Source organism: Lissotriton helveticus, chromosome 5_1, assembly GCF_964261635.1.
Source record: "Lissotriton helveticus chromosome 5_1, aLisHel1.1, whole genome shotgun sequence".
Lineage (NCBI taxonomy): Eukaryota > Metazoa > Chordata > Amphibia > Caudata > Salamandridae > Lissotriton > Lissotriton helveticus.
In genome coordinates, this window is record NC_136065.1 from 394319180 (window position 1) to 394557364 (window position 238185).

At 45.0% G+C, this 238185-nt stretch overlaps 1 protein-coding gene across 1 annotated transcript; it reads right to left on the reverse strand.

Annotated features, from left to right (window-relative positions):
- Nucleotides 1-30874: 30874 nt before the first annotated feature.
- Nucleotides 30875-212169, reverse strand: LDLRAD2 (low density lipoprotein receptor class A domain containing 2). Its single transcript, XM_078640945.1, has 5 exons — nucleotides 212007-212169; nucleotides 73792-74298; nucleotides 45827-45976; nucleotides 40014-40166; nucleotides 30875-34010 (listed from the first exon to the last, which is right to left on the reverse strand). The coding sequence occupies exons 1-5, from the start codon at nucleotides 212098-212100 to the stop codon at nucleotides 33724-33726; spliced, it is 1191 nt and encodes a 396-aa protein (XP_078497071.1). The 5' UTR covers nucleotides 212101-212169; the 3' UTR covers nucleotides 30875-33723.
- Nucleotides 212170-238185: the final 26016 nt, after the last annotated feature.

Genomic DNA, 238185 nt, shown 5'->3' on the forward strand with positions numbered 1-238185 from the left:
GGGGCTACAATGGCAGACAATCCAGATCGGGTAATGCTCAGGCCAAGCTGAGAAAAAAAAGGGGTGAACTCTGCATTTGAAACTGGACAACAATTAGAGCACACTTATGAACCCTAATATTACCCCCCTGACCCCTTAAAACTCATACATTCCCTGATCCCTAAAATTAGCCCCCTGGAACCCTATAACCCATACCCTCCCTGACCCCTAAAATTGTCCCCCTGGCACCCCAAAACCCATACCTGCCCTGAACCCTAAAATGTCCCCCCTTGCAACCCAAAACCCATACCCACCCTGAACCCAAAAATTAAGTCTGGCACCCCAAAACCCATATCCGTCCTGAACCCTAACATTTTCCCTGACACCCCAAAACCCATACCCGCACTGAACCCTAAAATTACCCCTGGCAGCCCAAAACTTATACCCACCTTGAACCCTAAAATTATCACTACCACCCCAAAACCCATACCCACCCTGAACCCTAAAATTACCCCACTGGCATCCCAAAAGCTGAACTCTATGGGGCAGATTTACAAGCCAACTGGCATGGGCGCAAATTCAGGACAGTGAGTGTAAAAATTCAGGACAAAGGGTCAAAATTCGGGTCAAAAATTCAGGACAAACGGGTAAGGTTTACAGACATGTACTATTGCGCAACCTTCTCTGATATAAGTAACTAAATAGACAACCACTAAAGTACAAGTGAAAATAAGTTTATATTAGGTTGCGAGAATTGTGCACTTCATAGTTTGTCAGTATACGCGCAGCTTTAGGCAAATGTGCAGGTCTTTTTGTAGTAACAAAACTGCCCCCACCTTTCCAGCTCCCAGAGAAAACACCTGATGCCCGGTCCGGCCAGTCTGGCCTCGATACCACCCTCCAATGGCGCCCCTCATCTTCACATAGACCCTCTCTCATGTGTATTTAATTTCTTCTATATTGCTACTCATCCCAAGTATGTGGGGCAGAGTTTACAACACACACATATTATAAAGAGACAATCACTCATATAAATGGGAAAGTCAATGTATAGGAAATGTTGCTTAAGATAATGGGGCTTACAATGTGTAATCATACTTTCGTCCATCATTCAGTCTTTCACCATTCATTCTGTCCTTCCATGTGTGTGCCCAACAAGGTCCATATTCATCCATTTACAAACCTATCCATCACGTTTCCTTCCATCCCTCATTTCAGTTATCTATCCCTCAATCCACCCTTTTACTCATCCATCATCTATCCATCTACCCTTTCACTCTATCCATCCATACGCTCATTCATCCACTCTTCCACCAATCCATCCATTAACTCATCCATCCAGCCATTCACCCGTTCAGTCATCCATTTGCCCATCCCCCTTCCTCTTTCAATTCCCCTTTCACTTAGCCATCCATCCTTCCATCCACCCACTCATCCATCTACTCATCCACTCATGAATCCATACATTGAACCTATCATTCATCCATCCTTTCACTCATCCATCCACCGTTTCCCTCCTTCACTCATTGATCCATCCTTTTGTCCATCTACCCGCCCTTTCACTCACTCGTCCAGCCTTACATCCACCCTTTCACTCATCCGTCCATCAATCCACCCTTTCACTTATCAATTCATCAATCCACCCTTTCACTTATCAATTCATCAATCATTTCGCTCATCCATCCACCCATTCACTCGCCCGTCATCCACCCTTTCACTCGTCTATCCAGCCATCCATCCACCCATCCCTTCACTTACTCACTCACCTTTCACATTAATTATGAGACCTATCAAGAACTCCACCCTTGCTGTAGTTCCTAAAGCAAGGGGTGGGGTGGAGCAGGGTTCACTATGCCCCTGCACATAGGCAATCTGAAAAAGTGGATGGCATGGGTCCTGCATGATGCACAGTGCCTTGGCGCTGGGGCGACAAACATGGTGTTGTTTCCAGAGCGTTAAGTGGGATGAAAAAACTAAGGGGGTCTCTCCAAAAGGGTGTTTGATGTAATAAAAGGCGTGGCTTAAAACACATAAGCTAAAAATCTGTGCTTAATATAATGTGCTGCCAGACTGGTATTTTTGTTGCTTCTGTCATTGTATCCAGATATATAATACAACAAGTAACGTTACACTTGGAACAAGTAACATTACACCTACAACAAGCCAGAACTATTGGCTTTGTCTATGGTTGTTAGTTGCATAAAATAAAAAAGCAGCAACCATGGCTGCTATACTAGAACAATATTTCTTTCCTTTGAACTTATTTCACTTCATTATTTATTTATTTATTCATTTAATGCGATTTTATAGAGCGCGAACTTTACCCGAAGGTGTCAGAGCGCTTTACATAAGAACCAGTAGCAAAACATAAGGACTAAGGATTACATGCGTTACATAAAAGATACAAACAGAAAAAATTGCAAATGTACAAATAGTAAAGTCACTCAAGGAAGAGATACGAATGGATATACTCTAGTCACATAGGAATGGTAGAGTGTACAAAGGCCTTCCTTCTATTAAGTGGATTCCCACCTAGCAGCAGCATGGGCGTTTTTCCACTTCCATGTGACCAAATGCACATGCTGTGCCAGCCCAGACTGACCCATTGTCATTCTGTATGTGGGAATCAGCCCCACACAGAATGATAATGGGCGTGGTGGGGCTGTTCTTGTGCACAGGGGAGTGCGAGGCAGCCCCATCAGCAGGGCCGGACTGGGAACCAAAACCAGCCCTGCCAAAGTGCTCGGCCTGCCCCCCTCCCGGAGGGTTGGGGGTGCCGCCGAGCTCTTTGCCAGGGCCGGTTTTCGGCCGATTTTGTTACAGGGCCGATTTTGCACCTATGCTGCAAAAACGGCCCTGTAACAAAAACGTCCCCCAGGGGCCCCAAACCGCCTGCCCTACCCGCGCGGCGCACAGTGGGATTGCCCGGTGCCCGCTACGGCCAGTCCGGCCCTGCCCATCAGGGAGCTGAGGCCTTTTGCAGGGAACAGCTCTGTTCCCTGCAATGCCTAAAATTAAGGCGGACGGTTGGATGATGTCCTGCCTGAGGATGAGCCTCGGCGTCAGGCATCTCTCCGGGATGCATTTGTGCACATGGGCGTGCGCAGGGGGGCAAGGAGAGGTGCTCCAGGGGGGGGGCAAGCACCCCTCCTTGCCCCCCCCTGCGGACGCCCATGGCAGCTGCCCCAGTACTGCTGGCAGCAAAGAAGGAACAACGTTGCCAGGTCAGCAGAGGGTAGAGACCGGGGTAGGCCTCCACTGTAATATCACTGCCGCCTGCTGGGCTGCCGCGGCCATTTCTCAGGTGGGGGGGTGGTTTGAGTGAAGTCTCCCCGCCACCGGTGGGAAGGAGGTATTTTCCTCCTGGTTCAATCCATGGCCCTTTTTGTGTCCAGGAGGATAGGACGTCCTGGCACAGCAGTGGCAGGATTATGAGCGTCTGGGGTGGGTGTGCAGGACATTAACCACGGTGTGTATAACCAGGAGGGTTTGGTAACCTGTGCAAGCTAGGAATAATTACTTCATCATGAGTGCAGTAATCGTGGCATGCCTACGGTTGGCTTAAGGTTCCTAATGTGTGCACTCTGCAAGTGGGTACTGTAATGTACCATAATATGATGTTTTTTTCCAATATGTGCACTTTGGATGATGTGTTTACATAAGGTTTTATGCTGAAGACAATCCTACCAATAGTTACTGGTTTCCCTAACTGTAATGTTTCACAGTGGCCCGATTTGCTATGTGATTTATGTAAACCCCTGTGAAGTCATGGCAAGTGCCTAGTGGCACAGCAATATATGTGATTGTGTTCTAATGTGTTTTTATGGATAATACAAATGATATATTTAGGTCTCGCCTGAGCCAACGCATGCACTGCTCTGGCGGGACTTTTAGTAAGGGGACTTCAAAAAGCTGACCACACGCAGGCACCATCTGGCTTTCCTCTCTCTTCATGGCTCACTAAGCGCATCGCATGCACCTTCTCCCTACTGCTCTCTGCTCATCAGCTGTGTTTTATCAGCATGACGATTCTGTTCTTAGCGCGAGGATGCACTGCCTAACAGATTGGCTTCAGTGCGAGGACGCGCTGCCTGTGTTTCTGGAATCTCAGCGCGAGGACGCACTGACGGTATGCCTTGCTAGAAGCGCTAGGACGCGCTGTTTTCTCTTCCCCGCTCTCCCTGGAGCCCGGGACCCGCTTCGCCGGTGATCTGACCCCCCCTGACCCATTTTAGAGGAGACGTGCCGCGCTGGAAAGCCCTTCCCCTGTCCCTCCTGGGCAGGGCAGTACTCTTTAAAATGTTGGCCCTGCCCAGATTCCTGTATGCATTGCAGAACTCTTTGGACCCAGTCCCTGTTTCCTATTTCAGGAAAATAGAGTCTTTTCAGAGACAGTTGCTTTTGGATGGCAGGCCTCGTATCGCCCATTCAAAGCTCACCCTTCCCTGGTATGACGGGGGTATAGGACTGCCGGACCTCAAGAAATATTATTGGGCCTCACAACTGGTGGCTCTTAATCATGGGATATAGGGGGCCCCTAACGACCCAGGCTGTGCGATGGATCGCTGGTTAATCCCGGGGGGAGACTATACTAGGGTACTATATGCGGCACCCCGTAGACTTCATCTCACGGGACCCACCGCGCACGTAGTTCAGGTCTGGCACGCGGCTACCAGACACCTTAAATGGGAAGGGAAACTCACGCTCACCACCCCCCAATGGAGTGCGGAACAATTGGGAAGCCTCTGGAAGTCGAAGGGCTTCGACAAGTGGGACCTCATTGGCATTACTTTCATCAAGGATGTCTGGAGGGATGGTTCAATTCAGTCTTTTGACTCCTTACGGCAGCAATATCAACTGAATGAGGTAGAGTATTTTTGTTACCTCCAGGTAAGACATGCACTGCTCACACATATCCCCTGTGATGCGTCGCTCCCGGAGGCCTCCCCTCTAGAAGATAGCATACTGGATGGTCATCTCCCAAAGAAGACGATTTCCTTGATATACAGGAAACTGATAAACCACATGGAGAACCCATTGGGGCGCCTCAGAGAACAGTGGCAGGAAGACGGTCTAGAACTAGATTATGGGGACTGGCAGGAAGCGGTATCATCCCCACGAGTGGTGGCAATCTCCATGAGGCTCCGGCTAGTGCAGCTGAAGATCTTGCATAGGTCGTACATTACTGGGCCTAGACTGGTCCATATGGGCCATTCAGTGAGCGGGGAATGTAAGAGAGGATGTGGAGAGCTGGGGACATTCCTGCATATCCTATGGCACTGTGTCAGAGTCCAGTAGTTCTGGGTGAGGGTTCACAGCACATTGCGTACAGTCCTGAACTCGAAACTGAGCCTGGAGGCACGTAGGTGTATCTTGAATATCTGGGGGCCAACGGATCTCAATGCCTATCAAAAGCTGTGGGTAACTCTGGCACTCATGATCCCGAAATGTAATGTGGCCCAATTGTGGGGTGCCAGTCAGCCCCCCAGATGGAGAAATGGAGGGAGGACCTGGACTGGTGTATGTTTAGGGAACGATCAGTGTACTTGGTCAGGGGTTGTCCCAGGAAGTCGAATAGGGTCTGGGAGGCCTGGAATGCTTATAGGGGCGACATATGCACTCCTCCGGTGGGTCCAAGTGAAGCCGAGGTGCAGGTGTCCCCTTGATCCGACACATGAGTTCAATTGTCATTTACTGGGAGGTATGGAAATGTCATTTAATGATTGATAATAACTTGGATTGTGTCACCTGATGTTTATTGGTTCATTATTGTTTTTGTATAATAAAAATAAATAAAATAAAAAAGTTTCAGGATCCTGACTAATGCTTGAAATATTAAAAGGTGAAGAATCTATTAAAAAATCGGGAATCTGCAGGTAGACAATGTACCCACCAGAAAAAGTGTTACCAAAGGTTAGTAATGTGTTCTACTGGCTCACAAATAGAATAGTAAAAGCTGATGTAACCAAAGAAAGGGACCCCCAATAGACGAGAAATCACCCCTTGCCTGATGTGAAGTATTTTTGACCAGATTCTAACCCAGTCATTTAACCTTTTGCAACATAAACGTAAGTTGGGAAATGAACACCACATGTTAAATTCTGTAATAGCCACAGAACAGTCTGAAGATCACTTGAGTCCAGTGCCTTTCCTACTGCGCAATCAGAAAAGGAAAGTAGATGGTTGTAAATCTTGAGAACAGTTCTATTGTCTAAGGCACCACTCTCCTAGCAAACATACCTGTTAATCTTCTGATTTGGGCCAATATGTCTAATTGAATACATTTCCACCCAAATGGAAATGGGAAATACTTTGGATACTGGAGATACACTTGATAATGTGATTGCAATCAATCCTGTTCTGATGGAAACTTCTAACGTTAGGTTCTTCACCTTGTAGATTACCCCAGGTGCCAGACTAGAGCTGGAAAGCTCAAAAGCAATGTTCCTGTGCGCCAGTAGGTTGCGCCGTGTAACTCTGAGTGAGCACTGTTCAGCTCTAACAATGATGAACGAGCTGCATATAAACGCCATACATAAGCATTGATGTCAGTCCATTTCTTTCCACACATTCAGATACAAATACCAAGCTCTGCTCCTTCTTTCTTCACTCTGAAGAGATTTTCCTGAAAATTCTCCAGTGTGCAAGAGACATATCATCCCTTAAAGTGACAGATTTTAAACCTTGTTGGGACTGTAGCAAATAGATGTCTGTGACAGAGCCCCACAAGGTGTGCCTCTGGTGCTTGGGTTCTTCAGACAATGCCAGAGGAATCCTAAAGCCATCCAAGAGTGCAAGGGTGAGTTCTCCATGGTGAAGCACTGGAAGACTTCATGCCGGTACCACTCCAGTTCTAAGTAGAAAGTCAAGACTCTGTTGAGTCCAATTGTGATGACTCTGCAAGCTGAGGCCTTTCGTGGGGCCATGCTTTGCATCTTTGACACTCCCCTGTTTCCATCTAGTATGCCTTCGAGCTCCAAGGATCCACAGGGACTGCCAGTACAGGTATTGATGGTGGGTTTGTCGTCCTTGCTTTCCTCTGGGGCCCAATGCTTCAGGTTCTGTACTGGCATCTGGACCTGTGCTGAAATTCACGCCAGACTCTGCCTATACTGATGCCTCCAGTGTCAAATGAGGAACCGTAACCCTAATACAAATCAGCGGCATCTCTTCCAAGGCCACATTCAGATCTTTATGTGCTGCTGCCTATACTGAATCCATGTGATTCTCACACGATTCACTTGCACGCAGCCATGCACAGACATTACACTGACTCTTTGGTTCGGACTCTGACCATACCCAGCCATATGAAGATGACAATTGTGGGGATGGGGAAGAATTTGCCTCCTCCTGTGATGACACCTGCTACATGGATCAACAATATGACAGTGGGCTGGACACCTCACCTGATACTTGGACTGGCTCTTCCTGCGCCCCCAAGGCCAGAAACAGAAAATTGCACTTCTTTTGTTACTATGATATGGAGGACTGCTGAGGTTCATGACCTCCACTTCCCCACTGTGGAGGTAAAGACAAATGGGATAACAGAGGTCCAACATCCTGGCCAGACAGGGACTGAATCTCTTTTGCCCTTCTAAAAAGCCATACACTGTTAGGCACTTGGGCTAAGTCATGTTTTGGTTCCGCAGTCAACTGACAAGTAACCCCGAGCTGGTAACTCTGCTCCGCCAATGGAGTTTGCAGATTTTTGCCTACTCCCCGCTCAGTTCCAAACGCGGAGTTTAGGCAAAAACTCCCCTTCATGGCGGAGCGGAGTCAGCTAGCCACACTGAAGGAAGTGACCCGATAAGGGTCACCCGGGTCACTCACCACCACCTCTCTACCTTCCCAATTAATGAAGAGTCGAGAAGACAGTAGAGAATACAAACCAAGCAAATTTAGTAGAAGTGCCCTGTAGCGGAGTCTGGTTTGACCAGCCTTATAGGATTGCTGTCGAGAGACAGACCACGTCTACACGGTAACACAAAATATACATTTTCGGAGGAGCTACGCGCCTGATCAAGTTGGCCGCGTGAACTCTCGCTGCTCCGGGACCTTTCGCCGTCGTCATTATCTTGAATGACATCCTGCCAACTGAGATTGGCAATAGCTTGCTGAAGGTGCGCGGTACACTGGGCGCTAAGGTTGCCTCTCCGGTGATGCCGCAAACCCCAGATATGGGCTGTGCAGTTCTGGGCCTACTCCGGGCCTGATGCCGGGGGCAGATGTGCAAAGGCGGCCGCCGCGCAGTGCGACAGCAGGGGCCCGGACCAGAAGTCGCCGGTCGGGTCTACCCGCGAGAAGCAGCGTCGAAAAGAGGCTGAGGAGGCGAGCGGCGGGGGTGTGTGCAGAGGAGGCGAGTGGCGGGGGTGTGTGCAGTGGCGATGGCGTTGGGTAAGGGCCCCCCCTTCACGCTATTGTCTGAGGGCAACCGGGAGTGAGCCTGAGCCCATTAGAGGTACTACGGTGGAATAAGAGGCCGAGGAGAGCCTAGGGTGCCGGTGTGCTGTGTCCTGGGACGGGGGCGGGCGGGAGCAAGTTCTGCCCCCCCCCCCCCGCCCGTTGCCAACGCGAGGAGGGTTGAAGAAGCCAGGAGACAGACCTGGGGCAATATACCGGGGTTCCACAGGGGGGCCTCTGGACGACTCGAGAGGCCTGGGGCAACATGTGGACTAGAATAAAGAGACCCAGACCAGAAGGAATATATCACTGGGGAAGAGCCAGTATGCAAATACCTGGGCTGTGGTTGTTTGCCTTTTGCCACCCACTCCCCCGGTGAATATAGTAATACTGATCTTCAGTGACCCGGCGACCCCACGCATGTGCCCCGGGTAAGGCTGGGAAGGGATACCCCGCGATTGCTCTCTGGGCTGAAACTGGTGAAGTGGGGAAAGCGGATTGAGAAATGGCGACTAAACCAGATGGAGAGAAGCACCCGTCCAGAGTATTGAAGTGGCCGAAACAAGTGCAGACGAATAAACTTGACCCCGCTACACAATGCCAAAAAGCTCCCTGTCCGACTTGAGACTCAGCACAGTGGGCGGAGGTGACTCAGCGGGACCTATGACTGACTTGTCATTGTCGGATGTCATGGCGGCGATAGCAGGAATTAAATCCTCCCTTGGGCAACAGATGGCGGCGCTGGACACTAAACTTGTCACTGTCTCGATAGAGATTAACCTCATACGTGCAGACCTCACTAAGGTTAATGAAAAGGTTAAATCCCTGGACATCAAGACGGCTAGTTTGATGGATCATGTGGCGTAGCTACAGCAGGACGTGAGTGCACTCCAATCTTCCCGCGGCCTTGTGGAGCGTAAGCTGGATGAATATGAAGGGAGGGCCCGGCGCAACAATATCCGCATCTTGGGAGTGCCGGAAAAATTGGAAGGCCTGGCCCCTGACCTGTTCGTGGAAGAATTAATCCTCCAGCACCTCAAGCCCAAAGGGATTGGAAAATTCTTCACTATTGAACGTGCGCATAGAGTTCCGGGTGGAAGACCGAGGCCCTAAGCGCCCCCGCGCCCCATGTTTGCCAGGGTGCTGAACTTCAGAGACGCTATCCTGCAGGTGGCCCATCAGGGAGGACCTCTACGGTAGGAAAACGCCACGTTCTCTTTCTTCCCAGACTTTACTCAACTGGTGCAGCAGCAACGCAGGGATTTTCTGGCGGTTAAGAAAAAACAGTGAGAGAGGGGGTACAAGTATGCCATGATATTCCCGGCACGTCGGTGGGAGGAAGCAGGGGGAAAGGCTTGGTTTTTTGAAAACCCAGATGTTGTATCCGACTGGATTGATAGCTCTCTCCCCTATGGCCCTGAGTCTCGAGGTCAGGATGGTGAAGAAGAAGCCGTAGAACAGGCCTGAAACCGGGTATAACCACATAGGTGGTTGGCGCACTGTCAGGTATGGGAGTGAAGCCCGGCCGACGGCCTAGTAAGATCTTCCCGGAGAGCTTGGAACTGTACCTAGTCTTGCAAGCTCAGACGAACAATTGTGTTTATTGACTACGGGGTTGGGGGGGTGGGAAGGGGAAGCTGTTATCCTCCCCTTTTACTACATTTAGTAGCTTAGTAGTTTTGTGTGTAGGGCGACAGGCACTCTGCTAGTTGGGGATGGGCGAACGCCATGTGCAGGGGTGATGGGAGGGTGGAGGGGGGCAGGGGTTGTATTGAGATGTGGATCGAAGTTTGTAGAGAATTTTGCAATGTTTAATTTTTTGCTTTTTCTTTCTTTTTGCATCAGGTGACAATGCTATGATTGTATTGTATCCATACCGGTTCAATGTCAAATGTTATTCGGGGATCTGGGATAAAAGTGCTAAGCTGGAATGTGAACGGCCTGGGAGACAGAGTTAAGAGAGGGATGGTTACCCAGTTGATTAGAAGGCACTCCCCGGACATAGTGCTATTATAAGAGACCCATCTTATTGGCAATTATTGCATGGCCCTTCACAAGGGGGGGTTATAAGTTAGTAGCACATGCTGGGTTCACCACAGGGTCTAGGGGGGTTGGGATCTTGGGTAAGAACTCTTTTCCCCTAAACATTCAAGCTACATGGTCTGACCAGAGAGGCAGCTATATTGGTGTATCAGGGCAGTGGGAAGGGAAGACAGTCACTTTGGTGTCCATATATGTCCCGCCCGGCCTTCAATCTGATACTTTCCGGGACCTAGGCGCTATCTTCCTAGCTTTGCCTTTGGGCCTCCTAGTGATGGGGGGAGACTTTAATGCAGTGGTTGACGGGGAGATAGAGACAGCCGCGGTGCGTCCATTGGGGCATAGGGGTGTAGCCCCACTAAGCCTGGTGGACGCACCCGCGGCTGCAATGCAGAGAGAGCAAAATGAAGCGCAGCGCTTCAATCGGGGGTTCGTTCCGGGAAAGACCCGATGGCAGCGGGAGTGCGCAGGGGTTGGGTTACAACTTACGTCATCACCAGTGTCTGAGACTGTGCCGAGTCGACTCTGCTGGCCTGGTTGCACATGAGGAATTTCGGCGGAATCTTGCCCACGCATGCGCTTTAGCACAAGTCCTGATAAGAAGACCGAAGGGGCCAGGGGGGGGTGTGTCTTTAGCTGGGGCTGGTCGTTTCAAAAGGTGCCAGGGCGAGTAGTCTGTGTGCCCCCCTAGCCAATCCTGGCGCTTATGCAGCGCCAGGATTGGCTGGTTCACCGCGCCAAAAGGAGGCAATCCATTATTGGATGCCGCGCGTGGGTGGGTGGCACACTGGGCTCAGGCTAGCCAGCGCCGCTCAGCACTTTATCAGTCATGGCCAATCACTGTGACTTCAGCATGTGAAGCCATTCAGTGATTGGCCATGATTCGGGGAAGTGCGCGCCGTGGAGATTCCTGTACTTACGTTTCTGTAGGGGGGCGGGGGCTCCCTCTCTGTCTCGTCTCTCGTGCACGCAGGCCAGCCCAGACAGCAGAGCAGACCGTCACTTGACTTCAGAGACTGAGTTGTTCGTCCCCCGTTGTTGACTGACTTGTTGTCGACCGTCCGGACCGTCACTGACTCGAGTCGAGTAAGTAACACTCTACGCTGTGTGCCTCTGACGAGTGGCTAGTTATGAATTTCTTAAACGCATCTTCTTGACTGTAATGCAATGTCTTCTCTTTATGGTTTTCCAGTGGGCACCTATTTCCCGTTGAGCAGTGTCTCCTAATAGAGTTCCCTGTGTAACACGATGCAGTGCACAGTGAACCCTGTTGTGCTTGATGTAGTATCTGAGAGTTGCACGGGAGAAGTGGGCATGTGGTGTGCCGGCTATGGCCTCACAATGTACTTAGCTAATGGCTGCCTCAGCAAGTCTCCCCCCTTCTCGCACTCAGCACCCTGCAATATCGGATCGGATGTCCCCTCTTTGAGCATTAGGCTAATGCTGCTCAAATAGGGGACATCCGATCCGATATTGCAGGGTGCTGAGTGCGAGAAGGGGGTGAGACTTGCTGAGGCAGCCTTTTATACTTGATCTTGGTATATCTCGTCTCAGTAGGATGAAAGGCTGGTTCTGTCCTGCATGAATGTAAACCTGTAAAGAGCAGTTTTTGCACAGATTTTAAAAACTAGTTTATAACTTGCACCATACAATCTATAAGTGCAACAAGCATCGAGAGCGTTTGGTTTATGGTGCGAAATATGTAAATCATGTATTGTGTGACCACATCAGTGGTTATACAACATTACTGTACCGGTCTGTCCCCACTGTGGCTTCCAATGCAAATAAAGTGAAACCTCTCTAGAATATTGTCATAAGGTGGCATTTTTATGCATAATAATGCAAGGGGAAAATGGGAGACGCCAGTGACTTTCAAGTAAACATTAGCTCATAGCAAACTAAGCAAAGGTCTATTTTAACGAGAGAGACCGATTCAAAATATAATTTATCCCGTGTTCAGCTTACACAAGCATGGCTTGTTTAGCTTGTGCTAGTTCCTCATCAAAGGCTAGCCTGCACTCTTAAATGCATTTACCCATGTGTAATATATCCTGAGAAGGTAAAACTCTTACTCCATGGGCCGGGTATGGGCGTTCTGCGGCGGGATACTCTTGGAATGTTGTGAACTTCCACCAGCGCAATGCTGTGTGGGTACTCTCAAACCTTTTACCCATCACATCCTGCAAGCTGACTGCTTTGTACTTTGTGCTTTGTACCCCAGTTAAGGGCAACGGTAAATACATTTCCAAGGTGGGAATGGGAAGGGACCCCCTGCAAAACTGGTGGAGGGGAAATGGTTTCTGTATGGGGTGCAGATGGGGTAAATTTCCCTGTAGAAGAGCAGCCGCATGAATGTAGTAATTTCCCTCTTCACAACATTGTATACAATTAATATTGTCGTATTTGTGTACTCGAATTGCATTTATATTGCGCTTAGTACCCCAGACGATGCATTGGAACTCTTAACGGGTAGTAGCACTCTACTCTGGTACCCAAGACCAGTGGTTAATAAAGTGGTTATTTGTATATTGTTTTCCTATGCTTTTATACGGCCAAAGAGACCTCAGGGTGTTGTCTATGTGGTTAAGTTGCATCTCTGTTATGCATGGATAATGGTATACTGTAGATAGTGGGGTAGTGGGAAGTATTTTGATCTCTTATGTGAGGTTCGGATGCTTGCTCTAGTCATCTTGTGGTGAACTTGTAGATGTGCCTGTTCAGAGAAATGTAGGAGAGAGTCATATTTTCAGTTTAATTACATTAGAAGGTCACCCATCAATGCACACACCAATTAATATTGTACCTATCGCACTATGCTGCTCTTTACCTTTTAAAGATAATGCGTTAAAGTGCAGCATGCCACCATTGATAACATTACAATCCAACACGCATATCTCCAACACACACCACATGCTTCCACTCCAACATGCCTAAAACACATTGCCATTTACAATGCCATTATCTCTAACTCAAACAAACCCGAGCCCTAATGCATTCCTAATGCTTGTTTACCCTTGGTACAGCATAGCAAGGTGTGTGAAGGAGTTAAATACTCTGAGTGGGGATGTAGTACTTTTACTTTTTACAACCCTCCTGATTTGCTGCGCAGAGGCCCCTGTCCCATCCTGACCCCTTTGTAATTGTGACCTTAAAAGCTTTGCCGTTCAAGCTATTTAGTATAACGAGTAAGTGGCATGACATTTGGGAAGGTGATTTATCACAAGAGCTTCTTGTGTTGCACTGCTGCAATATATATGCAGAATGACACCCCGTCTGGTGCTGGCACATGGCGGCTGGAGGGCCACACTACACCCCGACTGCTACTGTCACATGTACTGCAGCGGCTGAAGGGCCACACTACACCCTGACACCCCCTCAGATGCTGGCACGTGTACTGCAGCGGCTGACGGGCCACACTACACTTCGTCAGCCCTTTAATGCAGCAAGCTGTACTGCAGCGGTTGTAAAGGTCATCCCACTATCCATGGCGGCCTCCTGCAGGAATGGCACGTGTACTGACGCCTGCATTAATATGGCTGCAATGACCAGACCCTTCTCTACCCCCCCCCCCTTAATCGGGGCAGCACTTGCCCTGCAGCAGCTGCACCACATTCCGGTGAACACATTGCTGCAGCGGCTGCACAGGTCACAGCATTCTCCCTCCGCCCTCCATCGCGGGCACCTCTAATGCTGCAGCTGCTAAGGCCAGACTGCCCATGCCACCCACTTCAGGGCTGACACATGCACTGCAATGTCGGCCGGAATCCGCCACCTGCCCTGGCTCCTGTACTGCAGAGGCACCATATCCTACAAAGAGCACGCTTCAGTTTGTCGCCCTCTGTGTGGCACTGATGCTGCCAGACGCTGCTTCGACCAGTCACACCTGCGTTGCCATGCACCATCATCTGCTCTAAAAACAACGTAAAAGGAAGCTTCACTGTGTGCTCCTCGACACCCGGGGCTGGCGGGTGTCGCAGCGGCGGCTGCTGACAGCTTGAATTTACATTGTCAAGTCCTCCTATGCCAGGCAATGCCCCCTGAGCATCCACGCCTTCCAGTGCTACGAGCTGGCATTGCTCCACCCTTTCACTTCTTCTGGGAGCCAGCCCTGCTGAGACCCTCGAAATCAAAACCTGAAACTGTGGGAATTTCTTTAGCGCCAGTAACCCACCACCTTCAATGACCTGACCTGACCTTCTTTCTAAAAACAGCTTCACATTGCCCCTCACTCCAATGCCAGTGCTTCGCCAGAGAGTGCCACTATAGTCCACACGTAGAGGAGAAAACTTTCCCCTCAATTCGGCCTATTAATTTCTCTCACTTTCTCTGACAAAGATCTCACAAGCAGTAAATGAAAATGTAACAGTCACATTAGAAAACATATAAGAAAACCTTGCTCCGTTTTCTATCGCTTTTATATATCTAACAAAAAAGCTCAACTATTAATAACTACCATAATCTTCTACACCCCATTTCTATATCGAAAAAGGTTACATAGTAAAACAGCAGGGTTGTAAATAAGTGTTATGTTCTCAGCATTAGAATTGGCCATTTCAGCCTCACAGATGTTTTGGTAGTACATGCTTGGCTTTCTTCACAGTTTGGGCTTTACACGGACAAAAGCCACAGTAGTCAATTGTGTTTTGATGGGTCTATGGACCTATAGATTTGTTCTGTGTTGTCCTTAGTGACTGTACATGTTGGATTAAAGGACCATTACAGTATTGCAGTTGAGTTTCCACCGACTCTTTGCAGTTTATATTTTGGGTGGTCGAGGGTGTGAGTGAGCTATAGAACTTTTACATTTATGTCATTCACTGAGGTTGAGCAATTGTCTACTGTTCAGTCAGTTGTGTGTGGGATGCTGAATTCAGCACCAGAGCATAATAGGACGGATTGTATGAAGCTCTGTGGTTATACTGAATAAGCAGCTACCTACGTTATGCCATCTATTAATGTAATAACTGCACTTTCACAATTGCTTTATTAACCTTCCTGCTTTCTCAAATTTGCTTGAAAATGCACGATTTTTCTTCTTTTATTTCAAAATTTTGTTGGGGGGTTACCCCCCCAAACTCCCCTTTTGGGGTTCGGGCACGCTCGCTGCGCTCGCTCGCTACGGTGCTGTATGCTAATCACTTTGCGCCTCACCACTTTCAAATGTCACCCACCGCCCCTGGATAGAGAGACACCCGGCCAGAGCCCTGAGACGGAACAGAAGTGGCATCCCAACTTCCTAGAAATGACGGGGCTTGTGGATGGTTGGAGGGTACGTAACCCAACAGGGCTACACTATACGCACGTTTCTGCCTCGCACCACAGCCTGTCTAGAATTGACTATATTCTGGTACCGGCGGCCCAGGCTGCCGCGGTTAGGAGCGCGACACCTGGGGAGGAGGATCTCCGAACACTCTCCCATATGGCTTCAGCTGGAGATTGGCCAATTTGCAGTAGGTAGGGTGGCTACTATTAACACATGATAAACAGAACAGGGTAGCTGATCAGGATAATTTACAAAACAATAAGATCCACACAGCCAAAACGTGCTGCGCAGCCCAAGGTAATATTCCAAACAAATTTATTGTATTTCAATATCCATTTGCATTAAATCAACAAACACATGGCATCAAAAAGGGACATACAATTTGGAAGACAGAAAAAAGTTGGTGCATGAATGAAGAGAAAGTGAAAAGAATCTTCATTCATGCACCAACTTTTTTCTGTCTTCCAAATTTGTGGGCATTAACAATGAGGTTACTGGATTGGTGGTGTGGCGTTTGGAACATTCCAAACGGGTGGAATGTCTGGCGCTCAATATCTCTCACTCTAGAACTAGGAAGATGTCTTTCAAAATGCGATGTTGGGACAATACACACTATGGCACATAACAGGAGTGTAGGGCCCAGACACATGGGGCGACTTTGGAAATGAACCAGATGCTTCAACGGGGACAGACTCAGAGGAAAATGGCCCTGGTGTGTTTTTAACGAGTAACAAGTTGCAGCCCGTTAAAAATGCCTGTCTTGTGCTTTAAATCCATTTTTCTAATAGTTTACTTGGCATGTTCCGCATTTGTGTCATCCAACCCTCCTCTTCACGATCCGCTTCCCTGGCACTCTGTAACATGGAACTACCAGTACCATGTTCCCCGGGATCCATTTGAAGTCCCTCTTCTGTGTCTATGCCCGCCAGTCAGCAGCCTGTCTTAATACACGAGCGCGAGCCACTCTGCTCCGCTTTCGCTTTCAGGCACAAGAAGGAAAGGACGTTCACGCTCAGGCGCTTTAAGTAAGTAATAGCCGAGCAGACCCCCTCTTCCGTTAGGCACTACATGACGAACGCTTTGTAATTGCCTGGTGTTTGTCCCGGCCTCTCCACAGCGGTACGCGGCAGCTTGATTCCCGCCCCGCTCCCCGGATTCCTTCACGGACCGGCCGTTTTTCCAAGAGAAGCAACCTAGGTGCAGGTAGGCTCAGTGTCTCAGTTCTATACGAATCCCTGCCTAGGAGGTCACATTTTTTGCCTCTTTCACGCTGAGTGCAGTGTTGGCAACCCACTCTCTGTTTGTTTGTTTTTTTCGCCACCCAGCTGGTTTAATAAGAACACCACCATGTGACTCACCCCTCTATCCACCGCGCACCGCGCCTTGGGCGTTCCACATCCGGACACCTCCGCGTGTGCACACAGGTAATGCCGATTATGTATGTATCACTGCCACAACTTGCCTGTCTGTGTGTGATCTGTCTCCTAGGCACCCAGCAGACCTGATTCCCCACACTCTTTTCATTTCAGAAAAACGTACCTGAAGCTCCATACACATTTCCTGGTGCAGCCCCAGCTCTGGCTGACAAGGTAATTCTTATTTTCTCAGTGCTGTAGAGTCTGAGAGGGCTATCTCAGTTTGACACAAACACGTCTGTTGACACCACCATTCAATTCCTCTTTCCAGATAAATTCCCAGTCCATGTCCTGAGGAGAACCCATATTCATCACGGTTCGAAACGCGTTGACCCCCAGCCTGTGTCAAGAAAGAAGGGTGCAGCTAGGGACTAACTAACGCCACTCCTGTGGGCCCTTGCTGTCAATCTGAAAAAGACTGTATCACAGGTGTTGTGAGACAGGCAGGCTAACCCTTTCCATCTTCAGATCCGCCTGTCCACTGGTTGTTTATTTATAGGACTGGTTTTTTCCACTTGTAAATGGTGCCTTTCGTGTAAAGGCTGTTCATGTTGCAATGATCGCCACTCCTGTGGGCCCTTGCTGTCAATCTGAAAAAGACTGTATCACAGGTGTTGTGAGACAGGCAGGCTAACCCTTTCCATCTTCAGATCCGCCTGTCCACTGGTTGTTTATTTATAGGACTGGTTTTTTCCACTTGTAAATGGTGCCTTTCGTGTAAAGGCTGTTCATGTTGCAATGATCGCTTCATGTTGCAATGATCGCTATGTAATTTGTTTTCAAGTTTCTTATCGGTGTCGTCATTTCTTGAGTGTTCACCTTATATGTATGTATATTTGTGTATATTGTATATATAACTGTATGTTTTTGAACTGACTGTATGGATAGGATGTCCCTTTTTGATGCCATGTGTTTGTTGATTTAATGCAAATGGATATTGAAATACAATAAATTTGTTTGGAATATTACCTTGGGCTGCGCAGCACGTTTTGGCTGTGTGGATCTTATTGTTTTGTAAATTATCCTGATCAGCTACCCTGTTCTGTTTATCACGTGTCGAGATCCAGGCTGGTCAGTGGTAGGATCCAATACCTTCATTTGTATACAGTCCTATTAACACATGGCATCTGAAAGACCCAGACACCAAGAAAGAGATCGTTAAGATAACGGAGAGATATTTCCAAGAAAATAGGGGCTCAGTAGACTTGTCGCAGACCCTGTGGGAAGCATATACATCCGTCATTCGGGGGGAGGTACTGTCATTGGTAGCAGGGAAGAAAAAGAAGCGTCAGGCGGAAATGGAAAGGGCGGAGGCGGAAGTGACAAAGTCGGAAGAGGAGGTAGCTAGGGCAGCAACTCCGGAGAGTATGCACCTCTTAAAATTGCGACCAGACGACTATAGAGGCCTCGCAAGAGACAAGACCATAGCTCAGAACGACGATACTCTGAGCAAAATATACGAGCATGGGGCAAGGCCGGTAAATTGAAAGCGTGGCTTGAGAAGGGAGAGTGGGCATCTAGGCTACTCCCAGAACTACAGGGAACGGATTCCACGATAGTCACTGACCCACAAGCAGTTGCGGATGAGTTCTCTGAATATTATGGCCGGGTGTATACCTCGGTCGGAGGGTACACAGAGAAAGACAATAGTGCAATGATTAGAGATATCCAGATGCCTACGCTTTCGGAGGAAAACCGGGAATATTTAGATTCCTCCCTCATGGATGATGAAGTGGCACAGGCCATCAGAGGGGTGCACTCCGGAAAGGCTACTGGTCCGAACGGAATTACCATAGAACTGTATAAACTAAGTGCTAATAAACTCTCCCCGTTTATCCAGTCCATGTTCCTGGAGAGTAGAGAGAGGAGCCAGCTCATGTATGACCAGCTCGTGGCCAACATTGTGGTCATCCAAAAGGCTGGTAAACCCAAGACGCACTGTTCCTCATATAGACCAATCTCGCTGCTAAACGCCATGCCCAAAATTCTCGCAAAGTAGTTTGCGACACGATTGGTCAAGGTAATCACCACCATGATACACGCGGATCAATCCCGCTTCATGCCCCGCCGTAACATGGCCCTCAATCTGCCCAGGCTACACGGGATACTGGGCAGGACCCCAACGATCCAGGAGCCAGCAGTATTGGTGTCCTTAGACGCCACCATAGCGTTTGATAGAGTTGAGTGTCCCTACCTATTTGCAGTACTGGGGAAGATAGGCTTCGCTCCGGAGTTTGTTAGCTGGGTACTTCTACTGTACGCAAATCCCCTAGCCAGAGTAGTTATAAATAATCGCAAGTCTGCCAACTTTCTCTTGGTAGACACACAAGGCAGGGATGTCTCTTGTCCCGGCTTCTGTTTGCTCTTGCCCTAGAGCCCTTGGCGTTTTGGGTTCGTTATATGCTTACGATATCCTGCTATACCTTATCAATCCTAGGGGATCCCTGATTTTTTTCTGGATGTGCTAGCTATATTCGGGAGGTATTCCGGTTTCGCAATAAACTGGGCGAAATCGGTGCTCTTCGTCCTTAGGGGCCATCCACCGGTAATACTGCAGGACTGCCCAATACAAATTGAGCCGTTGGGGTTTAGGTACCTCGCTATCTATGTCACCCTCGACGCGAAGTTAAGGTATGCTAATAATTTAGGCCCCCCCTTTGACCCGTTTTCAGAGAGATGTGGAGTGCTGGAAGGCTCTTTCGCTCTCCCTCCTGGGCAGAGCGGTGCTTTTCAAGATGATGGCCCTTCCTCGATTCTTATATGCACTCCAGAACAAAATGGACCCAGTACTGGCATCCTATTTCAGGGATTAAAGGCCCTCCAGAGACGGCTTCCCTGGGACGGTAGACCCCGAATAGCATTCACTAAACTCACTCTTCCCTGGTATGACGGGGGATAGGATTGCCGGACCTACGGAAATACTATTGGGCCTCTCAACTGGCAGCAGTGAATCATGCATTGTACGGCCCCCCCGGGGATCCAGGTTATGCTATGGACCGCTGGCAGGTGCCAGGGAGTGATTTTACCAGGGCTTTGTATGCAGACCTCGCCGGTTTCCCCTAGCAGGACCAACGGCGAAGGCTGGGCTCGTGTGGCACGCGGCCAACAGACATCTCGGGTGGGAGGGGAAGCTCACACTTGCTACCCCCTTATGGAGTTCAGAGAAGCTGGGTCGTTTGTGGAAGCCCAAGGGTTTTGACAAATGGGATCTTATAGGGATCACACCGATCAAAGACGTATGGGGGAAGGACACAGTGCACACATTTAATTCTCTCAAGCAGCAATACAGCCTTCATGATAGTGAGCACTACCGTTACCTCCAGATGAGACATGCTCTACTTATACATATCCCTAGAGACACAATGCTTCCCGACGCTTCCCCTCTTGAAGACCGGGTGTTGGACGGGCACCTCCCAGAGAAAACTATCTCTTTAATCTATAAAAAGCTCATAAATAATATGGAGGACCCGCTGGTACCTATCAGGACACACTGGAGTGAAGATGGGTTGGAGCTGGACGATGAGGATTGGACGGAGGCGGTCTCCTCTCCGAGGGTGGTAGCAATACAGATGAGGCTCAAATTAAGATTGTACATAGGTCATATGTTACGGGGCCACGTCTGGTTCGCATGGATCGAGTGGGGAGTGTCAGAGTGATTGCGGGGAGCTTGGCACCTTTATACATATCTTGTGGCACTCTACGGAGGTGCAGGACTACTGGGTGAAGATCCATGAGGCTCTGCGAGATGTCCTTGTGGTGGAGATACTGGAGGCCCGCAGGTGCATATTAAACGTTTGGGAACCCACAGATCTGAATGTGTACCCGAAACAATGGGTAACGTTGGCATGTATGATTGCGAAACGAAACATAGCTCTGCTGTGGGGAGCCAGTCAGCCACCCCGGGTTGCGAAGTCGGCGGGAGACTTAGATTGGTGCATGTTCAGGGAGAGGTCAGTCTACGTAGCCAGGCGTTGCCCTGAGAAGTGGGGGAAGGTATGGGAGGCCTGGAACCGACACCGTGGAGATATTTGCACGCCCCCGATACGTCTTGAAGAAATGGAGGTGCAAGAGTCCCCGTGATCCATTATCTTTATTTTGTATTTTGTATTTAATATTCTGTACGTATGGGAAAGTAACATTGACAAGTGTAAAAACTGCTGAAGTCACCTGATGTTTTTCTTTGTTATTGTGTTAATAAAAGATTTTTTTTTAAATATACATTTTCAACACCTCTAAAGTCCTGCCCAAAGTGGAATTTTCCAGCTCAGACCATGGTGAACAAAGAAAGCAAACAAGGATGAGCCATGGCACATGCTATCTCGACTCAAAGGCCATTCGTCCGGTGCCTACCATTCAAAGATGTGGAAAGTTGTCTATCTAACAACAAAGGTATGCAACAGTAGACCATACATTCATTAGTGCAACAAAGCTACAACCTTGAGAAGTACAAGCTGGAGGCACAGGGGCAGCTTTTCTGCTGGGGCGATCATTATGAGACAGCAGCTCGATCTTTGTTACAGAACAAGATGGCGCTAATAAAGAATGGCGCCATGAATGCTAACTAAACACGGAATAGAGTTTGAGCATGGCAAAGGGAGCATGTTGATTCTGTATATTACAGAAATAACATTTCAAATATAACTAAACCCTCCTTTTAGCATTCATGCTAAGGTTTATTGGTGCCATCAGGTAAGGGTCTTTACAATTCTAAAACGGGGAGAAAAGAAATATTCACATATAGACTACTATTACTAACATATGAACTGTCCATTAGAGCTAATGCTGTACCATGTTAACACATATACTCAATACTCGAATATTCCTTCATCAATATTTAGGAAATCCTGAATATCCTGCATCATCATAGCCTTTGCATTAGAATCATGACTCAGGGTCCTGGGACGTGTCTTGAACATTGATACACAGCAGGCACAACAGGCAGGAAGGCAGTGTATACACAGACAGCATGTCAGGAAGATACCTGCTATGGCAACCAGGAAAGTGAGAATCTTCCAACCCCAAGTAGTGAACAGGCCCCAAAACCATCCTGTGAATGACCATGAACCATTCTCCTGGAGGCTATTTTTTGCAATTTCTGTATGGCAGCGTACACAGTGGGGGCATGGTCAGGGATGTACACACACCAGCTACTGCCGTTCACCCGACGGGTCCCAACCCGGTCAGGTAGGATAATGTCTAAAACCATACAATTTTGGAGGGCAACAAGTCTCATAGCCTGGACCTTCACTGTGATATTTGTCAATATTCCTGCGGTCATATTAATAACTCCTTCCACCATACTAGTGAGCCATCTAATTGTAAGACTATTAGCCTTGGGGCCCCAGAATGGTATGCTGCCTTTCATTGAATCGGTGAACTGCTGCAAAGTGGTATCTGTCTGATCTATGCCATCAGTGCTAATCATTCTCTTAAACCGGGGTACATGAGCATCTCTAGGATGTAGACGATGGTCCTTATGGTAATTGGGAGGCGCTATATACACAGGTGGCAGGAGGTAAGAAACATAACACCTTCCCAGCCACCCTTCAGAAAGCCAAACATAACCGTGAGCTCCACAAACAAAATAAACATTAGGTGGCGGGGTCAGGGGTGGACTTTTTGTTACTCTCAGAATATAAGTAGCATTGCATCTGCTCTCCCCCACCTCTATTTCTCCAACTCCCTGGACGCAAAAAGGGGCCATGACATCCACCACTGACAAGGGTATCAGCTTATCTTCAGTAACAGGACTGGTAGTATTCTGATGAGTTGAACTGTGGGAAATTGTCCCTTTCCACTGAGGCCAATTCCCTTTTCTCACCCCTTTGGACGCATGCATGCAGGAGCTCAAGAACAACCTGCCAAATGGCTCTCGGCCTGTGGGAGCACCAGGGGGTACTCTATGCTGGAAATGTACGTTCTGTGTCAGGGTACGAGAACTAGTAATTTTTCGTTCCAATGTGTCAATCTGGTGGAAGTAGCTGACCATGCTAAGCAATGCAAACCACCCTTTACAACTACTAACATATGACAAGGGCATGGATAGCAATTTCTCTCTTCTATGAGTTACTGAGGGCAACAACCCACATACCCAACATTTTGTTGTATTATAAGCTGTGTGCCTTTGATGCAGGGTCTGAATAAGCATATTATCTTTATGTTATGTTACGTTACAGGAGCTTTTAAAGCGCACTTATACCCGACGGTTTCCTGGCGCTGAGCACTGACTCACAAAATCGAAAGATAAAATGTCTAAATCGAGAATAGCCACGTCTTCAGCCTCTTTCTAAAAGAAAGGAGCTCCGGAGCATTCCTAAGATGCAGCGGCACAATGTTTTAAATTTTGCTGGTTTTAATATTGGCAGCCAATGCAGTTGCCGAAGTCCATCTCAAGCTGAGACAAACCTTGGTATGCCTGTAAGCAGTCTAGCCGCCGCATTTTGCACTAGCTGGAGTCTGTACAGATGTGTTTTTTTTTCCAGATTCAGGTACAGACAATTACAATAATCCAGCCGTGACAAAATGAGAGCTGAGACTGCTGTCCTAAAACCCTCATCTGGAAAGAAAAAATTTAATTTTCCTACGTATTCTGAGGAGGTAAAATCATGTCGATACAACTCCGCTGACATGGTCCCCAAAGTCAAGTTTGTGATCCGTGATCACTCCAAGGTTCTTGGCTTTAACTGTGGGGGCTGGCGTCTTGCGGCTTGCCCATTACTTCGGGCCATAGATCAGGTGTCCAAAGATTGGGATTATTCCCAAACATAATGACCTCGGTGTTACCTACTTTCAATTTCAGACAGTTGGAGGCCATCCAGCCAGAGATATCTTTCAGGCAATCATGACATCTAGAGGCCATTGCCGCTTCAGTTCCTTGTTGTATGGACAACACAATTTGTGTGTCATCTGCGTAAGATGTAAGTTGCATTCCAAAGTATCTATTCAGTGCTGCCAGCGGACTGACATATATATTAAGAAGCGTGGGACTGAAGGAGGACCCCTGAGGCACCCCACAGGGGAGGGCGAAAGGTTGTTTGAATTCTGTCTGCCAGGAAAGATCTCAAGAGGCTCCAGGCCCTACCCTGCACCCACGACTTCGATAATTGGTCCATCAGAACATCATGATGGACCGTATCAAAGGCCGCTGACATCTCCAGTAAAATTAGGACCGCCACACCTCCCTGATCGACTGCCGCTCTGACCTCCTCCGTGGCCTTAATAAGAGCTAGCTCCATGCTATGAACTGCACGAAAGCCAAATTGGGTGGGATCAAGCTCGTTGGTACTCTGAAAAAATTTACTGAGTTGGCTGTTAATAGCCTTCTCTATCTTCTTTGCTGGCAACGGGAGTCGAGATAGAGATCTATAATTGTTAGGATCGTTTTTATCCAAATTCATTTAATCAGTGGAAGTATTGAGGCGGATTTCCAGATTTTGAGATACTGGCCTGAGTCGATGGTGTTGAACAAGGGTGTGAGGGTGGCCGCCACGACCTCAGGGATGTTTTTAAACACCGCCACTGGATAAGGGTCCCGAGGAGACCCTGACCGAGACGTCAGCAGGAGCTTTATGACCCCCGTGATCTCCAGAGGTTTAAAACCTTCTAGCCTGTCTGACGCTGAGGTAGCCACCGGTTTGGGGCTGGCTGCCGCATCACCCAGCTCTCCTAGAGGGTTGGAAAAAGAGGAAAAGATAACTTCCACCTTATTAAGAAAGAAGGACGCTAGTGATTCACACAATGCCGGGCTACTATGCAAGCTAGCTTGGTAGGATTCGTAAGGTTAGTAATGGTCCTGAACAGTTCTCTGGACGAGGATTTAGCCTCTTTTATCTGCTCAGCAAAGTAAGCTCTCTAGTAGTAGTTTTTTATTGGTGATGTGGCTTTCTTTATACTCTTCTTTGTTTTAATGTTGTACCCTTTCCTCCAAGCCCTCTCTAACCACTTGCAGTCTGTTTTTTGCTTTTGCAGGTTAGCAGAACACCAAGGTGCTGCGGGCTGGGCTCACTTGGGTGTATGTAACTTAGCTGTAGCAAATTTATCACAAGCGGTCTCTATCCACCTCGAGTACAACGCCACGGCCTCATCTACATGAGCTGGCAGATTTGGAGTAGTTAACGTCCAAAAATTCCCCATATCAGTGCTATCTATGTTTTTCCAGGTCCGTATAGCTATGCTCTCCCTTGGCTTGGATTTAGACTGGTTGTGAGACATTTGTAAAAGCGTAAAAATAATGGTCGCATGATCCGACCATGGGAGTGGCAATATTTCCGATATGGCAAGACCGATGTCGTTAGAAGTATGCCATCCAGGGTGTTCCCCGCAACATGTGTAGCGCCCACTACCCGTTGCTCTAGACCACCTCCGCTCATTAATTGCTCCAGTCTCATATTGTCCATTTTTGATGCCCAGAGAAGCTAGTACCCTATTGACAGCAACTGCAGACTCTTCATGGGTGTGTGTTGGGTCTAGTACAATACAATCAGTGTTTTTGACGAATTCGGATTTAAGGATGTTTGAAGCTCCAGTCAGGGTACGGATGGGAAGGATATCAGAGGTAGGAACAGATCAGGGAGCCTCTGGAGATCAGCACGTTTTACAGTCTACAGCATCAGAAAACAGACGAAGAAAGCAGAGTGGTGAAGAGGAAGGACCGAGTAGTGTGTCAAGTCAGGGAACTATTAAAGCTGCAGTGAAGGTGAAATTCTCCGACGTAGTGAGGTTGAAAGCAGAGGTGGATGAGAGAATCAATGGAAGCTTGCCTTTAGAAAGAATAGAACTTTATGAACAGGATGAATTATTGTTTGTAGCAAAGGATGTGACTAGTAAAGCAAGGCGAGAACATAATTGGCTCAGAAGTACTACGTAGATTTGTCTAAGACAAAAATGCTACAGGGAAAACATAGGTTGACTTATACTGATCAGTAACTAGAAGAGAAAAGCGTCACAGGATTGGAAACACATATTCAAGAGTTGGTCATAGGGATACGCGCATGGGGCATGTTCGATAAATGGAAGGAAAAGTGGTCAAAGAAGAAGAATGTTAGGAGGATGGTAGGAGATACACCTCCATCAGGAGGAGGTAGACCAAGAGTTGAAGTTTACCCATTGCGAGAGTTACCAAGCAGAGGGTATGTGCATGTGCCTTGGAGCAGGGGTGATTTGGCAGCATTCACAAATGACTCTCCACGGCTGAGGGAGAAACCTGTTGAATGGTATAAGCAAGTTGATTGCTTTGTGAAGATTTCATGTGTTTTGGATTTATTTGAATACGTTGTTTGACATTGTGGTTCCTCGTGAATTGTGGTTCTCTTGTAAAATCGCTATTGATTGGCCTTCTACAGAACCAGATAGAAATCCTATAACGCATGGTCCTTCACCTTTGGTCATGAAAAAGTTCGAACAGGTAATTACATGGTCACAGTTTAAGATTGCCCCACAAGATATTGATTGGGTTAAGATAGACCGAATTACCCAAGAGCCTAAGAAATCAGTACATGCTTATTATGAAAGCAGTACAGTGGGTTGGATATTTTGGACCCGAAAGATGTGGGACATTGTGTGTCCAAGTTTGTGCTGGGTTTGAAACCAAAGGTTAGCGTCATGATCCAGCAACATCTAATCTGCTGGCAAAACAAGTCAGTGGACAAGATCCTACGGTATGCCAGATACTGTAGCGATGAGGTGGATTCCAAGCACAGGAAAATAAAGGACAAACTAATGTTGGTCCAGATGAGGAATGCGTACAGAGTGGAACAGGCGCAGACAAATGGAGGGACTTTAGGTCTGAATCAGGGGATTAATCCAGGTGGGACTCCGAATGCATAGAACAATACAGGTCAAGGGAAAGGAACAGATTCCAAGTCAAGGGTAGACAGCGGTACGTTGAAAAGAACCAATGCCTGTTATTATTGTCACAAAGTAGGGCATTAAAGTTTGAGTGTAGGGCAAATCAGTTTCAGGACAAGGAAGGTGTACAGACGGGAGATGTTATCAATACAGTAACGAGACCTAGATCTGTAAATGGGAAGAGGGTGGTCCGAATCAGCTAGTGCAGGTACCCCAACCTCAGAGGATTTCTGTGGGTAAACAAGCATATCACCAAATGCCCTTCATGGAGACTCCAAACGGATTCGTTCTGGACCCGTTGCAATGACGGTGCCTGATGGGGAGGAAGACTATACCCTAGCAGCAGTCTTAGAGGTAGACCAGCATGGACCAAATGTGGAGGCAGATGTAGAAGGTTATCCCAATACATTCTTGATTGATACTGGTGCTACCCATTCTACTGTGAGATATGCAGTGGTCCCAAACCTACCCCTCTCAGGACAATCGATTCAAGTTGGAGGAGTTGCCAAGAGGAGAATGAAAAACCAGTTGACAGATGAGATACCTGTGAGAATAGGAACATTTCAGGATCAACACAAGTTTGTGTTGTGCGTCTCGAGTCCGCTCTGTTTTTTGGTAAGTGATCTCTGGCATAAGTTGAAAAAAGTGTTCTAATCATAAATTGGAGTGAGCATATGTATGTCCCACTCATCTGAGAATTTCACAGCCAGCAGTTTGTAGCAACATATGGCACTGCTCTGACCTTTTAAGGGATTCTTACAGCTCTCTTGGGGAATCCTTTGCTGTGACTTAGAATTGTACTACGAGCCACAGTGGCAGTTTTGTGCAGCTTGTTTAGATATTGTCCACATAAAGGTTATAACTTTTATTAAATTGTGAATAAACAAGAACCCATACAATTATTTCACTAATTTCCAATCTGCAAGGCCAACCTGCAAGATTTACACTGGAGTCCTTCCCAGTATGCACTCTCAGGCTGTATGCATAAGCAATGGAGCCCACGCACAACATGCTTGGTACCTCAACCACCACTCTGACTATGTATATACTGCCTGAGCAGCAGTCACCTTTTGTAGAGGATCAAATACTTATTGACTTCTATTATGTTCCCTGGAGTATAAATCTCAGGAACCTTTGCAGAGAAATGTTCCACAAAGTACCAAATTGTGAAAAACCTGTGATGTCCCATGGCAGTGCTATCATTTTAACCACCCCCTTTTGTACCGCATCATTTTAATGTAGCATACACTGCTAAATATTGCCGCCAGTTTAAAATCAGTTTAGGCAATATTCCTGTGAACAGTTTAATGCCCCACATTTTTTTTTAACTCCCCAGTTAAAGTGGAAGTCCACAGGTGTGTCCTAGAAAGAGGCAGCATAGTGTCTGTTTGTTTCCCCCGCAAACTGTTTGGAATCCAAATTCATTTGGTGGACAATTTATTCAAGGAACAAGTTATCAACAAAAAGATGGAAGTAGTCAATGGGCAACAGATTTGCAACTCCAATGAAGGGGGGCATTTGTGGCTAAAATATACTAGGGGGCTGCCAAGTGAACACTCTTCCTGAGCTCCGCCCAGCACCTGCCTACAATCTGGATTGACTACACTGCTGCTGTCTCTCAGCTGCAGAGATTGTACTTGAGAACTACCATGCTGTGCTGGAAGACCATGTTCTTCAGACCCACTGGAAGAGGAGTAGAACTCCACCGACTGAAAAATCCCTTCCATATTCCGATCCATGAGCCTGTCCCTTTGATGCAGTCTCATTTTAAGAACCCACGTCAGAGCTCTCCTCAGTTATTTGCGTCAAGGCCTAGGCAGAAGTCATCCACAGAGAAACTATTTCTGCTTCCTATTTAAAAACCTTTTTATCGAACTACTATGTGAGAATGCGGTGTGTGCGATAGGATAAGGAAGGAGAAAGCAATGCAATCCTACGAGTGTTGTACAAAAGTAATAGAGATAACCAGAAAATTGATTCATTAGGTAAATGAAACGTCTTCGCTATTGAGCACAGGAACTGCACCAATATTTAGCACCCAAAGGAACCTACAAGAGGAAATAGGGTAAATAGTACTTCAAATTTAAACACACACATTAAGGCAAGCTAAAATACAATTACAATAACTATATTCGATGTTCCCATTCAAGGGAAGGTCGCTAACAGGAGCCAGGGCCCCAGCAAATGATGAAAAATAATTATGCTCTACTGTGCCGGTGACACCAGCTCTAGGGATCCACCACCCAAAAATAATCTTTCCTGGTGCCCAATGATCTATCTCTGCTTGGCATCATGAAGTGGCAGAAATCCCTGAGCAAGAACCTGTCCTATAGGGGCCTTGTTGGAAGGGGGTGACTCTACCCTTTCCAATGGGGTCCCTCATGTGGGTTTATGTGCTTGGTGGTACAGAGCTCCAAGCTCCAATATACTTAAAGGGGAAACATTGGAAAGCCAGTTTGTTGTGTTGGCTGCCAGCCTTTTGCTTTGTCATGCTTGCTTTGCTTTGTTACGCTGTTTGCAAAACTTAGTCTCAAAAAGCACATATTGTCAAAAGGGTACTACTTTGCATAAGGATGTGCTCAATATGAGAAGACAGAATGGTGCCATTCCCAGTGAAGTTAGCCAACGGCTGAAGTGGGCTGACCCATTGACCTGTGTTGTACGTTGTAGTGGGTGGAAGAAAAATGTGAATGACATAACAGGCCAATGGATTAAAGGGCTTGCTGAAAGCCCCCTGTAAGTAAGTGTATTATACATGTAATTTGAGTGAAATCAGGAACTCTTGGCTAAAGACAGACATGAAAATGGCTGCTGCCATTTTCTCTCCAATGGGGGGTGGGGGCGGTTAGGTGATGATAGACAAAGGGAGCCCGATCACCCCCTCCCCCCCCCCCCACCAATGGAAGGGAAAATTCTGATAGCAAATTATGCCTTGTAGGGTGAGCCTCCCAAAAACACCCTGGTGCCTAGTAGGGCCAGCTCAGGAATCCTAGCCCAGCTGCGCCAGAATGCTAGTTAGAAGGGCACCATTTGAAAGGGAAGCCACTCCCCATCCAATGGTGCTACGGTTAATTACATTTTCATCTAGGGGTGGCACAAAATCCCCCAGAGCAAGAAGGGAAAAAAACTAAATGTCAGCCACCATTTTACCTTCCTTTGAGGACCAATTGAGGCCCAATCGGCTCCACCAGGGAAGGGAAAATAATGTTCATTGCTTATGCAACACCCTGGTGGTGGCGTCTCCCTTGTCAAAACAGATCCCTTAGTGGCAAGTGGGCATTCTTGCTTGAAGATTGTAGAGCAGAAAGCCATTTGAGAAAGGCACAGCTGGAAAGGACAGACTCTAACCATTCCATGCAGCAGCATCTCTTCCATATTTGTGGGTGCCCATGTAGAGAGGAGAAATCCCACAGAACATGAGCCACACTACTCAATTGCTCCAGTCGGCCCTGCCATTTGGTGGGTAAATGATGAGTGGAGCTACTGCCACAATGCGTAGATCTATATAGATTGAAAAGCTTTCTACACAAGTGTCTTACTTGCTCCAACAGCAATTTCATCCATCCTTTATTTTGGCTTCTTGCACGTAATCTAGCTAAAATAAGAGACAAATATTTCTAGGCATCTTATATCATTTGAAATCAGCAATGTTAAATCTTTTGGAGATTTCCCTCTTGTAGCAAGATAGAGATTGGAATTGAGGTCAGCAATTCGATCCAAATTTAACAGTCTTCCTCCATGCGGTTGACAATATCATGAACTGCAATAGATTAGCCTTTGACTCCTTACCACTAGCATCTCTCCATCAAATCCACGTTCTATGCCACAACACATTACACACCCATAAAATCTAGTTTAAGGAAAACAATCACACTCCTGGAACTGTTTTCTTTTCACAGAGTTGCTTTATTTCTTAAATAAATGTGTTGTTTACCAGTTGGTCTATTGTGATTAAATATTTTCTTCACGACAATGGACAACATCCATTTTAGACAGTATACAATACTACAGACCAACACTGCTGGGATTTGTAAAAGATGCAAATGATCAATACAGTGGCAGTGAATAGTAAACCATTTTTGATTGGTGCATAGAAAAATTAAATGAAAGGTTGGTTTAAATTTCCTGATTTGCATAGCAGCAACTATATGACCAAAGATATTTTCTACGTTTTCTACATGATAAGTACACTCATTTATCATATCGTGACACATGCTTTTTCACTTCATTACTTTAGGCGACAATTTCCCTGACGAAGGGCTCGATTAGCCCGAAATGCATTGGGACTGCTAATTTGTTTCGTTAAAGTTTTCTCGCTGTCAAGACTTGGAAAGAAACAAACCTTATCATTTACGAACAGCCATTTATGACGATTTAATAAATGTACCTTTGAGAACTGATCAATGGTTTTTAATTTTGATTAAAATTGGAACACTCCATTTACTGGACACCCAGCTGTGCAGCTGGCGGACGCCACCCCAGGGGTGGCACTTTCTACGTAAATTAGACATAGCCAAGATAAACTCCTATTATTATGTTAGTAGTAACGCCTGGAGAGTGTTCTACAATAGCAAATTTTAAATATCATCCTGCCAAAGTATTGTATCCAGAACATTGACTACCATGATTTCATGAAGATGAGTACAAAGATGAGTATAGATTTATTATAATACGATAAATAAATCTATACCTTCCCATATACAGTTACTTTTAAGATATTGAAGCAGTCACTAATAGAAACATGATTTTACGGCAGGACAATATTTTGTCACTTGATATTATGAAATGCATGCACTTTGGAGAACACCTAGTGGTACATGGCTTATTACAAGTTCATGTCAATATATTGAGGTTGCAGTCTAACCCTTTGTTTATGGATCGGATGAGCATAAAATGTTTATTGGGACAATAATAAAGGTAGAAGTAGCATACAATACTCACTTTAACACACAAAGTTCTGCAATAACCTACGTACATTCCTTAGTTGACTGATCAAAGTCCGAAAAATGAACGGCAGAAAATATATTATTAAAAACCCTGGATAATCCGTTGCTGAAACTTAGCGATCAATGTTATCTTGACTGTGATATGATCTATCTCTGGGGCTTTAACTAGTCAGTTGTGTCAAACCACAGTATTCCATTTTTTTAGAAGCAGGGTCCTTAAAGATTTGAATTGTGATTAAATAGAAAACCTTTTTTCAGATGGGTTAACTATTCCAAACTGAGTGGTACATCCTTCAATTCAGAAGAAAGCAGGCCTCTCCACAATATTCATGTCTTTCCATCAGCTGCCCTTATCAGCTCTGGGATTAGAGAAGATTACATTCTCTGGACGAATTGATAATCATGGACAGAAAGTGATTAATTATTGCTTTCTTTCTATTATGTATGGTTGCAGCCAAAAATGAATAATGGCCCTACGTATATGTACTGGCATAGGAAGAACAGAAGGTTCTGTATTTTAACGCAACATAGAGCACTAAGAAGCGAATAACAAGACAGATGGTTCTATATATGGTCAATTTGTGTAAACTGAGGTCAAAAAGGGATCATTTTAATCTATTCATTTCAGTTGGATCCGAATGATATGGAATAGGATTTTTAGATCTTTTACACCCCAGTCTATTGAAATTATGGTTTCAACTTTTGACGACAAAGATGCCTGTCTGGTAATGATGTTGAGATACACACGTTGCTTGGATAAAGATTGGTGCAATCTATCTCTGGCAAGTTTTCTTTTTTTTTCTATCCTTGACCCGAGGATAGGCTGAAAACATGCCACACCTAGGAAATTTTCAATGTTAACAAGTAATTCGCCTACAAAAGTAAAATAAAATGCCAGCGTTTAATAGTATTGTATTTTACCATGTGCTACTTGCTTATCAGCAGGTGTAAAAATCCAGCCAATGTCAGTGAAACTGTGGCATGTCAAAAAATAAATATTGGTGTGTATACCAGGAGGGGATTGTCGTGAGTGTGAGGTATTGATGGTGGTCTTTCTCTTGTTATGATTCTTGTTTTTTTTACTTCCATTGTCTTGAATCACAATTCAGAGGCAGTCGTCATCATCTGTTTTTTACTTCCAGCTGAGCAACACATTGTGATATGTTGAGCCACATAGTAGCTTCTGAGTGACATTGGGTATGTACATGTAAATGTATGCCAAAGTTGGCCTTGGGCAGATCTCATGGACATTAAATGCGCTCCATTGAGGCTTGTCTTATCCTCTATGATGCACTTCGACAAGCAGTTTTTTTATGACTTCCTACTGTTGTTGACTTCTGATTTCTTTACGATTGAAGACCATGTGCTAGATGTGTACTGGTCATTCATAACTTGTCCTTCAATAGCAGTGAATCCCAGACCAAGGTCCTCATCCGCAGCCATTTTTCAAGGTCTGAGATATCAGTTCAATAACTTCTGTCGTACATCATTACGTAGCAAGTTAAAAAGATTCACATAATGTTTGTTTCATTTTGAGCAATTTGAACAATATTACCCATTAATGGATGATTATTTGATAGGAAAAGGTGCAGAGACTCAAATAATAGTTTTGGACCACCATGTCCACCACAACCTATAGCGATTAAAAGAAGATGTAGTATCAGGTACCTTTCAAGGATCAAATATAGACATGTTTTTGGCTGCGGCTGGCAGGCAGAGCAGCAGTCACAATATCAGGGTTTAAGGCGGTTGTGGAAGGATTGGTTGGCATCATGCTGCTGGATGGCATCAGTGGTGGAAGATTCAATTCTTCTTCTTCCTCCCCTCATTATGTTTAGGAGGGAGATCTTATTTCTGAGTGTGGCGAAGTTGATGTCGCGGGAACGCTGGCCGTGTCCTGTGGGGTCACTTTTCCGGGCCGACTCTTGTCTTTCCATCCACAGCTGCGGGTGCAGAGGTGGCAAGAGGCACAGAAGGAGTTGCAACAGGGGATTGCTCTGCAAGCACTGACTCTCCAGATGAACCATCCTGGCGACCAGCAGCACCAAAAGAGTAGGGCCATACTCACGATCAAGCCCAGGATAATGTACAAAGCCAAGAGGGATGTGTATGTTGTCTTATCTGTGAGGACAAGAAAAAGGGGGAACAATTAATTAGAGAGTGAAAGAGCCTCCACCACCTTCAGAAAAAGTAATTACTGTAATACGTCTCCCATCAATCTGAACCTTTGTTTCAGTAAAGGCATTATATCTTAAGAGAACACAAGTTTTCAAAGCACACATAATGTTTAAGGTTTCCAGGTACTGCATGGAATTAGAAAGAAGCTTTGTGAACCAACAAATATACAACAACCACACTTGTGAATTAAAATCACTGCATTCAGCAGAAAGACAACCCAGAAGAGGCGGGAATTATATTGACATTGAAATATGTTTAGGAGAGGAAGTAATAAGGGTGTAGATATGGTAAAGGAGGTGCATCTTAAATATTGCAGTATGTAGTAAAAACACTGGTTTGGGATGGATGTCATGCATGTCTAAAATGGCTGCCTTAAGCAAAGGTAGGGTAAATCCAAGGGGCTTGGAGGAGGCCTAGCCAGTGAACTTCACTCTGTTTGCAGAGTTTGCGGAGTTTTCTGCACTCCGCGGAGCTCGTGGAGTGCAGAAAACTCCACTTCGTAATGTGCAGCTGGGCTTTTTCCCCGCTCGCGATGGCCAACGGTAAGTTTGCGAGCGCGAGCTGCCGCTCGGGTAGAATTTCTACCCGAGCGGCAGGAATACAAACACAAAACTGCAGTTCGCACTGCACTCCACCACTCGCGGAACTTTGCTGAGTTTTTTGTAACTTCGCGAAGTTCCGCGTAGCAAAACTCCGCAAACTGTGCTCAGGCCTGGCTTAGGGTAAATTACTATGGGGTAACCCAGTGTCCCTCAGAACCTGGGCAGTACTATATTATGTAAACAGTGGTTCTGTCGGGTAAAAACCTGATTGCTTCAAAATTCAAAACAATTCCTTCAATTATTCCTTTAGTTATAGGTTGAATTTCAGAGTAATTTAACCTATAACTAAAGGAGTAATTGAAGGAATTGTTTTGAATTTTGAAGCAATCAGGTTTATACCCGACAGAACGACTGTGTACATAATACAGGCCTGGCTTGGAGGTATCAGAAGATGGAACAGAGCTGTGGTGACAGAGGCCATTGAATAGAGGTATGGTTCTTAGAGGAATGAAATGAGTGGTAGAGTGAATGCGTTAAACGCTTTACACGGTTAAGATAAAAGGATGAGAAAGATTAAAAGACTAATGAGATCATTATTAGTCTGACAAGGTTGGTAATGGACAGACCAGAGTTGAGGATGAACACACCATATGACTGGTCCTATGGAACAAGCGGATAGAATAGTGTAGAGGCCTGGGTCTGAGAAGGGGTAAAGAGGATGTTGCTGCACAGCAGAGATGTACGGAAACAAAGCAGTAAAAGCAGAACTGGTCTAGCAGTGGCACCTTGGACCGGATGGAATAGCGGTATGTTCTAGTAGGGTAACCAGGAGCGTGTGACATAAAGGATGTAAATTTGGAACTAAGCTAAACTCTTGAAGAGTCGAACAAGATGAAAGTGGTATCTTTAGAAGAGTCTGAGCAAGACAAAGGGAGTAAAAGATAAATAAATGATAATATAATATTCTGATTTGTATAGCGCGGCTAATCACCCATGAGGGTCTCTAGGCGCGGTTCCTACCAGGCACAGGGAGATTTAATGATTTGCCAGAATCACAGAATGTTGAGCCGATGCTGAGACTCGAGCCTGGGTCTCCAGCTCCAAGATTGGCCGCTCTGGCCGTTCCGCCACACCCTTTCCCCGAATGGGAAGTCGTGGTTATGACGTGGCACGGAAACATGAGATTTGAAGTAGGTGAAAAAGTTAAAATTGGAATGAAAAGATGGATTCGTAGCTGAGCTGTTTCTAGGAGTTTACTGAAAGAAATAGACAGGGGGAGAGCTTCATACAAGGAGGTGCAGTGTAGGAACTAGCGTCTGTGTTCTTCTTTGGTGTCAAGTAGTGCCGCCCTATTAGTATAGCTATTGCTACGAACATACCTTTAGTAGTAATTCTAAAATATGAATATCTTTCCATATACTCTGATTGTATATCCCTACTGAATAAGCAATGTACACTACATCTTTTGGTCGCTCTACAACAGTGTCAAAGTTTAAATATTGAGCTGCACTTGTACAGAACTCTTAGTACTGACAACTAACGTATCATCATGGAAGGTAGAGTTAAAAATAACAATCCCATGCTCCCATATGTAGAGCATCGATGCGCCCATGTGTAGAGCATTGATGCGCCCATGTGTAGAGCATTGATGCTCCCCTGTGTAGAGCATCGATGCTCCCCTTCGTAGAGCATCGATGCTCCCCTGTGTAGACCATCGATGCTCCCCTGTGTATACCATTGATGCTGTCCCATGTATACCATTGATGCTCCCCTGTGTAGACCATCGATGCTCCCTTGTGTAGACCATCGATTCTCCCCTGTGTAGACCATCAGTGCTACACTGTGTAGAACATTGATGCTCCCCTGTGTATATGATCGATCCTCCCCAGTGTTTACCATTGATTCTCCCCTGTATAGACCATTGATGCTCCCCTGTGTAGACCATCGATGCTCCCCTGTGTAGACCATGGATTCTCCCTTGTGTAGACCATCGATTCTCCCCTGTGTAGAACATCAATTCTCCACTGTGTAGAACATCGATGCTCCCCTGTGTATATGATCGATGCTCCCCAGTGTATACCATTGTTGCTCCCCTGTGTAGACCACCGATGCTCCCCTGTGTAGACCATCGATGCTCCCCTGTGTAGACCATCGATTCTCCCCTTTCTAGACCATCAATTCGCTCGTGTACACCATCGATGCTCCCCTGTGTATACCATTGATGCTCCCCAGTGTATACCATCGATGCTCCCCAGTGTAGACCATCAATGCTCCCCTGTGTAGACCATCGATGCTCCCCTGTGTAGACTATTAATACTCCCCTGCGTAGAGCATCAATGCTCCCCTGTGTAGACCATCGATGCTCCCCTGTGTAGACCATTGATACTCCCCTGTTTAGACCATTGATACTCCCCTGTGTATATCATCGATGCTCCCCTGTGTAGACCGTCGATGCTCCCCTCTATATACCATCGATGCTCCCCAGTGTAGAACATCAATGCTTCCCTGTGTAGACTATTGATACTCCCCTGTGTAGAGCATCAATGCTCACCTGTGTAGACCAGCGATTCTCCCTTGTAGGCCATCGATGATCCCCTGTGTAGACCATTGATGCTCCCCTGTGTAGGCCATCGATGCTCCCCTGTGTAGACCATCGGTGCTCCCCTGTGTAGACCATCGATTCTCTCCTGTGTAGACCATCAATTCTCCCCTGTGTAGACCATTGATGCTCCCCTGTGTAGACCATCAATGATCCCCTGTGTAGACTATTGATACTCCCCTGTGTAGAGCATCAATGCTCCCCTGTGCAGAGCATCGATGCTCCCCTGTGCAGAGCATCGATGCTCCCCTGTGTAGACCATCGATACTCCCCTGTGTAGACCATCGATACTTCCCTGTGTAGCGCATCAATGCTCCCTTGTGTAGACCATCAATGCTCCCTTGCGTAGACCATCGATTCTCCCCAGTGAAGACCATCAATGCTTCACTGTGTATACCATTGATGCTCCCCTGTGTATACCATTGATGCTCCCCTGTGTATACCATTGATGCCCCCCTGTGTAGGCCATCGATGTTCCCTTGAGTAGACCATTAATACTCCCCTGTGTAGATCATCGGTGCTCCCCTGTGTAGACCATTGATTCTCCCCTGTGTGGACCATCGATTCTCCCCTGTGTAGACCATCAATGCTTCACTGTGTCGACCTTCGATGCTCACCTGTGTAGAGCATCAATGCTCCCCTGTGTAGAGCAATGATGCTCCCCTGTGTAGAGCATCGATGCTCCCCTGTGTAGAGCATCGATGCTCCACTGTGTAGATCGATACTCCCCTGTGTAGACCATCGATATCCCCTGTGTAGACCATCAATGCTCCCTTGTGTAGACCATCGATCCTCCCCTGTGTAGACCATCAATGCTCCACTGTGTATACCATTGATGCTCCCCTGTGAATATCATCGATGCTCCCCAGTGTATACCCTCGATGCTCCCCAGTGTATACCATCGATGCTCCCCTCTGTAGACCATTAATACTCCCCTGTGTATTTCATCGATGCTCCCCTGTGTAGACCATTGATTCTCCCATGTGTAGACCATTGATTCTCCCCTGTGTAGACCATCGATGATCCCCTGTGTAGACCATTGATGCTCCCGTGTAGATCATCGATGCTCGCCTGTGTAGACCATCGATGCTTCACTGTGTAGACCATCGATGCTTCACTGTGTAGACCTTCAATGCTCTCCTGTGTAGACCATCGGTGCTCCCCTGTGTAGACCATCGATTCTCCCCTGTGTAGACCATCGATGATCCCCTGTGTAGACCATTGATGCCCCCCTGTGTAGATCATTGATGCCCCCCTGTGTAGACCATCGATTATCCCCTGTGTAGACCATCAATTCTCTCCTGTGTAGACCATCGATTCTCCTCTGTGTAGAGCATCGATGCTCCCCTGTGTAGACCATCGATACTCCCCTGTGTAGACCATCGATACTTCCCTGTGTAGCCCATTAATGCTCCCCTGTGTAGACCATCGATGCTCCCTTGCGTAGACCATCAATTCTCCCCAGTGTAGACCATCAATGCTTCACTGTGTATACCATTGATGCTCCCCTGTGTATACCATTCATGCTCCCCTGTGTATACCATTGATGCCCCCCTGTGTAGACCATCGATGTTCCCCTGTGTAGACCATCGATTCTCCCCTGTGTAGACCTTCGATGCTCACCTGTGTAGAGCATCAATGCTCACCTCTGTAGAGCATCAATGCTCCCCTGTGTAGAGCAATGATGCTCCCCTGTGTAGAGCATTGATGCTCCCCTGTGTAGATCGATACTCCCCTGTGTAGACCATTGATATTCCCCTGTGTAGACCATCTATGGTCCCTTGTGTAGACCATCGATCCTCCCCTGTGCAGACCATCAATGCTCCACTGTGTATACCATTGATGCTCCCCTGTGTATACCATCGATGATCCACTGTGTATGCCATTGATGCTCCCCTGTGTATACCCTCGATGCTCCCCCGTGTATACCCTCGATGCTCCCCAGTGTAGACCATCAATGCTCCCCTGTGTAGACCATCAATGCTCCACTGTGTATACCATTGATGCTCCCCTGTGTATACCCTCGATGTTCCCCAGTGTATACCCTCGATGCTCCCCAGTGTATACCATCGATGCTTCCCTCTGTAGACCATTAATACTCCCCTGTGTAGATCATCGATGCTCCCCTGTGTAGACCATTGATCCTCCCCTGTGTAGACCATTGATTCTCCCCTGTGTAGACCATTGATTCTCCCCTGTGTAGACCATCGATGCTCCCCTGTGTAGATCATCGATGCTCCCCTGTGTAGACCATCGATGCTTCACTGTGTAGACCTTCGATGCTCTCCTGTGTAGACCATCGGTGCTCCCCTGTGTAGACCATCGATTCTCCCCTGTGTAGACCATCGATGATCCCCTGTGTAGACCATTGATTCTCCCCTGTGTAGACCATCGGTGCTCCCCTGTGTAGACCATCGATTCTCCCCTGTGTAGACCATCGATGATCCCCTGTGTAGACCATTGATTCTCCCCTGTGTAGACCATCGATGCTTCACTGTGTAGACCATTGATTCTCCCTTGTGTAGACCATCGATGCTCCCCAGTGTAGACCACCATCGATGCTCCCCTTTGTAGACCATCCTTGAAAATATGTAGGTTGTCGATATTGTGGAACTGATAGGTGTGTAGTTTTGTATTCTTGACTTCAGTAATGCATTACTCTCTTTTGGCCACCCAGCTTCGGGTGTGCGTTTAGTGTGATAATACAATATGCCGGGTCATACATAAAAGGCATATATAAAATAAGTATGTGTGCCATATGGGCTCTGGGGTCAACCGACAAAATGGCGTAGATAGTTAACATACCAGCCCCTGATCCTTGCTGGATGATGGTATCTGGCGAAAAAGGCTGTAGATTTCCAGTTGTTTCCAGATGCAGGCTGCTGGAAGGCACCACTCGAGCAACAGTACGTGTAGTTGTACTAGCAGGTTGCCCAGGAGGTGATTGTGATGAGAGACCTGGAAGCAGGAAGTGGAGAAAATGTCACATTTTTAGCTCGTTTCACTAGAAACGTCCATCTCATCCCATTTTTCCACAACGTTTTCATGATTCTCTCTTCCATTAATACGTTGTTCTCTAAAAAAGATATCCTTTTCTTTAATCACAATGTTTTCTGCACTCTGACCACATGTATGGCTGATGCGCCATATATTTTATTAACATTTGCAACCCATTTCATCCATATTGTTATACAGGAGTCAATCGTATTTTAATGATGATTTCCATGTGTTAAGTAATACAAGAAATGGGCTTTCACAAAAGTGATCATGAGACAAGATTATTGTAAAGACTACTATCTCGGTCATTTTTGTTTGTGAACTGCATTTTGTACCCTTCTTTCATATTATTTATGTACATACATTTGTATAGAAAAAGTATACACCCATTGTTGTTCTTCCAGATTTACTCTGTTGTGATTTTTTGCAATTGATTTTAATAATTCATATATTTGAGGCCACTGATTCCGGCCTTTATAATTTGTTTGTTCAAAATCATGCTGGGTTCTATTTAAAAGAAATCCCTTATAGGCACTGTTACCTGATACCTAGTTCTTATCCAAGCCTCAAAGGGTATATTGGGTTGTCCAGTTTCTTGAGTACCATGTATTTTAATTGCACCATACGCATGTGTGCAATGTAAACTCTTCCTTATCGCCCTTGATATGTTATGTTATGTTACCTCTTTTTATATAGCGCACAGCTGGCTCAGCAAGGAGGCGTCCCGGGGCTGGTAGCAGTATCAGTAAGGAAGCCAGGGACTAAGCCAGAGGAAAGAGATTTGGCAGCCTTTCGAAATGCCAGCAGGCTATCCAGACAACGAATCTGATAAGGCAGATAATTTCACAATTTAGCTGCTAAACAGCGAAAGGACCGTCCCTCAGCTCGGAGACGCTTCACTTGAGGAACCGTAACCAGATATTGTCCCATAGAGCGTAACTGGCGTGTAGGGTTATAAGGTAACAACAAATTAGACAGAATCTTAGGGAATTTAAAAAGTCAGACAAAGGGTTTTAAATTCGATCCTTTTGGTCATAGGCAGCCAATGTAGATGTCGGATAGCCCCCGTCACAGAAGAACTTCTGGGAAGCCTAAACAGGACCCGAGCTGCCGCATTCTGGACTCGCTGAGGACAAATCACCTCTGCCTTGTTTGCTCTTAAAAGGAGCGAATTTTGCATAGTCCAGTTTGGACAGAATAGCCGCCTATCATCTGGCGGGTAGATGGATCAAAAAACCCCAGCAAGGGCCTTAGTCCCCGGAGCAGGCCAAAGCAAGTGCCTGCTACTTTCTTAGTGTGCTCCTGAAACCTAAGCGTGCAATCCATCCATATCCCGAGATTTTTTACAACCAACTTGGGGGTGGGAGCACTTCCCCGAGTCTTAGGCCACCACTGCTCACTCCATAGTCCCTGATCTCTCCCCACCAATAACACTTCGGACTGATTGTCAGACTTTCATCATTCCCCTGCTCACTTTTAGGAAACTTTTTTCCTTTTAGGTTAAGCACTCCACAATAATGCATTTTCCTTCCAGCTCAATCCCTTGTGTGCTGCGCCCAAAACACCCGCTCGGGCTCTGTGTTTATTTCACATTGTGCTTTTCTCTCTCTTGTTCTTCCACTCTTGTCCCTCTGCATTCCGTGTTGCTCTCTCCTTCCTGTCCTTCTTCACCTGTCTTGCTAATACTCATTCTTTTTGTGGGAAAAGTACACCGGAATGAACACAGGCCAGGAAAAGATTGAGAAGACTCCGTTTATTCAGGTAGGTGTGGAGGTATCGGAAGTCAGTTACAGAGTCACCAAACATCATTATTCCACAAGCCAACAGTGCCTGGGGTTTCTAATAATAACTTTCCTTCCCCATTCTCTCACACGAGGCAATTCATCTTTGAATGACAACATGAGCGTGATAGCTATCAAGCTGATACTCTCGAGACCAATACGAACATGAAAAGCCCGCGAACACACAACACTTTTCTCCTCCAATCCCATATGCTCTCACTCGCATGTTCTTCTACCCTACCCATGCGTTCTTCTCTTCATCATGTACATCTCCGCTTGCCCAGGTGTGGCTGCTTTTCCCCTCCTTCGCCAAAGACTCCCCCACATGCTCCTTCATTATCCCCCCACCCCTCAGTTATTTTGTTTACTTTGTGCTTGCTTCCCCAAAATTTTCAATGTTTTATTTACTGATCCAAGTGGCATCAGCCATCTTTCATAGGTCGACAAAAAAACCCTAAGCAAATGGTGTTCATGTTATTCCATTGCTGCACATGCCTGCATACGTGACCACCAGCAGTGATCGCGGTATTGCATCTATTTTCTTTTTATATATTTTGCCATTGCCTCACAGCACTTGAAAAAAACAATTTGCTTTATTTGCAGCTTCGTACAGCATTGCAAAAAGGCATTGGTAAAGCCAGTGGGTACCAAAGGTGAGACCCAGTGGCTTTGCCATTGCTTGTTTTGCTTTGCTTAGGCTCAGTCCTGGCAAGTCCTGACCTGCTTGGAGCACTGCCACTTAATTTTCTTTTATATCTTTGAGGTTAACCCTCTCTTTCCAGCCCTGTGGCTTGGAAAAAGAATGGGTAACTGGATATTCCCCAAGGAACGCTCAAAAGGCTAATCACCCCTCTCACTAGTTTCTTCTGTGCTGTTGACTACCTGGCCCAGGCCCAAGCAATAAACTCACAAAAGGTGATTCGAGGAATGCTTGCAAATAGTCTAAATCGTTGCCAATTGCTATGGGTAGCATTGCAACCCATCGCTTCCACCCGCTGGTTTGGATATTGCCTTCTAAGATGGACTTGGCCCTCTGATATGGGTCCTAGAGCTATCTGGTGTTGCTATCCTCATCTCTTGAGGCTTCATCCCACGATCCTAGAAGAGACGGACAGTGAGGGAGCTGGTCTCCCATTACCTACAGATAGCGACGGGGATCCCATTTTGATGGCCCTTGATAAAGCCAGGCTTCCTGGTCAGCGTCATCCACTGAGGGTCATTTAGAAGACACGACCTGGTTATGCACGCCAGGCAGAAGGGTTGCATGGCTTTCGTAGATCTTTATGTTCACTCCCAAGTGGGTCTTGTTAATGTTACTCTTTCTCCTTCCTCTGACCTCTTGTATCATTCCCTCTCCATGGAATCTTGCTCTTAGTCTAGGTACTATGCACAACACCCCTTCTTTCTGTGATTAACTCATTTTATGGCTGCATACTTCTCCTGCAGTGGTAGTCGAGGGCGCTCTCTTTGCATTCAAGCGATTAACAATCTTGAACATTGTGTGAGAAATCTACATTATATAGCAAAATCCTGCTTCGATCTCTTCGGAAATCAGCTCCTCTTGGGACTTGTGCGAGCTATATTTTTCCATTTTAGTTCTGGTCCTTAACTTTCACTTAATCCGTTTTTTCTACATTTAACGATAGTCACCCTGTCCACAACTCCAGCCCCTTGGAAACGGGAGATGAAACACTGGGGTCATATTTACTAACATACAGGGTAACAAGCAAAGCTGCTGCGCTGCATTGCATGAAACAGTGAGCAAAAACGAGCCATGTATACTAAGATATGGTGCACCTCTGCTCCCTCCTTACTCTGACGCACTTGAGGCGGCCTAGCGCCAATGTAGGCACCACTGCACTTTGCTGCATGGATGCCTGCGTTACAAGCAGGATTGTTTCTGAGCAGGAAGGGGTACCTTCCTGCACAAAAATAATCCAAGGTATTTTACTTTTTCTATGTGTGATGCAGGATGCAGCACACATAGAGAAATGCAATAACAAGGACTAATAAAGATATATACCCCTTGTTACGCCTGTGTCTGTGAAGTGCACCATTTTGGTGTAAAATCGTCAAAATCCATTGGTGGATGCATGGGAATGCGCATGCTCCACCCAATGAAACCTCCCTGGCGCAAAGTAATGCAAGGCCTTGCGTTACTTTGTATTTTACTCAATCATGCAAAGCCTAGCAAAGTGGCAAAGGACTTGCGTTGTCTTGCCACGACTTGTCATGCAAGGACAATACAAGTCCTTAGTAAATCTCGGCCTGAGTCTTTAAAGCCGGTGCAGGTTCCTGACAGTAAAGGAATAATGGGGCATATTATCAAGAACGGCGTTAAAAGTTATCGCTGGTTTAGCGGCAGAAAACTGCTGCTAAAGCGGCGATATTGGGATAGATGATATGCCCTGGAGAATTCCTATAGAAGTCCATGTTCTGGTGTGAACATGGGCTTCTATTGGAATTCTCCAGGGCATATTACCAAGCCCATTATCGCTGCTTTAGCGGATAATTTTAATGTCGTTCTTGATAATAGGCCCCAGTATACTTCAGAGGCCAAAGTTTAGGGAAAGTACACTTTTTTGAGGTCAAGGTGCTCTGATAGTATTTGCTACAGTGAAAGTCCACACCTCATTTGCTGAGCTTTTCCTGGATCACTCCTCTAACACTCTACTGAAAATGTCTAGAAGCAACATTATGTGTGCAAAAAGCAGATTTTGTGTGCACTATGCACACTTCAACAACATCTCCATGTACCCAAAGTCCCTTTGTGTATCTTAAGTACTGCATGCACATAGTCAATTCTTTTTAGGCATACCTCACACTTAGGGCTGGATACGGCTTTGTGATCAACTCCCTACATGATTTTTTCACGTCTCGCCCCACTCTATCTCGTTTTGTTATGTACATGTCATGCCACACTTTGTCATCGTTGCCATTTGTTGTGACATCCTCTTTTCTTTTCACACAGGTTTCCTCCCATATGCCTTTATACTATTTTCCTACAAGTGAAGTCGGCCCTCACCGCCTTCTAGGGTTCCTTTACAACCTTCTAGGGTTATCATTCAGTCCACTTCCTGTTCTCCATGTTGTAGCACTGCTCTTTCCCTATATTGAACACTTTTATTTCCAAGTTTCTTTGGACATTTTCTCTTTTTATCACATCAATACATTACCATTCTCTTCTCTCATTCCTTTATGTTTTATATGTCTCTTAAAACATTCCTTCCGGTCATCCCATAGGATTTCCACACTTCTTGGTTTTATTGCATAGGCATGTTCCCACATTTGCTTATGTTATTTCACATACGACTTCTCATACTTCTAAATATTATCACTTAGGTCTCTCCCCACACACAGTCCTGTTATCACATATGTCTCATATTGCAGTCCATTATGGAACCCCAAAGGTCTATTCCAGCAGTTCTTAATTATAGTTCATTGGTGCTTATTCATGGTATTACTGCATAGGTTTGTTCCTACATGAGCTCATGTTATAATCTACGTCACTTAAGTTATCAAACAGGTCTTTGCCTACACTCCTTCATAATACTGCATTGGAGGTCTCTATCCTGATACGCACTCTTGTTGTGGCTGTGGCCTCTTCCCATACGTCATCTCATTACTACTGTATCACATTCATCTCATCTTATATTCCATCAAGGTAGGAGGAGATATATTCTCTTACTCTGGCATGTTGATGCACAGGGCTCTGCATACACTCCTTCATGCCATCACAGAAGATCATTTACAAGACTCCATCTTGTTACTTTGGCACATGTCACATGGATTGATCCAAAGGTTCTCTTCCCATAGTCTGCACCCCAAACTTGATCTCACCTGGACACTTTGCTGGCGGCCTCGGGGACTGGTCTGATCCATCGCCGCAGTTGTCAACATTTCTTTTATCACACACCAGGCTTGTGGGGATGCATTTACCATTCCAGCAATGGAAATATGGCTCGTCATTGCATGCTGAGGAGTTGAAACCTAGAACCAAGAGCAAAGACGTGATGTAAATACTAGTAAATACATATGCTTTCTCTCCACATTGTCTCCCCTATTGAATCATGTTCTATAGGTTGCTTCCTGCATCACATCCTCTTAGTTTGAATTTGCTTTATACTGCACCAAAGTATAGTGAATACAAAGAGTGAATTGATATTTATGTCAGCCGCTGTGGCCCAATATCATCTTATGTCATCGTAAGTCTACAAAAGGAGCAGTATGTGCCAGAAATATATTTTTGGACTAGAAGTCAACAATCACAAAGCACTGGTTTAGGAAACCGATTGCAAGAGAAACATGCAACTGCTTACTTTGTATATTTTATCAAACATGTATGGATGTGTTATTGCAGCTCTAGAATGATCATCTGCTCACACTGTGGAGCTACTTATCCTTCAGAAAAGTCCTCTAAATAGTTCTGTTTTCTGCCTTGTCTTGTTCCCCTGGCTCCCTAGGTTGGTTTAGGTATTTTCTATTAGTAGCTGTTTTCCAGGGCCAAGATGCTTCTAGGAGTTGGCGTATTTTATAATAAATCAAAATAGTCGATCAAGGCTGAGTACTAGGGGGCAGATTTATGAAGGCCTTGCGCCGCCGGTGCGTCATTTTTAACATGGGAAAAAGTGACGCACCGGCGGCGCAAGGCCTTCATAAATCTGCCCCTATGAGCCTTTCTATTCAGTGCTGTTAGCACCACTAACACAGAGGGTGGGCTAGAAGGTATTACACCTCTTTGTCGGCAATGTTAAGAAATGAAACATGGCTGAAACTTCATAGAGGGGTGACCACCTCATTCAGGGTCGTTATTGGTACTTTCTCCAGCCCTGAACCTTTCACCTACAAATCATGGATTTCAGGTGAGTTAGTTTAATGTGTTCAATGGAAGCCAAAAAACACCACAGCATCCAAACTGCATTCGCTTATTGCACAAAAATCCACGACTGGATCAGTGTTCATCATGACCTGGAGGGTGGTGGTCACCCTACGTCAGAGTCAGAGAGATTATGAAAACAATGGATGGTTTAAGTAGCTTTTAAAATTCAAAGCAACCAACTGCAAAATGATTAATTTAAAAGTGAGGCAGGGGAGGGGAAAATGACTACAGGTAGATGAACAGGAGAGGGATCTCAGGATTATTAGATCCCATGAATGTGGAGTTTCCTAATACAGTGACAATGAAACGTGGGAATCAGGGGATTCATTGGCTACACAGGGAGAGGTGAAACCCACAGATCAAAAACTGAATACATTTATCTGCTCAAAAAGTTGTGAGGGTTCTCCTGGAATTCACTATGGACTTCTGCTGCTCATGTCTCCAGGCGGATGAAGACAATTTAGAGACAGTCTAGAGGAAAGCTACAAAGTGTCTTCACTACAACTCTTAAGAAGAGAGATGCACGAATGCAATACGCATAGTGTAGACAAGGTGGAAATATGTAGATATGACAGGGACATTAAGATGCCACAGGGGTATCACTACAACAGCAGCAGATCTATGTAGAGTCTAGACCAAGGAGCCATGCGGTACCTTGCATGGGGTGCAGCTTCCATTGGTGCAGCAGGTGCAGTGGCACCGGTGCTTAGAGGCCTGATGGACTCCCAGAACTCTGATTATTGGCAGGGGTCCCATTTCCTTCTTTGCACTAGGGCCCATGAACCAGTGGCTACACCACGGGTATTAGTAATTAGTATTGGCTGAAGAAAAGCAGTAGGGAGGTAAGAGTAATAGACTTTATGCTAATGGTAAGGGAGAAAATTAATTTAAAAAGGTAAGAGATACACAGGAATGAGGTAGTGAAATGAAAGCAGTTAATGTTGTAAATTAAATAAGGTGAATATATCAGTGAAATTGCTCATCAGTCAAAAGGACTCCTGTGCGTTCAACAAGACATGAGCTCCATGCTAAAACTTCAGACCTGTCAACTAAATTACTTTGTTGAAAAGGAATGAGATGTCTTAATTGCTAATTTATTTGTGTAAGTGAAGTAATATTTAGGTACATAGGAACAAGGACTATTGCACTATATTAGGGCAAGTGGTACAGCATTGCCTCCAAAGGTCAGTCTGAATGGGCCTCCACTGGAACCATGGCTGGTTTGTTAGACATTCAGAGCTGATATGACAGAGTTTCACCGATTCTGTGTCTATGGGGAAATGTGCTGACACTTCAGGGCCCTCATCTCACTGAAACAAAGAACAATTACCTAAATGTTAGAATTATCTTACATCACCCTCAAATACAGAAATGCTGGACATCATAGCAGATGTGCTCTGCATACATGGGTTGTCTACCATCAACTTTACTGATATGTACTATTCATTTTCTGTTTCTGGCAGTTTATTCTTTCAGGTCTACTTTCACTGATGTAATGTAGAATTCCAGGTATAGATGGAGGCAATACTTGGAAAGGAGAGAGGAATAAGACACGTAAGAAGGAAACGTGATAGAAAAGAGAAAAAAACTGGAAAAAAACAGAGGTAGGAGAGTGATGAAACTCATACAATGGAGAATGAGAAAAGCGGCAGAAACAGTAGTTCTGTGGATTGTAGTCGGGACAGAGGTAAGCACGTAACATAGCATATGTAATTGTAAAGTGCATATTCACCCACAAGGGTATCTTGGGGCTGAATAAGAAATGTTTATAGTTACCCACCTCAATGACATTCATTTTATCAACCTCAGAAGGATGAAAGGCGGAGTGGCCCTACTGGGATTCGTACCTGTCACCATGAGGTCAAACACAGGCCCCTACCGTGGATGCATTAGTCCCCTAAGCCGCCCGCGCCGGCTGGAGAGGTAGATTTGAGGTGAGACAGTAGTTGGGAGCTATAAGGATTAAGGTGGCCCTGACATAAGGTGGCGCTTGCTGGCTACTGGTAGCATACTAAGCATCATGGTGGCCTCCCCTGATGTCGTGGCATAGCATTTTCAAAGCAAAGTAACTGCAGATCGTCTGTGCAGCTGCACACTATATTACAACCTCACTGTTTTTGGTACTGCCTCCTGCCATTAAGGGCTACACAGTCTAGACCTCTCTTGGTTGAATCTGTGAAAGTTCATAATGAGGTAATGAACCAAACCATCAGGAAATCCCTCATTTGCATTGAGCTGGGCCCCATAGAAATAAGTATATGCTCAGCTGGCACCAGTGACTGCTGGACTCCTACATATTCCATACTAAGTTTAATAGAACTCACTAGATGTTAGTGCCACATATGTTTCTACTGTACTGCACTAAAACCGGAGCCCAAATGGATACCATTTGTGAACGTGGCATGTAAAAGAGCAATTAACATGCTGTACGCAAGATAAAGATAACATAAACTGGCCAGAGGATTTATTTTCACCCTCAAACAAGTGTACTCCTTTTCAAGAACTCTGTGGATGAAATCCCAGGAGACCCACCAAGACCTAAGCAGGTGACCTATAGTTTGTACAAATAACATGGTGCGTGACATGTATTCTGCACTATAGCCTTATATCCAGCTGCTGAGGGCTATATCGGTTGTTAAAGGCCCTGAACCAGAGTTATAGTTATAGTTATAACCACGGAGAGGGCCATTAACAGCCGGTATACCATAAGGCTATCAGAACATCTCACCCACTGAGACTAGAATGTTCTAAAATAACAAGCATTGGCAAAGCCAATCGGTCTCTGCAGTGCGAGAGCTATTGGATTTGTCATTGTCAATGTGTTTCAGCATTACATGGCTAGATGGTAAGTGTTCCCTAGGGAGATGCAGCACCTAGGCGCCCACAGCTGATGCGCTGTTACTCCTTTGTGTAACCACGGGAATACATGAACAAGGCATTTCCAAATTAAATGTACCATTTGATAGAGGGCAAAACACAATATGAAATGTGTCAATTCCCTTTAACAAGTGCTGCCAACATTAACTAGTAAAATCATGATACTTATTTTGTCCAACTCTCAAGAACAGAAGGTACTGTTTGCCTTAGTGCAATTCATACTTGTGACTTGCATGTTACACACACATGCTTGCTGCAGGCCCTCCACCCACTGAGCTACCCAATTGACTAGAAGTAATGCGGCCAACAATCATCAAAATGCAGAGACCACTGCATGCGTAGATTCGAATTCAGGAATCCTTTACTAAACATATTCCCTCTTCCTACTGCACGGTGTTTTGTGGGTCACTGTTGTGTCTATCTGGTTTGACATAAACATGGTATAGTCTGACCATACCTCCCTCCCAGTCAGTAAACTGGACTTACAATGACCATCTGGATGTCAAGGCCATGGCAAGAAAGTGGTAAGCCAGCTCATTAGCCCACTGTACTTTTATCACTGGGTCACATGGCCGTATCCTGACAGGGCTAACTAACTCAGCCTTTGGATATTCATGGGTTGATAAAATTAATCCTGTTAATTTGTGTAACAGTAACAAATTCTTGCAGTACTTATGTATGACAGCCTTAAAGTGGTATGTAATAGTATTGTATTCTTTTTTACCACTGTTGTTATTATGGTTTGCACAGGGCTTGGAGGTCGTGCACGTGCACAGTGCCTCTTTGGTGCCCCTGGTAGGTTCCAGTTTTCAAAATGTGAGTAATGTGAATTTACTTGAATGCTGGCATCAACATTTACCAAATCTACATCTCCAAGGCGGGATGCCATCTGTTGAAAATACCTTTGTTTTTTTATCTTCAAATAAGCCTTTTAGTGAACATTTGCTTTTAACCTGTAATTCTTCATCATAACAAACCATGTGCTTGCTTATGTACTTTGCGCTGTATTCTAAACCACATAACTCTTACTACAAAGATATACTCCAGCACCTAGGAGTGCAGTTGGTGGCATGTGGCGCTTTACAATGACCATCCAGTGAATTGAAACAAGCCTTTCCGCAGCCTGTGTTATTAGTAACCAGCGAGCCCGTTAGGACATGTTCCTTTTTATAATAACTATCTCAGGGGTGGGAAGGGGTGAGAATGAGTGAGTGAATGGTGGCTAAAAAAAAGAGGTTACATGACCTTGCAAGGCAATGGAGACCTGATTGTTGATGTACTGTGTGTTGTATTCTAAACCCCAAAACTCTTATTATACAGATGCACTTCAGAGCTGAAGACAGCAGTTGGTAGCATGTGGTGCTTTACAAGGATCATCCATTGAATTGAAACAATTCCGCATCCTGTTTTATTAGTAACCAGCGAGACCGTTATGACGTTCTTTTTTTTTTTTTTAACAATCTCATGGGTTGGAGGGGTGAGAATGAGTGTGAAGGACAGCTGATACTAAGCAGTTACATAACCTTGCAAGTCAATGGAGACCATGGATACTGTTGCTTGAAAAACAAGATAAGCATATGATTTACAGGTTTGTTTCATTATGGTAGCAGAAACACAGGGCAAGTAGCCACGGGGCGCAGAATGGAGCAAGCATCAGCAGGAGGAGGGTGATTGGGGGGCAAGATAAGAACAAGCATTTACAATGCAACGGTTTCGCCTTTGTAAAAGTTAGAGCTATTGGCATTGTAAATGACAAATTTTTTATTTATGTGTTGGTTTTGAAAACCGATAAATAAATGGCATTGTCATTTACAATGCCAATAGCTTAATCTCTCGCAACTGCGAGACCTATTGCATTTGCACCCACACGCACACACACACACACACAGAGCCACACACACACACAGAGCCACCCACACACACACAGAGCCACCCACACACACACACAGAGCCACCCACACACAGAGCCACCCACACACAGAGCCACCCACACATAGAGATAAATGTAACTCTACAAAGCAGAACCACGCTTTTTTGTAGCGCAAAGTTCAGGAAACGACTGTTCAAATTTACATTAACCCAATAATAAGGACCTGCAATTTTTGTGTAGTTCCATTCGGCCTTTTTTTGCTATAGTGGTGAACACAAATTTGTATGAGACTTCCGGTGTGAAATGTCCTTCCCAGTCTCCCCAAATAACGTTGCCACACTTTAACTAATCTGCAAATATGTTTAAATAATGATGAAACTTTAAATTAATTAACCTTAACTGAAGAGTGTAGGTTCAGGCAAACACCATAGCATCAGTCTGGGTTTTCCCAAAGAACCTTAGCTGCAGTCACTGTCACCCACTCTGGGAAAGATAGAGAAGTGTAGATATACAGATCTTGCTGTAAAATAAACATTTCCAGGGTGTTCTAGTACGTCTAACTCCCTGCCTAAATAAATAGTATCCGTCCCCGTGGTCCTGGGTCTGCTTTTGCCCTTACACTAAGATCTCCTCAGACTTTCTCGGAATTGTCTCACAATCTGCCTTTAATGCGCTAGCGGCGCTTTTGTTGTTCTCGAGGTGGTTGTTCATTGTTGTTACGTCTTTGCTTTCACCCCGGGCTCGGAATACTGAACCAAGCGTTCCCTTTAACCGCTGCCTCTCACAGCCTACGTCTTTGCTTTCACCCCGGGCTCGGAATACTGAACCAAGCGTTCCCTTTAACTGCTGCCTCTCGCAGCCCGTGTGGGCTGGTGGTGGCTTTAACTTGCAAATCAGTCAGCCGGTCTCCAGGGAGGAAACAGTGAAACAGGCGGCAGAGGATCACAAGGAGCGAGAGGGGAGGGCTCAGAGTATGAGGCAGAGGCATAGAGAAGTGATGCCCAAACTCTCAGAGGCTTAACTGGGACAGAGAGTCTAAAGAGCGGACAGGTGAGTGCAGGGACCGGTGCAAACAGAGTAGAGAAACTGATAGAGAAAGAGAGGCGTAAAGAGGCAGAGAGAGCGAAAAGAGACAGGGAAAGAAACAGGCAACTGTTTGAGAAAGAGCGACGGAAACTTCGAGGCTGAGAAAGAGGAAACATAAGATATAGGGAGAGTAAAGATACTTCCACAAATTTATAGTACAGAACGAGAGACAAGGAACACCTAAGAAAGGTGGATGAGACTACGGAAACCATGAGAGGAGACAAACCTAAAAACGAGACTGAAATGCCTCACACCGCGAGTTAGTTAGCACAAGGAAAGACCATCACTATAAAAGAATTAATGTCATCAGTACAGTTCAACAATGTACATTTACACGCTTGTTTTTAAAAGATCCTTAACGAATTCTTAACAGGGTTTTCCCTATATGTACGAGATAAAATGAAAAGATATCAGATGCCTATGAGGAGGAGGAAACCTTTTCATGATTTGGTAATTCAGCATAAAGAGTTACGGCCAGCCTCCGATGTTGACTCGCTCCCTGCCCTGTTTGCGAGTTTTTAACCATCAGGCTTGGTAATTCAGCTGCTGAGTATGGGAAGGCAGGCGGGGTCCAGCCTCCAGTAGCCGAAAACACAGGACCTATTGCACACCAGTTCAATGAAGTATAGAAAAAATGTCTCAATGGACATGTAAATTTCCAGTTTCACAGTTGAAGAAAGAAGAACGATGGGTAATACGATTCCTCTTTTATTAGAAGGATGTCCAGCCGACACGTGTTTCGTCGCCAAGCTGTAACAGCGCTTGCACGACTCCTCAGGGCTGGGGAGGATGCAAAATACATGATGGAATTTCATGGGTACATGGCAATGTACATAACGTTGCTATTGTGATGATTTCCAGTGCTGGTGCAAGTTGTGAGTGGAAATCGTGGAAGTGACAAATAACAATCACGTGGAAGCACACAACACCATACCGCCGTCCAGTATATATGTCTATATGTGGTTTATAACACGGTCGTGATGCGTCAGGGTGTTTGTCTGTGCCGCCAGAAAATAATCGGATCATGTGTGAAGGGAAATTTTTATCTAGTTGGCGGATAAATCTCGGTGAGAGTGAAAAGTGCCCAATCTATAAATATAGAGTGCAAAACATTGTGTTTAGATAAATAAAAGTGTGAGAAGGAGGTGCGTTCCTACCTGTTGCGAGGGGATACCGAATAACAGATCTGTAGCGTAACCAAAAAAGAGGGAACAGAAGGGGCAAAAGTAGTTAAGAATAGGGTCTAGGAAGGTGTAAAGGACAAGGCAAATTTACACCAGTTATCAGAACTGCGAGTGAGTCAAAGGTGGAGTAATAATATGAGAATGGAAAGGCTCACCGCTTAGCCGGTGATACTTCCGACCCGGACTACCAAGATGAAATCTTAGGTCAACTACAGGACATTACATGTTATGAGTGCCTTGAATACAATCCCATAGCATCACTCACCACCAACATTAATAGATTTCTCTCAACCTGGAAAGAGAATGGTCTCATCAATGAAGATGAATACCTTTACATGAAAATATTCAAACCCTCCTATCCTTGGATTTACACACTGCCTAAGGTACACAAACACCTTCCTTTCCCTCCTGGACGACCCATTATCTCTGGTATAGGGGGTCCTACAGAAAGACTAGCAGAATACGTGGACTTATTCTTGGGGCCCCTGGTACGCAACCTACCGTCTTTTATTCAAGATACAAAACACATTTTGAGCATACTTTCTGATCTACAATGGCAGCCAGGCAATTTTCTAGTCACTATGGATGTGGTAGCTCTGTATACTAGCATCAAACCTGAATTAGGATTGGAGGTTGTAACCAAAACTTTACAGAACCGACCTGCTACCATGTGGCAACATACCAACATGTTGGTCTCCATGATGGAACTCATCCTTAAGAACAATGTGTTCATGTTTAATAACTCATGGTACAGACAAATAAAAGGGGTCGCAATGGGCTCTAAATTTTCACCGTCGTTTGCTAATTTATTCATGGGCGCACTTGAAAATGACCTCATCTGGGGTACAAAAGGAGCAACATTTATAGACTCTATAGTATTTTGGGGAAGATACATAGACGATTGTCTATTGATCTGGTCTGGTACTTATGAACGTCTGATGGACTTTCACAAATACTTGAACCACAACACTTGGGACATGAGTTTCACCATGGAGGCTAGCCTCGACAGAGTTGAATTCCTTGACTTATAAATTGATATCTCTGACAACAAGTTAAACAGCAGACTTTTCAGAAAAAATACTGCCTGTAATGCGATTCTGCACGCTAACAGTGCCCACCCAGCTCATCAGATTAGCTCCATTCCTTTTGGAGAATTTCTAGGAGCGCGCAGAAACTGCAGTAATGACAATGATTTTAAAAAAACACTAAAAGAAATGCAGGAACGTTTCAAGAAAAGAGGCTATTCAGACGACCTACTTAAATCAGCCACCACTCGAGTCATGAGAATAAAAAGAATAGACACACTTAAGAAAAAGCACACTGACAGGCAAAGTGGACCAGGGAACATTCGTATGATCACTGATTTCAATAGCCATCATCAAGCATTGCGTAGAACTTTCACCAAACATTGGCACATCCTCAGGGCAGACAAGGTCATCCAAGACTTTTTAAGTGAACATCCACAGATAACCTATAGGAGGGGTAGGACCTTGAGGAACAGGTTAAGCCCTACAATCCCGCGTTGTATGATGACTGAAAACTGGTTAACCAAACGCAATATAGGTTTCTATAAATGCGGGTTTTGCTCTATGTGTCGGTGGGCAAAAAACAAGACCACTGAATTTCGTGACATAAATGGAGAGAAATATGTCATCAAGACTAACATTAACTGCACTACTCGCTATGTGGTTTACATCATTGAGTGTATGTGTAAAAAATTCTACGTGGGTAGCACCATCCGCCCACTTAAGGAAAGAATAGCCGAACATATCAGAGCTATTCACAAACAGGATCCGAGGTACCCGGTTGCTTTGCACGCAGCTGCATGTTATGACCAATCTATGGATAAACAAATTTCATTTTTTGGGATTGACACCGTACCAATTGGAATACGAGGTGGAAACAGAGAACTCAAACTGAGACGCTTGGAAGCAACGTGGATTCTCCGCCTTCGTACCGTGGAGCATGGTTTAAATTTTGACCAAGAGATGCAATACTTTCTAGGGGATTAACTATGCATAACATCCCCTTTACTTCCTGCATGTATTCAAATGAAATGTACAAATATCTACCTGATTTGAGATACAGACAACATTTTGTTATTTTCTGCAGTAATCAAACACCTTTCTTTAATTTCCTAATTGTGTATCCACTTCTAACCTTATTCTTAATCACACCCTCTATGAGATGTACATGAGGATTTCCTTTAAGAAAAAATGTAATGACCTCCCATGCATATTATCATGATGTATGATCGATCAGTCTTAATGAGAATGGTATTATACTTACGTTATGTATACCACATGAGCTAGAATGGTAATATTAGTTAACTTACATATGTTAATCTCAACAACAATGTCGATAATTACTTGCGACTATTTGCATAATGCTCTTTTTAATCAGATCACAATTTCGATACCACTGTATGGTGTAGATCGGATGCATGACAAGTCACCCTTGCATGTTTTTGAACACACATTTCGTCTCTTCGTTTTTTTTATTTTTTTATTTATTTTTCTTCACAAGACTATGGTGCGTTTTTTTGTTTTTATTAGACCAATATTGATAAAACATTTATTCCATCTCCTTTATTTCCTCCCGACGTACAATGATACCATTTCTTTCTTCCTGGGAATGCGCACCGCTTCCCTTGGAATTTTACGTTCTAGTCTTCTATATAAGGGCCCTTCCCGGGCTATTTAATCACTTCCGGGTCGACATCACGTGTCCGCACCCGGAACTAACTTCGCGGGAGCACCCTCCCTGCAGATTCTTTCTCGCCACTCGGGTAAGTTTTATTAGCTTATCATTGTCTTTACGATAGTACTCTATCGCTGAGTCAACAACACTGATGGTCGAAATTATGAAGACAAACATTTGTCTTTCCGATCTACCGTTAATCTTTATTTAAATGATTATGTGAATGTCTTGTGGCCATTCGAGATGTCCCTCTGACGGTTTGGCTCCTCTCGCCCATGCATACAGCTCTGATGGATGGATAATCGTCCAACTTTTAGCCTCAACTTAGACGTGCCCTCACACGTACTTCAATTGACCGTGTGGATTCTTTCACCCTGCTACGGTACCGTGCAACAAAAGTGGACCCAGAGCACTAACTTCTTAATTTTAAGGTGAGAGGCCAATCGCTCATACTCTAACAATGGCAAATAGAGTCTGTTGCAATCATGTTCAGTGAGCTAGATTCAGTTCATTGATCGGGATCTTTATTTTCTTTTTCCTTAATTTTGTTTGTATTATCATTTTTTTATTACCTTCTTCCAGGCATATCACAGTACATTTCTGGTGACCCCGGATAATTCACCTTGACGTTTTTTGACTACTACGGAACCTGGTCTCGAGCGGGGCCGGGTCGGAAGTATCACCGGCTAAGCGGTGAGCCTTTCCATTCTCATATTATTACTCCACCTTTGACTCACTCGCAGTTCTGATAACTGGTGTAAATTTGCCTTGTCCTTTACACCTTCCAAGACCCTATTCTTAACTACTTTTGCCCCTTCTGTTCCCTCTTTTTTGGTTACGCTACAGACCTGTTATTCGGTATCCCCTCGCAACAGGTAGGAAGCGCACCTCCTTCTCACACTTTTATTTATCTAAACACAATGTTTTGCACTCTATATTTATAGATTGGGCACTTTTCACTCTCACCGAGATTTATCCGCCAACTAGATACAAATTTCCCTTCACACATGATCCGATTATTTTCTGGCGGCACAGACAAACACCCTGACGCATCACGACCGTGTTATAAACCACATATAGACATATATACTGGACGGCGGTATGGTGTTGTGTGCTTCCACGTGATTGTTATTTGTCACTTCCACGATTTCCACTCACAACTTGCACCAGCACTGGAAATCATCACAATAGCAACGTTATGTACATTGCCATGTACCCATGAAATTCCATCATGTATTTTGTATCCTCCCCAGCCCTGAGGAGTCGTGCAAGCGCTGTTACAGCTTGGCGACGAAACACGTGTCGGCTGGACATCCTTCTAATAAAAGAGGAATCGTATTACCCATCGTTCTTCTTTCTTCAATTGTGAAACTGGAACTTTACATGTCCATTGAGACATTTTTTCTATACTTCATTGAACTGGTGTGCAATAGGTCCTGTGTTTTCATATATACGGCGTGTGTCTCGGCACACACTTTATGGAGGGGTTTAGGGCTTTTTTCCCCTCACCTACCTGCACCTAGACTTAATAATATCACACCCACTACCGTGAGCAGTGCGCCTAGTATTTCCCTCACCTTAATAAAACCCAGTTCTTTTTAGGTTGTACTACATTGAAGACGGGGGCAGCCGCCACGCATCCATATACTGACATAGGGATTTACACTTCTCTACCCTTAACATGAATAGAGACAAAGCTGCCGAAGAACTTTTTGACAACCTTGCTAAAGGCATGTCATCACACAGAGCAACAACCAGTAGTGCCCCTAGCACTACCAAACAAGAGGGTCTTAGGGACAAATTCATAAGACTTGAGAAATTGAAAAAATTGGAAAATTCAAAGTGGTGGGACGGCACTACTTTGAAACAATATGTTAGACTAAAACGGATACCCAGAGGCCTAAGGGCACAGATCTTCCCTACTTACGATAACTTAGACTCGGATCTTCTATGTAAATGGGAAGAGGCTCTCACCAATAATTCCAATATCCTCATTGACATCCTCATTGAGAGTTCCGACCGTAAGGTCTCGAAACTCCAAGCCGAAATTGCCATTTTAGAACAGGAAATAAAAGACCTAAATCGTCCTGAATCTACCGTAAAAAATTACACAATACTAGATGAGATCCTGCTCAAACACCAAAATGAGATAAAGAGCCACAAAGCCAGACAGTTAAAGAGAGATGAGGCTGACTACACTGAGGGTAGAATCTTCACATATGATAGGAAATACGACTATATGATAAATAAACCATCACAAAAAGGAAGAGACAAACCCAACTTAATCGACGCAAGCTCGATCTCCTCAAGCAGCACATCACTCAGCACTGTTAGTATCAGTGAGGACGAGTCTAATAGAACAGATAGTGAGACCACACCTTTTTTATGCGAGATATAGCGGATCAGGAGAGGTATTCGCATACAAGATCCAAAACCCGCAGGGGCAGGAAGGGGAAATGTAGAAGATTACAGGAAGAAACTCAGATCCGGGAACAACCAGCAATAACTGATACACAGGAGGGGGAGGTACAGGTCATCAATTTATCATCAAGAACTTTGACACCCAACATGATCTCCCTTCTAAGTAAAGGTCTTAACTTTAACCCCTTCGCGAATACTGACATCTGTAGATTAAAAATTGATCTGTTTAAATTTGTAAGAAATTTAAAATTGAAAAAGCACTTTTCCAGCAAGAATGTGTCCAATAAAAATTCTACAAACATCCCCACCCAATTTGAATCTGGTGTTTTAACTATCAATGATATTCATGCCACACACCTTCTACTTTCTTTAACTGATCTAGAACAAACTCCTCACGACATGGAAACTCTATTAGAAGAACTCAATATTGAATCAGACTTCAGTATTGTGAGCGGGCTCAAGTCCAAATCCAAATGGATTCCGACTTTACCAGGAGGTAACTCAATAGACAATTTTCATAAGAGTATTGGAGGACATTGATAAAAATAGACCATAAAAGAGACACACGTACCTTCAACTATAAGGACAATCTAACAACAGGAGAACGGGCAGCCCTGAACACCCTTACAAAAGACCATGACATAATCATCAGGGAAGCGGACAAAGGGGGTAACGTAGTTATCATGAATAAAACAGACTACCAAGATGAAATCTTAGGTCAACTACAGGACATTACATGTTATGAGTGCCTTGAATACAATCCCATAGCATCACTCACCACCAACATTAATAGATTTCTCTCAACCTGGAAAGAGAATGGTCTCATCAATGAAGATGAATACCTTTACATGAAAATATTCAAACCCTCCTATCCTTGGCTTTACACACTGCCTAAGGTACACAAACACCTTCCTTTCCCTCCTGGACGACCCATTATCTCTGGTATAGGGGGTCCTACAGAAAGACTAGCAGAATACGTGGACTTATTCTTGGGGCCCCTGGTACGCAACCTACCGTCTTTTATTCAAGATACAAAACACATTTTGAGCATACTTTCTGATCTACAATGGCAGCCAGGCAATTTTCTAGTCACTATGGATGTGGTAGCTCTGTATACTAGCATCAAACCTGAATTAGGATTGGAGGTTGTAACCAAAACTTTACAGAACCGACCTGCTACCATGTGGCAACATACCAACATGTTGGTCTCCATGATGGAACTCATCCTTAAGAACAATGTGTTCATGTTTAATAACTCATGGTACAGACAAATAAAAGGGGTCGCAATGGGCTCTAAATTTTCACCGTCGTTTGCTAATTTATTCATGGGCGCACTTGAAAATGACCTCATCTGGGGTACAAAAGGAGCAACATTTATAGACTCTATAGTATTTTGGGGAAGATACATAGACGATTGTCTATTGATCAGGTCTGGTACTTATGAACGTCTGATGGACTTTCACAAATACTTGAACCACAACACTTGGGACATGAGTTTCACCATGGAGGCTAGCCTCGACAGAGTTGAATTCCTTGACTTAGAAATTTATATCTCCGACAACAAGTTAAACAGCAGACTTTTCAGAAAAAATACTGCCTGTAATGCGATTCTGCACGCTAACAGTGCCCACCCAGCTCATCAGATTAGCTCCATTCCTTTTGGAGAATTTCTAAGAGCGCGCAGAAACTGCAGTAATGACAATAATTTTAAAAAAACACTAAAAGAAATGCAGGAACGTTTCAAGAAAAGAGGCTATTCAGACGACCTACTTAAATCAGCCACCACTCGAGTCATGAGAATAAAAAGAATAGACACACTTAAGAAAAAGCACACTGACAGGCAAAGTGGACCAGGGAACATTCGTATGATCACTGATTTCAATAGCCATCATCAAGCATTGCGTAGAACTTTCACCAAACATTGGCACATCCTCAGGGCAGACAAGGTCATCCAAGACTTTTTAAGTGAACATCCACAGATAACCTATAGGAGGGGTAGGACCTTGAGGAACAGGTTAAGCCCTACAATCCCGCGTTGTATGATGACTGAAAACTGGTTAACCAAACGCAATATAGGTTTCTATAAATGCGGGTTTTGCTCTAAGTGTCGGTGGGCAAAAAACAAGACCACTGAATTTCGTGACATAAATGGAGAGAAATATGTCATCAAGACTAACATTAACTGCACTACTCGCTATGTGGTTTACATCATTGAGTGTATGTGTAAAAAATTCTACGTGGGTAGCACCATCCGCCCACTTAAGAAAAGAATAGCCGAACATATCAGAGCTATTCACAAACAGGATCCGAGGTACCCGGTTGCTTTGCACGCAGCTGCATGTTATGACCAATCTATGGATAAACAAATTTCATTTTTTGGGATTGACACCGTACCAATTGGAATACGAAGTGGAAACAGAGAACTCAAACTGAGACGCTTGGAAGCAACGTGGATTCTCCGCCTTCGTACCGTGGAGCATGGTTTAAATTTTGACCAAGAGATGCAATACTTTCTAGGGGATTAACTATGCATAACATCCTCTTTACTTCCTGCATGTATTCAAATGAAATGTACAAATATCTACCTGATTTGAGATACAGACAACATTTTCTTATTTTCTGCAGTAATCAAACACCTTTCTTTAATTTCCTAATTGTGTATCCACTTCTAACCTTATTCTTAATCACACCCTCTATGAGATGTACATGAGGATTTCCTTTAAGAAAAAATGTAATGACCTCCCATGCATATTATCATGATGTATGATCGATCAGTCTTAATGAGAATGGTATTATACTTACGTTATGTATACCACATGAGCTAGAATGGTAATATTAGTTAACTTACATATGTTAATCTCAACAACAATGTCGATAATTACTTGCGACTATTTGCATAATGCTCTTTTTAATCAGATCACAATTTCGATACCACTGTATGGTGTAGATCGGATGCATGACAAGTCACCCTTGCATGTTTTTGAACACACATTTCGTCTCTTCGTTTTTGTAAAATTTTTTATTTTTATTTTTAATTTTTCTTCACAAGACTATGGTGCGTTTTTTTGTTTTTATTGGACCAATATTGATAAAACATTTATTCCATCTCCTTTATTTCCTCCCGACGTACAATGATACCATTTCTTTCTTCCTGGGAATGCGCACCGCTTCCCTTGGAATTTTACGTTCTAGTCTTCTATATACGGGCCCTTCCCGGGCTATTTAATCACTTCCGGGTCGACATCACGTGTCCGCACCCGGAACTAACTTCGCGGGAGCACCCTCCCTGCAGATTCTTTCTCGCCACTCGGGTAAGTTTTATTCATTGTCTTTACGATAGTACTCTATCGCTGAGTCAACAACACTGATGGTCGAAATTATGAAGACAAACATTTGTCTTTCCGATCTACCGTTAATCTTTATTTAAATGATTATGTGAATGTCTTGTGGCCATTCGAGATGTCCCTCTGACGGTTTGGCTCCTCTCGCCCATGCATACAGCTCTGATGGATGGATAATCGTCCAACTTTTGGCCTCAACTTAGACGTGCCCTCACACGTACTTCAATTGACCGTGTGGATTCTTTCACCCTGCTACGGTACCGTGCAACAAAAGTGGACCCAGAGCACTAACTTCTTAATTTTAAGGTGAGAGGCCAATCGCTCATACTCTAACAATGGCAAATAGAGTCTGTTGCAATCATGTTCAGTGGACTAGATTCAGTTCATTGATCGGGATCTTTATTTTCTTTTCCCTTAATTTTGTTTGTATTATCATTTTTTTATTACCTTCTTCGAGGCATATCACAGTACATTTCTGGTGACCCTGGATAATTCACCTTGACGTTTTTTGACTACTACGGAACCTGGTCTCGAGCGGGGCCGGGTCGGAAGTATCACCGGCTAAGCGGTGAGCCTTTCCATTCTCATATTATTACTCCACCTTTGACTCACTCGCAGTTCTGATAACTGGTGTAAATTTGCCTTGTCCTTTACACCTTCCAAGACCCTATTCTTAACTACTTTTGCCCCTTCTGTTCCCTCTTTTTTGGTTACGCTACAGACCTGTTATTCGGTATCCCCTCGCAACAGGTAGGAAGCGCACCTCCTTCTCACACTTTTATTTATCTAAACACAATGTTTTGCACTCTATATTTATAGATTGGGCACTTTTCACTCTCACCGAGATTTATCCGCCAACTAGATAAAAATTTCCCTTCACACATGATCCGATTATTTTCTGGCGGCACAGACAAACACCCTGACGCATCACGACCGTGTTATAAACCACATATAGACATATATACTGGACGGCGGTATGGTGTTGTGTGCTTCCACGTGATTGTTATTTGTCACTTCCACGATTTCCACTCACAACTTGCACCAGCACTGGAAATCATCACAATAGCAACGTTATGTACATTGCCATGTACCCATGAAATTCCATCATGTATTTTGTATCCTCCCCAGCCCTGAGGAGTCGTGCAAGCGCTGTTACAGCTTGGCGACGAAACACGTGTCGGCTGGACATCCTTCTAATAAAAGAGGAATCGTATTACCCATCGTTCTTCTTTCTTCAACTGTGAAACTGGAACTTTACATGTCCATTGAGACATTTTTTCTATACTTCATTGAACTGGTGTGCAATAGGTCCTGTGTTTTCATATATACGGCGTGTGTCTCGGCACACACTTTATGGAGGGGTTTAGGGCTTTTTTTCCCCTCACCTACCTGCACCTAGACTTAATATTATCACACCCACTACCGTGAGCAGTGCGCCTAGTATTTCCCTCACCTCAATAAAACCCAGTTCTTTTTAGGTCAGCCTCCAGTAGCCGTTGTGTTGACGAATAAACAATACACTTTGTTTGGTGTGCGGTAAAAGCCGGGGAGCCCGTGGCATCGGATTGCACGGTCGAACGTGCCTCACCTGAGGTATCGCTTCCTGCCCTGCTTTCCACGGGCGCTTTTGAAAGTCCGGCCTTTGTCACCCGAGAAGAGAGCTTCTTGTTTCTGCCGGTAGGAAGGAGAGTGAGAGTGCTCACCTCTGCTCCCCATCCGACGGCCTCTTTGAAGCCATGGAAAATGCGGCGGGCACAACGGAAATGCCGAGTCAGTTCACACTCCGAGCCGCAAAAAGACCAGGAAGAACAGCAGTGGATAACTAAAGCTGCCACTCTTTTCTTATCAGGTGAGGGAGGGCGGGCGGGGGTGTTGGGGTGTTGGGGTCACCTTAGCGTTTTCTCCTCAGCAAGGGGCCGGACTACGACAACAGATGAGACTCACAAGAGAGAGACAAGCAGCGTGAAGGGGAGACAAAAAAACACGTACATATGCACCAATGCACTTATACACAATGGGGGCCGCTGCTAAGGTAACCCTAGCCTGGCTAAATAGGCGCGGGTCACCACCAAGACGCCACCGCGCCCCCTCATCCCTGCAGCACTCACTTCGAATCAAAGCCGTATGGAGCCAACGATAGCTGGGCACAGAAAGAACGTGCGTTTCCACCGGCCGGAGACACGGACAGCGGGGGGTGGGGGGACGGAACGGGCACACGGACAGCGGCAGGGGGGCGGGAACGGACAGCGGGAGGGGGGGCAGGATAGGTTTAAGAAAAACGCTTAGCGGCTCCCGCGAGCTGAGGAGCGCTTGTTTGTGATGCAGCAGGGGCTGAAATCACTCTCCACCGGGCACCATCTTCAAAGAAATGCCCAAACAAACCTAAACAAAAAAAAGAAATACACCACCGCCCACCACCGCAATGACGTTGTCAAAGGGGCAGGATGAGAAAAAATCGCCGGGAACGCCCACCAATCGCCTCGCTGAAAGACGGACGCCTCTCTCTTTCAATGGCTAGCCTCCATTTATGGAGCTAGCCAATGGAACAGAGAGGCGGGACTTTTGTCCATACTGGTAAACAAAAGTTTTCGCCTTGCGCGAAAGTCTGCTGCGCAGCTTTCGGCGAGTGGAAACCTAAAAAATGCAGAGTGGGAGAGAGCACTTTCACGTCAGATGGAGAAGCACAGGCAAGCAGACACAGGGGTGTGGGATGGAGAAAGCGACAGCAGAAGGAGAGTGAGTGGGGGAAAGGACAAAAAACCGAGATAAGAACATGATTTACAGGCCAGTTTACAGAAACGGCACATCGCTCAGTGTAAGTGAAAACATGACTGCCCCTGAGGTGAAACAAAGAAAAAAAGTTCCTAAACGTCATTAAATAGGAGGAGTGGATGGATACTTGGATAGTAGTAATTGGTCCATGCTCTCTGGAGGGATAAACACAGGAAGAGGCATGACGCAAGCATGCCATGGACAAATGGAGAGAAAGATTTGGAGAGCGACAATGGAGCCAGCAAATGGGAAGCCTATGGATGGGCTGAAGCCCACAAAGTATACAGAACATGTCTCTTTCGAGACAGCACACGTGCTGGTTAGTGCTGAGACCTAAAAAGGGAAAGAAAAAAAGACAAACATTGGAATGTTGGAGCAGAAGATTTATACCAGCCATTATTAGCCATAAGCCGCTTTACTCTCTCCAATGGAGCTGCCACATTCCAATGTTCAATATAGCCTATAGATCTAAAAGTGTATTATCCTGATACCCCCGAATCCATCAGCATTAAACAAAATGTAATTGTACTGTCTTGACCATGTATCCCAAAATACTTTTTCCCTTCTAGACAGAGCTCTGTAGTGCATATGTTTAACACCTAGTCACATTAAATTCAGACCTTCCAACTTTCAACTTAGTTTTTATTGTGTGAGGAGGAGAGAGGCCCTGAAGGGGCAGTGTCTTGGATATGGAGAGGGCATTGATCCCATTACCACCTAATCAAATTTGGAGGGGTTAGAGATCAGGGGTAGCAGCCTAGAGCCAGGGTTGCCTCCACCAGATTCTCCTACTCTTACCAAAACAAATTACAAAGGCTTGTGACGCTGCCAACAACTTTGGAATGTTTTATAATCCCATATTGGCTGTGCAGAGCCTCCCCACAATACAGCTCATTGTGTGCATACCGTGTGGTATCAGCTCTTCAGCTGGAAATTGTATGAAGAGAGCCCATGTTGTGTGACACAGTTTGTGCCTTGTGAGTCGGCAGGTCAGTAAATTGGTAAAATTCACAGAATTGGATAACTTTTGAGGGGAAACATTCCCAGCTTGGTTGTCATAACACCAAAATGCTGAAGGTAGTGATTTGTCCAAGGGTGTTTGATAGAACTTTTACCACCAGGGTTGTCACACATTCTTGTCCACTGATGCCATCACAAAGTCAATCCTTTGCACTTCATGGGCAGTCTATTGCCTGTTCGGTGGTAGTGGAAAGAAGGAATGGAAGATTCAGAAAGTAAACAAGGGCTCACAGAATGTCTATGATTACATGTCAGACCCTGTGGACCAGCTGCAGACCTTAGTTGTCCTAGTTTAAGACAATTCCATAGAACATATGTAGTTATTGGCTACTCTATTCAACTATTCCTTTATTTTGCAACATGAAGCATTCCTGCTTGGTACACACACTACTGCAAGTCCATTTCATTGCTTACCATTATTTCAACTCTATTAACAACAGGAAAACAATTACTTTGAGGGCCACTATTTCACTGGCCTTTATATGCCAAAGATCACTAACTTAATTAGCCTATGGATACAGGTCAATGAAAAATAAAGTTAAATACCAGGAAAAGTAATAGATTTAAACATTTTTAAAAAGGGTGCAAGGTGGTGTCCCCACAACACACATGTTATATATTTAAAATATTAAGTTAGGTTATTACACTTAAATAATTAGGAATTTAATGCATATATTAAGAACGTTAGGATGGTGTATCCATTAAACATTAATTGAATATATTTAAATGTTTGGATAAGTTTTGTAAATCAAATTAAAAAATAATTTAAGTTAACATATTTAAAGGTTAAGGTTAGATTATAGATAATAAATTAATTTTAAATTAAGCACGCAGAAAAAGAAAAGGATTACAATAAGGAAAACAAAGAAGAAATGTATTTTTTTTTAAAAACAATGTGGATGTAGGGCATGGCTATGGTCAATCCAGAGTGGGTGAGACAATGGTAAAGTAAATGAAAAATGTATCTTGATGGCGTAGCGTTAGATACAGTGGCGATGTCAATCCAGTGATGGCTAATATAGTAACATATTACCTCCAATTCATTGATTTATGCTAATTTAACCACTGTGCTTCGTAACACACAAATCCTTGTGTAGGCAATGGAGGCTATCAGTAGTGAGACAGATGGTCCTTAGCCTGCGTGTACCTCTCCTACTTCAGATACTGACCATTCTTGCTCAGGAAAATGCAGGATATGCAGAGAAACATCAGAACAATCACCGTTTGGGCACGAGCTGACGCAAAGAGGCTCTCTAGTCAGGATTGCTCTCTGATACTGTCAACCTAGTCTAGATCCAGCAGCAAGACATTCTATACTGTACACATAAGACCTTAGATCACCAATAAATGCACATATGTCACCGATCTGGATTGAAATTAGGAAACTGAAGGATCACAACTTCCTCCTCCCCTTTTGTTGATTAGTAGATGTGTAGAAAACTAAACACAGAGTTTATTGTGAAGGACCTTCAGCCAGTAGACTCTTCTTCATGTCTAGAGTTTTCTTCAGAATTTGGAGAATCTTCAATTCCCTTGAAATTCTTAATGAGAAGAAGCTTGGAAACACAATACCACAACACATTACAAAAGGTCTACCTTATCCCCAGAAGATACTTGCTGCAACCATCTGAGCAGTTTTCTTACGTTCCAACTTGGAGAACATGGCAAACAACCTGGCACATGGCAACATGGCAAACAATCCTGGATTGCACCGACTGCTACCTCTTATATTTTCTGCCTACTTTTGGCCACTCACTAGTGTCACTCCTGTGCTTGTAACCAACGGTTGATAGTTGTTCTTTGCATATGTGCATTACTATCATTCTTCCTCCCGCACCCACTATTACAGCCATCCTAACATGGATCTCCTCGGCAAGCACACATATAGAATCAACTACCCTTCAACTCTCACCAAAAAAGCCGCTAAACGCTTTAAACACAACTTCATGAGGTCGCACCCTGAAACGCCCTTTGCCGACACCTACTTCTCACTGGGCAATGGAGCCCTGAACACTGATATCATCTTCCACACCTCACGCAGAGCTCAATGGAGAAAAGCGTTCCTAACCCTACTCACCGTCTCCACCACCAGGAAAACCGCTCATGGCCTAACTCTCTCTATCACACCTTCCCAACTCTTCCCTGGCAGAACCACCATTACTATCTACAATAACGGGATTGTCCTAATCCAATCCACAGACAAGTACCTGGAACTACTAGACAACCTGTTCCCCAAGTTCAAACAGCACCTTTCCAAGCTGCGGACCTCCATCCATAACTCCTCCAGCACTATCACTCCTGACGTCGCAGCCCCCAGCCACAACCCTTCTAACATAGCTCAGCAGCGGATCCACACGCACCTCACCTCTACCCCCAGCACCCTAGTCAATAGCCCACCTGCTGTTACCACCTCACGCTCCCCAAGCGCATTCACAAATATCTCCCCCTCATACACTAGCCGCCCCTCTAACACTATCCCCTTGATCCCCACTCATATCACTCCCATTCCTCTCTCCCCTGACATAACAACTCCCACCCACAACGCCTCCTACCTAGATCCGCACCAGAACGACACACATAACGACAAACGCCACCCTTTTTTCCACCCCACTCTCAGCCCCCACGTGAGAACTCTCCCCCCACACATCCTCGATACCCCCACATCCTCAACACCCCCACGCTCCCTTCCCCCACCTTACACCCCCCACGAACGCCTCTGAACACACCACCGTCCGGAGCTTATCTCCCCCCCCCTCGCCCCCCCGCGACAGATCCTTCTCCCTCCCCTGCCCCACCCTCCCAACTAGCCCCACAGAACATACCACCTCCCTTACCGTAGCATCCCCCCCTCTCTCCCCTCCCATTCTTAGCCCCCACTACCTTCCTGCCACCCCCGTTGTCTCCAGCCTTCACTCACTCTTCAATTCATCGGCACAGTCTCCCACCGACGTCTCTACCTATGCCTCCCACCTTCCCCCTACCTCACCCACTCCCCTCGCCCACAAATTCTCCCACACATCGAATGCCATCCCACCCAATATCACCGTAGAACCCTCCAATAACGCTAACATATCCCCCCCCCCCCCGGTACCCTGCTCGCTTTCCAGCTCACTACTCAACCACTCGCCAACGGCTCCCATCACCAACCCCATCCCCAATACACCTCTGGACTTGACTTTATCCACCCTCCAACAAGTCAAAGAGGATCTCCTACTAGTCAAAAAAGACCTCCACGCAATCAAAGAACTTCTCTTCTCACAGCCCAGTCAACCTCCCACCATTCCACTACCCTACAAACGACGCACCCTCCCCACATACCTTCGCCTTCAACGACCCCCGCGCTGGCCGACTATCCCCGCTCGCAATAACTCCCACTGCCCCCGTCGTGTCCTCAACTCCCTGTCGGACCGCGACTTATGCTCCCTCCTTCGCTCTTATGGCCCAGGTCCGGTAAAACACATAGCCATCACACACATCCCCATACCCACAATTCTCACAAATCCCCTGAGGCTCCCAACCCTTAGCAACAGAGGTTCCGTCCCTAACAACCTCAGAAAAGTCCCCCTCTCTCTAGAAGGCTCAACCACCCTTCTCACTCCCAAACTCAAATGCATCCTACTCAATTGCAGATCGGCCCAGAGACACTCCTCCGACATCGCTGATCTCGTCTCAACAATAGATCTGGACCTAGCCATTCTGACTGAAAAGTGACTTACTGAAGCCTCTACACCGATAATGGACATACTAGTCCCCCCCAATTATCAAATCATTAGACTGGACAGGCCTCCTTGCAAGACGGGCGGGGGAATTGCATGCATTTTTAGGAGCAACCTCTCCGTTACTAAAGCCACCTCCCCCTCCCTTACTTCCTGTGAACTCCTCTGCCTCGATATCACCAGCGAGGGCAAACAAATTTGTGCTTTACATCTCATCTATCACCCGCCTGGTGACAACCTCACATTCACTCAACAATTCATGGACATGATCACATCAATGCCGGTCGGCAGACCACCCAAGTCTACCTGGGTGACTTTAATCTCCACTGGAATGATCAGAAAGACACAGTGGTGAATAGTCTCAAAACTTTCCTTAATGCGCTTGACCTCACCCAAATATGCGATAGACCAACACACGACAAAGGCTCGATACTCGATCTCATCATCGCCGAAGAGGACTCTACCCAACTGGAGGCGATCCAACCCTGTGACTGGTCAGACCACCACATTATCACCTTCTTTATCAACGAAAAAGTTAAACTTAACCCGGCTCAACCTACCAAATCCAAGACCTGGAAAAGGGACATGAAGAATCTTAACCCCAATACCCTGCCTCCCCACATCGGCAGTCTCCTCCTTCCCCCTTCAGGTGCCTCGGATGTTCTATCGCTAACCAATCACTACCTTGACTCTATGAATTCAATAGTCAACGAAGTCGCCCCATTGCAACTGAAGAGAGTCTCCACCAAGATCTCTAACCCTTGGTATGACGGCAGACTCAATGATGACAGGCGTGCTATGCGAATGGCAGAGCGCACCTGGAGATCTGACCCCTCATCACTGCATCTCAAAACGCTTAAGAACAAGAGAAATGCCTACTTTAGGAAAATAAAGCGCGCAAAGTCTGACTTCTTTAGCCGCCAGCTGGACCAAGCTAAAAACAGGCCAAAAAAGCTGTTCGAACTAATCAAAACTCAAACAAAGTCACAACCCTTACAATCAAACAGCACAACAAGCGACACCCCACACTGTGAAGCCTTCTCTGCTTTCTTTAAGCTAAAGACCGACAACATAAGAAATGAGCTCATCATGGATGTAAGCCGATTCCCCAGCCACACCAGAATATCTAACACTCAACCTAAAAATCATGCATCATGGTTGTCCTTCGACACCTACTCGGAAGAAGCAATACACAAATTGCTCTGCACCTTGAAGCCCTCTAATCACCTCATAGACCCCCTACCTGCTAATGCTGTAAAAGACTTCATCCCCCTGCTCCTCCCACTTTGGACCAAAATCATCAACAGCTCCCTTCAACAAGGTCTCATCCCAGACTCCCTCAAGGTGGGGCAAGTCACGCCTATTCTCAAGAAACCTACAGCTGACCCGTCTGACCTGAACAATTACCGCCCTATCACCAATATCCCCACCCTGGCCAAACTGCTGGAAAAATGTGTCCAACTCCAACTAACAAAACACATTGATCAATTTGACCTCCTCAACCCTCATCAATCAGGCTTCCGAGCGAAACATAGCACGGAAACAGCTATGACACACATAATTGATGACGCCATCCAAATCCTTGATCGCAATGAGTCCTGCCTCCTCATCCTTCTTGACCTCTCTTCAGCATTTGACACGGTCAAACACGAGAACTTACTGGAGCTGCTAAGCACTAGAATGGGTCTATCGGGAACTGTTCTCCAATGGTTTACCTCCTTCCTTCATAACCGGTCTCAGAAGTTCAAGATCGACAATGTGCCGTCTACACCTGTGCCAGCAGAACTAGGTGTTCCGCAAGGATCTTCCCTCTCCCCCACACTGTTCAACCTCATCATGGAACCGCTCGCCGCCTTGCTCCAAGCATCCAATGTTCAATTCCATATGTACGCCGATGACACACAACTTTACCTAAAGCTACGATCCCCGGAAGATGTCAAACTTCTGAATTCCACACTTAGTAACACTCAATCTTGGTTGGCCGATAATCAACTCAAACTAAATGCTCTGAAAACTGAGTTCCTACTCATCTCACCTCCGGCGAAAATCACCACCACCCTTTAATCATCCCTCGCATAGACTATGGAATTGTGGCCCTCAGCGGACTCCCGCTATCCACAACAGCACCCCTAAGAGCCTCCCTGAACGCTGCCGCGAGACTCATTACTGGCTCAAGAAAACATTCGCATATATCCCCAGACTTAAAATCTCTAAAATGGCTGCCTTTTGAAGCCATAATACAGCTAAAAATTGCCGTTATGACACACTCGGCCGTGCACCACAAGGCACCCAACTACCTCGCTCAAAAGTTGTCTATATCGGGAGGTTCGAGATCCAACAGAAGTACAAAAAATCTACTCCTGAAACCTCGTAGATTCCGGAAAGAAAAAACATACAAGCGCTCCTTCTCAGGAATGGCACCCAGGATCTGGAATGCGCTCCCTCCTGAAACCAGGCTTATCTCCTCCGCTGCACTCTTCAAGAAAAAGGTGAAAACCATTCTTCTGGCCAAGATCTCCTGAACTTTATAGATGTTGGACCAGAGACTCTGCATCGCTCTGTATTATTGTTCACCTGATTGTCTCTTGGCACTATATTCTTACCTGATTGTGACACTACTATGCTACTCTCCTACTACCGACCAATATATGATACACTTTAGGTGGTTGAATCACCCTCCCGATGCCCCCACCCTGTGTTCTCTCTATCCTAAGAAATTGGTATAAGCCATCCCTACATCCAATGTTTACCTGAACTCTATTGTAGCGGGATCAATGACTTGCGCCATCTTATATTATTTGTTACCTGATTGTATATCGGTATGTTTTCTGTACATTACTGTTATCCTATTATGTTAGTGACTATTATAATGCTCCCATTATGTCTGTTCAGTTCTGTTGCCCCTACCCCTGTCTCTGTGAAGCGCTCTGATATCTGTAAAGATCTTGTTCGCGCTATATAAAACTTTGAATGAATGAATATGCCCGCATATGATTGAACCAATGAAGTGCTTGGGCATATGTGTACAGTTGCGTAGAAGAACAGTAAACTTCTCTAATGAATACAAGGATACTGGGAGGCACTCCAGTCTTCATACTAAATGTTGTCCATGAATGTAAAAGATCTATATAGTGCAACAAAACATACAGTCTAACGTTTAAGAACCTCCAAGCAGACAAAAAACCCTCTGATTATCGTTTTATAATAAAGTGAATGGCTGGTATTTTTTTTTGGACCTGTATTCATGCTGTCCTGCTGGCAGATAAGGCAGACAAGGTACAGCAAGATGAATGACAGAATGATGACAGAATTCTGCTCAAGTGGGAAGACTAGGATTAGAACTGAGGTATTTATGTCGATAATTTACCGAGGTATTTATGTCGATAATTTACTGACGCATTTATGTCGATAATTTCCCCTTTCAACAAAGCAAAGGAAAATGTCAGGGACGGAAGCCTGCCTAGGACAGTAAACTTCAGTTGTCTCTTTCACTGTAGCAACAAGAGTACATTCTTTAAAAGGCCAGACCTCCTTTTTAAACGTTTACACCAATAACACGGGTGTTCTAGAATAAAAACCAGAACATCCACATTGCAATATTATTTGTGCCATGGCATTTTGAGCATGAAGGGTTCCCTTACCCTCATGTCCCAGTGCATATATGAAAGATTCACCAGTCTCATTTCTGTACATAAGCATGTCCATATGAAAAAGTAATTTGTAAATCATCCCTCTGTCTTCACTGTCCTTTACCACTCTTTAACATCCCTAGACCACCCTGGGAAGAGGTAGCTCTGAAGTAACCAATAAAAATGATGGTTACAAGTGGCAGTATGGCTGTTAGAAGATAATGTAAGAACCACTCCTCACTGTACCTCATAAGCAAAGAACAATGACCTGCTAATCGTTGGTAAGCAAAATGTATAAAAATAGAATTACCTAATCGAAAAGAAGTAAAATCCCCTACAAAATCCACTCTTGGCTGCTGTCCTCTGGTCACCAATCGCAGTGTCAGGTAATTGCCCGTGGACAAGACTGGCCGCGGGATGCTTTTCCCACAGAGCGGTGGTCCCAGTGGTGGCGCCGTCCTGTCACTGCCATCATAAAACTGCACATAGGAGCCCGCATTACAGGGATCCGGAGCCTCCAATCCCTCTGCACCTTTCATCCCAGGTCTAGCACTGTCTGAGAGAGCTGATGTCCTGGTGTCATTGAGTGGGGGAAGCACAGCAGGGGTGGGCTGCAGGCCGGCTGACATGCGCAGTAGGCTGTACACCAGGAAGAAGCGGAACTGGAATTGGACGTTGTCCTTGGGGGATGAGGCCTGCATTGTCAACCGGCAGTCTGTTCCTATGGCCACAAAGTAGTATTTCCGGGATTCCGCGTGGGAGTTGACAATCATCCCGTCGTCCTTGATGACTTGTCCGCAAAAGTCCACCATGTGAACTGAAGAGAGACAAAGAGGGAAAAAGGAATTAGTTGACATGGTAACCCAGAGGGTTCATGCATGCACATATCTCTCAACCACCGCATGGCGTCACTCTGTCTGGGCTCTTCCAAGCTGTTGCTTCTAGGAAGTGAAGTCACCTCTTTAACCACATGCCTTCCCTACTGAATAACTCAGTGAATCACAATAGAAAACTGTGCAGTCCTTACTACTGATTGGCATGACGGGTGGAAAAGCGAAATATCCCCATTACAACAGCTTTGTCCCATTTGGCACCATTCTAGAATGCCCACCCGTTCCCCTCAGCACTGCCGGTGCTATTGAAACTCTCCCTCTCCATTGCTGGTAACTCTTAGCTGCCTATCTTTGTAACCTGTGGCCCCATACAGCATTTTTACTGTCCAGTGCTTCACAATGAGCTGATCCCCCTCCTCGCTCTCTCCGTCCACCAACCAACTCTTGGGCTCCACTATCCTCCGTATCATAATTTATGATGCACAAGTGCATCTTCCTACATTTCCACTCATGCCTGGTTCTAACACTGTTTTAGACCCCTTGGAATTGAGCTATCTCTTCTAGGAATATGAGGTTGCCTGTTGTGGACATGCAGTAAACAAGGGCAACCCAGTAACCCCTTAAGAGCTTGGGTAAATATAAACCTAATATGAAAAGGCTGATAAGGGGACCATTCAAACCCTAACACATGAAATATAAATAGATTTGATCACCAATGTCTACATAGAGATATCTTTTAGTACTGAGCATCAAAGGGACATTCTGCAGGGGAGTGGAGGCCAGGGCCTCTACTGAACTGGCAGAGTCTAAATGACCCTCTTAACCTATTTTGGTGATCAGAAAGTCATCCAGGTAACAGCATGTTCCTGTCATGGCCTGCGATAGAGTGAAAGGTAGAGTTTAGAAGTCTGACTCATAACATATTTTGAGCACCCAAGTTTCTCTTGGATACATTTAAATTGTCATCTGCAGGTGTAATTGGCAATACTAAGTCACATAATGTAGAACTTCTACCAATTACGTCTGTAGATGCAAAGTCACAAAAGTGGGAAAAAAGCATCATGGTTGATTTTCTGCGGTACCAAATATGTGGTTAACAAAGGAATAGTTAGCATTGTCACAGGAGGGGATGTGGGTTGCCCAGTGGGAAGGTAGAGAACACCTACAAAGTCTTAGCTTTGTGGATATTCGAAATCATACATATGGCTTTTCACTCTCCATTTTCTCACCTACATTTGGTGACAAAAAAGACTAGAGCAAGTGTTCAAGTTTGTTGTAAAGGAAAGCACAAACATTCCGGGGCAGATTTACAATAAGTGGCGCATCCCTGCATATTAGCAGGGATGCGCCACTTATTGTGCACCATGTCTCCGCCACCATTAATGCGCCGCATTTACAATGCGGCGCACCAATGGGCAAAAGCGGCACAGATGCGTGAAGCATCTGTGCCGTAAAGGCGGCGCATTGCTGGAGTTGCGTCGCGAGCGTGACGTAGCTCCAGCAAGGCTCTGGGGGGCCCTATCTTGTTAATGCTGCGTCAATCCTTACGCAGGGTTTTGACGCAGCATGGGCCCCAAAGTGACTGAGTGAAATCTTGTAGATTTCACTCAGCCTCTTTTAGGAGGCGTTCCTGCACCGGAACGCCCCCCCCCCCGCGCAGGAACGCCTCCTTCTGGCGCAGGGCTTTACAACGTGACGCATCTTCCAGATGCGTCACGCTGTAAGTACCACGCACCATGGCACATCTTTTGCCACGCCGCTGCGTCACAAAAGAGACTCAACGGCGGTGTAAAAGGGGCGCAAGGGGCTTGTAAATCTGCCCCTCCATATTTTCTCATTGTTTAGGGGGATGACTGTTATCACCTCTGCCACATTTACTCCTGCAGATTGTCTGCCTGCTGACAACTCATGAGCAACATCAGGGCAGTGGTGAGTATGAATGGAAATTTGACTTGCATAGATTTCTATCCCTCCTCCTTGAGGTTTGGTGTATAGCCCTATAAGGCCATAAATCAATGCATAATTTAAAAGGAAATATGTTATGTGAAGATTTGAGTGTTGTACAGCTCTTTCTAAATTGATCCATTGAATCTTTAGAGAGGCAGCCACTTGCTTTTTTCTTTGTTGTTGTCATTAATATCTCAATAGCAGTGAGTAACATTGGTAGCTATTGATACTTATCAATGTCTGGGCCCATTGATGCTGACTGTGCCTACGGATATTTATTACTGTCTCAGCCCACTATTTCTTATTAATGTCTAGGCCCATTGATGCTGGTTGCGCCTACTGATGGAGTGTGGAGTGGTGTGGCTCACTGGTTAGAGGCGGCAGACCCGGAAGCAGAGAACGGCCTGGGACCAGGGTTCAATTCCCGCCGCGGCAGGGTCGTGGACCAGGGTCAGCGGACTCGACAATTCTCGCCTCGGTGCCTACTCTAACCAGGGATCACACTCGGCAACTCTGGGCTTTAAGCTTGCCTCATCTCTACAACGGCCCCCCACAGACGCCGGGGATGCCTGGTTTCACCTTGGAGATACCCAGAAGGGGCCATCTCACAGGAAAAGCCAGGACGGGTTCCCCAGTGGTCTCCAGCGCCGGGACGCTTACGGGCAGCTGTGCGCTTTACAAGTCCAACACATTTACACATTACACATTACACATTTACTGACATTCATTACTGTCTCAGCCCATTCATACTTATTGTCTGGGCCCATTGATGCTGGCTGAGCCTACTGATATGTCTCAGCCCACTGTTTCTTATTACTATCTGGGCCCATTGGTGCATACTACACTCTGGGCCCATTGATGCTACTGTTCCATGTGTTCACTCAAGAAGTGGCAGTGTCATTGTATAGGCTGTTTTTCCACCACTGTGACTGCTGCTCGTGCGCTGATTGCTCCTTCCAGGATGAATCATGCACATGAGCAGCCATTGCATCGCCCATAGACATCTCATATGGTTTCAAGGTTGAGACTGAGAGAGCCAGACCCCAGTAGGCACGAAGACGAAGGAACTCATTGACATGGTGGAATACCATATAAATTACACCCTTTCTGGCCAGAAATAACAAATATTGAGCTCATTTTTCTGTACTGGCATATCTTTGCAACATATATCAGCCTGTTTGGGTGCGCGTGCAGACACAACAGGTTTGTATTTACAAACCTCTATCTAGCTTGCTACGTCTTGTTTTATTATGGAAGCTTCCAAACTGGTCATAGGCTGCTGGAAAAATGGTCACAAACTCTTATCACATACTAGAGGGACTCCGGTAAAGCTATTAGCAGATAAATAATAATAGTCTTATAAAGCGCAATGATTACACCACCCGGTGTGTCCACGTGCTAGGGCAAGACCCTCATCTGAAACAGAGGGCCCAATACTATGAATGGCCTAGGACAGGAGAGCAAAAGTCGACAGCAGCACCTATCCTATGGTGATTGAAATAGCCAGGTTTTGAGCCTCTTACGGAAGATCATCATTTATTTACTTTATTTTTAATGTTTTTTTGGCACTACTTCACCAGAGGGTTTCAGAACGGTTTACAGAGAACAGCAACAAAAATAGCAGCATCTCAAAGGTTACATTGAACAGTTTAAAAGAAACAAAAAGACACATTGAAACGAGAGGCGGCCTGAAATCTGGATGGAGACAAGGCGTGGATAATTGAGAGAAGAGCGTGAAGGTCAGGACCCGGAATGTCCCCTTCTAAGCATAAAACATCATCACTCCAAATTCATTCTCTTCGGGTGGGCGGATTGCATTTGGAAAGACTGCGGCTGAACAGCAGACACCGCCAGCTCACCGCACACCGCCGAGGTCATGGTCGGGGAAAAGCAGCAGCCATAAGGTGGTACAGGGAAGTTTTACTGCCAGCCATATTACAAGTTGGCTTTTTGACGAGCTGACTACGGCGGTGGGATCGCCAGCTTCAAATCGGTGGAAATTAAGGATTTGGGGTGCATACTCACCCTTTTCCTGTTCTTTCGGTCAGGGTTTAACGTGGATCCCTTTCTTCAGGTCCCTCCTTCACAGCAGCATCCTTACCCCAGGATTATGGCCCTTTTTGCAGCAATATACAGGTGAGTCCTTTTTATACCATATACCTATTGCCTGGACAGCCCACATGTAAGCCAGACTCCGGCAATGAGTAGGTGGCCTTTTTCCACATGCCTCATGCATATGTGTGCATCCGACACATATGCAGTCAAAATGCTCACATAGGCATTGATACATATGGAAAAGCTATCACCACCGCCACAAGATCTCCACAGCCACTCCACGGTAAACTCGCAATACGGCGGTCGGAAGACCATTGGCGTTGCGGTCTTCTCTAGACCGCGGCTGAGGTGCTCGGGTGATTGGACCACCAAACTCATCATAAGGCCCTAAGTGGACAAGATCACCACAGATTCTTAAGAGGAAAAAAATATTTCGTTTTAAACTGAGTACCATTTTCTGTAAGGAAAATCAGCTGCAAAAAAAAAAAAGTGGACTTCATTGAAAGGCAATCACCGACGTGCTGGTCAGTTGTCCCCAGCAAGATACCATCCCTGTGATGGCCTCCAATCGAAGGAAGTCACACTTTGCGACCTACCTACTTAATGTTCATGAGGGGGGTCAATTTACAACCCACTGCAACTTGGATTTTTTAGGATCTTAAAACTTGTACCTGGGACAAAGTCTTATTGCCTTTTGTACTGCAAAGGCTTTAAGCATAGGATTAGCAAAGTGGCATCCATGCCGAGCTGTAAAATGGCAAAAGCCCTTTACCACTTGAGGCACTGTATTAAAGCTTTGGATTGGTATAATACTATCTTGTTATGGGCCCTTCAGCCAGATACTGGGACGAAACCTGTCCTGGATTGCTTGTGCACCATTTCAGGGAGGACCTGGCTTGGCAGTTCGGGCTAGACTGTTCCTATTTAAGCAGGACCAAGACTGATTTGCATATAGTTGGGTACCAACTAAGGTGGCATGCTGTGCAAAATAATAAAGGACTGGGATGCGGCTCTGAGTAATTACCAGTGGCTGAGATTATTTCAAGCATTCCATCCATCACATGTCTTTATTTTAGTATGTCACCCTAAGTGGGATGGGTATGCCCAGATGTGGGTCCTGTGCGCACTGTGTCACTGGAACCAAATTATATCCAACTGATGGGCCCATAATAAGAGTGAAACTGGTCCTGCATTGCTTGTGCTTGGGTTCAGGGAGGACCTAGGTTAGCAGGTCGGGCTGGACTGTTCTTTTGGAGCAGGATCAAGACTGATTTGCATATAGCCGGGTCCAAGCTGAGATGACACGGTCTGCAAAATATTAATGGACTGGGATGCACAATTACCACTGGCCGAGATTAATTCAAACATTTCATCCATCACTTTTGTATGCTTTAATATGTCGCCCAAGGGGGACGGGTATGCCCAGATGTGGATCCTGTGCACACTGTATCACTGGAACCAAGCTATGTCCGCTGATAAGCTCATAACAAGGGTGAAACCAATCCTGGGTTGCTTGTGCTCTGGTTCAAGGAGAACCTGGCTTAGCAGTTTGGGCTGGACTGTACGTATTGGAACAGGATCAAGACTGATTTGCATATAGCTGGGTCCAAACTGAGGTGGCATGGTGTGCAAAATCATGATGGACTGGGATGTGGCCCGTGTAATTACAAGTGGCTGAGATAAATTCAAGCATTCCATCCTCACTTTTGTATACTTTAGTATGACTTTATTCACATGACCTGGTCTTGCCCTCAGATCCTCTCATTCTGGCAGAGGGTGATGGCCAATTTAGAGCGCACATTAAACTGTACAGAGCTTCTGTGACTTCTCTGGCTGTCTTCCTCCACTGAGGGCGAGGATGGCTGAGGCTAGATTCCTGAGCCTGGCACTGGTCCTTGTCCAACAGGCCCTTGCAATGCTTTGTATGTCACCTGCCCGCCTCTATTGTAGGTGCAAGTAGGAGGTCGAACCTGAGCCTAGTAGAGGAAACTGCACTGAGAAACAAAGAGAGAAGGGGGTCTGATAGATTGGCTTATTGCGGAGGATTGGGCATCTGTCATGGCACCCTTTGTGACGGCAGTGAACCCAGAGTCCACTTGGCCAACGATAAGACTGGGCTCGCTGTCGTTGTCTCCCCCCCCCCCCCCCCCCGAAAGCTGATTGACACACACTTGACTAGAGACTGAATAGAAGATGCCATCGAATATAAGCACAATGTTACCTTTTCGTTACATGTTGATTGTTGACACATTGATGTTGGAATGTCTGATACTCACTGACTAGGTGCTACTTGAATACCCCCAGTTATGCTGTCCTAGTTTGTAGGATTTCTGATCCTTTGCATTTGATATATTAACCGCATGAGCAACCATGGATAATAGAAAGCTGTTCTGTTTCTGTTGCAATTGATAATTGCTATACATATGACTCAGCCTGTCACCTGCGAAGTTCATAATACTGGCTATGGGCCGCTATGTTTATGAAGTATCGCACAACTGTCGAAGATTGTATGTAAAAGCCAATGAATAAAGTTTAAAAATATATAAATAACAATACATATAGTAATATAAACTTCAACAAAATAGCATAATTATGGAATCATTACTTTATTTTAATTGATACATAACAATCAAATTTATTTAAGTAACAAATATCATCTCAGAAACAAAATTTCACAAATACTTAACAATCAAATTTAATTTAAGTAACAAATATCATCACAGAAACAGAATTTCACAGACCCTTAACATCAAATTTACTTATAGCGCAAACTAGATCTGAAGGTATCAGAGTGCTTTACATGAGCACCAGTTGCGTTTCAGATGGACACATTTATTATTATTTTTTGTTAGGTACTTGGAGATTAAGGGGCTTATTACGATGTCGAGCAGAAACGGGATTGACCGACCTCCGGTTGGCTGTCCCGGCTGCCTAATTACAATGCGGTCGCAAAAACTCACATTTTCCTATTGGAGCATGTGCTACAGCCATAAACCAGCTGTAGCACAAGCTCCCATAGGGAAATGGGAGGTTGTGTTCATCCCTGCACCGCATGGTAGGCACCTCAGGGTGTCGGCCACACGGTGCAGTGATCAGCCCCCTTGGCCCCCAAACGGAGGCCGCAAACAGAAATGGGCCCTTCTAGGAACCCCTAAACTCGCTTTCCGACAGGCGTACCATGCTGGAAAGCCCGGCATGGAAAGCCTGCTATAAACCGAGCATCGTAATCTGGACGGCGTAAAACACCATCCATATGGATTACGAGCCAGTCTCCGACTGGCTGATGGGCTCCTTGAGCCCGTCGGAACCCAGCTGGAATGACTGGCCAGTTTCACTAAATTGTAATTAGGCGGTTGGAAGTGAAACCGACTATCTCGGTTTGAAAGCCTCCGACCTAAGGTCTAAGGAGGCTTTCCGACCGAAATAGTAATCGGCCCTTATGTGTTTTGCCCAGAATTGCAGGATGTTGAGCGTCCCTGCTGAGGCTCAAACCCGGCTCCCCAGCTTCGAGGTCGACCGCTTAATATAAAAAAAACTTTTTTTCTTAGCAACCTAATCACCTAAATAAATACCAAACCATTAAAATACATGTTTAATAAACATATGAAAAGTAATATATATATTAAACAAATAAAACATTACAACAATTACATAATAATTCATACATTTAGTAATAAACATAATGAATAATCAAATAAATTTGTTTTTTACAAAAATGTCATTACATTAAAATACATTTAATGTAATTTTTTTTTTTGCAGTTTTATATAGCGCGAACTAGAACCGAATCGAATCAGTTATCAGAGCGCTTTACATAATTCAACTTCCAACTCTATTCCTCTACAAACCTAGAAACCCACAACTAAAATATAACTTAAATAAATCAGTATTAAACTATTTATATAATTAACAATCAATTAAATAATGAGCAGTCAAAAACTAATTAACAATAATGTATAGTTTTTGATAACCTAATGAACTTCCCTCTCTATACTCCTATGAACACAACAGCCCACTACTAATGTATAGCCTAAACCTGTAACAAACTATTTTCATAAATAACAATCAATTAAATAATTAACAATTAAAAACGTATTAACAATAATATTTATTTATCACCCTAGATGCCCAACATTCTACTAAAATACAACTTGCTATTACTAATGACAAATAAAATATACATTTTAAATTCAAAATATAACACTTAAAAATTTACATAATTCATAATCAATTTAAAAAAATTAGCAATAAAAAACAAATTACCAATAAATTAAACATATTTAAAATTTAAATACCTTCCCACCCTTCCCCCTACAAACCTAACAACTCGCTACAACACTATGAATCGCTAATTATATGAAAAAAAACGAAATCGCTTAAAGTTATATGCTACATTTTTTTTAATTAATAACAATTATACCAACCATACTAAATAAAAAACAATCTTTTTTTAAATTATATTACTGAAAAAAAATGCTAAAGACAACATTATTTTTAAAAATGATATTACTTGCCAAAAAAAACCCTGATATTTTTGACAATGATATTATATACAACACTATTTTTGGGCTTGGATATTTTTAACTCAATGTTTTGTCCAAACACAGGGTGAGTAAGTGCTATCAAGAACTGTTCAATACATAAACAAAGCCTGGCTTCAGGGAATGTTTCAGACCTTTCATATGACCCTAGCCTAATTTAACAAACAGTGGCAAATCAATTAGGCCTGGGTAATGTGTTAACACATGAAATGTTATTACATTAAAAACAGAGAAGAAAAGCATAATGTATTCAAGCACAAGTAGTTGTGAAATATTCAATCATGCAGTTTAACACAATCAATCACTGTAGTGCATGTTGAAGGGTGCACCAAACAGCTAACGCTTTTGGTGAAAGATTAATTCTCCACTGGGCTGAGCCAAGAAATAATTGGCAAAGTCTCAAGCACATGGCTGGAATAGTCTGGACAATAAAGCCAATAGTTGCAATGAGTGGAACTAAAGTCCACTCTATGTATATTGTAAGAAACATGCCTGCTAGACAGCTGAGCTGTCTAAACCCAGACCTAAATTGAAAAGGTTTTAACTCCCTATCCAAATTAGGAGTGGCACATACCTTCTCATAAATCACTGGCATCATTACACCTGGGAGCTCCTTGTCGGTAGCTTCTGAATCCATCCCTTGGTACACACCAAATGTGATCCATAGGTCACCACACAGCACTACAGCATTTCAAAGCCGCTTGGCCTAATCATCTTAATTATTTAATTGATTATGAATTATGTAAATTGTGCAGTAATCCTATATTTTAGTTATATTTTAGGTGCAGGCTGCTGGGTTCGTTCGGGTATTGGGTGGGAAGTTAATTGACGAATTAATTAATTAACAATTAACTATCAATTTATTATTAATTATTGAATTGATTACTAATTATGTACATTATGTAATACTGGTTTATTTTAGTTATATTTTAGTTGTTGGTTGCTAGGTTTGTAGTGGTGTAGGGTGGAAAGTAGTTAAATAATAATTTTATTATAATAATTATTATACAATTGAATATTTAATTGATTATGTGAATTGTGTAATAATTTTGTATCTTGGTTATATTTTAGATGTAGGACTTCTTGGTTTGTAGAGTTATAGGGTGGGAAGGTAAGTAAGTAATAACTAATTTCCAAATACATAATTCTTAATTATGTAATTGATTATCAATTTTATAGATTGTGTCATACTTATTTATTTTAATTATATTTTAGATGTGGGTTGCTAGGTTTGTAGGGGTATGGGGTGGCAAATTAAGTAATCATTTAAATGCAATAATTCTTTAATTAAAAATTAATTCTCACATTATGAAGTTTGTAAATTGTTTACTTGTTTATATATATATATATATTTATACATATATTAAGTAATAATGATTATCTTAAGAGTTTTATATGTTTTCTAAACGAATAGAGTTATTCAAATATGTAATGTGTTTGAAGTGAAGTAGTTTACCTACTCTTGCTTAGACTGGAGTGGAAATAATAAATGTAACCCCTCTGAAGTCCAACATTTCTCCTACTGTTACAAAAACTGGAGTGGGAATAGTAAATCGTACCCCTCCAAAGTACAATGCTTTCTCTACTGTTGCACAGACTGGAGTGAGCACAGTAAATCTTGCCCCTCCGAAGTCCAATACTTTCCCCACTGTTGCGCAGACTGGAATGGGAATAGTAAATATTACCCCTCTGAAGTCCAATGCTTACCCTACTTTTGCACAGCCTGGAGAGGTAATAGTAAATTTAACCCCTCTGAAGTCCAATTCTTTCCCTACAGTTTCACAGACTGGAGTGGGAATAGTAAATATTCCCCCTCCGAAGTCCAGCGCTTACCCTACCATTGCACAGACTGGAATGGAAATAGTAAATATTACCCATCCGAAATTCAGCGCTTTCGCTGCTGTTACCCTGCTTGGACTGGGAATAATAATTCTACCCTGTCCAAATGTCAGAGCACGTTGCTGTTTTATGTCATCATCCACGAGGTCCAGGACCAATAGATGTGGGAGCAGCATGCACTGTCTCTCCCCTGCATCCACCACATCACCACGGGTAGAGAAGAACGCAATGGTGTCAGGATGAACACAAGGGAAAGAGGGTTGGGAATAAACAACAAACTAAAATAACAACCTAAAATAAAAGGCTATAATGATTTACCAAAATAACAAAAATAATGATACGCAATCTTCCAGAGTGACCACTTGGATCTACAGAACGAGTAATCATAAGGAAAATGTTAGTATAGATAGCAGGACATGTATATCACTAAAAACGGAAACTGACAGGGTATTTAGCGTACACCGGAGGAGGGGCATCACACTATGACCTCACGATGGTGTACACAAACAAGAATATCACATGGGTACATACATTATTGTCACACCGCTTTATAGATCAGAACACATAACTCGTGTTTCAACCTGCGTACCTAGTAGATGTGTGATCTCCACTAGTACGCTGACAAAGTGCACACTGATGTTTAGTGTTTCTCCTCACATGATAGTACACCAGTACCACAAAAATAAAGAGTTCCTAGGGAGGTTGAAAGAGAACACAATGTACACAATAAACAACAAACTTAGTTGCGTAGCTAAATAACCCTAGCTTAGCTGTTCTTAGAATGTTCAGCAGCTTGAATGCGCAGAGTTCTCGCCGGTGGTGCGAGGTACAAAGCTTTCCTTTAACCAGATTCACAGCCAGAGGCCCAAGCAGGGCGACAAGTCCCTCCCAATGACCGTGGCCACAGCGGGACTAATATCAAAGCTGAAGAGCTCGTAATTAACTACTTATCTGATCCAGATGGAGACGTGTGATCCGAATTTGGAGGCTGAGCAGGAGATGTGTCAAGTCTGGATTCCTGGCTGCAAAGCATCAAATGTTCAGGAGTCAGGCTACTTATAGTTCAGAATTTTAGAAAATGGCGTCCGAGACTTAGAGGTCTTGCGAGATATTGGCCGGCCATTTCATGTTGTTGTTTTGGATGACTTGGCAGCTGAGGATGACTCATCCTCATGTTATTGTTGTGGATGACTTGGCCACTGAGGATGACTCACCAGTATTCTGCCCTTCTGTCTCATGTTGTGAATGACTTCGTCAATCGAGGATGACACACTAGTATCCAGTATTCAGGCCCCCTTAGTGTTCTGCGCAAATAGGTGACCAAAATTGTTGAGTTCTATATCCTACATACCCAAGACCATGATGAACTGAATGTGAGTGCAGTAGGCCACGTGAGGGCAAGTGCTTAAGGTGTGGATCAGAGCGTGGAATGCCAAAGAAAGCACCAAGACAACCGCAGGTTTGTAGGCAGCAGCCACCAGTGCGATTCCCCGGCGGCAAGTACGGTGGCTACCCATGAATCCCTGACACCAAAGTTCAAACCTTTCCCTACTGTTGTGCTATTTGGATTGGGAATAGTACATTTAACCCCTCTGAAGTCCAACGATTCCCCTACTGTTGCCCTCATTGCAGTGGGAACAGTAAATCTAATTCCTCCGAAATCCAACACTTTGCCTACTGTTGCGCTGTTTGAAGTGGGAATAACAGATTTACCCCTCTAAAGTCCTACACTTTTTATACTGTTGCATAAACTGGAGTGGCAATAGTATATCTATTATTCCCAGACTCCAATACTTTTTTATAATATTGGTTAAATAGATTTATTATTAATATTTTTTTATAATTTTAATTGTATACTATTTATTTATATTTTTATTGGTTTACAAAAAATTATAATATTTTTGTAAATGTCTTTTTTTGCTATTTTAATTATTTATATTTTATTTGTCTGGTGAATTATTTGCAATTGAATTGTTAATATTTTATACGCTTCATGATATATATATATATATATATATAATGAAACGTGTATATATATATTCCAACTTGACGTCAAAGTAAAACACATGCACTCCCGAGACATGAAAGTCCAGTTAATTAAATGTGCTGGCAAGGTTGGCAGTACATTAAATTAACTGGACTTTTCGTTTTTCTCTAGGGTGCGTGTTTTACTTCAATATCGGTGAAGAGCTGGATTGACATACATCGGGTTCCCACAACCATGTACGCACCTCAATCTTGGGGCATGGAGGAACCAGTGGAACTCGTGGAATATATATATATATATATACATACATATATATATATATATATATATATATATATACATATATATATATATATATATATATATATATATATATATATATAATTCACTAAAAAAACATAGGTTTCAGGGACGTTATAGTTAGTTGAACATTTGACTCATATAAACCCAGAGAAATTCGCCTGTTATAGTTAATAGTTAGTTGAGCTAACTATAACTTGCGCGCCCGTAATGCACTGGTGATGATGTCACATATTACATCACTCATGACATGGTCAGTGACATCACCGATGACATCACTGATGACATCATCCAGTGAATGTATGTTTCTGGAAAGTTTACATATTTTTCATATATATCTATGCCAAGGTGTATTGAAGAAAGAGTGGATTTACAAGTGCCTGAATGGATTATTTAGTAGATGCGTGACTGACTGTATAAGTGAGTGATTGAATGTGTCTTACTGAATCGATGGGTTAGTGACTAAACTATGTGAAAGTCTATTAGTCTCTCAGTTGGTGTGTAAGCGGCTGCATGGGTTGGTGAGTAGCTAGATAAGTGTCTATATGAGTTATTGATTTGTTGTCTGAGTATCTGTATGGGTGCCTGAGTGTCTGTGTGGGTGGGTGGGAGGGTGTGTAACTGTGCATAGATGTCTGAGTGGGTGATTCACTGGTTGTATGGATTCAAAAGTGCATCTAGGAAGGGCTGTTTGTGTAAGTTAGTGTGTGTATGGGTGTGTTGATGAGCCAATGAATGTCTCATTGGTATATGTGTGAGTAATTACATATGTTTTAAGGCAGTATATGTGAGTGTCGGAATATATAAATGACTATACGTGAAAGTAAGTTATTTGAAGAGTGTGTTTATAAATGAGTATCTGCTTGTATCAGTGATTGTAAAAGACAGTAAGTATGTGTTAGTATCTGCATAAATAAGTGATGTGGTGTGTATAAATAACGGAGTTGGTGTGTATTACAGGATACATGAGTAAATTGGTATGTGATTGATTCTTTGCATGACTGACTAGGTTTGTGAGTAACTCTATTGATGAGTAGTGGAGTGTTACTGTATGTATAGGTGTATGAATGCATATTATAGTACTGTATTGATGAGTAACTGCATGTATATGTGACTGGATGTGTGTACGGACCTAGGAAATAGTGGGTGGTATGTAGTATCTGGCATTGTTATGTGTATGGTTTCAAAAATAGTAGTCTGTATTTCAGAGTGCGTGTATCGAACTTTATATTGGGGCATCAGTATATGCATCAGATTTTCACTTGGATGATGCCATCAGTGATGTCATCAGTGATGTCATTTGAGATGTCAAAAGTGATGTCGTAAGTGATGTCACTGACCATGTCATGAGTGATGTAATATGTGACGTCATGACCAGTGCATTGTGGGCGTGCGAGTTATAGTTAGCTCAACTAACTATAACAGGCGAATTTCTCTGGTTTTGTATGAGTCAAATGTTCAACTAACTATAACATCCCTGAAACCTATGTTTTTTTAGTGAATTTCTAAGGTTTTTTAAATGCTAATTCCTAACTATAAAGTCTGTAAAACCTATGGTTTTTTCAGTGAATTTCAAAGGTTTTTTAAATGTTAGTTTCATATTTTAATGTTTATAAAACATATATTTTTTTCAATTATATTTTTAAATATTTTGAACTCTATTATACTTTTTTTGTAACTTTAAAAATTATGTAATGTTTTATATCTTCCCCCAAAAATATGTATCTCTTTTTTTTTTTTTTTTAGAAAACTGCACTCCCATACCGGTAGCGTACCAAGCTCCATCACCACGTGAATCCGATCCATATTGCTAAACTCGTAAATGCTGCGCTTTTCTTATCCGATGGGTTTGTGACACCACGACCCGCGGAACATCATATACGCATGAAGTCGTCCCAGCTGCTACTTTGGTATCCGACTGGTACGCAGTACCAAGCCACGTGTTATGTCATGTATGTATGGGGTCGTGCCCGCTGCACATTGCGTATGAGACAAGTGCACGCCGCCAGGCCCTGTGTTACGTCACAGACGAATCGTGTCGAGCCGGGTACGCCATTCCCTCTTTTTTTTTGTCTCAAAAGTATATCTAAATAGCTTTAAACAGTATAGGACAGCAAGTGATAATCTAAAATATTTTAAACATTTATATATTTCTAACTGTAATAAACTTATATTATGATAAATATATTTTCTCAAAATCGCGTCGGGTGCGGCCTCCTTGCACACTCGGTGCGCGATTGCCATGTGACCTTATAAAAAAGCATTTGATTGCTTCATAACATTTCCCATTGTAACAGTTGAACGACCCCACCCATTTTAGTAATTCTCTCTACAGCGTTTGATGAGAGACACTCCTTCACCGTAAACAGCTTTTTTGAAAAGTTTTTTCTCTGTGTACACATATCTTATACTACACACACCATGCATCGATCATCTTGATCAATATTCATGGTCTGTACATTAAGCCTTCCAAATGTGATGGCCATGCAGCTGAAACGTTACATCAAAAAACAAATGTGTATAACACGATGCCCCTGGTGTGTGTGTGTGTGCACATTATTGTGCTGCCTTTCGGCCTGGGTATTGGTGGCTCTAAGGAATATCATCAGCCACGGGCAGAGTGCACATCCTAGATCACATGTGACAAACAGTAAACAGTAATGTGTAGATTTGTATTGCCGTACGCTCTGTTGTCAGGCTTTACCAATATAGTAGTGTGTTATATGTCAGACTTTCAGATTCACGTTTGACATACATTTCTTGACTGTAATGAGCGTTATCACTGTGTATGACGTAGCCTCACTGCTGATCCTCCCTCCATCCGAGCACATTCACATGTGTACGGTTCGCGATAGCAACACTTTCAATAATACCGCACACCATTGACATGCATGTCTGCGCATATCCACAACCTTGACAACAACATGTGATGTTCGCCATTCAATCTTTTCGAACAGCATCTCATTAGCAATAGTTGCCGCCCTCCCGATACATGCTACATTAATGTAAATTGTGCATTCTGCGACGTCAAAACTGCAAAAGAAACACACATAAGTACACTTCTTGGCCAGGCAGGAACTGAAGAACGCCCCGATCCCCGGAAAAATTATTCACACCCCCGCGTTTGCCTGGCGTATGCAAGCCCAGCCCACTTTGCGTACGTTTAAATAGGATAACGACGACTCCACATGTCCCAGTTCTTCTACACTGTCTCGGGTGCTATGGCCGCATCCACCTCGCATATCACAATGCGCAGTAAAAAAAAGGGATCCATTAGGTGTACACCATCCTGGCAATCAACACTGGTTCTAAATTGTGTACCCTACTGCCCGTCGTATTTCCAAAGGGATCCATGAGGTGTACACCATCCTGCTATCAACACTACAACTGAATTGTGAACACTGCTGCCCGTAGTGTTTGCACACACAACAATGACAGCAGGTGAGCAGTGGGGCCGGGGTGCACAGCGGCTCCAATTGAGCACGGTGCTGCGGGAGGGATGGGCTGCATCAGCCTGAGTGCGCATGTGCGAACAAGCGAAGTTGCCCTGTGTAATGTGATCTCTCACCTCATTCAGTAACATCTCTGTCTCATTTTAAAGACCTGATGGACCGTACTGTAGGCCTGAGCTAGCGGGTGGCGCTGCCCTAGAGAAATGTGTTGAGGGGTGGGCTGCATCAGCCTGGGTGCGCAGGTTCAAAAAAGCAATGTTGCCGTGCGTAATGATGTGAACTCTGACATCATTCAGTCACATGTCTGTCTCATTTTAAGGACCTGCTGGACAGTACTGTAGGCCTGAGCCAGCAGGCAGTGCTGCCCTACAGACATGTGGCGTTGGCTTTTAGGGCACTGTAGTGAGCTCATTACTAAGTGTACATGCACACAGGCTTCTGCCACTGCATTACACACGCACATTATGCTTCTAGCATGCGCTCTGTTCCTTTGTATGTGAACCTTGGTATAACATAAAAATATTTAACCTTGTGTATTGTCGTGCACTCCAACTCCTCTTTGAACCACGATTACCACTAACAGTTGTTAGATAGTACTTCAAAAACGTAGGATGCACTCAACTGGTGTTTTCTATTAAGCTTGAAATAAACCTTCATGTACCTCCAGACGTTTCCACCATTAAATTATTTCTCCCTTTTCAGACGCTGAATTAATTGACCGAAAATGGGCGGAGTGGGTGCTCAACCCGTAATGATAATAATCTGATGCCTTCCATTGTGGTATCCAGAAAACGTCCCGGACTCGGAGCTTGCACCGTCACGTCGTTGGACCCACCAATGGTGGCAGGTGAGCAGTGATGCCTTGGTGCGCAGGAACTACAATTGAGCACAGTGCGGGGGAAGGGGCTGGGGGACAGCAGCCTGGGTGCACAGGTGCAGGCAAGCGATGTTCCCGTAGCTAATAATCTAATCTCTGGCCATAATGTGGGAGGAGTTAGGGGCATCAGCCTGGGTACGCAGGTGCGAACAAGCGATGTGGCCGTTCGTAATGATGTGATCTCTGACCTCATTCAGTCACATCTCTGTCTCCTTTTAATGACCTACAGGACCGTACTGTAGGCCTGAACCAGCGGGCAGCGCTACCCTACAAACACGTGTAGAGCCAGGTGCTGCGGGAGGGGTGGCACACATACTTATGTTTCATTTTTGTCTTTCAGGTTTTGTACGGTTTTGTACGGTGCTTCCGGAGGAGACCCACCCACGTATTTCATGTTATACTGTTGTTTGTTCTAATAAACTTGCGTTTCCATTTATTTGTGTAGTTTTAATAAAGATTTTTTTTTCCAATAAATAAGCGAATGTATACGTCTTCTTTTTCTGACAACACTTGTCTGTAGTTTATTGTGAAAATCGTCTGTTTATAGGAGGTTATGAGGGAAAATATTTGTAATTTTGCGGTGCACCTACCAAATATAAACCAACAGGCTATTACATAAATGAAGCCTGTGTAATTCTACAACTGCAAGGGTTCTATGCATGTATCACTTTATAACACCATGAGTATTGCCCGTGTGATTACAGAACCAATAAGGCACTGCTTAGGACCACCGCGGCTTCAGGGACTGCCAAGGCCCACCCTGCATATTTAAGTAAAGCCCCGGAGGGTGATGATCCCCGGACTTCAGTTGGCCTCGAAGCCCCCCCGAACAATTAATAAATAATACGCGTGAAGGTGGCGATCCCCTAGGCTACGAAACATCTCTGTGCCCTTCCGCGCCTAATTTACATTTGACGTTAAGATCCCCAGTCCTACAGAGACCCCGCAATATAATAATAGGATTAGCCACAGAACATTACCCACCAGGTGCCTCATTTAAATCAACGAGTGAGACCCCGTTTTTTTTCTCTCCATTTTTACCATCCGGATCTGCTCTATTAAAGCGATACAAGGTTTTCCTTCTCTCGCTTTAACTAGTCAAACAGGGATTTGCTATCACAGGGTGGAAGCCATGCACCCGCCCTCTAATAGCAAACATAAATGTCCCGCGGATGCACACCCCGGGACATTGTATGAGCTGCGCCTGGGAGGTTGCGCTCCCTAGGACCATGATGCTTTGGTTAGTATAAACGCATACTAACACTACTTACACACGTGTAGTACAGTGACCAGAGTGTAATGAAGAGGCAGAGGAAGCGCAAAATATAAAAATATAAATCCTACCAGAGGTCAGATGACATAGTTCAATGAGCCGACGACCCTGGGATGAGTAGAAACAGCTACACGAAGAAAACGGGTCTTCAGCACAACGCAAGCAACTTTGAAATATTGGTGAGTGCTGCCTTTTTTTTACCTTCTCCCGCTCGTCGCCAAATTTATGTAGTGAAGAGGCAGACAGTAGTGGATACGATATGTAGGTTTATTGCAGGAAAACAAGACACCTTAAACACCCACCAACAGGAGCAGACAGCAAGGCAACCGTCTTCTCCAGCACCGTGTACAAACTCTCCAAGGTTCCCCTCATGACAGTCCTACAGTCTAACATTACATACTTACATTCTAGTAGAATTACATACTAACATTCTACTATGTCTTACAGTGGAATACTACACAGAGCACATGACTTTCCAGCAATGAGCTCATGGTTTCATCCAGGAGTCTCGAGACTGGTAGGGGTGAGTAGTTCGCTTCCCACTCCCTGTATTATATAAACGCAAACTAACACTACTTCCACAGGTATACTACTGCGCCCAGAGCACATCACTTCACAGCAATGTGCTCCCGATTTAGGCTCATGGTGTAATCCTCGAGTCTTCAGACCAGTAGGAGAAAGTAGTTTGCTACCCACTCCCTATATACTATAAACGCATACTAACACTACTTACACAGTTATACTACAGCGGCTAGTATCCTACAGCGCCCAGAGCCCATCACTTTACAGCAATCAGCTCGGATTGATCCCCGAGTCTTCACACCGGTAGGCGTGAGTACTTCGCTTTCGGTATCGTATAAACACATGGTAGCGGTCAGTAGTTCCCTTCCCACTCCCTGTATAGTATAAATGCCTACTAGCACTGCTTGCACACGTATACTACAGCGCCCAGAGCCCATCCCTTTACAGCAATCACCTCGGTTCGATCCCCAAGTCTTCACACCGGTAGGCGTGAGTATTTCGCTTCCGCTATAGTATAAACACATGCTAGCGGTCAGTAGTTCGCTTCCCACTCCCTGTATGGTATAAACGCCTACTAACACTACTTGCACACGTATGCTACAAAGACCAGAGCACATCACTTTACAGCAATGTGCTCACGGCTTAGGCTCTCGGTTTCATACACGAGTGTAGCAGCATATCATCTCAGCACCATGTCACTCTGAGCACTTTCAGACTGGTAGGAGTGACTACTTCGCTTCGCACTCCCCCACAGAGCTTACAGTGCTCCTATCCTCCTTTCCTACTTCCCCCCCCCTTTTTCCCCCTTACTCGCTTCAACTGAATCACAAAATGGCAGCCAACACTTCTTAGTTTCAACCGCTCGCAGCGCTCGCAACCAATAAGCAGCAAGCTCGTGCTCGTAACGCCTCAGCCAATCAGATGGCAGAATTCCCAAATATAGATATCTGTAAATTTCGATATTTCTCAAAAACTGCTACACGGATTTACACCAAATAAACAAAAGCATGCTTTCTAGACCAAGACCCTTCTCCCTATCAAATTTGGGGTAATTCCGTTCACCCGTTCGACCTGTAGACTTGTCTAAAGTTTCCTATGGAAATTAACATGGACAAACACCTTTTGGGACCCCCCTTTTTTCTCAGCCCCCCCTTGACGAATCACCCCCATACGTCCAACATAGGAGCTGATATGAACAAAGAATTAGTTTGGAAAATGACATGAAGATTCATCAAATGACGCCAAAGTTATAAGCAAAACATAAAAAAATGCTCTTCCTATGGAAGCTAGGTCCTAACTATAACTACCTACTGGCAACTATATATATATATGTATATATATATATTTATTTTGTTTGTCGCTCAACTCCCTTCACCTGGGCAAAAGAATGGGCCGCACTCTGTGATTCAAGCAAGTACGAGTTAAATTTCTCGTATTCAAACAGCAAACAGGGACGCGTTTCGGCATCGCGCCTTCTTCCAACTGTTCTGTATGTAAATATATATATATATATATATACATACATATATATATATATATATGTATATGTTTTTATAGTAGTAAATGTAAAACAAATAAAATATTTTATATAATTTACAATTTTTTTATATTTGCTACATTTTATATATATATATATACATATGTATATATTAGCATACATACACACATATATGTATGTGTGTTTATATAACTATATATTTATATATAGTATTAAATGTGAGTTATTTAATTAACATCATATTAATGGTATATATTTAAATATTTATTATTTACTACTTTAAGATATATGAAAAACAATGTTGGTGTACCTTTTTCAACAATATTAGTGTGAAAATATTTTTTTCAATATTTTTGTACTTACCATTATAACGAAAGGGACCCAATATTTTGGTAAACAATATTTTTGACACAATATTTGTGTTAGACAATATTGTTGATTTTGATATTGTGTCGGTGATCCCTGTGAGAAGCGTTTAATGCAATTGATATATGAGACTCAGAAAGGGTCCCTTTCGTCTGGAAGATTGCACCATGCATGCATTCCTTATCAAGAAGGACTACTGTCCCCCTTGTTGGCTGGCATCAGCTTGGCAGCAGTGGTAGTGTGTGTTTTTAATCATAGTTGCAGAGCAGGTCTTTTTCCCTATTGTATGCCATGCCCTGGGTAAGTGGCCTACTGACCTTGGTTCTGTCACAAACTCTCTATGTCTTACATAGCTGGGGCCCTTGCTACATCATGTGTGTGAGAAAGTGCCATCTTTTGTACATTGATGTGCCCCAACTTTTTCTGAACTGCTGATGTGCTTTGACTGAGTGTGCCCTGGGTTCCTGCCATCCAGGCACCCAGGGCCTGTGTTCCTTCCCTAAAACTATGCTGACACAAAAGACCCAATTGGCACCTCTGGCCACCTGTCAGCCCCTAGTAAATGGTACCCTAGGTACCCAGGGCGTGATGACCAGAGAAGACCCCTGAGGGCTGCAGCACTTATTGTGCCACCCTCAGGGGCCCTGTACCCTGGCACCCACACACTGCCTTTGCAGGCTGAGTGCCTAAGTACAGAAGTAAAACAAGAGTCGACATGGCACACATCCCTGTGTGTATACCCACAGAACCCACTGCCCTGGCATACTTCAGTCACCCCTCTAGCTGGGTGCCCTATGCCAGAGGTGAGGGCACATGTGCATGAGCCCTGTGCCCCTACAGTACCCAGGGCCATTTCTGGGCACTGTAAGTGCAGTGATGCCATTAAGAGTATATGGTGCTGGGAGGTTGTCATTACGAACTCCACAGCACCATAATGGCTACACTGAAGACTGACAAGTTTGGTACCAAACTTCTCAGCACATTAAACCCGCACTGATGCCAGTGTGGGATTTAATGTAAAATGTACGAGAGGGCATCTTAGAGATGCCCTCCAAAACCCGAACCGACAATCCACGTCTGGGCTGAGTGGCTGCAGAGGCTGCCACACAGCAGACATGTTGCTGGACCCCTGGGTGGAGAGCCCCCCGCTCTCCTGGGCCTGCAACAATGCACATCCTAGGCGAGGTGCTATGTCTCCTTCCCCAGGATGGACAGGGGGAAGCTTCAAAGGCATGGCGCCTCTGAGAGCTTCTCCAGACCATTTGCTGTACCCAGCAACTGGCCCCCACCAGTTCTACCCCCACACTGGGGGGCAGACTGGCGGGAAAAAACTAGGTCAGGAACGGGGGGTGTGCCAACCTTTGCCAACTCCACCCCTCAGGTGGAGGAGGCGAGGTGAAGCAGACCCCGGGCTCTGGCCATCTTGTAGATGGGGAGCCCTGCCCAATCCCAGCTAGGCTCCTGCCCCCCTCCCACAGGAGAGGAGCAGGCTAGGGGGTGTGCTCATCCCAGGACAGGGACCCATTGGTCCCTGCCCTTGCCCTACCTGTAACGCCCCTAAATTTAGTATTTAGGGGCTCCCTGAACCTTCCTTCCTCAGATCCCGATACCAAAAAGAAGAATGAAGATCAAGAAGAATAAGACCCGCAGTGCAGCTGATAACAACAGGACAACCACAACTGACTTGGCACCAGCCCTACCGGCCTGTTGATCCTGGAACCTGCTCCTGCCTAAAGGCTCTGCTGCAACAACCCACCTGGTGCCAACCAGGAAGCTCCGGACCAGCCCACTCTGCACCAGCCGAGCTCGGGCTGGGCCAACCCGTACCAAGACCACGAGGACGTCCCCCCGGCGACTGGGACCCGAAATCCAGTGCCCAAAGACTCTCCTCGACGAACCAGCCGACGCCTGCAGACTCAGAACCAGGGGCCACCCCAACGGTGACCAGCAGAGGGTAAGCTTTTCCGACACCCAAAGACACCACTGCACCCGGTGCCCTACAGCCCCCTGTGCCCACCTTTGGGGTACTTACCTGTGCTCCAAGATCCCAACTTACCTCTTGAAGTGCTGGTCACCCCTGGAGAGTCTCTGTCCCCGAGCCTGCAGCCTTTGTTCCCTTTTTGAGATCCTCATTGGATAACATTGAGTACCCAACGGCTCAAAAGCACCCTGCAACCAGCCGCCCGAGTGCCGCTGGCTGTGACCCCTTTGTCCTAACCTACTTCCCCCCTTGCCCTGAGCAAGTGACCAGAAGCCCAGCTCTCAGAGCCGCGTGGCCTGCTAGCCAGCAGCCACGAACCGAAGGCCCCCTTTCCCTCATTGGATATCATTGGGCCTATCTACCTCTGCACCCGGCCGCCCCGGTGCCGCTGGGATTGAACTAATTGTACTTACCTGACCCTGGGGGGGCCCTGAGTCTATACCCAGAACCTTCACTTCACCAACCAAGTACTCACCTGGAAACCGGTAACTCACTTACCTGCCGTTGGATAACATTGACCCATTTTGACTCGAAAATGTTCTAAGTGTGAAGTTTTGAAAACTGAAAATATTCACGTAAAATCAGCCAAAGTCAGAATTCCGAAGTACTCGCCCGTGACCAGGGGAGAAGCCAGTACTGTATCTTTCAGCCCCGTACTGAACCGCAAAAGTAATCCCTAGCGGGTTTCTAGTAATCTGTATTTTCTCCATAGGAACCCATTGTCTGCTTTTCTATGAAATTTCTTCTGTCTACTTTTGAAAACTGGAAATATTCTTTAAAAATCATACGAAATACTGAAACGCATTTACCTACCTGTTTTGAGTTAAGTTCCCAGTGCTGGCCCTAGGAGACCAGTGCTGGGTTACAAAAGTAACGCGATCGTACTTTACCTGCAACCTGAATTTTCTCCCATTGAATAACATTGCCAGATTTACATTGAAAAGTTTCTAAGTGTGAAGTTTTAAAACAGCTTTATATTCATGAAAATTGACTACAGTAACTAAAACGTTTTTGCTAATCTGTTTTCAGCTTAGACCGCAGGACTACATCTAGGATCTAGTCCTGGAACTACCAATGTAATCCATATAGTAATCAACTGTACTTATATGTACTTATATGTAGAAAACCCATTGAGCTCAATGCTAGAGCGTGTTTTAGGATTGTGTTGCTTACTACCAATACTGTAATCATTGTGTGCAGGAACTTTATTACTACCTTGCAAAGTATTTACATGAGAGTACTCATAACCAGAAAAGTATATTTTTATAACTGTTGGTTCTAAAAATAAAACAACTATATCTGTGGATATAAAAACAATTGGCTGGAGTTCAGTCCTTGAGTGTGTGAAACCTTTTGCTGAGTGTGTACAACAAATGCTTTATACTGTCCTCTGGTACTGACTTACTGCTCGACCAAGCTACCACTTTGGAGAGTAAGGTTAGTTCTGACTTTAACCTCCGTTATACCTCTTGGGGTTGGTGGACTCTATACACACTGTACTTCATTCTAGTCCAGTATATATAGAGCCACTTTCTCACAATGTGCACATGGGTAATAAACGCATGCCGTATAGGTAGATGGTAGTATGAGCTAATGGAGTTTGTGGATTTTATGACTGTTAGTGAAATCCATCTTGGACTGCCAGTGCAAGCATACTGTACAAGATAATGGTTGGAGGTATTTTGTCAGACTAGCGTTGTGTACCGTCTTTTGTTGCTTCCTAGTAATGCTCTCATTATACCATTTGGAGGGTGTTGGGAGTTTGGACACACTGGTCTTCTCTGAAGTGCAGGGTTAACCATTGTCAGGACCTGCCATCTTTTGTGCCCCCAGAAGTGCTGTTCTGAAAACACAGATGGACTCAGGAGTGAAGACTTCTTCCCTTTTTTTTGCAGTTTTACATAGAGCAAACTCGGCTTGGAGGCAGTGTTTACTTTGAGCCAGCGGCTTCCGGTGCTCTGCACCAGCAAATAATTGTTAACTCCAACACTTATGACAGCTGCCACATGGTGGCGCTTTCTGTCTAATTTAGAAATAAGCAGAACAATAGTTTATTATTGATATAAGATACTTTAGAAATTACCAATAGCTGCCTCCCAAGCCTTATAGATTTGGGAGCCATGAACAGTCTGAATGGTCATTGGCAGCGCTGGCAGTGGCCCAATTCCGATCTCATTTGGAAATCATACCGACTGGATCCATTCCGGAATGCTTTCCGTACGACTCAGATCGGGGGAGTCCTACTGAACGAGTATGATGCATCCGGATCCAATTCGGCCAGACTCCCATTGACTTCAATGGGAGCCTGTGTTCCGAATGCGAACACAGGTTCCCAATTAAGAAAGGTGATTGGGGAAAACCTTGCACCCTATGGCAGCCCCCCCCCTGGTGCATTCCACATGTGCATGGTTGGAAAGTGGTGACCCATGGGTACCCCCACGGGCCAGAATCGGAGGGCCCCGATGAAGGGGGGCCTGCTACGGGCCCCCAAAGACTGATTCTGGCTGCTGATTTGTTCTGGGCAAACCGAATCGGAAAGGCTAGCCGGATCCGTCATTGTACTCGCTCTTTCGGAAACCAAATCCATAGAGCTGTACGAATCGGCTCGTCCTGTCCGGATGCCTTTCAGAACCGATTCAGTCAGCCCTAATGGTTTCCAGGCATCATACTTGGTTGTTCGGAATGGGGACCAAGTCGGTGGGAAATAAGGGCTCCGGATCAGATTCGGCAAGCCCGAAACCGATTTGGAGCTCTTCCAAAAGACATCGGAATCGACCCCTTGGTCCAACCTGCATTTATACCGCCTGATCGAACTGTAATGCTCCCATTCTAAAATAACCTACCTTTTTAAACATGATCATTTATTCGGCCTCCAAATATGCATTTCCTTCTATTTCTTATGCAGTAAAGACATTATGACACGTAGGTATTTCCTTTTTACGGACACACTTCTACCACAGAGCATGAAAATAAATATGCACTCTCAAAATTGGAAGTGTGTGCTTAACTTTACACATTCAAGATTAATACACTATGGAGGAGGAGCTTCGCGCGCATCCAAGATGGCCGCGTGAGCTTAGGGCTCCCGAGACCCTCGTAGCCCCCCTAATATCCTGTTGTTTATCCTGTCTACTGTTGTAGTGTAGTTCCTATTATCCCAATAGGCTCTGCGCATTGGAATAATACCTTCAATAGTATAGGCCTAGACCAGACGTTAACTAGGTCTTCTATTGTCGATATTAGACTTAAAGTTTTGGGTTTGCCAGCTAGCTCAAAGTTCACTAGAAACTTTCTCGAATAGGCAAGGAGGAGTTGAACCTCCCTGGATAGACAAGAAGGGATTTAGTTTCTGACAACCATAGAACATGACAACTTTGCTCTCCCCTAATCAAGAGTGTATCTCTAGAGTCGTGTGAAAACAAAAGACAACTTATTTTACTCAGTCAGTACGTGCATTCTTAGTCTCACCAGATTGTAGAGAAAAGGAAGAGACGGGCGTGTTCAATAAAAGATGTTATTTATTGATCAGTCTCTTTTCTCGTACAAGAGAAAGGGATCGATATTACCGCAATACTTGTGGTTAAGTAAAGTGCATACAATAAAAGCAGAATTATGAAATAATACTGTAAAAGCATTGATATGGTTTCTAAGCCATATGCTAGTTAAAATGGATAAAATAGATACATACATATATACATTTGACTAATCGTACTCAACTGGTGCTTCTAACTACGCCTACCCCAGTGTACCTGACCTAAGCCTAATACGTGGGCGGGAATAGAAAGTAGCAGTTTAAGTTAAGTTTGTTTTGCCAAGTGACTGACTCAAGAATTCTCTGCAAGGGGTTATTCAGTTCTGTACCTGAGATCTAGGATGGTGGAGGGATGGTATCTCTCGTCTTTGGTCTCGATATTCCAGGCTGCCTGCAAGGGCTGCTTGGAAGCGCTGGAGCTGGATTTCTCGGCAGGAGAAAGCAGCGTCTCGTTCTCAGCGCGTCAGGAAGGCGGGGCAGCGCCAGCGGGGTCCGCTCTGTGCTGGGCTCCTTCGGCAAGTCTCGCTGCTCCGATCTCGTCACCACCGCGTGTGTTTGCTTAAGGCAATATCGGTAATATTTATACCTGTAAGGTGCCGAGATTGACGTAAGGATGGACATAGATACGTCAATAAGGATGTCATACGAACTGGTCGTTAGCACATTCTTTTACTGAAGTTCTCGGTGAAATCAAAACAATGGCCGCAGGGTTTTCCCAGGTTGTCATAGGTTTGATTTGATTTGAGAACTCCGTATGCCTTATCAGGGGCTGGAGGAATATTGCTTGCCTTATTAGATGGCAAGCGTTATGACCTAATCAGATAACGCGTTCCTGTGCCGTGGTGTGGCTTAATCAGATAACGGTTTCTGCATCATGGGATGGCTGCTAGTTAATTTGTTAACCAGAACAGGGTCAGGAATAGGGGGATCGATACAGAACCTATAGGAATACATCACACCCACTCCACGCTAACTATGGCCATATTTACGAATCTAGGCATAGTAAAACATACTGTAGAGTATCGTGTATACCTTACCACCCCAAAATACATATAATGCATTTCGAAATTATGTAATATGCGGAAAAAAAAATAGTCACATGTACTATATGCACTCAAGCTGTAGAACAATGCTAAATTAATCACGCATATGTATACATTATTATTAATCGAATATGAGAATTACACATGAAATGGCTCTTAATACAGAAGAAAAAGTTCGAGACCATTTCATCACAGATCAAAATATTTATGAACATACCAGTGAGCAGCTAATGTCTATGAATTTACTAAAAATAGAAATTTAGTTCTCTAAGAATAGTTTCTACTTTAAGCAGAAGATAAGTGTCCCGAAAAATTGTAAAAAATATTTTGGGGCTGCTGAAAAATTGCTGTCCGTGAACTGGAGGGAAAATTGTTCATGCTACTTTATTATTAAAAGTTGAAGGCCAAATTCAGGGTGTTGGGAACGCCGTGTGCTAGCTTGCTCAAAAGTCGTTATTTCTGCTCTGGAGAGAACATCATATCATTTAGACTGTCGAAAAAGCTGTCAACAGCTTCCTGTGAAAGTTCCACTAACTCGGAAAAAGATGTAACCATGCATTCATGTGCATGATTGTCTCCATTGACGTTTTGATTAGTATTGCTGACAGAAGGTCGTACCTGATCGATGCTGCTTTCATCTTGAACTTCACTACCCCTCAATCGTAGTGGTGAAGTTTCCACGAATGCCGTCATCAGGATTGGCAGCCGTTGAGGGCAGCACAATGCATGAGCCGTGACCGGACCCAACAAAGTTTCTGCATCCATTGGCGCATCCGATTGTAGCGTCAGACAGGTGTCCAACACGCATTCTTCTCCGCACAGCATGCACCTTAATACAGGTAAAACACATCGATGCCACATTGGTCGAAATGAAAGAAACCAAGTCATGTTTAGGTCTCTAAGCCGGGATAGTCCCAGGATTTCTGATATCCGGTCCCGGTATCCAATGGCTCGGATTGTTTCTTCCCTTGTCGCAGGTGTTTTGTCTGTGACATGGTTTGCCATAACGAAATATAAGGACCAAGAATAGGATTCCTGCAATTAGTCCCAAAATGAGGGGAAGTCCGCCAAAAATCGAATGGACAAAGTCGGGAAAAATACCCAGTATGGCTTTGAATGGTGTTAATGCCCCTGAAAACAATGTCTTAAATACATTTGAGACCCCACTGGTATCAGAAATATTTAAGATTTCATTCAGGATTTCTGCGAAATGTATGGGGGAATTAGTTGATAACAATGAGTGAATCTCTGCAGTCGTCCTTGCGACTAGGAGATCATACGTTTCTTTTGATGACGTGAGCCTGGTCGGCGTCTGAAGAAGCACTGTTTTCATTCTGCTTAAAGTATCAATTCGAATAGACGTAATTTTCAAGTTGGGCCATGTCCTTGCCTCCCTGTCTGGAAAGGAGCTGGGGAACAATAAGCGTCCACAGCACATGACCTTCGCAGTCGTAGTTACGAGATAAGGAACCCCGGGCAGTAAACTACAACATCTGCGATCCACAATTAGAATGTAACTCCCGTTATAGAGTCTTTTAAAGAATGGTTCTATCTGTGTTGCAGGTGTGCCTAGCTGGTGACATGAAAGGTTATTTGAGTTCCCTTCACAGGCTCCATGCAAACTAATTCCATTACACAGAAGTGTACCGCTTAGTGACATTGCACAATTATTGCCACTAAGAAACACTTTCTGTCCTTTATTACTGACACATGCATGTGAATAGGGCAAGTTCCATGTTGACTTAATGTACCCTTTTCCCAATTTTTCGTACATGCCAGCCTGTATATATTTTTGGCAGTATTGAAACCTGAAAGTAGATATTGGAATATTAATTATCCCATGTATTATCCATTCAATGACAGGTCGTTCTGACATTGTCAATGGTAATCTCTCGAGTTTCTCAATGCTCAGGATTGTATAATCAGCACCCTTCTGTGCCATACTGATTTGTTTATCAGTAAGGTTAAAGATATTGAATAGTGACGTTGTGTTGATTAAACGCCAAGGCACATAGCCTGAACGCAGATTTTGTAACGTCCAGCCAAGCTGTACAATAGAACGCAATTGAGACTGACCGTGTTGTAACAACAGTAAGTCTTGCGATATTATATGTCGATTGCTGAAGACACAATGCTGTCCAATGAAAAGATTCTGGAGGACAGAGTCATTAACCCATTGTCCACTACAGAAAGTGATTTTTCCAAATGAATACGGTCAATTTCCCGTATACTTTCTGCTGTCTCAATTTGAGTTATCTTCCAGGCCTCGTTGTAAGCTGCATATATAGAGGCTGCTATGAAGCGTTTTTGACGCTGTTTGCGCGGTCCCATAATGAAATCACGCAAGTCAGCACCATCAGTAAGTAAAGTTAGGTGTTGCTTAATTTCTGTCAGTGTGGAAGTTTGTAGCCATTGAAGGCAGAGTTTGCCCACACTGTAGGTGGTAATGATCCCTGGGTGTTGTCTTTGGGAATATCTAGGGTCTGGCCTGGTCAATGTGAACCCCTGTGTTTTGTTCAGGAATCTGTCTTGACAGTTATTAGTATCTGTGGGCCAGATTAACCATTGTTTCCAATCAGGATGTGTTCTGTTTTGGTTTAATACATAGATTACGTCTATCTCTTCATCTGTAGAGCTATTGCTGTTCATTGTTGGCTTTGGAATAGACGGTTTGTTTAAGTCTTTGATTTTGGCTAGGCCAAGACAGGTAGTTTGTTGAACAGTGTCATTCAAAAATATAATTTGTTCTGGGATCATGCAGGCTCTAAACAATGATTCTATACCTTGTACTTGCCATTCTTTTGTACCCCAAACACTTTTTACTTCAACATTTTTGTCCCAATAATCAAAACCAAATGTATTCATTTGTTCAAAAAACGAGTCCGAATATATCAATTTCGTGTTTGTAAGCATGGTTTTTGTTCCTGTCTCATTTGACAATTTGAAATAAAATGTTTCAGCATTACTTGTGTTGAACCCTGAAAAATATGAATATTTGTCATAAAAGGTTCTTGAGCTTCCTTTTGGAGGGGTTGCACAATGTTCCCATTGATTATAATTTAAAACATTTCTAGGTTGTGCCGATTTATGTAGAAAATGGTTACCATAGTGGTTGTAACAGTACATACTATCATAATTAGACGAACCCTGCCAATAATCATGTTTGGTAAATTTAGCAGACATCACTAGGTCAGACATCATATCATTAATACTTTCAAAGTCCCAATCATCAGCAAATGAGCTTGGTTTTACAAAGTCACTCAACGAGATCTTGATTTGGTGTGGATATTTCAGGATTTCAACTGGACCATAAATTTCATAGTCAGTATTGTCCCATGCTACCCCACCCGGTATAGGATTGGCTGTGAAGTTGACTGAAGAAAGTTCTCTTTTCTTGACGTGTGTGGCTTGAGGATCAAGTTGATTTTCTGGCTTGCTGTGTCCATTTTAGCATATTTTCCCTCAATGAAGCGTCCCAAGCATAGTACCATGATGAGCCAAAGTATGAGGATAAATACACCAAAGGCCACCCAAAATTCAATCCATGGAGAAATCAGATAGGTTTCTTTCAGTTGTTTCAAAAGTTCCTTAGCTTTAACTTTAAAGGTTTTTGTTGATGCCTGTGTCTTTGATTCACTGAGGTCTTCAGAGGAATCATTGAAGTTGATGAAGTAGCCGGATGCTGTTCTGTCAATTGTTCCAATTGCTTCAGGATTACTGTTTCTTGCGGCTTCAGCATATTCATTTGTTACTTCATTGTAGGTTGGTGTGTCTCTACTAAATGTTTTTATTTGGGTTTTTAGAGGTCTGAGTTCCAATGCATTGTTGCATAGTCCTTGTTGTTGTTCTGTAGGCGTTTCGAATGTGATTAGCCTCTTAGTTAGGACCTCTGTATTTGTAGCAAACCTTGGTGTTCTACTACTTATCGGGAGTCCACTTGGCCTACTGTTTGTTATCGGCCACATGATTGTGGTTTTACCAGGTCGATGGATACAACTCGGTTCTCCTTTTTACCAGCAAGCGGCGGTAGTACTACTGATCTTGTCCCGTTGATAGACAAGACAGGAACTGCTTTTCTGTAAGAAGGCCCAAATTCCTTCTTTACCACGATCTTTTCTCTGACTAGATCCCCGACTTTTGGAATCCAGACAGGTCTAGCTGGGACAGGTGGTGTTTCTTCAGTGGTTGTTGGCTGCTGTTTCAATTTTATGTTGCTCAGGTCTTTTCTTGTTTCGTTTAAGTCCTGCAAAATAGCCAAACGATCTTTGATATCAAAGCTTTTTTCTTTCACCACTGAAGTCTGACTGTCAAGATCTAAGACCATCATCCTAGTCCCAAACAACAATTCGTACGGACTGAATCCCTTCAGAGAATTTCTTGGCAGGTTGTTTAGACTACGTTGGACACTTATTAGATGTTTGACCCACCCAGCTCCCGAACCTAATATCCTTTCTGTTATAGATTGCTTTATGCCTTGGTTTTTTCTTTACACCATCCCGTATCCCTCAGGAAGGAAGTGAGAAGAATCCCGCTTCGCTATGCTCATTTGGCCATGCTTCCCCACAGGCTTGAGGGCTAAAGTGAAAACATTGGTCAAACGTAGCATGCTCCTAGCGTATATGCCATTTAGACTCGCAAATCTTTGTATAACAGTCCCGACGTCAGCCGAGTGCTGGGGTCTACATTATAAGTGGAAACTAGTCTTTGTTTGTTAATTGGACGCATTATTTACACTGGTCTTATTGATTATTGTTTAGCCCTTCTTGAGTGAAACGCCATGGTATTATACCGTTTCTCTCGCCGCTGCGATCTCTGTTGCAGTCCGGGCATTTTTTTACAAAAATATGATGCTGCAGGCTCATGCCTGGCCACCAGTACACTGATTGTAGTTCTTCCAGAGAATCTTTTAGTTTGAGATGACTAAGACCCTCTCCTATATGTGCGTCTACAATTAACAAAGTTCTCCTGTCCATGTTTGGAATTACTCTATCCCCCACTCCAGGGATTCGAGCAAAAGGGACGGAGTTTGCATCGATTATGTATGTATAATTGAGTGGATAGTTGATCGGTAGCGCTGAGCAGTCGCCTTTTGATGACGTTTTCACCGCCAGCACTGTTTCACCGTCAATGTATTTCACTGTACGCTTTTTTCTAGCTACGGAAGCCAATTTAGTTGCTACCGTTGTGGCTGTCTCAGCCAATGAATTCCCTGCAACGTGAACGCCATCACGCTGATGACTCAGTGAGTGTGTCACGTGAGTCTTTGGTAGTTCTTTTTGTAAAAGAACTACTTGTTCCCAGAGCATTTTATGCTTGATTGTGCCTCCTTTTGCATCCTTAAAACCATTCTGGAGCCAGATCTGCAAGTATTCATTGTTAGACTGAACGCAATAATACGAATCGCACACTATGAGTGTGGGGAATTCTCGATCGGTAGTTTCAAGCGCCATCTTGAATGCCAGTAGTTCAGCTCGCTGAGCTGTACAATCTCCTAGAGATTGTGTTTTAGTGATTGCTGGTTTAAATTTCCCTTCGTGCCAGCGACCTTTAACAATCGCGCACGCAGCACTGTAAGCTTGTTTACCCCCCACTGCGGGTTGTGCTGATCCGTCTGTATATATTATACAGCCGTAATGTTCTAGAGGCAGAATTTCGGTCGGCGGAGGACATTCGAATTCGTATTGGAGAAATTCTTGTGTTTTTAAGTTGGGATCAAATTCATATACCACGTCAGTTGCAGCAAGAGAATTAGCCCACTGCATCCACCTTGGATGTAGTGCTTTAGCATTCGGAATGCTTGCCTTTGTTACCGCCTCTAGGGCTGGTATCGGTGTCACGATTATTATTCGTTTACCTTGTGCCAGGGCTCGTTCTTTTGCTATAGCTGTCTGTGTTGCAGTAAGAATTTTTTCCGTTGGGCTATATTTCATTTCAGCTTTAGTGTACAAGTGTGATTTGAATGCAATTGGTACCTTTTCTCCCTCATTAGAGGTCAGGTAAGTGAATCCGCATCTTCCTGGGATGACTCGAATCACAAGATTGCGTGTGTTATCACGTGTTTCTAATTTTGTTTTAATTAACATGTCTGTTTGTAAGGATCTCAGAATTTCTGTGTGTATTTGAGTCCAATTGGTTCTTTTAAAATCTGGTTTTATTAGATCATAAAGGGGTTTGACCCTTTCTGCGTAATTTGCAATGTATGTTCTTCCGAAATTTAGGAAGCCTAGAATTGACTGTAGGTTTTTTAGTGTTCTTGGTGCTTGGAGTACGGCACATTTCTCTAGGAAATTGTCAGCCAGGCTTTTGCCTTCACTTGATAATTCATATCCTAAGAACAGGACTGTTAGATGGGCAATTCTAGATTTTTTAAAGTTGAATTTGTAACCCTCTGCTGTGAACCCAAGTATTATGGTGTTCACTCTCTTCAAGTGAGTATCCAAGTCATCATCTGTTAGGTATATGTCGTCGACATAAGATAATGCTTCGTCATCATAGGTTTGTAGTAACTCTGTTACTCTCGCTGAGAATAATCCTGGGCTGTTCTTGTACCCCTGGGGTAACCGACAGAATTGTTTTTGAGCGCCATTTATTGAGAACGTGGACAAGTATCTGCTCTCTGGTGCTATATTTTGACAAAAGAATCCATTAGAGATGTCTAATGTTGTTTTATATTTTTTGCGCACTATGTTATTCATTAGTGCAGCACTATGCGAGTTTTGCACTGCAAAAGTTTTGCAACATGAGTTAAGGTGTCTGTAATCCAAAACTAGACGATATGAATTGTCTGGTTTGGAGACCGGAAACAAAGGGTTGTTCATTTGTGAGGTGCAAGTTTCAATCACCCCCTGGTATTCAAGTTGATCTAGGATTTCTTTTACCTGTTTTTTAGCTTCTTGCTTGATTGGATACTGTGGTTGTGCAGTAGGTTGTGATTTTAACTGGATTTTGTGAGGAGGAGAGTCCTCATCCCATCCTACATGATTTTTATATAAAGCAGGAGCTTGAGCTACTGCCCATTTTCTAGCAAGTGTGTATTTTTTATGAATTGGAATATTATTTGAGAAGGCAGGCATAATTATTTCTTCGCCATGTGGGCACTCCCTGACAAACTCTGGTGGCCAGTCTTTTTCAGCTAGAAGGATGTCATAGCCCTTGGAGAGATTATCCCAAAATAGGCCCCTTATTTTTCTAGTCTTATCCCCTTCTATACGTAAAGTTATTTCATATATTTTGTGAGGTTTGCTAACTCTGGTGTCTGCAGTTTCCACTTGAAGGTATTCATTCGTGTCCACTGTCTCCAGATGATTCATAAGGACTTTGCGAGCTATGCTCACTTCTGCTGCGCTGTCTAGCATTGTCTGAGCCCATTCTCAGTTTTTCAGTTGTGTCCTCAGTATTCTCGGCATTGTTGATTACTTTAATACTGGCTACCTTCTTTTTTGGAAATTGTAATTTCTTATTTAGATGAGCAGGTTCCTTGTCTTTGGACTTGACGTGCTCTTCCCTGTGTTCTGATCGTCCTCTTCTTTCCGATTTCTGCGAGGAAGTCTGAAAAGATTGAGAGGGACGTGTATCAATTTCTTGATATCTATCAGGCTTCTTTATATTATCCCTATTTCTAAGATTGTATTTTTCCCCAGAGGGCTCACTTTGGGGAGACCTGCGTCCTTGGTTCAGAGATCTTTCTCTCCGCCGAGGAGACCTTCCTCTGGACTGGAATTTCTTTTCTTTAGGATTGGATTGTTTGTTTCCATCCCAGCTCTTTTTTTGTGTTGTTAAATTATTTAAAAAAAATACCTTTTCAGGACTTTCAATCAGTTGGGGTTTTACTGGTATTCCACCTAAACTATCTCTACCTAGTTCCTCATAGGATTTTTCTATAATTCTGGCAATTTCAGCTGGTTGGTCTGCTATATCTGTCTCTTTTAACCTTTGGCGGATCGCCACGTTTGCTGCTTCTCCCTTTAAGTTGGCTAATAGTATTGCCGAGACCTGCTTGAAGTCTTTTAGTAATTTCATACCGAGAGTTAAAGCGGGTTCTGGACCGTATTCATCTTGAATTTGTTTTAGCACATCTGGTATTACCGAGATGGATGGAACACCATGCGTTTTTGTGTAAATGGAAGCAAAGACTGTACCCCAAGTGTCACAGTCCTCCACGTGTGGTGCGATTCCCATTGGAAGACAGATAGTCAGAATCCTGTGTTTTTCTAACGGGGTGGTGTCTGGAAACACCGCCTCTATTTGGGTGATTTTTTGTGCTAACCAGAATGGTATTTGTTCCCGTTTAGCTGGTACTTTACCTAGGCAGGACTGTATGTTCTGTGGTGTAATTTTATTTGTGTTCCCCTGATGAGGGGTCAGGTGTGGAATTTTAATTGCTGGTTGGATTGTTGAAGTCCACATTACATATTGGACTAATTGTCTATGTACTTTTATTAATTGTTTTAGTTGTATTAAAAGATCTGCTGCAGACATTCTTTCGATGTCTGGATGTGGTGTGTATCCGGCTAGGACCGGCCACGTTGCTCCTGGTCTGCCTAATGGACCGAGCCTGGTGATGTGATTATTATGTTTTAGGGCGCCATTAAACAAGAGCAGGTGCTCTTGAAATTTGAGTGGTACTTCCACCTCCTCGAAAGGAATGTACTCATTAGGAGGTTCCTCTGTTTTGTAATAGTGGAAGTGCTTTGTTACAGCGTTTGCTGCTGGAAAGTGTATCCATGAATAGAATACCTCTGTCTGCCGATATTCGGTTGCCTCAATTACGAATAGGACTGTGCCACCTCTCGGTGTCAGTCCATTTTCTATAAGTTTTAAAGTTATAGATTTTCTTATGTTGACCGGGATGAGTATTATATCCGGGTCTGCTTCTTGCATAGTATTATCAGCTGCTATGAGTTCAGCTGCCATTCTAGCTGCCTCTCTTTCTCCTTCACTGTCTGACATTGTACTGTCCAGAAGGTTATTCCGTTTGTTTGCAGATCAGGTTTCTTATGGAAACAAAGATTAGATGCACAATATTTTGGAACAGTGTATCCTTCAACGTTGATTGAACCAAGAACCATACATAGGAGTTTCCTCCTGCGAGGTTTGGCGGATATTACCTTTTACCCACTCCAGACGTCTTTGGAGTATTATGGGAAAAAAAGGGGTCTGAGTGAAAAAGCACGACTGAGTTACTCTAATGTCTTGCGTTAGTTTTATCGCCTTTCCAAACGTTTGGGCGCCATGTAGTGTAGTTCCTATTATCCCAATAGGCTCTGCGCATTGGAATAATACCTTCAATAGTATAGGCCTAGGCCAGACGTTAACTAGGTCTTCTATTGTCGATATTAGACTTAAAGTTTTGGGTTTGCCAGCTAGCTCAGAGTTCACTAGAAACTTTCTCGAATAGGCAAGGAGGAGTTGAACCTCCCTGGATAGACAAGAAGGGATTTAGTTTCTGACAACCATAGAACATGACAACTTTGCTCTCCCCTAATCAAGAGTGTATCTCTAGAGTCGTGTGAAGACAACTTATTTTACTCATTCAGTACGTGCATTCTTAGTCTCACCAGATTGTAGAGAAAAGGAAGAGACGGGCGTGTTCAATAAAAGATGTTATTTATTGATCAGTCTCTTTTCTCGTACAAGAGAAATGGATCGATATTATCGCAATACTTGTGGTTAAGTAAAGTGCTTACAATAAAAGCAGAATTATGAAATAATACTGTAAAAGCATTGATATGGTTTCTAAGCCATATGCTAGTTAAAATGGATAAAATAGATACATACATATATACATTTGACTAATCGTACTCAACTGGTGCTTCTAACTACGCCTACCCCAGTGTACCTGACCTAAGCCTAATACGTGGGCGGGAATAGAAAGTAGCAGTTTAAGTTAAGTTTGTTTTGCCAAGTGACTGACTCAAGAATTCTCTGCAAGGGGTTATTCAGTTCTGTACCTGAGATCTAGGATGGTTGAGGGATGGTATCTCTCGTCTTTGGTCTCGATATTCCAGGCTGCCTGCAAGGGCTGCTTGGAAGCGCTGGAGCTGGATTTCTCGGCAGGAGAAAGCAGCGTCTCGTTCTCAGCGCGTCAGGAAGGCGGGGCAGCGCCAGCGGGGTCCGCTCTGTGCTGGGCTCCTTCGGCAAGTCTCGCTGCTCCTATCTCGTCACCACCGCGTGTGTTTGCTTAAGGCAATATCGGTAATATTTATACCTGTAAGGTGCCGAGATTGACGTAAAGATGGACATAGATACGTCAATAAGGATGTCATACGAACTGGTCGTTAGCACATTCTTTTACTGAAGTTCTCGGTGAAATCAAAACAATGGCCGCAGGGATTTTCCCAGGTTGTCATAGGTTTGATTTGTTTTGAGAACTCCGTATGCCTTATCAGGGGCTGGAGGAATATTGCTTGCCTAATTAGATGGCAAGCGTTATGACCTAATCAGATAGCGCGTTCCTGTGCCGTGGTGTGGCTTAATCAGATAACGGTTTCTGCATCATGGGATGGCTGCTAGTTAATTTGTTAACCAGAACAGGGTCAGGAATAGGGGGATCGATACAGAACCTATAGGAATACATCACACTGTGAAGTGCTTCTTGCAGAGGAACCGAAGGAGACTCGGAAGCTGAAAACCACGTTTCGAACGTTCCACGGAAACCAGAGTTACAGGATCGTAAAGTTTGAGGACTGTTCCCCTTGGATGTCCGGTGATTTAGTTGGCACTGTCCCCGAGTGGTAATGCAACAACATCGGCTTTCGGCACCGGAAGTGACTGGCCTGGCCCCGCTACTCCATTTGGTTTCGCTTTCGATTTCACCTGAAGCCTGCTTGGGTCCACTCCAGATCATCTGAAACCCTTATCGGCGATAGAAGTGCCATGCTCTGAGGATGCTGCAACGGACGGCTGACCTCTGGATTGGAAATCAAAGGGGTTTTGGCTGACTGTTGCGCCAGGCCAATTACTGGATAGTACGGAACCACAGAAGGCTAGCACACTATCCTAAAGAATTGACAGCAAGGGGCTTGCTACTGGTCTAAATACTAGGATTATCTATTACTATTTCCCCGAGCTGAACGGTGAACTTTGGATTGTCCCACAATGGCGACCAAGCCGGAGGGGAATAAACGACAATCGAAGGTATACCCAATCTAACAACATGGACTGGTATGCTCAGACGAGAGGGTCGCCGAGTGGACTGGGAAAATCCCAAGAAGGACTAAAAGACACCTCTTTCCTGGAACCGGAGCTGACATTGCAAGATGTTATGGTCGCCATTGATGGGATCAAGTCCTCTTTCGGACAAAAGATTGAGACTCTGGCTCATAAGTTGGACACTGTGTCTATTGAGGTGATTTTGATTGAGGCAGACCTCATGAAGACGAGTGAGAGAGTGAAATCACTGGACATAAAGACTGCTAGTCTTACGAATGATGTCACAGAATTGCAATCAGAAGTTCGGAATTTGGCGGCCTCGAATGACCTGGCTATCCGTAGACTGGAAGATTTTGAAGGGCGAGCCCGGAGAAACAACGTGCGTATTATTGGTGTGCCGGAAAAGGCAGAGGGACAGGCTGCGGACCTCTTCGTCGAAGATTTGGTACTTAAGCATCTTTTGCCCAGGGGTCTGAGTAATTTCTTTACCGTTGAAAGAGCGCACAGGATTCCCGGAGGTAGGCCACGTGTCGGTGTCCCGCCTCGACCCTTGATAGCGAAAATATTTAATTTTACAGACAGAGATGCGATCCTCCAGGCCTCCAGATCTGGAGGCCCTTTGAAGTACGAAAACTCGTCCATCAGTTTTTTTCCGGACTTCACGCAAGCAGTCCAGAAGCAGAGAATGAGCTTCAAGGGGGTTAAATGGAAGCTTCGCGACAAGGGGCTCAAATTCGCCATGATGTACCCAGCCAAGCTGAGAATTGAACACGATGAGAAAGTCTATTTTTTTGACAAGCCGGAAATCGCTGCGGACAGGTTGGACACTTTAACTGCTCAACAGGAACCTCAAAGACAGAGTGGAGATGAAGGAGAGGGTGCGCAGGAACAAGAATAAGTACTGTTGCCGTGAGAACTCTGGAGAATTGGGTAACGGATTATGGTTCTACTCTTTACAATAACATGTTATGACACAGTAACCAAGGGGGGTTAACGGGTTGTCCCTGGGTCACTTTCCTCCTCACATTTAGCTTGTTTGTAGTTTAGTTTAGATGTTGGGGAGTGTTAATTTTTTGTTTTGTTTTTGTCTTTTTTGTTTTTTTCCAAGGCATTGTATTCCAAGATTGCTTATTGATGGTGCGAGGATTGGAGGAGGGTTGGGCCTTTTTTATGTTTTTTGATGGGGGTAGGGGGTTGCGAGTATTAAGTTGGAATGTGAATGGGCTGGGGGATAAAATTAAACGCAGTGTGGTCCTACAATTCCTCAAACGACACTCCCAGGATATAGCTCTACTTCAGGAGACTCATTTGGTAGGGAATGCCTGTAATGCGATGCATAGAAAGGGCTATCGTCTGGTAGCGCATGCCGGATTTACTTTGGGGTCAAGGGGGGTTGGGATCCTCCTTAGAAAATCTCTTCCGTTTGTAGCCGACTCCATCACCGCAGATGAGAGGGGTCGATATGTAGCGGTATCAGGACGTTGGGAGGGATATACTCTCTCTGAAAACCACTACCTATACTGAATTGGGGAAGCTTGTTTTAGACCTTCCCAGAGGGTTGCTGATTCTGGGTGGGGATTTCAATGCTGTAGTCTCTGGCACCATGGACAGGTGTCCGCCCCGTGATATGGGACGGGGACACAGATGGCTTCCTGATTTCCTGGAGGCTCTGGGTTTGGTAGATAGCTGGAGATTGTTCCATCCTAATCAGCGACAGTACACCTTCCACTCCGGTGCTCATGGTAGTCTCTCTCGCATCGATTATAATCTAGTACCGGCGGCCCAGGCGTCGTATATTACTGAAGTAAAACATCTGGCTAGAGGTATTTCGGATCACTCGCCGCTCTGGATCAGATTTGAAATGACCTTGGGTTCTAGTGGTAGGATCGCCCCTATAAATCCGTGGTATTTGCGTAATCCTAAGATTCGCAAGGAACTGTTGAAAGCGTTGGAACACTGTTTTCAAGAAAATGAGGGTTCGGTTTCCTCGTCGGTCTCGTTATGGGAGGCCTTTAAGACAGTGATTAGAGGTCAAGCCTTGTCCCTGATTTCGGGAGTTAAAAAACAGAAAGAGGAAGATGTGGTGAGAGTTGAATCGGACATAGCGAATATTGAAATGGAAATAGAGCAGGAGGTTACCCGTGCTAGACTGCACGCCTTGCAACTTAAGCAGCTTGAGTACAGGACGCTGGTCACGATAGTGCGAAGGCCCTGAGTCGAGAGCAGTAGGGACGTTTATATGATGTGAGGGACAAGGCCGGTAAACCTATTTGCTTGGTTCGACAGGAGGGATAGAGCAGATCGGGTAGTTCCTGAGATTGAGACTACGGAGGGGAATCGTATAAATGACCCACAAGGGATAGTAGATGGTTTTGCGGATTACTTTTGTAACGTTTACACCGCCGTCTCAGATAGACCGGAGGAAGACTCGTGCCTATTGCTGAGGGATATTCAGCTTCCATGTTTAACTGAGGAGGATCGTGACCTCATGGATAGTAAGCTTACCGCGGATGAGATTGCCTTGGTGGTGCGCTCTTTGAATTCTGGGAAAGCAATGGGTCCCAATGGTCTTCCGATCGAGTTGTACAAGCTTAGACCGGACAAGATTGCCCCCATTTGAGAGACATGTTTTTGGAAGCTCGAGAACGTGGGGTCCTACCCCGAGATCAGAGAGTGGCTTCGATAGTAGTGATACCCAAGGAGGGGAAGCAGAGATCCAATTGTGCTTCGTACAGGCCGATTTCGCTGCTGAATTCAGAACCCAAGATATTGGCTAAAGTGTTGTCCAATAGGTTGATCACGTTATTAGTGAACTGGTACATCCCGATCAATCTGGATTTATTCCACATAGGAATACGGCTTTGAACCTGAGGCGATTGCACGGAGTTCTAGTTTGGGCGCATACCTTGCGAGAACCGGCCACACTAGCGTCACTAGACGCGACGATGGCCTTTGATACGGTGGAATGGCCATATCTGTGGGCTGTTTTGGCTAAATTTGGTTTTGGTCCTGAGTTCGTTAGCTGGGTGCGGCTATTATATACCGAACCTCTTGCCCAAGTTGTTGTGAACAATCGTGTCTCTGCGCCATTTTGTCTTGGGCAGGGCACTAGACAGGGTTGTCCACTCTCGCCCCTTCTGTTCTCGCTGGCTCTTGAGCCTCTTGCGGCTTGGATCCGTTGGATCCGTTGGCAGCCCTCGATAAAGGGTATTCGTTGGTCCCCACAGTTTGAAGAACGGATCTCTTTATATGCCGACGACATTTTACTTTATCTGACTTCTCCCAGGAAATCCCTTAACGTTGTCTGAGATGTTTTGGTCTCTTTTTGGTAGGAATTCGGGATTGAAAATAAATTGGACAAAGTCCTATCTTTACGTGTTGTGCGGCGATGTCCCCGTTCTGCCCCGTAATTGTCCTATTCAAAACGCTAAGGATGGGTTCAAGTATCTCGAAATTTATACTTCAAGGGATCCCACAGTTCGATATGATAGGAACCTTCTTCCTCCACTGGCTCGGCTGAAAAGCGACGCGGCTGGCTGGAAGAAACTTCCGTTGTCGCTGCTAGGACAAGCGGCCCTGTTTAAAATGATGTCTCTGCCCCGGTTCCTCTATGCCCTCCAGAACACTCTGGATGTAGTACCAGCTAGTTACTTTCGAGAAGTGGAGGGACTGCAGTGTATTCTGCTTTGGGAAGGCAGATCACGTATAGCGTTGGCTAATTTGATGCTCCCATGGTACGACGGAGGAATTGCCCTACCTGATATTAAAAGATACTACTGGGCATCTCAGTTGGGAGCTATAAATCATGGTACTTACGGGTCCAATGCGGATCCGGGTTATGCAATGGACAAGTGGCTGCTCCCTGGTGGTAATTATAGCAGAGCGCTGTATACTAGATCTATAGAGAAAAATTTAACGGGACCGACTAGAGTAGCTGTACGCTTATGGCACAATGTTACCTGTTCATTGGGATGGGAAAAACCGTTTGACTCTAGCTACCCCTTTATTTGGATCGGATAGGCTGGGCAGGTTATGGAATACGAAGGGTTTCGACAGATGGGACTTGATAGGGATTACTACTGTAGGCGATGTTTGGGCGAAGGGAAGGATTAAATTGTTTGCTGAATTACAGACTGAATATGAGCTAGGTGGGACGGAATATTTTCGTTATGCGCAGGTGCGGCATGCATTGAGGTCGATATTCCCCGAGGGGGAGGAGATACCAGAGTCGTCACCATTAGAAGACCGAATACTAGATGGGCATCTGCCGGACAGTACCATTTCTCTCATTTATAAAAAATTGATAAATCACAGAGCTGATCTATTAACAGAATTAAGGAACAAGTGGACGCAGGAAGGTATTGAAATAGACAATGAAGATTGGCAATCCGCAGTTTCTTCCCCTAAGGAAGTTGCCATTCCGGCGAGATTGAGGCTCGTCCAGTTGAAAATATTGCACAGGGTTTCTGTCACTGGTCCACTTCTGATTATAATGGGGTTCACGGAAGATGGCTTGTGTAAGTGTGGGTGTGGTCAGTTGGGAAAGTTTTTTCATATCCTGTGGGAATGTCAATATATGATAGATTACTGGAACATGGTACATACTGTTATGCAGGAAGTGACGGGTGTGCCGCTTTTGCCGGAAGCTAGGAGATGTCTATTGAATATTTGGGAGCCTACAGACCTAAACGCTGCACAAATTCGATGGGTCACTCTTGGGGCCATGATAGCTAAGCGGAACATTGCACAGCAGTGGGGATCTGCAAGGCCGCCTACGATAGACGGATGGAAAGAAAGTATGGATTGGTGTATGTTCCGCGAAAAAAACTGTTTACCTGGCGAGGGGTCTCCCTCAAAAGTGGAATAATGTTTGGGGTCCTTGGAATCAGTACAGAGGAAATATTTGTGTACCACCTACAACTGTCAACTTTGAAACTCCTCTTTCCCCATGACCCTTCTGCCTGACATCTGTGCTCCGTGCTCCCCTCCCCCCCTCGCCAATATTTTCTGTATCATAGATTGCATTTGTGAACGACCCTCTTCTGTACTATGCACTAATGTATCTCTTTGATGGCTTGTTTTAATAAAAAGAACTATATATAAAAAAAGATTAATACACTTCAAATTTAGCTCTTCGTACACCCACCATTCTATTCAAATTCAGAGGCATAAACCACATACCAACTCACAATAAGAAGTTAATGGACACTTATTTCGCTGGGCAACAGCATACAACAACCATTTGCAATCCAATATGTGTCGTATTTATGGGAGTTTGAGCTATTTGCATTGTAAATGACAATAGCTTAAATTCTCGCAAATGAGAAACCTATTGCATTGCATATATTTGTTGTTGTTTACAACCTCCCCATGCTGCACTTTAATATTAATAGAGGCCGCGTCCCCTTCTTCAGACGAACTGTGTTTAAAGGCAGGGGCGCGGCCGTCATTAAAGTGAAAGCGTGGTACAGGGCGATTTAAAAAAAAAAAGCATATGCTTGTCAACTTGACAAACAAATGCTTTATTTTGTAAAAACACCCCATGCTGCAGTTTCACTTTAATAGTGGCTGCGGACCGTTCTTTGGACGCGGCTCGTCTAAATAAAGGGGCGCAGCCTCTATTAAGGTGAAAGTGTAGCATGGAGCGCTTGTAAACAACAACGAAATAAGTGAATAAATAGTAAAAACAACAACATGCGGCTGTGTTCGGTGCCGCAAATAAACCAAAGGCGAGGTCGCCACTGTGGCGTGCCGTGCTATAAAAAATAAAATAACGGTTAGGCGAGAGGGTGTCTTGCTTGCAACAGCAGGCAGGCGAAACAAATTTAACTAAATAGTGCTCTGATGCTGTAATTAAAGCCTACAGAGTACCAACACAAGTAAGAAGACCAGTCCTTATGGGAGGTTCCAAGATGAGACAAGGCGGTACCAAGGATGAACTACTAAACTTATTGACCAATGAAAAGCTACAGTTTGCAAAGGACAATAACTAAAGCCAATGGAAAAAATGGGCAGGGAGTGGGCGGAGCTTCAAATCCATACCTGAATACAGCATGCCTGAAAACTGTACTGTTCTAAATCTTCCTCGGTAGGGCAACAAGCAGTCTTAGCGCGGAGATACCCCTTTTGGGGTGATTCAGGCACTATACAAGTCACATAAATAAATAAAATAAATAAATAAAATGCCTCACAGAGCAGTGCATGCACTGCCCAGGCTTGATCTAAAAAGGGGTGAATGTTGGGGTATTAATGTTAAATGTTCCTAAGAGAACATTCTGGGAGTATTTTTACCATTGCATAGATGTAAAGCTATTTCCAAGTTGCTGCAGGAGGACATGCATAATGTTATGTTTTCATCACATGACAATTGCTCAGGGCTAAATCTGTAAGGCTACCCAGCTGGTATCCGCCAGCTTTTCCTGCCACCATTGCCTTACTCCCAACATTCATGTCCAAGTCTGTGTGCAGCAATCTTTTACCTTTGTCAGTGTATACCCTTAGGTCACAGATTGAAGACTGGATCGATGTATATGTTGGCGGCATGTATACTCTGTCATAACAGCAAACGAATAAATATACCGCCAACATAAAGGTCCACCTGCCTGAATTTAAATGCGGGTAGACCTTTGGTTTGACCATTTTGGTGACTACTCAGTCACTGCCGTAGGCCAACCTCACCTTCAGAGTAAGGGCCGTCAGAGAAATGGATGTATGTCCACACCTGCAATCAGGATGGGCAGACATGTAGCTACTTTTTTACTGTCCATCACCACCAGAAGGGATGGTTAAAACCAATAATAATGCTCCCCTCGCCATGGGAGATTACTCCCATGGCGAGGAGCGCATTACTTTTTTTTTTTTAAGTCTTTTTATTAAAGAGAAAACAAGAAAAATCAATAGCAGGTGCCTTACATCACGGAACAAACAACAATTATACCATCATAGAACGGAATGGACAGATGACCCCCGAGGCAAAAACAGAGTCATGAATTGTAGCCGGCGTGCGGTCGCATAGTATACAGGAGATATGATAGTCAGTTCAACCAGTACCAATCACAAACCCCACCACCCATAAGGACCTAAGTGTAGTGAACAGGATGATTTCAAGTGGCAGGAGAGCGTAACACAGTAAAACAGTGAACTAAACAACGACCGCAACTAGCCTGCAAGAGTAATACTCAATACATTATAGAGGTCAATGTAAACAATATCACCCCCAGGACCCGTCTACCCATCGAGCAGGATTACCCCTCAGGAAGGCACCTAATAACAGGATATTAATAGGATATTGGACATACAAACAAAACATAAACAATACAAAAAAAACCTTCCCCCCACCCTGCACCCCTGCATATGGCTTTCGACTAACCCCAACTAGCAGTGTGCCTGTCGCCCCATCTAACTAGGTACTAAAAGTAGAAAAGTGGAGGAGGATATCTTCATATAGGCTCCCGGTCTCCCCTCCCCCCCGACAGGAACAAGCAACCCCTGTAGAATAGCTAGAAATTTTAGAAAACATTGGCAAAACAAACAGGGGAAGCTGTAAACACCGCCCAACCTCCCGTAATCATAATGGTGACAAATCCCACATCTGCTGAGGCCATGATATTAAACCCAGTCAGTCAATCTCATCCTTGGCCCTTCCGATCTTTTATGCGAACCCTTTCCGGTTGAACCACCGCATTCACAGGAGAGTCAAAGTGCGTCAAGAGTTCAAAATAGTTCAGACTGGAATGAGTCAAAAATGTTGAATCCTTGTGAACTCCATCCGCACTGAAGATCTCCCTCAACCAGTTAAATTCCCAATGTTGTTTTCTTCTCGGCCGTGATAAAGCTGCCAAGGAGGGAGAAGATGGTATTTCAATCTGGGAACGATCACCAACAGTCTCCAGGGATGGAGAACCGATAGGTCCTCCCTCGGTCGGCAGCGACGTTAAGGGTAGCGATCTTCCCGGAGCCCCGGGCTCGCTGTTATTTATCGGCACACAAACCAAGGGCTTCGATACTACTTTCTGCACGGGGCCCTCATCCTTTGTTAAGATGTTCACCCTGGGAGTCTTGGCTTGCTTTAGATCTCGCAATGGAGCAGAGTCCGGTCTCACACGTCCTATCACTAGTGTACCAGCGATCATTTTGTGGACTATGGTTTCCACATGTAGGTGTAGTGCCCCGACAGCGGCCAGTACGGTCCTCAGCGACGGCTCACACTCCGTCCGAACCATCCCTTCTCGATCAATATCGAACATAGTCACTTTCCCCAGAGAGCCGGGTCTCTCCGGGGGGACAGGCAAGAGCGGAACGGCCGGCCGCGGAGGGTGACTTATCGATTACCACGGCAGCGACCCATACTCCGCTACCGCGAGCGAAGATCCCAACCCATCGAACCCGGCGGCGGCAAACAGGGTCTCCGGGACAGAGACCTCCGCCCACAGCATCAGACGTGCCTTGTCACCACTCCTGCGATGTTAATCAAACCAAGTGACCGCCATCAGAATCGGGCAAGGGCAACCTCCACAGCGAGAGACTGGACCCCACCAGGGTCCCACGGCCGATGTTGTTCAACTGAAACCCGGCTGGGCCAGTACTCGAGGCCCCGGCTCACAAGCTGGGCTAGGCAGCAAATTAAAACACGACGTATCTACGTCAATCAAGCCGGTAAATTTCTCGGGATTGCACCATCAGACTTTGCACCGGTTCATACACACGAAGGCTGGGCGTAAACTCAGGATATTTGACAGGATCATCCGGCTGGAGATGGAGGTCGGCGGAGCCGGGAGCCTACGCGGCCATCTTCTTTGCTAGCATAGCTCTTCCTCGACTTTTTTTTATTTTTAAAAAGAAAATCTAGTTTTGGGAATATCATTTTGAAAGAAAGAATATTGTTTGGTGCAGGGTTGCCTCATACTGATGCAGCCCTGCACCAAACAGCAAGATGCATTGATGGCGGCTCCTGGCAATGTATTATAAATGACCTTCTGCTTGGCGGTCAATTATAAATTTGGTGGACAGTCCCTCCGTCATGGTGACCGAGTAATTTTCTCTGGCCCCATGGCAGAGCGACGAGCCGACAAAATATAAATGAGGCCCTGAGTTCGATAATTCAGCGAGGTAATATGCCTGCAGGTGTTGGGTAAAAATGGAGGTCACATACATTGATCCCCAGTAGTAGCAAAGCTTCCTTCTAGGGACAACAAAAGATTTACTTTTAAATTCATTAATAGTATCAGATGTAACTACACGACTTGGCTGTGCTAGTGTTTTTTTGTTTTTTATAGGGATAAAGAGAAAAGCTTGCTTCTGTCGGAGGCGCTAGGGGGCGTGCAGCGGGATGGCTGGGTAAGACCACAGCTCCGCCGGACGACTGGCATCGAACTGGATTGCGCCCATCTGAAGGCTCACGAAAACGCCACCAAATGGCAAAAACAGGTGTCTGAATGAAGCGTGCACATTTTGGACAATGCGATCAAAGGCTGATGAAACGATAATTGGAGAAATCGGAGAAACTAGGTAGCCAGCGCGGAGCAGCGGACAAGATCGCGGCCGCCGCGCTCCACAACAAGTCTTTCCCCAGAGCCTAACAGTAAGTGGGACACTGTGATCCGATGCCGGGTGACCGGTGGAGCCTGAGCGATCGGAGAGCGAGCTGAGTGTCCTGGTGACTACTGGCCGGGTTTCAAGACCGGAATAAGCGGCACTATTCCACTTCGACATTCAGGGACCGGCCGGGACAAGATGGCGGCGCCCTGTGAGACGGAGATCGACCAGCACTTGCATCGTTAGAGAGAGCGGGGAGGACGCGGCGATACCGTGCGACAGAGCAGCGGTACGCATATTATTAAATCGGAAAGCGGCGAGAAATGTGGCGGTGATCCGCTGGGAGAAGTGACATGGCCGGCGCGCTTGTCTATGGCGCCACTTTCATATAAGAGCAAAAGCGCAAACTGGGTCCTCTGTGCTCCGGGGATGTAAGCGGTAGAATAACGTGCATACCACCATGGGGGATGACATTGCGGTGAAATTTGCCTCCAGATGATTGTGGAACTCTGGGATACCAACAGCCTCTATTGTGCATGACACGTTAATTGCGCTATGCAAGACTCTCTAATGAACAGCGCTTCGTTACTGACGCATGAAGTGACACGTCCATGATCACAACAGACCACCACTTTTACGCTCCAGAATCACGCACTTGACAACAAAGACCCAAACGGGAGGCAGGGGCGGTGAGCATCCCGCTTGAGCATCGATCCCCTAAAATGGCGGCGCCCAGTGTGTCGAGGATCGGCCAGTAAACATCGACAGCGCGGGCAGGGGGAACCCGGATTGTCCACATAACACAGATAGAGGCCCACAGTATATCAGCGCTGGTGGGGACAAGTAATGAGGGTCGGGGACTCTGGGCGATGCTTCATGTACGGAGCACATAACTGACATTCAAAACACGAAGAGCGCAAACTGAGTCCTCGAGGCCCCGGCCCGTCTATGAAGATACGGCGTTGGAACCACCATGATGAGGCTACAGCAGACCTCTTGTCCCACAGTCCATTGCTGAGACCTGTGCCGCCAATAGAGCAAGATTTAAAACGCGGCACCTGCGGTGCGTCATTTCACTAACCCCAAACGTGGTGACACAAATCGGACCACACAAGACCGTCCATAGCATGACAGAACCCCACAGTCGCAGACAAAGACCCCAAGCGACGGACAAAAGCAGCAGGTGACCCGCGTATGTAACGGTTCCCTGGAGGGCCGCGAGACTGTATGCAGTACAAACTGAACTTTGCTCTGAGTGCCATAACGGCGACGTCCACAAGATTAACAAGGTCCTCCCTGCAAACAGCTAAAACGCGAATCGCTCCGCAAGGGATAATGGTGAGGCCGGACAAGCAGCAACAAAAGATCAGCTTTGAAGCCAAGAAGACCCCTAAAAACGCCGAACAGATGGCAGAGGGTAGCGAACCGCCCGAGATGCCGCCCAACAATAACATGGAGAAGATACTACAGGCCATTCAATCGAACTTACAGGATATTAAAGGTAAGCTGGATCACTTAACGTGCAGAATGGATGGCATGTCGGACAAATTGAACAACATGGCGAACGACTGGACGCGGCTGAGACCAGAATTTCAGAAGTGGAGGATGAAGCACGAGCTACCGCAACAAAATGCAATGGCATGGAGTGGGTTCTGGAGGTGATCCGTGGGAAGGAGGAGGAATTGGAAGTCGTTCAAGACGCAATAATGTGCGCATTACAGGCGTACCGGAAACAACAAACACGGGACGCATGGAACTATATGTAGAACAACTGTGCACTGAGCTGTTTGGTCCGGAGGCCCTCTCCCCCATCTTTATAGTTGAGAGGGCTCATAGGTCCTTGGCGCCACGTCCTCCACCAGGTGCTACACTGCGACCCATTGTGGCGAGACTATTGAATTATCGAGATAGAGATGCCATCCTCAGACTTGCGTGAGAGAAGGGGCCCATCAAGGTAACAAGCTGGAATTTTATCCGGATCACACCGTCACAGTCCAGCAGGCAAGGAAGGAATTTGCGTCCACACCACTGGAGTCAAGCTATCCAGGCTGATGAAGGCTGATAGCCAGAAACCGGTCCTTGGATGCTTGATTCCGGTCTGGGAAAGACATGGCTTGGTAGTTCGGACTGGACTGTTCCCATGAGGCACAGGGTCAGAGCTGATTTGCATATAGCCAGTGTCTAACCCAGGGTGGTGTGGAGTGCAAAAAAACTATGGATTTAGGCCCAGATCCTTGTACTGGGGTGAATGTATGACATTGTTCTACATTCTGTCCATCAACTGTGTTTTTTGCAGGCTCAGGGATCTCCATATTGAATATTCTATGCTATACCCGGCTCGGCTCCGAGTAATGTGGGAAGGTAAAGCAGTCATTCTATCAAACCCAAAGGCGGCGCAAGAGTTTGTTAAAAAAGCTGCGAAACAGGCTAAAACTAAAGCACGAGAAGAACAGCACATAGATTCGGAATGAGGGACAATAATGACTGACAAACGAACGTTGATAAACAGCGGTAAGGTTTTTTCAGTCACTTTAAACAGCGAATTGTTGATCTCACCACCTGGTCAGGGGATATGGGGGTTGTAGCTCATCCTTGTCGCATAACGTACTTTCCTGAGGGGCAGAGGCGTACCTATGGCCGCTCAGAGACAATGTGCCGTCATTCATGCAGTATACGTGCTGTCACAGATAATATGGGACATGAGCGCTATGCTGAACTGTATTGAACACATATGAACATTTCATAGCCCGCTAAGTATTTGATGCATGGGTCCACGGGTACAGTCTTGAAAGCGCACATGAGCTGTAACATACGACGACAAGGTGGAGATCCCTGAAGGTGGCGCGAGCCACACATGTTTAATGACACTGGCATTGTGAGCGCTAAAGGGATCCTTGTTCTAGCCTGGCCGTAGGGCTGGTTGTTAAGCCCATCACACTCTGTTGGCCGCTCTACGTGAATGTGCTTGATCGCCTATACATATATGACGCGTTGTATAGCAGCATGATACTATTTAACACTGCTCAAGTTCCATATGCAGAAATATGTCGTGCGTAGGAGGCATTGGGCCATCCAGACGACACACACATGTGTAACACAACTGCTACTAGAGCCGTCCACGTCCATTAAGTTGGATGTTGAGTTGTGCCCCAAGCGGACCTCCACAAGGGTGTCCCCCAGTTTGGTTCTGTTCTAATGGGAGCTGCAGAAAGTTTTGTTGGGATGCAGGGAATGGTTCGAATGGGAAAATGGCTTCGGCAGGATTGGGTTGCTGGAGTGGGTGGGGGTAGGGGGGTTGGGGTGTTGTTACCGTTAAGAGACCAAGTCATCTGGAGTATATTACTTGATTTTTTGGTGTACGATAACTGTTTACAAGAATATATGCGACCATGTGTATGGCAGTATATAACGGCCATGATCAGATTAATATGTTGTTGTTTGTAGCCTTGCTTCCACTCTCTAAATGACGCAGAGTACAAAAGCTACAAGTAGAAATTGTGTGAACCTCATCTCATGGAATGTCCGGGGCCTCACACAGCCTAAAAAGGTGCTACAGATCTTTGCTTATTTAAACAGTTGGGAGGTAGACGTGGCCCTACTGCAGGAGACACACATCGCGCCTAACACGCATCAATCCATAGGCAAACGCTGGGCGGAATCGGTCTACACGGCCAGCTATTCATCGTATTCCAGGGGGGTGATGACCTTGGTCAGGAAGGGTGTTAATTTCACGACATAAAAGGTGATACAGGACCCTAATGGTAGATATGTCCTTATTACCGGCACACTCCGGGGGCAGAGGTTAACATTGCTTAATGTATACGGACCTAACGTAGATGCACCTGAGTTCCTCCAAGAGCTATGGGGACACTTACAGACACTAACAGACACTCACAATATTTGTGGCGGAGACTGGAATGTGGTGTTGGTGGATGAGGCTGACCGCTCCCCTCACGCCACAGAACCACACAAGCAAGCTAGAGCTGGCCTCTTTCACATGATACAAGACTTGTCTTTGACGGACGGGTGGAGGCACGGATACCCTGACATACCGGGCGCTACACACATCTCGGCCATCCACAAAGCTGGTCACGTCTTGACTATTGGCTGGGAACGGAGTGCATTACGCTGTGGACACAGGACATACAAATTCTCCTTAGAACACTCTCAGACCACAATCCCGTATTGTTGCACATCACAATCCCGAATTACACACCACCACCCTTTCACTGGAGGTTTAACTCTCGCGCTTTATCGGACACGGTTTCCGCTGATACCATTCTTAAAGCGATCAAGGAGTATTTTCAGATAAACGAACCAGTTGTAGAGGACCAGGGGCTACTGTGGGAAGCCTTTAAGGCTACGCTGAGAGGCGTGTGTATGAGTACCACTGTGGGCATTCTACGGGACATACGTCAGCAAATTAAACGCTGCGAAACGCGCATGAGGGAATTAGAGCGAGCCTTCGAGGATACTCAGGACGTCACACTCTTAGGGGAGCTCCGTCAACTGCACACAGAACATCAAACATTTGTGGATGATTAAATAAAATATTTAGATAAAAAGCACACGGCTAGATCATACGGTGAGGGAGGCAGGCCTGGCAGGGTATTGACAGCAAAGATATGCGAGGGAAGGGCACACACGGCTGTTCTCCGTATCAAATCAACGGATGGGACTCTGAAGACGCAAGCCTCTGATATCCTCAAATGTTTTGTTGACACCTATGGGGCATTGTATAAATCACAACTGACAACTTCTACAGAGGAGACACTTAGTTACTTGGATGATGTGGCGTTAGCGTGGTTGTCGGATGGGCAGAGGGAATACCTAGCCTTACCCATAACGGTAGAGGAAGTCACGGATGTGATAAAATCACTGCCCAATGGAAAAGCACCCGGTCCTGACGGGTACACTAACGAATTTTACAAACAGTATGTAGATTTTTTAGCTCCTCACCTAGTGGCCTTATACGGGGCCGCATTTGAACAGCAGAACTACCCCACACGCTCCGTGAGGCAGTCACAATCACTCTTCTACAGCCTTCCAAAGACCCCGAACTATGCGACTCCTACCGACCGCTGTCGCTAATAAACGTTGATTCCAAAATCCTAGCAAAAATACTGGCGGTCCGTCTGACGCCTCTCATGACCAATTTGGTACTCCCTGACGAGGCGGGATTCATACCGACGCGTGCCACGTCCCACAACACTAGAATGCTCTTTGCTCTGGCCCACTACCTTCAGCCCTCTACGAAAGCAGTAGCGGTTATGCTAGATGCCGCCAAGGCGTTTGATTCTATAGAGTGGAGTTATCTGATTACCATACTACACAGAATGGGATTTCCCAAACGTTTTGTACAGTGGGTATCCCTGATATACACTAACCCGTGCGCTAGAGTCAGGGTAAACGGGTACGTCTCCGACGCTTTCACGATAGAACGTGGGACAAGGCAGGGGTGCCCACTGTCACCCTTGCTATTCGCCCTAGCGCTGGAACCATTGGCATGTCGGATTCGCCAAAAATACAAATCGTCAGCCTTACAATTTCCATCCAGACCTCTTAATATTTCTTTGTATGCAGATGACATGCTTTTATACGTTTATGATCCTGCGACTCACCTGAATCCGCTACTGAGAGAATGCATTAAATTTGGGGGCCACTCGGGACTGGCCATAAACTGGCCCAAGTCATCCATCATTCCACTAACGGACACGACTACTCCACTAGACACTGACTACCCACTAGAATGGCAGGTTGATCCCATTAGGTATCTGGGGGTGCTATACCACAGAGACCCTGAGGTCGTGATCCGTTCGAATTATGGTACAACGATCTCCAGGCTGGAAGAAAAAGTGATGCGGTGGATACGGCTACCGTTATCTCTGGCGGATCGTATAGCGATCGTGAAAATGAATATCTTACCCAAACTCATATACCTTTTCAATAACGTACCTATCACACCTCCCGGGGAAGTTTTCCGTCGCATAAAATCACTTGTGTTACAACTTATATGGGCAGGCAAACAAGCACGAATTGATCTTCAGACACTAACACTCCCACATATCAGAGGTGGTTTTGGTGTACCGGATTTCCTGTTATATTATTTATGCGCCCAGGCACAATATGCAGCTTACTGGTACTGCGAGGTACCATACCTCACCCACACTGCTGTGGAGGACGGGGACGCAAAACCTATACCACTGACAGCTATCCAGACACATGTGCGGCAACCCCTCCACGCTCAGGACATAAACACAATAGACACCACAGTCAAGGTGTGGCGGAAATTGGGACAGCTGGCGCATAAATCCCCTCTGTATGCGCCAGAAATGCCTCTACACCATCATCAGGCGTTGTCAGTGACGGGAGAAATAATGGGCATGAAACTGTTACAACAGGTAGGCATGGAGAAGATGGGAGATATGTTTCACGAAGGCCAATTTATAGAAATTGACGACCTGACGTACATCCAAAATAAATCACAACTGTTCTACTTTACATACTATAGACTGAAATGTGCATTGAAGGAACACTACCCCACCTTCCCTAAAGAGCCAGAGAGTCTCCAAGCGCTGCAGCTGATCATAAAAACACAAGACATGTCACACCTAGTGTCTAGACTATACGCCGCAGCACAAGCAGAAATACCATACACCACTGAGAGAGCTAGAGCGAGATGGGACACGGCACTAGAGGCCCCGCTAAATGACCAGGAATGGCAGCAGACATGCGCATTGACACAAATTCTCACTCCTAATTGTAACCTACGCATTATTCATTACAAGTTTCTCCACCAGGCATACTACACACCTGCACGAATGTGTAAATATGGCCTGCAAGAGAAAGATGGATGTAAGAGATGTGGTTCAGTGGGAGCTGACTTTGCACATTTAGCCTGGTTCTGTGCTCGGATCCAGGGGTATTGGATGGAGGTAACTGAAGCTATATCTACCATGTTGGGAGTGGCGATAGAATGCACGATACGCACCTGCTTGCTAGGTATAATACCACACCTCAAAGCCACCAAACGTAAATTTTGCGCGATCTCACTATTACTTGCCAAGAGACAAATCGCACAATGCTGGCACAGTAAAAGGGTGCCTAAGATGTCTAGATGGTTACACGATATGTCCGGCTGCAGGGATAAGCTCCTTACATATGAGGAGGACTTACCGGCAAAATCGAGGCCTAAAGTCTTCTGGTACTACCTCACGGACTATGTACGGACATTGGAGGTTGACACGGATGAATGATCTAGAGAGAAGGGCCGATAAGAAACGATTATTACCAAAAGGTTATGTGCCCTAGCGATCTGCCTAAGAGTTTGCACAATGGTACACACAGTTCTCATTGCTTTTACTGCTGGAATGTACTGGTCTCATTCATTGGTTTAGGAGTTATTGTTATAAGTTCGTTGTGTGAGATTACCACAATGCCATGAAAAGTAAGACACAACAGTATCCACTACGCCGCCGGACCTACGGTTGTCGGCTGATGGGCTGTGTAACTCCATCATAACAGTATTCTATATGTTACTTCGCCGCCGGCCCCAGGGTTGTAGGCTCTCGGCAGTGTAAAATATTCTACAGCAATAAAGGTCTTACAAAAAAAATAAAAGCTTGCTTCTGTCAATGACACCACTGCCATTCAGGAAGGACTATCGATCGTTTCCTCTGACCAGACAGAAGTGTCTGGTCCTCACCCGCCCCCTACACCCCACCCCATAAATAGAGGAAGGTGACACAAAGGACACTCAGTGTTCTCACTAATCCCCTATCGGCCATCCCAACAAAGGCCCAGATTACACTTCCCATTCAAACAGTGCCACCCGAGTGCCACCATCTATTAGCGGCTCATAAAATAAACAAAAACATCTCCTCCTCCCAGGGTCCAAGACACAATGGAAGACAGGCTGCTGCCCTGCTAGGGACAGAGGTCAAAGTGTCGACTGGACCCAAAGGGGACATTTTCAAAGCTGAGGAGGAGACTCGTGTTCCTTTTTACCCACTCCCTCCTGACCCTGGGATAGGTCAGGTTTTCCAAGAACAGTCTCTCCTTTTTCCATCTTCCCCATATATATGGCTGATTCCATTTCATCCTTCAAGACGTATAGTTTACCATGCTTATTCATTTAGGAGATTTATATAGCGCTACGTGTCTCCTCAGTGTTACTTGAGTGCTATTTCCCAGTTGTGCTGGGCACTACCTCATCTACATCTCCGAGTCCGTTTTGTCATGATATTGGTGTTTGTGCATTTGTCCAGCACATTTCCACTTATTCTACAGCCTCTTGTTGATGTGGCTGTCAGGGCACTGTGTTGCTCCCTTACTCTGGATTGTCTAGGTCAAAGATTGCTGCACACAGACTTGGACATGAATATTGGGAGTAAGGCGATGGTGGCGTGAAAGGCTGGCAGGTGATTTTGACAGTGGCATGATACCAGCTGGGTACCCTTTTGACTAGTGCTTAAATTAAAAAAAAACATAAGTGCCAGGACCCTCGTCAAGAGGCCATGGCTGCTTGCACCACCCATTGCCCCTGCCAGCACTGCCAACGACAGAACCAACACAACTACTAACCATCCCAGTATACAAGTGTAACAATTCAGACTATTCTAGGCTATAAGAATGCCATGGGTGGTATGTATTAGTTATTTGAATGTATATTGAATTAATAAATATAATTGTTGTGTCTATCTCTAATTTAGACAAACAGTACCACCACGAGGCAGACTATCATAAGTGCTGGTGTTGACAATTAAGTGCTGATGCAGAGTGCCACAGACCACCAGTTCAAATTAAGCACTGCTTTTGACAATGTGCTAGTTTTGTGCATGTAGGCACGAACTCCTGACAGGCTACAAGCAGAGAGCGAATGCAGTGCTATCAACAAGAACAGTGTACTGAGAACCACATGTTGCTGTGGTTGGTTAGAGTTTTGTGCTATGGTGGATGCAGAGAAAACAAGTATTGGCAAAGCCCAAGGGCCTCACATTTGGGACCTATTGGCATTGCCAATCATTTTTTTTACCATGCTGCACAGCATTGCTAATACTGTGCAGCATGGCTAAAGTTAGAAAAAAAAGCCTTTCACGCACCTGCTCGCATCATTTGTAGGTGTGCACACCACACGTGTGTGCACTTACAAAATGACGCAAGCGTTTTTTCTTTTAGTTACCAATCCAAGTTGCAACATGCCAATTTTTTATTTTTTAAAGTGAGCGGCGGGGGGAATGAAAGCAACTGGGTTGGAAAAAACACCTGAGAGCATGGGGAAACGTAGAACCAGCATAGAAGAGGATGGTGGGGGACACCAAAAATCAATATAACACGCAACACAAAAGCAAGACCTGCGTCAGGTATAATGTATGCAGGGTGGGAGTTCTCAAGCGGTAAAGCCTCATAGAAGTGATGCACTGTGCCACTTCTAGAACGCAACTGGGTCAAAACCCTAGGTAAGTGCGGAGTGGTGTTCGCACGTCCGGCGCAGGAGAGGAAAGAGACCGGGACCACGACTCCCAGAGCCTAAATAGGCCAGAGTCTCCGCCCTCACCCGCACCGGATGCGCATCACGGCTGACCCGGAAATGGATCGCGGCCAGTCGCCCATCGGGCGAGCCGGCCGCCTACTCTCCTAAGGGCGTGGCGAGGAGCCGAGAGGCCGGGCCCTAAGTGCGCGCTCGTCGAGCCTCGCGCTTGGCAGACTTGGACATGAATATTGGGAGTAAGGCGATGGTGGTGTGAAAGGCTGGCAGGCATAGAGGTGGTTTTGACAGTGGCATGATACCAGCTGGGTAGCCTTTTGACTAGTGTTTAAATTATAAAACAACATAAGTGCCAGGACCCTCGTCAAGAGGCCACTGCTACTTGCACCACCCATTGCCCCTGCCAGCACTGCCAACGACCGAACCAACACAGCTACTAACCATCCCAGTATACAAGTGTAGCAATTCAGACTATTCCATGCTATAAGAATGCCATGGGTGGTATGTATTAGTTATTTGAATATATATTGAATTAATAAATATAATTGTTGTCTCCATCTTTAATTTAGACGTACAGTACCACCATGAGGCAGACTATCATAAGTGCTGGTGTTGACAAGTAAGTGCTGATGCAGAGCGCCACAAAGCACCAGCTCAAATTAAGCAATGCTTTTGACTATGTGATGGTTGCATACATGTAGGCATGAACTCCTGACAGGGGTCAAGCAGAGAGTGTATGCAGTGCTATCAACAAGAACAGTCAGTGTACTGAGAACCACATGTTGCTGTGGTTGGATAGAGTTTGTTGCTATAGTGGATGCAGAAAAAACAAGTATTGGCAAAGCTCCAGGGTCTCCCCTTTTTGACCTATTGGCATTGCCAATAATTTTTTTTACCATGCTGAACAGCATTTCTAATATTGTGCAGCATGACTAAAGTTAGAAAAAAAAACTTTCATGTAGCTGCTTGCATCATTTGTAGGAGTGCACACCACACATGTGTGCACTTACAAAATGACACAAGTGTTTTTTCTTTTAGTTACCAATCCAAGTTGCAACATGCCAATTTTTTATTTTTTAAAGTGAGCGGCGGGGGGAATAAAAGCAAATGGGTTGGAAGAAACACCTGAGAGCGTGGGGAAACGTAGAACCAGCACAGAAGAGGATGGTGGGGGACACCAAAAATAACACACAACACAAAAGCAAGACCGGCATCAGGTATAATGTATGCAGGGTGGGAGTTCCCAAGCGGTAAAGCCTCATAGAAGTGATGCACTGTGCCACTTCTAGAACGCAACTGGGTCAAAACCCTATGCCTGCTGGGAGCAGGCGTAAGGAGAGACGCAGTGTATTAGGATTAGGCCTCCCCATACATTGCTGGAGTTGCGTCACGCTTTTGACACAACTCCAGCAATGCGTGACTTTTGCGCAGACAGATGCTTCCAATTTCGGACGCATCTCTCAATCTTTGCACCATGGTGAACAGTATTGTAAACACGGCGCATCCATGGTAGCACAAGGGTTTCGCACGCAGGTGCAGGGAAACTGATGCATCTATACAGATGCGTCAGTTTCTTGTAAATAAGCCCCACAGATTCAACAATCTTTATTCAAAATGTTATTGCAATTAAACTACTCACTTTCATATGAACACAGGAGTTCCAGGGGCCTTATGAGGCTGTGCGTCACTTTTACGCTGCTGGTGCGTCACTTTTTGTGACGCACCAGTGGCGTAAAAAATGCACCCTGTTGCGACATATTTACAAAGTGACGCATCTAGTTAGATGCGTCACTTTGTAAGTCCTGCGCCACATTATACCTGCGCCAGGTATAATGTATGCAAGGGGGGCGTATTGACGCACGAAAGGGTCGTAGAAGTGACGCAGTGAAATCTATGAGATTTCACTGCGTCACTTCTAGGACACCATTGCGTCAAAATCTTGCGCCTGCCTCACAGCAGGCGTAAGACTGACGCAGCCCCTTTCACATGGGGCTTGCCCCATGTGAAAGGGCGCATTGCTGGAGTTGCGTCACTTTTGTGACACATTCAAGCAATGCGTCACTTTTGCGCTTACAGATACGTCAGAAATACTGACGTATCTGTAACTCCTTGCGACATGATGCGTCATACATTAAATATGACGCAACAGGTATGTCGCAAGGAGTGCGCACTGAGAAGTGACGCATCGCTGCTTTCACGCAGCGATGCGTCATTTCTCATAAATGAGGCCCCAGGTTTTTAACATTGTCTTTTCTACCTACAGATGTGAAATAGATTGTCAACATTGCTCTCAACAATATACAAATCTATATATAACACATTTCTTGCAATAAAAGATGTACCTCATTTAGTAGCCACTTCCCAATTAAGCTTGCCTTCGTTTTAGGTTTAGCCTTGTGTGCACAGGCCTCTGAAATTGCATGATGCATTTAACAGATGTACAGAACATTACAGTACATTTCATACTTCTTATACACGAGTCTCTAGGAGGTACTTTAGAATTCAAATAATTAGACTTTAAAAACCGGATGCCATGTGCTTGCCATCCTCTTCAGTCTGATGGCCCTCTTGAAATAGCTCCTACTTTGGGAACAGTGTCTGGTTTAACTGTGGTTTTCTGTGAATAGTGAAACATAATATTTTCACGACAAAGACAACATTGTTCTTTCCTACCTGTTTAAATTACATTTAGGGTTTAATTTTTTTTTCTATTCAAAAGCCACTGTCTCCCAACCACCCACTCCATCAACTGAGAGTTCCACTCTATCTGAGCAATTGTTGCCACACCCTTTAATGCCAGGTCAGAGCAAATATGCAGCTGAAAATTTAGCAATTATTTTGCATAAAGTACCTAGCATAACATTTCACTACATGTGCAGCGACTAATTATTGATTTGTTTTAGCTAGAATTAAAAAAATCTGCAGATTATGCATAAACTATTGAATTCTACAGCACGTGTGATGTACAAAGTACAGTGGCCATATAATTGCTTTTTCCAGTGGTCCTGATTATAGATGTTCTTCAGTTCCTATTATACTATTAGAAACACGTTTCTGTGCTTCACCAAGCATCCCCTAAAAGCTCTAGCACAATAAAACCAACTCTTTGGTGGCAATCATGAGCATTTAATGGTGCTGCGTGCAAAGTACATATATGCACAATGGGCAGTACTTAATTTGAGCCGGTGGTTTCCTACCCTCAGCACTGGCACCAAATTGTCAACACTGGTACTTCAGATAGTCTGCCACATGGTGATGCTGTTTGTCTAATTTAGAGATGAGCACAACAGTTGTTAATACGTTCAATATACATTAAAAATGGCTACTGAACTACCAAGACATTCTTAAAGCTTTGGGGGCCTGGAATAGTCTGAATTGTCACATGTGTGTAGGTGTGTGATGGTTAGTAGTTGTGTTGGTACTGTCATTGGCAGCACTGTAAGCTGCAGTGGCCTCCTGGCGAGGGCCCTGGCACTTATTTGTTTACAAATTAAGCACTGCACACATGTTCACCCCTGGGGCTTCTTGGTGCTGAATAAGAGGTATTTTTTTCTTACCCAACTCAATGCTACTCCTTTTATCGACCTCAGAAGAATGAGAAGCTGAGCAGACCCAGCTGCAACCATGAGGGCATACTAGGAGCATAGCTTTCATTGGTACAGCAGATGAAGTGGCACCTGGGACAGAGGATTGGGGGGATCACTGAACCCTGATTATTGCCGTATTTCACATTTCAAGCAGCAGCCAGTGGGCCCTTTTCCTCCTTTGCACCAGGGCCTGTGACAAAATGGCTACTCCATTGGGACAAACACAAATTCTGGAGGGAATGAATCAGTCCACTCAGCCATCAAACATGGCATTCAGGCGTGGCTTGGGAGGTTCCTCATGAAACAGCTGCACACATTAGTCAGTGCATACACCTTGTGTTTGTCCAGGGTCCTTACATGCTTCAGAGGTGATGTATGCTACGACCCTTTAGCGGGCGAGATCATGTATAAGGAAGGGCTTCTATATCCTGCCACACTACTAATTTATTTTGCAGTCTTCATAAACTACGATCCAACCCACTGAGAGGGATGACAGAGCGCTTTACATAAAAGAAATTGTAATAACAACATAACATAGAGATGTGGCAAAGTGAATAGTACAATGGGCAACAACGGATCCTCTGCAATGGCGGAGGAGCATCACCTCACTGGTTCAGATCCAGCAGCTGAAAAGTAAAATGATATTTAATTATTTTATTTTTCAGCTTGTGGCTGATCCAGCATGTGTTGGGCGGAGCTGGGGTTGTAAGGAGCAATGGTTGGTGCACTTCTAAGTGTGCATGTCTCTTTGGCCATCTGTCTAAGGCTGGCCAAACAGACAGGCGCAGTTCGGTTTCTCTAAACCAGCTGTATTCTACAGCCGGGCGGAGGAATGGTACAAACATGGAGTCTGCCTGAGCGGAGTGCGAAACCAGCCCGCCCAGGCCAATCCCAGAGCTGCTCTCAAAATATGGATTGGTTGGGGAGTTTGTCCCAGGCACTGTCGAGAGTAACAAGAGAACTGAGAAGCACGAAGCACGAGGCGGCTGCAGGATCAGGTAAGTTTGTTTTTTAATAATTATTTTAATTCAACCCTCCCTCCCACTCCCCTGCCCGCCGCCGCCGCTGCTTCCTTGCCACTCCCCCACAGCATATTGGCAGCAGCCCCGACTGGACCATGGGCGGGGAAGACATAACAGAGTGAGGGAAATCAATAAACAGAGAGATAGAAGTGGTTAAAATACTGACGGATATAATACTAGATCACTATGGGTAATACAATATGTAGTATGAAATTCACTGCAAAGTTTGAGATACGCTGATGTGTCGGCATGTTTGGTATTGCAGGTTCACGTCAGTCACAATATTGGCCTAGAGCTGCCAGGAGAATGGGGTAGAAACATAGTCATAGGAATGATTTGAATTTTGCAGCTGGACCATATTTCAACTAATTACTGATTTACAGATCTTGTCAAATATTCCGCTGTCTGGGGCATATTTTGCAGATATAAACAACACGTGTTTCTATCTCAAATGGAAAAAAAGTTACTAAAAAAACCCCATACATGGTTAAGGCAGGGGCAGACCCTTTGGAAAGTCTAACTGGTCACCTTTCAGTTGCTGTTGGATGTATCAGATGTTAATCTGGTACTCGGTGCATCCTCTGCTCAGAAAGTGTTAATACATTTTAATATGACAAATAGTGATATAATAATGTCAAAAGAAAGTGACATGTAATTTGCCATTTGTTGCCTCATAATTTAGTCAAGCATGATGCATTATTTTCTCCTGCATTGCCATATAATGCCAGTGGCTGTGTAATCTAGATAAGAATGATAACAATGTTAAGCATAGTGAGGGCCATAATTTGTACAGAGGTGGGACTCAGTTTTTGGATTATCAGTTCTTGCAGTCAACTGGAAGATAGTACGAGTGTGGTGACAGAGTAAGGGGGAGAGTGTAAAGAAGATGCAGGTAGTCAACTGGAGGTGGGGGGAGGTCAGGTAGAGATGAAAAGGATGAATGAAGACTGTACAGTGGCAAACACTTCAGCTCTCCGTTAACTGGTACCTATTGTTGTACGTTTTGCTTGCGATCAATAAAAAATAAAAAATAAAAATAAAAAAGGATATTGGTCCCTCGATCAGAAGCAAACCTAGACAATTGGTCAGTGTCAGAGCCTCCCCTAATAACAATGGAATTTCATCTAAGACCCCATAATGTTCTTTAACAATATTCATATTTTGGGCAAAATCTCAGTTCCTTCCCGGAAAGTAAGAACTCGGAACCCAGAAGGACCTAAAATTGTGCATATGGAAGGCAGAGGTTCAAAAGATATTGTCTTTGAGCCAGAGGCAAAAAATACAGATCGCAGGGTGCAGGAGTGCTCATGACTGAGATTTCAAGGTTTGAACTAAAGTTAATGTCCTGTTAAATCCTTTCTGCCCATTCCGCAAAACTGTCTTTCATAGGCAGGCGACCACTATTGACCCAAGCTACTTTCTGAGTGTCCTTGGATCAGAGGTACCTTTGCAGTGTTTCTGAGGGTCGAGGATGAAATATACTTCCCGATATTTTTAGATCTGCAATATTTTTGGAGTGTTCTTGCGCCTGTCATACATTTTGAGTAATCTTAGAATTCTTGGATGAGCAGTGGTTTCCAGGTGTTCTTAAATTAAAGCTGCATTCTGAGTGTTCTTGGGTCATTGATACATTATGAGCGCTCCAGAGCATTCTTGAGCCAGAGATGCTTTCTGAGGGTTCTTCCATTAGCTGCCCTTCTCTCATTTCTACAATACGCTTGACTTGCTTGGCTATTTGGTGTTGGAGGTCAGCTGACCCGAGTGGTCTTGGATCACTGGTACTCCATGAGTGTTCTTGGGTGTTCTTTGATCATATGATCTTAGTGCTCTTGAGCATTACGGAATCAGTGATATGTTCTCCGTGTTCTTGGTTGTTCTTGGATTTGCTATCATTTCTGAGTGTTTTTGTTTCTTCTTGGACCAGATTTTTACAGGGGCGGTGCTCTCAGAGCAGCAAAGGATCAAAATAAAATGATAACAACTTCATTATTATCCTTTTATTTTTCTTCGCTACGGAGCTGGGTTAGGAAGGGGCGGTGCTGGTGTTGGAGCCTGGGAGGTGCGGCCAAACAGTCATGTGCACTTTGCATGGACCCCACCAAGTTGTAGTGCACAACCTGGTGGGGAACATGCACAGGCTCCCTATCCCCATCTGAGCGCCTAACCACACCGCTCAGACCAATAACAACGCAGCATTGTGATTGCCTTAAGGAACTCGTCATCAATGACAGAGGAGAGACGGAGGCGGCCGTGAGGAGGTAAGTGTTTTTTTTAAATGTTTTGTTTCACCCTCTCCTGTGTCTCAATATCCAGGTTTCCCGCCAGCCGCCACTACAGATATACTTTCAGGGTGTTCTTCTATCAGTGATACTTTTTGTGTGTTCTTGGGTCTGTGATACTTTCCGAGTGTTCTTGAATCACAATTTGTTGTGACTGTTCTTCAATCATAGACTCATTCCTTTATTGGCTGTCCCTTCTTTCTATGTGTGATGCCCTCCACTTGTTTTGGTATTTGGTATCGGTGGGCAGCTGCCTCGGTGGACGGATGGTAGTAGTATGCACGTCTTTCCCACTTCTACCTTTATTTCCATTCAAAGGCCAACACCCACACGTTTTCCACTATTTAAAAAACACAACTATAGGCTTTGTCAGGGCTGGCTGTCTGTATTTTTCGGTGTCTGTAGTTCTATATTTCCGATTACAAATGTCAAGATTAGTAAACCCAAGAGTAGGTGAACAACACTCACCGGATAAGGAACAAGATGCTCTAAAAACACGACATCTTTGCACCCTCTTTCCCACAGGCTCGATGTTTCTGGAGCTTACCAGCTGACAGGTGCTCACACGTCTGTGAAAACTTTATTACATTGAATTTCCCACTGTCCCAAAACAATCCTCCACCAAACCCCTTGTAGTCGCCCCAGCCCTCCCACCATTGGAATCAAATGCCATCCAATAAGGGGATTTATGTCCCAGGCATTTATGTGCCGGATCTCTAGGGGTTGGGAATGCCGGAATCCCCTTCCCTGTGTGAGAATCCAGAGCTGTGAATGGCAGGCACACCCCCAGACCTTTATTTCTATAGCTGGCGACAAAAACAATTAGTTAAAATGTAACTTGCTCAGTTTGAGATAAGGGTGATTGGCGTGTCTGGCTAATTAAGACCATGTAGACCCCCACCGCCCGCGGGCAGCATGGATGGGGGATACACGCCTCAAGTAAAGCCAACGGGTTAAGGGAGAGCAGGGGCAGCCTTCACGCTCCAACATCACATAGTCTTTGTCTGTGTTCACACCCTCTTCCAGTTCCCTTTTCTTGACCTAATCATTAAATCTATATTTGAGATTTATATTGATAATATTTATCATTTGATGTGGTATTTATTGCAAATGAAAAGCGAATAATATTACATATGAAAAGCATTGCATACCCTACTTCTGCCATTTCTGAGCTCTAGATAGATCAGGTTGTTAGCATTACCCGATTTCATGGTGGAAGCTTGATTTGCCCTGCTCGGATCCTGAATCATGACCCACAAAGGATGGAAGATGTCAGCAACAGACAATTAATCACTGAGCTGTTTTTAAAAAAAATACTATCCCCATGCTTTACTAAAGTTGTGCTTGGGTGCTTGTGGGATGCAGAGGATTGCTTCAATTTACTTGTCATTGTAAAGGTCCTCTTGAGCAATGCCAAACTTCGGTAGAGCATGTAAACAGGACACATGGGGCCTCATTTATGAAAAGTGACGCAGCGCTGCGCAAAAACAGCGATGCGTCACTTTTCACTGCGCACTCCTTGCGATACCAATGATGCATCATATTTACAGTATGACGTATTATGGCGCAAGGAGTTACAGATACGTCAGTATTTCTGACGTATCTGTATGGCGCAAAAGTGACGCATTGCTGGAGTGTGTCACAAAAGTGACGTAACTCCAGCAATGTGTCCTTTCACATGGGGCAAGCCCCATGTGAAAGGACTTGCGTCAGTCTTACGCCTGCTGTGAGGCAGGCATAAGTAATTGACGCATTTGTGTCCTAGAAGTGGCGCAGTGAAATCTTATAGATTTCCCTGCGGCACTTCTATGACCCTTTCTTGCGTCAGAACGCCCCCCTGCATACATTATACCTGGCACAGGTATAATGTGGCACAGGGGTTTACAAAGTGACGCATCTACCTAGATGCGTTTGTAAATATGGTGCAACAAGGCACATTATTTACGGCCATGCTGGACATTCAAATATGTGTAATGCTAGCCACATACAGATTTCTGCAGCAGCTGGAACCCCTCAGAGCTGTCAAGCCAGTGAAATAGATGAGTATCTCTTTTAGGCACAGTGAAATAGATGAGTATCTCTTTTAGGCAGGCAAGCCCAGTGAGTATAAGTCTTTACCTGTGGGTAATTATATGTGTAAGTATGAGATATTTATATAGTGCGAACCTAGCCCAAAGGCAGTAGAGTGATGTGCAGGGTCAAAGGCAAAAACAAAGGTAACTGTTATTGGATGAGTTACAGTGGCGGTTCCTCCATTAGGGAGGAGGAGCGTTGCCCCCACCCCAGCCAGTGCAACAAATATAAAAAAATGAAATGGTAATAAAGAGTTTGTTACCAATTTATCCAATTTATTTTTCAGTGCCACGAGCCCGAGCCGAGTGAGGGCTGAGCGGGGCCATTGCTGCTGATTGGCAGCAGGGAGTGGTGGTGATTGCTGCTCCAGTTTAAACTGCATGTCACTTTGGTCGGCATCTTGTGACGGCCAGCCTGAAATGTTCATTTTAACCTCCTCCAACCTGGGCTGTTAGGGGCAGCTGGGTGGAGAGCAAGAACAGGCCCCAGTGTTCGAGGGAGTAGCAAGGCAGACCTCTCTAATTGATCCTGGTGCTTCTCTCCTCACTGCCTTGGAGCCTCCGACTGCAGGACCAAAGAGGAACACGGGTCAGTGGGTAAATAAGCTGTTTTATTTGTTTTCATTTAGACTGCTTTTATACCCAACAGCAGGCAGTGTGAAAAACCTGCACTGCCTTGGCTCCCAGCGGCGGCTCCTCCGCTAAGGCGGAGGAGCGTCGCCCCACTGCTCTATGAGCAGTGTAAAGGAAAAGTAAAATGATAATAACTGAATGTTATTATTATCAATTTATTTTTACTGTAATAGACTAGAGCCAGGTTAGGCAGGCAGGGCTGGGCTCGTTTCAGAGGGAGGAGTGGATAGTGCGCCTAAGTGTGCATGACAGTTTGGCTGGCCGTCTTGGGCCAGCAAAACCGTCATGTGCACATAGCATATTCTCCACAGGACTCAATTGCACAGGCTGGGTGGAGAACATAACCAGGCTTCTACTTCCTGTCTGAGAGCCGAACCACGGCGCTCAGACCAATCACGACATTGCTGTCCTAGTGATCGTGATTTGTAAGGGGAGTCAGGAAGCATAGGTACTGCTGGGATGGCAGAGGAGCAGAGGATAGAGGAGAGGCAGTGGCTGGCGACCGGCGACGAGCAGGTAAGTCGTCTGTTTTTTTCTAGCCTCCTAACCACCGTTCTCTGCCATCCGCCACTGTTGGCTCCAGTTCTCTCAATCCCGGACAATTATAAACATTGTTTATAACAGACCACGATTGAGAACTTTGCTGGTTTCTCAAAGTGCCTCCAAGTGTGTCAAAATATTTTTTAAGTGACGCGGCCACTACTGGGCGAGTAGCTGGTTTCTAATCGCGATAGTGGACTCTTATTGTATCATGATGTAGATTTCTTTAGGAAGGTGCATCTTCAGATCTTTCCAAAACTAAAAAAGGATTGGGCTGTCCTGATGGACATAGGATGTCATCCTAGATCCTAAGAGCTTAGATGGAGAAGGCCTGTTGCCTTGATTTCTTTTCTTTTCTTTTTTTGCAAGTCTTTGTTTCTTGCCCGATGGTGTCCTGGCTTTAGGTGTGCCAAAAGCCACCAGAGATGATGAGCTTGCCAGCTGGATAGTCCAGGGGTGATGGCTTTGTAGATGATGGGGATGGTTTTGAAGATGTCCCGGGCTGGCAAGGGCAGCCATTTGAGTTCCATCAGTGTGGGGGCGATGAGGTCAGATTTCTTCAGACAATTATTGAGACATGCTGCTGCCTGTAGGAAGCTCTTTAAGAGGCGGGAGGGGCAGTGTCGAGTTTGAAAGACAATAGAGCAAGACATTGTTTCCATCCAGATGTGAGAGTAGACGGGCTTGAATGAAAGTTCAGAAGTGGTTTCTGAGAGGAATGGTTTATAAATAGCGAGAGCTGGTTCAAGGCCGTCTTGGTTTTCTTGGTGATGTATTCCTTGAGAGTGAAATTGATGTCCAGGTTCAATGTGTGACACTTGGCACTGGGGGAAAGTTGGACTTCAAATCCTCCCTGGTTCATATGGTGAAGCCAGGTGGACTACTGTTTCTTGTTGTTTTAGGTAAACAGCAGGAATGCAGTTTTGGTTGGATTAAGCTACAGGTAGATGCTGGACATGGACATCCAGGTCTGGATGAGGTGCAAGCAGGCATGAGCTGAAATATGTCAGGATCAGAGGAGATTGTCAAATACATATGCATGTCATCATAGTATTTGCAGCTTTTCATGTTATTATCTGTAAATAGAGTTTCTTAGATGTTGAAGATGAGAGGGGACAAGCCTAGTTGGTAGTGGCGTAACAATACTTGAGGGGGGCCCGCTGCAAAGTACACGGAGGAGCTCCCCTCTGGACTCACTCAGGAGCTCTCAGGCCAGGATACTGTGCTGAGGGGGCCCCCTGGAGCTCCGGCCCCCACACTGCGGGGGCTACAGGGGCCTTTGTTACACCACTGCCAATTGGATAGGTAGGATCGGCACCAGTAAGGTGCATTTCCCACGAGTCTGATTCGAGATTTCAGGATGTGTAGTGTTTAAGGCAGCTGAGAGGTCCAATAATATCAGGAGACAGAAGTTATATGTATCTGTGGTCAGGAAGGCATCATATATGATTTATAAGTTAGCAGTCTCCCTTCTGCAATGTGATCTTAGATGAAGAAAGCAGGTAAGGCATAATTTTTGTAGGTAGTGGATTTGAGGGAGTAGCGTAGAGTAGTAAGGTCTGTGAGAGACAACACTATTAAGGATGGTCACTGTGGAATGCAGGGGGAAGGAATGGATGTCAGAGGTGAAGCAGATTTGGTTTTGTTGATGTGAAGTCAGATCTTCTGTATTTTGTCATTGAAGAAGTGGTTGATCGATTTAGCATGGCATGGAGTGTGGAATAGGAAAGTCAGCAGGAGTTGACTAGTTGAAGAGTGTCCCACCTCTGTTGGCAGCTTATTTGATACTGTTGGCATAGTGCTTGCTTTTGACTAATGTGATAAGCAGTTTGTGTATGACACAAAAGGACTTATATTGCATGGCATCATCGAGAATTCTATTTTTCTTCCATTTAATTTCCTGTTGGTGGAAGGCTCTCCACAACATCGGACCACAATACCTCAACAACCGTCCTGCCTGCCACGCCCCCAAAAGAAACCTCCGTTTAGCCAACCTCTCCCTGGCCACCAACTCACGCTTTTACAGGAACAAAGCGGGTGGAAAGTCCATCTCCTACTTCACAGCCAAGGCCTGGAACAACCTCCCCCTGCACCTCCAGCAATGCCCTACACTGCTCCAGTTCAGGAAAGACCTCAAGACCTGGCTCTTCAGATGACCCCAACGGATCTGCACCCCCCCACGCCTTGAGACGCTAACGGGTGGGAAGTGTGCTTTTCAAACCCCTGATTGATTGATTGAATGTTTATTGTTAGCAAGATCGTTGGAATGCCATGGTGTTGAAGGTTTTGCTTTCACATGTGTGATTTATTTGGAGTGTAGATGGTCACATGACTTTCCAGAAATGTGTTGAAGTAATTTAGGAGTGTGTTGGCATCAGAAGCGGAAACGGCAGGGCTAGTGATGTGTTTGATTTTTAGTTGTGTTTATGAAGTTTGGGAGTTTTCTCTTTTGGGTTGACCTAGATGTGTTGGTTGGATGCTAAGCAGGGTGATTGGGATAGTGGGGTTGTCTGTCCAGTCTAGAGATACAGGAGGCTTGCATTTGATGGTTGGTGATGTCAAGAAGCTGAGGTCCAAGATGTGGCCTTTGGAGTGTATTGACCGGGTAACAATTCATACCTTGTAGAACATGTCAATGAGCTTGGGCAGAGTGTTCCTGTTTGTTTTAATGCTTGCATTGTCTGGATACCATACTTGTGGCTATGGCTCTCTCTATATTAGGAAACGCTGCTGATACTTGACCATAAACATCTACCTCACGCAAGGACTCGGCACATTGATATCTGAATGTGTCAGTGTTTTATATGAAACGTTTGATGTAAAATGCTTCGTATGAGTTAACAGTTATCAAGGCAGTAAGAAAATGATCTTGTAGGAAGTTATTTGGTGGCTGGTCATTGGATAAGGGTCCGATGACATAAAATGACATGACTTAATGTTAGGCTCTAAATACCAGCGTGAGCCCCCAATGACATCCTCATGTGCTGCATGATATCTGTGTGGATACAGGCATTGTGTGTCTGCAGGGACTATCATGTCCAGACTGAGAACCAAAACCAGCCTTGGTAAAAATATTAAACCAGATTAACATTGCGCTGTGCAACTGAGTGACCCTGTCACTCTTCAGTAGGTTGGTGGGACAGGGAAGTTCTCTCCCAAAGAGTGCTTTAGAAAAAATGGGTCTAACAGTAATAGTTACATTACAATGTGTACGTCTAGTTGCTGCGTACTTTCAGAAATAGACATTGACAGCCCATGCTGCCTTCAAAGTTGTCCCAAGCTTACAGTCCACCATGAACTGGCTCGGGCATTGCGACACTGGTCACTACTGCAGCAAGTTACCACGTCCAGGATTCTTGCTTAACAGTGGGAACGGGTGGTCCTGTAAGTTTGCAAGTGTGCAGCACACGCTTCCACTGACTGGACTACTCATTCCAGCACACTTCCAACCAACAGAGCATGCTCCTTTCTTTTCTTCTTCATGGTTAACGTTATTGAATAGCGGATTCCACCCTGTAGGATGATTCGTATGCTCATTCTAGTGCGACGCTATGCAAATGTATATTTATCTGTCTGTCTTAGAATCTTCTAGGTATATACATATCATAACACTGTGTCACATCATTCCATTCTTTATCTCTGTCCCCAAATACTGATATGTTTTGAACTATAAACATCTTCACCCTGTCCTACTTATTTGAGCTTTGATATGGTTGTTTTTCACCTCACATTTCTCACATAATATACAGTTGGTTCCCTGTCTGCTCCAAAGATAACGTAAATACTGTTTCACTCTCTGCACCAATTACCTTGGAATCAATATATCACTGTTTGTACCAAAGACAACCTAAATACTACTTTAATGTCTGCACCAAGGACATTGAAAACAATGTTTAACTGTTTGCACCAAAGACAACTGAAATGCTATTTCACTGTATGCACAATGAAATTGGTAACAATGTTTTACTGTTTGTACCAAGGACAACAGAATAACTGTTTCACTATCTGCAATGACACTGGAAACAATGTTTGACTCTTTGCACCAAAGAAGACAGAAATAATATTTCACTGTCTGCACAATGACATTAAAAACAATGTTTCACTGTTTGTACCAAAGACAACAGAATAAATGTTTCACTGTCTGGAAACAATGTTTCACTGTTTGAAACAAAGACAACAGAAATACGTTTTCACTATCTGAAGTGACAATGGAAAGAAGGCTTCACGTTCTGCACCAAAGACAGAAGAAATGCTGTTTTGCTGACTGCACCAATGATATTTAAAAACAATAGTCACTCTTTGTACTAAAGACAGCAGAATTCCTATTTCACTGTCTGCACCAGTGACACTGGAAATAACTTTAACTGCCTGCACCAATAGAACAGGAAATAATATTTTACTGCCTGCATTACTTACCCCAGAAATAATATTTCACTAATAGCACCAGTGATACAAGGCATGTGTGGAGCAATGTTTCACTGTCTTTACCAAAGGCAACAGGAATACTGTTTCACTGGCTGCACCAGTGACACCGAAGCAACGTGTAACTGAGTGCACCCGTGACACAGACACAGTGCTTTTACTGTCTGCACCAGCAACACTGGAAACAATATTTTACAGTCCCTTAGTAATGAAAACCTTTAAAGTGGCACAAAAAAATTAACAACATGTTTTCCCACACAACAGTCTCTTGGGGAAACCCAAAAACTCATAATTGAATAGCCATATACACACACAGAATTATTATTAGTATTATTTTTTTAAACAGGACGAGAATTAACAATTCACTATATAGCATCCAAGCTTTTATACTAGTTACGTAAAAAAAGCTATGTTCATTTAGCAAGTGTTGGTAAAACCACAGTCCCGCTTTTTAAACCCTAGTTTATAATTAACTCCGTTAATTTATTTTTAATATATGTGTAGGTTGTGTAGTCTAAAGTGGTTAAGATAGGCTAGCTATATTTTTACCAATAGTAAAGAGATCTTTTTCTCACAAATTTTGGTGCAAAGTGTAGGTTTGACTTAGCAACTTGGGTAGAACACACTACTCATGTGTTAGTGCATTCCTGGAGCACCTTGGAAGTGCTTGCATTTCGAACACTTCAGTATGGTGCACTGCAAAGATAACAACTTGCAAATTCTTAATAACGAATTCAATTTTGCACCAATAAAAAATAAAAATAAATAATAATCCATCACATATAGACTAGAGACTACTGCTGGAGAAACACACTTTTTCATGTTGCCTACGGCTATACTTTGATGATGTTCACAATTTTTTGATACTGCTCTAAGATGGAGACAAATGAAAAGCATATTCCTGAATTTGGGAGCTCTGGAACCTTGATCCGGTTAACTCATCAGAAAATCTCATGTTCTAATCTTAAATAATTGTATGTCAATTTAAATATTAATATTTTATATTGGTTCAATGTGCAAGAATGAATATTAATAATGGGGGTATACTTAAATTAAGATTCAAGACCTTGTATAATGGATGGTATATGCATAAAAAGGCAGAGGGTTAGTCTTTGAGGTGCGGTGCAATCCATTTTCAATGCAAATTTAAATAGCAGGTAACTTGCATAGTTGTTGTAGGAAAGTTCCCTTTTTCACATGGTCACTCACCACTTTTTGCCTGGTATTTGATATGAGTTCAAATGAAGTCCACTTTGCTCCTGCTAACCAGTTTCCCAGTGCCAGATCTATTTCCAAAAACTGTGCAATTGTTTTCCTCAATTGGCAATACTTTTAGTCAGGGCCGGACTGGGAACCAAAACCGGCCCTGGCAAAGTGCTCGGCCGGCCCCCTGGACACCCCCGGGAGGGGGGTACGGGTGCGAACGAGCACTTTGCCGGGCCGGTTTTCGGACGTTTTTGTTACAGGGCCGATATTGCAGCAAAGCTGCAAAAATGGCCCTGTAACAAAAACGGCCCTGAGGGACCCAAAACCGGCCCCCACCCTTGCAACGCACCAGGGGATTGCCCGGTGCCCGCAACGGCCAGTCCGGGCCTGCCTTTAGTACCCTCTGTATGCCCCTAGTAAATTTTACTCCTGGTTCCTAGGGCCTGAGGCACTAAAAAGGGTCCTCAAGGGCTGCAGCACACATTGTGCCACCCTAAAGATCCCCTCTCCAAGGTCATGCGAACTTCCTTTGCAGGCAGCGTGTCTTGGTGCAGACAAAAGGGAAAACATGACATGGCACACACCCCTGTATGCCATGTCCCCTAACACTGCATGTAACATTTGTAAGTTACCCCTACAGCAGGCTTTAAAGCCCTAAGGCAGGGTGCCTTCTATTACTTGTGATGACATAGCTGCATGAGCAGATATGCCCCAGTGCTGGTCAGTTCCATTACTTCCAGTACCAGTGAACAGGGAAGCCATTTTAAGAGACATGCTGGACAGTGGTGAAAATGAGTTCCCCAGCTACATGATGGCTTCACTGAAAAGAGGGATGTTTGGTATCAAACATCTTGTGTTAATAAACCCACACCAATGTCAGTGTTGGGATTAGTAATAAATGCATCTAGAGGACATCTTTGAGGGGCCCCCTGAAAACCTACCAGCACCTGGTGCTGACTGACTGGCTTTCATCAGCAGGCCACCAGAGACGAGTGTCTGAACACCCATGGGTGAGGGCCTTTGCAGAAAGGGATGGATACCTTCCTGCACAAATACTATTTTTAGAGGCTTATTCCTCTTTGTATGTGTGCTACAAAATGCAGCACACATGCAGAGGAAGTAATGATGAGAAACAAAATAGTTCTATTTGTTGCACCTGCCTTGCGCAGGCGCACCATTCTGGTAAATATGGGATTAGGTCAAAGTACATGGGTGGATGCACTGGAAGGCCCATGCTACAACCACGTAATGCCTCCCTGATACAAGGGGGCATATTTCCAAGAACTGATGCATCGATGCGTTAGATTTCTTGCACCTGCTGCAAATACCCTAACAATACCAAGGATGCGCTGTATTTACAGTACAGTGTTCAAGAGTGCAAGAATTTATGATACGTCAGAAATTCTCCTGCACCTATTGCTGCTAAAGTGACTCATTGCTGGAGTTGGTCGTAAGACTGACCCAACTCCAGCAATGCATCAGAACACAGAGGCGAGTCCCATGTTAAAAGCCCTACTTCAATCCCTACGCCTGGTTTGAGAAGGCAAAGGGATTTTGATACAGTTAAGTTTTAGAGTGACTCAATTACAAGGTGTACATTTCACTGCATCAGTTCTACGTGGCTTTTGATGTGGGTTTTGATGTGGGAATGCCAACCCTGCATACATTATACCTGGCGCAGGTATAATGTGATGCAGGTCCAACGCATCAGTTTGTAAACATGGAGCAGTGTGGAGCACAGATTGCACCACCACTGCGTAAACAAAAAGTATGCTGTGGCGGTGCGAGCTCCTTGTAAACATGCCTCAGATTTTGAGTTGGTGCTGCGTCAAATATTAGTAAACCTGGGCCTGAGTGCATGGATGTCCACAAGTGGAAGAGTGAAATGTGTTGACACCTTCTGGGGTCGAGTGGTATCTTCACATTCCAGGATTCTACCGCCATTCACTAAACTCGATTCTAAAATGGAAGCTCGGCCTCTCCCTGGCAACGGTAACTCAAAATGTAAACAGAGTGAGGCAAGCGCAATAAAGGGGGAGTACCAAATGAAGTAAGTTGAGTATAGTCGTGAGAGCAGAAAGCCATAAAGGAAGACAGTATGTATGCAAGAGATAGGGAGACCAACCGAGTGATGCAACAAGTGGGAGAGCAAGAAGGGATAGCTCAAGGGAAAGAGTGATTGCGAGGGGCAACAAGAGAGAATTTAGATCAAATTTAAAGGAAGAGGCAGCCAAAGGGAGGGACAAAAAAGACTGAGGAAATGTAAGGAAAGATGCAGATAGAAGGGGAAAAGAGACAGCCTCGACATTCTGAAGAAGGAAAGACACTCTGAATAGGGCGAGACACCGTGGAAAAGAAGAAACCTACCATAAAGAGCAGTGAGATCCTAAAGGGGAAATTCATCCCATAGAGGGACAGACAGCACTAAGACAAAATTACACTGTCCTGGCAGTCACTTTATGATTGTGAGAGTTAAGAGACAGCCTTTAGGTGGAGAAAGCCTGAAGGAATTATGAAAATGATATGAAAAAGGAGAGACACCCCGAAGGAAAGGCACAGCATAACACACCACAAAGGGAAAAAAAGGAAAAGGAAAATAAACTTTTACAACTCTGTAGCATACAGATATTCCAAGACATGGCTGCTAAAATCAATAAATGTATTGACTATAGCCTAGAGACATAAATGATATGCGATAATGGCATCACTGCTGAGCAAGAGGTGCACTTATTTCCCAGGACCTCAAAATAGTTTTTTAGCTATTGCCCCCGTGATCCGTCATTCTGCAAGGGCCAGAAATAAATACATGAAAAAATGCACATCGGAAAATGGGTAGTGATACAAGCAACCGGAAACCTACAGGTTGATGCATTTTTTCCTCCTATCAAGTATACCGTTCCCGTATCTCTGACAAAGGGAGCATCCTTTGCCATGTGGCGACCCAGATAAATTAAATGGCGGAAAGAAATAAACAATTAAACACGTTTAAAAATCTCCTATCCGAGAACTGATTGTACATATGACGTGTCTGTGTATGTGGCACTCTCCCTTTCTTATCTCACGCCCTCTCTCTCTTCAGCTATCTCTGTGGTCCAGGCAGCTGTATCCATGGCAACGGTAACAGGCATGAACCTGTTGAAGGCACATCTTTGAATGGGCTCTTGTGAGCTGCATCTAAACAAGGGCTCCATCGTCTCACTCGAGAGATAGCTTCTGCTTTTGTCTGCCCTTGCACCCAGTCTGCCTCCCCACTCAGATTTCCCCAGACCCTTTTAGAAGGGCAATTGTTCTCTTAATACCCACCCCACAACCAGATAAACAATAAAAGGATAATAAGATGTTTTTTTCAGAACCTGGTGGTTCCCCTGTGCTGATTAAACGTATTGCACCACTGCTGAGAAGTGCAGGTGCTCGGTATACCTGACAATAGCTGCCCCCTGAAAGCACTGTCTGCACTAAAATATACATGCAATAGAGTTATAAAAACAGAGCAAGGGGCTGTGTAGAACACAGCACTCCTGGTCATTAATCTTTTGCACAGCCTTCTGTTATTTCAGAGAGGACAGCTGGCAGGATGGTTCAGTGTGACCAGGGGTGTTCTTCGGGTGGGTGTTTGGGGTGTCAACCACTCCCTCAATAAACTGATTATCCAGTTGCTAGTTGTGTCCAGGGTCTCTGGGTTGGGTTTAGCAGTCTTAAAGTGTTAAATTTAGGTTTTCCCAAACAATCATAAACATAAAAACTCATAGCACAAGCAAATTTCTTTTTTTGGGATACTTTTTTATTTTATTCAATACATTAATGCATGTTACATTATCACAATCCCGGAACATTTTTATCATTCACAATTTGCAGTACACAAAAGTTATCCTTGTACATATCCCCACCTACCCCAGTCCTGAATTATTTGAATGTGCGTCTATCAGTTACTTGTCCTTGGGGCAGCAGGCTCTTCTTGATTTGTAATTAAATATCTTCTCCTCGGTTACAGTCCTCTATGTGAAGCCCAGGTACCGAAGACTTTATCCCATTTTCGGGGGCAGCCTCTGCTCAGGTAAACCACCTTCTCTGCCAAGCAGCACCAGTCAAAGTCCTGCTCCCATTATCTCACTGTTGGTGGCTGCGGCTTTTCCCATGCTCTAGCTATAATAAGTTTTTCAACCATATCTGCAAGCATTAACCATATTTTAATATTCTTTGTCCAGTTGTGTTCTCCCATGATACATAATATGTGCCAACGGGCTTCCATTGGAACCACTTGGCCTGCAATCTTGGACATTATAGCTACTATGGCGCTCCAGTAGTGTCTCAACTCAGGGCGGCACCATATTGTGTTAAAAAAATGTACCCTCTTCCCCACAGCCTCTCACAGCACAATTTCTGTCTTAATCTGTGACAAACTTGTTTAGACCATTTTATAAGCTTTGTTAAAACATATTTGCTGCAATGGTAAAATGGGACAGCAGGCTTAATATCAGTGGTCCTCTGTTCAGCAGTTCTTCTGCTTTTATGAAGGTACCCCTTTTTAGGTCTCGCCTACGCAGCACACATGCGCTGCATAGGAGTGCCTTTAGCCGTCGCTCTACTCATTTTCCAGCACTGCACTCGTGCTTGGGGCGGCATCCACCTTGCGGGAGCGAGCAGGGGCACGCCACAAGCGCCCGCGCGTGCACCAATCGTGGGCTCACCTCCTGCTCCAATTAACCTTCGCGGGGCCAGGCTTGTGTTTCAGCGCTTGTTCCCTTTTCCTAATGTGCTTTGCTGTTTCCTCTGCCGTTTCCTCGCTGGTGGGCCCAGGGCTCTCTATTCCGTGCTGCTGTACTGCTTTACTGTTTCCTCTGCTGTTTCCTCGCTGGCGGGCCCAGGGCTCTCTACTCCGTGCTGCTGTTCTGATTTGCTGTTTCCTCTACCGTTTCCTCGCTGGCGAGTCTAGGGCTATCTACTGCTGGGCAAACACCTCAGCGGTGCCGTGCGAGGCGCGCAGCGAACCTGGCGAGCGCCCTTAAGACACTGCCCAGCAACTTGGCTTGGCACTACCTGCCATCGCTTCTTTCCAAGGCGTCTTCAAGGGATGTATGACATTACAACGCATGCTTTTACATCGCATGCCTTTACAAAGCTGTTTTTACAACGCATGCCTTTACAACGCATAGTGCTTTGGGGCGCTGGATAGTGAATAGTTTAATTTACTATTCCAACTCCAGTCCCCGTGGATAGTAGGGAAGGTGTTGGATAGTAAATTAAACCTATTCCCTATCCTAGAGCGCCCCCCAGCGCAATGCATTGTAATGGTTTGCGTTGTAAAAGTTGCGTCATAAAGGCACTGCGTGGTAAAAGTTGCGTTGTAAAGGATGTTTTCCGTCTTGAAGGCGTTTAAACAGGCGTTATACCCAAACCATGGTCTAATTCCAGAATCCCTCTGTGACCATATGAAGTGATCCGCCAGACATTTAATCTTGACTACGTGTTCATCTTTACCTCCAAAAAGCGCTATCTAAAATACTCGCCTTTTCGTTCATGCTCCAAACCTCCACCCTGCCTTGGCTTGTCTTTCGCTCCTTGGTTTTGATGCTCCCCTTTTCTTACACTCTGTCCCTATTTCTGAATGTATTTATGTGCTCTGCCCAATCTCTTCTCTTGTCCCTGACGCTCTGCCCTTACACTGCCTGCTTCTCTTCTACTCATGTGATGTTTACCAATTATTTCAACTAAAATGTGGCTGGGGAACCTTATCCTTCCCTTCCCTCCACCCCACCCATCCTGCCTCCAGGACGTGATATCAGCTGGAGCCGTGCCACCCTCAAGCGCCCGGCAGCCAGGGGAGTTTGTCACGCTTGCTGGTTAGTGTTATGGGGAGTGACAAGTCCTCTTTAACATGCCCAAGGGCAGGTTTGAGTAATGAGATTATATCCCACTGCATGGGTTTGATCTTTTATGCTTATGTTATGGCTGTTAGTAAAATCCAGCATCGCAGTATGTGGGATCGAAGTAGCCCCGAAGTGTATGGATGGGGGGGGGGTCTTTTGAGTTAAGGGGACCTTCAAGGGTCATACAGCACTATTAAGACCAAGCATGCAGCACCAAGTATAACAAACCCAGCGTGCCTAACTTGCTCAAGTCATTTCCTTGTTTAAGGAAGTGGTAAGTAAAGAAAACAACCGCCTTTTTTACTGGAGTTATTTCTTGGTTTAAAACAGTCGTAAAACTGCCCTAAAGGAAATATATATGTGCCTTATTTACCAATACCATTCCCTGGTTTAAGACTGTATTTTCTACGGTTTTCCCACCAGCCTTTCTTACTGCTGTATTAAGTCAGACACGAACATTTTAAAACGCATTAAGAATGTTTTAAGATTGTCTTAAGTTAGTACAAAACAATTCATAAATCAGTGAGACTTTTTCCTGGCTAAAGACTCTTTCAATACTGTGTTAAGTTAGGCTCGAGCGTAGGGAGCAATAAATAAACCATGCCCAGCATGTTGAGGACACACAGCAGACAGAGACTTCTGTTCAAAGAACTAAAGCCCCAAATTCTCATCTCACCCTTTCATCATCTGCACGAGACAAGACAAGAACTATAAACAAGCATGCAAATAACAGCTATTGTTGAGGCACCAACAGCCTATCTTACTAAAGTTTTTTCTGACTTAATCAGTCTTTAAACTGTGTTAAGCAGGGTTGGACAGTCTTAAAACCAATAGTAGACTGCATTAAGCCAGTACAAACCCCTTCTTAAATCAGAGTCATATTTCATAATTTAAGACAGTCCAAAGAATTTCTTAAGCCAAGGATACACTTCAGTTAATCAGACCCCAGGAGATGATTTAGGGTACATGGATGAAATACAATCATTATCACCAAGTGACAACTACACCTATGCCATGCGCTGTAGACATGATGTATCCATGGAAGTGTAAGTACTTTCACGGTGCAAACCTAGACTGAGAAAAAGAGAGTGCTAAACAAGGGCAGAAGTCCAAAGTTATGATTTAAAACTGTTTACAATCAAGAAGGGTGTTGGTGAGCAGTGTGCCCTACCATGTGGAGATGCAGCATTCTGTGAAGGTGTGGGTCTTCACCTCCTTTGTGAACTGCAGAAGGGCTGGGGCAGTTGAATGTTGATGGGAATATTGGTTGTGATCCCAAGGTCTTCTGATCTTCATTTTTTGCAGTTTTTAGTTTTTAGTCTGACTATTGCATGACTTCTTGTATTCACCTGAGGTAGTCAGTTTCTCTGCTGTTATTGCGGGGTGCAAGATCTTTTGACATAGACTTCGGAAGTAGGCGTAGAGGGGGTGATGTGGCATCCCCAAAATAACCATGTTGGAGTTTCGAAGGGGAATGAGCATTAGAGATGATTTTAAATTATATCTTGTCACATTTGCTGTGCATTCAAAGACAGAGGTCAAATGTAAGTTTTGTCTTCTGACAAATTGCTGCTTATTCTTTTAAAATTGAGACTGGTATTTACTTTTTTTTCCTGTTAGGTAAACTTTATTTCAGTTATTGATAACCATACAAGTTCACATAAACATCATACATTGAGTGTACTCTTCTCTATTTCTGTCAGTTCCCTTAAGGACAAATTAGTCACTAGGTTCTGGTGTTGCTCGTCTCTGGTTGGGGTGTTTGCGTTTTGCTCCTTGTGTAGTTTCCTGAGGGCAGCCATTTTTTTGCAAACTGGAGGTACTTCCATGGGGAGCACCTTCGCCCCAAGTGTAGCGGGATTGTACGTCTTTGATTTTGAAAAGAAGTTAATTCTGGGCGAGGCAAACCCCTTTGCACAACATATTGTATTTTGAAAAAGATACATTGACGACGTCCTTGTCATTTGGCAAGGACCGGAAGACACCCTGAGTGAATTCATCAGGTGGATAAACACCTGCGATAACAACTTGGTATTTACCCACACAATGGACAAGAAGTCAATGGTATTCCTTGACTTAGTCATCACGAAAGAAGGAGGAGGTCTGGAAACTAAGAATCACCAAAAGCCCACTGCGAAAAACAATTCCCTGAGATACGAAAGCTTCCACCAGATGCATTGAAGGAGAATCTGCCATATGGCCAATTCCTCCGGTTAAGAAGGAATTGCAATAAACGACAAGATTACCGCACTCAGGCTAATGAACTGACTGAAAAACTTTCACACAGAGGCTACCCAGATCACATCTTAAATAAGTGCCAAGAAACGGGCAAGAAACCAAGCCAGAGAGGCGCTCCTAGAGGATAAGATCAAAGAGGAAAAGGCACCACAATTAACGTGTGTTACCACATACAATACCCTATCAAATCTGATGAAAAAATTCTATAAACAAGCACTGGAGCATACTCAATACTGGAAATCTACACTGGGAAAAAAAACCTTTTCTCTCGTTTAAGAGAGCAAGAAGTATCAGGGACACACTGGTGAACACCCGCCCCAGACACTATGCAACAGAGGAACCCACAACTGTACTCAGCATTTGGGGTTTACCTAGAGTTACTGGGCACTATCCGTGCGGAAACTGTAGCGTGTGTCATTTGACCACGGCCATAAAAACACTAAATCTGGAGGAAAACAGGATCTGGACACAAAGGTCCCACACAAATTGTAACAGCCAATATGTGGTATATCTAATCACATGCCCGTGTGGTCTACAATACGTTGGCATGACAGGGAAAAAGGTCAAACAACGCATTTGCGAACACAGAAGCACGCTCAGGTGCCAAAAGGTAACCACCAAACTGACTGAGCATTTTCTTATAATGAACCACACCACTAACGATATACGGTGGACAATAATAGAAGTGGTAAAACCAGGAGAAAATATGACACAACGCTTTCCACCAATGTGTCTGGCTTCAATGATAATATATCCTGGAACACCGTCAAACAAAGGTGAATGTTACATTGCAACCTCAAATGGAACACTTTGACCCTGAAAAAATACTGAGAGAAACAGTGAGTAACAAAAGAGGAACCTACAGAGGCATCTATCGCCCCTGGGCCTAATAATAATAAAGTTATCTACAAGTACAAATACCAGATACAGCTATGTACCATCGTTCTGTGTAACACTGAAGCTACATTGTCTACATATTAATACATGACTCTGTCTCTTCCCTCCGACAGTAGTTCACCTTTTTCCATCTTGGGGGATAATACTGATAAGGCCTCCGACCTCTGGCCCCTTATTATCGACACGCACGATATCGATTAATAAGTGTGCCAGAACGGGGATCCAATAAAGTTTTTTACATTAAAATGTGGAACTTTCCCCTGCCCCTGAGCCACAACATAGGGATCGGTGGATTTTTACATGATCCCTTGACTATGCCAGTACGCACGCCCTTCCATTTCACGCCATGATCAGCTGACCACGACGCTAGGTTTGCGAGTGGGCTCACCCCGCAACGTGAACCTGCCTTTTAAAACACACGGAAATGAGTCCACCGGCATCCTCGGGACTCCGTGTGGACGCTTGGCAGGTTTCCAGCGGGCCGTCATAGTTGACAAGTAAGTGGTTTGGGGTTGGGCTCCGTTTTTTGTGATATTCGGCAATGCTGAACTACAGGGTCCCGCGGAGCGACACAGGTCGCAGTACAAAAACTTTATCTCTCTAATTATCTCACCCACAGAACGCTCACTAACAGGCCCCCCCACGGTATCCATGGGGCTCAGCTACAACTAGCTTAAAGTAAGTCCTGACGATTTTTGAGTGTACTACTTCCTTTTAACACTGGTCTAAGATATCCTTTGGTTCCCTCACCCATATCATTTAACTACGTGTAGTATCACGCTATGCCTTTACTAATGGCATTGATCTTAACACAATTAAGTTCATTCATAAAACGTCGTAATATGTTTGAATGAACGCATAACACCCACCTTTTGAATAAGGAAATGATGAGTGGGTATGAATTATAAATAACAATATGTCGTGCCAAAAGCACACGTAGTGAACACTTAACTTTTTTCACTATACGTTAAGCGCTCCAAGACGTTTTAGGAGCGCATGACACCAACTGTATGAATGATCATTATTGAGGGGGTATGGTGTTCAAATAAACACACACACTGAAGTGAGACCTTTTTTTGCACTTTCAAAGTAACGGTGCGGAAGTGTCTGATGGTGTAGTTACGTCATGCACCTATATACTGTAGGTGGCATAGAATACACCCTATGGAGAAGGAATGCACTCTTTTTGGGGAGCAACATCACTCACAAAAATGTGTACCAATATGCAACAACTATGTTCTGTTTTATTATTACAGATTTGTCTTACTCTGAAGGATGTAAGCACGCTATACCGTAAGTATATGGTCTGGCATCTAGTTGAGTCTGGGACGGTTGCACCTTAGCGTGTGCAGACCTCCCGACTCTACTCACTTGGTCCTGATGAAAACCTAACAAAGAACAGAAAGGTTGAAACATGTTTACCATATTCACATTATAACTGTGCTACTTTCCGGTCAATCCACACGAGTAGAAGTACCCCACCTGTTTTTAATAGTGACACATGACTCTAGAATAAAGAATATAGGGAGTACATGTAGTATACTTTTTGATTCACTATCACTTTCACAACTCACATAATTACCAGCTCCGCTGCAGGTGCAGGCGTCGAAGCACACCTGAGTGGCACTTGGTCACTCGGGTGGACCCCGATGATGAAGCATGTCACCAACCAGGTTGGTGAGTCAGGGGTTTATAAAGAAAAAAAAATGTTCTTTACTTGCATCTCTTTCTTTTCACATTTGATTACTAGGACACTGCGTCCTGGGGATACTCCTTCATTTGTTTTTGTAGACTTCAAGCTCTAGGGGACTAGGAGTATAGCCCAATATAAAACTCTTACTCTCCCATTGTTCAATACGTGCTCCATTGACATAGCCAATAGGTCTCGCTTTTGGGACCTTATAAGTATTTAGTTATGCAGCACAATATCCTTGGTGCAACAACATCAACTTGCATGGCTAAACACGTATAAGGTCCCAGAGGTGAGACCTATTGGCTATGCCAATGCTTGTTTATCTTGGGTTAGTTGCCTTTAATAAATTGAATGTGTGTTTAATTGTGGCATGTGACACTTGTACAGTGAAGAATGTTCAGTTCCAGAATCCTGGTATAGAGGAGTTTATGCTGCTCTACTGTGCCTTCTACAATTACCTTCTTCCTTTTTCCGAATCCCGCACTATGTCACTGCATTCCATGTGTTTGCATTCTTAGATTGGGCACAGGTTGCTAAAACGCCAATGCGCACGGCTATTAAGGATAATTAAAATTGCCGATGCGCACGGCTGTGCATCTGTAAAGTATATACAACACCAATGCACACAACTGTGTACCTTTGAACTTTATTCTTTACACGCCGATGTGCACGGTTGAGCATTGGGGAATTTTATCCATTTCAAGTACTCTGCACCGATGTGCACGGCAAAGCATTCAACTCTACATGTTAAATCACTCGTCCTATTTGACCTAGAAATAAATTTGAACTAGAGATACATTGTTTTTAATCCATAATACGTTGATGTCTGGCATATTCTTTAAGCAAGGGTTTGCTTTTATTGTGGATTATATTTGTGGTGTGGGGCTGACATATATTTGCTATTAATAGTCAATAAGCAGTTTGAACCCCCGACGAAAAAGGTGAGCCTCCTATTACATGGGCCAGATAGAAGGAGGAATTTCTAACATATATGGAAGCTATTGAAGGAGATAGAATGGGAGCTGAAAGGAAGAAAAGCATATTATCCCATTGTTTAGGGTCTGAGGGACAAGTAGTATTCAGAACTTGCTCCCAAATCCAGGATGCTGAATAATTTTGAGGAAGCTTTGTTACTCATGGAGCGCAGATTTAAACCTACCACTAGTATAGAATTGAATATGTTTACATTTTATACTAGGGCACAACGTGATGCAGAATCTTTTAATGATTTTCTAACAGCTTTGAGGGCATTGTCCATGTAATTTTGGGGCCATGTGGCATGAAATGATCAGTGATCAAACTACTGTGAACGTGAAAAGTAAAAAAATATAGAAGCAGTTATGGGTGATGGGAGATCCTAACTTGCAAGGTCCTATCACTACGGCTAAGGCTATTGAGCAATCTGAGATATGGATGAAGTCCATAAAAGACACCAGCACTAAGAATGAGAATACTGTGGATGATGTATGTGTAGTTAATAATTTTACCCGCAGACGTGTACATATAGGAAGGAGGGGTGACAAGAGTGTGACTTGTTACAGGTGCTCGAGTTTAATCATGTGGCTTCATTTTCACAGTGTCCTACCCTGGGAGGGAGTGCAGCAAATGTGGCAAGATGGGACATTTCACTCATGTTTGTGAGGATGATAGGAAGAACGGTTCTTATGTAATAAAAGGGAAATCTGCTAGTGTGGGAGGAGTGTTTTGTGTAAGATGTGCATGTGGGGAAGATAATAGTGAGAAGGAAAAAGGAATTGTACTTTCTGTTAAGACCTCTGAAAACGAGAGTGAAGGAGCAAGGAAACCTCCCAAAGACAAAGTCCAGGGTCTTGGCAGGGAATTAGAACTGATGGCCGATTCAGGATCTTCATGGACCATAATTATCGAGGACTATTTCCTGGAGAAACTTAAAGACGTTGTTGCTAAAGTGGACTTAAAAGAATCTGAGATGTTGTGGCTAAAGTTTTGATGGTTCTGTAATAGATCGGATGGGGTACGCCTGTGTGGGTATATTGTTTAAAGGAAGGGAAGCACCTACTAAACTTCATGTGGCTAAGAAGGGTGTCAACATACTGGGGTGGAGAGATCAGTGGAAACTGGATATCATACTCAATCCCTGTTGCAAGGAACTAATGTTGGAGGTTGGTGAAAGGGATGAGGCTGCGTGGGTTGTAGCTCAGTTCCCAGGTGTTTTTTATTTAAAAATTAGGCAAACATAACGGTTATACTCGCCGCATCAAGCTTAAGCAAGGGGCACAACCAGTGAAGCATAGGTTGAGGAATGTGCCTATTAATGTGAGGGATGAGCTTAATAGTATTTTGGATGAAATGTTAACGGGAGAGATCATTGAAGAAGTGGAACCTTCAGAATGGGTGTCTCCCATTGTTTTGTCATGTAAGGCGCATACATCATGGAGGTTGTGCATTGATTGTAGAGCACTCAATGCCAATATCACTGTGGACTGTCACCCGCTACCTAACATTAAAGATGTTGTAGGCATATTGTGGAGTGCCGGTGTATTTTCCACATTTGAGCTTCGGTCGGCATACCACCAAATTGAACTGACTGAGGATTATAAGAGTTTAACTGTGTTTATCACGGTAACAGGGTTTGTTTCAGTTCAAAAAGATGCTTTTTGGTCTTGCGTCAGCGGCATCCATATTTCAAAGAGCAATGTTCCACATTTTTAGTGGTATGGAAGCGTTTGTTAAATGTTTCCAAGACGACATCCTCCTTTTCTTCAGGAATGTGTGTGAACATTCGGAGCACTCAAGGATAGTGCATGGGGTATTGAAGGAACATGTTCTGACCGTCAAAGGAAACAAGTGTAAACTTTTCAAAGGAACAGTGGAGTATTTGGGGCATAGATTGGTAAAAGGACTGATACCTAAAAGGTCTTTAATGCCATTATGAAAGCACCTGTGCCTGACAGTAAGGAGAAGTTGCTGTCATTTTCAGGGCTGTGTGAATACTATAGTAAATTCATCAAACACGTTGCCCCCAAGATGGAGCCATTAAGGGAATTAACTAGAAAGAACACTGAATTTGTTTGGATGGAAAGACAACAGCAGGTATTTGATCAGATTAAAGGAGAGATGGTGGGAGCACCTACGTTAAAACCTTTCCATGTGATCAAAAACGGCATTATTACGCTGGATGTAAGCCTTTATGAAGTGGGAAGTGTTTTGTCACAACGGAAAGGAGGAGTGAAATGTAGCATTAGTTTCTCGCACTCTCAGCAATCCTGAGAGACACTAAATGTAAATAAAATAAAAAAAACGTAAAGCAGAATTTGTAAAGCGCGACCTACTCACCCTTACGGGTCTCAAGGCACTGGGAGCCGTCATGGAAATTAAGTGAGCTATTGCCTAGAGTCACATGGTGCTGAGCTGAGCTGCCACCAGAGCCGGGGATTGAACTGTGAACCCTGTGCTCCGAAGTCAGCTGCCCTGGCCGCTGCATCACACCTCTTCATCACACTACAGTGTGATAGAGAAGGAATTGCTGGGGTGTGTGTGTGGGCAGGGGAACACTTCCATAATTATTTGTGGGGATCTCAGTTCACATTGAAGACAGTCCACAAGCTTTTAGTGGAGATCTTGTCTCCTGGAGGGGGTATAATGTTACAGCCCTCATTGCACGTTTGATATCCAGGTTACAGGAGAACAATTTTAATGTGGGGTATGTACCTGGAATGAAAAATGTGAGCTGTTTGTCCAGGCTGCCTTGTACTGTGAATGAAGATAATAGTGAAGTGGATGAGACTGAAGTGATAGGGAGTATAGCGGATGTAATGTCTGGAAAATTTGGTAGCATCACTGAAGATTTGTGGAAGGATGCCATGGAGAGTCATTTGTTGTTGGGAATGGTTGTGGATCATGTTAGAGAAGGATGGCCTGTGATGAAAGATTTCAGATGAAGTGTTCCCATATTAAAAGGTTTTGGAAAATTTGGAGGTTGAGGGAGACATGTTATTTAAAGAAGGGAAGTGTATACCTCCTGTCAGTTTGAGAGATCATATATTGTCAGTGGCACACGAGGAGCATCGTGGGATGTCATCTCTGAAGAGATTGGTGAAGACTATTTTGTGGTGGCCTGGCCTTGATGGGTTGGTGGACAGAGTAGTCAGGCAGTGTGATGTATGGGCAAGCAGAGAGAAAATGTTGTAGGTGGCCACTGCAACTTTAATTCCAGCGAGTGGCCGGTATTTCTGTGGCAGAAGGTTGGATTTGACGTATCTGGTCCTTTCCATTTCTTACCTCAGGATTGTAAATTTGCCATGGTTTTGGTTGACTACCATTCAAAATGGGCTGTGAACTTTTGTACCATGAGTCACTACTGCCAGCGTGATTGAGTTTTTAAAAATAATTTTTTGCTTGAGAAGGGTATCCAGAAGTCCTTGTCACAGATAACAGAGTGTAGGTTAAGTCTGTAAAGATGCCACGTTTCCTCAAGTACTCTAATATTCGCCATTTCACCACTGCTTTATATGAGCCTCATGGTAATGTTCAGGTAGAGTGTTTCAACTGTGTGTTAAAAGAGGATATATTGTGGGCATGTGGTTTGGGGCAGGATGGAAGGACAAACTTTGGGGAAAGTTATGGTTGTATTGTATTACTCCACACACCACCACTGAGGTTAGTCCCTTTAAGTTACTTAAAGGGAGGGAGCCTTTCTCCAAATTGTGTAAATGGGTGGTTTAGAAGGAGGAAAGATAGAAAGGGTGGTGGGAAAGGTAAGGAAGAGGTGGCAATAAGAGTGATGGGAAAACAGGACATGTTTAAACATGGCTATGATGCTAAATGGAAGGTCAAGAAACCCATTTTTTTGTGGTGGGTGATTGAGTCAGGATTCGCAAACCTGAAGTATTAGCCTAAGAGGTCTCCAAGTTTGGTAGGCATGTACGTGTGGTTAAAGTTGATCAGAACAGTGTAGTCACACAGAATGGGAAGGTCTGTAATGTCATGCGAGTGGCCAAGAGCGAGGGTGGTCCTAGAGCACAGCCACATGTCACTGGCGTAACAAAAACTGAGGGGGCTTCCCTGTACGGTACAAAGAGGGGCCCCCTCCAGGCTCAATCAGGAGCTCTCTGGGCTGAGTGTAGTGCCGAGGGGGCCCCCTGGAGCTTGGCCCCCCCCCGCAGCGCGGGGCTGCGGGCCCTGTGTTACGCCCCTGCCACATGTGTTTAATGACAAGGATGGTCAAGATGCATCTGTAGCATTACGGGGCCACTGGGATGAGGATCTTGGTCGTGCCTGCACTGACAGTGATTGGCAGACTGTTCTGACAAATCCCTCTATAGTATCCCAAAATGCCTGTTTTAAATTAATCAATTTTAGATTCTACAACAGGCATACTTAACCCCCCAGCAATATAAACAGCTACTTTCACCGCACCGACAATACGTGTCCTCTCTGCCTGACTCCAGACGTGGGGATGGGGCACATGATCTTGTCTTGTCCAACGCTGGCTATGTATTGAAGGGATGTTGCAACTCATTTAACACACTGTATGGGCACTGTCCTCCTTTGCACTTGGGAAATATGCCTTCTTGGACTCTAGAAGTGCACTAAAAAAGACAAAGCTACAGTGAAGTTCGCTGGCCTGGCCTTTGTCTTGGCAAAACGACTCATCACTCGACAAATCCGCCGGTGGCCTCTGCGTGGGCGCTCTCCCTGCTGGAGTGGGCTTGTGCTGAAAGCATGCTGCTGCTCAGGGAAAAAAAAAGTCTCTGTAAATATCCACCACAGAGTATACTGTTTTTAGGTTTCACCTAAGCAACGCATGTGCTGTCTCTCAAGACTTTCTATAGCTACTGTATGGACTTTCAGCATGCCCATCCGTTTTGATTAATTCCTTCATGTGCCTTTTGAAATTCCTTTGTTTTCATTGGTAAATAGTCTACATTTGTCCCTCCTTTTGCTGTTTTGCTCACACCCTGGAAATTGGCCCTGTTACATAGATCACTTCACTATCAGCCATGTAAGTTAGTTTTTGTTACACTAATTTTTCTTTTGCCTGGGCGTGTTTTGTTTTTCTGAAGACGCTCAGCCAGGGCTGCAAATCATGTCCTTATCTTGGTTTCCACTGTTTTTGGTTTCACAAGTGCTTTTTCTGCCGAAGGCTTTGTTGTTTTTCATCCTATAACTGTTTTGGTTTCATTAGCTCAAATGTCCAATACTTAAATAATATACTTACTTAATGGAAGTGTAGTTTAAGAAAACAGCCGACAGTAAGACCAGCCTATTTACATTGTGCTTTTGACAGCATGATTTTTTGGATACGATTAAAGAGGTAAACATTCTGTTATTCTTCCATTTTATGAAAATGGAAGCAGCTTTAAGTTGCACACTTTCAACTTTTGATGCTTTTTTCTAGATTTCAATCAGTGAAATAAAGCCAATATCAAGGGATGCCTCCTTGTGTTCTCTAAAGGCAGCATGTAATGTGAGGTTACTTAACAATACATACTGCAAGTAGACAGTTTGATAACACCTCAGCACCACCGCAGCACCACTTCGGTACAAGTCAGCGTCACTCAGCACCACTTCAGCAGCACCATCTGAGCACCACCACAGCACCACCTAAGCATCACTCAGCCCCAGCACAGCACCATCTCAGCTCCAGTGCAACACCACCTCAGCACCAGTGCAGTCCCACCGCACTACCTCAGCACCAGCACAGCACCACCTCTGCACCAGTGCACACCACTTCACTACCAGTGCAGCACTACCTCAGCATCAGTGCAGCATCACCACCTCAGCATCAGCGCAGCACCAGCACAGCATCACTCAGCGTCACCACAGCATCACTCAGCACGACCTCAGAACCAACACACCATCTCCTAAGAATAACCCGACCACAGCCCCATCTAAGCATCAGCACAGCACAACCTCCGCATCAGTGCACCACCACCAGCGCAGCACCAACTCAGCAGCAGCACAGCCCCACCACAGCATCAGCACAGCAGCAACTCAGCACCACCCCAGCAGCAACTCAGCACCAATGCAGCACCACTTCAGTATTAGCACAGCACCACCTCAGCACTAGTGCAGCATCATCTCAGCACCAGTGTAGCACCAACTCAGAATCTCTCAGCACCACCTGGGTACCAGCACAGCATCACTTGAGCACCATCAAAGCGTCACTCAGCACCACCTCAGCACCACCTCAGCGTCACTCAGCACCATCTCAGTATCACTCAGCGCTACCTGAGTATCACCCCCGCACAAGCACACAACCACCTAATTATAACTCAGCACCACCTCAACATCAGTGCAGCACCAACACAGCACAAGCACAACATCAGTGCAGCATCAGTGCAGCACCACCTCAGTATCAGCACAGCACCACTTCAACATCAGCACAGCACCACCTCTGCACCATCATAGCACTACCTCAGCACAGCACCTTTTCAGTATCAGCAGAGCACCACCTCCTCATGAGTGCACGACCACCAATGCAGCCCAACCCAGCATCAGTGCAGCACCACCTCAGCACCATCAAAGCACCATCTCAGCACCACCTCAAACTCAGCACAACACCATCTCAGTACCAGCACAGCACCATCTCCGCATCAGTGTACCACCACTACCAGGGCAGCACACCTCAGCACCAGTGCAGCCCTACCTCAGCTGCAGGTCAGCACCAACGCAACTCCACTTCAGCATCAGTGCAGAACCACCTCAGCACAGCACCACCTCAGCATTACACAGCACCACCTGAGAACCAGCTCAGTACCACCTGAGGACCAGTGCAGGTCTCCCACTTCAGCATGACTCAGCACCACCTCTGCATCACTCAGCACCACCTCTGCATCCGCGCACTACCACCAGTGCAGCACCAACTCAGCATCAAAGCAGCGCCACCTCAACATCAGGACAGTGCCATCACAGCATCATCACCACCTCTGCATCAGTGCGCTACCATCAGCACCGCCTTACCCCAGCATCAGTGCAGCCCCACTTCAGCACCAGCACATCCCAACCTCAGCAGCAATTCAACACCCCTTCAGCATCACTGCAGCACCACTTCAGCACAGCATCGCCTCAGCACAGAATCACCTCAGCACAGCACCAACTTAGCGCCACCTAAGCACCAGTACAACACCACCACCTCAGCAAGATCACCACCTCAGCATCACCTCAGTATCACTCAGCGTCACCTGAGCATCACCTCCGGAGCAGCACACCACCACCTCAGCATCACACAGCACCACCTGTACATCATTCAGCATCACCTGAGCATCACCTCAAAACCAGTACAACTCACCTAAGCACAACCTCAGTCTGCCCTCAGAATCTGGCATTTGTTGATTCTCCCCTAGTGTCAATGTGCTGCTTTTGTTCTAATTCAGGTACTATTTCCCAACCTCCACCCTCTTGTTGTTTATGTCCACCCCATAACAAAACAAAAAAACAATAAAAAGCAAGCATTAGAACAGGCAGGAAGAAGTTAGCAACCATTGCAAACACTTATAAGGTCCAAAAGGCGAGACCTATTGGCTACGCTAGTGCTTGTTTTAATAGCACCTCTTTTAGTAAGAGGTGCTCCTGCTGGTATAAAATGTTCCCTCTGCGGCTCTCCACTTCTCATGCAGTTAGGTTCATTCTGAATATCAGCTATCTAATATAAAATAAGAACAGCCATTATTTTGCACAAAACACATGTATGCACATATTGGTATGTATGCTAGCACTTCCAGGCTATCTCACTGGCATTGGAATGATAGGTGAGAGGTGCAAAACCTTTAAGTAGTCACAAACACTCTGATTTGAAAAATTAGAGAGGTTACGACTGCGAATTTAGGACTTTTATTTGGGGAATTGGTGACTCCTAAAATAGATTTACAAATGGACACTGGATCGCAATTAGCAAGAGGTGTGTTGTCGGTGTTCCTTCTCAAATTGAGATTTGGATCCCTATTTGTGAATGGTTTGTGACTGAAATCCCAGTTGTAAACAATTGATAAGTTACCAACTTCCAAATGGGGGCAGTAACCCATTTGCAAAAGGCAAGTTGTCCCCTTTCAGCCTCTACCCCTTTGTGATCAGTGTTGACAACTTGAGGTGGAAAAACATGAAAACCTTATAACATTTTTTTTAAACGGCTCTGTTTCCCTTAAGGAAAAACAAGTCGTTTTCGAAAACCAGTTACAAGGATTGTGGTCTGCTGACCCTTGCAGGTGACCATCCCATGACCATATCCAATCATAGTGGGTCACAATTGGTACCTCGAAATTAATATTCATTGGGCAGGTCAGCCTGCAAACCACAGCGATTCAGTATTTTGTGAACCAACCTATTAGCCCATAGGTCGATTAGCCAGAAATTACACTAGTCACAAAAAGAAGAGCTGCAATTTGCAGCCAGTACTGTTGACCCATATCTTAGTCCATCTGGCCGTATGACCTTAAAGTTATTATGCACAGATAACTGCAACAGACGATCAGCCTTGGGAATTATGTCATTTGGATCAGAAACTGTAAGCTGCATGTGACAGTTTCCTACAAATGAGTTTCTAGAGCTTGTCTCTGACTCACCAATCCACAGCCAGCTATTGTCAAGTGTTACAGCAAATAAATGATGGATGGAATGCTGACAATGCAAACAGTCTCCCCCAGTCAAAGGATCTGGGTTAAATCCATCGTTCTTTTGCCCAATACGCCACCCCGGTTTGGACCCAGCCATATGTAAATCAGTCTTGACCCTGTGCCCCTTGAGAACAGTCCAGACCGAACTGCCAGGCCAGGTCCTCCCTGGACCGGAAACAAGCGTCCTGGGACTAGTTTCAGAGTATGTCACCCTTCTTCAGCCAGGCTAGCTTGAATCCAGTGGCACAGTGAGCAAGGGACCCACGTCTGGGCATACCCATCTCACTTAGGGCGAAAATTGTTACAGCAAACAAATGATGGACAGAATGCTGACAATGCAAACATTCTCCCCAGTCAAAAGATCTGGGTTAAATCCATTGTTCTTTTGCACGCTACGCCACCCCAGTTTAGACCCAGCCAAATGCAAATCAGTCTTGATCCTGTGTCCCATGGGAACAGTCCAGACCGAACTACCAGGCCAAGTCCTCCCTGGAGCGGAAACAAGCATCTTGGGACCGGTTTCAGGGTATGTCACCCTTCTTCAGCCAGGCTAGCTTGAATCAAGTGCCACAGTGAATATTGGCAAAGCTCATACGATTTAAAATGCAATAATTACTTAAACTTGATTGGCTTCAAAACATGGTGTCACTTATCAGAATATCACCATCCAGTCTTTGACATAGCCCTTTACTCTCCCATTGCCCAGTATTCAACCCTACAAACTTCACTTGACACACCATATAACTTAGTTGGGCACCTGTGGAGTTGGTAGGCAATTCTCAAACTCACACTCCCTGGATCTCACTGACTAAGTTACGCCCCCTAACCCCCAGTGTGATGCACTGCTGCGCTAAGTGTTATTAAATTGGGGCCAAAGTTTCTCAACATATTACTTATGAATTTGCATGCCTACACTAGTCAATGTTTTTAAATACCTGTTTTATTGGAAATCACCTGTTTATGCAATATGCAAGTGCCACAGCTAATCTCCACTAAGTAAATCACATCCAATGAGGCAATACATGTGTGGTAGAAACATGACATCCCTTTCTTCTCATTGTTATTTGTTCCCTATGCATACCCATATTATTGCAATTTTCTCTAGGTCTGAGTGAAAAAAACATAACTGCCTTTGCAGAAATGATGTGAAATGCCCCCAAAATTTTGCAAAATTACACATTATTACACAAAACTCTGGTTCGGCATTTTGTGCTTTTTAGTACGAGGTGCATGCTGGTGTCCATAATGGATACAAGCATGCATTTGCGCTAAAGAAATAGAGCAAAATCGAATGTGACGCAAACAACAGCCACTTGTGTTCTGTTTCTACACATTGTTCCCATGCCCTGCAATAGGATGTTTACCAAAATGTAATAAATTCAGCAATATGGCATAATCTCAGACATTTTTCATGACAAGCATAATGTTAAAGGCCTGAAACTACATGAGATCATTCCGGTGTAAATGAAATTCCAACCAGGCCATGTTTTTCCCACAGATTTATCATTTGTTGTTTGGACAATATATCGAGTCTAAAATATTGTGTCAAGAATATCGAGGACAAGAATATTGTGTAAGTAAGTTCCTATAGGAAAGCTAAGTTTTACTATACTTAACTTTGCATATGCATACCTTGACGATATATTATCGTCAAGGTACGTAGATGTGGAGTTAAGAGTAGTAAATCTCTACTTACCTATTTGCGCTTAGCTTCTCGATATTTTGAGCCTTGCTATTTTTTACACAATATTCTGTCTGCGCTACACAAAACCACATCATTCTCCAGCAGCTTCATCAATCACCAGTTATCTCAACATTTTTATTGTGCCGGATAGCGATGTCATAGGAGATGTCATGAGTGATGCAATAAGTGTGGTAATGAATGTATGAGGTTACAACGCATACATTCACAACCGATTCCATCACAACGCAACTTTTACAATGCAGAATCCATTACAATGCATGCTATTACAACACATACCATTACAACGTAAGTATAGGTAAGTATTTAATTTTATTAATATTAATTTAATTTTAATATAATTTAAAAAAATTATTAATTTATTTAAATTAATGTTTACATTTAAATGAACATATTTTAATTTACTATTCTAACTCCTGGGGGGTGTAATAGTCGGGTAAGTGTTGGATAGTGTAGGGGTAACAATTACTATTCTAACTCCAGAGGGGTGTAATAGTAGGCAGTGGCGTAACGATAATTGAGGGGGCCCCCCTGCCAGGTACGTGGTGGGGCCCCCTCCAGACTCTATTAGGAGCTCTCAGGCCGATGTGCAGTGCTGAGGGGGCCCCCTTGAGCTTGACGGCCCCCCGCACTGCGGGGGATGCGTGGGCCTGTGTTACGCCCCTGATAGTAGGGTAAGTGTTGGATAGTGTAGAGGTTAGAATTAGTATTCTAACTCCAGGGGGGTGTAATAGTAGGGTAAGTGTTGGATAGTGTAGGGATTAAAATTAGTATTCCAACTCCAGGGAGGTGTAAAAGTAGGGTAAGTGTTGGATAGTGTAAGGGTTAAAATTACTATTCTAACTCAGGGGGGTGTAATAGTAGGGTAAGTGTTGTATAGTGTAGGGGTTACCATTACTATTCTAACTCCAGGGGGTTTAATTAAAATAAATTAAATTACAATTAAATCTAATTAAAATATTAAAATATATTTATGTAAATTAAATTAAAAAAAATACAAATATTAAATTTAATTAGACTATTATAATTATTATTAGTAAATTAAATAAAAATTAAAATTAAATGTAATTAAAAATATTAAAATTAATTTAATTTAATTTATATTTAAAATTAAATTAAATTAAAATTAAAAATAATTATACTAATTATATGTATTTAAGAAAATTAAATTAACATTAAATTAATAGTGTTTAAATTAAATACTTACCCATACTTACGTTGTCATGGCATGCGTTGTAATAGCATCAGCATTGTAATTGCATGCGTTGTAATAGCATGCAATTACAATGCTGCAGAATGCAGCACACATTGATAGAGCAAAATACAAGGAGAAAGTAATAATTTTTCCCGTATTGCCAGTCCAAGACCAGGTATTCCCTGGTCTTAGTTTTTGGCGCTGCCCCATTCTTGTAAATATGAGGCAGTGTCAAAAAGCAATGGTTGTTGCGGTGGAAGGCACACTGCAACACCCATTGCATGCCCATTTTACGCTAAGTGAAGCATGAAAAGGGACCTTATTTAGAAGGCGGCGTTAAGCCACGTTAAGTTGCTTACCACCACTATGTAAATAAGGAAAAGGGGATATTGCCACCAGGACGTCACTAAAAACTGACACTATCATGGCGATATCTCCTTGTAAATATGCCCAAAGCTGTTAATATAATCAATCCAAGCAAGCGGTGGCTAGTGTGGGACAAGAGGCCACTCCTGTGATGTCGTCACAGACTTGGAGAGCTTGATCTAACTGTCAGCACGACTTGCTTTTTTGCAAATCAACAACCACGTGGGTGATAGAGAGGGTGTTCTTTGTTAAACACCCAAAAATGCTAACAGACAGCGCGTAGCTGACTTCTTTGGCAATGCATTTGTCTTTGGATCTGACACTTTTTATCGGTCAACAAATTGACCGATAGGGTTTTACAATTGAGGCATTTGGGCCCACAACGGTCCGTTATTCAGACCCCTTGCGGACAATGTGCCATAAAATATTTATAAGCCCCATGTTAGTCCAGTAAAATGTTTCGCAGCCTACACCACAAAGAACCCTTTCTTGAACAGCTTGGCAATCAAGTCCTGCTTCACAATTATTTATGAGATACTCTGTAGCTGAACTAAGGCAGGCCGGAAATACTACTAAAATCTCTTGAGAGGGGGGTTTTGGATGCCCCAGGATAGTTTGGTCCTGCCCCGGGGTCTCCTGCAAAGCAGAAAAAACTGTTTGAGCATCTGGGTCACCTATGTTAAAGTGCTCTACCCATTACCTCATTAAATTCAAGGACATCCTGTCCTATATTTACTAAGCTTTTTGTTACATCCTGGTAAGGAATTCCAGAAGACTTGGATAGGTTACAGATGATAAGTGTATTCTTCTTAGATGGTTAGATAGGTTTTCCAGTATATAAGTAATCAAAGCCCCACCAGGAGCATCCTCTCTGCTGCTCAGCCCAGGATCCAACTGACAGTCCACTCACAGAATACCAAACACTCTAATGACATCACACTCACACTAACATTCCACTCACACTGGCTGAACAGCAGAGGCAGAGAAACAGGGAAGATGTAAGGTAAAAACCTTAGATATAACACTTTTGCGTTGTCCTTGCATCACACAAGGTGATGCAAGAACAACACAAAAGCTTCACTAAGATTTACAGAGTTATGCATGGGGCAAATGGCGCCGCCTTGCGTGGCTATGTAAAGAAATGTAATGCAACACAGCGGTTTGCACTATGTTACGTTACATTTCGAGTTGGTAGGCATTCCATAGGTGTAGCATGGGCGTTACGTGCATCCACCCATGGATTTGATGGAATTACAAATTTACAAAGGTTTGTAAACCTGGGATTGCATTAAATCAGTACACCTCCCAGGTGATGCTGCAACAAAGGAAAAATATATTTTTCTCCTTTTTTAGGTCTTCCTGGGCAGCACATGCACTGCTCTGCGAGGCATGCTATATTGAGGTAGGGTCTTGAAGCTCCGCCCACTCTCCACCCACATTTTTAATTGGCTTGTGTCATTGTCCACTGTAAACAGTGGCTGTTCATTGGTCAAAAGGCTTAGTAGTCCTTCGTTAGTACCGTCTTGTCTCATTTTGTAACCTCCCATGGCGACAGCCCCTTTTGCATGTGTTGTTGCTCTTTGGGCTTTAATTAGAGCCTCTGAGCACTATTTTCTCAATAGCTTTGTCCTGCCTACTGTTCAAGGCATGACACACTCTCCCCTAACGCTTTTAAAAACATTTATAGCACTCATTTGCAATGCACTAAGTCTTGCATTTGCGAGAGTTTAAGCTATTGGCATTGTAAATGGCAATGCCTTTTATTTTCTGTTTTAAAAACAACATATAAATAAAAGGCATTGTCAACTACAATGCCAATAGGTCAAACTCTCATAAATGCGAGACCTATTGCATTGCAAATGCTTGTTTTTTCTTCTTTCTATACGTGATGAAATCTGAATCACACATAGAAGGAGGAAAATGCCTATATGGATTTTTTTGCGCAGGAATGTATCCCTTCCTGCACAAAAAGAATCCAGCCCATAACGCAGACACCCTTGCGCTATAGTGCAAGGGTGACGGTGCTGGTGTTAGGCAGCACACAGTATACACAGTCACAAGGAGAGAATTTAAATTCTCCATATCTTTTTTAATTGGACTATTTCTGCTCTCTTCCTTTCACACAACGCAGCACAGCGCAGAAAGTTCCCTTACTGAGCTGCATTGGGTGAAAGAATAGCAAATATGCCCCTGTGTGCTGTCTGTCGTAATAACAATACTGAAGAGTGAATTTAAAGGGACTTCTTGAAAAAGCTTTTTTTGCAATGACCTACCCCTGCCCATATGAGTACATTATACCTATTTATGACATTTTTATTATACCCTAATCTATAGATGCAACACACACTGCCTATTGATTCACAAAACTTTCTGCACACATGCCCATAAAGCTGAATCTTGTCAAAATCCGGTTTCAAACAGTGAGGATCTGTAGAAAAATTCTTGAGGGGACTGCACTTACCACTCTACAACCTGACCATAGGGGGGAAATTATTTTTACAAAGGGAGTTGTCGGAGCAAATGAGTGGGGTGAATACCCACATAGGCATCATTTTCAGATATTCACAAATTTGCTCTGACCTTCCCACACTTTCTAAATGCACAAGCCCAGATTTGCAAATAACTTGTCTTGGATTGTAACCAAAAGTAATGCAAAGCTGAGCAATGCACTGCTTTGTGTTACTATGCATCAAGGGAACTATCCATGGGTAGTGCATGGCGCTCCTGTGCAACCACCCTTGGGCTTTGACAAAATCGCTATCTACAAAGAATTGTAGACAGGGTTTAGCTTCAAAATCCTGCCCTCCCCGAGGCAGGCATAAGGAGGAAAAAATGAAAAATCTCCTCTTTTTTCCTTTTTGCATGTTTGCTGTGTTCTACAGCACACAGTCAAAGAGAGAAATGCTTTCAAGCATGTTTTTTGTACAGGAAGGGACAACTTGCACAAAATCTATGCTTCCACAATGCAGACATCCCTGCACTATGCCGCAGGGGTGTCTGCTTTGGCACATGGCATCTTAAAGTGCGCCAGCACAGGGAGAGAGCAGAACTCCTCTACATCTTAGTAGATATGGCTCTGTTCTGCTTTCTTCAGTTAACGCATAGCAGCGCAGAAACTTTACTTGCTGCGCTGCGTTGCCAATCTGGGTCATTGTGTGGTAAATTATCACTTCTAGTACTATGCATGGAAATGTATAGCAGTCATGGTTTGGATCTTGTGTGCCTGGAAATGTGTTTATTTCTTACACGGCTAGCGGACTTACACCTTTTTTCTTTAACCCTACTCATCAGTTACTTCTCCAGTGCGTAACAATGTATTAGCAGCACTACAAATTTAAAACATGCTGTTTTTTCGTTTGCGATATACTCTTCAATAAAAATAATTCCCCAATTAACAGCAGCCCTTCATTCACACCTCTTTGAATTTGACAAAACCTACGAGCATATGTAAAAGGGGACTTTCTTCTACGGAACGTCACTTTTTTCTACGTTCTGGTGGCATAATGCCCTGCACCGTAGTCACAAAGCGGCATTAAGCATGGCTTAATGCCGCTTTGTAAATATGGTACACTTTCACGCCAGTATCTGCGTGAAAGGGGCGTGCAATGGGTGTTGCTTTGGATGTTCCATTGCAACACCCATTGCTTTTTTACGCTGCCCCAGATTTATAAGGATCTATAAATCTGGAGCAGCGCCAAAATCTAACGCAATGAAAAAGCAGGTGTTAAATTGGTGCAACAAGGAGAAATACTATTATTTCTACTCGTTTTTGCTTTTTTTATGTGTGCCACATTTTGCAGCACACATAGAAAGAAGAAAACACCATTAATGATTGTTTTTGTGCAGGAGGGTGTCTCTTCCTGCACAAAAACAATTATTAAATAATGGTGATTTACTACTTCTATGTGTGCTGCTAAATGCAGCACACATAGAAGTAGCAAATCACCATTATTGATTGTTTATGTGTAGGAAGGCACACCTTCCTGCACATAAACAATCATCCCTGCAACACAGACACCCTTGCACTATTGCGCAAGGGTGTCTGTATTGGCGCTTGGCATCTAGTTTTAGTGACCGTGTTAGGGAAAAGTTAGGGGTGCCTTTATTCTTGTAAATGCAATTCATCCTTGCATTTTGGAAATTATGCAGTGCTGCGCTGCAAAATTTGCCGAAGCACTGCGCTGCACCATTTCCTTGTACATATGCCCCTAGTCTGCTTTGCCCCATTTAATCCAGATGTTGTGTAGCTACAAACCTGCTGCAAGTGCATTTCAAAACTTGAATGAAACTTCTCATTGCCCAGGCAGACAGACTCATAGAGATGTAGTTGCAAGTACTGTTATTAATCCAGGTCTACTGAATTCAGTTTATCAATGACAGAAGATTGAAATACTAAATGGACCCAACATAATCGGAATCATTACCCTATGGGATGCATACAGATTCAGATACAGATACACCAGCTGCCAGCCCCTCTAAACGTCCTTGTTATGTTATATGTTGTGTTATGTTGATTTGTATAGCACACTAATCACCCAAGAGGGTATCCAGGCGCTTGGGCAGGTGTAGCTGTGTGGTCCCCAAGGTGCTTGCGTGAAGAGCCAGGCCTTTTGCTTCTCGCAGTACTCAAGAAGTGAGGAGGAGGCTCTGATGTGTTGAGGGGGGTCATACCATGTCTTGGGTGTGATGTAGGAGAATGAGCGACCTCTAGTTTTACTTTTGCATGTGCAGGAAGTGTGTGTGAGTGAGTGTGAGGCAGAGCATAGGTGTCTGGCGGGTTGGTGAAGTGTATGCGGCTGTTCAAGTATTCTGGTTCAGTGTTGTGTAGGGCTTTGCATGTGTGTGTGAGGATTTGAATTGGCTGCACTTGTGAATGGGGAGCGAGTGAAACTTCCTGAGGTACAGTGTGGTGCGAGTGAGGCATGGGAGGTTGAGTATGAATCTTGCAGCTGTGTTCTGGTTGGTCTGGAGTATGTGTATGAGTTGTTTGGAGATTCTGGCACAGAGAGTGGTGCCATAGTCCAGCCTGCTGGTGATAAGTGCTTGCGTGACATTTCTAAGTGCCATGTGGTGCATACATATATACACATGGGCACACTTACCTTTTTTGGGGGTGCATCGGGGGGCCTTAGGCCCCCTAGCACCCTTGCAATTGCATTCACAATTTGCAATTACCTATTTGGTAATCGCAAATTGCGAATGCTTTCCCATTCATTCCTAAGGCCCTCTAGGCCCATAGGAATGAATGGGAATGCATTCCCTAATCGCAAATTGCAATTTGCGATTCACTATTAGGGAATGTGTAGGAATCGCTATTATTTTTGCGAAACCTACATGCATAAGGAATTGCGCCTCCTAAATAGCGATTCCTTAAAAATCGCTATTAAGGAATCAAACTTCCTTATCTTGATGCATGTGCCCATATATGTTGTAAATAACTAACAGTTTTAAGAACTTCAAAACTGAGGAGAGAGTTCAATTCAATTCAATTGATTTGTATAGCGCGCTACATACCCAGAGGGTCTCAAGGCGCTTAGAGAAGGGTGGGGAATTACAGGTCGAAAATCCAAGTTTTAAGTTGCTTTCTGAATGCTAGGTGAGTGAGTGTGTGTATCTTTTTGTCTTGTGTGTGCATGTAAAAATCCTAGGTGAAACCCGACAGCCACCTCACCATACCCGTCTGAAGCTACCTGTACCCAACTATTTACTAAAGAATACATTTATTAAGGAGGTGTAACTCCCCAAACACCCCCTAAAGCCACGCCCATGGTAACATAAAAAATGTAAAGTGAAATATGCGTAATATTGCCCTTTCTTGCCATCTTGGGTTGTGGTAACAAATACAAAAGCGCTCAGCCTCCAGCCTTGTGGTTTACTTTGTCAGCCAGCAGAAATCCTATCCAGAAATATTGGACGATATGACATGGTGTATGCAAGGACAGGAGCGTGTGAATTAGATGTGTAGATGATGATTGCTAGATCTGTGGATGAATGAATGGACGACAAATAGATGGATAGTTTAATGGACTTGTTAATGAAAGGACAGATAGAAGAAGTAATGGCTAGATGGACGGGTGGAAATGTGGGTGGTTGGATAGATGGTTACACAGGCAGGTGAATAGTTTAATTATTGTTGTGCGGAAGTCAGAAATGCATGTTCTGTCCTGTGTTGGTTCATGACTGAAAAGTTAGTTTATGAAGCAAACAGTAAATGCTATCTATAGTTCAGTGCTGATAAAAGACATGCAGCCAGATTCATGAAAGAAAATTCGGCTTGCAAAGGGCCAGATTCTGCGAATCTGGCCCTTTGCGAGCGCAATTTTTGCATTTGGGATTCATCATCCCAAATGCAAAAATCGCTATTAGCGAAATCACATATTTGCGAGGAATTGCATTTAAGGAATCTCTATTGGAGATTCCTTAAATGCAATTTATTAACCATTTTTAAATTGCGAAATCGCAATTTTTGGTCGCTATTTACCACGAAGTCTGACTTCGTGGTAAATAGCAAAAAAATAGAAAAAAGCACTTTAGTGCATTTTTAGGTCTCGCCCTGCGATTGCAGGCCAAAGGCCTGCAGTCGCAGAGCGAGACTATTGTCATCATTCCGGCTTTCAAGGACTCAAGGGGAGCCGGAGAGGACAACAGACTGTCACGCGCACGCAGCAGCAAGCACGCAGCAGCAGCCTGCCAGGATCAGGTCACGCGCTCCGCTTCACAACACACATACAGCCCCCCCCATACACACACACATACATACATACAGAACCCCCTCCCCTCCCGCATACACACACGCCCGCATACACACACGCACGCACACACATAGCAGAGAACCCCCGGCACTTACACACACATCCCCTACCTCGTCTCGGCGTCTTCGCGCTCCCTTGCCCCGCTCCTCTGGTGTGCGCGCGCACCACTAGTTTCGATTCCCGCGTCGGCTCCTCTGTGGTGCGCGCACCACAGGTTTCTATTTAAACAGCCAATCAGGAGGCAGAACTCCTTGCAGACATGCTCCCTCTCTGGTCCGTTGTCATTTTTAACTGCGTCATGTTTACCTTTGTCTAGTCCTTCTTTTATGTCTTTGTCTCTACACCCTTCCACCAGTTAATCTTTAGAGTAGAGCTTTTCTTGTATTTACATAGTGTGCATTTCGAGGGCTGCAAGGCTTCCAGTTATGGAGACGTTTTATGTAAAGTGAAGGAACGAAAGGCTCTCAAAACAAAATGCTCGTGAGCCAAGTTTATACTGCCGAATATCTACATACGTGGCCTCGTGGCTCCGACCCCACACCCTTACATTACCTATTAGCACCTCTCCCAGGAGTCCCATCCCACATCACAGTCACCGGACAGCCGCAATTTCACAGCCCTGGCAGGATGGGGCTGCACCGTATCTGTTGCTCTGCTGAGCATCTTTGCTCCAGTGTCGGAGCTCTTCTTTATAACCTTGCCTGTGAACAAGACCCTGCACCCCATGTCTGCTTCCTCCCACCTCTCCCCAACCCATGGGAACACAAGACTCCACCCTGCACCCCAAGTCGGCTTCCTCCCATCTCTCCACACCCCATGGGAACACAAGACTCCAAACTGCACCCCATGTCCGCTTCCTCCCACCCCATGTGAACACAAGACCCCACCCTGCACCCCATGTCTGCTTCCTCCCACCCCATGTGAACACAAGACCCACACTGCACCCCATGTCTACTTCCTCCCACCTCTCCTCGCCCCATTTGAATACAAGACTCCACCCTGCACCCCATGTCGGCTTCCTCCCACCTCTCCCCACCCCATGGGAACACAAGACTACTCCTTGCACCCTATGTCTGCTTCCTCCCACCTCATGTGAACACAAAACCAGGGCATTGGCCTAGCCATTAGGGACCTTATAACTGTTTAGCCATGCAACAGTTAATGCATAACTAAATACTTATAAGGTCCCAAAAGCGAGACCTATTGGCTATGCCAATGCTTGTTCTCAATTGCATGTTACACACACACATGTCCTTTGGACATGTGTGTGCGCAACACCTGTGTAAATTTGCATTTCAGGAGTGCTACAGGGTGTCCTTTGGACACCCCTGGCATCCTTGAATTCGCATCCTTATTTGCGATTAGCAATTAGCTAATCGCAAATAAGGAAGCTGTAGGAATCACAATAAATATTGCGATTCCTACATGAATCCCGTTTTGCGAGTCAGTAATAGCGATTCCTTATGAATCGCTATTATAGACTCGCAAAACGGGTCTTTGATGAATCTAGCTGATGGAAAGTATAAAAAAAAAAGAAAACATGTAAACAGGTCACGTGGTCGCCCCTTCCTAGAGAAAGGCTTCCCGGAGAGCCACTTGCCAGCAATGCTTGTTTGTCCCTCGAGGACACCGACATTGCCAAAAGCCTGCCTCTTGCACAAGGCGAGAGCTTGATTTCCATGAACAGGAGGCTGTAAGCATTCCGCAGGGAAATGTACCAACGAGGCATAACTTGGCACACTGCTTGGTTTCCATCCCACCCACCAGCCTTTCTGGAAAGCAAGTCCCAGAAAAGAGCCACAGAGACCAGCCTAAAGGCAAACGTGAACAAAACTTAGGACATAGTTTGGCGGAACGCAGGCTACTACGTAACACACGTGACGGAGATGACATCCGCCTGTTTACAATTGTATTCAAATGCACTTGTAATAAGGCAGAGGGGATATACGTCACATTTGTCACAGAGCAATCCTCTGCCAAATTCGAAATCAGACCCATAGCCTGAATCGCGCACACACACCCCGAATCCACAGATGCAGAGCAGGTAGTCAGTCGCTCATTCTCTTACATCGCAGCCAGAGCATGGAACGACCTCCCACAATGCATCAGGGCCTCCTCCTCACTACATGAGTTTTGCAAGAAGTTGAAGACCTGGCTCTTTGAATAACTCTGAGGGCACTACATGCCTGCACATCTGCTCAAGCGCCTGGATACCCTCACGGGTGATTAGTGCGCTCTCAAATAGACATAAGATAACATGAGGTGGGCCGACATGTACAGATATTTGGGCTGCAACATCTGAAATTCAAATATAGCTGTGACATAGTTAGTCACGGCTCAATCAGATATGATATGCACAACAAGAAACATATTAAAACTGGTGTGTAATAATTACAATATTAATTCCCCCGACGCGGCCGGCACAGGTAAGAGCGGTGAGGCAGGGTGGGGGCATGGCAGGGCAGGGTGGTGGGGGAAGTCGACAGACGATCGTATAGTTAAATTAAATTTTAAAAAATCATAAAACCACTTACCATGCGCTTGCCGCATCACTGAGTCGGCGGTGCAGAGAGCGCAAGGTAAGTGGTTTTATTTATTTTTTATTTTTTTTCATAACAATTTTTATTTGCATTTTGTTATAGCTGAACAATACAATCATGTTAGTAGCATAGCACACATTTTTACCCCCCTCCCCCGCCTCCCCCGTGTCAATGCCCAGTATGACTCAGATAGCTTCCAAATTAAAAGGACCTCAATACCATCACATCCCCGTGTCGTCAACCTGTTATTTATCCTACAATCCCTCTGTAACCCACTATGTGTCCCCCGTCCTTGCCCCATTACAACCCCACATTCAGGCCGTGGTATTATCGCCATTTCCCCCACACCTTGCGAAACTTCCTAGGGCATCCCCTTGCTTTATATGTGACTCTCTCAGCCGCCATATATAAGTCCAGTCCTCTTCTCCACTCTTCTAACGTCGGTATCTCCGGTGCACCCCAATGCTTCGCTATGTCCCTTTTGGCCACCACCAGAGCCAGCTCCAGAAAGGTCAATAAAGGACGTGCCAGATCTACATCATTCGTCATGCCAATAGGGCCAGTTTAGGGTCAATTTGAATTTGGCTCTCCAAAACTGCAGTTAGTTCCGTAAAAATGTCTGTCCAGTATCCCTGTATTTTAGTGCATGTCCACAAGACATGGAAAAAGTCCCCCCTAGGGTCCTGGCATCTTAAGCACCTTGCATCGTCTACCTTCCCCATCTTCTGGAGCCGCACCCTATCAAAGTAAGTTCTGTGCAAAATATTAAATTGGATTAGGCGAAGTCGGGATTTAACGGCCACCTCTCTAGGATGTTTTAACACCAATTCCCAATCAATGTCCTCCATGCCACCCACGTCCGTCTCCCACTGCTGTCTAAGCTTGGCCAGATCGCCTCACATGTTATTTGTGAGGGTTTTATATGTTAGGGAGACCGCCTTTTGCTGAATGTGCTCCTGTAGGAGCCTGCCTTCGAGTGGGGCGAAGTCCACCAATTCTGCAGTCCTGATATTTTGGGCTCCCCAGGCGTGTTTGAGTCTTGTGTACTTGTAACGCTCTGAGGGATGTAGTCCGAATTCTGAGGTCAGTGCCGCAAACGATTTCAGTTCTCCCTTGGCAACAATATCCCCTAGGGTAGAAATTCCTATGTCATCCCACCGTTGGTATCCCGCTAGCTTGTGCAATTCCGCCAGCCACATGCAATGCCAGATTGGCGTCTGTCTCGTGGGTTTCCTATCCCAACCTGTGCGTTTCACTGCAGCATTCCACACATGTAGAGTGATTTCTGTTGCCGGTAGAAGTCGTCTCCGGCCGGTCCCCCCATATAGATAAGATAGTATGTGTCGGGGTGCTAACGCGTAAGAGGGATGGTCGGCTGGCGCATGCAACCAGTCATTGATCGGGGCCAGGTGTTCCGCCCAGTAATAAACCTCCAGATTCGGGAGCGAGATCCCCCCGCTATATTGATGTCTTTGCAGCGTGGTCAACGCAACTCTAGGTTGTTTGTCCAACCAGAGGAAGGCCCGTAGATCCGCATGTATTCTGGCAAAAACTTTTGGGGGCAGCGGATAGTACTCATTTTGTAAGGCGTACAAGTACTTGGGGAGGATGATCATCTTGTACATAGCTGCGCGGCCCAAAAAAGTGAGCGGGAGCAGCCTCCAGCGATCCATATCTACTATGGAGTTCACCATGATGCGTTCTATGTTTCGTTGATACGCTATGTGTCTATCGAGGGTGAGATACACCCCGAGGTATTGAAAGCCCTCTGTTGTCGTCAATAACCTTCTTGGGAGTTCCGGCCAGGCATCCCGCCCCTGGGGGTCGTATAAAACCGATTTGTGCCAATTTATTTGGTAGCCAGCATAACTACCGTACTGCTCCAGTTCAAGGAACAACTCCGGGATCGACGTCTCGGGCGATGTGACATACAGAAGAACGTCGTCCGCGTATAGCGAAATTTTTTCTTCGATCATGTCTCCCTCACTCATTCTAAATCCCCTAATGCCTGTGTTTTGGCGAATCCTAGTCGCCAAGATCTCGATAGTTAGGGCAAACAAAAGTGGGGACAGCGGGCAACCTTGTCTGGTCCCTCTTTGCACCCGGAATTCACGCGACAAGACACCATTTACCCGTACTCTGGCACTCGGCTCGGTGTACAACAGCCGAACCCATTGCCGGAACTTTGGTCCGAAACCGAATTTCTGTAACACCCCTTCAAGGAACGGCCAATGAACTGCATCAAAGGCTTTTTCTGCAGCGAGGGACAGGAACCAGTGTGGGTCCTCTCTGTCCCGGACCTCCTGTAGCCAGTTTTGGGTGCGCCGGAGGTTCATCCTGGTGGCCCTGTCCGGAAGGAATCCCGTCTGGTCCAAGTGGATCAGATGCGATATCACCGAGCGGAGCCGCAACGCCAAGATAGTTGCCAGAAGTTTTGTTTCCGTGTTCAGTAACGAGATGGGGCGGTAGGACGCGCAGTCCTCCTGCGGTTTACCCTCCTTATAAATTGGGATTATGGTCACCATGACCAGGTCTGGGGGAAGCCTCCCCTCCTGCAGGGCTCCTTCATGTAATCCCTTCAGGTGTCTTGCTAAGAGGTCTGCGGTACGTTTAAAGAATTCCGCCGGGAAGCCGTTGGGTGCCGGCGTTTTCCCCGGTCGCAATCTGGCCAGGGCCTCAGAGATGTCATCTAGAGTAATATCAGAGTCCAGGTTTCTAATGTCGTCTGCGGACAGGGTCGGCAGTTCGGTTTGGTCCATATAGTGTATGGCCTCGTCACTGGTCCCTAAGTTCCTAGCTCCATAAAAGCTTTCATAGTGGTCCGCGAACGCCTCTGCGATGCGTGCATCCGATCTGAGAAGCACTCCCTGAGGATCCCTGATCTGCTCCACCCATCTCTCTGCGCGCTCCTTTTTACTGAGCCATGCCAATAGTTTGGCTGATTTGTCCCCTACGTCATATAGGCGATGTAGGGTGGCTAAGGCTTGGGTTTTCGCCTCCCCAGTCACTAGTTCCCGATACTGCGTCTGCCTATCTGTCAGTCTCCTAAGGGCTACTGGATCCCTCGAAGTCTGGTACTCCCTTTCCAAGGCTAGTATGTTCTGTTCTAACAGTTCAGCGTCAGAGTGGAGCTTTCTCCGTTCCTCCGCCAGTCTGCCTTTAGCCCTGTCTCTCATAACCGCCTTCAGTGCTTCCCAAAATATCACTTTCGAGGCGACTGCGCCCTCGTTTTCGGCATTATAGACTTTTACGTCAGCTCTCAGTCCCCTCAGGACGTTCGGATTCTGCAGGTCCCAAGCCGTCAGGCGCAACAGTGGTGTTCCGCCTTGACGTCTCACGCCCACTCTGACCAGCAATGGTGAGTGATCCGACACGCATCTTGCTTTATATTCTGCTAAATCTTGCACTGTCAGGTGTTGTCTAGACATAAAGATATAATCCAACCTCGAGAATACCTTATGGGCGCCCGAGAAGTATGAATAAGCCGCCTGTTCTGGATGTAGCCACCTCCAGACGTCGGTAAGACCCAGGTTGACCGACCATTGGGACAGGGGAGTCTGGGTCCCTTCTCTGTGTGATGTACCTGTTCTGTCTTGTGTAACATTCAAAACGTCATTGAAGTCCCCCCGATAATTTGTATAGTGTCAGCCGTTTCTAGTATTATATCTGCTACCTTTTCCAGTGTGAATGCTTGGAGTTTCGGGGAGCATAAACCGAGATTATGGTGTACATGCGCATGTTCCACATCCCCTTGATACCCACGTATGTTCCCTGGGGGTCCGTCCACGTCTGGGTTATAGTAAATGGAGTGGTCTTTTTTAGAATGATGGCCACCCCTCTAGAATCTGTCGTGTATCCCGCATGCGCCAGGAGCTTAAAGCAACCCCTGGCTAAGAAGGCGCAATTGGTGCCTTTGAGGTGAGTTTCCTGCAACAATGTGATGTCTGGGCCTAAGCGTTTAAGATAGGAATTGACCAGCCCCCTCTTGATCCTGTTACCCAGGCCATTGACATTCCAGGACAGGACGCTAAGCCCTCCTCTGCCTTCCCCATGTGTCTCGTGGTCACCTATCATACTGTGGGCCTTGTGTGTTCAAGTAGTCAGTCTCCCGGTAGGAGGCAGCTTGTGGAGCATCACGGTGTGTATTGCTAGTCTCATGATTGTTTCTCTCGTACAAATGGAATTTCCCCCCTCCTTCACCCATGTCCAACCCCCAACCGGACAACAATCCCCAACTTCTGTTGAACCCCTCCCCCACCCCACCTCCCACCCCTTCCAGTCCCATCTCCTCACAAGGTAGAACCAGTAAGAGGAGAAGGCCTGTCGCCCTCCCGTTGTCCCCCCTATATTCTGTTCTAACCAATTCTCCCTTAGAGTTGCAGCACTGCTTTTCCTAAGCAAACACAGTTATCAACAACCTGTAAAGTCTCGTGAAGTGGCTAAGTACAGAACCAGGACAGACAAAAAGTGAAAATATGAAGGGGCGTGTCAACTTGCGTGCTCCCCGGCGACGAGCTGCATATAACTGAACCAGTTCCACCATTGTTTACGAGCGAGAGTCCTGAGTGTCAGGTTCAGGGACACTGCTTCGCCCTGAATCTTCTTGTTCCATGTCTCGGATCGCCTCTACCAATGGGTGAATCGAGCGCGACCCCCCTTCTTCTTCTTCCCCACCAGAAGTCCGACTCCCAGTCTCGTCTTCATCATCTCCCTCCGATCGAGCTTTGCTCCGCAAACAGTCGTATCTGGATCTCACCGGGGCGTTTCCTCACGGTGATGCCCATGGCGTGCGCCTCCAGAACCATGTCCTTGGTAGGGTGTAGCCGGGGTTTGTCTCCTTGCCCGCCGGGACTTCAATCTCTGTGCTTTCGGTACTTCCCATTGAGGTCCGTGCAGTGGCGACTTGTCCATCCTCTCGCGGCCAGTGGGCTCTCTATGGTGGAGTATAGGGCGTTCCTCCAACCATTGCCAGGCGTCCTCCGGGTGGGTGATGAAAAGTGACTTCTCTTTGTAGATGACCTTTAACTTTGCTGGGAATAGGAGCATGTAAGAGATATGTAGTTCCCGCAGTTTCGCTTTCACTGCGTCGAAGGAGCGGCGCTGTTTCTGGACCTCTTGGCTATAGTCTGGGAACATTATAATGGTCGTGTTTTCCAGTCGGATCTACCCCATTTTTCTAGCTTCTCGCAGGATCAGGTCCCGATCCGCAAAGTTAAGGAACCTTCCGATTACCGGTCTGGGTCTCGCCCCCTCCGGGGGCCTTACCAGGAGGGCCCTGTGTGCCCTTTTGATGATGAAGCAGGATGAAAACCGCACCGCCGGAAAGGTTTTGGTTAGCCAGGCGTGGAGGAATGCCGCCATATTCGTTCCTTCAATTCCCTAAATCCTACGAAGCGCAGGTTATTGCGTCTCGCCCTGTTTTCGGCATCGTCCACCTTCCACATCAGTTGGCGATGGGATGCTTTGAGTTCTGCCATGTCTTTCCTCAGGGTTGTGATCGAATCTTCGGCCTCTCCTAAGCGTGTCTCCGCTGTGGTCACCCTGTCCGATAAGTTCCGGAAGTCTTGCCTCAGCAGTGTTACTTCGGAGCCCACCTCGCCGATCTTAACTTCTAGGGCCGCCCGGGATTCCTGGATGTCGGTTTGTGACGCCTGGATGGCTTCCATCAGGAGATCGGTGTCCGACCGCGCTCCAGAGGTAGTGTGAAGGGTATCCGTTGATGGTTTAGGGGCGGCAAAATTGTCCATTGGCCCTTGTTTAGCGGGCTTGGGGAGTGTGTCCTTCTTCCCCATGCCTTACAATGTCTCGACGTTAAGCCCGTGGACCACTTGTGTTCCCCTCAGCCTCTTACTATCCGGCCGGAGTCAGATGCCAATGTCTTCCGCGGTCCAGTGCAGCGTAGGGCAGTTCCGCTTCCTTACTATGTAGGCGTCGTGTAGCTTTTCGTTGTTGTCCTGCTCCTCGAGGGCCCCGGGTTGAATGGCCAGCCGAGTGCATGGCCCAGGTCGCGCTTCCGTGTCCGCCATGATATAGGGCTGCAGGGCGTGTTAGCCGTCACTTCCAGTGCCCGTGTCCGCCTTCCCTCCGGTGTCTGGGATGCTCCCCCACTGCGTTCCTGGCCCCGACAGTGCTAGAGGGCTCTCCCGGGGGGGGGGAGGGCTCCCCAGCAAGACAGGTGGTTGTGGGGGCCCCACGGGGGTGATTTCCTTATGTGGAGGCGGAGGGCCGGGTCAGTGGGTACAGTCTCCACCTCAATCTGAGATTTGCAGGAGTCGTGGTGCTGCAGGGCCTATGCACAGCAGTGGGGACCAGCGTACCGGCAGGAGCACACTCGAGCTCTATTGTTCGATGACGGCCGCCATCTTGGTAAAGTGGCCGTCCCGTCGGGGGAGTTCAGGCGGTTTCCCGGGGCCCAGTCTCTGTCCTCTCTCCAGCCTGCTGATCTCGGCCGTCGCGCCTCGCGCTCTCACCTCTCGGCCAGCCCTTCGTGCGCAGAACAGCCTCCGTATCGGCCCTACCGCCTCTCCACCATTGCGGGCGCCATGTTGGTGCAGTATGCCGGTCTTACCGGAGCACGCCGATGCCTCACCGGGGCCTCCGGAAACTGCGCCACACCACCCGGGGGCACCCTCGCCAGGGCTCTCTTCGCTGCGGTCCGCTTCTGGGCCCGAAAACCCGCCGACAGTGCTGTTCTCAGGGGTCTTCTTCGGCGGCCGCCATCTTGCCGCCGTCGGGCCTTCCGAGTCGGGGCAATCAATTCAGTAATTAGCTGGCCATAGTCCTGCAAGAGCAACGTAGGTGGCCTGTGGGGGGTCTGACTGATTCTAGACGACCCTCTCGCAATTTTGGTGGCTCCGTGTTAGTTAGAAAGGCGGATTCAGGTGCAGCTCGCCGGGAGCTCCGGAGAGTCACATCTTATCGAGCCATGGTGCTGGCCACGCCGGTTTTATTTATTTTTTAATTTAATTTTACCTATCCCGTCATCTGTCGACTTCCCCACCTGCCCCACCCCACCACGCAGCTCTTACCTGTGCCAGCTGAGCCTGCAATTTACTTATTAATGATCATAATAATATTATAATGAGCCTACAAGTAAGCGTAGCAATGATGCACTAAAAAGTATAAAAACACACTAACACCTAAACGACCACATTTAATTCCTTTATCACTCTAGTGACATCACAACCCATCTGAAATTAGAAAATGATGCTTCTAATTTACTGTTATATTCTATTACATTTGCTGTCATTATGTCAGAGTAACATATCTGAGTCAGCCACAGTGTGATAGGAAGGTCCCTGAGCAAAATCACAGCTTTTGTCTAAACAATTAAGGGTTATCTGCCTTTGTATCCCTCTTTTGTCTGAACATTTTACATCTGAAAATTCACCATAATTGGGTGGTAAAGATATATATAACGGTGCAACGTTTATTAATTGCAAGGCAAGAGGGCTCTACAAGTAAGCAACTATATGTTTGTCACCACACATTCTAACCCACAGCTGGCTCATATCCTTGCAACAAATTACAGACTGCGTAATGGCTTTCTAATTTTTTATATATATTTCATATCCATTCTACTTTTTAGAAGAAGAATCAAAGAAACCAAAGATTCACAAAAAGAGCTTGTTGTGGAAAGAAATTATGTACCCATGTTTTTATGAGGAATAAAATAACTCTGCTGTGTATTAAAAGGACATTGCAAAGGAGATTGGCCATCTGCCTTCTCCCTCTATATGATTATGAACTTCTCAGTGACTTGCAATATCCTTATTACAAAAAAAAGGAATGTCGTTAATTTGCTCTAACCATCATAATTTTCATAGAAGGAATAATAATGGATGAGATAAAGTACCCCCTCTGCATACTATGAGGATATTGCATGTTTCGTCCATCATCGTTTTTGTGTTGCTATAGGTGCCCTAAGTGTGAAGGGGGGCCCAGACATGAATCCTGTGCTAAAGATTCCATTGGATTCAAGCTCTCCTGGCTAATTACGGGTGATATCCCAAAACTGGTCCCCTGATGCTTCGTCCAGTCCAGCAAGGACCCTGACTGGCAGTTTGGGCTGGACTGTTCCCATGGGGGCAGGGTCAAAACTATTTTGCATATGGCTGGGTCCAAACTGGAGTGGCATGTTGTGCAAAAAATGATGGATTTAGGCCCAGATTTCTGTAGTGAGGTGAATGTTTGACAATGTTCAACATTACATTTATCGTCTTCTTGTGTTGCTTTAGGGATATTGCAAGTAAAAGAGGACCTCTGTAATCATATCAAAGAACGAAGTAACATAACATAACATAACATAACGAGACCTCACCATTTTATGTCATTGTATTCATTCTAATAGATGGTCCCACCATACCCATCCTCCTTTACTCCCCCACTATTAAATTATTGGCTCTTGCTCCTTCCACACAAAAAAAACATCTGGTTGCAGGTAATGCATCATGTATGTGAAATTTGAACTGTGAAAATAAATACATCAAGCAGTTTATAATTTCTTTCAAACACTTAACCATACACATTTTCACATGAGTCAGTGTCAAGGTTACATTTGTGCATTCGAATATGTTGGGGGAAATAGTCCTGTTCCCAAGCACTTAACTGCCATGATGTCACAACTCAATTGTAATAATTTATGCAGCGGGTGTTAGATCAATTTACCAAATTCTGTAGGGATAGGAAACTTGGTAATTAATATAGACAAAACAAAGTACATGGTGTTTAATGGCACTGTAACCAATTGCCCTTGTCCAACAATGGATGGACGAGCCCTGGAAAGGGTAAATAATTTTACTTATCTAGGCCTGACCTTAAATGACAGAATGAGTTGGGAAACCCAAATGACTAAGGCTAATTTAACCCTTTCTCAGTCTATGGGGGGTATTCTTAAAGTACAGAAATCCTGTGTTCACAAGCTAGTCAGTGTACCGCTGGAAATATACAAGGTACAAACCAGATCTTCCACCCTATATGGGGCAGAACTCTGGGGCCATTGTCCAGCGAATGAGATTAGTATAACAGAGAATAAATTTGTTAGACAGCTGCTCTCCTTACCTACTAACACCCCTCTAGTTCCACTAAGGTTGGATACTAATTTGAGGCCTATTGCAGAAGTAATTGCCTCACGCCCGCTTCTCTACTGGCGTAGACTGTGGAGTGTCCCGGAGCTCGAGTGTTATAGAGAAGAATTAAAGATAGTGATGGCTCGCCCGGGTGTAGGGAGGATAAAGTGGTTATCTTTTATAAGGGGACAGGCGTCCAAGATTGGCATGGAGGATCTCTGGTCTAACCCGGAGGACACATGCAAATCTATCTCAAAGAGAACCCTGGCTGAGTCTATAAAATATCACAACCTTGAAGAGGTCCTTCGATCAGCCAGGCCCTCTAGCCTCACTGACAGTTTTTTGGATTTCAAGAATGTCTATAGTTTTGAGAAAGAACTAGACGCTATAGAACCTGTCTTAGCAAAAAAATTGTTTTTACAATTCAGATATGGTACACTACCCCTTTATTCCTATTCTGATAAATGGAAATTGGGTTTAGCTCGTCCTTGTCCAGGTTGCAATGATCCAAATGAATCTTTAATCCATGTGACCTTGTTCTGTCCTGCCTATTCTGCTAGCAGGAAAAAATGGATCATACAGTTATGTGTGAATCTAGGACTCAGGAATTACAGACTATTTTAGAATTTTAAAAACTGATACTAATGCATTGATAGTTACTGCTATTGCTAAATTCTTGTTTTCGATGTGGTTAACTAGACGAAGACTGATTCGTTTGTAGTAACCCGCTTATTGTGGGTAGACTGCTTTGTCTCAGTAATAACTAGTTTTTTATTGTGTCCTAAAACATTTTTAGCTCCTGTATCTTATTGTTATGTTTTTATTGTTATATTATAAACCGCACGTTAATTGATTATTGCAAATATTCAAAATGAGATGTAACTATGCATTGGATGAGTTGTAAATGTATTTTTTCTAGTTGCAATGTACTTTTATGGTTCATTAACAAACCGAAATAAAGTTAAAATGATGATGATGAATAATTTATCATAGTTAAGCAACAACAGCGTGTTTAATTTCAGATGACTAGTTATGTAAGATCTATCCTGTAATAAGAAAATAAAAGACATTTTGTATTCAGGGATTACAGACTCCAACATATTATACAAAGGATAAAGTTCCCTTGGCAATATATTATGAAGACATTGCTAGTCGCAGAAGGGCTCCATGCCCATGTAAAGAAACAAGGCCATAGGCTGAGTTCTTTTATCCTGTCAACGGAACTCTGAGGGGACTTGCAATGTCTGTTTAAAGTATGGCAGAAGACAGTGCCGGCTCTAGGGCGGTGCGATTGGTGCCACCGCACTGGGTGCTGACTTCAGGGGACGCCGTGTTTGCAAATTTATTTTGTTTTTAAAGGCACCTGCCAGGCCTTCCTTGCCTCCACCAATTTCCTGGCAACAATAAAAATGTCAAGATGACTCTGGCGATTAATGTTCTTCCTGGAAAGAGATTGGAATGTTGTCTAGTTTAACCGCATGCGTGCGGTCGGAATTCCGCTCGTACGCGGAGTTTTGCTAAACCGCATTTTACGTGACGAGCTGGGCTCGTCATCAGCGTAGCAGGAGGCTACCTCATGACGAGCCCAGCTCGTTATCAGCGTGGAAGGGGTTAAGTTTTGACTGCTCATAAAATAGCACAGAGGATTAATATGCCTGCTGCAAAGAACGGCTACCATGCAGATCACAAAGTGCATATAATGTAAATAGGTCAGTGGGTTACTGCTTTTCTAAGATACATCTTTTTGTTACTTGGAGTTTAAAAGATAAAATCTTAATATAGAACAGTGAACTATTAACTGTCATCAAAGAACTGCATGCACACTGCACACAAGTACATATTAGAGCATAGATTAATGTTTCGAAAAGGGTTAATTTGGGTAGAAATCGACTCTTATTATTGAAGAGAACCCCCACCTATGGTGTTCCGTTTTCAATTCTGAGTTTGTACTTCTCCATACCAAGCACACTTAAACTACACTGACTACCAATATGGATGGGATGCCACTACTACACCTTGTAGTCCTCTGGCTTATGTACCATTTCCTATATGCTGATTTACACATGTATGATTTTCTATCTGTAATGTGTGTGTAATGCAAAGTTGACTGACACCCTACACTGGTATGAGTGGCGGTATATAACTAACTAAATGCAACTGAAAGAGAGTGGTTATGGAGATTTGAGGGGCACTGTAAAAAGGTGGGGGTGAGGGAATCCGTGGTGGAAGTTGTATTTATTGAACTATGTGATCACACCATTACCCATCCATCCAAAAGCTTACACTCTAGCAGCCTGATTCATCAAGCCGAATTGCCCTTGCAAAGGGCCAGAATCTGAGAATCTGGCCCTTTGCGAGCGCAATTTTTGCATTTGGGATTCATCATCCCAAATGCAAAAATCGGTAATTGCTAATTCGCTAAATTGCGAGGAATTACATTTAAGGAATCTCTATTTGAGATTCCTTAAATGCAATTCATCAACCATTTTTAAATTGCTAATTCGCAATTTCGGGCCGCTATTTACCGAGAGGTCAGACCTCTCGGTAAATAGCAAAAACTTAGAAAAATGCTTTTAAAAGCATTTTTCTAAGTTGCATGTTGCACACACACATGTCCTTTGGACATGTGTGTGCGCAACACCTGTTTCAATTTGCATTTAAGGGGTGCTACAGGGTGTCCTTTGGGCACCCCTGGCACCCTTTAAATCGCTATCTTATTTGCGAGTAGCAAATTGCTAATCGCAAATAAGGAATACTCCCCATTCATTCCTATGGGCCTTTTGGCCCATAGGAATGAAAGGGGAGTTATTCCTTATTTGCGATTAGCAATTTGCTTCTCGCAAATAAGGAATGTGTAGGAATCGCTATTAATTTAGCAATTCCTACATGAATACCGTTTTGCGAGTCCTTAATAGCGATTCGCTATGAATCGCTATTAGGGGCTCGCAAAACGGCCCGTTGATGAATAAGGCTGTAGATCTCTTGCTGCTTCATATGAAAGAGTATGGCGGCAGTTATGTAGAATAAGTGTGGAATCTATACTGTGAAACTAAAGGCACCAGCATACAGCTGTTTATTTCTTGCATAACCATTTTATGAGCATGTCTGTAAGTTAAGAATGTTTGGCAACATGCATGATAGTCCTACCTGTGTTTAATGAATTATCCCAGTTGTAGTAATAAAACATACTGCCATTTGAGAATTGTGTGGAAAGTTTGAAAGAACGGCCTAAAATCTTGTTTTCTTTTTAGCTGTTTAAACGTCATTACGCGTTTTGCTTAAAAAGCCGCCTTTCACACTTTCTTTTGGCTCTAGCAGAAGCATTGTGACATCACAACTTAACTGTAATAGGTTGTTACATTAAGGTAGCTGCATACGTTTTTAATAATAAGTTATCAGAGAACATTAGCCTCATAATCTTCTTATTACAGGAGAATAGCAATAACGAAACTAGAGTGCAATAAAAAAATTAGAGGCAGATTTTTGTATAAGGAATGCTGGTTCGAATGTATTTAAAAAAGAATATAGACACATTTCTGTATAGGAAGTGCAGGGAGTAATACTATGGTCCCTTGAATTCGCTTGTGGAATATGTAATAAAACCAATGTCAATAATAAAAACTAACATTTCGCATTTTACATTGCATCTTATATTGCATCTCTCCTGCATGAATAGTTCTACTCCAGTCATTCAACTCTTTCGGGGAAATGTATGTGTAGCACTGATAAAAAAACAAATCCAGTTGACCAGTTACAAATGGTGACTAGTTATGTCAGATCTATCCTGTAATAAGAAAATTAAAGACATTTTGGGCCTTATTTATGAGAAGTGTTGCATCGCTGTGATAAAGGAGCGATGCAACACTTCTCAGTGTGCCCCTCTTGTGACACCATTGATGTGCCATATTTAAAGTACGGCACATCATGTTGCAAGGAGTTACAGATACATCAGTATTACCGACATATCTGTATGCGCAAAAGTGGTGCATTGCTGGGGTGTATCTGAAAACAAACGCAACTCCGGCAATGTGTTCTTTCACATGGTGCAAGCCCCATGTGAAAGGGCCTGCATCACCCTTACGCCTGCCATGAAGCAGCCGTAAGGTTTTGACGCAATGGCGTCCTAGAATGGCACACTAAAAGCTTATAGATTTCAATACAATTCTACAAGGCTTTGATGTGGGGTAACGCCCACCCTGCATACAATATACCTGATGCAGATATAATGTTGCGCAGGGGTTTACGAAGTGACGCTACATAAAAAGAAATCACTTGAAGCCAATGGACCAGGAGTGTGTCTAGTGAATAGCGATGCATACCTCATCCCACCATTCAGCTACCAGCAGAAGGCTTGGGCAGTGATACAGCCATGCAGCCAATGGTCCTACTTTCTTCATGAAGAATGAGGCGCACTCACTCAACTTGGGCAGTGAGGTCAGCACCTTAACCCCCCAGCAGTGCTACCACCCTGAGGTATAAAGTATGCCACATCAGGCCACAGATACCACCCTGAGGTATAAAGCATTTCACATCAGACCACTGATACCACCGAGGCATGAAGCACACCGTCCACCACAGACCACGGATACCACTGACGCATGACACACACTACCTCATACCACAGATACCACTGAGGCATGAAGCACACCACCTCAGACCACAGATACAACCGAGGCATACAGCACACTACTTCAGACCACGAATACCAGTGAGGCATGAAGCACACCACCACAGGCCATGGATACCACTCTGAGGCATGAAGCACACCACCTCAGACCACAGATAACAATGAGGCATGAAGCACACCACCTCAGACCATGGATACCACCGAGGCATGAAGCACACCACACCACCTCAGACCACAGATACCACTGAGGCATGAAGAACACCACCTCAGACCACGCATACCACAGTGAGGCATGAAGCACACCACCACAGGCCATGGATACCACTCTGAGGCATGAAGCACACCACCTCAGACCACAGATAACAATGAGGCATGAAGCACACCACCTCAGACCATGGATACCACCGAGGCATGAAGGACACCACACCACCTCAGACCACAGATACCACCGAGGCATGAAGCACACCGTCCACCACAGACCACGGATACCACCGACGCATGACACACACTACCACATACCACAGATACCACTGAGGCATGAAGCACACCACCTCAGACCACAGATACAACCGAGGCATAAAGCACACTACTTCAGACCACGAATACCAGTGAGGCATGAAGCACACCACCACAGGCCATGGATACCACTCTGAGGCATGAAGCACACCACCTCAGACCACAGATAACAATGAGGCATGAAGCACACCACCTCAGACCACTGATACCACCGAGGCATGAAGCACACCGTCCACCACAGACCACGGATACCACCGACGCATGACACACACTACCTCATACCACAGATACCACTGAGGCATGAAGCACACCACCTCAGACCACAGATACAACCGCGGCATAAAGCACACTACTTCAGACCACGAATACCAGTGAGGCATGAAGCACACCACCACAGGCCATGGATACCACTCTGAGGCATGAAGCACACCACCTCAGACCACAGATAACAATGAGGCATGAAGCACACCACCTCAGACCATGGATACCACCGAGGCATGAAGCACACCACACCACCTCAGACCACAGATACCACTGAGGCATGAAGAACACCACCTCAGACCACGCATACCACAGTGAGGCATGAAGCACACCACCACAGGCCATGGATACCACTCTGAGGCATGAAGCACACCACCTCAGACCACAGATAACAATGAGGCATGAAGCACACCACCTCAGACCATGGATACCACCGAGGCATGAAGGACACCACACCACCTCAGACCACAGATACCACCGAGGCATGAAGCACACCGTCCACCACAGACCACGGATACCACCGACGCATGACACACACTACCTCATACCACAGATACCACTGAGGCATGAAGCACACCACCTCAGACCACAGATACAACCGAGGCATAAAGCACACTACTTCAGACCACGAATACCAGTGAGGCATGAAGCACACCACCACAGGCCATGGATACCACTCTGAGGCATGAAGCACACCACCTCAGACCACAGATAACAATGAGGCATGAAGCACACCACCTCAGACCACTGATACCACCGAGGCATGAAGCACACCGTCCACCACAGACCACGGATACCACCGACGCATGACACACACTACCTCATACCACAGATACCACTGAGGCATGAAGCACACCACCTCAGACCACAGATACAACCGAGGCATAAAGCACACTACTTCAGACCACGAATACCAGTGAGGCATGAAGCACACCACCACAGGCCATGGATACCACTCTGAGCCATGAAGCACACCACCTCAGACCACAGATAACAATGAGGCATGAAGCACACCACCTCAGACCATGGATACCACCGAGGCATGAAGCACACCACACCACCTCAGACCACAGATACCACTGAGGCATGAAGAACACCACCTCAGACCACGCATACCACAGTGAGGCATGAAGCACACCACCACAGACCACGGATACCACCGAGGCATGACACACACTACCTCAGACCACAGATACCACTGAGCATGAAGCACACCACCTCAGACCACGGATACCACTGAGGCATAAAGCACACCACTTCAGACCACGAATACCAGTGAGGCATGAAGCACACCTGCTCAGACAACGGATACCACTCTGAGGCATGAAAGGTAGAAAAAGTTTATTATGCTTGAATAATTAAAACTGTTGCATGCATTAAAACATGATTGAAAATATCTTGTTCGTATATATATATATTTAACAAGCATTTGCAATGCAATAGGTCTCGCAGTTCTTGAGTTTGAGCTAATGGCATTGTAAATGAGAATGCAGTTTATTTATGATTTTGTTTTTAAAAAATAAATAGAAAGGCATTGTCATTTACATTGCCAATAGCTTAAACTCTCGTAGAGGCGAGACGTATTGCATTGGAAATGCTTGTTCAGGGAGAAGGGAGAGTGAAGTCGAATCTAAAGTGTGGCTAGAAGAGATGGAGATGAGAAGAAAGCAGTAGGGGCAGAATGATAGTAAGGGAGAGGTAAGAATGGCATGGAAGAAGTAAAGTTGGAGACACAGGACAGGGATGGACTGAAGGAAGGGTGAAGGAAGGGGTCTGGGAGAGGCATAGAAGATGACGTCACAGAACAGGAAGGTACAAATGGAGGTGGCGGCGGGGTGGAGAGGGCAAAGAATGAATCTAGAAAACAATTAAAGGCAAGGTTGGATGAGGCGAGGATAATTTAGAAGGAGAGACAGGTGGGCTACTAGAAGGGGGAGGGGACGCACGAGAAGCTGAGAAGACATATGGCTAAAAGCAAGTGCAATGGGAGTTAGAGAGAGAGAGAAGAGTGGGGTGGGAGGGAGGGAGTCTAGAAGCTAGGGTAACGGAGAAGGGTGGGAAAAAGGCAAGGAGAAGTAGGTAGCGCAGTAGTCTGAGCGGAAAGCAGCAGTAGATGCCGAAAAGCACAAGAGGTCAGCGGGGTAAGAGGGGCGACCACAGGAAAGAGGTCCGGGAGGAGAGAGACAAGCGTGGGAGCTAAGAAGATGAGGCTGAAAGAGTGGAGGGCCTATTATTGTACAGACCCCCCACCTCGTAATCTGTGCTGGGGTACTTCAACTGACGATTCCTGTATTTTGCAGAGGGGCTGGGGGCCAGGATATTGCTGGATGGAGGATTCAGAGTCTGGAGTTCCGAAAATCACTCCTGTCTACATCGGTGTTAGGCCACGCCCCCTCCCAGTTACTAGTTAGTTTTGATATTTCCTCATGGACTTTAGTATATTTACCACTGCCCACAATGTGGGATTCCGAGACAGAGGCAGCATTTAATTATTCACGATTGACAGTTGCAGGGTAGTCAAAGTGCAGTGACTAATTTATTTTATTTCTGAGCTTTCATAGTTAAGCTCAAAGAAAAAGCCACATGATGCTATTTATCATAGATATGTCCCATAAGAATAAAAAGCACACAGAGTTCATCACACACAAAAAATGCAAACCACATTCTGAAACAAGAACTTTATACGTTAAAATACACTAAATTAATTCAGAGGTGATGAGAGAGAAAAAATAGTCTACAGTGTACTGGACAATGAGCAGCATGGCGCCAAGTATAAATAAATAAATAATTATATATATATATATATATATATATATATATATATATATATATATTCACTGAAAAAACCATAGGTTATAGACCATATATAGTTAGGAATTAGCATTTAAAAAACCTTATTTTACTCACACAAAACCATTGAAATTCCATATATAGTTAGTTGTACTAACTATATATCGCGCACCCGCAATCCACTGCTGATCATGTCACATATTACATCATTCATGACATGGTCAGTGACATCACTGATGACATCACTGATGACATCTCAAATGACATCACTGATGACATCACTGATGACAACATCCAGTGACTGTATGTTTCTGTAAAGTTAAAATATGTCTTACATATTGAAGAATGAGTGGATGTATAAGTGTCTGGATGAAGGATTTAGTAGGTGCATGACTGACTGTATAAGTGAGTGATTAAATGTGTCTCACTGAGTGCATGGGTTAGTGACTAAACTGTTTTAAATTGTGCATTATTGTGTCTGTTGTTCTGTAATCTGATGCATGTGTTGATCAGTAGCTAAATGAGTAACTATATGGGTTATTGATTGGTTGCCCAAGCATTTGTATGGGAGACTGAGTGTGTGTGTGGGTGGCTGGGAGGTGTATGACTCTGTGCATAGATGTGTGAGCAGTTGATTCACTACATGTATGGGTTCAAAAGTGCATGTGGAAACAGCTGTATGGGCGGTTGACTGTGTGCATGAGTGTATTGGTGAGTGAATGGATATCTCAGTGCTACATGTCAAAGTAAGTACATATGTAAAATACAGTACATGTGAGAGTTGACATATATAAATAACTGTGCATAGGAGCCAGTGAATGTGTGAGTGGCTGTATGCATCATTGTGAACTTGTATCCAGGATTGTATAAGAGAGTAAATATGTTTTAGTATATGTTTGAATAAGTAAGGTGTGTATAACTGTATAGTTGAGAAAATGGAGGTGTGATTGATTCTTTGCATGACTGACTAGGTGTCTGAGTAACTCCATGGATGAGTGACAGTCTGTGAGTGTATGTTTACACTGAGTGTATCTAAGGTTATATTAGAGTCTGAAGAGGTTCATTGTATTATCACATGAATGATGTCATCAGTGATGTGATCAGTAATGTCAAATGAGATGTCATCAGTGATGTCATCAGTGATGTCATTTGAGATGTCATCAGTGATGTCATCAGTGATGTCATTTGAGATGTCATCAGTGATGTCATCAGTGATGTCACTGACCATGTCATGAATGATGTAATATGTGACATGATCAGCAGTGGATTGCGGGTGCGCGATATATAGTTAGTACAACTAACTATATATGGAATTTCAATGGTTTTGTGTGAGTAAAATAAGGTTTTTTAAATGCTAATTCCTAACTATATATGGTCTATAACCTATGGTTTTTTCAGTGAATTTTCAAGGTTTTGTAAATGCTAATTCCTAACTATATATGGTCTATAACCTATGCTTTTTTCAGTGAATTTCATTGGTTTTTTAAAAGCTAATAACTATAGCTGTAAAATGTATTCTTCTTTAAATCCAAAAATATATTTTATATGTTTATTAATAATTATTTTTTTTAATATTTTTTTTGTTTCGCTCCCGGTTCGCGCACCGGGAAGCTTTCCGTTAGCTCAATTTGATGCCGCGACCCGGTCCGCGAACCGGTAAACGTTCCGTTAGCGCAACTGCCGCGTTAGAAATCAACATCGTGACGCGTCGCGGAAGCGCGACGTATCACGTTGTCGCGTAATGCGTCTTATGGCGCGCTGCGTTAGCGCACCCGGAAGTGCTCTGGTACGCGAACCGGGCGCTACCCACGCAAAAAAACAAAAAAAAAATTATTATTTTTTGCCCTGCGGGGCCCTTTTAAAGCCTCCACATTAAACCTAGGGGGTCAGGGAGGATCTACTATGCCCCCTTATGGTCATTTCCCCCTTTGTTTTGGCCTCCTCTTGTCTCTCAATCCTACCGAGAGACAAGATGGCGGCCGCTCCGGACTGTTTAGAATGTTGACAGACACCGGAGAGCCAATCAGCTTCGCTACGCGAAGTTCCGTTACGCGTAAAGTCCGCGAACCGGAGCGCTGCCCGGTTCGCTGTTACAGATATATATCTTTTTTTGAACGTTAATTTCTCAAAATCCAATGAAGCACATATATTGAGACCTACAAAAGGCACATCGGGCTACCAGTCCCTACAATTTTGCCAAGTTTCGTGCAAATCCATTCAGCCGTTCGGGCTAAAAGTGAGGCCAACCGCCCTATGGAAAACTCAATGTTAAAAACACGTTTTGGGACCCCCCTTTTTTCTCGGCCCCCCCTTGACGAACCCCCCCCAAATTTCCAGGGGCTGCTCCGAAACAAAATGTTCCATTTTCCAGAAAATTTCAGCCAATTCCGTCCACAAACGCCAAAGTTATTAGACATAGAATTTTCAAAAATCCCATAGGGAAAAAATCCTAACTATATATACCTACTGGCGACCGCCAGTAGGTAATATATATATATATATATATATATATATATATATATATACATACATATACACACATACACCTACATACATACACACAATATGCAGGACCACATTTGATCAAATCAGTGATCAACAAAGACAATACATCCATTTATATGACATAGTTAAACAAGTCAGACAACTAAGTGTGTTTTTTCCAGTACAAACACATAAGCAAGTGAGTGCTAAACAGAAGAAAACAGGTTTAAGTAAAAGTCTCGAGGTCAGCAATTAATTGGATAGCAGACCATGCTCCAAGATATAAAGTCAACAAGATAGCTCAGTGAGCTCAGATCTCTTGGTAGAAAAAGGCAGCCCGCTTTTCAAGAGTTCAAATCCTACAAGGCCAATTCAACACTGTGTGCTGCTAATGTGGATAAAACAAGAATTGTTTAGGGGAATATTAGTTATCTTCCACTCAACTGTCAAAAGACGTAGAATCCGAGTTGGTCACGATATAGCTGGTAACTTATGTACACGAGGTCAATTTTTTTAAGAACTGTAATAGGTAAACTACAAGGTGGAAGGCCAGTTTAATAAACATCAGATTCTTCCTCTTCTAAAAAATGGCTTACATAAACAATGCCGGTGGATGTGTTTGGTCAATACAAACATGATTGACGGGTTCCGTTCTCAACATCTGAGAAGGTGTGTTAAATGCCGACAGGATTATTTGCACTTCATCCAGGTAAACACCATGTGCAGCCTCAGGTCACTTAATAGTACAAAGGGCTAAAGAAATCCAACAGTAATTATCTATTATTTGGTAACCTTTTGGCTCTGTCACACAGTTACAACACACCACTGAATATCACGTTCCACCTGTAACATTTAACTCAATGCTGCATTTAATTCTCAACGGACCACAAGACAAAAATAAATTTCAATAAAATGAAACACTCACCCAAATCCACAGAATTTGTCGAGCTCTGCTAGTCAATATGGAGGAATCAACACATTTGCTTCACAAAAATAGAATAGAAGCTTTGAATTCGACGTTTAATTCACCATCTTGTTTTGACAGCAGTGGGCTGATAATCCCCAGAGATCAGCGTCTCCGATTCTAATTACATAATTCAGATAGCGAGTCCTTAGGTTACAGGTGACCGTGCTGCAGAGCTGTAGTATTACTGCGAACACGTCATATTTAGTAAAAGTCAATTACTCCCCGAGAGCGAGCACCGTACTTATGCTGGAGACGAGTATGGTGTGTATTAATAGCTGGGAGCTGTGTACTCTGCTCTGCCGATGACTGGGCACTCATCCTGAATAGGCCTGGATTCCGCGGCTGCTGAAGTCCCTGGTAGATCTCCACCCTCGGCACCACACCCAACCACGGCGACGGACCTGCAATTTTATATTCATTGGGTTACTCGGTTACAGCACGAGGAAGGGCTGATGTCAGCCCACAGCTATCTTCCGGCCTCTACGAGAGAACGGCTTGGAGGGACTGGGAAGCAAACGTATATGAATGAACCAGCAAAATGAAAAGAAGCGCCAAACTAAAGAAACAAGACGTGAGCAAAACTGAAACCTTCCGTGGGGCGGGACTTCCGTCTTCGGAAGCCCGCGCACGCGCCCACGGAGTGCATGGCCAAACAAGCAGTGCTGGTGACGCGGGGCTCCCATGCCCGAGGGAGAGCCCCGCAGAGGCTGCAGAACTCTACAATGGTGCTAAGTGGGGCTTAGTTGTAGGGGGGAGGGGGGTGCGCTTGTGTGTGTGTGTGTGTGTGTGTGTGTGCGTGCGTGTGTGTATGTGTGCGGCGACGGCAGGGGGGAGGGGGGGCGGGGGTCTCTGTATGTGTGTGTGCATGCGTGTCTGTAGGTGTGCTCGTGTGTGTGTCTCTGTGTGTGCGCATGCGTAAGCATGGGGAGGTGTGGCTGTGTGGTACAGCTTTCCAGGAGAGGAGACAGGAGCTGGGCACAGCGAGCGCGTTCACGTGCGCGTGACCCGCTCAATTACGAGCGCGCGGCCAGCTCCTGTCTCCTTTCCTGGAAAGCAGAGTCGCTGACAATAGGTTCTCTGGCGAGACCGCGCTTCGCGTGGTTAACGCCACGAGACCTAAAAAACGCTATTAAAAAGGCCACATTTTTAACCTTAGTTACAAGTTTAAAAATGGAGGAAGAGGTCGTTTAACTCAATTAACCTTTTTTCCAATGTACCCTCTAACATTTTTCCAAATAATCACTGTGTTGTTGTAAAGACGACCGTGGCCAACATGCAAGGATTCTTCAGTGTATTTGCCTTAACACATATTGTCCGTCGACAGCTTGCAACACTCTGCCAGGATAATCCCCTACAGTACGACTATGATGAGAGGCACTGAGGCAGGGCCGCTTTTTTTGCCATGAATTACTGCTTTAAGTTGAAAAAAAGAAGAAGAGTTTTTTAAGGCATAGGCTCGGTTGGTAAATCTTCTGCCACTTATTCCTTTTAGTAGGTTAATCCATCTAATGAAGCTTCTGTTGTAAAATGCTCCAAGGGCAGCATGCGTGAATTTTTCAGTCTCTTTGCTATTATGTCGAAAAACTTTGTGAGTCGACAATTTAGCTACACTCTCTCTGGATTGAAACACAGTAGTGTTGCTTGTCTGCAGGCATGAAGCACACCACCTCAGACTGCGGATACCAATTAGGCATGAAGCATTCCACCTCAGACCACGGATGCCAACCTGAGGCATGAAGCGCACCATCTCAGACCACGTATACCAATGAGGCATGAAGCACACCACCTCAGACCACGGATACCAATGAGGTATGAACTATTCCACCTCAGACCATGGATACCACTCTGAGGCATGAAGCACACCACCTCAGACCACAGATACCAATAAGGCATGAAGCACACCACCACAGACTACAGATATCACTGAGGCATGAAGCACACCACCTCAAACCACAGACACCACTGAGGTATGAGGCACACCACCTCAGACGAGGGATACCACTGAGGCATGAAGCACACCACCACAGACTACAGGTATCACTGAGGCATGAAGCACACCACCTCAGACCACGGATACCACTGAGGCATGAAGCACACCACCACAGACCACGGATACCACGTTGAAGCATGAAGCACACCACCTCAGAGTACGGATACCACTGAGGCATAATGCACACCACCTCAGACCACGGATACCAGTGAGGCATGAAGCACACCGCCTCACACCACAAACACCACTGGGGCATTAACCCCTTCCACGCTCATGACGAGCTGGGCTCGTCATGAGGTAGCCTCCTGCTACGCTGATGACGAGCCCAGCTCGTCACGTAACATGCGGTTCCGCAAATCTCAGCATGCGAGCGGAATTCCGCCCGCACGCATGCGGTTAAGCACACTACCTCAGACCACAGATACCAATGAGGCATGAAGCACACCACCACAGACCACAGCTATCACTGAGGCATAACGCACACCACCTCAGATCACAGACAACAAAGAGGCATGAAGCACACCACCTCAGACCACCGATACCAATGAGGCATGAAGCACACCTGCTCAGACCACAGATACCACCTGAGGCGTGAAGTACACCACCTCAGACCAGAGACACCACTAAGGCATGAAGCACACCCCCTCAGATCACAGATACCACCGAGGCATGAAGCACACCACCTCAGACCATGGATGCCACCGGGGCATAAAGCACACCAACTCAGGCCACTAATACCACAGAGGCATGAAGCACATCACCTCAGACAACGGATACCACTCTGAGGTATGAAGCACACCACCTCAGACCAGGGATACCACTCTGAGGCATGAAGCACAGCACCTCACCTCAGACTACGAATACCACTGAGGCATAAAGCACACCAACTCAGGCCACGAATACCACTGAGGCATGAAGCACACCACTTCAGACCACGGATACCACCAAGGCATGAAGCACACCACCCCAGACCATGGATACCACACTGAGGCATGCAGCACACCACCTCAGACCAAGGTTACCATGCTGAGGAATGAAGCACGCCACCTCAGATCAAGGATACCACCGAGGCATGAAGCACACTACCACAGACCACGGATACCACCTTGAGGCATAATGCACACCACCTCAGACCACGGATACCACTGAGGCATAAAGCACACCACCTCAGACCACAAATACCACTGAGGCATGAAGCACACCACCTCAGACAATGGACATCACTAAGGCATGAAGCACACCACCTCAGACCACGGATACCACCGAGGCATGAAGCACACCACCTCAGATCACGGATACCACCGAGGCATGAAGCTCAACACCTCACACCACAGACACCACTGAGGCATGGTGCACACCACCACAGATATCACTGAGGCATGAAGCACACCACCTCAGACCACGAATACCGCTGAGGCATGAAGCACACCACCTCACACCACAGACACCACTGAGGCATGAAGCACACCACCACAGACCACAGATATCACTGAGGCATCAAGCACACAACCTGAGACCACGGAAACTACTGAGCAATGAAGCACACCACCTCAGACCACAGACACCACTGAGGCATGAAGCACACCACCTCAGATACCACTGAGGCATGAAGCACACCACCACAGACCACGGATACCACCGAGGCATGAAGCACACCACCACAGACCACGGATACCACCGAGGCATGAAGCACACCACCTCAGACCACGGATACCACTGAGGCATAATGCACACCACCTCAGACCACGGATACCAGTGAGGCATGAAGCACACCACCTCACACCACAGACACCACTGGGGCATGAAGCACACTACCTCAGACCATGGATACCAATGAGGCATGAAGCACACCTGCTCAGACCACAGATACCACACTGAGGCGTGAAGTACACCACCTCAGACCAGAGACACCACTGAGGCATGAAGCACACCACCTCAGATCACAGATACCACCGAGGCATGAAGCACACCACTTGAGACCACGGAAGACACTGAGGAATGAAGCACACCCCTTTAAACCATGAATACCACCGAGGCATAAAGCACACCACCTCAGACCATGGATGCCACCGAGGCATAAAGCACACCAACTTATGCCATGAACACCACAGAAGCATGAAGCACACCACTTCAGACCACGGATACCACCGAGGCATGAATCACACCACCTCAGACCATGGATACCACACTGAGGAATGCAGCACACCACCTCAGACCAAGGTTACCATGCTGAGGAATGAATCACACCACCTCAGATCAAGGATATCACCGAGGCATGAAGCACACCACCACAGACCACGGATACCACCGAGGCATGAAGCACACCACCACAGACCATGGATACCACCTTGAGGCATAATGCACACCACCTCAGACCACAAATACCACTGAGGCATGAAGCACACCACCTCAGACAAGGGACATCACTAAGGCATGAAGCACACCACATCAGACCACGGATACCACCGAGGCATAAAGCACACTACCTCAGACAAAGAATACCTCTGAGGCATGAAGCACACCAGCTCAGATCACGGATACCACAGAGGCATGAAGCTCACCACCTCACACCACAGACACCACTGTGGCATGGAGCACACCACCACAGATATCACTGAGGCATGAAGCACACCACCTCAGACCACGAATACTACTGAGGCATGAAGCACACCACCTCACACCACAGACACCACTGAGGCATGAAGAACACTACCTGAGACCACAGATACCAATGAGGCATGGAGCACTCCACCACAGACCACAGATATCACTGAGGCATCAAGCACACCACCTCAGACCACCGATACCAATGAGGCATGAAGCACACCACCACAAACTACAGATATCACTGAGGCATGAAGCACACCACCTCAGATCAGAGACACCACTGAGGCATGATGCACACCACCTCAGATCACAGATACCACCGAGGCATACAGCACACCACCTTGGACCACCGATATCAATGAGGCATGAAGCACAGCACCTCGGACCACCGATACCAATGAGGCATGAAGGACACCACCACAGACTACAGATATCACTGAGGCATGAAGCACACCACCTTAGACCAGAGACACCACTGAGGCATGATGCACACCACCTCAGATCACAGATACCACTGAGGCATACAGCACACCACCTGAGACCACGGAAACCACTGAGGAATGAAGCACACCCCTTTAGACCCCGGATACCACAGAGGCATAAAGCACACCACACCAGACCACAGATACCACCGAGGCATAAAGCACACCACCTCACACAACGGATACCACTCTGAGGCATGAAGCACACCACCTCAGACCACAGATACCAATGATTTATGAAGCACACCACCTCAGACCACGGATACCACTCTGAGGCATGAAGCACAGCACCTCACCTCAGACTACGTATACCATCGAGGCATAAAGCACACCAACTCAGGCCACGAATACCACAGAGGCATGTAGCACACCACCTCAGACAACGGATACCACTCTGAGGCATGAAGCACACCACCTCAGACCCCAGATACCACTGAGGCATGAAGAACACCACCTCAGACCCCAGATACCACTGAGACATGAAAACACCACCTCAGACCACGGATACCACCGAGGCATGATGCACACCAGCTCAGACAACGGATATCACTCTGAGGCATAAAGCACACCACCTCAGACTATGGATACCACTCTGAGGCATGAAGCACACCACCTCAAACCACATATGCCACTGAGGCATGCAGCACACCACCTCAGATCATGGATACCATGCTGAGGACTGAAGCACATTCCTCAGACCAAGGATACCATGCTGAGGACTGAAGCACATTCCTCAGACCAAGGATATCACGCTGAGGCATGAAGCTCACTCTCTTAGCTTGTATTGTGATGAAGCACCTCAGCTAATGGCAGTGATACCACCCTGAGGCATGAAGCACTCACTGAGAATGGGAGGCGATGCAGCACCTGAGCTAATACCTCTGCTACCCCCGAGGCACAGCCTCAAGGCAAGGAAAGTGACATAGCAGTGCTACCAACCTGAGACCTTAGGTACACTCAACTTATGCAGTGGCGAGACACCTATGTTCACTGCCTGCTGCCTTCATTAAGAAAGAAGCACGCTCACAGAGCTGGAGCAGTGACACAGAAACTCAGGTCTCTGCAGTGCTACCACCCTGAGGCATGAGACACACTTTGTTTCTACAGTGACACAGCACCTTAGTCCACTGCCTGCTACCTTCTTGAAGAACAAGGCATGCTCACTTAGCTTGGGAATGAGGCAATTCATCGTTGCAGTAATGCAGCATCTCAGTGCACTGCCTGCTTGAAGAAGGAGGCACTTACACTCAGGGGCATATTCATAAATGTATTTATAAAGGCTTTGAGTCGCCCTTGAACCACACATGGCAACGCAAGGGCGAAGCAAAACCTAGATGAGATTTACCAAGGCGTGCAAGATCCACCTTTCGTGGCCCTGCTGCGCTTGGTAATTCTGGAGCAATGTAAGGCAGCACCAGTTGCTGCCTTGCATTCCTCTGCCCAAGGGAGGCATTCAATGGGTTAAGCGTGGGTGTTCCATGCATCTACCCATAGATTTTGGTGCATTCGTAGATTTACCATGAGTGGCAAAATGCTACACCTTCTCAGGGGAGGCATAATGAGGAGAAATGTCTGTGTTTCTCCTTTTTTTTCCATCTATCTACATGTGCTGTATTCTGCAGCAAATGTACAAAGAGCTAAAATCCCCAAAGGATTGCTTTTGTGCAGAAAGTTGTTCCCTCCTGCACAAAAACAATACTACCTGCAGCGCAGGCACTCTTGCACCATGGTGCAGGTGTGACTACATTGGTGTTAGGCGGCAGGGTTGGATTGGGATTGAAAATTGGGCCGGGCACGCAAAAAAAAAAAATTGGCCCACATTTGCATAATCACTCCTCAAATCACTGCTTTGGCGTAATCTTATAAAAAAAACTTTAGGAGGGGGGTAAAAAAATGCAGGCGTTAGTTTACAGTGGTGAAACAAGTTAGGCCACTTCTACTCAGGCCCCCTGCCACTACTCAGTATGTGCACACATTAGCGAGACAAAGGAAGTGACACCTCTTGCTAAACGGAGGTAATGAGCGCTCACCTGCCTATAGAAAGGCCACTCAGACACCTGCTGGGCCGCTAGCTGTATTTGAACAATAGAGACAGCGCCCAAATGACCCCAGACTGCTAAAAAAAAGAGGCCCACAGCAGCACTCGGACACCGGCCCCTCGGGCATTGCCCAAATGCCCGTGTTACCAATCCAACGCTGTTAGGCTGCTATAAGTGTGCCAGCACAAGTAGAGAGCACACATGTGTCATATCTTGACAGATATGGTGCATTCCTGCCCTCTCCCTTTCACGCAGGGCAGCAAGGTGTCTTGATGTGTTGCTTTGCATGAAAAAATTATAAATATGGCCCTTAGCTTTGGCAGTGATGCAGACACTCAGGCCATGACAGTACTACCACTCTGATGCAAGAGAAACTCTGTCATATTTTGGCTGGGATGCAGCAGCTAGCTCAGAGCCCAGCGGCCTTCTTGGGATCTAAGGTGCACACTCATAGCTTAGAGTGTCTGAATTCCTCTATTGCTTTGTGCAACCCATACAAGCCAACATTTGAGACCAGATAAGAGGAAGATTTAATATAAAATCATAAGAATTAATTTTCCATTTAACTTGCGTTGAAGAGGACACAGTTTCAGGTGAGAGAAAGTGGAAGTAAAGCCATTTTTGCTTTAAAGTTCGAGTGTCTCCCTCATGAATCGAGAACCTTGGCCTTTATTGTATTCCTTTGAGTTTACGGAATAACAATGAGTGCGGAGAGGCGATAAGGTGGTGCTACACAAAGTACACAAAAATATTAAAAGTACATGTAAATAATTCATGAATTAATACATATAGGCCTTCCTTAGACTGATGGAGAAGCGGGATGCCCAGGGAAAGATTTTTGTTACTCCCCGTTCATGCGAAGCCCACAGTAAAAATGTCATAAAGGGAATTGATAATCCTTTCCTTGCAAGCTCCCAGAATGAGTCTGGCGAGAAAGTGATCCTGTAAGGTCACATCTGGAAATAAATTGTACTGGTAGAATTAAACCTTGGAAAAGGTTGTTTTTAAAAAAGTTGTATTTGGAAAGATGCTGTTCCTGCAGATTTGAGTCCAGTGACAAATTGTTGAGGCTGAATATGTGAACATGTTCTTGTGAAAGGGTTGAATCTGAAGAAATGCTGTTTCTGTCACTTTGCGATTAGGAATAATTCGTTAAGAATCAATTTGTGGAAATGTTGCTCTTATAGAGTTAGGTGACTGAACAACCTGTTCTTGCAAGGTTGTCTGTGATCAAGTTTATTCTGTTAGCTTACATTTAGAAACATGTTTTTCCAGTAACTACAAGCTCGGGAGCAAATTTTTCCTGAAAAGTTTAATCTGCTAACAAATTTATCCTTCAAGGTCATGTCTGGAAACAAGTTGTACCTGCAGTTTTTAGCTCTGTGAACAGATTCTTCCTATAACGTTATGTCTCGGAACATGTTTTCCTATAAGTCTAAGTCTGGGATCAAATTGTTATAACTGAATTTGTGAATATGTTCCTATAGATTGATTTGAATCTGGGAACATTCAGTTCCTGTAACATTATGTCTGGGATCACGTTTACTCTGTTAGGTTACATTTAGAAACAAGCTTCTCCTGTAAATACAGCCTTGGCAACAAGTTTCTCTTGCAAAGTGTAATCCTCAAACAAATTCTTCCATCAAGGACATGTCAGGAAACAAGCTGGCCCTATAGTTTTGAGTCTGTGACATGTTGTTACAGTTGAACCCATGAACATGTTGTTCCAACATAGCTGCGTCTGAGAACAACCTGCTGTTATAAAGTTAAGTCTGAAATCAAATGTATCCAGCAAGGATACTTCTAGTGGTGGGTATGATCAGAAGTATATTTATGCACCTGCCTCCTCATCCTCCTTGATCTCTCCTCAGCATTTGATACCGTTAAACATGAGAATCTACTTGAGCTCCTAAACACAAGAATGGGCTTATCTGGAACTGTTCTCAAGTGGTTCACCTCCTTTCTTCACAACAGGTCGCAGAAATTCAAGAGCAACAACCTGATGTCTTCGCCAATACCCGTAACGCTAGGTGTCCCCCAAGGATCCTCTCTATCCCCAACTCTGTTCAACCTAGTCATGGAACCGCTCACCACCTTGCTACAAGCATCCAATGTACACTTTCACATGTACGCAGATGATACCCAACTTTATCTCAAATTACAGTCCCCCAAGGACATCTTGCTCCTGAACTCAACGATCAGATGCACCCAATCCTGGCTGGCAGATAATCATCTCAAACTCAATGCCCTGAAAACAGAGTTCCTTCTGATCTCACCTCCAGCGAAGGTCTCCACCACTCAAATTTGGCTTAAAGACCTAACCGCACTCAATGTCCAACCCACCATCGTGGACTCAGCAAAATCCCTAGGCATAACACTCGACACCAATTTGAACATGCAGCAACATATCAGCAGGGCAACAAAGGGAGCAAACTTCCAGATCAGCACTCTGAGGAAACTTAAACCCTACCTCCCAGCCAAAGACTTCCAAACGGCAGTACAAGCACTAGTCATCCCTCGAATTGAATACGGCAGCATCGCCCTCTGTGGACTCCCCCTAACTACAACCGCACCCCTAAGAGCTTCTCTAAACGCTGCAGCGAGACTCATCACTGGGTCAAAAAAGCACTCCCATATTACCCCTGACCTGAAATCCCTGAACTGGCTGCCATTTGAAGCTAGAATACATCTGAAAATCGCCTGCATGACACACAAGGCGGTACATCTAAACTCACCCGGATACCTCGCTCAGAAACTGACAATCTCTGGAGGAGCTAGAAACACCAGAGGCGCAAACAATCTTCTGTTGAAACCTCGAAGATTCCGGAAGGAAAAAACATATAAGCGCTCCTTCTCGGGAATGGCGCCTAGGATCTGGAACTCTCTCCCGCCCGAAACCAGGCTTATCTCTTCCACCACACTCTTTAAAAATGAAGTAAAAGCTATCCTCATGGCTAAATACACCTGAACTATTATCTTGACCACTGTTAGTACTCTGCACCGATCTATACTACATGTTTGACCCTTTTGATTATTTGTATGAACTGTCTTATGACTCACATGTTTGGCTTTGTAGCCACCTATTTGTACCATTTTGTACTCATGTCAGGTTGGGCTTAGTTGCCACCTATTTGTATTAATTGACCTACTGATTTATCTGTTAACCATGCTCCCTCATGTACTTCTCTTTGTAAAGCGCTCTGATATCTGCAAGGATCTTGTCCGCGCTATATAAAACGTTCAAAATAAATAAATAAATAAAATAGAAATAAGTTTCTTCTATGAGTACGAGTCTGGCAAGAAGTCCTATACATTTCAATGCTCAAACAAATGCGATCATCAAAGTCATGTCTGAAAATAAGTTGTTCCTGCAAGTTTGAACCTGATAACAAGCGGATCCTGTAAGAATGAATCTGGTAACATGTTCTCCTATAGTAATGAGTCTGGAAAGAAGTTGTTCCTGTAAGGTTAATTCTGGGAAGGAGTAGGTGTAAGCTTGTGCCTGGAGACAGGCTGCTTCTGTAGGTATGAGGAATAAGGGAACATTGTTGTTAATGTAGGTTTCAATCTGGGAACAAGGGTTTCATGTAGGGTTGAGTCTGTGAGCATGTTGTTCCTGTAAAGTTCGTTTGTGAACACTTTGTTCTGTACGGTCAATCAGGCAAAAAAACGTGAATCCTTTCACTTCGAGTCTGGGAACAAGCTGTTGCTCTAAGGTCGAGAGGTTGGTGTAAATTCCTCGGTAACGGCATAGCGCCAACACTCACAGCTTTCGGTGTATTCCAATTAATTACAGTTACAGGGTTAAAAGGGGGAGGAGGGGGAAAGGACATATACAGTTCTAAGCAGCCCTGGGGCCGCCCGTCACGTACCTGTTTCTATGGCGTGCAGCCCTCTGGTCGCACAGTGGAGCAGAGCAAACAGTTGTGACAGGCGCTGTAAAGTTGCCCCCTTGCCCGTGGCCATCTTCGCATTCCTCTCTGGGCGCGCTGCTGCTGCCTCGTCTCCCGAGCGCTGCGAGCTGGTGGGGGCCGGGAGGATGCTGAGAGCATGCAACAGCTGTGCCGCTGGGACCACACGGTGACACCCCTGCCTCCGTCAGCCAGCCCCCCTGAATCCTCCCCCTCGGGGGCAGAGGCAGGCCCGGAGGGGGCGAGTCACCCGGCCCATCCCCAGAGTCACCTCTCCTGCCGCCACAATGGTCTTTCGTGCCCTCTGGCGGGGGTTCACCACCTCCGCCCCTCCTCTCCGGTCGAGGTTTGTGTCCTGGGGTAGCCATGGCGACTATGGCTGTTTAATAGAGCCACGGAAGACCCCGCGTTGGGGATAACGGGCAGGAGGAGAGCGCATCTCTTTAAGAACGGCCATTAGGCAAATTCTTCGATAACGCCGGGGCTTGACCTCCTGCTGACGTCGCTCGCTCCGTGCCCTCCGTACAATAGGCTTTTAACGACGCACGCATCTATTTTAGGCTCCCACATTATCGCAGACAATGCCTGGGACCATAAAACCACACATCTGCCCTTTTTGGGATGCTGGACTGTAGAACAGCCACGCACTTCTGTGTGGGTGAGAAAATCCCTGAACCTACAGACAGTGACGTAGCAAGGGTGACACGGGGGCTCGTGCAGGCTCAAATAATGGACCCCACGCAAAGTTTGGCAGCAAAGACCTCCATACTGGACTCTTGACGCTTCACAGCTCGAACCCAGATAACACTGCGCCTGTTTCCACTGCCCAGGGCCGCTTCCTTGTCTGTAAAACATTTGGTCCAGTGAGCAGATGCAGCATTCAAACTCAAGGGGCTCAAAGGCAGGGAGATTGTATGTTTATTCCATGCGACTTTCAAGAGGTTCTGCATTCCTGGGGCAACAAGATTGTTAGCCTGGGCAACCGACTCTAAAGCTGCCTCAAAACACGCACACAATAAGTCTTTTTCAGGAGCAGCAAAAACCCACAGACTTGTTTCTGAGTTTATTTTAGTTGTTATCGTATTATTTACAGTGGGAGTACGGTGCCCAGGAAAGCACAAAGCTCTTTATAGGGAACCTAAAGCAGTGCATAGCGAGTGCAGCGAGCCAGACCACTACAAAGAGGGTTTGGGAGGTTCTCCCCGCAAGAACATTTGGGCAAAAATGGCACATTCTACAATCACGTATTTAATCATATATATTCCATTAAAGTAAACAATCACTTAACACAGCAATACCCCTGCACTATACAGTTACAGTTAATACTTAATAGTAGTGGTATCAAAAGCAAGTATTTGAAAATAATCTGAGCACATCAGTCCGAAATCCTTGATTTTAGGAATAGGTAAGCATTGATAACACAATTCAGTACAGAAACGTTCTTTTCTTGTTTGAAGTATTCTTGTTTAATGTTCCTTAGTGTATGCCAACACGTGTTTCATCGCAGGGAACAAAACTGCGAATCTTCAGGGCCTCATGAATGGCAGATCTATAGCTGCCATGAGAAAGCACCCGGTATGGGTATTAGCTGGAACACGGTATTTGGGCGTATCCAGCGGTCTGGGTTCCAATTGTTGCGAACGTTTATTTGTAAATCAAAAGTTTTAAGCAATCGTGTGGTAACCGGGAGGAGAATTACGTGGTGATACCGATTCATAGGCGGATACACCTAACTGGTAACGGTCTCCCTCTTGTGGTTCCCGGCGCCGTCTAACAAGGACGGCGCCGGGAACCACAAGAAAAGAACGTTTCTGTACTGAATTGTGTTATCAATGCTTACCTATTCCTAAAATCAAGGATTTCGGACTGATGTGCTCAGATTATTTTCAAATACTTGCTTTTGATACCACTACTATTAAGTATTAACTGTAACTGTATAGTGCAGGGGTATTGAGACTGATGAGTGGTGAAGGCGTGGTGTGACTGAGGGGGTGCAGTGCAAGAAACCAAAAATAACGTGAAAAATTATTAGAAAAAAGTGTCTAAAATTGGATAAAGGAGCATAGAACAAACTTTATTCCCCAGTCGGTTCAGACGCCGGCAAAGGAGTACCGACGGTTAGAAAGTGGTAAACCATACTATTGCCACTCAGCGGGGGAGAACTATGTACCATCTAGTCTCCCCAAGGTTTGTGTATCACCAACTTGCAATGATGGTTTCAAAAAATCCCAAATGATGAAGGGCGGTCTTGAGTGGTGACTGATGGGCACTTTTGACCATTCACTGAGTTGTCATAGTGAATCTTTGTGAAAGTCAGTCCAGGGCCTTTTATTTTGACTAGTTGTTTGGCTACCGTAGACTCACACCCTTTCTTAGACCCTCTGGAACCCTTTTGTTGTCATGCTTACAAGCAGACAATTCTCAGACATTGGCAAATCTTATCGAACGAACCAGATTTTAAAGGGATCTTTCAAGATCAACCGAGATTTGCATTCACTCGCAGTAAGAACATCCAAGATATGCTTAAGAAACGGCCACAGGTCACAAACCAAGACACATTCAAAGGCACAATACCATGTCATAACTGCAACAATTGTCATGCCATCATTAAAGGAACTATAATTAACCATCCTCGACAAGGCACTCCCATACACCTCAAAGTAACAGCGACCTGTGATTCTATGAATTTAATCTACCTTCTTAAGTGCCCATGTGGGCTAGTTTATGTGGGCAAAACAACAAGGAAGATTAAAACGTGCCTAACAGAACAGAAGAGCAATATAAGAACCAAAAAAGAGAAATCAGCCATCGCTGTACATTTCAATGACCATAGACACAATATTTCCCAGTTGCAATTTATGGTACTTGAAACCATCACCAACATTGGTAATCAAGATGTGAACAAAAGACTACTACAAAAAGAAAACCAATGGATTTATAGACTTGATTCTTTAAAGCCCCATGGGCTCAATGACCGCTTGGAACTCTCATGTTACCTGTGAATAGTACAACATGAAGTGACTTAATATGAAGTGATGTGATTTTCCACAATATAATACTGTTCCGTTCTGTTCAATTTACGCTTTCACATAACAGTCATTATTGCCACTAAACCAGATAGTTTATTGATAGGTTGCATTTAATTTCATTGTTACTTTATTGACACACTATTCGTTACACTTTCTTTACATGATAGGCTTCATCTTTTACATCCTTTCAACATGGCCAACAAGGTTTGCACTAGTTTTACTCCGTTTCAAAATGGCCGAACAGATTGCTAAAGGTGTTCCTTAGTCCGTCATCACTTTCAACAACACCGCACCGATACCACGCTGACATCCCACTTATACCGGCGGTCCGCCGTATTTTTATTCGTCATTACAGCTTGGAGATAGACTAAGACGATAGGCACTGAATAGCGGTAAGATTTATACACCCGATTCAATCCGTGACAAGGGATATGCAACGTTCGGCACACGCAGTGACTCTGACAATGGTTAATTCAATTCTCACATTTTCGTTGAGACAACATTCTTTTTTCTACTTATCCTTCATTGGTGACTTGTTCTTCTTTTCTACTTTAACACACACGTTATTAAGAACACGTACACGCGGTGATCGTACTTTAATGTTCATGTCCTCGTTACTATCAGTCCACTTGCTTTTTAGGTCGAGCAGACCTAAAAAGCATGCGAAGCATGCTTTTGTCTGCGAAAGATCTTTTGCTGGCGTGTCTGGGGGAATGTGAGACGGTGTACAAGCACGAGCCTCTGCCGTCTCCGATTTGCCCTCGAGGGCGCGCACGTCGCCGTGCACATCCCCTGCCTGTGATTCTCACCTAAACACGCAGTCAGGCACACACGCAGGCAGGCACACACACAGACGCAGGCACATACAAGCGCACGCACACACAGCCACACACGCACATGCCCCCCCCACACCCCCCCCCCACACACACAGCCACGCACGCACCCCCACCACTCACGGGCGCGCACACACACACACACACACACAGATACAACCCCCCCTCCCACTCACCGTGCTCTTTCTGCCTCGTCCGTGTCCCTCTCTCCCTCGGCAGCCATTGGGTGTGTCTCGGCGTGGGAGCTCCACAGCGCTGGTGGTCACTCGGGACGGGACCCGGGACTTCAGCTGCCTTAGCGCCGGGGCTCCCTCTCCTGCAAAAAGCGCGCATGCGCGGGCAGCCCCCGCCCTCAGTCGCAGCCCAGTCCTGAGAGCTGCTTTCGGTTTCGCTGTAACTCTGTCTGATAATATTACATTAAATCCACGTACACTGTACGGTTTACGTACGTGGTATTTTTGTACATAGATTTTCCGTTTGTTCTGTTGACAGACACCCGTAGACCCGTTAAGAACTTTTGGTTTCCATTTCAGGACTGATAAAAATATGTTGGGTGTCCGAACTTTTTCTATATTTCTTTTCAAAGGAATGAGAAGATATCCGTGCATCTCCCAACCTCTGATGAGTCTGGCATTACCCAAGAACTTTGTTTTTCTTTTTTTTGCAGTTTTATATAGCACAAATTGCTTATTGGAGCGCTTTAAAAGAGCACCAGTTACACTACCCAAGAGGCAAATCCATTTGGTTTCATTTTTTAGGCACGGTGAGATTAAGTGACTTGCCCAGAATCACAGCATGTTGAACCAGGTGGGCGGGGTCATGCCGGTGCTCAGCAGCATTTGCAATGCAATAGGTCTCGCATTATTAAAGTTTGTGCTATTGGCATTGCTAAATAATGCAACACCAATAGCTTAAACTTTAATAATGCAAGACCTATTGCATTGCAAATGCTTGTTATTTTTACATCCAGTTTCGCTACATGTATATAATTAGACAATAATCATGTCACTTTTTCCTGAGCTCTTAAGACACTGTATATTAACTGCATTTTCTAGATTTGACCTGCATGCTTACATTTTGATATGTGATGACAGTCTTATTAAGTTGTGGACTCTTATACAAATATATTTTCTTAACAGATTCCCCTGACGAAGTGCCTGTTAGGGAACGAAATGCATTGGGATTATGCTTTCTTAAGTGATCTCATCGATTTAAGAACATAACAATTTCTTTGATGTGAATTACAACATTGGAAACTTATGAATACGATATAATTAAAATTCAAAATTGATGAACTTTATTCATGAAGTCCTTGATAATTTAATGACAAACACGGATCTTTAACATTTGAGAGATCGCATTGCCGATCCACAACAGCAGTGCCCAGAGGGTCGCTCCCTAGATAGAGGGAACGCTTTCATTTTCTTGTTCCTGCACCTTTCCCATGGCGGTGCCTGGAAAACAAGTACCGCAATAGAAATGACAAAAAAGTTCCTGCACGGCATGGACGGTAATATCCATGCTGTGCTGGAACGTTGTGGGAATACAGACAGGGGGGCACATGTTGTGCCCCCCTGAATGTATACCCATGGCAGGGGGCTTTGTTCTGCTGCCACCAACCATTTCATGGCGGGGCTCCACCATGAATAGGCTGGCATTGCAAGAACTTGCAATATGCTGAGCGGGACAATGCCAGTCCCTGCTCAGCGTATTGGGTTGTGGCGCAGCTGCTCCACCGCCAGGGAACAACTGTTCCCTGGCACGGCCAGGGTCTATCAACAGTATGACTCTGGAAGTCATAATTGGCAATACGGTGGACCGCCACTGCTGCGCCACCACGAGAGTGGCGGTTGCAAGACCGCCAGACTCATAATCGGCTCTAACGTTACATAAGACAAACAGGACTTAAAGGTGTAGGATTCACATGCCATCCATACTGGTAGGCATTTTTTAAGAGAGCTTGGTCTGTAGAACAACATCCTTTTAGCAACATTACGATAAGGAAAAACTCAGAAAAAATACACACCTTTCTAACCTGTAACATGAAGTTCACATGCATCTCTTTGATGACACTTATAGCTCACTGTGCTGTATTAGGTTTGTAACTTATGAACTGCACAATAACAAAAGAACCTCTGTGAAAAACGCAGTTACCAACTAAGCTATGTTTATAAAATACTGTTCTGTTATCTGCATGGTATACATCCTTTGCAACAGGCATATTAACCATCTGCACAACCTTATATGAGTTAAAACTGCCACTAAACAAAACTCTGATCTCTCTTCAGGAGGTACATTGATCACCAGATGTATCTTGAACCTACAAGGGTACATGTTTGGGATGCCTACATTCTTCAGGGGTGGTAGGTCAGCTCTACTGCCCAGGGATTAGATAAATGGTGCAGCAATGCTCTATCTGGCTACCTTCCTACAATCTCAGTCGTATAGCCAAGAACTAAAGCACCCCCGCTCTTTGAACCATATGTCTTAAGGCTTCAAGCAAATCTTCACTCTTACATCCATCAGTCCTCTAATCAATCGATCCACCCATCCATCCACCCCCCTTTCCTTCACTAATTTACACATTCTTTCCTTCCAACAGTACTTTATTTTGTCCTTCCTTTTATTCCTTTCACCATTCCTTTTTTAGTTACATCTTTCACTTCACTCTTGCTTTCTCTATGCCTTCCTTTTACCCTTCATTACCCTTTCCTTCTTCCCTTTTCTTTCTTTTTCTTCTACCCTTACATCCCCTTTCTTGCCTTCCTGATTCTCACCTGCTCTATATGTATCTCTCTGTCCTTTTTTTCAGTTTTCATAATTTCTCTATCTCCCACCCCTCCGCTCTGCCATGGTATTTATGAGAACGTTATACATGAGCTTTTGTCTTTAGACATGAAGGCAGAATGGCCCTTTAAAGAGCTAGTCCACATTTTAGTGTGTCCCCAAATCATTACGCAACTGGGTGATAGTCACCTTCTTTGTCAGACTCCTTACATTAGGAGGGTGAGTCATAGCCATAAAACAAGCAACTGCACTAGCCCTTTAAAATTAACATAAAACGGGGCCCTTCCGTAGCTCAGAGGAGATGGATACGTGACCTTTCACCCGGAAGCCCTGTTTGTACTATCCAAGCAGCAACACCATATTTAAGGAGCAGGTAGCAGAGGACAGAGAGAGGAAGAATAGGAAGTATAAACTGTAAGAAGGATCAGTAGAGCTCAGTGGCGTAGCTGGGAGAAGTAGAGGGGGATGTCCATGCCAGGCGGCACTTTTTTAGGTGAGATATTTTGTCGAGCGCAAGGTAAGTGGCTTCTTTAAAAAAATATATATTTCCCATTCTCGTCGTCTGTCGACTCCAACACACTCTCACCTGCACTGGCCTTCACTGGGCTCCAAACTCTGCGCTGCCCTATGCCAAAGTGAAAGTGCAAGAATGCACTGTATTTATGCAAAATGGGTCATTCCTCCCCTTTCCCCCTGCGCTGTAGGGTCTGTGTTCAACCACATGGTTACATGTTCAAAATCCAGCAGGTCCACTTAGCCTTTCATCCTTCTGAGGTCGATTCAATGGGTATCATTGAGTTGGGTAACAATAAACATCTCAACTATAGGCGATTTATGAGAGATTTTACAATTAATAGGTACACATAGTTTCCATATTACCGGTAATTTAACCTTGGTAATTAAGTTAGTTTTGACGTGAGTAAGGTGTGGATCTGTGCACCCCGTCCTGAAGAAGAAGCCTAGCTTCAAAACATGTCGACGCACAAGTGAGGTATTGTAAATTAAATACAATAATACCTCCACCACACCTTTTTAACGATACCACCATGAAGACCGAATAAACGTTTTTTAGACCTTACATGCCAGGTATTTTTTAATACTCACACTTTCATCCACTCCTGACCCCACTACTCACCTAGTACCACACACCCTCACGCACCACACATAGAGTTACCAACAGTGCTCCCACGTAGTCGCTGGTTAGCAGCACACTGCATTCCTTAGAGGAGTGCGAAGACCCCTATGATGAAGCATGACACCAAGGGTCCTTTTGATGTGTGAGGGGTATTTAAAGAACACAGTGTGCTCCCTACCATTGTAGGGACCGCACTTCTATACCCCCCTGTGGATTCTCTTTGTTTATGTATACTGCGGTTGGGGAAACCAAATCCACTTCCTCTCCACTCCCCTTTTGTTATTGTTTACACTTAAAAACTATTAAGAAGTTGCAATTGTGTGATCATGAAGAAAGCAGTTTTGTGATTAGGTGCTGTGTTAAAAGGCCAAGAATGGCAAATACCAAAAACTGGCATCTCACTTGTGTCCTCTGACCCTTCCTCCTTACTCAGGAGCCAAGAGTCATGCTTGCCCAACCTCCACGTCTTGGCCAATGATAGAAAGGGGGATTACCCCCTTTTTTCGATTGATTGTTGCACCTGGTGAGAGTCTCTGAGGTACCCTGTATTAGCTGATCATAACTAGGAACATCACACCGGGTCAACAGTCTGCTGTCCATGTCTTCTTTCACCCTCATTGTTCGGAGGTTGAAAGAGGACCAAGACAGCCTACAGCTGTCCTAGTGGTTTATTTGTAGTTGCAAGCAGGAAGGGGCAAGCTGCCCTCCATACTTTTTGAGAAATTTGCCAAGCAGTGGAGTTTCTCAATCTATAGATATCTGGGTGACAAAAGTATTTAGGTTTGTGGAAATGCCTGGATCTCAGAATTCGAATCTGATACTCTGTGAAGAACTGCCCGTGTTGCCATTTTGTCTGTCATCTTTAGCAAAGTCTATGGACCACCTCATGGAAAAAAGGTTTGTGGGCCATGTACAGAGAGAGAGAGTTGGCACAAATATCGAGCAGGGGGAAAAGTAACATTAAAGGAAAATCTGACAACAGATCAGCAAACTCAAAGGACCCAACATGCATATTTGTCAGCAACTGCCACAGTTAAGGTGTGTTAGCATTTCTCTCCCATGTAACCCTAACCCTGATCTCTACATTGTACTGGTATGTTTAAGATGTGGGGCTGGCCCTCCAGGCGGTTGTATGACAGAACAATGCAGGGAAATACTCTGCATGCCTTTACCACACATTTTTTAATACACATTTTTCTAGAATGCATATGCTTGTACAACTTATGCCTTTACCACGCATTCTTTCTATATTACTTACTGGTGATTGCCAGTAGGTAGTTATAGTTAGAACTTGGGGGGTCATTAGGAGGACGGGCGGACTTAGTCCGCCTGCCATCCTATCAGGACTAGGGACCGCCCGCCATGAGGGCGGGGGTCCCGTGGGTGGTATTAGGATGTGGCCGCCACAGTGGGGGCCGCATTCTGCATTTATAACATTGTGGCGGGCGGTGCTCTCTGCACCGCCCACCACAATGCCATAAATACATGTATGCATTTGCATACACAATGCGGCAGGCACCGCGCGGTGCCTACTGCATTGTATATGCAAATGCAGGGGGGTACCACAGGTACCCACCGTGTGCACCCCCCACCCTTTCTTCACTTTCCGTCCGCTGAGGTCCCCCCCGCCATACTAATATGGCGGGGGAAAACGAGTGTGGATGTCGGGCGGATTGCCCCCGCCACACTCCGCCCGACATCATAATGGGCCCCCTAGTTTCCATAGGAAAATCATTTTTTGATTTGCTAATAACTTTGGCGTTGTTTGACAAATCTTTGCGACATTCTCCAAAACAAAAGTCTATCCAGGTCAACTGCTATCCTGAAAGTTTGGGGTTGATTCGTCAAGCGGGGGCTGAGAAAAAAAGGAGGGTCCCAAGACGCATTTTCCCTATGTTAATTTCCTTAGGAAATTTTGAGACGGGCTACAGCCCGAACTACTGAACGGAATTACCCCAAATTTGGCAAAAAGGTAGAGCTCGGTTCAGGAAGCAACCTTTTTTTTAAATGGTGTAAATCCGTAATGTAGTTTTTGAGAAATTCAAAAAATAAGAGTCAAAAACTCAATTTCCCATAGGAAGCTTGGGCCAGGCTACAGCCGAAACTACTGAACGCAATTACCCCAAATTTGGCAAAAAAGGTAGTGCTTGGATCAGAAAGCGACCTTTTTTTTAAATAGTGTAAATACGTTCAGTAGTTGCTGAGAAATAAAAAAATAAAAGTTTTGATATCTGGGCGGAGCCTAGCCCCGAGCACGAGCTTCACTGTGATTAGCTGCCAACACTCCAAACCAGGAAGTGTTGGCAGCCATCTTGTGACTCGGTAGAAGCGAGTCACCAGAAAACAGCGAAACAAAGATATAAAACAAGAGAAGGCGGCAGGGTAGAAACACCCTGACCCCCTATGCCTGCTCAGGGGGTCCCAGAAGGACCTCCAGGGCCCAAAAAAGAATGTTTTTTTTAATTTCAGCACAATATGCGCTGGGGTCGCGAATCCGCCGATAATGTTTAAAAACAATGAAGCACGGCTTCCCGTGTTTTATTTTAATGAGGCCCCCGGGTGGGCTAGGTCCCGGGGGCATTTCTTAAAAAATAATGGCGGGCCCCCGCAGGTCCGGGGACCACCACCTCCCCAGGGTTTCACTCATGTTGGGAGGGGGGCCGGGCGGCCCCCCTGTTGGAGCCAGTGATGGTCATGGGGACCGCCACCCCCCAGGGCCGGCTCCTGCAGTGACCTGAGGTACCCACCCCCGGGACACTGCTGTGTATGTATGTATGTATGTATGTATTTGCATACTTATATAGCGCTGCACTGCCACCCAGAGGGTATCATGGCGCTTTGACTCAGCAAGCCGAAACCACCGATGCAGAAATCACACTGCTCTTGGAAACAGGTGTGTGCTATGACAGGGCGGGAGCTGCGCGGCTCATGAGAGAGAGAGTGTGATTGACAGAACGGAAGAGATGGATAGGGAGAGTGAGTGTTGACACTGTGGAGAAAATCCTCTTAGCTCACCTTTCTGCCACCGGTGTGTCTCCAACCACGTGCCGGGATATAGTGCAGCCCTCATAGTATGGAATCAGTAATGGCAGAGTACATACAACTGTGCACACCAAAATCGCTGTCCCGCCTTTGTGCATCCAGGCAGCTGCATCCCATCCACTTCCACTGCCCAGAGGTGTCTGCCTGCTGCTGCGCACCCAGGCTGCTACATCCCATCCAGTTCCACTGCCCAGAGGCGGCTGCCCACTGCACTGCACCCAGGCTGCTGCACCCCATCCACTCCCACTGCCCAGAGGTTTCTGCCCGCCGTTGCGCACCCAGGCTGCTGCACCCCATCCACTCCCACTCCCCGGAGGTGACTGCCCGCCGCTCCGCAAACAAGCCTCTCTGCTCACCTTCCGCCACCGGCATGTGTTGTAGAGGGAGCCACCATGTGCCGAAGCAACCTCCTCAGCCGTTGCATACACGCGGTCAAGCCGAGCTCAAAGTGGGTGTTGATTGTTAGGATGTTCACGCATCATCGCAGGCTGCAGACGCGCTGAGGTCTGGTGGCACTAACTTAATGGAACTGAAGTCATTACCTCGTGGCGGGAGATCTGTGTTGGGGTCGCCAATCTGTGAATCACATCCTGATAGACAAAAAGCAAGATAAGATTGTGCGGCATGCGTCCATCAAAGGAGAGAGAGAGAGGGAGAGAGTGAGAGAGAGAGAAAGAAAGAGTGAGAGAGAGAGAGAGAGAGGAAGAGAGAGCGAGAAAGAAAGAGTGAGAGGAAGACAGAGAGAAAGATTTAGAGAGAGAGGAAGAGAGAGAGAAACAGTGAGAGAGAGGAAGAGACAGAGAAAGAGAGAAACCATGTGAGAAAGAGGAAGAGAGAAACAGAGGAAGAGTGAGAAAGAGAGAAATAGAGAGAGAAAGAGTGAGAGGAAGAGAGAGAGAAAGAGAGAAATAGTGTGAGAGAGAGTAAGAGTGGGAGTGGGAGAAAGGAAGAGCTGGAGAGGGACAGTGAGTGCTCACACTGTGGACAAAACCCTCACAGCTCACCTTTCTGCCACCGTTATGTCTCCAACCACGTGCCGGGACATAGTGGAGCCCTCAAGCTAAGTCAGTGCATCCGGTGCCACCGAGTCTGAAATGGAAATGGCGTGGAGCATATGCGCCCGGTCCTTTTTATTGTCAGGGTCACGTGTCCGGTGATGTCTGTGCTTGATTGGTGTGGGTGTAAACCAGACATCATGGAGTGGCTGTGGTATACTGACAACTAGACCTGTGAGCAGCAGATCACTACAATGAAAATCTGGGTCATGTAGCGTTATTGTCCCTCCATGTATGCGTAAGCAGAGTGGGCTGACGTAGCCTATGCCAGTCCTACGTGAGGCTGTGAACAATGACTCTTAACTCTGGGCGTGGTTCTGTCGTGGGCTGTATGAGGAATCAACTGATGCGGGTGTCCCTGTTGTAGTGCTGCCGGCACCTGGGCAGCAAGAGCCAATGTGTCACCCTGTGACCCAAGACCCAAAACATGGCCAACAGGGAAGGTAGGGGGAATCACTGACCCTACATTCATCCATTGCAGCTGTAGCAATACAGGGCCATGCAAAGCCCAAATTTCAGTTTTTGAAACATGGAGGGCAGCCAATTAGGGCTAAGCTTGTGTCCGGGGGTTAGGCTCCGCCAACATATGTACTTATCCAATCACTCCGCCAATTCCGAAGCACTTATAATGTAGTGTGTTTTATCTAGGTACCTGAATCAATATCCTATTCTTTGCCCTTGTCCGGTTATAAATCAATAATATCCCTACAACGGCATAGAAACCCGTTTCATAAATTAGTCATAGCGCATGCTGTCACATTAAGCAAGCTCTATTCCTCCAGCCCCCTAGAAAGCACACCGAGTTCTTAAACAAATCCAAGCCTCCAGCAAACCTGGGAAATCCCCGCCTGCTATTGTTTTGATTCCGTCCGAGAACTCCTGTAAAGCACTGTAAGAACGACCCGTTCTTAGTGACATCTTATTGACGTCTTATGTCCATCCTTATGTCAAACCCGGCACCTTTCAGGTATAAATATACCAACGCTGCCTTAAGCAAAGACACGGTGGTGGTGAATCTGGAGCAGCTATCTACTTGCCGAGAGCCCAGCTGATGAGAGCCCACGGACGCTGCCCCTCCCTTTTGACGCACTGAGAGAGACGCTGTCTTTTCTCCTGCCGAGAAATCCAGCTTCCAGCGTTTCCAGCTCGCCTTCGCGGGTGACTGGGATATCGAGTTCTGAGAGAGAGATACCAGCCCTCCTGCCTTCAAATCCCCAGGTACTGAACTGACTACACCCTTACAGAGAATTCTTGAGTCAGATTCTTGGCAAACCAAACTTAACTTAAACTGCTACTTACTTACTCCCTCCCATGTATTAGGCTTAGGTCAGGTACACCGGGGTAGGCGTAGTTAGAAGCACCAGTTGAGTACGATTAGTCAATGTATATATGTATGTATCTATTTTATCCATTTTAAGGTATCATACGGCTAAGAAACCATATCAATGCTTTTACAGTATTATTTCATAATCCTGCTTTTACTGTATGCACTTTACTTAACTATAAGTATTGCAATCGTAGCAATTCATTTCTCTTGTATGAGGAAAGAGACTGCTCAATAAATAACACCTTTTATTGAAAACGCCCGTCTCTCTTTTTCTCTGCAAATCTGGTGTAACTAAGTACGCACGTATTGACTGAGTAAAATAGCTGTCTTTTGTTTTCACACAACTCTAGAGATACACTCTTAATCAGGGAGAGCAAAGTTGTCATGTTTTATGGTTGTCAGAAACTAAATCCCTTCTTGTCTATCCAGGGAGGTTAAACTCCTCCTTGCCTACTCGAGAAAGTTTCTAGTGAACTCTGAGCTAGCTGGCACACAAAACTTAAGTCTAATATAGTCAGTAGAAGACCTAGTTAACCTCTGTCCTACGTCTATACTACTGAAGATATTATTCCAATGCGCAGAGCCTATTGGGAATATAGGAACGACACTACATGGCGCCCAACGGTTTGGTAAGGCGATAAATCTAATGCAAGGCATTAGAGTAACTCAGTCGTGCTTTTTCACACAGACCCTTTCTCCCGTAAATACTCCAAAGACGTCTGGAGTGGGTCAAAGGTTAAAACTTAGTAGGAAGAGATTTCTATGTATAGTTTTTGGTTTATTCAACGTTGAAGGATACAGTGTTCCAAAATATTGTGCACCTAATCTTTGTTTCCTTGGAAACCTGATCTGCAACAAAAAACCTTCTTGTCAGTAAAATGTCAGACAACGAAGGAGAAAGGGAGGCAGCTAGAATAGCAGCTCAACTCCTAGCAGATGACACAAGTCTCCTGCAGACTGACCCGGACGCAATACCCATCCCGGTCAACATAAGAAAAACTATAACACTTAAACTTATAGAATATGGACTAACACCAAGAGGTGGTACAGTCATATTCGTAATTGAGGCACACGAATATCGGCAGACAGAGGTATTCTATTCATGGATAAACTTTCCAGCAGCAAACGCTGTCACAAAAGAATTCCACTATTATAAAATAGAGGAACCTCCGAATGCGTACACTCCTTTCGAGGAGGTGGAAATCCCATTAAAATACCAAGAGCACCTGCTCTGGTTTAAAGGCGCCCTAAAAACATAATAATCACATCACCAGGCTTGGTCCACTAGGTAGACCAGGAACAACGTGGCCGGTTCTAGCCAGCTACACATCACATCCTGACATTAATAGAATGTCAAGCGAAGAACTCTTAGTTAAAATGAAAGAATTAACACAGGCATATAGAGACTTAGTTCAATTGGCAACTGAGGATATAACTTTCCTCCAGAAGTTGAAAGAAACAGATATAGCAGAACAACCATTTGAACTTGCCAGAATCATAGAAAAATCTTATGAAGAACTAGGAAGAGATAGTTTGGGTGGGAAACCGGTAAAACCCCAACTAACTGAAAATCCTGAAAAAATATTTATTAAAAATAATCTAAACACTCCAAAAAAGAGCTGGGATGGAAATAAACAATCCACTCCCAAAGAAAAAAGATTCCAGATCAGTACACACACAAATAGATTATCTACCATTAGCGGCTAGACTGAAATGGGACCAAGACTTGGGGACACCACTCACGGACAGACAGTGGGAATTCTGTCTCCAACAGACGGAGCGCATATCTGCTAGTAGTAGATACAGGATTATACACTACAAATTTGTGCACCGACTGTATTACACTCCAGCGAGAATGCATAGATTCCAACTTCGTGCTACTGACAACTGTGACAGGTGCCATGCCCCAGGGGCTGATTTTTTGCATTTGGCATGGTCGTGTGATGCTGTCCAGCTCTACTGGAGTCAGGTGCTTGCAGCACTGTCCAAAATGATTCATGCTGATCTTGACCCCTCCCCTACTTTAGCTCTATTAGGGTATGTAGAACCCATACAGGCAGTACATCGCAAATTTATTGCGCTAGCCCTCTTGGTAGCCAAAAGGAGAGTTGCATGCAAATGGGGCAGGGGCAGGGCCCCCAAATTCAAGGACTGGCTGCGCGATCTTACTTATTGTCAAGAGCAATTACATACATACTCCGAACTGTTGCCAGTCGCCTCACGACCCAGGGACATCTGGGCCCCTTTACAGAGTTACCTGTTGCAGGTGAATGAAGATCCCGAGGAGGGAGCGGCTGCTTAGGGGGTCCCTTTAAGATGCTCCTTCAGGTGTTATCTCAGTGCACACGCATGTATGTGATGCTGAAATGATGAAACTGATCTGTTATGGAGGGTGCGGGCTATGGACTTGCCCTGGCGGTGGAGTTGTTTACAGACGAACATGCAAGGACTTCGATATACTGAGGTTGTACTTAATCTGGACCGCTGTAGGGCGAGCGCTCTCGCCTAATTGTGTTAACTTATGTAAGATTCCCCTTTGTAGACAGGTATTGCTGCTATGGAATGCCTGTAATGTTGTGGATATTATAGATGTGTGCGCTGTTTGACCAACTGGTAATGATGCTGTATTGTTATACTGTGGTAAATAAATAATTAATTACCTGATCTATTTTTGACTATAATTAATAAACGGTTAGCTCAATAAATAAGAGTCAAGATACGAGGTAGCTGGAGTATACAGGCTTTAATCAGGCATAAAAGGACAGGAACAGGACAGCCTGCATGGGAATAGGATGGCAGCTGCCGGGGGCAGGATCTGGGAATTGGCGTAACTTTTAATAACAGTGCACAATATTTATAGTTAAACAAATACATTACATTCAATACAGGGGGCGTAGCAGTAGGCGGAGTTTGTAACAGTCGCGAAAGATAAGGCATAAAGTGGGTGTAACAAGAGGTGTGTACAGGGCGTATACATAGACATGTGATGTAAACGTAACAGAATATGTCATAAAAAGGGGCGGAAACATGGGGGGGCTACCTGAGCAGCTGGGACCTTTAACCTAGTGGTGCGCGCAAACTGGCAATGACGTGTTACTAGGGAGAACTGGGGGCTATGACTTCTGCACTAGAAGAGGAGACGAAAGTCTGGAGTGTCAGAGCGACATGTACCCAGGCATATCTAGTATCTGTTGTTTAGAGTACATGTTGATAGAATCCAAAAGTTATCAGGGCAAAGGCTAACAGACACTAAGACTGGTGCATGCATTATTCTACATGTAATGCTTGTGCGAGGAATATTTTATGTATATTAATACAGTATTTCTCTTACATGGAGACATAAAGGCTAGACCATGACGGAAACTATTGATGCGATTCAGTAGCTTAGGAATGCAGAGAAGGAGGGCTGGACTGATAACTAGAATCATAACATATTCTTGGCAGACTGGCAGGCCGAGCCAGGCCGAGCCGGGCACTGCATGGCAAGAAGCTAAGGGTCAGGGATATAGGTGGGGGCTGTATCGCTCCTCGGAGAGGGTTCAGGAATCTGAGTCCGGGCCCTTTTGAGGCCTAGAAACGGGGATAATTCAATGAATTAACGTGCACACTGTAAAACGTGACAACGTAGCTTTACATAGGCCTGATATTCGTTGTATTCACGAGGACTGGGAACTGGCATACTAGAGGTGGACACAACTGTAATTGCGTCTTTAATCGATCAGAGGGGAATACATGCATATCGATCATGCACATATATCATAACATGGGGAACACGTAGGCACATATAACATGGCAAAATTTACTTTTCCACATTCCCTCCTTGTGCCCTACGTTTCCATCAGGAAACATCTATATTCATGATACCATCTATCATTTCATATAGCATCATTTGCTCGTCTCGAATTGTCTTGGAACGGGATTTAGGACTAGGAATACAAGAGGTAGCACAAATGCCGCAAATCGCAGGGCCACATTGTATACAGAGGCAGCAACTGAATATGATCATTACTGCAATACCTAGAAATGACAATACTTTCCATCCCCAGGCAGATATGATACTCCAGAGCCAACCGGACCATGTCCAGGTGCCTGGATTCTGGTGTAACTGATGGGCAATTTTGTGAAGTCTGGTTATAGCTGAATAAACAGACGGCGCGTTATTAGGAATGAAAATGCAGCAACTAGATCCGATGACTCTACATGCTCCTCCTCTATCGGCCAGTATGATGTCAAGAACGAGACGATTTTGGAGCACGACAAATCTCATAGCAGATTGCTCTTCGGTTAAGTTACCTAGAGCAGAAGTAGTCTCATTCACTACTGCTTCAAGGGTTCTGGTTAACCTACGTATTAGCTTACTATTCTGGACAGGGCCTATAAAGAAGAAGAAACCTTTATTGAAGTCTTGATACTGTTCTAGAGCAGTTTCAGTTTGATCGACAATTGGGGACTCGATCTCCCGTCTATGTCTGAAGTGTACTAGATGTGTGTTCCTATGATAATCAGATGGGGCTAGAAAAACTGGTGGCAGTAGGAAGGCAATGTAACATGTTCCATCCCAATCGAGGGGCAGACGAACATATGTGGTCTGACCACAAACAAAATAAGAATGACGTGAGGCTTTGAAAATAGGTTTCCCACTGGCACTATACTCGACAGTAGTAGTACAATCACTATGTCCTACATGTGCGGAACCATTCTTTCTGACACATAATTCGCCTTTGACTGGTAGTACTGAAATAGCAGGTAAGTCTGGAGTAGTATCAGACTGAACATTCAGGACCATAAAATTCGAAGAATAATTACCTAAATTATAAACTTCATTTTCTAGATCTAACCCTGTTCTATGGGAGAGACCTTGCTTGTCTGGAAAACATGTTCTATTCAGAAGGGACATAGCAGTTGGGGATGACGTTAACGTGGACCATGCTCCACACGAACCATTATGGGAAAACGGATAAGGAAAGAGTGGCAGAACTCCCTTCGGTGTCTGGAAAGGGGGGAGTCGACCACACACCCAACAATTAGTGGCATTGCTGGTTTGGTGTGAATAGTGTAACATACGGATGAATGAATTATTGCGCATAGCAAGACGATAGGATAGCTCGTGAGGAGGCAGATCACTAAATGTGTGCTCTACTGTAGCATTAGAAAACTTGTTTACATGAGAAATTGGAAAACATAAATACAAAGCATAACTTGTGCAGGTTACCATCAGGCTTAGATATAGCAGAAAACATAAAATAATAATGCAACTTTTAGAGTTTTCACTAACTCTCTCTCTGTGGGGGTCTATCTTATACATGTCAGAAACCTGTCTAACCGTTTCACCCGAGGGGGACTTAGACAATTAAACTGGCTGACTTATTTTACTAGACCGGAGCTTTAACTTATACTCCTGCTGCGGAGTTTTCTCTAACAGGGAGGGCTTGATTTCAAAGTCAGTAGCGGGACAGTCCTTGAGAATAGGGCAGTCTTTAGGATTTTGGCAGTCCTTAAAAATGTTCTTGGCAAATGTCTTTTCTCGGATTCCATGAAACTTCTTGACGTGAGACAGATGGACCCATCCCTTATGGCCCTCCAACTTCACGGCCGTACGGGTGGTCAGAAGGACAAGTCTCGGCTCCTTCCAGCGAGGCTCCAGCGGACTTGAACGATCAAAGTTCCTTACAAGTACCAGGTCCCCTGGTATGACCTCATGCGGTTTCACTTCAGTATTGTCTGGAAACGCAGCGGCAACCTGTGAACGACAAGAGTGTAGGGCAGACATCAAGGAAGCTAGGTAATCTGTCAGCATATTACTGGAAACATCTGTAATACTGCGGGGTCTAGGTGTACCCCACATATTTGGGGGGCGGCCGAATACGACCTCATAAGGGGACAGACCTGATCTGGAATGTGCAACCATCCTCATGAAGAATAAAGCAACTGGCAGGGCAACTAGCCAGTCTACACCTTTCTCTTTACATGTCTTGGCAATACGGATTTTCAGGGTCTGATTATGTCTCTCTACGAGACCGGCTGCTTCAGGATGGCGCACACAATGGAACTTCCACTGGTACCCTAACAAAAGGGAAACATGTTTCATAAGCTCAGATGAGAATGGCTGGCCGTTATCAGAATACACGACCCTAGGGAGTCCATAACGAGGAAAGAATTCATGGACCAACTGCCTGGCAGTGGTCGCGGCTGTGTAATCTGGAACTGGATATGCTTCTGTCCACCTGGACAAAGCGCATACAACTACGAGGACATACTTGAAACCTCGACATCGCTCCATCTGAATGTAATCCATCTGGAGGACTTCAAAAGGGTGGTCAGGAGGTTGGAATCCACCTTGTTCCACCGGGACACTTTTACCTGGATTGAACTGACAACATATCATACAGGTACGTACTTTCTGCTTGGCTGCAGCTCGTAAGTGCTTGTTGAACCAAAGGTTCTGGATACTGTCTAACATAGCTTTTTCTCCTAGATGTGCTGGACTATGTGCGGTATTGATAATGACTTGAACCATAGAGTCGGGGAGAAACCATGTGGCTTTTCCCTTCGTCACCCATCCCTGATCTGTCTGGACCCCTCCTTGTTCGGACCATTTCTTGATTTCTTCGGGAGTAGCATGTAACTGTATGTCTATGACATCTTGTGTAGGGTCCTTAACTGTCATACAAGTAGTCTGTTCTGGAGTGGATGTCTGTGCCGTGTTAACTGGAATGTCTGGTGTCTGAGCTGTAAGCTTGGCTGTTCGATCTGCTAGATCGTTACCTTGGGAAATGATGTCAGTAACTTTCGTATGTGCCTTGCACTTCATGATAGCGATAGCTGTCGGTAAATGTATTGCATCTAACAGAGCTTGAATGAGGAGACCATGCTGAATCTTGGTTCCATGAGAAGTCATGAAACCTCTCTCCTGCCAGAGCACTCCGAAGTCGTGTACAACTCCGAATGCGTAACGTGAATCTGTATATATGTTTACTTTCAGGTCCTTGGCACGTATGCAGGCTTGGGTCAGAGCAACTAGCTCTGCTGCTTGAGCAGACAGGGTGTCAATACGATGTGTTTCTATAACTTTGGTTTCAGTAGTCACTGCATACGCGGCTACTAGTTCTCCTGTACTAGCTCTCATACATGAACCATCCACATAAAGTGTCAGGTCGGGATCAAGTAATGGAATGTCTGTCAGGTCTTGTCTTGGCTTAGTCATAGTGTTAATGACTTCCACACAGTCATGTGTGGCAGGATTTGAAGTAACTGACGGTAACAGTGTAGCTGGATTTAAAACGTTGCAGCGTCTCATTTCTATGTGTGGCTGGAACAGTGTCAGTTCATAACCTGTTAAACGTGCAATTGTCAAGTGCTGAGTCTGTGTTCGGTTTAAAAGAACTTCCACGGAATGTGGAACTTGTACTGTCAGGGAGTGTCCTAACACTATGGAATCACTTTGTCTGATAGCTAGAACTGTGGCTGCAACTGACTTGAGGCACGCAGGCAGAGCCTGGGCTACTGGATCTAGTGTGCTCGAAAAATAAGCACAGGGCTTGTACTGTCCTGCTTGATCTTGCGTGAGAACAGATAATGCAGTACCATCACGTTCTGTGACAAAAAGTGTAAAAGGCTTACTGTAGTTCGGTGTAGCTAGAACAGGTGCTTGGCATAAGGCTTTCTTTAATTCATTAAAAACAAGTGTATGTTCAGATGTCCAAGGGAGGACAGTCGATACGGCTGCCTCCTGTGTCGTTAACTGAATCAGTGGCTTGGCTAGAAATGCATACTGGGGAATCCATTGTCTGCAATAAGAAGTGAGGCCAATAAAAGCTCGTACCTCCTTCTGTGTCTTGGGCTGTGGAAGACTCGCTATTAACTGGATACGATCTGGTGTCAACTGCCTACCCCACTTGGACAGTAAGTGGCCTAAGTAGATCACTTGCTGGACACAGAATTGTAATTTGGAAGGGGACACCTTGTGCCCCTGTTCGGCCAGAAAATACAGGACTGTAAGTGAAGCATGCTCGCAGTCACGTTCAGAACGGGCTGTGATCAGTAGATCATCGACATACTGGAGCAGGGCAGTGTCAGTTGGCATGTGAATGTTGTCTAGCTGTCTTTTAAGTGCTTGACTGTAAATACTAGGACTTTCTGTGAAACCTTGAGGAGCTCGTGTGAATTTATAGCTCCTTCCATTTAAACAAAAAACGAAAAGGTACTGGCTATCTGGATGAATGGGGACACTGAAAAATGCATTTTTGAGGTCTATTACTGTAAAAAATATGGCTTCAGAATCAATAGCTGTCAATAGAGATGAAATACCTGGGACTACTGGATACTGGGGTATGATACATTTATTAAGTTCTCGAAGGTCAATCACTAATCGATATACTGGAGGTGCATTTGGATCAGTACGTTTCATGACTGGAATGATAGGAGAATTACATACATTGGAGTCAGTTTCTACAACCACTCCTTGAGCAATAAGCTCGTCAATAATTTTGGATAAGGCTGCTACAGCCTCAGGTGGCAATCTGTACTGTCTGATTCGTGGCAAGACTATACCTTGTTTGAGAGTCACACGATGGGGTGTGATTTGCATAAAACCTACATCAGTTGGACCTTGCGCCCATAAATGCTGCGGTACATTTGACAATCTTGGATCAAAATCTCGTAATACATAGTGACCTTTAAAATCCCTTAAGAACAAACGTATTCCTTCTGGGGAGCAGCAAATAACTGCACCTAATTCTTTCAATGTTTTAATACCTAACAGATTTTCTGGACATGACTTCGTAAGTAACAAATCAGTAGTTCGGGACAATGGACCAACTTCTAGAGAAACTGGCTTTGAAATCTCGTTCACAATAGGCTTTCCTGAAAATCCAAGGGAAACATTTCTAGAGCCTGAGAGCGGAGCCCCTGGAACCTCGTCATGACTGATAGTAGTCCTACTTGCCCCTGTATCAATCAGAAACTTTCTGTCTTTCCCTAATACTTGACTGTGCACATAGGGACCCTCTTGATCTACAGGTATCTCGATGAGAGGCAAGCCTACCTCCCTCTCTAGGCTGTTTCATGAATACTGTTCATACTCTGGATACTCTGACTGAGCATACTGGTACATCTGCTGTGTAACATGCTGTGTTGCAGCAATAGGCTGCGATACTGGAACTGTCTGTTGTGCATTCTGTGGTGACTGAGAAGTCTGTGAAACTTGTTCTTGTCTAGGCGGACGTGGTCTTTCTTTAGTCTTACCAGTTGCTATGTTGTGTTTCAGAACTGCACACTCGTTTATAAAATGACCTGGCTGTTTACAATAATTGCATGTCCCTTTAACGGGAGCTGCAGGATGACTGGCTTGATTCGGACTCCTCTTCTGACTGTCTTGTGGAACAGATTGTGCAACTAGTACTTTCATTTTCGTGTCTTTCATACGTCTCCTTTCGTGTTCTTGCTCTTCCCTGATTCTATTCTGGTGATACTGGAGCATCTGTAACATCTGGGACGGGGTATTAGCTTGCCAAGTACTTTCGACTTTCAAAACTCGATTTTTAACTTGTGGGCTTGAATTCTCGACTAGTTTAGTAACAAAAAGATGAGGGTATGACTCGCTACCTGTCTTCAAACCACTGTTGATAATAAAACATTTCTCGAATCTAGAATAAAAATCACTAGTATCTTCATCCTGTTTCTGTTTGCATGCTGAGATTGCATCCCAATCTTCCTTTTTCGTGGCTAATAACCTTGGCAAAACCTGAATCAATAACTCGGGTAATTCTTTACATTTGTCCCCAAGACCGGTACCTGGTACTCGTATTTTATCTTCAGCTTCTAGAACTGCCCAATCAATCTTTTTCTCTCCCACCTCCCATTCTTTTTCCTTGAGTTTTTCATATACCCCTGCGGGCAACAGGACCTTTAGCATTTTAATGATATCTGGATACGTGTATTCTCCCATACGGAGCATGTCTTTTAATTCTCGATGGAACCCTGCTGGATCTTTGTCGTGACAGGGAATTAATTTCTTCATCTCTAAGAGTTCCATCTTTGTGATAGGGGTGTAAACAAATACTCGTTGCATTTCACCACCCTCTGTCCTAACTGGGTGTACTTCCCGTAATGGATGCTGTCTATCTATGTAAAATGATTTACTTTCTGGAGGTGAGACATGAACAAAATGCGGATTCAGGAACGTTCTATATTTGTGGCGCTGTTCTAGAATAACACTAATTAAATCGGTACCTAGACCTTTCCATTTATACTGGAGTAACTCGTTCAGAATATCATGTAACGGACCTGGATCAGAATGCTGACCCTCATACAATGTAATGAGGTGCTGGATCATATACATACCCACCAGTCGCTGCTCGGCTGGGGGCAGTTTCAGAAACATTTGTGCCACTATTTCGTCTGGAAAAGTGGTAGAATCAGTAGTCCATCGGACTGCTGATCGGGCTAGTTCTTGTTCATGCATAGTACTAAGTTCACTATAACCGATTCGTGATTTCAGAATGTGATCGGTAGCTTGAAATACTTGTTCAAGAGAACCTTGTTCTGGTGCTGGAGGAGGGAAGACTTTCTTGTGTTCTAGACGTGAATGTCGGTCTGGAAATCTAGATTTACCTACATACGCTATTCTGGCGGGATTCTCGTCGTTTACCTCTTCAGTATCAGAATCGTCTTCTTTCTCACTTACTTGTGCTGCTTTGCGTTTGTCGTGTAACCTTATTATTTCCTTACGAATTTTCTTGTACATACTGTCTATACTACTGAGTGTCTTGTGTCTTCCCTCGGCTATATTATCACTCCACTTTGTCAGGACTCTCATTTCGGTCGGATCTTTAGTCGGATAATCTTGTTCCCTTATTAAACAATTAATTAGAAACTTTAATAGCATGAGCTGAGTCTCGGCTTTCCTTAGAGACATGATTTCGCCAATACTTTCTGGATCTTCTCCTGTACGGATGAAACGATACATTCTGTCTAGATCTTCTTTCATATTCGGTAGGGTGTCCAAATACTCGGTCACCCGTCTTACACGCAATGAATATATAACCATATTATCATCCCCTGGGACTGGATCATAACGGCATTCGGTAAGAGCTCGTCTGATATCTGCAACGGACTGATATTTGGGCGTACGCTGTAACGCACGTTCATGTAACTCAACTAACGTTACACGTTTGTGTTGGGGCGGGGTACGAGGAGGACCTCCCCCCGCGGCCCCTAAACTGGAATCGTCGACTGATACTCTTCGTGCTGGCAGAGTGACTGATGTAGCGGGAACTTGTACTATGGGCTGGACCGGGGGTACCGTAACAGGTGCTGTAACAGGTGCCCCGGTGGCTGGAGGAACAGGAATTACATTATTTACAGGAGCGGGCGGAGCAGGATTTGCATATTCTGGGACTGTGTCGTCCAAATAGGACGAGAGAAAAATATCAGCTGCGGTCGGTTTGTGACGTAGCTTAATCGGAACTAATGGTGGCGGAAAATTACATGGTGCTTCCGGGGTTGCTTTTGGCAAGCCCTCGGCAAGAAGAGGATACATACCCTTAATAAGGGCATTTCTCTGTCTGTCTGACTGTTCGGCTTTAACTCGTTCACCTACTTCGATTAATTCCCTTTCTTGGGCTCTTTCTGAGGATTCCCTACTTAATTCTAACTTTCTGATTTCTTTTTCGGTTCTTTTATGAGATTCTTTGCGCCATAACTCGATGGCATCTTTCTGGGACTGTCTGGATTTCTTTTTCCATAATGCTTCTTCTACTCGCATGATGCACTCGGCATCCCATGTACCTGATACAGGCCATCTATATTTCTCTTCTAGATTTTTAGTATACTCGACCCATAAGTCTAGATATAATATGGCACTTATGCCATGTTTATGATACATAAAATGACCTGGACTGTCCCTAGGCGGGACAGGAACTGCTTCTTCGAGCAGACCTTTTCTAGTTTTTAACTGACGTAGTCTTGAGAACAGAGGCATAACTAAGACTGGAATCTGGACACAATACAGTACACGATAAACACAATAATAACTTTAAGAAAACAAATCACTCATACCACGACATTGAAAACACATGAAATAACATTTAAAATGACAGTTCGGACAGAATATTACCTGGAATACTGAAAACAGAACACAGGAATTTCTCGAGAACAGAACTGACTAGAATGACTAGATGCACTGCTAAAACAGTACGAAACTTACCGGTCCCATAAAGAGACACGTCAGGACCCGCATCCACCTAGGTGGACACTTCGTGTTGGATCTGTGTACCCAAACCCACGGACCAGAGACAAATTAATTGACCCTGTCTAGATACTACCCCAGCAACGGTACTCACCGGGCAGCAAGAGCGGAAGGCCTCGGACTGGACTGGACTGCTACGACGACGGACGGACGAACTTCGGACTTCAGTTACAGGTGGGCCTCCGGATACCTCGGACCTTGGACTCTCGGCTTGGGCTCTGGTCGGGACTCGCCGCGTTCCTCCACCGCCTCGTCTGGACGCTGGACCGCAACCTCCGTCTCCTCCGTGGGCCTGAGGGATACTTGAAGCAGAAATATCTGCACGTGCACGGTATGGTTCCGTCACGGCTGCAGAGGATCAGGGGGCTTGCGTGGCTTCTCCGGCGCGTGGGGAAAGGGCAAGTCCCTATTCGGGCGCCATTATGTGGTAAATAAATAATTAATTACCTGATCTATTTTTGACTATAATTAATAAACGGTTAGCTCAATAAATAAGAGTCAAGATACGAGGTAGCTGGAGTATACAGGCTTTAATCAGGCATAAAAGGACAGGAACAGGACAGCCTGCATGGGAATAGGATGGCAGCTGCCGGGGGCAGGATCTGGGAATTGGCGTAACTTTTAATAACAGTGCACAATATTTATAGTTAAACAAATACATTACATTCAATACAGGGGGCGTAGC

Bases quoted from the DNA above. Each gene is read 5' to 3' on its own strand.
- LDLRAD2 (XM_078640945.1), bottom strand. From the start codon at position 212,100: ATGGCCACGGGCAAGGGGGCAACTTTACAGCGCCTGTCACAACTGTTT. The intron at 74,299-212,006 runs GTACGTGACGGG...GTCTCTCTTCAG, and splicing joins GCTGCACGCCATAGAAACAG to TTCACATGGTGGACTTTTGC. The intron at 34,011-40,013 runs GTATGTTAACTA...TTGTCCTCACAG, and splicing joins CCAGCAAGGATCAGGGGCTG to ATAAGACAACATACACATCC.